We start from the raw sequence: 288,358 nt of genomic DNA, 5'->3' as shown, positions 1-288,358 counted from the left end.
GCACCATCGTCTGCTGCGGCCTTGGACCTGAAAGACCAAATTTGAGACACAGAAGACCAAGACGAGGAGGGAGACGAGGCCGTCCTCGCCAGTAGGCCGAAGATATGCGGGCGCTGACCAGCCTCAGTCTCGGCCACCAATACGACGTGGGCATGTTTCTCTATGCTCATCGCATCTCGTCTTAGGACGTCTCGATAATCACGTCAATGCATATGATTCGTATTAGCCTCAGATTCTTCTTCCTCGTCATGATTAATCGCCAACCGATGGTATCATCATAGTAGCCGCCAAGGTGTAGAGAAGATGATGGTTGACCCTGTCAGGGCTCGTCCCGTTCAATCGATGTGTGGAGAGAGAGAGAGAGAGAGAGAGCCTGTCTCTCTCATGCGATCTCAGTCTTCTTGGTCTGCATATATGTATATCAATGAATGAATGAGAGAATTGAGAGAGAGAGATAGAGATAAAAGCATCTCTAAAACAAGATCACAATCAAGAAGAGCAGGAAAGAATGAATTGCTCCATCAATGCCTTCATCATAGGACGCCATATCTCCCTATGAGAATTCGGAGCTTCCATATACTTGCCTAATCTGAAGTGGTAGGCTGGATGAAGATTGTCTTCTCGTTCTATCGCCTGTGCTCGCACAGGATTTGGCAGACAGATCAGAAAGATATTGCAATAGTCTCCTTGGCCATTGAGAGCCGACGCCTTCTTCAATTGAAAACCATAGCTAAAGTTTCAATTAACTCTTAATTAAGAGTTAACTTAAAACTTAAGAAACAAAAAGGGGCATTCCTATTGTCAAAGAGCAAAAGTCGTGCGAGAGTCGGAGAGGGAGAGAAAAATTGACAAGCTGACGATTGCAACGACTGGCGGGACACAAGACTCTCCTTGGCTGGACTGCAAGAGGACGCGGACCCCAAAGACGCAATCACGACTCACGGGTTTTTCAAGTAAGTGTCTAACTGGTTTATCTAAAATAAATGATATGGCATGATAATTTCTTTAGTTAATATTTTTAAAATATGTCTTTAAACCTATTTTCTTATGCTACATGGTTGTTTGTATTTATCTGAACTGGTTTTTATTTATTAAAAATCAAAAACAGTCGAAAACACTAAAAAATGACTTAAAATTATCATAAATAAAATTTTATAAAATTACTGATTGAAAATTTATAAGTTCTGATATTTTTCCTATAAATATTATGAGTCAGGGAATTTACTGAATTTCTATCAAGATTTTTAAAGATGTTTTGTTATATTTAAAAATTAGAAAAGAGTTATATTTAGGGAAAAAGCATAGTTTTCCTTTACGTAAAATGTGTTATTTATTGATATAAACTATGGATTCTTAGTGAAATATTGGAAATAAAATCTTTGATTGGTTAGTGCATTTATGTTGTAAGGGTTAAAGAAAAGAAATAATGATTTAATAATATTTTACTTAAGAAATGCTCGTATAAAGATATGGTGTTTTGGTTTTGGAAGGAGAGATTATACGCGGTGTGAGTATTTAGGAAACATGGGAAGTTACAAATAAAAAGTTTGACAACACTTTATAATGATTAATAATGTTAGGTTGCAGTTACAAAATTTAGTTTAAATTAAAACCAAAATAAAATCAAATAATTTAATGATCGGATGGCATGGGGAAAAAAAGCCTCAACATCTATATTAAATTTTTACATGTTATTTATTTTACAACCTATTTCTTAAATACATGGAGCGGAGGGCTACTAGGACTCATTGATAAATTAAAGGGTGCTATGGGAATTTAAAATAAATTATGAATGTGGACATGTGAGAGTATGGAAGAACTTGTTTTATTCTGGTTGATGTTTAATAATAGAAAAGAAGGAAAGGACGTTATATTCGCAAAATGAATTAAGTACTTAAAAACTAATAAGCAACGACGAAATTTATATACGGAGTGGAAAACGTCTACCAAGGGAGATTAAAATTTAGGGGTTTATGGTACGCCAGAAAATTTGATTTGAATGTTTGTTTAAAATTAAACAAATAAAAAGAACTAATTTTAATCAGGTGGAGAAAAACATAAAAAGGAATTTTAAACGGAGATATACAAACAGATCCAAGAGATCTATATCCCTGAAACAACCTTTCCAAAGTCAAACATTAAAAACATTTCCTGGATAAACCGCCACTAGCATGGCAGGAGAACATTATGAGGAGCTGCCTCTGAGAGATGAGGAGAAACTATAGTTAGTGCCCAATATAATTTATTGAAGTTTAGAATCTTTGCTGTTGGACTACTACAAACAACGTTGTAGATTTTAGGGAAGGCTAAGTTAAATTAAAACCATTAGTGCAAATAATCACTTGTTTAGTGCAACAACTCTTAGGAGTTGGCTTGTTAACCTGGGTAAAAGTGGCTTGGTCTTTGGCCAGTCATTTTTGGTGTGTTTGCCGGGAGCCAAGTGCGCTCGAACGAGTGATAAATCTTCCGAGGGTATTTTAGATCCTAAGTGTTATTTATGAGTGAATACGCAGTCTCTTTTCTAAGGGACTATTTTCCTAATTTGCCCCAGGAGTGCCAAAGAAAAGTGCTAGACTGGGCGAGAGATACAGAGTTAGTAGAGGGAGGCACATATTTTGGGCCACAATTAACTGTGGACGTTGAACAATTATCCTCTTGGAGCTGGGGTTATAACGATTGTGTGCAAACCATAGTTCTACTAGCGACACACTTTGGGTTAATAGACGCGGTAGAGATAAATACAATCAGTGTATCGTACCACTTTGATTGGTATTACCGCACAGCTTATCGGACGTTTAGAAGAGTAGTGTGGGATGATGTGTTGCCTTGGATACGTGTATCCAGAGGTTTAAAAATTGCTTTTGACACGAAAGACGTTAGAGAGGTTGCTGAAATTCTAGGTTTAATCCCCGAGCAAGAAGAAAAGTTACCTTTTGGGGAGATAGACCCAGAGCTGCCGACTATTTTGAAACTTCTAAGTGTGCATACAAGCGACAACCTAATTTTATAGCTTCAAATAAAACGAGCGTAATTTTGGAGTATGACAGTAAAAGCTAGTTTAGTACTCGTGGATGAATTCAGAAGAGAGACGGAAGCAGCAAAACGAAGCTAGGGATCAGCGAGTTAGAGAACGAGCAGTGCAACAAGAGGCTTGGCTATTAGAAAGGCTAGAGAGGGTCAACGCATTGCTGAATTTGGGAGTAGACGCTGTGTCTGACTCAACGGTAGAACCTCTTTAGCCTAGCTTATCAACTGATAGAACACCATCGAAAGAAAGTGAAGCAGATTCATATCAATGGGATCAAGTTGTCTCCAGTACTAGCAGTGTCACTGGGGAAAGAGGTAGGCAAAATAGTGAAACTAGGGAGAGTGAAGCTAATGCTACGGTCGGGAGTATTGAACTGCTCTTTGACTGGGACTTAGAGTCAAATTTCGGATTGCGTCAATTATTTAAGGAACCTCAGGAACCTCCGTGGTTTGATACTATCAACGATTTAGGGTTAGGGCTACTATTTAGAGAAACAATGGCTCGCAACCCAGTTAGATTAGCTGATTTCACGCAGTTCGGGGGGCTATGGGGCGAAGATCCCGATGCCCATTCGCAAAGATTTGAGGTGACTTGCGTCGCCAATGAGATAATAGATGATGACCAAAAGCTTCATATCTTCCCTGCAACATTAAAAGATGAAGTAGCGAAATGGTATGGGAATTTAGATGCTCAACATAAAGGGACCTATGATGCCTTATCAAGAGCTTTTCTAGAAAAATTTAGACGACAAGGTTTTCAAGATAGATTGGCTCTTCAACTGGATTATCTGTCCCAAGGAGCAACTGAAAGTGTTGAACATTATATTGAGCGCATGGAGACAATCATTCGTAAGATGAATCCTGCTCCTGACGATCCCACGCAAAAACGTAAGTTTATTGATGGACTTAATCCTGAAGTTCATCAGCATGTTAGTTTACAACGACCAGCTACGTTGGCAGATGCTAAAACACATGCTAGATGGTGGGAAGAAGTGCAGCTTAGTCAACAACGACGGAGAGATCTATTCAAAGAATCTCGGACAGAATATCCAAGCACTTCAGGTGGGGTACCTAAGAACGTGTCTTATGTGACCGTTCCTTTAAATCCCTCGGTAACCGCAAGCTCAAACATGTCGAGTGTACCTCTAAATCCGTACACTTCAATTCCAGCCTATATGATGCAGACAGGAATGCCTTCTATGCCGCAATCTCAATCTCCTCTGGATGAAGCAAAAGTAGCAGATATTATTGCAAAATCTCTGGGAAAATTAAAGGAGGAAATTATGACTGCAGTACAAGCACCTTTGAAGGAAATTTATTCGATAACGACACAAGGATCTAGTGCTCAACAATCGTCGGGAAATTCGACTTCAAACCCACCTCAATCTAATATCTGGTGTGGCAAGTGTCATGGTTACGGCCATGTGGCTACAGAGTGTCCGACACCTTCAAGGTTAATGCCCGATCATCCACCGTTTTGCTCTTTTTGCCACAAGACTGGTCATTTAGATACAAATTGTTGGCATAAATTAGGTCAAGAGCAACAACAAGCTCGTTCAATGCAAACGAATTACAATTACATGGATCATAATAATAGGACTTATGAGATTGGACCACCCAATCAACCTTTTAGGCCACGAGGATTGCCCACCCAGGGTAGACCCCTAGTGCCTCGAAACAATTACAATAGTGATGGCAATTGAGGGAGAAATTCTCCTTTTAGAAGAAATAAAGGAAATTTTCGTAATCCAATGGGACAAGGTGGTCAACAAAGACCTAGGGGACCAGTAATTTGTTATCGATGCCAACAAGAAGGTCACATAGCCACATATTGTCCAAATGCGCGTAAAAATCAAGACTATACTCCTCTTTGTAGGAGGTGTAGTGGTGAAGGACACTATGAAGAGAATTGTCCTAAGCGAGAGGATAATAAAATGTCTGACAAAGGGAAACAAACCTCTAACGAACCTTCAACGTCTGTTGCAAATTTAGTTGAAGTAGAAACAATAAGGAAAGATATTGGAGTTAAGTCAAAATTTATACCTCGCAAGGTGACCTTTAGGGCTGATCCTATGATTGGTGTTATTACTCGGGCACAAAAGCAACAACAGAAGGAGCAAGGTTTAGAGGAAGAGAGTTCACAATTAAACGAAGCAGTGAAGGATAAGTCTAAGGACATAGATCCTAATATAGAACTACCCGAATCGGATTCTCCGGAGCATTCCTCTGACCATGCATTATTACCTGTGCCTTTAGCAAATCCTAAGATTCAAGTGGGAGTAGCTCCTTTTCCCGAAAGATTGGTTCCTCCTAAGGAAAGGAGTAAAGATTATGTAGAATCCATAAATAAGACCTATGATCTTTGGGCTGCATTAGAAGAAATATCATTGACTATTAACCTTCGGCAATTGCTAGAAATAGCGCCTGTTTGTCGGAAACAACTTTACCATAAATTAGTTCGGCGTCGAAGGAAGAGGATTGAGATAAACGCTTCTAAAGTCCGTGAAAATTCTTCCAAAGGAAAAACAACTAAGGATGTAAAAATAGTAGATTTATTTGTGGACCCAGGAGCTCCAGTTATCGATACTACTATTAATGGCCACTTGCTACATGAAGTGCAGTTGGATGGCGGTTCAGCAGTTAATTTGATGACAGAACAAGCTATGCAAGAATTAGGGTTGAAGGATCTAGAACCTACTCATATTGTTTTACGTGTGGCTGATCAAAGGAAAGTAACTCCTTTGGGGTTACTGCGAAATGTGAAATCTGTAGTAGCTGGATTAGAATTTCATGTGAACTATTTGATCGTTCGTTCGCAAACAAATATTTCATCGTATTCTGTCCTGTTGGGAAGACCTTGGTTATACCAAGCAAGATGCATTCAGGACTGGTATAAAGGTTCAATTGTGATTGGTCCTAGAGATGATAGGGTTAAGATACAAGTTATTTCAAAAGGATTTTTGAAAGATTCAGGAGATGAAGCAGTTAGTGAAATGGATGAGAGATCCAACAGTGAGTTTTATGATTCAGAAATGGAGGGGACTGATCATGAAGGGCCTTATGCCTGGTTATTTAAAACACCACACCCAGCAGGAGCAGAGAAAGTGGAGGTCAATATAGTACATCAGCCTCACAAGGTAGAACAGATGGGTATTGGTGAGTATGCTGTAGCGTTTTCATCTGACAATGATTCGGATAGCGATATTACTCAATGGTTATCCACATCCGAAGATACAACCCTCGACTGCTTAATGCTTTCAGCAGAAGAGGCAGAATATCTTGATGATTCGCTTGAAACATGTTTTCAATTATCTACGGATCAAGAAGGAAATGATCAAGAAGATGTATTTTCTGCTTACAACAGGTCGGAAGTGATTTCTATGGATGAATTAGAGGAGGAAGAAATGCCTGAGTTAATGATATCTGATGTGGCTGACATTTCAATAACCTCTTCAGAAAGTATGGGAGAAGATGATGTTACTGATAATCATAATAGTATGCTTGAGAGTAGGATTTTAGAAGCTCTTCCTTATGGGGAAAATGCTTTACCCTTTGGATTTGGACAATTGCCAGATAGAGCTAAAAGGATTTATTACTACAAAATAGAAGTGAAGGAAAGAGAAAGGAGAAGTAGGCATAGGTGCAAACCCTTACAAAGACCACTATCTCGTGAGGATGAGGATGATTCAGCTTCGGCTTTTAACAGGTTTTCACAGACTTCTCGTGAACATCATGGTAATTACGCTAGGATTATTAGAGAATTGGAAGAGGCATTGGAAGTAGAGCGTGAGGCAGCGTTGACTACTGTAAATGAAGCAATGAAGAAGATTACTGAGTTGCAAAAGGAAAAGGCAGAGTTTCAGTTTAGAGAAAGGCGATATCTAGATGAAATCTCGCTTTTAGAATTTTATTTAGAAGAAGAGAAATCTAAATTCAGTAGGGGTGAGTTACAGATGGACCAAGCGTTATCTATGGATACAAATTATTGGGAAGAACATGAAAACACTGATAGGTTTTTGGAAAAAAATAAATCTAAGAATACTTTTGAACCAGAGACTCAAGAGAAAAACCCTACAAATGTTCCCTGGTTGTGTCATTCTTTTAGGCGTTCGACCGGAATTGCGCAGAAGATTTATCGCTGTTCTAGGGGACCGATAATTGGTTATCAACAAGTCCAATCTGAACCTACTAAGGTTAAATTGCACAATATGCAAGCGGTGGTGTTGCCTCATCCAAAAGAAAGAGTAATGGATTTTACTATTTATGGGGATGGGCAAGAGCCACAACTTAGATGGTTTGAACCTGCAGCACCTAGGAATTTTGTGGAACTGAAACAAGTTATACATTATTTGGGCTGTCGAATTCAGGGCGAGGAGGATGAGAATCTACATTCATTAATTCTCAAGCTTAAAGATAATCAATGGTTTTGGAGTTTAGATGATCAGGAATGTCTAGAAAAGAATAACAAAATTTTACGTCGATATCGCCGTAGGTTACATGCTCAATATCCATGTACTTCAGAGCAGATACCTAGCGTAATTGACTCTGTAAGAACCTCATTTACCATGAAATCTCGTAAAAATATAAATGTCAATAATGGCGATTTAGATAAATATGGGAAGAGATATGCTGAAAAATCCTTTCCTGAGTTAGTAAATGTCTATGGAGTAGAAGTTGATGGTGCTACGCAAGATAATCTGGCTATTATTCCTTATAGGGCTTTACCCTTAGTAAATTCTGTGAGTGTGGGAGAAGAAGCACCAGAATCAAGTACTAAGAATAACCTACTTGAAAATGTATTGATGCAGATATCCGAAGATGTGCCCACAATTAAGCCACGAAGAATAGACTCTCTATTTATTGAAGAGCCTGAAGTTGAAGTAGTTAAGCTTAAAATGGCAGAAGGAAAATATTTAAATTTAGGAGACCAGTTGGAATCGCCACATCGTGAAAGATTCGAAGAAGTCTTACGATTGCATGTTGACGCTTTTGCTTGGTCATATAGGGACCTTAAGGGTATCAAAGCTGAATTATGTCAGCATTTTATTGATCTAGAACCAGGCACAAAACCTGTATGTCAACGTCAACGATGAACGAACCCTGTGTATGCAGAGTTAGTGAAAGCTGAAATTACTAAGCTTTTAGATGCTGGATTCATTTATCCTGTTGCATACAGTGAATGGGTATCTCCTATTGTGGTAGTACCCAAGAAGAATAGTAAGAAGATTCGCATTTGTGTCGATTATAGAAAGCTGAATAGCAAAACACGTAAAGATCATTTTCCTTTGCCATTTACTGATCAGGTACTTGATAAGGTTGCTGGTCATGAGCTGTATTCTTTCATGGATGGATTTAGTGGTTACAACCAAGTACTAATTCATCCTGAAGATCAATCCAAAACTACATTTACTACTGAATGGGGTACATTTGCTTATAGAGTAATGCCTTTTGGTTTGTGCAATGCACCCGCAACATTTCAGAGAGTTATGATTGCAGCTTATCAAGATTTTCTACGTCAATGGATGGAAGTTTTCTTAGATGACTTTTGTGTCTATGGTACGGCAAAAGAAATGCCTGAGCTACTAACGCAAGTATTTGAACGTAGTGATGAAGTAGGTATATCTTTGAATCCTGATAAATGTGTTTTTGGAGTACCAAAAGGAACCTTATTGGGGCATATCGTTTCTAAAGAAGGTATTGCCATGGATCCAGCTAAAATTATTAAGATTTCTGCACTTCCACCTCCAACAAATCTTAAGCAATTGCGTGGATTTTTAGGACATCTAAATTATTATCGGAGATTTATTTCCAATTTTGCAAAGGTGGCATCACCTTTGACAAATCTGCTACGAAAGGATACTCCTTTTATTTGGGATGGTGTTTGCCAGAAAGCATTTGAATTTCTTAAACATAAGTTAATTGAAGGACCAGTACTCGCACCCCCAGATTGGACAAAAGAATTCCATATTCATGCTGATGCATCTATGTATGCTGTAGGAGCTGTTTTGTGTCAAGCAGATGATAATAAGGTGGATCATCCAATTTATTATGCGAGTCGAAATTTAAGTGATGCAGAAAGGAATTATACCACCACTGAGAAAGAATGCCTATCAATGGTATTTGCGGTGGAGAAATTTCGTCATTATTTATTAGGGAATAAGTTTACTATATATGTTGATCATGAGGCGTTAAAGTATTTGCTTAATAAAGCAGAACTTTCAGGACGTGTGATTCGTTGGATGTTGTTATTCCAAGAGTTTGATTTTCAAATAGTTACTCGTCCTGGTAGAGCTCATGTTCTAGCAGATCATCTATCACGATTATTAACATCAGACAAGGAGGAAGGTGTGGAAGATGATTTGCCGGATGCATCACTTTTTACTGTGGAGACACAAGTTCCATGGTATGCTGATATTGCGAATTTTCTTAGTACTGCTCGATATCCACCTGGTGCTGATAAGCGCAGGAAACGTTAGATATTAATGCAATCACGCTCCTACGGATTATTAGGGGGTTACCTTTATAAAAAAATTTCACGCGAAGGTATCTATCGACGTTGTGTAAGGGAAGATGAAGTACCAGTGGTTCTTAAGGCATTGCATGATGAGCCGTGTGGTGGCCATTTTGCCGGTGAATTGACTGCAAGAAAAGTTCTATTAGCTGGTTATTGGTGGCCTACTCTATTTAAAGATACTTATTATTATTGTTGCAAATGCGATGTATGTCAAAGGACTGGTCGTCCTTCTAAGAGTTTTGCTACGCCTTTGACACCTATATTAGCATTAGCACCTTTTGAGAAATGGGGAATTGATTTTGTAGGCCCAATCGATCCGCCTACTAGATATCGATCGAATCGTTATATCTTAGTCTGTACTGACTATATTACAAAGTGGGTGGAAGCGAAAGCGCTTAAAACGGATAAAGCCATTGATGTGGCTAAGTTTATGTATGAGAATATTATTACGCGTTTTGGTTGCCCACTGGAATTAGTAAGTGACCGAGGTTCCCATTTCTTGAATGGTCTTATTAGCGAGTTAATGGAAATCTATAAAATTAAACATCGCAAATCAACACCTTATTATCCCAGAGCTAACGGTCAGGTTGAAGTAACCAATCGCATTATATGTGGGATTTTAACTAAAACGGTTGCTTCCCACAGGCGAGATTGGGATGAACGTTTATATGAAGCGTTATGGGCCTATAGAACTACTTATAAGGTGACAGTGCAAAATACACCCTTCAATTTAGTTTATGGCACTAATGCTATATTCCCTATTGAGCAAGAGTTGCCCACTTTACGAGTAGCTCTATCATTACGACTAGGTGAGGTTGAATCTTTGAAACAACGGATTTTACAATTGGTAAAGTTGGATGAGGAAAGATTATTAGCCCTACAAAGTCTAGAAGCAATGCAAAAACGTCGTAAAGCATGGCACGACCAGAATATTAAAGTACGGGAGTTTAAAGAAGGCGATTTAGTTTTACTTTATGACAGTCGTTATTATAAATTTCATGGGAAGCTTAAAATTTGTTGGTTGGGACCTTTTAAGGTGATTAATGTTTATGATAATGGTTCTCTTGATGTGCAGGATATTAATGCTGAAAATGAGATATTTAGGGTTAATGGCCTGCGCCTTAAACATTTTGTGACTTAGGCTAGCTAGGTATAGTTAGGTTAGTAGTTACAATAATATTTTGTCTAATCCACCCTTGGATGTCTTTTCTTTCTTGGGGGGTTTTTTAAATGGGATGCAGGTATGGCCTTTTTGTGGATGGATGCGCTTTACCCTCGTATTGATGCCGATAGTACTGATCCTGTTCATGCTGGACCTTACGATATTCCGCGTTTTCAGACGCATGACAGGTCTTTATATGCACCGAGAGGGGAGGCCTGTTGTGGTTCTTCTTTTGTGATTATTTTTTGTTTACAGTATCATCCACCTTTTGGTTGTAGGTCCTGTCAGCGGCATTTATTTGTGCGTGCTCAGCTCTTGTGTTGGCAGTGTCGCACATACTTTCGACGCTATGGTACCACTGCCATGCAGGAAATGATTGGTTATACCTACCAGCATCATGATTATAATAGTGTTTTTTCTCCTGAGCGCGGCGCGGGTCAGTCTAGGGTAGGCCGAGAGCAAGCAGAATTTGCGAGATATCGTTCCACTGTCTACCGCCTTACTCCATCTTGCCATGATTTGCAGACTAGTATTCCCTGCCCATGTTGGGATTATATTTGTTGGTATATGGATGCGACCGAGGGGCATTCCTTAGATGCTTTACCAGTGGCCCCTATGCCCTACTATGATGATGCGGCTTCGGCTTCGCTCCATGATGTGATGGAGGTTCTTAGCGATGCACCTGATAGCGGATCTGTGACTTCTGATATGTCTACGTTAGAGGCTATTCTTGAGCATCCTATAGATGATAGTTTAGTTAATAGGTTTGACTTAGATGGAGTTGATGATTTCGGATTAGGATTATTGTTTTCACTAGAAGATCTCAGAGACTTTGAAGATTTTAGTCTAGATATTTTGTTTTCTTAGTCTTTTATGTTTTTTCTTTTATTCTACATTTTGAGAAAAAACCAAACAAACAAACAAATATATATATCGTTTAAAAAAAAAACATACAATGCTTTGAGTTATTGATATCTTGTAGGTTTTCATGCACTTTAGTTTTATTTTCCACGTAGTTAGGTAGTTAGTTGCACGCACGGTCAGGATATTCCTTTCAGTGCTGGAGTTTGGGATTTTTAAGTTCGTGAGATGGACAGTTCTATATGCAAGAATGGTTATCAAGTGGAGAAATATACTGCTTCTTAAACAACCAAGCAGTGGGAGCGTTACGACAGTCTAGTTGATCGAAATTGTGACATGAGTATTTGACAATTCTTTTGTACAGAGAAAAGTTTTATTATGTATCTAACCCTTTAACATTGTACTGGCTAGTGTATGTTTCATGTGCAGATTTGACTATGATTTTGCGTTACACACTGTTGTATACTTCTGTTGCTGATTCTTGGAGTTGCAATATCCACGAACATACAAGGTTGTTTCATACCTAAACTTTTTATTTCATATTCATTTTGAAAAATACATGAATAAAAAATTGATGGAATGAAATTAGAGATGTCGAAGAAGAAGAAAAAAAGGAAAAAAACACTTAAGTAAATTACAGAGGAATTATAAATAAATATTTTAAACAAATAAGAATGATATATACACAATTCTCTATATGAAGTCCACTCACAAGGGATGGGACTTAGCATTAGGGAGTGATTTTAAAAAAAAAAGGGGGTGACATGTGTGCATAACATAGTGAATTTCATTGTATGGGTGTCCGATTAGGAATCCTATAGAGTTTTCCCCTATCTTTTGGTCGCTTTTCTAGCGATATGTGGGATAGCTGAATAACAAGGTTCTCTCCACGAAATTTTGACTAGGAGTAGCGTGGAAGAAAGATGCTGAGCTGGTGAGTATTCTTTGCTTATCATTTGCCTAGGCAGAGTGACTAGTATTATGCGTTAGATTAGATTCCTCGAGCAAAGTTGTTGAGCTGAAATGTTTGACCGTTCAATTAAGTGATGTCTTCTTAGCTTCTTAGTTGATCCTTTTAAAAAAAAACAACAACAAAACAATCCTTAAAATCTAATCCAAATATTAAAAGTTCGGAAGAGTCTATATATTTATTCTTTTAAAGAAAGAAAGCAAAAAGAAAAGAAAAGAAAAGAAAAAAAACACCCTGAGACTGCAGGGTTTGAAAAAAAAAAACAACCAAAAGAAGATAACCATCGCCTCTAAGGTCCTGGTAGGCTGTAGGGATTTCCTTGACGGGTGCCCTATGTCCGATGCCTTGTATCTCTTTGTGGTGGGACCTTTTGGAAAGAGAATCAATGTATATACTCTTTTGATTTTAAAAAAAATGCCAATTAAACATAAACTTAAAAGAAGAGCCTTGGACAATTAGAAGTTATGAACCATTGGCTGGTTGTTCTAGTAGAACATGGAGGGTTAGCAGCTAAACCCTAGGAGTCCTATTTAGTGTTGTAGTATTAGTTTACCTTGTTTGGGTTCTTTGCTAAGTAACGACCTTATCAGTGATGCTATTTCAGAAGCAATATTTTTAGTAGGATAGTAGTGTGGCAATTTATTGCCTAGAGGGATTATTGTTGTTTAGCGGCTCTAGACAGTTTCCTAGTTGGTATATTCTATGCAATGGATGAAGCTCTGTTATGCATTTCAGTGGGGAGAGTGAGTAAGGGAGAATGTTAGTTTGCATGAGTTTTTACATCTTTTCATTGAAACATTTATATTGTTTGCATTTTAATATGACACAAATAAGTATTTTTTTCTACATTTCCAGTGTCTACTAGTTGTCCATGTGTGGTTATACAGGTGATGTAACTGTGCTCGCGAGGACGCTTCGCAATTAAGTGGAGGAGAGTATATTTTTCTTTCAACGTTGCGTAGCAGTGCTCGTGGTAGCAGTGTTCGTGATGCTGAATGTTCGTGATGTAACTGTGCTCGCGAGGACGCTTCGCATTTCAGTGGGGGAGAAATGATAACACCTAAAAACATGCCATTTATTGCAACAATTTTTTGGCAAATTTGTATACAATTGACACCTTATTACTAAATTTTTACATGAATTCAATGCAGATGCGGTGTTCGTTGTTGCTGTCTTTGGAGGCCGTGTCCTTGTAGTCTAGCTAGGAGATGTGGTACAAGGAAGTTCTTGTACGAGAGGAAGGTGGAGTTTTAGACAAAATTGGATAGGTTTACTTAGTGAATCTCAGCTATGACTATTTAAAATTTTCCTGTAGGGATTATTATCACTTAGAGGAGATAAGACCTTGTTATAAATTAGGGGTTTTCGGGGGAATTTTAGACTTGGCAAGGTCTGGACAAGTTGATAGGATATCTTAGTATTAATTTAAGGGATGAGGGATTTCACCAGTTATACTACCTCCTACCTCCCAAGGATTAAATTACTTATGAAGAACACACAGCATCATGATTGTGATTATTGTCTATTTATTGAGACTGCAAAAAGTCAATTTAGCAAGAAGGTTGTTGGAACTCGACACTGTTTGGGTTTGGATCCACAGTGGTTTTCAACATATGCAATAGGACTGGGAACAATAGAGTTCAATATCACAATCGGAGTATTTGTTGGCTTTGACACTCTACTGTCCAGCATAACAGTAACTCCATCAGATATTATTGCTACAACTGAAAACAGAACAGTAATTGCGAGGCTACATGGAGATCTTGTGTTCTATACACAATTTCCAGTTTTTTCCAAGTGTGTATCTGTCAAAACCAGTTAATTACGTGAGACGACTTTTGAATGGATCAGAAGGGCTTTTGATTGATAAGCTAAAATATTCCTTCAATGGGCAATTGTGTGATCACATTGGAACATTATACTATGCCTTTTGTGATCAGTTAAATCGATGTACATAAGGCTTCAACTATTTAAGATTTCAAATTCAAGACTATATAGAGGAGGATTATGAAAGAGTGTTAAAGGGACTAAAACCTCGTTATGCAGTGATATAGTATGGTGTAGAGTTTGGTTTCAAGGATGAAGGTGCTTTTACACGTTTACCTCTACCTTTTTAAGATGTCACAAAATTTGTTATCACATTGGAACTCAATGCAGATGATGTCAAATTTATTATAAATAGGAGTCCAAGGAAAATCATATCAGGGGTCTCGTCAAAATTTGAAGCACTCTCACGAGATGGAATTGCAAAGCTGGTGGTGTCTAACGTTGGGGAGCTTGTAGCTGTTTTTTTTATCTAAGTATGAATTGTTCAATTGGAATAAGGGCTTCCCCAAAGTTGATACTTAGTTTACAACCTAACAAACCAGAAACTTATGAGTTTGCTTTAACCACCACAAGTGATAAAGCTAGTTCAATAGAATGTGTAGCTAGGTTAAAGGACTCAGGGGGTGAAGTTTTGGACAAGGTATCAACAATGGTCATGGTTACAGCAACAACATACATCATTGTATCAAAGTTTGCAAATAAGGACATAGGTCCAATAGAGAGTACAAGCTTTATATCAAGTATATTGTCATCAATAACAAGCTTTCTTACAAGTGCTTTCAATGGTATTGCAAGCTTGGGGGAACGTCATTATTTCCTTGGAAATGTCATGAGAGGAAAAAAAAAAAAGGAAAAAAGGATATTAAGTGTGAGAGAGCAGTTGGAAAAAACCCATCGTGAGAAACGGAATGCGCCTATCACAGGGAGAGAGAGGGAGAAGGAAAGGAAGGCGCCCATTGTCTGTTGATCATCGAAGAGAAGAGAGTGAAATGCCTATGCTTGGCGGTGTTCAGACAAGCCATGCATTTTCCTGCGGCTAGTTGGTAGAAGCTCTTCTCCATCGTCATCTTCATCATCATCACAATCATAAATAAGCATCGGAAGAAGCTTCTTGGCTTCACCATCCTGCGTTGCGATACGATGATCAGCCATGGCCAAGCACCATCGTCTGCTGCGGCCTTGGACCTGAAAGACCAAATCTGAGACACAGAAGACCAAGACGAGGAGGGAGACGAGGCCGTCCTCGCCAGCAGGCCGAAGATATGCGGGCGCTGACCAGCCTCAGTCTCGGCCACCAATACGACGTGGGCATGTTTCTCTATGCTCATCGCATCTCGTCTTAGGACGTCTCGTTAATCACGTCAATGCATATGATTCGTATTAGCCTCAGATTCTTCTTCCTCGTCATGATTAATCGCCAACCGATGGTATCATCATAGTAGCCGCCAAGGTGTAGAGAAGATGATGGTTGACCCTGTCAGGGCTCGTCCCGTTCAATCGATGTGTGGAGAGAGAGAGAGAGAGAGAGAGAGAGAGCCTGTCTCTCTCATGCGATCTCAGTCTTCTTGGTCTGCATATATGTATATCAATGAATGAATGAGAGAATTGAGAGAGAGAGATAGAGATAAAAGCATCTCTAAAACAAGATCACAATCAAGAAGAGCAGGAAAGAATGAATTGCTCCATCAATGCCTTCATCATAGGACGCCATATCTCCCTATGAGAATTCGGAGCTTCCATATACTTGCCTAATCTGAAGTGGTAGGCTGGATGAAGATTGTCTTCTCGTTCTATCGCATGTGCTCGCGCAGGATTTGGCAGACATATCAGAAAGATATTGCAATAGTCTCCTTGGCCATTGAGAGTCGACGCCTTCTTCAATTGAAAACCATAGCTAAAGTTTCAATTAACTCTTAATTAAGAGTTAACTTAAAACTTAAGAAACAAAAAGGGGCATTCCTATTGTCAAAGAGCAAAAGTCGTGCGAGAGTCGGAGAGGGAGAGAAAAATTGAGGAGCTGACGATTGCAACGACTGGCGGGACACAAGACTCTCCTTGGCTGGACTGCAAGAGGACGCGGACCCCAAAGACGCAATCACGACTCACGGGTTTTTCAAGTAAGTGTCTAACTGGTTTATCTAAAATAAATGATATGGCATGATAATTTCTTTAGTTAATATTTTTAAAATATGTCTTTAAACCTATTTTCTTATGCTACATGGCTGTTTGTATTTATCTGAACTGGTTTTTATTTATTAAAAATCAAAAACAGTCGAAAATACTAAAAAATGACTTAAAATTATCATAAATAAAATTTTATAAAATTACTGATTGAAAATTTATAAGTTCTAATATTTTTCCTATAAAGATTATGAGTCAAGGAATTTACTGAATTTCTATCAAGATTTTTAAAGATGTTTTGTTATATTTAAAAATTAGAAAAGAGTTATATTTAGGGAAAAAGCATAGTTTTCCTTTACGTAAAATGTGTTATTTATTGATATAAACTATGGATTCTTAGTGAAATATTGGAAATAAAATCTTTGATTGGTTAGTGCATTTATGTTGTAAGGGTTAAAGAAAAGAAATAATGATTTAATAATATTTTACTTAAGAAATGCTCGTATAAAGATATGGTGTTTTGGTTTTGGAAGGAGAGATTATACGTGGTGTGAGTATTTAGGAAACATGGGAAGTTACAAATAAAAAGTTTGACAACACTTTATAATGATTAATAATGTTAGGTTGCAGTTACAAAATTTAGTTTAAATTAAAACCAAAATAAAATCAAATAATTTAATGATCGGATGGCATGGGGGAAAAAAGCCTCAGCATCTATATTAAATTTTTACATGTTATTTATTTTACAACCTATTTCTTAAATACATGGAGCGGAGGGCTACTAGGACTCATTGATAAATTAAAGGGTGCTATGGGAATTTAAAATAAATTATGAATGTGGACATGTGAGAGTATGGAAGAACTTGTTTTATTCTGGTTGATGTTTAATAATAGAAAAGAAGGAAAGGACGTTATATTCGCAAAATGAATTAAGTACTTAAAAACTAATAAGCAACGACGAAATTTATATACGGAGTGGGAAACGTCTACCAAGGGAGATTAAAATTTAGGGGTTTATGGTACGCCAGAAAATTTGATTTGAATGTTTGTTTAAAATTAAACAAATAAAAAGAACTAATTTTAATCAGGTGGAGAAAAACATAAAAAGGAATTTTAAACGGAGATATACAAACAGATCCAAGAGATCTATATCCCTGAAACAACCTTTCCAAAGTCAAACATTAAAAACATATCCTGGATAAACCGCCACTAGCATGGCAGGAGAACATTATGAGGAGCTGCCTCTGAGAGATGAGGAGAAACTATAGTTAGTGCCCAGTATAATTTATTGAAGTTTAGAATCTTTGCTGTTGGACTACTACAAACAACGTTGTAGATTTTAGGGAAGGCTAAGTTAAATTAAAACCATTAGTGCAAATAATCACTTGTTTAGTGCAACAACTCTTAGGAGTTGGCTTGTTAACCTGGGTAAAAGTGGCTTGGTCTTTGGCCAGTCAGCCCCCACCACCTTCCAACACCTCATGTGCGCCATATTTAAAGACATGCTTTGCAAAGAGTTAAAAGTCTTCGTGGATGGCTTGTGTGTTCACTTGACCTGGAGAGAACACTTAGACAAACTCCGAGCAGTCTTTGAGCAATGTCGCCTATATTGTCTCTCCATGAACCCCTTAAAGTGCCAATTTTCGGTGAAGCATGGATGCATCCTAGGACACATGGTGTCAAAGAATAGCATTGCCACTGACTTCTCGAAAGTCAGGGTTATTGTTGATCTTCCGCCCCCAATCAACTATAAGGGAGCTCAATGCTTCTTAGGCCATATGGGATACTATCGACGGTTTGTGTTGAATTACGCGTTGATTGCTAGACCTTTATACAAGCTATTGATTGTCTTTGAATGGACTAAAGCATGCCAACGAGCATATGAAGAGTTGAAGAAGGCTCTAGCCACAGCACCAATTCTATGAGCCCCAAATTGGACCATTACCTTCCACGTGCATATCGATGCCTCGAAATTTGCTGTGGGGGCAATGTTATGCAAACATGGTGAATACAACCTGGACTACCCAGTGATCTTTGCTAGCAGACAACTCATTGAGATGGAAATGAATTACTCAATGACAGGGAGAGAGGGCTTGGCCATGGTGTTTGCTATGAAGAAATTATGGCATTATCTATTGGCTACACCCTTTACCTTCTTTGTGGACCATCAAGCCTTGTTATATCTAGTGAATAAACCTTGCAATACAAGATGCATAGCTCAGTGGCTCCTTCTGCTTTTGGAGTTCAACTTCTCGGTGGTCGTACAGAAAGGAAAATAGCACTACATGGCTGACCATATGTCACACATCCCCATGGGAGAGGCCACTGGAGAAGGTGTTGTCGATGAATTGCGACGCCCATATCCGTAACCTTTCCAGTGAGAGAGATTTATTTAAGGCTGATCTAATGCCACATTGGGTAGAAGGCATAGTCCAAGTGCTTGAGCACGGACTGCCTGAGCAACCGATAGAAAAGGCAAGACTTAGGCAACTCATCCTCAAGATCCAACCCTACCAGTTGATAGCAGGCCAGCTATATCGACCAGGGCAAGATGGACTGTTACGTAGATGCATGTGTGAGCATGAGATGCACGATGTGCTCTCAGAGGCACACAGTGGAATTGCTGGTGGGCACTTTAGCGGAGACACAATAGTCCGCAAGGTACTGTAGTCTCAACTATGGTGGCCAACGTTGTTTCATGATGCAACACGATTCGTTAAGCGTTGTGACGAGTGTCAGCGGACAAAGGTCCCGATTCGCAAGGATCAAATGGAGTTGACCCCAATCATTACACAATAACCCTTCGAAAAATGAAAAATTGACTTCATAGGATCCATCGGCCCAACTGCACAGTATTCACAGGCCAAATACATCATTGTGGCCACAGACTACCTAACAAAATGGGAAGAAGCGAGAGCGACACGAAAGAACGATGCTAGAATGACTGCTAAGTTCTTGTGGGAGGAGGTGATTTCACGATTCGGCTGCCCCATCAAACTAGTCAGTATGACCAGGGTGCACACTTCATCAATGAAGTGATAGCGTATCTTCTATCCACCTTTCTAATTATCCATCGAAAATCCTCTCCATACTATCCTCAAGCAAATGGCTAGGCAGAGTCCACGAATAAGATTCTTATAAACGTCCTGACCAAAGTAGTCTCTGCTTCGCACAATGCCTAGGATAACAAGCTGATGCCAATCTTGTGGATTCCCTTTAGGTTGACCTACGGAACTGAAGTAATCCTCCCTTTAGAGTTCTTCATTCCTAGCCTGAGAATAGCACTTTAGGAACGATGGGAAGGAAAGGAGGCATGGATGCAATGCCTAGTTGAGCTCGAACGTCTCTCGAAAACTCGTCTTCTAGCCACTCGCGTACTCATATGTGAGAAGGCACGACGCAAGAGCTGGTTTGACAAGCACGTCAAGCAATGCAATTTTGAACAGGGAGACTTAGTACTCCTGTACTCAGTTAAGGGGCATAAGCAAAAAATGAAGTTTAGAGATCTTGGACCTTTCAAAGTTCATGCAATCAGCCAAGCTGGCAACATTGAGCTCAAGACTCTAGAAGACGAGAGCATAGGCTTCTTCAATGGCAGTCATGTCAAGAAATACTACCCTCCCACGCATCCTCTGCATGAGCCACCAATGTTAGAACCCCCAGTCAAAGTACGAGTAGCCACGATCACTGAAATGGATGATGAGGATGAGGAAGCCGTAGAACCTGCATACCTACACATCACGGTCACAGTCAAGCAAACATGCTCTTTCCTTGATCCACAAGGGAGCAGACTTTAATGTCTTAACTCATGATCATTGGACCCAAATGGGCAAACCACCACTACATCTCACCAATGCCAAATTAAGCCCATATGGGGGTTGCTCATATGGACTTCTCAGCAAGTGCAGGGCCGTCGTTTCTATCAAGTCTGAGACTATACCAATGATCTTCTACGTATTGCCAAACACTGAAGACAGAGGCACAGAATCACTACTAGGGCAAAGCTTCAAGAAGTAAACTCACTGCAATGTTGATTATGAATCGAGCGTATCCACCTCGCCATAGGCAACATTTGCACTATTATAGCCTTCAGCAAGGGCTGCACGACCTCGTCAAATTCCGCAAGACCACCAATAGAAATGTTAGCAGCCAAGTCTAAGGAGGGGGTAGTGCTCGACCACCACCCACCGAACCTCTAGAATCGCCACTCACAGCAGCAAAGGCTAAGGTCCAACAGCCTAGGCTTCAATGGAGGCCCAAGCAACCGCAACCGCCACCTAGGAGTCGACACTCACGTCCTCATAACACCATAAACTCTAAACCTAGGAGGCCAAGGTGCAATTACAGAAATCGATGCATAATCAAGCCAAGATGGGTCCCTAAAGCCCTCTTGCATACGCAAGACTATGATGAGAGAAATGCCTGGATATGGATCCCTAAGGCCTGCACCAAGTTTGGCCTCAAGTTTGATCACACCAAGCCCCATAAAACCTCAAAGCCAGAAGCAGCAACACTTTCAAGACCCATATCCATCAAGCTCATCCGCACATACGCCCAAGATAGTCAAACAAGCCTATCGGCCCAAACAACAAACACTATCACATGAATCAACACCCGATAGAGCCGCTCAAACTTCCCTACTCTATACTAAAGGCAGTAGTCCGTCAGACGTCACTGCTACTAACCCAGCCCTAATTCAAGAGGTCCAACCGCAATCTTAAGAACACCCACAATCGCAACTATTTGTTGTCCAAGACTCTAGTTCTATCAAACCCCAACCGCTAACAGGCCTTCGACCCCCTTATGAGCGGAAATCATTCTTAACACTGGCCATCGATCTGGCTGAGGACACAGAGAAGGATGTGGTTGATTGCATTAGATGACTCAATACCACTTTCATGTCGTTAGCTCTGAGCTATGATTGCTTGGATTTAGGCCTACTGCAAGAACCCTTTGTAAATGAAGTTCGAACAATGCCTTGTTCTTGGGAGACATTCGAATTTGCATTCGCAAAAGCCTCTAACTCCACTGTTGAATTGCTCACCAACGAGATATCCAAAGAGTAGGCCATCAAACAGTGCATCATCACGTCCTATGATAAACGACTCACTTCTACCATTATTGACCAAGAAATCGCAGAATTATCAAAACTTGCTAATACTAAATCCCTGTTCTTAAGGCATTGGTACACTCTTCGATTGCAATGGGAAGTTGAAGGATGCCAAATAATGAGCAATGCTGAGTAGCACCGCGCAATTAAAACAGCAGAGTACGACCCCACTTATGTCGCGCCAACCTCATATAGAGTGTTAACCACTCTTCGAGGCCGACCCATGGAAGAGCACATCAAAGGACACCCCTACCTCGATTGCCTACTAACTGAGGAAGAGTTACGTATTGCTAGCCATGTCGATTCCGATGACTTTCTAACAGATGTTCTCACATACATCACACACATAGGCAGTCGGCCCTTTGATCTAGACCGCGAAGCTTAATTAGAGTACAATCCCAATTTCTATACTTGGCTCCTACGCAGGTAAATCCTAGACCACATTGCAAAATGACCTTGACCTCCTAACTTTCAATCCTAGGAAGGATTCTTCTCAAGCTGGAAGGGGAGGGGGCTGAGGTGGACCAAACCAAAGCCAAGGAAAATCAAGCAAACACATAAACATGTAAAAAACGAGTGAGGTAGGGAAAATGGCACGAGAACTTTGAAATAAAGGAGAAAAAAAAAAGCAAGGTCAGATCTGAAGGGAAGAATCTACATTGGATTTTAATGCTTTCATTCAATAAACACGTAGAGTCTTTCTTTCCTAGCAAATTATTATTTTGAAAGCATTAATGAAAACTTGGGTTCATGACAGGAACGAAAGATGTCGCAGCAAGACCGTGCCCATCGACTCCCGTTCACGAAGGAGGAAAGGATGCAATATCGCATCACCCTAGAAAATCACGCCTACAACCAGCTCAAATTTCGAACCATCCATAATATAGAGGGTGTGGTGGCCAAGGAGAAAACAACCAAGAGAGTTGTCGAGTAGTGCAACCTCACAAAGTACCTTGAGAAGTTTGCACAAGAGCCTGACCACATGAAGTGTGTGGAGTTCCTTAGGACGTTGTCGTGATGCTGCGCATCTGAGCCGTGAACACCTCCATTTTTGTTGTGCATTTGTGTTAATTTCTACGTATGATTCATTGTTTGTGTGGTGCATTTTAATAAACTACATTCAATGTATGTATATATTCCCTTAAAAGTATTGCATATTCGATGCTTGTAATAGGAAGGAAAACCTATCCTACCCTTTGTAGACCGTCCTGTTCGTGGGAGCATCCGAGACTTGGGGCAAGCTTAGAATGAGTCCTTCACTGAACCAGATGGTAATCAGGACTCTAGTGATAAGGTCCCTGATTTTGTTGAGACTATGATATACTGTCCAAACGAGGCCGTTCATATGGTTGGTCGCTATGTATCGAAGGAGGAATGGATACATATGGAAACATCCAAGGATTTCTTATCAATAAAGATTTTAAAGCACACATTACAATTTGGGATTTCTAAAGAAAGAGATCAAGAGGACAAGTGTGTTATGAATAACATACTTCAGTTTATTCAAACATTTGTTTGCTGAAACATACACGTGTGAAAACAACAATGAATCAAGGTTTGCTACCCATGTTTATGGAAGAAATCTCATCTTTCTTAAAGAAGGATTTGAATGGCAAAAAGGGGGGAAAAAAGCTCATTAAATCCAGGACCTCCCCGTGCTCGAAATGGGGAGAGCTATTTTTGAAATGGCTGGTTGTATGAGACCCGAAAAACCGTGCTTTTAGGCAGAAGCACTAAAAAAGGAAAAAGCACGATCAGGCATGGGGGAGATACGTGCTCTGCTTCCAGTCTACTATGGGGATTCTCCCTCCGATCGTGGATCTCATCCTCCATTTTTCTTCTGAGACGATTCCCTCATCATATTGGTCTATCATCATCGGTCAGCTGGTTGCCAAGCAATTCCATCGATAGAAGGCCCTGTTCTAACCAGTAGTGTTGTTGGGATTCAAGTCTTCTTACTGCGGAAAGAAAATCGCGTTTGGAGCTCGCCAAACCAGATCAATGTCGTCGCAAGCATGCGACTTGTGCATTGGCGTACTTCCAGCACTTAACTAAGCTGTTTTGGCAGAATTTGAAGAGAAGAGTACAATATGATTGATCGGCATACTGAAGTCTACGACTCTATTACAGGACGCTGGGTACAGGAATATAGCTCTCAACAAGATTTCTGGCAGTGGGAGTGGGGAGCACAGGCTGTTTTTGGTGGGAGGTGATCAGCAAGTTTCGGAAGGAGGATCTCAAGTTACTGCGATGTCTGGGATTTTGGTCCTCACGGGTTTTTTTTCGTCTCCCTCAGCACGGGCAACCCTTTGATGGATGAAGCTTTCCTGTCACAAAAGGATAAGGCGCACGCTGTCGTGCTTTTGGGTGGTTCGGAGGGATCAGAGGGAGGCGGAAGGAACAGTTCCAGTGTCGAATCTTCAAGCGACCTTCGATGGGATTTCCAGTGTACCAACAAACAAAAATGGACATGAAGCTAATCATCTGCCCATTTGTGGCTATTCTTGTGTTGCAAGACCTGACATGGAGGTGTGCGCTGATCGTGTCTGACATCCTGCCTTGCGGAGGGGCTGAATAAGGCTTGGTTATGCCTCTCCCGAGCTGTGTGAACAAGACGCCAAAGCAGAATTATGAGGCTTTGATAAATCATATTGTGAATCTTGGCCTTGAATGTGAATTCTTCGACTGAAACGTTTTTCTGATGATTAAGGCAAAAAGTCCAAGCTTGGATTCTCAATTTAACCTTTACCTCAGGACAAAAGTCTTGACTTGATGAGCAGTGGCGGATCTTCATCCAGGACCTTATTTTCCTATTTCTCTTTCCTGCAGCGTTTAACTTTCAATTACTGAAGTAACGTAACAACAGCAGAGGCTTGTGGTCTAAAGCATAGGTGTGATACGTCATTGCAGACCATGTGAGAGTTCCTCTCTCTCATAAAGAACCCGCTCGGACATAACGGGATGGGGCTTCTCCTAGATTTAAATTGATCAGTCCTGTGACGTTGGAGAAACTACCTCTAAGAAGAATGAATGCAAAAGATGATGAGTAAACAGACGCTGAAATTCATTCCCAGGAGAACGACAGAGAGCTCATCGCTGAACTGAATGGATCCAATCCCAAACCAGCAATTAAAATTTCTGGTCAACTTTTAGCTTTACTGTGAAGAACATTGAAGGATGAATTGAAGGTGCAGATCAGCAATATAGTCTCCATGGTTATTTTTGCCAATCCATTTTTGCATATGGAGTTTACAAACAGTTTATATGACATTTCATCTTGCAAGTCTTCAATTTTTGTACACACTAGGATGCTGAGAACATTCAATTTCCTGGATGTAATGAGACTTGAAGCAAATCCATTCCTATCAGAGACATTTTGATCCTCTCCATTTCTGGCATTGATGGAAACGCTCCCCACATAGTTGACACCCTTGTTACTGTGTCAACTCTCACACCTGTTTATTTTGAACAGAATTTTGCCATATATGTATTATCCAGCATTCAGAAGTTAAGAAATGAAATGATCCCTATAACAAAAGGCTAATAGAGGAAAGGATACTTGAAGCTGAAAGGATTTACTGACCATTTCGAAGTTATTGAGCTCTTATGAGTAGGTGATATCTATTATTGGAAAAACTGAACTCGAACATCTGAATGTAAAGCTGGATATGTACAGCTTTTTCTGAACATGGTCCTCATGTAACTCACTTGATATAGAATATAGTGAACTTTGGCATCAAAACTTTGTTCTCTTCTTGTTAGTTTCTTTCCTTGCTATTTCTTGAACCCCGTGTTCTGCAGCCCTGGCGTGAACTCTCGGACATTTCTGGTGAACCTGACGTGAAAGTGCTGCGTCATCAGCAAGATGGGAGACTCGCAAGAAGAGATGACAGATGATAATGTCATGAAGAACCTGTTTCAGTCATTTACCATGTATATGCAGCAGCAAGCTCATGCAAAACGAGACAGTGATGCTATGGATGCCTTGAAAGCTGTCCAACAGGAGTTGAAGCAGTTTAATGGCCAGCAAGTGTCAACTTACTTGCATTTGTATGAAGAAAAGATGAAGTTTTTTGGAGTTTCTCAAGATGTTTGGAGCCGCTACTTCTTGCGGATCGTGGTTCGAGCTCTTGAAGGTTGAATTGCAGAAATTCAAGAGGCACATGCAGGTTGGGCTGAATTTAAAAAGGCATTAAAAGATGAATATTTCTTGGAGGATACAGGTCTTATGAATCGCAGGAATTTTTTAGCATGGGTGTCTATGCCTAATAAGGGACTTTCTGTTACCGCTCTTCTGCGAGAGTTTGAAAGCCGTTATGATCAGTTGGATGGGACTGAACAACAAGCCTTGGAGATGCAGAAAGTGGAGTTATTTTTGCAAGCTGCAGATGCTGATTTGTAGGAAAAGTTGGATGATCTTTTGGAAGATCAAGCTACTGATTCAGGTTTAAAGACTGAGTGGAGACATGTCATTGATGCTGTGAATGCTCTTGTCAAGAAGCAGCGCAGGAGAGTCAGATTGCATCGAAACACAGGATCAGTTCCTGAAAAATCCTTGGAGACTTTTTCTTCTACTCCTGCTGCTACTCCTTTGCCTAAGCCTACTCCTCCTGTTGTGAATCCACCAGTTCCAGCTGCTCCAGTGCCCTTATCTGTAGATGATGTTATTAAAGGCTTGGCGGATTTGACAATTGAAGCAGTCAAAGCTGAAGTTGGTAAGTTAAAGGAGCAACTTATGTCAGTACCTGCTGTAGCACCTGCTCCAGTGACTGCTTTTCCAGCTGGTCAAAGAAAAGGGCGTCGATGTATTTGGTGTGATAGTACAGAGCACCAACACTGCAGAGATTGTGATGCTTTTCAGGAAGCACGTAAGAAGAATGTAGTGTTCTGGGGACAGGATGGGAAGATATGGTTGACAGAGACTGGCGCTCCTCTTGACACGAACTTTGGTAAGGGAGGTATGAAGAAGCTTGTTGATGATATGGCTGCGCGATCAGCTTATGTGAGTGTTAGAGGAGATGCTTCAGCTTTTGGAGTCCAGCTTGAGCAGAAATCTGATGGAGACTCTGCTTTATGGTCTTCTGCCTTGGAGATAGCGAGAAGAGGAAAAGTTCAAACTTCTACTATGACTTGTGTGGGCTCTAGCATCCGAGGAGAAACAGGATGGGATTCTCCTGTTGACAGGTATTCTATTTTTGCTTATATTGCTAAAACGCAGGGTTTAGATGCCATGGTTGAGGAAAAGAGAAGAAGAGACGAGGAGGGTCCTAGCTCCTCCAAAAAGACTAGAGGGGGTGACTTTGTTTCACCACCTGTTACAGCTCCACCTATGTCAAATTCTCCAACTCAAACAGGTTCCGATCAACCAATGGGAGACAAGCATAAGGAAAAGAGGCAACCAAGAAAAGAGCCAGGATTCAAGCTCTTGTCAGACCTTGATATGCAAACGGATATGAGTAAGATTTTTCATGAAAGAATTTTGAATAGTGAAGTCACTTTTACTGTTGGAGAGGCTCTTGGGATTGCTAGAAGAGAAATACAGGATCAGATGCAGGATCTTTTGCGGAGGAAATGACATGCGATGGAAGGACCTGCTTTACAGGGATTGTGGCATGGAGCTCTTGAGAAAGAGCATGATGATGATGCAGTGATGGTTGAGAATGCTTCTGTTAATCCGCAATTGGAGAAAATAGTGCAGCCTATGCAGTATGAAGATGATGAGAACCCTATTCTCATTCCTCGCAGCCATTTTTCACGAAGTCATTGGGCTAGAGCAACCACTGAGACAGTGGTAAGGATTGGAGAGAAACAAATTCCCTTGATTGCTTTAGTTGATCATGGTTCTGAAATTAATCTTATTGCTCGAGGTGTTTATGAGAGTGGCAAGTGGCCTATGGATGCAGAGCATGGCTGGCGCATGAGAGCCGCCAACAATACTTCTGGTGATATGTATGCTGCTTGTCCGAGTATCAGAATTTCTATTGGTAATGTTGAAGAGGATTATCATTGCTTTGTTCAGGATTCATGTTCTTATCCGATTATTCTTGGACAGCCTTTCATTACAGAAGCTAGAATGGAAACAAAAGTGATGGATGATGGATCAGCTTATGCGGGGATACGCAGTAAAGATGGTATGCGAGCTGTTCAGTTTATGACTGTTGGGGTAAATCATCCGAGAAACAGGGACTCCTTGCGTGAGGCGCCACTACCTGCGAAGGAGTTGGATTTTCATTAGGTACCGCTGTCTTGCGAGACGCCAGTGGTACGGAGCGGAGAAAAGAGGAGATCTCGCCTCCTGGCAGCCAGTCTTTCTCCAATAACTTTGTTGGGTTTACTTCAGATAGTTCAGTAAGTTATCAGAAAATTTCAGATTTGCCTAGAGCTACCAGGCAGTACATTGGTCATAAGGAGAAAGAGTTGAAGAATGCAGGTATTTTGCAAGCAGAAGAGCATGTGGATGGATTGTATGAAGGGATGTCTTATGCAGATACATTGTTTGAGATGAGTGCAATGCTGAAAACTGATGTATGTAAGGGTTCAAAGATTATACCTGTGCAAACCTTGGATATGTTTCAGGAAATTTCTGGTTTTATGCTACAAACAGAGTTAGAGGCTGAGAAAACTCAGCAAACTGAATTTATGGCTAATTTTGAATTGCAGAAGGCTGAAATTTTTCAGCCAACAGAGTTGAATGCAGAAAAATTTCTGCATACAGAGTTTCAGGCTGCACCCATGCAGTCCATAGAGCTAAAGGCTGAAATTTTTCAGCCAACAGAGTTGAATGCAGGAAAATTTCTGTATACAGAGTTTCAGAATGCACCCATGCAGTCTATAGAGCTAAATGCTGAAATTTTTCAGCCAACAGAGTTGAAAGTTGCTGAAAATTTGCAAAAATTGCAGCAAAGGAAAGAATGCTTGAATGATGCCAAGGTTGACACGAAGTATAAAACAGTTGATAAGAAGGTTAAGCCGGTTGCAGGCCCGCTTCCTTCTGATAGTGATGAGCAGATTGAAAAAGCTATGAAGCAGCCTATGTTGAGGGATCCTGCGAATATTGGACATAAGTTTACAGCTGAAACTCTTGCAGAATTGAAGATTGGAAATGAAGATTTTTTGCTTCCAGTGGAAAAAGAATGTTTTAGAGAGATGCTTGGACGTCATGGTAAGGCATTTGCTTTCTTTCCACATGAAATTGGCTGCATTAGTCCCGAATTGGTGGCACCTATGGTCATCTTCACTGTTCCTCATGTACCATGGAATATACGTCCTATTCCTGTGCCTAAAGCACACTTGCCAAAGCTGATTGAGTTGCTGAATGAGAAGATTAAAATGGGGATTTTGGAACCCTCTTCTGCACCCTATTCTAACAGGTGGTTTACTGTACCAAAGAAGAATGGTACTTTGAGATTTATTCAGGATATGCAGCCCGTGAACAAAGTGACAATCAGGAATGTGGGTACAGGTCCAGTTGTGGATGAATTTGCTGAGGCTTTTGCAGGACGAGCCATCTATTCACTAGGTGACTTGTATTCAGGTTATGATCAGTTTCAGCTTGCCTTGGAAAGCAGAGATATTACTACTATGCGGACACCTATTGGTCTTGTGAGGATGTGTACCTTGCCTCAAGGTGCTACAAACTCAGTTGCTCATATGATGAATGCTATGCATATAGTTCTTCGAGACTATATTCCGCAGTATACCATGCCATTTCTAGATGATGTGCCTATTAAGGGTTGTGCAGAAGAAGAAAAGAATGAAAGTCTTGATTTGCGTGGATGTAGACAGTTTGTGGCTGATCACTTGAATGCTTGTGAGCAAATATTGACACGATTAGAGGAGGTAAATTTGACACTTTCAGGGCTGAAATCTGTCTTTGCTGTTAATGAAGTCATCATAGTTGGGCATATGGTTGGATATTATGGCAGAAAGCCTTCTCCTGCAAAGGTGGATGCCATAAACAGGATTGCAGAGTATTGCTCGACTACTTCAGAGGTGCGGAGATTTGTGGGAGCTTGTGTATTTTACATGATTTGGATTCCTCATTTTGCTCATATTGCAGATGTTCTCTATCAGCTGCTTCGAAAGGGGCAGAAATTTCATTGGGATGAGAAGCATTCAAGAGCCATGCGTAAGCTCAAGAAGCTGTTGCAATCAGCTCCTACTCTACGCAAGGCGGATTATCAGTGTGGACGGCCGATCATGTTGACAGTTGATACTAGCCCTATTGGCATAGGATGGGCTGTGGGACAGGATGATGCTGAGGGAAATAGGTATGCTATCCGCTTTGGAGCTAAAGTTCTTAATGAGCGACAAAGAAGATATCCACAGATCAAAAGAGAGTTGTGGGGAGTAGTCACTGCACTGAAGTGTGATAAAGGGTATTTTATTGGAGCTTCAGTTATTGTGGAAACAGATTGTTTGCCTTTGCTTGGCATGATTACTAGTTGCTCGACTCCAGATATAGCGATGCTTCGGTGGATTGCATATATCAAATCATTGAATCCAGAATTTCGACATATAGCAGGGAAAGATAATCCAGTTGCTGACATGCTTTCTAGAGCGAGATATGAGGATGAGGAGTCAATGCTTGCAGAAGATGATGAGACAGAGTTTGCTACTTCTGTCCTTACTCATGATTGTCATGTATCTACTGTTGAAGCTTTTATTGAAGAGCTTTATGTTGATGAGTGGCTGCAAATTGGACAGTATCTAAGTTCATTGACTCGAAGAGCTGATTGGACAGATGATGAATTCAAGAAAATCAGAAGAAAGGCTTATGGGTATTTCTTGAAAGATGGTTTTCTTTGGAAGCATCCAAGGAAGAGAGGAGGATTGCCCTTGAGAGTAGTTTGTGATGAAGCCATGCAAATACAGATTATGCGAGAGTTTCATGAGAGCTCATGGGCAGGACATAGAGGTGTGTGGGCTACCTATGAGAAAATCAAAGAAAGGTACTGGTGGAAAGGGATGTATAAAGATGTTTCTCACTTTGTGGAGACTTGCAGGGATTGCCAGCTTTACTCTTTAGTGCGACATCGTGATGAGTTGCATCCGACTTTTCCGCTATGTATGCATTACAAGTGGGTAGTAGACTTGGTTACTTTGCCAATGGGACTTTGGCAGATGAGATATCTTGTCTTGGCTAGGGAGGATCTTACAAACTATGTTGAGGGTAGACCACTGAGGACGAAGACCACCGCTACAGTATGTAAATTCTTATTGGAAGAAATATTTTGCAGGTATGGATGTATAGGCAAGATTACAGCTGATCGTGGAGAGCTAGATGCTGATGAAGCTAGAGAATTCTTCTCACGGCTTGGGATTAAATTGGCTCTTACTACTGCCTACAATCCAGAGGGAAATGGTAAAAGTGAAAGAGGACATCCGCCTATAGTTAAAGCATTGGCAAAAGCTTGTAGAGGTCGGATTGGAGATTGGCCGAGATTGCTACCTTTTGCATTGTGGGCTGATCGCTCTACACATAGTGTGACTACTGGATACATGCCTGCGGAGTTGATGTATGGGCAAAAACCTGTCATGCCTACTGAAATTTGTGCTCTCACTTGGAGTGTTCTTCCTTGGCATGAGAATTTATCAAGGGAAGAGTTGTTAGCCCTTCGGATTCGTCAACTAGAGAGAAGGGCAGAAGATGTGCAACTAGCCATTGACCGTTTGAAGACAGCCCGTCTCAGAAATAAGGACAGGTTTGATTTAAGGCATCGCTTGAGGCCTAGAGTCATAAAAGAAGGGGATTGGGTTCTAGTCTACGACAGTAGTCTAGAAAATCAGCATAGTAGTATGAGAAAAATGGTTCAAAGATGGTTTGGACCGTATGAAGTGAAAAAGGTTTTTGACAATGGTACTTATGAGCTGGCTGAATTAGATGGAACATTATTGAGGGTGCCTATTGCTGGAAAACGAGTCAAGATTTTCAAGAGAAGAGAGGATGAAGAATATGCACTTGAAGCATTGACAGAACAAGAGCAGGTAGATGAAAGACAAGCTGAAGAGACAGAAAACATAGATGATGAAGCCGATGGAGAAACAAGTCCACTAGAATCAGAAGATGGACTTGACCTGTTTGTGGACTTAAATGATCCTGGATAGTTGGCACATCCGGAGGATGCGCAGGTTTAGAGGGGGTGGATGTCGTGATGCTGCGCATCTGAGCCGTGAACACCTCCATTTTTGTTGTGCATTTGTGTTAATTTCTGCGTATGATTCATTGTTTGTGTGGTGCATTTTAATAAACTACATTCAATGTATGTATATATTCCCTTAAAAGTATTGCATATTCGATGCTTGTAATAGGAAGGAAAACCTATCCTACCCTTTGTAGACCGTCCTGTTCGTGGGAGCATCCGAGACTTGGGGCAAGCTTAGAATGAGTCCTTCACTGAACCAGATGGTAATCAGGACTCTAGTGATAAGGTCCCTGATTTTGTTGAGACTATGATATACTGTCCAAACGAGGCCGTTCATATGGTTGGTCGCTATGTATCGAAGGAGGAATGGATACATATGGAAACATCCAAGGATTTCTTATCAATAAAGATTTTAAAGCACACATTACAATTTGGGATTTCTAAAGAAAGAGATCAAGAGGACAAGTGTGTTATGAATAACATACTTCAGTTTATTCAAACATTTGTTTGCTGAAACATACACGTGTGAAAACAACAATGAATCAAGGTTTGCTACCCATGTTTATGGAAGAAATCTCATCTTTCTTAAAGAAGGATTTGAATGGCAAAAAGGGGGGAAAAAAGCTCATTAAATCCAGGACCTCCCCGTGCTCGAAATGGGGAGAGCTATTTTTGAAATGGCTGGTTGTATGAGACCCGAAAAACCGTGCTTTTAGGCAGAAGCACTAAAAAAGGAAAAAGCACGATCAGGCATGGGGGAGATACGTGCTCTGCTTCCAGTCTACTATGGGGATTCTCCCTCCGATCGTGGATCTCATCCTCCATTTTTCTTCTGAGACGATTCCCTCATCATATTGGTCTATCATCATCGGTCAGCTGGTTGCCAAGCAATTCCATCGATAGAAGGCCCTGTTCTAACCAGTAGTGTTGCTGGGATTCAAGTCTTCTTACTGCGGAAAGAAAATCGCGTTTGGAGCTCGCCAAACCAGATCAATGTCGTCGCAAGCATGCGACTTGTGCATTGGCGTACTTCCAGCACTTAACTAAGCTGTTTTGGCAGAATTTGAAGAGAAGAGTACAATATGATTGATCGGCATACTGAAGTCTACGACTCTATTACAGGACGCTGGGTACAGGAATATAGCTCTCAACAAGATTTCTGGCAGTGGGAGTGGGGAGCACAGGCTGTTTTTGGTGGGAGGTGATCAGCAAGTTTCGGAAGGAGGATCTCAAGTTACTGCGATGTCTGGGATTTTGGTCCTCACGGGTTTTTTTTCGTCTCCCTAAGCACGGGCAACCCTTTGATGGATGAAGCTTTCCTGTCACAAAAGGATAAGGCGCACGCTGTCGTGCTTTTGGGTGGTTCGGAGGGATCAGAGGGAGGCGGAAGGAACAGTTCCAGTGTCGAATCTTCAAGCGACCTTCGATGGGATTTCCAGTGTACCAACAAACAAAAATGGACATGAAGCTAATCATCTGCCCATTTGTGGCTATTCTTGTGTTGCAAGACCTGACATGGAGGTGTGCGCTGATCGTGTCTGACATCCTGCCTTGCGGAGGGGCTGAATAAGGCTTGGTTATGCCTCTCCCGAGCTGTGTGAACAAGACGCCAAAGCAGAATTATGAGGCTTTGATAAATCATATTGTGAATCTTGGCCTTGAATGTGAATTCTTCGACTGAAACGTTTTTCTGATGATTAAGGCAAAAAGTCCAAGCTTGGATTCTCAATTTAACCTTTACCTCAGGACAAAAGTCTTGACTTGATGAGCAGTGGCGGATCTTCATCCAGGACCTTATTTTCCTATTTCTCTTTCCTGCAGCGTTTAACTTTCAATTACTGAAGTAACGTAACAACAGCAGAGGCTTGTGGTCTAAAGCATAGGTGTGATACGTCATTGCAGACCATGTGAGAGTTCCTCTCTCTCATAAAGAACCCGCTCGGACATAACGGGATGGGGCTTCTCCTAGATTTAAATTGATCAGTCCTGTGACGTTGGAGAAACTACCTCTAAGAAGAATGAATGCAAAAGATGATGAGTAAACAGACGCTGAAATTCATTCCCAGGAGAACGACAGAGAGCTCATCGCTGAACTGAATGGATCCAATCCCAAACCAGCAATTAAAATTTCTGGTCAACTTTTAGCTTTACTGTGAAGAACATTGAAGGATGAATTGAAGGTGCAGATCAGCAATATAGTCTCCATGGTTATTTTTGCCAATCCATTTTTGCATATGGAGTTTACAAACAGTTTATATGACATTTCATCTTGCAAGTCTTCAATTTTTGTACACACTAGGATGCTGAGAACATTCAATTTCCTGGATGTAATGAGACTTGAAGCAAATCCATTCCTATCAGAGACATTTTGATCCTCTCCATTTCTGGCATTGATGGAAACGCTCCCCACATAGTTGACACCCTTGTTACTGTGTCAACTCTCACACCTGTTTATTTTGAACAGAATTTTGCCATATATGTATTATCCAGCATTCAGAAGTTAAGAAATGAAATGATCCCTATAACAAAAGGCTAATAGAGGAAAGGATACTTGAAGCTGAAAGGATTTACTGACCATTTCGAAGTTATTGAGCTCTTATGAGTAGGTGATATCTATTATTGGAAAAACTGAACTCGAACATCTGAATGTAAAGCTGGATATGTACAGCTTTTTCTGAACATGGTCCTCATGTAACTCACTTGATATAGAATATAGTGAACTTTGGCATCAAAACTTTGTTCTCTTCTTGTTAGTTTCTTTCCTTGCTATTTCTTGAACCCCGTGTTCTGCAGCCCTGGCGTGAACTCTCTGACAACGTACAACCCAGAGCAAGAGTGCGGCACCGTGACGATGGGAAGGGGAGAAAAGGCCAAGCAGATGCAGGTACACTTAAACCCAGCCTTAGTGGAGAAGGCATTGGGGTTGGAGCCAAAGGTAGAGAAAAAGCATAAAAGAAATGTTTATGCCAATCTTAAGATGAAGAGGGAAGAAGTGCTGACCAATGACGGCATCAGCATCCAGGAAATTCCTAATGTGAAAGCCCGTCTACAAGCAAAGCTAGTGCATGCACTCTTCTCCAGCCAACGCTACAACTCCTTGATACATCGAATCAGCATGTTTGTGCTAGAGAATGTGGCATCTCGCACCTTCGACGAAGTCGACTGGAGTGGCTATGTATGTAAGACCATTGACGAGGCGACAAAAGCGCTATCCTTGGGCAATAAACCAGTAAAGGTGGAGATTCCCCAGCATCCAAGACCACAAAAAGAAAGAAGGCCTCATCCAAAGCCTCAGTCATTGGCTACAGAAGCATTTTGACTGCCCTCATTTAGGAGGTGGTAAAATAGGCTCAGGATGCAGAGGAAGGAGAAGGAGAAACGCCCGAGAGATCGCCCCCTCACCTAGACAAAGAGGTATCCAGTGCCAGAACTGAGAGTGAAGAAGAAGGGGAACAGAAGAAGGAACATATGAGCAAGAAGACAACACAGAAACCTGTTAAAAAGACAACACAAAAGAAGAAGCAAGACGAGGGCCAGAAAAAAGAGAAAGAGGATTTAGAGAGGGCAAAGAGGGAATCCCTCAAGGAGGCCGAAGAGAGGGAGAGGAAGAAAAAATAGGAAGCAGATAGATTGGAAGAAGAGTCTAGGAAAATAGAGAAAGAGAGGGAGAGAAGAGCTACTGAAGAAGAGGAGGAGCTAAGAAGGAAGGAGGAGGAAGACTTGGCCGAAGCTATGCGTCGGTCAATCAAGCAACAAAGCAGGGCACATGACCTAGGGGCTATGAGCCCGCCCAGGGAGGAGGAGCCCGGTTCTAGCATGCACATGCCAAAAATCGTACCACCTTATTTCGACCCTCTTGGTGCCTCCCACCGAAGCAATAATCCTCACGCCGAGCATCCCCACCAGCACAGATGTCTCAAACTTTGTGGCGTGGATGCAGTGCTTTATTAACAAAGAACTAGCCCAAGGGAAAAGGCTAGCCACAAACACCGAGTCAAGGCAGGATCCGAAGCGCCAAAAAGTGGAGGCATCGACCACTCCCATCCACACAACAATGGCACCACCAGCTAATTACAATGAGTGTAGTGGGAGCTCACGCTCAACCGCCAAGACCCACGGACCGCTTATTGCTTCAAGCGTTTCAAACAAGCTCTAATGGCTATCTCTCACCTAGTCGACGCACCGTCGATCCTATGAGTGTAGTGAGCTTACCTTGATGCCGATACGAGTTGCCTCCTCTCTCGCACACCTCGATAGCTCCATGATCCTAGATGCAAGCTCAAGCATCCTCAAGCCTCCTCCATCTCCAAGCTCCATCCTCCATAGCCGTGCGAGTGAGAAAAGAGAAGAGAAGAGAAGAAGAGAAGAGAAGAAGAGAAGAGGAGATGGTGAAGAGCTTCACCCTCTTGATCCCTCACTCTCACACACTCATTCCCTAGTGGGCAGCATCTTTTGGCACACTTTTCTCACCATTTGGAGCTCATTTCAGTGGATTTTGGGCATTTTCTGCAGTAAAACAGCCATCAATTTTACATTGTCTGTGCATTTCCAGCCTGCATTATGGCGTCCTCTTCGACTAATAATGCCATATTTAATATCACAAAGTTGGATGGTACCAACTACTCTTATTGGAAGAGTCAAATTTGGCAGGTCTTGGTGTAGAAATCTCAGATTAAGCCACTTCGGTTGAGCGGGGAGCAGCCTGAAACTATGGACAATGATGACTGGCTTGAACTTGATGAGCTATGTAAGTCCACGATTGTATTGTCTCTCACTGAACAGGTACATTATAATGTATTTGAGGAAGCACAGAATGCATGGGATCTATGGAATAAGATCAAGAATCTTTATGATAATAAAAGTCCGACGAGTCAGATGTACTGGTTGAAGCAGCTTACGGATTTGTGCATGAAGGATAATGCGACTATGTCTGCTCACTTGAGCCAGTTCCATGCTATACTGAAGAACTTGACTTCGCAGGATATCACCTTTGGAGAGGAAGTAACTCCTCTTTTCTTGCTTGGGACTCTAAATGAGTCATGGGATGTATTCCGCACTACCCTATGTGCCTCTAGTGCTACTCTGAAATTGAATGATGTTGAGAGTGCTCTTCTACAGGAAGAGGTTAATCGCAAAAACTTGGATGCCTCTCGTGTTTCACATGCTTTGACAGTTAGAGGTAGGAATGACAGGAATGATCATGGTCATGGCCGTGGCCGTCACTCGTCGCAGAAGGGTCGGTCTAAATCTCGTGGAAAGTCGCGTAGTAAGTCGCGTGGGCGCAACGCTAATGTCACTTGTCATCATTGTGGGAAAAAAGGTCATATCAGACCACAGTGTCATGAGTTGCGCAATGAGAAGTGCAAGGATAAGGGGAAAGAGAAAGTGTAGGAGAAGTCCTCTTATCGCAGCATAGTACTTGTGAAGTCCAGCGTCAAGATTGAGGAAATTAATGTCACGCAGACCGAGGATTCTGATGGTGGTGATGAGTTCATACTTGCATCTAGTTCTTTTGATGCCTCACACTTGACTGAGACACCTAGTATGTATGCACAGTGCTGGTTATTGGATTCAGGTGCATCCTTCCATGTAACGCCTTACCGTGAGTGGTTTCACTCTTACCGTACTGTATCTGGATCAGTCAGACTTGGAGATGATAGGTCTCTTGATATTGTGGGCTGTGGAGATATTCAGTTGCAGTTTTCCACTGGCAGTTCCTTTTTGCTTAGGGATGTACGTCATGTACCTGCGCTTACGCGCAGTCTTATGTTTGCAGGACAATTGGATGATGCAGGGTTTCATGTCTGTTTTGGAGATTCTGCCTGGAAGATTACTAGAGGCAGACTTGTGCTTGCTAGAGGCGCCAAGGCCAGCAGTCTCTATCCTCTTGTTGTATCTGGGTCTTCTGTAGACCATGTTTTGGCAATGGGTTCTATCCCATATGTATCACTTTGGCATGCCCGTTTGGGGCATATGTCTTTGAAGGGAATGAAAATGTTATCTGGTTTGCAATATCTTCCGCCTTTGGACTATGCACGTTTTGACTCGTGTGATCATTGACTTTATGGTAAGCAGAATAGGTCTACCTATAAGAAATCGGGTAGGCCATGCATGAGTGAGCCCTTGGCTTTGGTGCATTCAGATGTCTGTGGGCCCATGCCATGTATGTCTATGGGTGGCGTGAATGGAGGGGAGCTTCTAGCTCTACCCCGAGACCTACGAACCACTTATTGCCCAAGAGTTTCGAACCGAGCAGCCATGGCTACCTCTCACATAGCCGACGTGCAATGCCTACCTTACGGGTGTAGTGAGCTTACCTTCATGCTCGATCAAGTACCCTCCTCTTTCTTGCACACCGGTAGCTCCACGATCCTTGAGGCAAGCTCAAGCAACCTCAATCCCTCTCCCATGAGCTTCATCCTCCATAGCCACGCGCGATGTCGTATTGCTGCGCATTCGAGGTGTGTAAACCACCCAAAAGTCATGTGTGTGATTTCATACTTTGTACATACTTAGTTGTTATGTTTGCTCTTTCATTCTATGCTAAAGACGGAGAAGAATAAGGAATTTTGGAGAGACTGGCAAACCATTCCATCGTCAATTCGGCCTGGGACAACCATACCAAGTCAACCTTTGGTGGGAATTTTGCAGCCAAAAAACCCCCCAAGAAGCAAAAGTTGCACCTTTACTTGCAAGAAGTGATATTATAGTTACACGAAATATTGAGTGGGCCAATCTTTTGGTTGGTTTTGAACAAGCAAATCGATATGTTATCATGGACCCTCGAGAAGGATTAATGATGGTTGGGTACATAATTGAATCAAGCCATTGGCTGCTTCGTCAATTTCTACACCGAAGGCGGCCATTCATTGCTTCTATTATGAATGCATCAGGCAATGTCCTATTTACTGTGAGGAGAACTCCTTGGTTCATTAACAGCACGATTTATGCTAAGATAGATGGAGGAGTTGTGGGCTTTGCCAAAAGGAGATGGAATTCTGGAAACGATGTCTTCCTCACCTTCTAAAGATATGTGGATAGGGGCTTTTTTAGGGACAAAGGAGCCGTGCTTTAGGGGAAAGGAGCCGTGCTTTTGGGGGAAAAAGAGAAGCTTTTGTTTTTTTTGAAAAGTGCTTTGGAGGGAGAGAAGGAGGATAATACGGGCGCAGAATTCTGGGGAGAAAAGGAGTCGACACGCAGGGAAAAAGCTCTGCAATTTGGGGGCACAGCATAGGGAGAACGCCACTGGATTGATTTGGAATCACACTTTGGTGGATATTGCATGATTCAAGGGGAGAAGAGTCGGAACGTAGCTTTGCTGGTTCAATCAAAGAGGCTTTTTGATCGAGTCGTGCTATCTTTCTTGCCGCAACCTGCTGTAGAATTCACTCGAGGAGCAACTCTTCCTGCTGATGGACAATTGAGTGGTCGCAGATGCAAAAATCCTATGTTGCACGCATGGGTGGCCAATTTTGATGAGGAACATCTATCAGAGGTCATACTGCGATCCCATCGCATATGAATCTGTGCTGGCAGCGTGTTCTCCTGAGATGTGATCGCCTGTGAAGCTTGCTTGATGAATTTGAAAATTTCGTCACCAAGGAAGCTCGACAGGGGAAAAGAAAGCTGCCCAGCAGTCACTTTCTGACGACAGTGATACCAGCAATGAGGATGTCGACACTGATGATGTCGAGGCTTTTGTGTTTAATGACAGACGTGAACAAGGTGTTGCACAGGGTGATAACAATGAGGATGAAGATGACGAAGACGACAAAGAGGAGCAAGAAGATAGAAATGAGCAACATGATGCCAGTGGTTCCTCTGGCTCTGTAGCAGACTCTGATTCTGAGACTGATCACATTAAACTCCCAGATTTGACCGGCAAGATGCATAACCAATTTATGCTACAGAACAGGAGGAATGTAGAGGCAAGCAAGCATGAGCTTACTGTGAGCCTGTCAAAGAAGCAGTACTAATACGATCTTGTGCACCAGTCTCAGGCCTAGAGACAATCCAAGCACGAAGACAGCTGGTTTCAGAAAAGCCAGTGCTACTTACACGACCAGGAAAGGTTGAAGCTTACCGACCTAATGATTCAGCTTGTCATGGAAGATTTGGCATTACCACTCGAACTGCACCGTTTGGACCTGGCGGTCGTGCATATGTTTACCAGTGCTATGGTTGGACAACAGTAGGATCTTTTAATTTTCATGATGCATTTACAGGCCTACAGGACAGACTCCAATTGGGTGAAGATCTCTGTAACCTTTATCATCATAATGATCAGAATTGAATCATCATGATAATCACAATGGTCAGGATATTCTTCTTGGTGTTCCTGTAAGAGCAACCAATTTGGCACTGATAGTAAGGCTGGAGATATAGATACCACAGTATTATGGCCAGATTAAGCATAAGCTTTAGTTCAAACCAACAGTTGTGGCAAAATCTAGAGATCACAACAAATTGATGGAAGCTACTTGACCGTTTACAATGCAACCATTATATAACACGAGCCTGGAGCATCATGAAGATTGGGGTGACAACAAATTTGACTCTGTTCTGAGGTATGGTTGGGAGTGTACATCAGTCACACTGCTTGGGTTCAAAATCCTGGCATGCTGTAGTTTCAACCTGCTTCAGTAGGTGTTTTGGTGGCCACAATGGAGAGAGCATGAAGCCACTTTGAAGCCCTTCTTTTAGAGAGATGATCTTGAGGTTGACGCTTGTTTCAATCATTGCCTTATACCCCAGCATGGCTTGTGAGTCTCTTCATTTTCAACAGCCAGTGATCACTACCTTCCTCTGGTTGTCCTCCACACTGTAGCAACCGAGGATGTATTGTTCAAGCTGAAGCCTTGTATATCTTCAAGAGTGGCTTAGTTACCATTTTAAACCTTATAAACTGGATAACAGAATTTATAACTATTTTTGCTCAGATAGACTTTATTGAATGTATTCTGAAATTGCCTTGTGGCTATTAGAAATTACATGATTCAGAGTTGAAAGGCGAGTTTGATGATGACTCTAAGATTGGATTATTCACTTGATTAATCTTCCATCTTGAAATTTATCAAGGTCTTCTGTAGATACGACTCTGCTTTTGCAAATCCTTTGACATCTTTGGTGAACCCGACGTGAAAGCGTCGCAGAAATTTCAGGATGGGAGATACTTCAGCCTCTATTTCAGCTTCTTCTACAACTCCAGCTGTCTCTACTTCAGCTCCATCAATGACTGCTGCATCAAGTACTTCAACGGAGGATCTAAAACAGATTTTGCACAATATGTCCATGTATATGCAGCTCCAAAATCAGCAAACACAAATGTATATGCAGCAGCAACAACAATTGCATCAACAGCAGTTGTCTCAGCAAAGGCAACTCTATTCGAAGCAGGAGAATGCAAACAGCGCGACTAAGGCTATTGAAGCAGTTGAGAGTGAGAAGAAGCTATTTGACGGGCGTAATGTTTCAGCATATTTGAAGACATATGAGATCAAGATGGGGTTTTTTGGGTCCAGCAGTAAGTACTTCCTTCGTCTTGTCACACCTGCTTTGAGGACAAAGGTGACTGATCTTTTTATTCAAAACACACATTGGCAAGATTTTAAGAAGGCTCTAAAAGAAGAATACTTCCTTGAGGACTTTGGTATGGCTACTCGGCGGTCATTCCGAGAGTGGGTCTACATGCCAAACAAAGGTCTTGCTGCTTTGGAGTTGATTCGAGAATTCGAAGAGAGGTATAGTCAGCTTGATGCTATTGAACAAAGAGCATTGGATGTTGAAAAAGTTGAGTTTTTCTTGCAAGCTACAGATCCTGCTCTTCAAGAAGAATTGGGTGAGCTTCTTGAAGATCGTACGAAGCCTATGGGTCTTAAAACTGATTGGCAGGATGCTCAGGATGCAGTCTCGACTTTGACCAAGAGGAGGATATGGAAGACTCGCCTACAGAATGGTTCCATGACACCTACACCATCATCTGCTCCTATGCCTACTTCTATCCCTGTTATTTCTTCTCCTCCTCAGCCAGTTTCTTGGCCTATGCCAGTGCCTACTGTTTCTACTCCACCTATTCCTCCTGTTCCACGACCGATGCCTACACCTTCTGCTCCAAAACCATCCGTTCCATCGGTGCCTACCTCTCTTGATGACATAATCAAAGGCATCACAGATTTGACACTTGAGTCAGTCAAAGCGGAGTTGGTGGGTAAGTTGAAGGAGCAGTCTGCTTCAACTGTGCCTACTACTTCTTCTAGTGCTCCTACTGCACCTAGGAGTGCTCCTAGTGCACCTAGGAGAGATCGGAGATGTATTTGGTGTGATAGTACGGAGCATCAGCATTGCAGGGATTGTGACTCTTTCCAGGATGCAAGGAGGCAGAATTTGGTATATTGGGGGCAAGATGGTAAGATTTGGTTGACTGAGACAGGAGCTCCACTTGCTACCAACTTTGGTAAAGGTGGAATGAAAAAGTTAGTGGAGGATATGGCTGCGCGTACTTCTTATGTGACAGCTAGAGGTGATGCTTCTGCATATGGAGTACAGATTGAGAAGGGATCAGAGACTCGGTCCGCACTATGGACTTATGCTATGGAGTCTCAAACAAGGGGAAAATTCAGCAAACTGTTTTGACTAGTGCAGGCTCTAGCATCAGATCAGAGACAGGTTGGGACTCGCATGTTGACAAGTATTCTATTTATGCTTATTTGGCTAAATCTCATGGTGCAGATGTATTTGTTGAGGAGAAGTGTAAGAGGGATGAAGAAAATCCAAGTGCAGCTAAGAAGACTAGAGGGGGTGAGTTTGTTACTCCACCTACTACAGGACCGTCTTCAAGATCAGGGCTAGATTGACAGATGGAGGATGCTCAAAAGAGAGAAAAGAGGCAAGAGCCTAGAGAGAGAAAGCAACCAGGATTCAGATTGATGTCCGATATTGAGACATCTACAGATATGAAGAAAATATTTAATGATAAGATACTTGGCAGTGAGGTGACTTTCACTATTTCTGAGATTTTTGGCATCTCAAAAAGAGAGTTTCAAGATCAGTTTCAGGAGGTCCTGAAGAGGAAGAGACATGCATTGGCTACCACTGACACACGGGGAGTTTTGATTGGAGAGTTGGATGAGGATGATGATGAGGTTATGGTTGATAATGCTTCTGTTTTGCCACAGGTAGAGAAGAGGGTTCAGCCTATGCATTATGCTGAAATTGATGAGCCTGTTTTGATACCGCGTAGTCACTTTTCACGGAGCCATTGGGCTAGGGCAACTACAGAGACGATGGTAAAGGTTGGAGAAAAATAGGTGCCTTATGTTGCATTGGTTGATCATGGTTCAGAGATTAATCTCATAGTTTGTGGAGTTTATGAGAGTAACAGATGGCCTATGGATGTAGAGCATGGGTGGCGTATGAGAGCCGCCAATAACACTGCAGGTGATTTATATGCTGCTTGCCCTAGTGTCAGGGTTTCTATTGGTGATGTAGAGGAGGATTTTCATTTCTTTGTGCAGGATTCATGCTCTTATCCCATAATTCTTGGACAGCCATTCATTACAGAGATGCGCATGGAGACAAAGGTCATGGATGATGGATCTGCTTATGCACGGATTCGCAGTAAAGATGGTATGAGAGCAGTTCAGTTTATGACTGTATGTGTGAACCATGTTAGAAACAGGGATACTCTCAGAGATGCACCCTTACCCACTGTGAGGGATTCGGGTTTTCATTAGGTACTGCCGTTTCGCGAGATGACGGTGGTACAGAGGAGAGGAGATTGGAGTTCTCACCTCCTGGCAGCAGCAGTATTTTCTCCTCCGGTTATGTTGGGATTTTAGCAAACAGTTCGATGAGTTATCAGAAGACTTCTAGGTTGCCTAGAGCTGCCAAGCAGTATATATGCAGGAAGGAGAAAACTTTGAAAAATGCAGGAATTTTGGAGGATGATGAGCACATAGATTGTATGTATGACAGTGTGATTTGTGCAGATACGATGGCAGAGATGGGAGATATGTTGAAAACTGATATGCTGAATTGTCATGGTAATGTATTAGTGCAATCCTTGGACATGTTTCATGAAATTGCAGATTTTATGTCACAGATTGAGTCAGAGGCTGAGGTAACTCAGCAAAGAGTGTTGAGTGCTGAAGAAATTCAGCAAACAGAGTTTCCAGCTGGTTATGATCAGCTTTCAGAGAGACAGAGGGCTGAAAATTTTCAGCCAACAGAGTTTACTGCTGAAATATTTCAGCATTCAGAGTTTGGGGCTGTTTCTATGCAGTCCATAGAGTAGAGGGCTGAGAATATTCAGCCATTGGAGTGCAGAATTACTGATTTACAGCAAGGTTTATGTAATGCAGAAGAGCATAAAGAAGCCAGGGTTGACAGGAAATACAAAACTGTGGATAAGAAGGTGAAGCCGGTTGCTGTACCGCTTCCACCTGACAGTGATCAGCAAATAGAGAGGGCTGCTAAACAGCAAATTTTGAGGAATCCGGAGCATATTGGTCATAAATTTTCAGCAGAGACACTTGCTGAATTGAAAATTGGCAATGGTGATTTCTTGTTACCCATAGAGAAGCAATGCTTTCAGGATATGCTTGAGCGTCATGGAAGGGGATTTGCTTTTGTCCCACATGAGATTGGATGTGTGAATCCTGATGTTGTTGCTCCTATGGTCATTTTTACTATTCCTCATATCCCATGGAATCTCCGACCTATTCCAGTGCCTAAAGCACACTTGCCAAAGCTCATTGATTTATTGAATGAGAAAATCAGGATGGGAATCCTTGAGCCTTCATCTGCACCATACTCAAACAGGTGGTTTACAGTTCCAAAGAAGAATGGTACTCTCCGATTTATTCAGGACATGCAGCCAGTGAACAGAGTTACTATCAGGAATGTTGGTATAGGTCCAGTTGTGGATGAGTTTACAGAGGCATTTGCTGGACGTGCCATCTATTCTTTGGGTGATTTGTACTCAGGTTATGATCAGTTTCAGCTGGCTTTGGAAAGCAGGGACATAACCACCATGAGAACTCCTATTGGGCTTGTCAGGATGTGTACCTTGCCTCAAGGTGCCACTAATTCTGTTGCGCATATGATGAATGCCATGCATAAGGTCCTTCGTGATTACATACCTCAGCTTACTATGCCTTTCTTGGATGATGTGCCCATTAAGGGGTGTGCAGAAGAAGAGAAGAATGAGAGCCTAAATGAACAGGGATGCAGATACTTTGTGGCTGATCATATTTCAGCATGTGAGAAGATTTTGGCCAGGTTAGAAGAAGTGAACTTGACACTTTCAGGGCAAAAATCTGTTTTTGGAGTGAATGAGGTTGTTATTGTTGGGCATATGTGTGGATATTATGGCAGGAAACCCTCACCTGATAAGGTGAATGCTATAGGCAAGATTGCAGAGTATTGTTCTACTACTTCAGAGGTACGGAGATTCATTGGTGCTTGTGTGTTCTATATGATTTGGATACCTCATTTTGCACACATAGCAGATTGTTTGTATCAGCTGCTTCGAAAGGGGCAGAAATTCTATTGGGATGAGAGCCACACTAGAGCCATGCGGAAATTGAAGAAGTTATTGCAGAATGCTCCTACTCTCAGAAAAGTGGATTATAATTGTGATAGGCCTATTGTATTGACAGTTGACACTAGTCCAATTGGCATAGGTTGGGCTGTGGGTCAAGATGATGCAGATGGAAATAGGTATGCTATTCGGTTTGGGGCGAAAGTCCTAAACGAGAGACAGAGAAGATATCCGCAAATCAAGAGGGAGTTATTGGGGATTGTCACGGCTCTCAAATGTGACAAGGAGTACTTTATTGGAGCTTCAGTTGTGGTAGAGACAGATTGCTTGCCATTGATTGGTATGATCACGAGTTGCTCTACTCCGGATATAGCCATGTTGAGATGGATTGCATACATTAAGTCATTAAATCCGGAATTTAAACACATAGCAGGGAAGGATAATCCAGTGGCAGATATGTTGTCTAGAGCCAGATATGATGATGAGGAGACTCTACTTGCAGAAGAGGATGATGCAAAAATTTCAGCCACTATGGTTGATCATGTTTGTCATGTCTATGATATTGTGGCTTTCACAGAAGAGCTCTATGTTGGAGATTGGTTGCAGATTGGCAGGTACCTTAGTACACTAAGCAAAAGAGATGAATGGACAGATGAAGAGTTCAAGAAGATTAGAAGGAAAGCCTATGGTTATTTTCTCAAGGACGGATTTCTTTGGAAGCATCCGAAGAAAAGAGGCGGATTACCTTTGCGGGTTGTCTGCGATAGAGAGACACAGTTACAAGTGATGAGGGAGTTTCATGAGAGTCCTTGGGCTGGTCATAGAGGAGTATGGGCTACTTATGAGAAAATCAAGGAGAAATATTGGTGGAAAGGCATGTACAGAGATGTTTCTCACTTTGTTGAGACTTGCAGAGACTGCCAGATGTATTCAGTAGTGCGTCATAGAGATGAGCTTCATCCGACCTATCCGCTATGCATTCATTATAAGTGGGTAGTTGATTTGGTTACCATGCCTATGGGTCTATGGCAGATGAGATACATTGTTTTGGCTAGAGAGGATCTTACCAATCATGTTGAGGGCAGATCTTTGAGAACGAAGACCACTAGTGCAGTGTGTAAGTTCTTATTGGAGGAAATTTTCTGCAGGTATGGTTGTGTGGGTAAGATCACTGCGGATCGTGGTGAATTGGATGCAGATGAAGCTAGGGAGTTTTTCTCTCAGCTAGGAATCAAATTGGCTCTAACCGCAGCATACAATCCAGAGGGAAATGGAAAGAGTGAAAGAGGGCATCCGCCAATAGTGAAAGCATTAGCCAAAGCATGCAGAGGACGGATTGGAGAATGGCCAAGACTTCTACCATTTGCTTTATGGGCTGATCGTACGACTCATAGTGTTACCACAGGATATATGCCTGCAGAGTTGATGTATGGTCAGAAACCTGTTATGCCGATTGAGACTTGTGCTTTGACTTGGTCAGTTTTACCTTGGCAGGAGGATTTGACGAGAGAGGAGCTCTTAGCTCTTCGGATTCGACAGTTGGAGAGGAGACCTGAGGATATTCAACTAGCTATTGACAGGTTGAAGGTTGCTAGACTAAGAAATAAGGACATGTTTGACAGTAGGCATCGCTTGTGGCCAAGAGCAATAGAAGAAGGAGATTGGGTATTGGTCTTTGATAGTAGTCTTGAAAATCAGCATACTGCACTTCGGAAGATGGTGAAAAGATGGTTTGGGCCGTACATAGTCATACATGTCTTTGATAATGCAACATATGAGCTGACTGAATTGGATGGGACAGTGCTTAGAGTGCCTATTGCTGGAAAAAGAATCAAGATTTTCAAGAAAAGAGATGATGAGGATTATGCATTGGAAGAATTTTCAAGAGAAGAGCAACGACAAGAAACTCCAATGGAAGAGACAGATGATATGGCTGATAATCTTGTTGATCTACCGAAAATGTATAACGAAGAGATTGATTTGTTTGTGGATCTTGATGATAATGATCATGGGTAGTTGGCCCATCCGGAGGATGCGCAGGATTAGAGGGGGTGGATGTCGTATTGCTGCGCATTCGAGGTGTGTAAACCACCCAAAAGTCATGTGTGTGATTTCATACTTTGTACATACTTAGTTGTTATGTTTGCTCTTTCATTCTATGCTGAAGACGGAGAAGAATAAGGAATTTTGGAGAGATTGGCAAACCGTTCCATCGTCAATTCGGCCTGGGACAACCATACCAAGTCAACCTTTGGTGGGAATTTTGCAGCCCAAAAACCCCCCAAGAAGCAAAAGTTGCACCTTTACTTGCAAGAAGTGATATTATAGTTACACGAAATATTGAGTGGGCCAATCTTTTGGTTGGTTTTGAACAAGCAAATCGATATGTTATCATGGACCCTCGAGAAGGATTAATGATGGTTGGGTACATAATTGAATCAAGCCATTGGCTGCTTCGTCAATTTCTACACCGAAGGCGGCCATTCATTGCTTCTATTATGAATGCATCAGGCAATGTCCTATTTACTGTGAGGAGACCTCCTTGGTTCATTAACAGCACGATTTATGCTAAGATAGATGGAGGAGTTGTGGGCTTTGCCAAAAGGAGATGGAATTCTGGAAACGATGTCTTCCTCACCTTCTAAAGATATGTGGATAGGGGCTTTTTCAGGGACAAAGGAGCCGTGCTTTAGGGGAAAGGAGCCGTGCTTTTGGGGGAAAAAGAGAAGCTTTTGTTTTTTTTGAAAAGTGATTTGGAGGGAGAGAAGGAGGATAATACGGGCGCAGAATTCTGGGGAGAAAAGGAGTCGACACGCAGGGAAAAAGCTCTGCAATTTGGGGGCACAGCATAGGGAGAACGCCACTGGATTGATCTGGAATCACACTTTGGTGGATATTGCATGATTCAAGGGGAGAAGAGTCGGAACGTAGCTTTGCTGGTTCAATCAAAGAGGCTTTTTGATCGAGTCGTGCTATCTTTCTTGCCGCAACCTGCTGTAGAATTCACTCGAGGAGCAACTCTTCCTGCTGATGGACAATTGAGTGGTCGCAGATGCAAAAATCCTATGTTGCACGCATGGGTGGCCAATTTTGATGAGAAACATCTATCAGAGGTCATACTGCGATCCCATCGCATATGAATCTGTGCTGGCAGCGTGTTCTCCTGAGATGTGATCGCCTGTGAAGCTTGCTTGATGAATTTGAAAATTTCGTCACCAAGGAAGCTCGACAGGGGAAAAGAAAGCTGCCCAGCAGTCACTTTCTGACGACAGTGATACTAGCAATGAGGATGTCGACACTGATGACGTCGAGGCTTTTGTGTTTAATGACAGACATGAACAAGGTGTTGCACAGGGTGATAACAATGAGGATGAAGATGACGAAGACGACGAAGAGGAGCAAGAAGATAGAAATGAGCAACATGATGCCAGTGGTTCCTCTGGCTCTGTAGCAGACTTTGATTCTGAGACTGATCACATTAAACTCCCAGATTTGACCGGCAAGATGCATAACCAATTTATGCTACAGAACAGGAGGAATGTAGAGGCAAGCAAGCATGAGCTTACTGTGAGCCTGTCAAAGAAGCAGTACTAATACGATCTTGTGCACCAGTCTCAGGCCTAGAGACAATCCAAGCACGAAGACAGCTGGTTTCAGAAAAGCCAGTGCTACTTACAGGACCAGGAAAGGTTGAAGCTTACCGACCTAATGATTCAGCTTGTCATGGAAGATTTGGCATTACCACTCGAACTGCACCGTTTGGACCTGGCGGTCGTGCATATGTTTACCAATGCTATGGTTGGACAACAGTAGGATCTTTTAATTTTCATGATGCATTTACAGGCCTACAAGACAGACTCCAACTGGGTGAAGATCTCTGTAACCTTTATCATCATAATGATCAGAATTGAATCATCATGATAATCACAATGGTCAGGATATTCTTCTTGGTGTTCCTGTAAGAGCAACCAATTTGGCACTGATAGTAAGGCTGGAGATACAGATACCACAGTCTTATGGCCAGATTAAGCATAAGCTTTAGTTCAAACCAACAGTTGTGGCAAAATCTAGAGATCACAACAAATTGATGGAAGCTACTTGACCGTTTACAATGCAACCATTATATAACACGAGCCTGGAGCATCATGAAGATTGGGGTGACAACAAATTTGACTCTGTTCTGAGGTATGGTTGGGAGTGTACATCAGTCACACTGCTTGGGTTCAAAATCCTGGCATGCTGTAGTTTCAACTTGCTTCAGTAGGTGTTTTGGTGGCCACAATGGAGAGAGCATGAAGCCACTTTGAAGCCCTTCTTTTAGAGAGATGATCTTGAGGTTGACGCTTGTTTCAATCATTGCCTTATACCCCAGCATGGCTTGTGAGTCTCTTCATTTTCAACAGCCAGTGATCACTACCTTCCTCTGGTTGTCCTCCACACTGTAGCAACCGAGGATGTATTGTTCAAGCTGAAGCCTTGTATATCTTCAAGAGTGGCTTAGTTACCATTTTAAACCTTATAAACTGGATAACAGAATTTATAACTATTTTTGCTCAGACAGACTTTATTGAATGTATTCTGAAATTGCATTGTGGCTATTAGAAATTACATGATTCAGAGTTGAAAGGCGAGTTTGATGATGACTCTAAGATTGGATTATTCACTTGATTAATCTTCCATCTTGAAATTTATCAAGGTCTTCTGTAGACACGACTCTGCTTTTGCAAATCCTTTGACAGCGAGACAAGAGAAGAGAAGAGAGGAGGGAAAGATGAAGAGAGGATATGGAGAGCTTCTTCTCCAAGATCCCTCACTCTCGCACAATCACTCCCTCACACTCTCTCAATCCCTCTCTCAAGCACAGGCAAGAAGGCAAGAAACAAGAGAAGAAGAAGAAGAAGCTTTGGCCACACACAAGAATGAGCTTCTCATTCACTTTTCAACTTTATATACATGCCCTACTTTTCATGGGCGGTCATCCCCTTTTTTACATGGCCGACCATTAGCCTAGGCACATTTCTCATTTCCCACCGTTCTAGTCTATCCTACTCCCAACTAATGCATACAATTTGCACAGGAGTGAGCCTGCTGCTGGTGCGCAGATCGGTCGCAGAATGCTCACGTAGTGAATCCCGGAAGGTCCCCAAGAATAATGAACTCTACCTTTTTGCACAAAAAATAATGTAAAATCATGCACGACAAGAGACAAGAGACAATTTGGGTTCAATCTCCCCCATGCCTTGTGTGAGCGCTTCACAAAGCATGTATTTTTTGTATATTTTAATCTTCATGCTCAATAATAGCCCAATTTACAAAAATATGACAAGCTTTTAGCTCTTGAGGAAAATAAAGCTAATGGACGGTGCCCATAGAGTCTGGCACGCCCAATCTCAATGTCCAAATAGAAATAACATATCCGGGCGCATAGGCACATACAAAATAATAATCAATAATCAATGTCTCAATAGACATAACAAAATATAGGCGTGGCACCTATCAAAATATAGTCCAAAGGTCGAATACTCGCTAAACTCCAATGCTTTCCTCTGCCACTGCTGCTATCTCTACACATCAACTGAAGCATTCACAATCGTTAGTAAAATAATACAATTAAACCGACAAAAGTGAATACCTAGCAGTCTTCAGCTACATAAATAAATCAACTGGTTAGAAATAAATCCTAACCTTAATTTATTACGAGTGCGCACTCTAAACTCATAAAAGTTTATTAATTTAATATGCATTTTGCGGAATCACCCGCTATGGAATCACCCATGTACACACTAAATTAATGAAACGCCCGAAAAGGACAGACGTCTCCATCAACTTCTCGCACAAATAATCCTCTTTGTGTATGAGCCCCGGTCATCTAAGTTTACGGAATCCACCGTAAAACCTCATGGAATCCACCGTGAAATATGCCTCCTGGCATCATACCCCCGGGGTGGGATAGCAATTGACCTCAATTGCTATTAGCTCAATGTGGAGCTAACAGAGTGGGGAAAGCATTTAAGTCTCTAGCATGCATCCATTGTGCTTCCTCTACAGGATGGTTCTTAAATTTTACTAGATATCTAGAATACCTTCGGCAAGTTCTAGTGGTCATGTAGTCAGTGTCTATGATGGCTTCTGGTTCAAGTATTTCAGTCTCTTTCTCTAGTAAAGGTGGGTTTTCATAAACAGGGTGGATAGGTAATTGGCCTCTAAATAGTCTCAATAAACTGATATGAAATGTATTATGAATTTTCCAATGAGATGGCAATTCTAACTTGAAGGCATAGTAACACACAGTCTCTTTTCAAAAAACATAAATCCATCATTATATGACAATGAATCAACAGGAATGAAATTATTTTGAACTAATTTTTGCCAATCAGAATGAAAAGTAATATCCTGGTGATATGTGTCTTTCATAGCAATCAAAGAATCAAAAGATATAATAGAGATATTATGAATTGCAGGTCTTCTACTCAATGCATCAGCAACTACATTTTCTTTTCCAGGTTGGTATTGAATGATAGGATGAAAACTTTGAATGAAGGAAGCCCATTTGATATGACGGTCAGAAATTTGGGGTTGGCTAAGTAGATGTCTAATGCTTTGCTGGTCGGTCTTTATCATGAATTCTGAACCCATTAAGTAGTGCTTCCACTGTTTTAATGCTTGTACAACTGCTAATAGTTCTTTGTCATAAGTGGAATATTTGAGCTCAGAGGGTTTCACCTTAGAACTAGAATATGCTATTGGATTATTGTCTTGCATTAGTACGGCTCCTATTCCTGATCCGCTAGCATCGGTCACAACTAGAAAGAATGGTCTGTTAAAGTCAGGCAATTGTAGAACAGGGGCATTAGTTAATGCACGTTTCAGTAAATCAAAGGATTTCTGTTGATTTTCAGTCCATTGATAAACAATTCCTTTCTTAAGAAGTTTGGTCAATGGTAAAGCAAGTAATGAGAAATTACGTACAAACTTCTTATAGTAACTAGCAAGACCAAGGAATGAGCATAATTCATGTACATTTTTAGGAACAGGCCAATGCAATATTGCATCAATTTTCTTAGGATCAACTTTAATTCCTTCTTTTGATACAATATGACCTAAATACTCCATTTCTGTCTTAAAGAATTCACTCTTTTCAGGATTTGCAAACAATTGATTTTCTTTCAGTAATTGAAAAACTAATGATAAATGCTCATAATGCTCTGTTTCACTTTGACTAAACACCAAAATATCATCAAAGAAAACAATCACACAATACTGATATTTCAGAAAGATACGGTTCATCATTCTACTGAAAGTAGCAGGTGCATTAGTTAGTCCGAATGGCATGACTAAGAATTCGTAATGGCCAAACTGTGTTTTGAATGCAGTCTTAAATATGTCGGATTTATCTAGCCTCACCTGATGATATCCAGACTTAAGGTCAATTTTACTAAATATAGAAGATCCTTGCAGTTTGTCCATAAGGTCATCAACTCTAGGTATAGGATACCTATTCTTTACAGTGATCTTATTTAATGCTCGGTAGTCAATACACATACGATAGGTATTATTCTTTTTCTTGACTAAGAGTACAGGTGCACCGAATGGGGAACTGCTAGGTCGAATTAAGCCTCTATTTAGTAATTCTTCAACTTGACTCTAGATTTCTTTTGGCTCTATTTGATTGTGCCTATATGGTGCTTTGCAAGGTGGTTGTGTGCCAGGTATTAAATCAATCTTATGGTCTTCTGGACGTGAAGGTGGTAAACCTGGTGGTAGGTCTTCTGCAAAACAGTCCTTAAAATATGCAAGAAATTCCTTATGCCTAGGGTGCATATGATTTTCCTTTGCGTGCAATTCATTCACCCAAATGAGATATGATTTAGTATTCTTGCGTAGTGCACGTTTTGCTTGAGTATGCGAAAGCAGTGGAAAAATATGAGATGCATGCATACCATATAATGTAATAGATTTTCCTTGAAAATTAATATTCATTGTGTGCGTGGAATAATCTATATTTGGATTATGGTGCTGTCTCCATAGCATTCCTAAAATAATGTCGCTTGACTGTAATGGGACAACTAAGAAATTTCTTCTTTCAATATATGAACCAATTTGAATCTCTAAATCTTGTACTTCTTGTGTGTCATTGTACCTAGTGCCTAAAAATGCAGCTTTTATACGATAATGCGTAGGTACTGTATGCAATTTCAATTCCTTTACCAATTTTGCTGAAATAAAGTCATGAGTACTACCATCATCATGCAAGATAGTTCTTTCCTTTCCATGCACCAAACATTTCATAGTCAATAATGAATGTGGAGTAGGTATACCTGGTAAAGTGTCGGAAGTAGTAGTAGGATCATCCTCGTCTTCAGTGAAATCTGGCATATCCTCATGCTCGTCTTCGTCCATGGCTCCAAGATAGTTGATATGTGCTGGTGGCTTCTTTGAATGACAATTTGCTGCGAGATGCCCAGGTTGGTGACACTTATAGCATACTATTGGCTTGGCTTTGGTTACATTATTTGCAATGGCTGGAAGTCTGGGTACATTTGGATTTGCTTGTGGAATAGGCTTAGGATTTGGATTGACATTGGAGGGTAATGCAGGTGGTTTAGGCCAATTCTTGCGGAAAGATGGTGATGAGAAACGACCTGGATTAAACCTTCTAAAATTGGAATTGAATTGTTTAGATCCATAATTACCGTTGGCTTGGAATTGCTGTGGTTGTCTATCTCTTCCGCGTAACTTATCTTCAGTGTCGTGAGCTAAGGAGATGGCGTCTTCAAGGGTAGCAGGCTTGAACATGTTCACTTCAGCGTAGTAATGTCCAAGAAGTCCAGACATATACTTCCGCTTATGTGTCGTCTCTGGTACGTCTTCAAGCATGCGTAGCTGTAGGAGTGCATTCCAAAAACGCTCTGTATACTGTGGAATAGGCTCACGATCCCGTTGTTGAAGTAAATCCCATTGCTTGATAGCCTTCTCATGAAATTGCGGTGGAAGGAAATTCTGCATGAACTTCTTCTTGAAATCTTCCCAAGTAGCAGGACATTCTATGCTCTTGCGGACTACAGTCCACCAAAGTGATGCTCTGTCTATCAGATGATTAGTAACACACGATTTTATCTTTTTCAAGATAAGTTTCCTCATGGAAATAGTCATCAAACTGGCTAATGAATGATAAAACAGTCTTTCCTTCTCGTATACCATTGAAAGTGCGAAACTTGAAACTTCGTTTACTTATCTTGGATTCCTTGCGAATGGTTTGTGCTTCAAGAGTAGCGTCGATGGTACAGCGAATCAAATCTTCAACTTGAGGTTCTTCTTTATCGGTGGACGCTCTTTGTAGTTTTGTCAATTGCGCTTGCAGTGCTTGCCTAGCCCTTCGCTCTTCTTCCAGTTGTAGCATGATTAGATCCAGCTTTTGTTCCATGGTAGGCTCAGGTAAGTTGTCTTCAGTCATAGGATCATCCATATGTGGGGTAGTCATCCTGTAAAACTCAATAAACCATTCTCACTCAAAATCAGGTTAGCGGGATGAGCGTAGCTCAAATTTGGGATTACAAGGCTATGTATTTTTGGGTATTTCTTTCTCAATTTTCAGAAAATCTGCAATATTTCCGTATCTGTTTGCTGAAAGTACTTCAACGAACTTGTAGATAGGTAGAACAGCTTGCTGCGAACAACTTTCCAGTTCAGAGTTTTTGCATAGGAACAAGTCTTCTAGGAGTTTTGAGCACTAGTCAATTCTCATTTTGTCTGACTTGCAGAGTTGCAGAGTTGCAGACTTAGCAGACTTGCAGAGTTGTTGACTTGCTGAACTTAGGCCGACTTGCAGAACTTACAGGACTTGATTCCACTTGACTTGTAGAACTTGACTTTGGCAGCGTAGGACCTGGAGTATATCGACTTGTGTGTCTTGTCAGACTTGCAGAGAGCTTAATAACTTAAGCTTAAGTGATTAAGCTTAAGCTTAATAAGCTTATTGATGGCGCCTCATTTTCGTGAGGGGGGGGACCGTTTTTGCCCGCGCGAAAAAATCGGAGGCCTCTTCTTCACCACGATTATGAATTATGAAGCTTATTAAGCTTCTTTAAGGCTTATAAGCTTAAGATTAAGCTTTTGATTAAGAGGATTAAGAGTTTTTCTCACTATTTCTTCACGACTTGTATGTGAGGATGTAGGAGTGGTCCTCCGCCTGCAGAGCCTGGTCCTTCGCGATCTGACAGTAGAAACAGGGGTTCTTGATCGCCAGAAGTCTGCCTGTATCGACGGTTCGCGACGAGATTGACTGTAGAGCCCGTTCGTTCCTGGAGCTCCGCCTTCGCCCGAGATTGGTAGCGATTGGAAGCTCTTGATCTCTACTCCGCTCTGATACCACTGGTGCGTAGATCGGTCGCAGAATGCTCACGTAGTGAATCCCGGAAGGTCCCCAAGAATAATGAACTCTACCTTTTTGCACAAAAAACAATGTAAAAGCATGCACGACAAGAGACAAGAGACAAATTGGGTTCAATCTCCCCCATGCCTTGTGTGAGTGCTTCATAAAGCATGTATTTTTTGTATATTTCAATCTTCATGCTCAATAATAGCCCAATTTACAAAAATATGACAAGCTTTTAGCTTTTGAGTTTGCTTTCTACAAAAATAGGAAAATAAAGCTAATGGACGGTGCCCATAGAGTCTGGCACGCCCAATCTCAATGTCCAAATAGAAATAACATATCCGGGCGCATAGGCGCATACAAAATAATAATCAATAATCAATGTCTCAATAGACATAACAAAATATAGGCGTGGCGCCTATCAAAATATAGTCCAAATGTCGAATACTCGTTAAACTCCAATGCTTTCCTCCGCCACTGCTGCTATCTCTACACATCAACTGAAGCATTCACAATCGTTAGTAAAATAATACAATTAAACTGACAAAAGTGAATACCTAGCAGTCTTCAGCTACATAAATAAATCAACTGGTTAGAAATAAATCCTAACCTTAATTTATTACGAGTGCGCACTCTAAACTCATAAACGTTTATTAATTTAATATGCATTTTGCGGAATCACCCGCTATGGAATCACCCATGTACACACTAAATTAATGAAACGCCCGAAAAGGACAAGCGTCCCCATCAACTTCTCGCACAAAGAATCCTCTTTGTGTATGAGCCCCGGTCATCTAAGTTTACGGAATCCACCGTAAAACCTCACGGAATCCACCGTGGCACGGAATCCACCGTGGAATATGCCTCCTGGCATCAGCTACTCTCTTACAAGGATTTGGGAGAGTTTTCGCACTTAATGGTGCGCTTTTTACTCTTTTACTCTCCTTTGGCGACTCTAAGACTTCTTGAGGGTCGTGCCTGTGCTTTTAATTTTTTCCAGGGTCTGGTTACCGGTTAAGGTGCCTTTTTCTTCTTTTTGTCCTGCGCCTTTTGCTATTTCCTTTTTTCCATTTCCCGCTCCTCTGTGCTGCGGTAAACATTACCCCCTTTCTAGCCAAGTGCCAGTCCCATGGCACTGTGCTGGGAGGTAGTGGGATAGATGATGCTGTCGCGAGGTGGAACTAGTGGGTAGATGACATTGATGCTTGTGAATGAGAAGTGATGGGGTTTGATGACGATGACCAGGAGAGATTCCAACATGCTGTAGGCTCCATGAAGATACTCGGCATCTTTCACACTGTTGTGGCGCTCCTTTAGGTAGCTAGTTGTCCTTTGAGTATCCAAAATGCTTGAATCAATAAGCAATCCCTTAGGAGGATGGTATTGGAGGGATTTATTCTGGAAAAACCCCCCGAATGCTATTTGCCTTGAAAATCCGTGGCTGTGGTTGAAGATCCTTGTCTTTGAGTAGAAGGTCTTCAGTTTTGAGTTGAAGGTCTTCAGGCTTGTGGAATCAATAAGCGATCCGTAGATCTTGAGGCGTTGGGCAGGGATCGTTGGACGATGAGGTTCCAAGATCTATGCCAATGGCAGATCCATCACTGGGGTTTCCTTCTGCTTGATTTGGTTCAGTCATGGCAACCATCAGTAGACGGATGTTTGGCAACATGAAGTGTGTTGAGCCCTTTAGACCTTCGCAGTGAAGCATCAAAGTTGTGGAAATGGAGTCATGTCCGACTCATGGAAAATTTCCTTGTCATTGGAGGATGTAGTGGATGATCTTCTTCAGCCAAGCAGTCAGTTCTGTAAACACGAACATAACCTGCAAGAAAAGTTGTGCACTTCCTAGGGGGTGTGTCTGTCGCACTGTGTAGTGCATGGTGCCCGTGCCAGTGGAACTGGAAGATGGGTCTAACCTTGGGCAAGCCCTTGGTAATGTCCCATTCTTGAGGACCCAGTTCGTGCATCGTTGGAGGTGTGGTGCAAAACTTAGGGTGACAGGTCTGAAAGTCTTGCCCTTGATGTGTCCTAAGTGTGAAGTGGGGGAGGGGCTAGAGAGAACCCTAGATGCAGTGAGTGTGGTGCACAATAATAGTGAAGGGAGACGGCAAGCACATGTGAAGTGTCCTCCTTGTCAACCTGCTTAGTAGTAAATTCATCCTTCAGCTTTGCTATTTTTGCTCTTGTCTTGCTCTCCAGTTTTTTTTTTTTTTGAATAAGAATGAGAGAGAGAGTACATTTGGCAAGGTATATGATACCTATTTAATCGTGGGGCAGTCGCAGGCATTGTGATAAGAATGCGCGACTTTGTAGGTATTCTTTAATATCGGCTTTAGCTCTCAAAGGAATGGTGGACAAGAAAGGGTGATTACACCTTGCAAAGCGGGTGTCACTCATATTTTCTAAGAGCTCTAGACAGAAGGAAGCAAGGAGAGTAGCCCGCATCATTAACCTAGTCATAGGTCTACTATCTATTCCTAGGTTAATATCAAAGAAGAGTGGGGGGAGATGGGCTTCCTCTGCTGTAGGTTTTTGGAGTAGCATGAATTTGATAAGTCGGAGGTAATTACAAGTGGTCAAAAATGCTAGATCATAGTAGGAAGAAAAGTCTACAAGAAAACGGTTTATAGAGGGAAGTATATCCTCTACTCTAAAAAGTAAGCACTCCTCAGGGCTCCTAGCATTTAGATTATATATTTTCGAGAAGTCATAATCCCCATGTAAGTCTCTATCATAGTCCACTCCATGCCTACGGGGGTAGGGCATGTAGATAGGATCATTGCACTCTTCGGGGAGTGAACTACAACCATGCATCGAAATTGGTGTCCCAAATCCTCCTCCGCCATTTCGGCTGTGCCTCATAGCCTTGGACGGTTTTGGGAACCAGATTGACCTTATCTTCCCAGTACTCCTGTGGCTCTTGTCGCCACCTAGTCATTATCATGCTCCTCTCTTCTATCCACCTGTTTGCAAGTTTGTTAGCCAGATCTTTGATCTTGGCTATGACTCCTAGAGGTAGGGCCTGGTCCAGAGAGCGTGGAAAAGCAAACTAAAGCTCAAACGGCCTCTTATGTAACTCTCACTGACGCCAGATGACCAACTCCTGGGGCCAGTCTACAGGATGTGTATCATTTCTCAGTGGTATGGGCTCCTCAGGGAGTTGTCGTGGCAGTGTGCATGCTTGGCGTTGGGCCTCCTCAACTAACTCTTGTCTCCTTCTCCTTGCTGCAACTATGTGTTCAGGTAGATGGGCATCTGCAGGTTTATCCTGTGGGATATCGGGTTGAGGCGGACTCGGCATCCTTTGTTGCTCTTCGTCATCATCTTGCTCGAAATCCAGACCCTCTTCGACATTTCGCTCAACCACAGGTGGGATGAATGGCGGTGGTGATGGTGGCTGCTCCTGCTCCTGAAAACTTAGCTCCTTGAGCTCAGCAGTGGAAAGGCCCGTACAGCGTAGGTAGTGGAATTGTTGCTCTTTAGTGATCCTTGTACTCGTTGGAAGCTCTCGCTCTTGAAGACCATATCTTAGAGCTCGGGTGGTTAGCTCCAACTTTCTTTTCACCTTTTCCACTGGATCATCGCCCTCAGCTTGTGTGACGTGGAGCACAGTGTTGAGGAAGGCCTGCCGCTGTGTTTTAGTAGTTATTTCGGCAGCCTCAACCCTAGCTTCTGCAAGCATTCTTTCACATTCTGCCACCGCTAGGCGTTCGGTCAAGTCCCTCACCCTGTCAAAATTTTTCATTTCCCATTCCATAGCTCTTTTCTCCATCCTTTTCCTTTCTTCCTCCAGTTGGCTTACCAGGGTGGTTACTACCTATTGCTGCTCATTTGTTAAAAACCATAACTAGTTTCTTTCTCTTAACTTCTGAGCCAGCTGCTCTTCAGCAATCCCTTTGGCTTGATTGACAATGCTGAGCCTTTGGTGCACCTCGGCCAGTACTTCTGATTTTTCTTGCACCAGCTGCTCTTAGCTTTGGATTTCAGCGAGAAATAGCCTTTTTTGATTGAAAGCCATGGCCATGAGGGCCTCTACATCGTCCTGGGAGGTCTCCAGCGCATCTTGTAATCTTTGCACTTCATCTTGTAGCCGTTTTGCTTCAGCTGCTGAGACTCATGGCCCTTCACTCTTCAGGAACTCGATTTCGCTTATTAACCTATTCTGCTCTTCTAGCTCCTACCACGACTGGGGCTCCGTGGCATGTTCTTGTGGTATACTGGCTTCGCCTTGCTAAACCTCCTGGTTGAGCATTTCCACTTGAGCGACCCTTCGCTGTAGATCATTGTATTGCTGCATTAGTAGCTTTAGACTCCTTTGTTCTGCCACCAGGTTCTGCTCCTCATCTTCCAGCCTTTGTCTAAGGTGGCTTTCATTGTCTTGGGCTTCCTTCATTTTTGCTGCTAGTTGGTCCTGCAAGGCCTTTATTTCTCTTCATCAGTCAACTCCTTGCCTTGAGACTTCTAGCCTAAGGGCCCCTGACATTTCTTTTTCTTTCTCTAGCTCCAGCAAGGCCACTTTCTTCTCTTCTTTTGCCTTGTCCAGTTGTGTTAGTAGCTCGGCCACATATGCGTCATAGTCAGTGTCGGCAGGCATGGGAGTATGGGGCGTGTGGTCGATGCCTCCAGCCTTTGTCGTTTAGAGTCTTGCCGTGACTCTGCATCTGCGGCAGTGGGCCTTTTCAATCTGGTTTCTGGCACGATTTCGACCACTTTGCTCACTAGCATTTGCATCATGTTCATGAGCTGTGCTGTGTTGAGGGGAGGTGTGGGTTGTGTGGTGGTTGCAGTCGTGGTTTCAACCGTTGTCGACACAAAAGAGGAAGGAAGTGGATGTAGTAGGGACTTGCCCTTGCCTACGACCACTGGAGCTGTTTCCACACTTGCATTGGCTTCGGCTTTATGGCGGGGGCTCACGGGTTTGAGCTCTCCGCCCCCGTGGGTCTCTTCCACAGATCTTCGTGTAGCCTCTGCCAACTCGGCCAATTCCTTCAGTCTTGCTGCTCTTCGGCTTCTTCTTCCGCCCTTCTTTTCCTGTCCTCTTCTACCTTCTTCGACTCCTCTCTTATCCTTGCAAGCTCCTCCTCCTCCTTTCTTCCTCAGCCCTCCTAGACTCTCTTTGAGCCCTCTTGATGTCAGCTCATTCTTCTTTGCTTAATTTCTCTTTCCTTTCCTTCTGTCTCCTGTCCCCTTTCTTTTGTTCTTCAGATTTGCTCACTCATGTAGGTCGCACCTCCTGTTCTCCCTTGTCACTTATCGTTCTTTCGCTTGATTCCCCTCCTTCGTGGTGAGGTGGGCTCTGATGCGGTGGGCTTTGATGCACAGCTCGCTCCTCCATGACATCAGCATCCTTTGTTGCTTCATCTATGATGGCTGTCAAAGTACCACCGTATCTGATTGTAGCTGCCTTTGAGGCAGGTTTCTTCCTTGTGGAGCGTGTGGTTGAGGCAGGGGATTCTTCTCCTGCTAGTGCTTCCGCTGGAGTGAGAAGGGCAGCTGAGCTTTGAATGGTTTTCTGCATGAACCCATTCTAGTCTACCTCTTCGGGGACTCCTGTTGCGATGCTTTCTAACAGCGGGACCCCAATCCTATTCATCATCAATGCATTGTACCGTTGGCCTGAGAAGAGTGTATGGATCAGCTTCGCTTGCAGTTTCACTGCTGGGTCCGGAATGTCAGCCAAGCTGATTCCATCCACGGTGTGCACCTCTTCTTTCTTTACCCCCAGCATGGCGTAAACATCCCTTCTCGGCCGCCTCTCTTTCTTGGGTACGATCCCAAGGCCTTCTCTATGATTGCCGCATTGAGGGGCACTTCAATTCTTCTTTCCTGCTCCCCTGTCCTTACTGTGACAGTGCCACAGTTCCTGCCCTTGTCGAAGTTCCTCAGGAAATCCGCACACATGTCATAATCCACGGCCTGCCCCACCTTTTCCACATACTTGTGGAGGTGGCATCTATCCACCAAGTCTTTGATCGCAGGTTCCTCCAAGATGGCCTCATCCAGATTCAGTGTGTGCTTGAAGGTGAATTGACTGAATCCTCGTGTCTCGACGCTAATGCCGAACTTGGTCATCTCTTCTTCAGAAAATGGGAGTTTGCCCCCTTTGTCTTGTCCTGCCATGGTGGTGACCTGTCAACACACCATGCCAACATTAAGGCCCAAAAATCGGCTTATTTCTAATCAAAACTCAATTTTGAGAGAAAAATGTGTGTCCAAAATTGGTATACTTGCTTAGAGGCTTGAATTTTAGCGATCGGCCCACAGCAGCAATTGCTATTGTTTTCCCTTGCAGTATTTTTCCATTGAAACTTAATTAATCATAACATTCTGCTAGCTAGATAGCATAACTCTCATTTTGCTCTCTCTTGCTCACATTGCTTCCCCCCCCCCCCCCCCCCCCGTCTTGGATCTTTCAAGGAATCCTTCCTAGGATTAGCACGGGAAGGACGAGGCAAACGCTGTTTCACGTGGGTTGACTTACTTGGCCAATAACCAATCATAGAAGCTTGGATTGTATTCGAGTTGGGCATGACAATCAAGAGCAGATGGTTGGATGGAGACTTGGGAGATGTAGGTCAAGACATTGTGAAAGAGATCTCCAGTATTAAGGCGGCTGGCAACATGTAATTCCTCTTCGGTGAGAAATTTGTCAATGTAGGGGTGAGCGAGCACCTGGTTGTCTAAATGCTGGTTACTGGCGATGGCCAAAACCCTAAATGATATAGGTGCCACACAAGTAGGGTCATATTCGAGGGTTTTAACGGCCCTGCGTTGCTCAGCATTGGTCATTATCTGGCAACCTTTTTTCTCCCATTGGATTCTTAGAGTAAACCACTGCTGCAAGAACGTGGAAGGCGAGCTTGTCATCTGCGTGAGCTCTTGCAACTGGTGTTCAGTAACAAAACGAGGAGGCTTACGATATGAAGTGATTAGTCTTCTAAGGGCAGCTTGTTCCTTTGAGATTTCGTTGTTTGCTATCAGTTCGGCAGCAATTTTGGGGAATTTAGTGGTCATAAGTTCGTATTCTTCCTAAGTGCATGGTAATGCACGAACATCTGAAGCAAGCATTTTGTCAAGAAGACCTAGGTCTAGCCTCTCATAACTTCTAGCAAAAGTAGTGAAAGTTTTGTCCAACATCTGGATGCAGGTTATTAAGTCATCCCCAGAAGTCGCGGCGAGGTCTTTAGCCAAGGAAAGGAAAGGTCGTACCATGTAGGAAGGTTTAAGACCTGCTGGTGGTGATGGTGCAAATTCACTGGATAGCGGCAACTCCGTCATTGGTGTCTCAGGTGTGGCTGCACACGCTAAAGCACTGTGAGGTGCTGTAGAAAGCTCTAGGGGCATGGGAGTCGTGCTGGGTTCTGAGTGGGCAATCATGGGGGTGTTTAAGTTCGCTGACTTAGGTAGGTCTAAGGCTTGTGGTGTTTGCTTTGGTCGATAGATGAGCTGGGGCTTTCTAGCCACAATGGGCAATGGTTTGCTAACTATGTCTTGGGCACCATGTATGCAAGCCTCCCTCGCTGGGGTGAGATTGCTTATAGATGAGCTTTTAAACTTGCCATTTTTAGGCGTCCAAATCCAGGGATTGCCCTCATAGTATACTTGTGCTCGCAAGAGATCTTTGGGGATCCATCGCGGCATGATTGTGTGGCTACGTTGATAGCGTTTAGACTACCTCTTAGGATGTGACGGTTGATGATTTTGGCGTTTAGGATCACGCTTGGGTGGTCTACCCGGATGTGGTTTTTGCCGTTTTGGCACCCATATAAACTTGGACTCCTTGGCCTTGTGAGCACTCTTGGTGGGTTTGGGCCTAGGGTCGAGAGCCTGGCACGAGGCCATAGTTTTCTTCTGTTTAGACTTGGGCTGGAGCATGGTCATAGGGGTTTCTACCGATGGCTTCGTAATGGTGGAGGAATCAAGACAGCCCTTGCTGAAAGTTGTCACTATACGCACATTACCGATAGCAAGATGAATGCGATTTAGGTTGTAATCCACATTATAGTTTGTTTGCTTCTTGAAAGTGCGACCCAATAGTGACACATTACCGACTCCCTTAGTGTCAGGCAACACATGGAAGAAAGCTAGTAAACTTTCAGACTCGATAGAAACGACTACCTTGCACTTTCCTAGGAGTGAATAAGCAGTACCCCCAAATGGGGTGAGTTTGGCATTAGTGGGCTGTAGTTTCGGTTGACCAATGCGTGTCCAATGGTCATACGTCAAGATGTTGTAGTCGGCACCTTCAACAATCAAGGCATCGAAAGAATACGTCACTCCTACTGTGACTGTGATTCGCAGGTATGCCGGTGCCACTGCTTCTTCGTCCTGATCTGTAAGGTCGGTTATAGTAGCCATGCAGACGTTCATTGGGGGTTCTAACATGGGTGGCTCATGTAATGGATGGGAAGGAGGATAGTACTTCTTCATGCAGCTGCCATTAAAAAAGCCTATTCCTTCGCCTTCAAGCGTCTCCAACTCAACATTCCCTGTCCTACCAATCATGCGTACCCTGAAAGGCCCTAGCCCCCGAAACTTCATCTTTTGTTTATGTCCTTTTATAGAATATAGTAGAACAAGGTCCCCTTGTTCAAAGTCTCGCTATTTGACATGCTTGTCAAACCACATCTTTAGTCGAGCCTTTTCACAAATCAGAGAGTGAGTGGCGAGGAGTCGGGTCTCCATTAGGCGTTCTAGCTCCACTAAGCGATTGGTCCAAGCCTCTCTTCCCTCCCAACGCTCCTAGACTGCTAGTCTTAAGCTAGGGATGAAGAATTCTAAGGGAAAAATGGCTTCAGTTCTGTACGTTAGCCTGAAAGGCGTCTGTCCTACCGCTGTTTTATAAGCTGTGCGATAGGCCCACAAGGTCGCCATTAGCTTGTTGTCCCAGTCACTTCTTGAAGTAGACACGACCTTTGTAAGCACGTTGACTAGGATTTTATTTGTGGATTTGGCTTGGCCGTTAGCCTGAGGGTAATAGGGAGAGGACTTCCCATGCATTATTAGAAAGGTAGAGAGTAGGTGGGCAATCACTTCATTAATGAAGTGCGCGCCTTGGTCGCTTATAAGTTCGATTGGATAGCCAAACCGTGAAATGACCTGCTCCCACAAGAACTTTGCAGTGGTCCTAGCATCATTCTTCCTCGTGGCTCGTGGCTCTACCCACTTCGCTAGATAGTCGATTGCCACTTTGATGTAGCGAGCTTGGGAATATTGTGCTGCAGGACTAATCGGTCCAATAAAATCGATGCCCCATTTTTCAAAGGGTTGTCCGGCTATGACAGGGGTCAACTCCATCTTGTCTTTCCTCACAGGGGTTCAATGAGAGGTGGTACAACCTACACCTTTCAAAGACAGCTCTCAATTTCTCCAAGTGTTCGGCCCAACTAGAGTGTAAACATAAGTCGTCTACAAACACTTTCAGTTCACGCCTAAGCATGTCCTTAAAGATAGTGCACATTAGGCATTGGAAAGTTGTAGGTGCGTTCATTAGCCCAAAAGGCATGACAATAAAGGCGAACACACCCCATTCCGTGGCAAACGCAGTCTTATGCCTGTCGTCGGGGTGCACTTGCACTTGATTATAGCCCGAGAAACCATCCAAAAAACTATAGGCTTTTTTACCTGCTACCCTCTCAAGCATGTGCTCGGTGTAGGGTAAAGGATAGTTATCCCTCTTCGTAGCGGCATTCACTTTCTTGTAGTTCATGCACACTCGGATTTTTCCATTTTTCTTCATGACAATCACGATAGGTGATACCCAATCCGTGTGCTCGATCTCATATATGAATCTTGCCCTCATGAGTTTATCAATCTCCTCTTTTACTGCATGGGCGTGCTTGGGATTCATGGGGTAAGGTCGTTGTTTCGTTGGCACTGCATCCAGGACCATTGGGATATTATGAGTCACGACCCTAGGGTCGACTCCCTTAAGTTTGTCTAATGTCTAGGCAAATACGTCAATGTACTCTTGTAGGAGCGCAACTTTCAACTCTGAGTTAAATTCACATCCCTCACTTGAGGAAGGTGTTTCCCCAGCGGGTCGTAGTTCCGTAGGTGCATCCGTCTTGAGCACTGGGATTACCCATGATTGTGCTACTCCGGCTTGCTCGTAATCCACGGCTCCTAAGCATTCTAGCCAGAATCTATCACACTCCATCTGCATGACTCCTTTTTCGTTCCGACTAGTCCCTTCTTTCCTAGGCCTCGAGTCTGCCTTGATTTGTTCTATCGCTTTTCCTTCCATGTCGTACTCTATTGTGTCTATCTCTTCTTCACTCTCTTCTCCCGTAGAGTGACAGTCCTTCTGACTGCTCATCATCCCCTAAGCTTCCCTCTTCAATCTCCTTGTCATCAGTAATAACTAAAGCCCAGTTATATAACAAATTCAGGTCGTGGACCTTGGTCCATTTCCATTCTGGTTTAGCTAAAAGATCACGTAGAGGTTTTAAGTTAGCAGCCAAATTGCCGTCCAATTTATTGGTCAGATACTCTACGATTTCCTAAAGCTCTAATTTGTTGTTGGGGATGTGGGACAAGGCTGGTTTGCCCAGGTTGAGTGAGCTCCCTACCATCATGCAAAGTGGCACAACTGGCTCCTCAGTTGGCATGGTTGCGGCTTTAGCAGCCTGCCGATATGGTTCTTCCTCATCTGAGAATGGTAGGTCAATGGTTGCCAAAACGTGCATCCAATCCCTCTCATCCTCAGGGCAAGGAATATATTTAGCGAGCAATCCATAGGGTTTGGTCGTTTGAGTATCGCCTTTCAGCATAGCCGAGATGGCAACTAGGTCAACAGGTGTTGTCTTCCAAGTGTCCATCTCTACCCTCACTGCACTAGTTCTATTCCCTAGGAAAATCAACCCATTGCCCTAATCCTCTATGACACGCACATTCCTCATCCAAGGTCGGCCTAATAGTATGTCATAATCCACTCCCTTCATGACAATGAAGTTTACCAAAAATTGCACACCGGCAATCTTTACTGGCCAATTCTTTAAGACCCCGAATGGTCTTACCCTCATTCCGTTTGGTAACGTGACGTTAAACCTAGCAATCTCTATGGGAGGGTTTCCCCATGCCTCTAAGACTGCATGGTTTAGTACGCTAACACCTGCGCCTGTGTCTACAATTCCTTTTCGCGTCATGTCTCCTAAGGCTAGGATGGGCAAAACTGCGTGCATTTCAGTGCCTTCCCAAAAAGCATTGATGTGCAAAGACTTAGGATTTGAGTGTAGAGTTAGACTTGGGATCCGTGTAACTGCATCATGATCTTGCGGATCAGCACCCGCAAGTCCTGTGTGTCCCTCGATCAAGTCTTTTAACTCGTGCCACAAGGAATGATTTTGCCTAAGCAGATCTTCCAAGCTTAGAGTTACTGGAGTGGACAACAAGGTTGTGAGGAGGTTACTGGACTCTTATCTTCCTCTGAGGCTAGCAGTTCTAGGCCATGCGTTCTGTCTACCCTAGTAAGTTTCCCCCCGGCCTTGCTACTGAGTCACTCCCAGTGGTGTAGGTATGCTTGCAGCTTGTGGTTTTGAGGGTGAGACTGGTGTGCTCACATTGGAGAAGTCATCCATAGGATCTTCCAATATGGGTTCAGCATTCTCAAGGTGCTTTTGGGCATCCTTGACCCACTCCTTGACCTTGGCTATAGCCTCGAGTTGCCGTTTGGGGTGGGGATATTCCCCTACCTTGGCACTCCCTAGCTCAGCTGTCTTAGGAGCCGAGGTCTCTGCCTCTACGTTTGTGACCTTCTTTCCCGTTACTACTGTAGTCGCTTCCTCGGTTTTAAGGGTTATCTTTGCATCGGTTCTCTTTTTCCGTCTCCTCCGGCTTTTCTTCCCCATTGAGGTTGCATCAAGGTTACCTGGCCCTAGCAAGGAGATGCCTGCTTGTTTTGTTTGAGCTTGCGTCATAGCATTTAGTGGGATGGGCGTATCCTCACTACCAAATGTTTCCACTCCAAAGAGCCCCAATGGCACCGATGGCATGTTGGCAGAGCTGCTTGATGGCTTCCGCCTAGGACAGTCAGGAAACAGATGTGTGATTCCACACTCTATGCATCGAAGATCCGCTTTGTCCTTGTTAGCTTGTTCTCGTTTTGGGCAACGTGATGAAATGTGGCCTGGGTGGCCGCAAGTCCAGCATGTGACTGGATCCTGGCTGGGCCCTCCAAAGCCTCTGCCTCTCCCTCTTCCTAAAGCCATCACCGGCACTGGCCGATAGTCCATCACGACTGGGTTGCCCTCCTCGTCATAGGATATGTACAGGTTGACGTATGTTTCTTCCTCATTAGGCTCCTCCACAAAGTGAACAGATGAATCGCTAGATGGGTGGCTTACAAAAGGCCCTGGTGGCCTGGGTATACCAGTTAGGTTCATCTCCAGCCTAGGCACGGGAGGTCTCGAGTCAATCGGTGCTGGAAGAGCTAACTGGGCTCCCCTGCCAAAGAAATTAGATGGCCTATTACCTAAGTATGGAGGGTTGTACTACTGTGTGTATGGGAATCTCCTCGGCATTCTGCAATGCACTGCATCATGCCCAAATCTACTGCAATTTGAGCACGGCCGAGATCTAGGATCTTGGCACTCAATTGGGAGGTGATTGCCGCCGCAGTATACACATTGTACATGCAATCTCATAGGCTTCCTCACGAGCTCTTGCAACCGTGCAATCTCCATTCTCATCTCTGCCATCCCTTGGTCGTGGTCTACACTCTTTCCCTTATCCTGCACGCTAGCAGTTGCTTTTTCCCCCAAAGTGGTTGATCTCTCAGGGTCCCTCTGGCTTGCACTATCTCAGTTGGTAGTCCTCATGCTACGTTCCCTGAGTTGATCATCTACGCGTATTGCCTCCTCGAAGACTCGAGCTAGCACGTCTCGTTGCAAGGTGGAGTTACTGTACAAAGCCTTGTAGAGCTCCTCACTCCGAATCCCGTTCATGAACACTGTAGACACTGCCCTCTCAGTAGGTCGCTCATTGGTAGGGATTCTCTTGTAGAGGCTGCGCACCCGAGTGACGTAATTCCTAACGTCCTCTTTCTCCCTTTGACTCATATTCATCAACCTAACAATGAGGTTATCTGAATACCCCGCCTCCGAAAACCTCTTGATGAAGAGGCCCTTAAGGCAAGTAAAGTTCGTACGTTCTGCATCATCCAGACTAGAATACCAAGTCCTCCCCTTATCGCCTAAGCACAGGCCGAAGGCTTGAGCTCGCTGCGCAGGGTCAGTAAGACCGTTTGCCTCACATACTTGCTCGAACTGCTCCATGAAGCTGTACAAGTCACTGCTAGGTTCGTATCGAGCTAATTGTTTTGCTACTATGGGGATTCTAGCTTGCCCTTTAGCCCCTTGCATGACTCCCAATCCTGATAGTAGCGCTGTGGCTAGGGCACTAGCACTCTGTTCCATAGACATATTGTCCATGAGTCGCTTTGCTACCAGTTCACTCAATGTCATGTCAGCCTCTGCTGCTCGTTCCCTCTCTACCTTCGGTCCGGATTTGGCCGCTCCAGCTAGGTCTAGTACTCGTCTAGCCTCGTACATATCTACGTCTTGCTGCAGCCTTCTAGCCCTTTGCTCATGGTTGTAGGCAATTATACCTTCCAGCGCTCTCTTGATAGCTCTTCTCTCTTCTTCCAGGTTAGCTACCACTTCCTCTACAGGTCTGCCTTGGATCACGGTCCTAGTGAGTAGATCGTAGTCGTGGACCAGTTACTGGACCGAGGTTGGAAGTTCTCCTAAGTCTAATTGGTCTTCCCCTTGTTCGCCTCTTGATCCTGACATTGTTTCTGCTTCCAGCTCCACGAGGTTATCAATGAATCCAATCAGCTCCGGCAGCATCCACTCCTTTACCTTGTTGCTTCCCGTGTCTTCGTGTCTTCTCCAGGTACTACAAGTAGGGCACTCAGGCACCTGTCTAAGTCTTGGGGTCTTCTCCTACTAGTGGGTTCCTTAATGTTATTAGATATCCTGGTGTGTTCCTTGTTATTCGAAAGCAGCTGCGATCCTTATTCACACGTTGTGCTTAGTGCTTTCGTGATGCTTGGTGCGAAACAGGCTTTTCTCTTTTCTTGCCGTGCAGACTTAGTGGAACACAAGAGTGAAGTGCCGATGCAGAAAGCGTTTAATGCGAACTCCACCTTGTTTCCACCCACATTCCCAGCCTAATTTGAGTTCTCAACTCTGTTCCTGGCTATTCTAGGTCTCTCTACGGGTCTGTGCTGCATTTTCTATTCTGCCCTAAGTTCGATTGGTCTCTGAGGTTCTAATGGTCAAACTGGGTCTTGGGGGGTATTCACGGTTGCGTCCTAGGGGTCAGGTTTGTGGCAGGGTCAACTAAAGATCCTTATCTTTTCCTTCTGGTAGGATGGTCCGATTCTGGGAATCGGACAGAGCTGATCCGACTCTAGGAGTCGGATGGTCCGATTCTTGCAGTCGGACAGGTCTGGTCTGACTCTAGTAGTCAGACGGGGTTGGTCCGATTCTGGGACTCTTCGTCCGATCCTGGTGGTCCGATTCTGGGAATCGGACCAGGAGGGTGGTCCTATTTTCAAAGTGATCCGACTATGGATTGGTTCGAGTCCGACTATAATGGTTCGACTATGATGGTCCGACTCTAGTGAGTAGTCCGAGTTTCATGTGGCATGTCCGATCGGGTTGTCCGATTCTGGTAATCGGACAAGGCTGGTCCGAATCCCTTAGTCGGAAAGGTTCGATTCTGGGAGTCGGATGGTCCGACCCCAGGACTCGGGTGGTCCAATTCTGGGAATCGAACCACTATGAGCTGGTCCGACTGCGTCCGCGGGGCGAGCGCGATTCCAATGCATTTGGATCCCTCTTAATGTCTGCTGCACACAATCACTACAGACTTCCCATATCTGATTAGAGCACTATTAAGAAACACCAGACTCACCTGGAGCAGCACAAATCGATGGCACCCAGAATCGTGGTAGCGCTCCCTCTTCCTGTCAACCAGAAGCTCTCTCTCTCTCTTTCTCTCTGTGTGCGTGACATGACACTCGCCCAACAAGCAATCACATTCTGACCCCTCTCGATCTGCTGCATTACTCTTGTCCTTCCTCATCACGCTTTCATCTTCATTGTGCCTTCTCTCGACATGGACAAGACGAAAGATCTTCAGCACCGGCCTTTCCAGACCTCCGGCATTCCTCCTTTTTTCTGCGGCCTGTCTGAGCGAACGACATGGCCCTGGTAGTCGCAGCACGAAGATCCAAAAGTTTGAACGGGAAAGTTCAGAAAAGAAGCAGTCCGCTCATTTCATAGGCATTGGAGGATCTAGCATTTCTGCTCTCGCTTTTCATGCTCTAAAACAGCCTGCCCAGCCTGGGGTCACATACATTCAGATTCGTAGTGTGCAGGGGTTACACATTGTCAAGCTTAGAGGCATTGCAAAAGGAAGGCTCTTGGAATATGCAAGCTGGGACAGCATTTATGGATGTGCAGTTTCAGGAGGAGGTGAAAAGTGGGAAACTTTCTTCATTGAAGGTGGTCTCTCTCACATTCAACTGGTCTATCGAGGGGGCTTTTTCCCCGTGAGGCGACATGCCGCTCGAGCTCCATAACGTGGAGCTTCTAATCAGCCAGGCTATCAAGGAGGCAAAGAAAGATTTCAAGAAAGATGCGGATAATGCCTTGAACCAAGAAACCCGCCGGCTCCATGAGAGGATCCGGCGATTGGAGGAGATGGTGAAGACACTCACGGAAGAGAAGAGGGATCTCAAAACTGACCTGGACAAGCTACAAACGGAAGTGTCACATCTACGGGAGGCAAGAGAGGACACGAATTTCAAAGCAGACCTCCGAGAGGCTATCATGAAGGAATGCCGAGAGGACCTCCAGGTATGCATTAAAACCGAAGTTGAGACTTCGAGAGAGGGATGGGAGGAAAAAATCAAAGCAAACATGAAGGAAGAATTAGAAGGGAATAAGGAGGGGTGGATTGAGGTAGTGAAGAAGAACATTAAGAAGGAGGTCCAGGAAGAAAATAAAAAGGAGGAGGTAGTCCGGGTTCAGGAGACCTTAGAGGAGGAGAGGCTCAGGAACGCGCATAGATTGAACGTGCGTATTACCGGTCTCCCCGAAGGGGCCTCTCCAGAGGAGGACACACGCGGGCTATGCACCCGACTAGGGTACACGAGCATGCCCTTTACTTAGGCATGGCGTGCAGGATGAGATACTACCAGGGTCAGAGCTCTGATATTACATATGAGCACACCGGAGGATAGAGCCGCTTTCTTTCGGAAGCGGATTTCGCTCCGAGGGATGACTGGGGCTCCCATCTTCATGGATGAGGACCTGACTCAGATGCAGATTGCACACAGACGAGCATGCATGCCACAGATACTCCAAGCACGTAGAGAAGGCCGTAAGGCCTTCTATCGAGATGGCCGGATTTTTATAGATGGACGCCCCACCAAATAGGGGGGCGTGGCCTATGAGACGAGGCAGAGGACTGTACAGGAGACCCCGACACATGTGGCAGTTTGGAACTGCAACGGCTCCCTATGGTCACGACCGGACAGACTTGAGGAGATTTTACCCGACCATGATGTTATATGCCTCACAGAGACACATGAGAGCCCAGAGAGAGGGCTTCCACGCATTACAGGATTTGAGTGGGTATCTACATACCGGGCTGCTACTAGGCAGAGCACATCTAGGGGCTCAGGAGGGGTGGCAGTTCTATTCCGTCAGGGGATACAGAAACATATCCAGTTAGTGAGACGAGATGAGGAGGCCAGTTACATATCGATCAGAGTGCAGATATCAGATGAGAGATGGATCTATATGGCAGTATGCTACTTTTCACCACGAGGGTCCAGATATGCTACTACGCAGGGTGATATTCAGGCCAGAGATTCCCCCTCCCCTTATTCACAGCTCTCAGAGGACATTATTCTGTATTCTAGTTTGGGTGAGGTCTTCCTTATGGGGGACTTCAACGGGCGCACACAGAGCCGACAGTGTGAGAGTTTTGATATGGAGCAGCCAGAGATCATGAGAGCATTAGACCCTAAGGAGTTGGGGATCAGTAGGGAGTCAGCAGATACTGGGCCAGACGCCACAGGGTATGGAGGGCATTTACTTGATCTTGGTAGTAGACATCATCTCGTTATTTATAACGGGATGGCATGATGGCCATATTCAGGAGGTCTTACATGCTTCCCACATGGGGGGGCGAGAGTACTCTAGATTATCTACTCAGACCGATCGATGGGATGCATACTATCGAGTCCTTCGGCCTTAGGAGACTTCCACTCAGTGCCGATCACACCTTTCTCAGTTTCTCACTCCTCACCTCATTACCATCACCACCTGTGCAGATATCATACCCCACATGCATACTACCATACACTTCACTCATGAGCTTTCACATGTTTACTCACAGCATCTGGAGGAGCACATCACGTCACTTGATCCATATGCACCCCTTGATACACTGACCACTGATATCACACGCATTCTGCATGATTCTGCTACACTCAGTTTTCCACATCACACATACACGCACCCCCCTCGGACCGGTACCATGCCACAGAACATGTGGTATGATGATGAGTGCAGAGATCTACGTCGACAGCTATGTGATTTGGAGGCCAGAGGAGAGATCACACACAGACAGGCGCACAGAGACGCATGCACCGCTTGACCCGCCGTAAAAAGCGGGAATGGGAGGAGGAGAGATATTGGGATATATACCACCTTCTTATGAGCAAAGATTGTGCAGAGGCATGGAGGCAGATCAGAGAACCACGCTCACCCACACCGATACATGACCCTGTAGTATGGCATGGATATGCACAGAGTTTATATCATGTACCCGCATAGCCGCTGATACCCACACCATGTACACCGAGACCGGGTATTTCATCCTTTTTCACCACTAGTATGGTGAAACATGCTATCTCACGGTTACAGCATGGCCGCGCTCGAGACCAGTTTGATCTTCAGGCAGAGCATACTATATATGGCAGAGACACATTGGCTCCACTCATTGCTCACCTCTTCAACCGTGCATTGTCTAAGGGGTTCCCTCACTCGTGGACAGAGCACACCATTGTACCTATCCACAAGTCAGGGGATCCTATGGATCCTAACACATATAGGACCATCATGATTGGGCCAGTTTTGTCCAAACTTTATGGCACGGTGATGGAGGAGGAGCTCAGCACGCTGGCAGAGAGAGAGTGCATGCGCACACCTGGACAGGCAGGGTTCAGACAGGCATTTTCTACCATAGACCACATCTTCACTCTCTGTTGTCTGATCGACCAGACATGAGTGAAGAAACAGAGATTGTACTGTTGCTTTGTGGATTTCCGCAAAGCCTTTGAGACGGTTCCGACAGAGAGGCTTTTCAAACGCCTACTTGGTCTGGGGGTGGATGATGACATGATGTGGGGTATTTATGCACTATATGAGCGGGTTACTGGCAGAGTCAGATGTCCGGGAGGTATATCAGATCCCCTTGTGAGCACCATTGGTGTAAAGCAAGGATGTCCACTCTCACCGACTCTATTTGGGCTATACATTGATGAGGTAGCAGAGTTTATTCAAAAGCAAGCCAGTGGAGGTATAGATCTCAGTGGAGCCACATTTCATATCTTACTATATGCAGATGACATTGTGTTGGTCTCAGACTCAGCTCAGGGATTACAGCAGCATTTATTAGCATTGGATGATTTTTGCATACAGAGAGGCATGATAGTGAACCTTGGTAAAAACAAGGTTCTTATATTCCATACATCAGCTCAGATACACAGACAGAGTATTTTCATGGCAGCAGGAGGGAGTATTGAGGTCACTGAATCATATGTATATTTGGGAGTCACCTTTACAGCAGCTTCAGGGACTTTCTCGATGACACAGGCAGCTCGTGACCACCTCACTAGAGGATACTCAACATTGGCTCTTATGGAGCGACAGTGTCATCAGGCACATTTCCAGGAGCCCCGCACCAAGGGGTGGCTCTTTGATACTCTAGTCACTCCAGCACTGATGTATGGAGCAGCTATATGGGGGCCAGGCCTTGCCGATTATGTATGGAGATTGATGGAGAGACCTCAGGTGATCATGATATCTAGATTGATTCTTAGCAAGGCCTCAGTCCCACATGACATTGTGCGAGCAGAGCTTGCCACACCGCCCATGCTAGTCGAGGCATTATTTAAGACAGTCTACTTCCTACACAGATTTCAGGATATGGACAGAGATCGCATTGCATATAGAGCATATATGGCATCTCAGGAGATGGCTCAAGCGGGGGATACCACATCATGGTATGCACAGACTAGAGCTTGGTTTGACAAACATGGGCTGGACATTGATAGACTCCCACCTCTTCTATATGATATTCAGGCTCCCACTTACACCCTCTCTCTCTCTGAGAGGAACAGAGTCATCAGACAGGAGATATGGCATATTTATATACAGAGGACATGGGTCAGCCCTGCACAGCCACTGCCATCGAAGATGGCACATTATTATACACAGTTCTTGAGTATATTAGAGCAGGGATTCATAGAGATTCCGAGATATATGCAGATCTATATGCCACATCGATTGAGAGTTCTTATTGGACAGCTCAGGGTATCATCACATCAGCTTATGATTGAGAGTGGCCGAGCCAGTGGCATCCCACGGGAGGAGAGGATATGCCCCCTTTGCAGATCAGAGGTGGAGAGTGAGAAGCATTTTGTTCTCAGATGCCCGGCATACTTAGAGTTGAGATCTAGATACACATTGAGCAGCTCACTTCAGGGATGTATGACTGATATGGATCAGAGATCATTTGGCTGTTTTCTGGGAGAGGCATGGCACATCAGAGAGCAGAGCACACAGCGGGTCCCAGTCAGAGAGGGGCCCACCCAGACGACTATTACACAGTTCTTTCAAACAGACAGAGTGAGAGCTACTGTACCAGCCTCCAGCCAGACCTCCAGGCTCACACTACAGCAGGCTGAGGACCAGCGTACCCGACGCCGCACGAGGATCCATGGGTTTCGGACCCCACAGCCACACCGATAGGAGATCCGGAGGATTCTTGATCTACATCGACATCAGACTGAAATCTGACGACACTCGACACATTGGATCTCAGATCTCCAGTTTGCTCTTTCTCCACCGCCGATGTACCACATCCTGCATCCAGGAGGGATCACCTGCTATTAGCGACTTCGACGACTGCTACTACATCCCAGGATAGTATATCTCCCTGCATCTGTTACATATACACATCGCACCACTTTATCACAGCCGACAGTTGTTCCCCTATCACAGCCGACATTTGTTCCCCTTTTGTAGCCATTATCTGGAGTACCAGAGCTACATACGCACATACACATACACGACACTTATCACACTCACAGCACCGTATTTTCAGTTTCCAGTTTTTAGCTTTTCATTCAGCACTTTTATTTTGGATAGCTTGACCTCATCAGTTGTATCACAGTTTGTCTCATAGGCCAGTTTTGGTCTTTAGAAGACATTAATATAACTTTCTTTCTTTCTCTCTCACAAGGCTAACTAGTGAAATGAGGTTTGTCCTGGCCTCCCAAGCCTCTTAAGGTCCTTTTCTAGCACTGCAAAACCTTACAGCCAGTTCCCTTTCCCTGTTTCACCCAGAAACTTGAATCCGGTCCCCTGTTTCCCTGTTTCCAATAGCAGCCAAAACCTCTGTTTTCTCTTTTCTTAACCTAATCTAACCTTAATCTAGTGCAGCCAACATGCAAAACAGAAATGCAGAATGGTAGTCCTAAACTAATGCTTCCAACAAACCCAAATACTTACTTGTTTCACGGATTAAACCCCCCTAAATCTCCTAGTTATCTCGAGCACCAGTTCAGGCTGCAAACCCTACTTCTATTCTCGATTTGATGCGCGCGGCGCTCAAGACTCGATTCCGTCGATCTCGGCAATGGAACCAAAATGGAGGGGAGATTCTAGCTCTACCCCGAGACCTACGGACCACTTATTTCTCAGTGTTTCGAACCGAGTGGCCATGGCTACCTCTCACATAGTCGACGCGCAATGCCTACCTTACGGGTGTAGTGAGCTTACCTTGATGCTCGATCGAGTACCCTCCTCTTTCTTGCACACCGGTAGCTCCACGATCCTTGAGGCAAGCTCAAGCAACCTCAATCCCTCTCCCATGAGCTTCATTCTCCATAGCCACACGCGAGACAAGAGAAGTGAAGAGAGGAGGGGAAGATGAAGAGAGGAGAGGGAGAGCTTCTTCTCCAAGATCCCTCACTCTCACACAATCACTCCCTCACACTCTCTCAATCCCTCTCTCAAGCACAAGCAAGAAGGCAAGAAACAAGAGAAGAAGAAAAAGAAGCTTTGGCCACACACAAGAATCAGCTTCTCATTCACTTTTCAACTTTATATACATGCCCTACTTTTCATGGACGATCATCCCCTTTTTTACATGGCTGGCCATTAGCCTAGGCCCATTTCTCATTTCCCACCGTTCTAGTCTATCCTACTCTCAACTAATGCATACAATTTGCACAGGAGTGAGCCTAGCGCTCTCTTACAAGGATTTGGGAGCGTTTTCACACTTAATGGTGCGCTTTTTACTCTTTTACTCTCCTTCGGCGACTCTAAGACTTCTTGAGAGTCGTGCCTATGCTTTTAATTTTTTCCAGGGTCTGGTTACCGATTAAGGTGCCTTTTTCTTCTTTTTGTCCTGCGCCTTTTGCTATTTCCTTTTTTCCATTTTCTGCTCCTCTGTGCTGCAGTAAACAGCGAAGTACTTTGTTACCTTCATTGATGATTTTTCTAGGAAAGTGTGGGCTTATCCCATAAAGCAAAAGTTCGATGTCTTGGCAGTCTTTCAGCGTTGGCTTACTCTTGTTGAGAACCAGACTGGGTATAGGCTGAAATGCCTTAGGACTGACAATGGGGGAGAATATCTCACGTGCTTTTGAGCAGTTTTGTGATGACAGGGGTATTAAGCGTCAGTTGACTGCCCCTTACACCCCACCCCAAAATGGTTTGGCTGAGTGCATGAACAGGACTATTCAGGAGTCTGTCCGCTCTATGCTTAGCCATGCAGGCCTACCGCAGAGCTTTTGGGCTAAGGCAGTTAGTACGGCAGTGCATGTCATAAACTGATGGCCTTCTAGTGGATTGGATTTCCAGGTTGCAGAGGAAGTTTCGGCTGGTAAGCCACCCTCTTATGCGCATCTCCGTGTCTTTGGATGTGAGGCATTCTGCCATGTGCCCAAGGACAAGAGGAGTAAGTTGGATCCAAAGAGCATTAAATGCATCTTTCTTGGTTATGGTGATTCAGGAGAGATGGGCTATCACCTATGGGATCCGCAGGCGCGAAAAATAGTACGCAGCCATGATGTAGTCTTCCATGAAGACTAGATGCACAGGCAGCCTAAGAAGGTGGTTGAGATCCGCAGAGTGATCTTTCAGGAGGAGCCTAGAGCTCCTGCACAGCCAGTTGGACAGCCTACAGCTACAGCAGATGCTCATGGTCAGGGTGTTGGATAGGCAGCAGAGCCTGCAGTGAGATGATTTGCCAGAGACAGACGTCCACCTGATAGATTTAAGCCCTCTATGCATTATGTTTTGGTTACAGATGCAGGAGAGCCTTGCACTTATGATGAGGCTATGCGCAGGGGTGACAGTCACTCCTGGGAGAGGGCTATGTAGTCAGAGATCGACTCCTTGCATAAGAATGAAACTTGGGATTTGGTTGCCTTGCCTAAGGGCAAGAAGGCTTTGCCATGCAAGTGGGTGTACAAGCTGAAAAGTACCCCTGGACACCCCAAGCCGGCATACAAGGCTAGATTGGTAGCAAAGGGTTTTAAGCAGGAGCATGGTGTAGACTTTGATGAGGTCTTTTCTCCTGTGGTTAAGATGACCACCCTGCGCTTGGTCTTGGCTTTGGTTGCTCAGCTTGACTTAGATCTATATCAGTTGGATGTCAAGACGACTTTCTTACATGGGGACTTGCATGATGAGATCTATATGGAGCAGCCTAAGGGCTTTGCAGAACCTGGCAGGGAACACCTAGTGTGTAAGTTGAAGAAAAGTCTTTATGGCTTGAAGCAAGCACCTAGGGAATGGTATCATAAGTTTGATGCCTTTACGCAGTCACAGGGCTACAATAGGAGTGCTATGGATCCGCCTCTTTCCACGAAGAAAGCCCGTGATGGTTCATTGCTTATTTTGGTACTCTATGTGGATGATATGCTGATAGCAGGGAAAGCTCATGATGAGCTAGATGCTCTTAAATCTCAGCTGAAGTAGAGCTTTGAGATGAAGGATTTGGGACAAGCCTCTCACATACTTGGTATACGCATTAGACGCGACAGGCATCAGGGACTCCTCTACTTGTCACAAAGGGAGTATATTCATAAAGTCCTTGAGCGCTTCTGCATGCAGGACATAAAGCCTATTGGCTGTCCATTGCCTTCTTATGTGAAGGTATCACGGGCCGATTGTCCACAGACAGATGAGTAGAGGGCCGAGATGGCCCAGATTCCTTATGCTTCAGCCGTGGGCAGTTTGATGTATGCCATGATAGCCACTCGTCCAGATATTGCCTTTGCAGTTGGTGTTGTGGCACGCTATATGGCTACACCTGGCAGGAAACATTGGGATGCCATGAAGGGTATCATGAGTACCTGAAGGGCACAACAGATATGTGTATTTGCTATGGCAGCCAGGATACAAGGGTCATGGGGTACATTGACTCCGATTATGCAGGACATGCAGATAGTAGGAAGTCCACTTCTGGCTATGTATTCACCTATGCTGGAGGTGCTGTCTCTTGGATGTCTCGGGTTCAAAAGTGTACGGATTTGTCTACCACTGAGGCCGAGTATGTTGCAGTCACTGAGGCTTGTAAGGAGGCCATATGGCTAGGCCGTCTAGTTGTTGTTGACCTTGGGATTGATGCTATACCTACACTGCATTCGAATTCTATGAGTGCCATTTAGTTGGCTAAGAATCTGGTCTTCCATGCAAAGACGAAACACATTGAGGTGAGGTATCACTTCATACATGGTGTCGTGGATGACAAGTCTGTTGACCTTGTCAAGATCTCCACTGACGAGAATCCTGCAGATCTGCTCACGAAAAGCCTCACTACTGAGTGCTTTGCCTTCCTCAGGAGATTGATGGGCATTGAATGAGATGTTATCTTTCCTCATCCCTTGTACCTATGTACAGTTGTACTGTCTTTTTTCTTTTCTTTTATCTCTCACTGGGGCAGATTCGCCTTTAAGTGGGAGGTTGTTGGGGTAAAGGTGCCTCCGTCGTACCGCCCCGTGTATTACTACACTAACAGTACCCGCCACTGCACACTGCAGGTGGCAGGCGCCCGTCACGTCACTTTATTCTTTACATTCATTTTAGTGACTAGTAAATAAAGGAAGGCCCGGTCACACATTGTGACTATTGGAGTTCCCATTTCTTGTCTCTCTCTTTCTTGCTCTTGCTCTCCCGCCATAGCTCACGTGCAAGCTTCGATCCTTCTCACCTTTCAAAGGGGTCGGATGGATTTGCTCAAAAATTGGTAGCTGTGCATGTATCCTTTCAAATTTATGCGGACATGGAGAGAGGCGGTGGAGAGGAAAGGGTGATTGCATCTAGTAAATTGGCTGTCATTCATGTCTTCTAGGAGGGCTAGGCAAAAAGAGGGGAGGAGACTAGCCCTCATCATTAGACGAGCCATGGCACAGCTGTCAATGGCGTTAGGGTCGAAGAAGAGGGGAGGCAGGCCACGCTCTTGTGGAGTGGGGTCCTGCTTAAGTAATAGCTTAAGTAATCTAAGATAGTTGCATGTAGTTACAAAAGCTGGATCAGGGCATGAAGAGAAATCTGCGAGGAAGCGCGTCATAGAGTCATCTAGGCTTTCTGAGTTAAAGAGGAGGGAATGTTCTAAGGATACTACATTGGAGTTATAAATAATGGGAAAGTCGTAACGCCCGTGGAGGGTGGCATCAAAATCCACACCTACCCTTCGAGGGTATGCCATGTATGTGGGGTTGTTCCTCTCAAAGGGCAGCGTGTTACAAAACGCCATCCAGGCGAGCATACTAATGTCGCATACTCGCCTCCTCCACAGGGGTTGGCTTTTATAGCCCTGTATTGTATGTGGAACTTCAAAAACTTTGTTTTGCCAATAGTCAGCCTCTTCAGTTCCCCAAGAGGTGTGGGTCTTCTCTCTCTCTTCTAGCCACTTTTTCCCTAGTCGGCCACCAATTGCGATCACCTCCTCCATCACCTTAAGCGGCAAGACCCTCTGCAGGCTGTTGGGTAGGAGAAGCTAAAGGTGAATGGATCCTTTTCTTTTTCTTGTCTCTCCCAAACCACTAGCTCTACTGCATGAAATCCAGCTGGGATGTCATCAGGGCAAGGTGGGAGGGGTGCAGACGGCTGCACGGCTGGCTTGGCCCTTAACTACTTCCTAGCTTCTTCGACTAACTTCCTGCGTCTCTCTTTAAGTGCGGCTTGTCTCTCCACAAATGGGTCCTCCTGTTGTTGCTCTTGAGACTGCGGCGAGGGGGGTTGTGGGATCGCATCCTCTCTGAATCTACCCATGTCGAATTCGAGTTCTGCTTTCTCCCCCTGTCGGTCTCCTTGTTGTGCTCCCTCTTCAAATCCTATGGCATCTATTTCCTGGGGGGTTAGGCCGGCCAGCAGTAGGTATTTCCTTTGCTCTTCTAGGCTCAGCCTAATCTCCGCAGGTTGGGGTGGCATCTTCAGTCCTACATGCAGGGATCTGCATGCAATATTAAGCTTCTTTTGTGCCACCTCCAACGATTCTCCCTCCTCTAGGCGGGTGGTGTCCATGATTGTGTTGAGGAAGGCCTTTTGTTGGGCACCGAAGGCCACCTGGGCGGCTTCTACCTTGTTCTCTGCGATGATCTTCTCTTTTTCCACCAGAGCAAGGCGTCCTGCCAGTGTCTTCACCCTTCTTTCATTCTGCGTGGCCCACTCCTCTGCTCTCTTATTCATCTCTTCTAGGCTCTCTCCTTGCCTTAGAGCCAGGGTCGTGAGCCTTTGTTCTTGGTCTTCCCGTTCTCTGACCAGTTTCTCCTGTTCTTTTTTGGAGTTCAGTTGATTCGATCTCGTTATATTGCTGCTCCATGTTCTGTTTTCTTTCCTCATCCCTGGCATTAAGCTCAACCATAAGCACTTTGACTTTGGTGGTTTTTGCAATGAGCTCCTCATACTGCATGATCAGGAGCTTGTGTTCTCTCTGCATTTTCACAAGTTCCTGTGTTTCATTGTCTAGTAGCTGCCTCCAGTGCTCTTCCCTATCATCCTTAGCCTTCACTTCTTGCTTGAGATCCAAGATCTCCCTTTGCTGCATGGCTATCACTCTAGTTTTGTCGAGTTGGAAGGTAGCTATTGACTCCTTTTCAGCCGCCAACTCAGCCACAACTATCTTTCGTTCCTCCTTAGCTTTCTCCAATTGGGAGAGTAGCTCGGCGACGTACTCGTCATAGTTAGCTGATGGTGTCATTGTTGTGCGAATTGGTGATGTCGAGGCTTCCACCTTCTACCGTTTAGGGTCTTGCCTTGATTCTGCATCAGTGCCTGGCCTCTTTTTCCCTGTGGCCATAGTTTCGGTACTTTGTCCTTGGGCCATTTCTTTGTTGATGAAGTATTGCATCCATGCCACGAAATTCGAAACATCGGCACTGGTCGGGATGCTGGGGTTGATGGTGGTTAATTCGGTGGAAGGCACCATGAGGGGAGGAATCGGGTGAATTGGGGCTTTGTCCTTGCCCTCAATGACAGCGGGCGCACGATTTCTGGCGCCTGTGTGCTAGAACCAGGCCCTTCTTCTCTTTGCGGGCTCAGATTCCCCAATTCATCTGCCCTGCTTTGTTATTCGATAGACCGGCGTATAGCCTCAGCCAGGTCTTCTTCCTCCTTTCTTCTTAGTTTCTCTTCTTCCTCAGCAGCTTTTCTTTGCCTTTCCGCTTCTGTTTTTCGACGTTCTTCCTCCTTTTGTCTTTTTCTTCCTTTTCCTTCTTTTTTCTCTCCTCAGCCTCCTGTTTTGACGCCTTCTTTGCCTTCTGTATTTCCTCATTTTCCTTTTCTTCTTCCTGTTTCTTCTTCTTCTCCCTCTCCTTGACCTCCTTAAGGGATTCTTTTTTGGCCCTTTCCAAGTCCTCTTTCTCCTTCTTGCAGCCTTCGTCATCCTTTTTCTTCCTTTGGGTTGTTTTCTTCTTGGGTTTCTTGGTCATCTTCTTGCTTTTCTGTTCTTCCCCTTCTTCCTCGGTCTCGGTTTTGTCGGTGGACCCTTCTTTGTCTTGGTGAGGGGGCAACCTATCCGGGGTTTCTCCTTCTCCTTCTTCTGCATTCTGTGTCTCCTTTACTGCCTCCTGGATGAGCACAGTCAAAATGCTTCTGTAGCCGATAAATGAGGCCTTGGACGAGGCCTTCTTCCTTTCTGTGGCCTTGGAAGCTGGAGACTCTCCACCTGCTGGCGTACTTCCCAAAGCCAGTGCTTTAGACGCCTGGTCGATTGTTTTGTAGACATACCCATTCCAGTCAACTTCATCTAAGGTGTGGGCTGCTACATTCTCCAGCACAGACACACTGATTCGATGCATTAAGGCGTTGTAGCACTGGCTGGAGAAGAGTGCGTGCACTAGCTTTGTCTGTAGCCCAGCTTTAGCATCAGGGATGTCGTGGATGTTGATACCGTCATTGGTTAGCACCTCCTCTCTTTTCATTTTTAGCATGGTGTAGACATCTCTTTTCTATTTTTTCTCTATCTTCGGTTCCAATCCCAACGCCTTCTCCACCAAGGCTGGGTTCAAGTGCACCTGTACCTGTTTAGCATTTTCTCCCCTTCCCACCGTCACGGTGCCGCACTCCTGGTCGGGGTCGTATGCCTTGAGAAACTCCACACACTTCGTGTGGTCAAGCTCTTGCGCAAATTTCTCCAGGTACTTGGTGAGGTTGCACTGCTCGACGACTCTCTTGGCTGCTTCCTCCTTCGACACTACTTCGATGCTCCGGATGGTCCGAAACTTCAGTTGATGGTAGGCGCGGTTTTTTAGGGATATGCCATACTGCGCTCTTTCCTCCTCCATGAACGGGAGTCGGTGGGCACGGTCTTATTGCGACATTTTATGTTCCTGTCATAAACCGTAATTTTCATTAGTACTTTCCACATAGTAATTTGCTGATTTGTTGAAAAAGAAAAACTCTATGCTTTCTGAATGAATTCATTAAGAACCAATGTAGATTTTCCTTTTCAGACTTTGACTTTTTGCCCTTTACTTCAAAGTTTCCATGCCCTTTTCCCTATCCCATCCGTTTTTCATAATATATGTTTATGTGTTTCACTAATTTTGATTTGATTGGCCTGATTTGATTCACCTTACCCCCTCCCCTTCCAGCTTGAGAAGAATACTTCCTAGGATTTAGGGTCAGAAGGGCAAGGGCGTTCGGCATGGTGGTGTAGGAGTTACTTGTGAAGGAGCCAATCATAGAACTGGGGGTTGTATTCTAAGTGAGCTTTGTTGGGGTAAAGGCGCCTCCGCCATGCCGCCCCATGTATTACTACACTGACAGTACCCGCCACTGCACACTGCGGGTGGCGGGCGCCTGTCACGTCACTTTATTCTTTACATTCATTTTAGTGACTAGTAAATAAAGGAAGGCCCGATCACACATTGTGACTGTTGGAGTTCCCATTTCTTGTCTCTCTCTTTCTTGCTCTTGCTCTCCCGCCATAGCTCGCGTGTACGCTTTGATCCTTCTCACCTTTCAATTGGTATCAGATAGTCACTAAAATGAATGTAAAGAATAAAGTGACGTGACGGGCGCCCGCCACGTGCAGTGTGCAGTGGCAGGTACTGTCAATGTAGTAATCCACGGGGCGGCACGGCGGAGGCACCTTTACCCCAACAACCTCCCACCTAAAGGCGAATCTGCCCTAGTGAGAGAGAAAAGGAAAAAAAAAAGATAGTACAACTATACATAGGTACAAGGGATGAGGAAAGGCAACATCTCATCCAACGCCCATCAATCGCCTAAGGAAGGCAAAGCACTCAGTAGTGAGGCTTTTCGTGAGCAAATCTGCAGGATTCTCATCAGTGGAGATCTTGACAAGGTCAACAGACTTGCCCTCCACGACACCACGTATGAAGTGATACCTCACCTCAATGTATTTCGTCTTCACATGGAAGACCGAATTCTTAGCCAACTGAATGGCACTCATAGAATCCGAATGCAGTGTAGGTATAGCATCAGTCCCAAGGTTAGCAATTAGACGGCCTAGCCATATGGCCTCCTTGTAAGCCTCAATGGTTGCAACATACTCGGCCTCAGCGGTAGACAAAGCCGTACACTTCTGAACCCGAGACATCCAAGAGACAGCACCTCCAGCATAGGTAAATACATAGCCAAAAGTGGACTTCCTACTATCTGCATGTCCTGCATAATCGGAGTCAGTGTACCCCACGACCCCTGTATCCTGGCTGCCATAGCAAATACACATATCTGTTCTGCCCTTCAGGTACCTCATGATACCCTTCATGGCATCCCAATGTTTTCTGCCAGGTGTAGCCATAAAGTGTGCCACAACACCAACTTCAAAGGCAATATCTGGACGAGTGGCTATCATGGCATACATCAACCTGCCCACAGCTGAAGCATAAGGGATCTGGGCCATCTCGGCCCTCTGCTCATCTGTCTACGGATAATCGGCATGTGATATCTTCACATAAGAAGGCAATGGATAGCCAATAGGCTTTACGTCCTGCATGCGGAAGTACTCAAGGACTTTATGAATATACTCCCTCTGTGACAAGTAGAGGAGTCCCTAATGCCTGTCCGTCTAATGCACATACCAAGGATGTGAGAGGCCTATTCCAAATCCTTCATCTCAAAGCTCTTCTTCAGCTGAGATTTAAGAGCACTAGCTCATCATGAGCTTTCCCTGCTATCAGCATATCATCCACATAGAGTACCAAAATAAGCAATGAATCATCACGGGCTTTCTTCGTGTAAAGACACGGATCCATAGCACTCCTGTTGTAGCCCTGTGACTGCATAAAGGCATCAAACTTATGATACCATTCCCTAGGTGCCTGCTTCAAGCCATAAAGACTTTTCTTCAACTTGCACACTAGATGCTCCTTGCCAGGTTCTGCAAAGCCCTTAGGCTGCTCCATATAGATCTCATCATGTAAGTTCCCATGTAAGAAAGCCGTCTTGACATCCATCTGATATAGATCTAAGTCAAGCTGAGCAACCAAAGCCAAGACCAAGCGTAGGGTGGTCATCTTAACCACAGGAGAAAAGACTTTATCAAAGTCTACACCATGCTCCTGCTTAAAACCCTTTGCTACTAGTCTAGCCTTGTATGCTGGCTTGGGGTGTCCAGGGGTACTTTTCAGCTTGTACACCCACTTGCATGGCAAAGCCTTCTTGCCCTTAGGCAAGGCAACCAAATCCCAAGTCTCATTCTTATGCAAGGAGTACATCTCATACTGCATAGCCCTCTCCTAAGAGTGACTGTCACCCCTGCGCATAGCCTCATCATAAGTGAAAGGCTCTCCTGCATTTGTAACCAGAACATAATGCATAGAGGGCTAAAATCTATCAGGTGGACGTCTGTCTCTAACAGATCGTCTCATTGTAGGCTCTGCTGCCTGCCCAGTTGATTGCCCAATACCCTGACCATGAGTATGTGCTACAGCTGTAGGCTGTCCAACTGGCTATGCAGGAGCTCTAGGCTCCTCCTGAAAGATCACTCTGCAGATCTCAACCACCTTCTCAGGCTGCCTGTGCATCTTGTCTTCATGGAAGACTACATCATGGCTACGTACTATTTTTCGCGCCTGCGGATCCCATAGGCGATAGTCCATCTCTCCTAAATCACCATAACCAAGAAAGATGCATTTAATGCTCTTTGGATCCAACTTACTCCTCTTGTCCTTGGGCACATGGCAGAATGCCTCACATCCAAAGACACAAAGATGCGCATAAGAGGATGGCTTACCAGCCGAAACTTCCTCTGCAACCTGGAAATCCAATCCACTAGAAGGCGATCGATTTATGACATGCACTGCCGTACTAACTGCCTCAGCCCATAAGCTCTGTGATAGGCCTGCATGGCTAAGCATAGAGTGGACACGCTCCTGAATAGTCCTGTTCATGCGCTCAGCCAAATCATTCTGGGGTGGGGTGTAAGGGGCGGTCAACTAACGCTTAATACCCCTGTCATCACAAAATTGCTCAAAAGCACGTGAGACATATTCTCCCCCATTGTCAGTCCTAAGGCATTTCAGCCTATACCTAGTCTGGTTCTCAACAAGAGCAAGCCAATGCTGAAAGACTGCCAAGACATCGGACTTTTGCTTTATGGGATAAGCCCACACTTTCCTAGAAAAATCATCAATGAAGGTAACAAAGTACTTCGTGCCACCCATAGAAATACATGACATGGGTCCACAAACATCTGAATGCACCAAAGCCAAGGGCTCACTCATGCATGGCCTACCCGATTTCTTATGCGTAGACCTATTCTGCTTACCATAAAGACAATGATCACACGAGTCAAAACGTGCATAGTCCAAAGGCGGAAGATACTGCAAACCAGATAACATTTTCATTCTCTTCAAAGACATATGCCCCAAACGGGCATGCCAAAGTGATACATGTGGGATAGAGTCCACTGCCAAAACATGGTCTACAGAAGACCTAGATACAACAAGAGGATAGAGGCTGCCAGGTTTGGCACCTCTACAAGCACAAGTCTGCCTTTGGTAATCTTCTAGCAGAATCCCCAAAATAGACATGAAACCCTGCATCATCCAACTATCCTGCAGACATAAGACTGCGCGTAAGCGTAGGTACATGACGTATATCCTTGAGCAAAAAGGAACTGCCGATGGAAAACTGCAACTGAATATCTCCACAGCCCACAATATCAAGAGACCTGTCATCTCCAAGTCTGACTGATCCAAATACAGTAGGGTAAGAGTGAAACCACTCACGGTAAGGCCTCACATGGAAGGACGCACCTGAATCCAATAACCAGCACTTTGCATACATACTAGGTGTCTCAGTCAAGTGTGAGGTATCAGAAAAACTAGCTGCAAGTATGAACTCATCACCACCATCGGAATCCTCGGTCCGCGTGACATTAATTTCCTCAATCTTGACGCTAGACTTTGCAGGTACTATGCTGCGATCAAAGGACTTCTCCTACACTTTCTCTTTTCCCTTATCCTTGCGCTTCTCATTGCGCAACTCATGACATTGTGGTCTGATATGGCCCTTTTTCCCACAATGATGACAAGTGACATTAGCATTGCGCCCACGCGACTTAGTACGCAACTTTCCACGTGATTTAGACCGACCCTTCTGCGAGTCACAGCCACGGCCATGACCACGATCATTCCTGTCATTTCTACCTCTAACCATCAAAGCATGTGAAACACGAGAGGCATCCAAGTTTTTGCGATTAACCTCTTCCTGCAGAAGAGCACTCTCAATATCATTCAGTTTCAGAGTAGCACTAGAGGCACATAGGGTAGTGAGGAATACATCCCATGACTCATTCAGAGTCCCAAGCAAGAAAAGAGGAGTTACTTCCTCTCCAAAGGTGATATCTTGCGAAGTCAGGTTCTTTCGTATAGCATTGAACTGGCTCAAGTGAGCAGACATAGTCGCATTATCCTTCATACGCAGATCCATAAGCTGCTTCAACGAGTACATCTGACTCGTCGGACTTTTCTTATCATAAAGATTCTTGATCTTATTCTATAGATCCCATGCACTCTGTGCTTTCTCAAATACATTATAATGTACCTGTTCAGTGAGAGACAATACAATCATGGACTTGCATAGCTCATCAAGTTCAAGCCAGTCGTCATTGTTCATAGTTTCAGGCTGCTCCCTGCTCAATCGAAGTGGCTTAATCTGAGATTTCTGCACCAAAACCTACCAAATTTGACTCTTCCAATAAGATTAGTTGGTACCATCCAACTTTGTGATGTTAAATATGGCATTATCAGCCGAAGAGGATGCCATAATGCAAGCTGGAAATGCACAAACAATGTAAAACTGCTTGCTGTTTTACTGCAGAAAATGCCCAAAATCCACTGAAATGAGCTCCAAATGGAGAGAAAAGTGTGCCAAAACATGCTGCCCACTTAGTACTAGGTGCGGTACACCAAATCAAGATATTTCAGCATAAAAATTACTGCTCAGTCCACCAATAAATGCTTGCTGTAATAAATTTCAGAACTGCAATAATGAGAGCAAACTGTCCCAAAACTGGATCTAATGTCAACTAAACAATGCTAGGTCCAAAGCCGGCATAAAGAGGACAAAGCAAAGCCAAATGACAGTGAAAATACATGAGCATAACACCGAGAGATGTCAAATAGCATCTGCTAGTAAGAGGCACACCCCTAGACAATCCAGGCAAAATGTACCTGCAACTGCCAAAAACTGACACAAATAGGTGTCTACTCAAAGGAAAGCGGATCCAAAACTGAGTCTCAGCTCATAAGCATCCTGTGAACCAAGACATATACTCAATGCAACATCCAATTGTCGGAGTATAATCCCAAAGTCTCAATACATCTGTAACTGCTCAATGACATAGACTGCTCCAATAGCATGTAATCCCTGCTCAAGGTCAAGTAAGCATGCAAGATGCTCCCACTGGCACAAAAGGCGTACAAACGAGCTCAAGGGCTCAAGCAACCCAAGACAAAGTACCAGTGACAAGTGACCAAATCAATGCATCATACGCATCCCAAGAGCATGACATACATGAAGCAATTGATGGAAGCAACCAACGAGTAATACATAATTCCAAAATAAGGTCTCTGTCAACTCAATGACATCCTATAGCAACCAAGTAAATGATCAAACTGAGTTGGAAATGCTCAAATATATCCAAGGCAAATCTCCCAATGTCAGTAAAGCATAGACGAACCAAGCGGCATATATCACGAACCAAAGCATGTAATGTATGAAGCCTAACTGTCAAGCATAGACATTAGGCATAAGCGGTCCAAGAGCATGCCAAGTCGGTCCAAATGCCAGTGAATACCAACCAAGATGGACCTTATGCGTAGCTCAAATACATTCCATAGATTCAAACATGAGCTCGAAGTCGTCCCCAAATGTCACATACATGATGGCAAATCCCAAAGTATACATCCGGTACCAATAGGTACGTGACAAAGCATCCAAAGTACCTTCAGCCCACTGTTATTACAGCCAAGTTTGACTGTCAAAATTGAGAAATTTCAGCCAATATTTCAGGCCAAAATCATGGCATAATCATGTGCATACATTCCCAAGGCACTAGGCATCATTTAGACCACATACGGGCATCAAACAAGGTAACCGGAGTAGAGTATACATCAAATGCCAATGCCAAGTGTGGCTGCCCTATTTGCAGCACTGTATAACATTAAAAATTTGAGCAAACAAGGGCTCAATCCAGCACCAAAAGCCTATCCAAACAATGGCACATCATCCCCAACCATATAGGCATTTACCAAGCACAAAAGGGGCATCATTGGACCATCACCACTAATCTCAGGCATGAGAAGCAAGGGGCTACCCTATATTACAGCATGTAGACCTGTGATTTTTAGCCTATCTAAAAATGTGGAGCTCAAAGCTCAAAGGTTAAGTGCCATAGATCAGTACCAAAGGGCATAGAGCAAGGCCAAGGTGGTTATTGAGTGCCCAATGAGCTCCAGGAGGAAGTGGGAGCTGGAGGAAGAGGAATGCCACGTGTGTAAAGTGTTGCTGTAGCAGGGCATAGCCTGCGTGTTTTCTAAGCAGGCCTAGACTGCCACGTGTGCTGGGGAAGACAAATGGGGAGGGTAGGTAGGCACTAGTAGTGCTCCAAGAAGCCTTGAGTGGGCTCAAACCACATGGAGCACAAGGGGGAACTGCTGACGGGTTGCCCGGGGAAGCTTCAAATGATGGCTGCCCCTCTTCTTCCACTTGTTTAAAACTGAGAACTGAAGTAAAACCCTTCAAACTCTGATGCAATACCTCAAGGGCAAGGCCCTGAAGAAGCCCAATAATGCTGGGAGGGAGGGAGGGAAGCTGGGGAGTGTCGGAAGCTCGGGAGATCGGCTATGGTTGCCGGGATGGAGACCCAATGCGTGAAGGGAATCGATGCAAAGGTAGAGAAGCACCGAGTCGAGCTCGAGCAAGAGGAAGCCAAGCTCTGATACCAATTGAAAGGTGAGAAGGATCGAAGCTTGCATGCAAGCTATGGCGGGAGAGCAAGAGCAAGAAAGAGAGAGACAAGAAATGGGAACTCCAACAGTCACAATGTGTGACCGGGCCTTCCTTAATTTACTAGTCACTAAAATGAATGTAAAGAATAAAGTGACGTGACGGCCGCCCACCACCTGCAGTGTGTAGTGGCGGGTACTGTCAGTGTAGTAATACACGGGGCGGCACGGCGGAGGCGCCTTTACCCCAACAAGCTTCGTGGTCCAGATCAAAGGGTCGAATCCCCACTTGCGTGACGTATGTGAGAACATATGTTAGGAAGTCACCAGAGTTGACACGGTTAGCAATGTGTAACTCTTCCCCAGTCAACAAGCGGTCAAGGTAGGGGTGTCCTTTGATGTGTTCTTCCATGGATCGCCCCCAAAGAGTGGTTAACAATCTATACGAGGTTGGCGTGATATATGTGGGGTCGTATTCCATTGTTTTGATAGCGTGGCACTGCTCAGCGTTGGTCATTATGCGGCACCCTTCAACTTCCCATTGCAGCCTAAGAGTGTACCAATGCCTCAAGAACGGGGAGTCAGTATCAGCGAGCTTTGATAACGCTGTGATTTCTAGATCAGTGATAGCAAAAGTGATTCGTTGATCTTATGACGTGATGAGGCGCTGTTTGATGGCTTGCTCCTTGGAGATCTCGCTATTGAGCAATTCAACAAAAACGGAGCGAGAAGCTTTTGCGAATGCGAATTCAAAGGTCTCCCAGGAGCACGACATCGTTTTAACTTCAGTTGCAAAGCGTTCCTCCAATAGTCCTAAGTCCAAGCGGTCGTAGCTTAGTGCTAGCAACATGAAGGTGGTGTCTAATCGTTTAATGCATTCCACCATGTCATTCCCAGTGTCCTTAGTGAGGTCGACGGCCAACGCTAAAAAGGATTTGCGTTCATAGGAGGGCGTAAGGCCAATGGGTAGTCGAGGTTTGCTAGAACTAGAGCCTGTGACAACGAAGAGTTGCGGTTGGGAGGGTTCTTGAGTCTGCGATTGGGCTGCTTGGGTTATGGGTGGATTAGGAACAGCCACGACGGATAGACTGCTGCATTCAGGTTGGATTTGGGGAGTCGAATTGACTTGGTCGGGTGATGACTCTTGTGACAAAGTCTGTTGTTTGGGCCGATAGGCTTGTGTGACTCTCTTGGGTTTAGGCGTGGGTGAGTCGGATGGCTGTGGTTTTGGAGAGCACTACGGCTTATGGTTTGGAGGGTTTATGGGACTTCGGTTGATCAAGCTTGAGGGCGGCGTATGAGTAGTGCCTTTGGCCGTGTAGGCCTTAGGGATCCACAGCCAAGTGTTGCCCATGTAGTAGCCTTACGCATGCAAGAGGGATTTAGGGACCCATCTTTCCTTAATCATGCGGCGCTTTCTGTGATTGTGTCTTGGCCTCCTAGGTTTAGAGTTTTTGGTTTTATGAGGATAGGAGCGTCGACACCTAGGCGGCGGTTGCGGCTGCTTAGGCTGCCATTGAAATCTAGGCTGTTGGGCCTTCGGTTTTACTGTTGTGGACTGTGATTCATGAAATCTGGGAGGTGGCGGCCGCGCACTACCCCCCTCCTTGGACTTGGTTACGAATATTTCTACTGGTGGCGTTGCGGGCAATGATGAGGTTGCGCAGCCCTTGCTGAAAGCTGTGACAATATGAACGTTACCTACTGCGAGGTGGATGTGCTACGACTCATAACCAACATTGCAGTGAGCCTGCTTTTTGAAAATTCGCCCCAGCAGCGACTCCGTGCCTGCGTTTTTAGCATTTGGGAACACGTAAAAAATCATTGGGACAGTCTCAGACTCGATAGAAACGGCAGCTCTGCACTTGCCGATAAGTGTATAGGAATGGGCCCCATATGGGCTTAATTTCACATTAGTGGGTTGAAGTGGTGGTCTGCCAAGTTGAGTCCAATGATCGTGAGTTAAGACATTGAAGTCTGCTCCCTCGTCGATCAAACCATTGAAAGCACATATTTATTTTGCAGTGACCGTGATATAGAGGTATGCAGGCTCTACGGCTTCCTCATCCTCATCATCAATCTCAGTGGCCACTCGTATCTTAATAGGCGGTTCTAACATCGGGGGCTCGTGCAAAGGATGGGTGGGAGGGTAGTACTTCTTGACACGACTGCCATTGAAGAAGCCTATGCCCTCACTGTCTAAGGTCTCGAGCTCGACATTGCCTATGCGACTGATCGCACGAACTTTGAAAGGTCCAAGACCTCTAAATTTCATTTTCTGCTTATGCCCCTTAACTGAGTAGAGGAGCACTGATTCGCCCTGTTCAAAGTCGCACTGCTTGACATGCTTGTCAAACCAACTCTTGCGTCGGGCCTTCTCATATATAAGCACATTGGTAGCTAGAAGGCAAGTCTCTGAGAGGTGTTCGAGTTCAACCAGGCGTTGCATCCATGCCTCCTTGCCTTCCCGTCGTTCTTGAAGTGCTACTCAGATTAGGAACAAAGAATTCTAATGGTAGAACTGCTTCAGTTCCATAGGTCAACCTGAAGGGGGTTTGACCGACAGCCATTTTATAAGCTGTGCAGTAAGCCCACAAAGCTGCCATCAGCTTGTTGTCCCAGTCGCTGCATGAGGTTGAGACCACCTTGGTCAGGACATTGACAAGAATCTTATTCGTGGATTCTACTTGACCGTTTGCCTAAGGGTAGTATGGCGAGGATTTGCGATGGATGATGAGAAAGGTGGACAGGAGATGTGTTATCACTTCGTTGATGAAGTGTGTGCCTTGGTCACTGACCAGTTCGATGGGGCAGTCGAATCACGAGATCTCTTGCTCCCATAAGAACTTGCCAGTCGTCCTAGCATCGTTTTTTCGTGTCGCTCTTGCCTCTACCCATTTCGTGAGCTAGTCCGTGGCCACAATGATATACTTGGCCTGTGAATACTATGCCACAGGACTGATGGGTCATTTGAAGTCAATTCTCCATTTTTTGAAGGGTTGTCGTGCAATAACTGGGGTTAACTCCATCTAATCCTTGCGAATCGGGATTTTTGTCTATTGGCACTCGTCACAATGCTTGACGAATCGCGCTGCATCTCGGAAAAGCGTGGGCCACCACAGTTGAGATTGCAACACCTTTCATGATGTCGTATCTCCACTAAAGTGCCCTCCAGTAATGCCATTGTGTGCCTCTGAGAGCACATCATTCATCTCATATTCGCATATGCATCTGCGCAGCAATCCGTCTTGCCCCAGCCTATAGAGTTGGCCTGCGATCAGCTAATAGGGCTGGATCTTAAGGATTAATTGCCTAAGTCGGGCATTTTCTATCGGTCGATCAAGCAGTCCGTGTTCAAGCACTTGGACTATGTCCTTCGCCCAATATGGCGTTAGATCAGCCTTGAATAAATATCTCTCGTTGGATGGGTTAAATAGATGGGCGTCAGGTAATTCGTCAACAATGCCTTGCTCAATGGCTTCTCCCGTGGGAATGCATGACATATGGTCAGCCATGCAGTGCTGTTTTCCTTTTCGTACAACCATGGAGAAGTCGAATTCCAAGAGTAGAAGGAGCCACCGAGCTATGGGTCTTGTAGCGCAAGGTTTGTTTACTAGATAGAGCAGGGCACACACACTCGGATTTTTTCATTCTTCTTCATCACGATGACTATGGGTGATACCCAATCTGTGTGTTCAATTTCGTAAATGAATCCCGCTCTCATCAGCTTATCAATCTCCTCTTTGATAGCATGAGCGTGTTTTGGATTCATAGGGTACGGTCGCTGCTTGACCGACGTAGCATCTGGCGTCATGGGTATGTTGTGAGTCACGATACTCAAATCTATCCCCTTAAGCTCTTCTAAGGACCAGACGAGCACGTCTATATACTCTCACGAGAAAGCAACAAGACTCGTTTCTTCTTCCTCAGTCAAGTCATCGGCAATGAAGATTGGACGGGGTGTTTCCCCTTCTTGGGCTAGGTTCACCTCCTTGACCTTGGCTGGTCTCTCGATCGGTTCGCTCGTTTGCCCTTGACGCTTGGCATCTAACAGAACTACTATCCTATCCCCTTTTATGAATTTCGTAAATCATTTAGGAAGGTCCTGCGGTTTTTGTTGTTCTTCCGTTCGTGTATCCCTGGGTTGTTTTTCCTTTTTCTGCCTTAATCGTATGCGCTTCAGGTGGACGGGTAGGTCCCCCTTGGTGCATCTAGCCATAGGTGGCCTAGGGATTTCTGGATCACTATCAACTAACCTTCGACTCAGAGTCGAACTCCCCATCCTCGCTAGAAGAGGCGGTCTCCCCTGGTGGGTGCAGTTCGGACGACGACTCTATCCTAAGCAGCACTGATGTCATTCGTGGCTGGGCTAGGCCTGCTTGCTCAAGGTCTATGGCTACTGCGTGTTCCAACCAGGCACGATCACATTCCATGCGCATGACTCCTCGCTCTATCCTGAAGATACTCTTTTTCTGCGGCTTTGAGTCCGCTTGTATTTGCTCTATTTCTTGTCCTTCAGTGTCGTATTCCATGGTATCTACCTCACCCTCACTTTTGTCACTAAAGGATTTGCAGTCTTCATATTCGTAGTTAGAATCCGCTTCGTCAAATTGCTCGTCATCTCCTAGGGCTTGGTATATCTCTTGTTGTTGGTCAGGAACTAGGGCTCAGTTATACATGGGGTTTAAGTCATGCACTCTGGTCCATTGCCACTTGGATTCATCTAAGAGATCCTGGAGTGGTTTGAAGTTTGCAGCTGGATTGCCAGCTAGCTTGTCCGTTAAGTATTCCAGTATCTCCTGGAGTTCCCTTTTGTTGGTTGGGACTTGGAAGTTGACAGGCTTAGGTTTTCCACGAAGGGTTCCTGCCATCATGCAGACTGGTATGAAGGGTGTGTCATTAGACTTGCCGATTGTTTTGATGGCTTGCTCATATGCCTCATGATCTGAGAACGGCAGGTCAATTGTAGCAAGGACGTGCATCCAATCCCGCTCGTCCTCTGGGCATGGGATATACTTGATCAAGGGCCCATAGGACTTCTTGACCTGGGTCTTACCCTTGAGCATAGCAGAGATGGCATCGAAGTCGACTGGTGAGGTCTTCCAAGTGTCCATCTCTATTTTCACGGCATCCATTCTATTGCCAAGGAAGATCAATCCGTTACCCCAATCTTTGATGACTCTAGCATTGCGCATCCAGGGTCGGCCTAATAGGATATCGTAGTCCACTCCCTTCATGACTATAAAGTCCACAGAGAATTGGACACCTGTGATCTTCACTGGCCAATTCTTAAGCACCCCGAATGGCTTGACTCTCATACCGTTTGCTAATATGACATTAAACCTAGCAGTTTCGACAGGCAGGTTTCCCCAAGTCTGAAGCATCGCGTGGCTAAGCACACTAACCCCAGCTCTCGTGTCCACGATTCCCTTTCTCGTTGTATCACCTAGGGCTAGAACCGTAAGACCGCATGCATCTCGGAACCTTCCCAGAAGGCATTAACATGTAAGGATTTAGGCATAGAGTGCAGCATCAAACTCGGTATTTGCGTCTCTACATCATGGTCATGAGGGTCTGCCGTGATCTGCTCTCGTGACCCTTCAACCCACTACTTAAGATCTTGCCATAGGGTGGGATGCTGCCTAAGCAGATCTTCCAGGCTAAGTGTTATAGGGGTAGTCACCAACGTGGTCAGGAGATCGTTGGGTGCTTGTCTTTCTCCTAACCTGGATTGTCCTAGCCAATGGCCTGGCTGATCTGCGGCCCTGTAGCATCAAGGTTTGGCCTTAGCGGCACTGCTTATGGTGCAGTTGCTTCTTCCAACTTTGGTTTGAGGAGGTGAGATTGGCGTGCTTATGCTGGAGAGATTATTGACCTCATCCTCTATGATGGGCTCAACGTCTTTTAGATGCCCTTGAGCCTCCATCCATTCCTTCACTTTTTCTATGGCCTCTAACTGTTGCTTCGGATGTGGGTATTCCCCTACCTTAGCACTTCCCTTTTCGGCCATCTTAGGGACTGAAGTCTCTGCCTTTGCGTCAGAGACCTTCTTTCCAACAGGCAGGGTTATAGCACTCTCCGTTTTTAGTGTGATTTTAGCTTCCGACCTCTTCTTCTTTCGCCTGCGACTTTTTTCCCTATCGAAGCTACGTCAAGGTTGCTAGGTCCTGGCAGTGATATGCCGGCTTGCTTTGTCTGGGCACAGGTCATAACCCACAATGGGATAGGTATAGCCTCCCCATCGAGATTCTCGACACCAAACAACCCCAATGGGATAGATGGTATGTTTGTTGAGCTAGAAGATGGCTTTCGCTTTGGGCAATCAATAAAGAGATGAGTGATTCCGCACTCAGCACACATTTGGTCAGCTTGTCTCTGTTTTGCTGCTCCCTTTTAGGGCAGTCCAACACGTGATTGGATCCTGTGTCTGCCCTCCTAGGCCTCTACCTCGTCCTCTTTCTAACGCCATCACCGGCACGGAGCGATAATCCATGAGGACAGCATTGCCCTCATCGTCATGCGAGATGTAAGGGCATATATAAGTTTCTTCCTCATTTGGTTCTTCCACGTAGTGGACTGGAGCATCGCTCAGTGGATGGGTCATGTAAGGACCAGGTGGTGTGGGTAATGCCAGTAGGGTTTATGTACATCCTAGGAACAGCTGGCTTAATGCCGTTAGGCATAGGAAGGGCCAATGGGGCTCCCCTTCCGAAGAATGGCTGCGGCCTGTTCACTAGATAAGGCTGGCCGTAGGGTTGCGAGTATGGAAGTCTTCTTGGTAATCTACAATGCGTGACGTCATGACCGAACCTACCACAGTTAGCACAAGGTCTTGACAATCGGCTGGCAAGTGGTTTCCACCACAGTACATGCATTGGATGTGTGGGCGCATTGTTCATCTCAACATGTCTTGCAACTTGGCTAACTTCATCTTTACATCAGCCAAGTCTTGGTTCGTCTCGGTGGCCTTCCCCTTATCTTGGGATGATGGGACTGATCGCTCACTAGAGGTTGACGCTCTCTCTGAGCTTCGCAAGTTGGTCTCTTCTAAGTTCAAGCTCTTGGAGCTCCGCTCTTTCAGCTGATCATCGACTCTGATGGCTTCCTCAAACACTCTAGCTAGCGCGTCTCGCTACAAGCTCGAATTGCCTGCCAAAGCCTTATATAACTCTTCGTCTCGAATTACGCTGATGAATACAGTCGAAACTGCTCTTTCAGTCGATCGCTCGCCCATAGGAATTCTCTTGAAGAGACTCCTCACATGGGTTACGTAGTTGCGAATGTCCTCTTTCTGCTTGACGTTCATCAAGCGTACTAGCAGATTATCAGAGTATCCAGGCTCGGCAAATCTCTTAATGAAGAGATCCTTGAGGCCACTAAAGTTGGCTCGTTCTATGGCATCTAGGCTTGTATACCAAGTCCTTTCCTTGTCACCTAAGCAGAGCCCGAACGCTTGAGAGCATTGAGTCAGGTCATTGAGGCCATTGGCTTTGCAAACTTGCTTGAACTGCTCTACAAAGCTGTATGGATCGTCGAGGGGTTGGAATTTGTCGAGTTGCTTGGCAACAATAGGAATTTTAGACTGGCTCTTTGAGCCTTGGTTTGCTCCTAATCCTACGAGCAGCGATGTCGCGAGTGCCACGGCACTTTACTCTACTGCCGTGTTATCTAGCAGTCGCTTCATGAGAAGCTCGCTCAACATCAAGTCTCCTTCTAGGGCTCTCTCATGATCTGTTCAGTCTCTACCTGCTAAGTTCAGCACTCGCTGTATCTCACGCAACTCCGTGCTTTGCCTTTGGCTCCTAGCCTGCTGGTCCCTATTGTATTCGACTAGGCTTTGCAAAGCCTTCTAGGCTAGTTTTCTCTCTTTCTCTAGGTCTGCGATGATAGCGTCTGCCGTCCTACTGCGGTGCTCGTACGGAGCATGTGCATCGTAGCTGCTGACCAGCTGCTCTGCTGAATAGCCTCCGGGAAGACGTTCAAGTCGAGTTCCTCATTAGACCTATGGTCTGAACCTCCTTCTACCATAGTCGTGTTGTCGTGCTCCACCAAGCTATTGATCAGGTTGAGTAGATTTGTCAAATCCACATCGTTGATGCCACTTGCTTGGTCCTACTTCATGCATTGATGGTTTGTCTACGTTCTTGGATCCTCTCCTACTAGTGGGTTCCTTGAGTGGTTTATCTGAGTGAGTTCCTTCAGTTATTGAATACAATCCTCAATTTATGGTCACTCAATGTGCATGCCGCTTCTCGTGCACTTGTGCTCAATCAGGCTTTCAATTTCCTTAAGTGAATTCAAGTGCGGAAATTCAAGGTGAGTGCAGCAAACAATCTCGAAGCATCTTACACACTATTGCTTTGTTTCGGGCCTGATAGGCTTATTGGTCAATTTTTTCGCCGCCTTGACAGGGTTCAGGGTTTTTCTAATATGTTACCTCGTTTGTTTTTGGCCAATCAGGTTTTAACTGCTCAACGCTTGCATCTAGGTCTCTGGGTCTCGCTGCTGCCTACTTCAAGCTGCTAAGCAGCTGCTCCTTACGATTTCGTCTATTCCGTGTGCCAGAATCAAGTTCTGAGCGTCAGAAGGACTTTCAACAGTTTGCACTACTGAGCTCTAGTCGGGTCAGGTCAAATTTCTGAGAATTTGATAAAAATTTACACTCGGCCCAGCTGGTCCGAATTGCAGGGTCCGAGTGGGTCACTCGGACGGCCGAGGGCCAAATTCGTGATTCGAACAGGGTAGACTCGAATGGGCTAAGACACAGACTCAGACGAAGTTGCTCGAATAGGTTGGCTCGAACGGGCCGAATGGTCAATTCGGATGAGGTCACTCGGAAGCGCCGAGGCACTTGGGCCGAGGGCCGAATATGACACGTGGCCGAGGGCCGAATCCTATGGCTCGAACGGGCCGAGGGCCAAATTAGTCGATGGTCCGAATGGTCGACTCGGACGGACCGAGTAGGTCTGGGCTGAGGGCCGATTAAGGTTTCGGGCCAAGTGGGCCCAACGAAAGAGAGCTGAGGGCCGATTCTAGAACTCGGCCCAGAAGCGACCGCTCGAACGGGCCGAACAAGGCGCAACGAGGACAGCAAGAGGTCAATTTTGCTCGATTCTTGCGATTTAATCAATCATAGCAAGCATAAACCTCCAAATCCTATCTAGGGGGATAGTGGAAGGGATTCATATACCTGAATAGAGCGGTAGGCTCGTTGATGGTGCGATCGAATCGAATCATACAATGGCTCTCTCTCTCTCTCTCTCTCTCTCTCTCTCTCTCTCTCTCTCTCTCTCTCTCTCTCTCTCTCTCTCTCTCTCTCTCTCTCTCTCTCTCTCTCTCTCTCTCTCTCTCTCTCTCTCTCTCTCTCTCTCTCTCTCTCTCTCTCTCTCTCTCTCACACACTGAAATGGTCACAAATGAGCTCTCCCTTGGCCTCTTGGCCCTTATACCCCTTCTCGGGTATGGTGTTGATGCCCCCAATCACTCACTTGCCGATCTTAGGCATCATAAGCGAGCTTTTTCCCATTTTTTGCACGGATTTTGCCCTGTTTTGCAACAATAAACCCTACCCTTCTCTGGTGCGATTTCCTAATCCTAACCTACGCTAAATGCAACAAGAATCGAAAGCAAAAAACTGAAATAATTTCTCCATGTTTCCCAATCATCAAACAAACAAAATATCCCAAAATACTTACTTGTTTTGAAGATCAAAAACACCCAAACTTCCTACCTATCTCAAGCTCCGTTTCGGGGATGAATCCCTTACTTTGATGCTCGATATGAGGCGCGCAAGTGCTCAAGCTTGAATCCGTTGGTCAACGGAACCAAAATGTAGTCGGAGATCACGCTCAACTGCCAAGACCCATGGACCGCTTATTGCTTCAAAGGTTTCAAACGAGCTCTAATGGCTATCTCTCACCTAGCCGACACATCGTCAATCCTATGAGTGTAGTGAGGTTACCTTGATGCCGATACGAGTTGCCTCCTCTCTCGCACACCCCGGTAGCTCCACGGTCCTAGATGCGAGCTCAAGCATCCTCAAGCCTCCTCCATCTCCAAGCTCCATCCTCCATAGCCGCGCGCGTGAGAAAAGAGAAGAGAAGAGAAGAAGAGAAGAGAAGATGGTGAAGAGCTTCACCCTCTTGATCCCTCACTCTCACACACTCACTTCCTCACACTCTCACACTCCCTCTCTCAAGAGCACACACAAGCAAGAAGATGAGGAGAAGAGAAGAAGAAGAGAGCTCTTGTTAGCCACGCACCAAAGAATGAGCTTCCATTCACTTTTTGAACTTTATATATACAAACCCTAAAAACCCCATGGGTGCCCATCCCTTTTTACATGACCAGCCATTGTGGCAAGATCCCTTTTTCTAATTCCCTCTTCTTGCTTCATGCCTCTAGCCTACACCCGTCTAATATTTTACAATTGGCACAGGAGGGAGCCTGGCACTCTTTTACAAGAGTTTTCCAAGTTTTTTGAGGCACCTTTCATTTAAAATTGCGCTTTTTGCCTCGGCTTAGCTTTGGAGGTCGCCTATGTGTCTTTGCTCTTTCTCCATGTTTTTTCTGCCTTTTTCTTCCTTTTTCCACCATCTCAACTTGGGATTAACAACGAGTACATCGCCAAGCTGCTCTCTCAATTAGAGAAGGCTAAGGAGGAAAGGAAGATAGCTGTGGCTAAGTTGGCGGCAGAAAAAGAGTCGGTGGCTACATTTCAGCTCGAAAAGACCCGAGTAATAGCCATGCAGCAAAGGGAGATCTATGATCTCAAACAGGAGCCGAAGGCCAAGGATGACAAGGAAGAGGACAAGGAAGAGGATGAAACACAGGAACTCGTGAAGATGTAAAGAGAATACAAGCTCCTGATCGTGCAACTTGAAGAGTTGACTGCAAAAACCGATCAGATCGAAAAACTTATGGCTAAGTTTACCGCCAGGGACGAGGAAAGAAAGTAGGAGTTAGAGCAGCTGCAGAAAGAGATCGAAACCATGACCGACAAGCTGGACCAACGAAAAAAAGAATAGGAAACCATGAGCAAAGAGCTAAAGGACCAATAGCAGAAACTCGTGTCCCTGGTCCAAAGGCAAGGAGAGAGCATGGAAGAGATGAAGAAGAGAGCCGAGGAATGGGCAGGGCAAAATGAAATAAGGGTGAAGACACTGGCGCGGCGCCAGGCTCTGGTAGAGAAAGAGAAGATCCTTGCAGAGAGCAAAGCAGAAGCCACTTAAGTAGCCTTTAATACCCAACAAAAGGCCTTCCTAGATACATTGATGGACACCATCGGCCCAGAAGAAGGAGAGTCATTGGAGGTGGTTAAGAAGAAACTCAATATCGCACACAGAGCTCTGCACGTAGGGCTGCAGATGCCACCCAACCTGCGAAGGTTAAGCTGAGCCTGAATGATCAACGAAAGTACATGTTACTGGTCGGCCTAACCCCCCAGAAAATTGACGCGATAGGGTTTGAAGAGGGAACACAGCAAGGAGATCGGCAGGGGGATGAAGCTGAACTTCAATTCGTTATGGGAAGGTTTAGAGAAGAGGTGATCTCACAACCCCCCTCGCCGCATTTCCAATAGCAACAATCGGTCGACACATCCGCGGAAAGACAATCCGCACTCAGGGAAAGAAGGAAAAAATTAGTAGAAGAAACTAGAAAGCAGCTAAGGGCCAAGCCAGTCGTGCAGCCGTTCGCGCCCCTCCCACCATGCCCTGATGATATTCCCGTAGGATTCCATGCAGAAGTGTTAGTTTAGGAGTGACAGGAAAGAGAAAAAGAGCCATTCACTTTCAACTTTCTCATGCCCAACAGCCTGCTGATGCGCAGATCGAACGCAGATAGCTCACGTGGTGAATCCCGGAAGGTCCCCAAGAACAAAGTTCTCTACTTTTTAGCACAAAAACCCATGTAAAAGCAAGCACGACATGAGACAAGAGACAAATTGGGTTCAATCTCCCCCATGCCTTGTGTGAGCGCTTCACAAAGCATGTATTTAATGTATATTTCCAATCTTTATGCTCAAAAATAGCCCAATTACAAAAATATGACAAGCTTTTAGCTTTTGAGTTTGCTTTCTACAAAAATAGGAAAATAAAGCTAATGGACGGTGCCCATAGAGTCTGGCACACCCAATCTCAATGTCCAAATAGAAATAACATATCCAGGCGCATAAGCGCATACAAAATAATAATAAATAATCGATGTCTCTATAGACATAACAAAATATAGGCGTGGCGCCTATCAAAATATAGTCCAAAGGTCGAAAACCCGCTAGACTCCAATGCTTTCCTCCGCACTACTGCTATCTCTACACATCAACTGAAGCATTCACAATCATTAGTAAAATAACATAATTAAACCGACAAAAGTGAATACCTAGCAGTCTTCAGCTACATAAATAAATCAACTGGTTAGAAATAAATCCTAACCTTAATTTATTACGAGTGCGCACTCTAAACTCATAAACGCTTATTAATTTAATATGCATTTTGCGGAATCACCCGCTATGGAATCACCCATGTACACACTAAATTAATGAAATGCCCGAAAAGGACAGGCGTCTCCATCAACTTCTCGCACAAAGAATCCTCTTTGCGTATGAGCCCCGGTCATCTAAGTTTACGGAATCCACCGTAAAACCTCACGGAATCCACCGTGGAATATGCCTCCTGGCATCATACCCCCGGGGTGGGATAGCAATTGACCTCAATTGCTATTAGCTCAATGTGGAGCTAACAGAGTGGGGAAAGCATTTAGGTCTCTAGCGTGCATCCATTGTGCTTCCTCTACAGGATGGTTCTTAAATTTCACTAGATATCTAGAATACCTTCGGCCAGTTCTAGTGGTCATGTAGTCAGTGTCTATAATGGCTTCTGGTTCAAGTATTTCAGTCTCTTCTTCTAGTAAAGGTGGGTTTTCATAGACAGGGTGGATAGGTAATTGTCCTCTAAATGGTCTCAATAAACTAATATGAAATGTATTATGAATTTTCCAATGGGATGGCAGTTCTAACTTGAATGCATTGTCATTAATCTTATGAATGATTCTAAATGGTCCGTAGAATCTAGGGGCTAATTTGACAACTGGATGTCTATCTACACTTTGCAGTCTACGCTTTTCTATTCTAAGCCAAACATAATCATCTACTTTGAAATTCATGGCTTGTCTTTTCTTGTTGGCTTGTTTGGTATATGATTGTTGGGCTTTAGCAATCATATCCTTGACCTCATAAAAAATAGTGTTATGCATAACAGCAATATCATCGGCACTTTGTATTCTATTAGACAAAGATGCAACAGGTGTAGATAATCTATATCCATAAATAACTTCAAAAGGTGCTTTCTTTGTAGATGTGTGCGGTGTATTGTTATATGCAAACTGTAATAAATGTAAATGAGTATCCCATGTCTGAGGTTTAGAGATAGTGTATGCACGTAAAAGATCTAGAATAGTTCTATTTGTGGCTTCTGTTTGTCCATTTGTTTCTGGATGAAATGCAGATGAGAAATCAATCTTTGTGCCTAGATTTGCAAACAGTGTAATCCAAAAATTATTACAAAATCGAGAATCTCTATCTGAAATAATCACTTTCGGCAATCCATGGTTAGTAAAAACAGTTTTCAAAAATAACTGTGCTGCTTGTGATGCTGTTAAAGTTTTCTTACATGCAATGAAATATGCTTGCTTACTAAATCTATCTACAATTGTCCAAATCATGTCATGGTTAGATTTAGTATTTGGTAAGCCAGTAATGAAATCCATAGATATATGTTCCCAAGGTTTAGATGGAATAGATAAAGGCATTAATAATCCATACTGTTTACCATGATGTCTTTTTATTCTTTGACAAATCAAACATTCAGAGACAAAATTAGATACATCTGCATCCATATGCGGCCAATAAAAATCTTCAGTTAACATGCGTAATGTAGAAATGATACCTCTATGGCCTTGATATGGGAGACAATGAATTTCATTCAAAACAAATGATCGGAATGGAATAGTAACACACAGTCTCTTTTCAAGGAACATGAATCCATCATTATATGACAATGAATCAACAGGAATGAAATTATTTTGAACTAATTTTTGCCAATCAGAATGAAAAGTAATATCCTGGTGATATGTGCCTTTCATAGCAATCAAAGAATCAAAAGATATGATAGAAATGTTATGAATTGCAGGTCTTCTACTCAATGCATCAGCAACTACATTTTCTTTTCCAGGTTGGTATTGAATGATAGGATGGAAACTTTGAATGAATGAAGCCCATTTGATATGACGGTCAGAAATTTGGGGTTGGCTAAGTAGATGTCTAATGCTTTGCTGGTCGGTCTTTATCATGAATTCTGAACCCATTAAATAATGCTTCCATTGTTTTAATGCTTGGACAACTGCTAAGAGTTCCTTGTCATAAGTGGAATATTTAAGCTCAGAGGGTTTCAGCTTAGAACTAGAATATGCTATTGGATGGTTGTCTTGCATTAGCACGGCTCCTATTCCTGATCCGCTAGCATCTGTCACAACTAGAAAGAATGGTCTATTAAAGTCAGGCAATTGTAGGACAGGGGCATTGGTCAATGCACGTTTGAGTAAATCAAAGGATTTCTGCTGGTTTTCAGTCCATTGATAAACAATGCCTTTCTTAAGAAGTTTGGTCAGTGGTAAAGCAAGTAATGAGAAATTACATACAAACTTCCTATAGAAACTAGCAAGACCAAGGAATGAGCGTAATTCATGTATATTTTTAGGAATAGGCCAATGCAATATTGCATCAATTTTCTTAGGATCAACTTTTATTCCTTCTTTTGATACAATATGACCTAGATATTCTATTTCTGTCTTAAAGAATTCACTCTTGTCAGGATTTGCAAACAATTGATTTTCTTTCAGTAATTGAAAAACTAATGATAAATGCTCATAATGCTCTTTTTCACTTTGACTGAACACTAAAATATCATCAAAGAAAACAATCACACAATATTGATATTTTAGAAAAATACGGTTCATCATTCTACTGAAAGTAGCAGGTGCATTAGTTAATCCGAATGGCATAACTAAGAATTCGTAATGGCCAAACTGTGTCCTGAATGCAGTCTTAAATATGTCGGATCTATCTAACCTCACCTGATGATATCCAGACTTAAGGTCAATTTTACTAAATATAGAAGATCCTTGCAGTTTGTCCATAAGGTCATCAACTCTAGGTATAGGATACCTATTCTTTACAGTGATCTTGTTTAATGCTCGGTAGTCAATACACATCCGATAAGTATTATTCTTTTTCTTGACTAAGAGCACAGGTGCACCGAATGGGGAACTGCTAGGTCGAATTAAACCTCTATTTAGTAATTCTTCTACTTGACTCTGGATTTCTTTTTGCTCTATTTGATTGTGCCTATATGGGGCTTTGCAAGGTGGTTGTGTGCCAGGTATTAGGTCAATTTTATGATCTTCTGGACGTGATGGAGGTAAACCTGGTGGTAGGTCTTCTGCAAAACAGTCCTTAAAATATGCAAGAAATTCCTTATGCCTAGGGTGCATATGAGTTTCTTTTGCGTACAATTCATTCACCCAAATGAGATATGATTTAGTATTCTTGAGTAGTGTACGTTTTGCTTGAGTATGCGAAAGCAGTGGAAACATATGAGATGCATGCATACCAAATAATGTAATAGATTTTCCTTGAAAATTAATATTCATTGTGTGTGTGGAATAATCTATATTGGGATTATGTTGGTGTCTCCATGGCATTCCTAGAATAATGTCGCTAGACTGTAATGGGATAACTAAGAAATTTCTTCTTTCAATATATGGACCAATTTGAATTTCTAAATCTTGAACTTCTTGTGTGCCATTGTACCTAGTGCCTAAAAATGCAGCTTTTATGCGATAGTGCGTAGGTACTGTATGCAATTTCAATTCTTTTACCAATTTTGCTGAAATAAAGTCATGGGTACTACCGTCATCATGTAATATAATTCTTTCTTTTCCATGCACCATACATTTCATAGTCAACAATGAATGTAAAGTAGGCATACCTGGTAAAGTGTCGGAAGTAGTAATAGGATCATCTTCTTCTTCAGTGAAATCCGGCATATCCTCATGCTCGTCTTCGTCCATAGCTCCAAGGTAGTTGATATGTGCTGATGGCTTCTTTGAATGACAATTTGCTGCGAGATGCCCTGGCTGGTGACACTTGTAGCATACGATGGGTTTGGCTTTGGTTACATTATTTGCAATGGCTGGGAGTCTGGGTATATTTGGATTTGCTTGTTGGATAGGCTTAGGATTTGGATTGACAGTGGATGGTAATGCAGGTGGTTTAGGCCAATTCTTGCGGAAAGATGGTGATGAAAAACGACCTGGATTAAACCTTCTGAAATTGGAATTGAATTGTTTAGATCCATAATTACCGTTTGCTTGGAATGGCTGTGGTCGTCGATCTCTTCCGCGTAACTTATCTTCAGTGTCGTGGGCTAAGGAGATGGCGTCTTCAAGGGTAGCAGGCTTGAACATGTTCACCTCAGCGTAGTAATGTCCAAGAAGTCCAGACATATACTTCCGCTTATGGGTCGTCTCTGGTACGTCTTCAAGCATGCGTAGCTGTAGGAGTGCATTCCAAAAACGCTCTGTATACTGTGGAATAGGCTCACGATCGCGTTGTTGAAGTAAATCCCATTGCTTGATAGCCTTCTCATGAAATTGCGGTGGAAGGAAATTTTGCATGAACTGCTTCTTAAAATCTTCCCATGTAGCAGGACATTCTATACTCTTGCGGACGACAGTCCACCAAAGTGATGCTCTATCTATCAGATGATTAGTAACACACTTGATTTTATCTTTCTCAGGATAAGTTTCCTCATGGAAATAGTCATCAAACTGGCTAATGAATGATAAAACAGTCTTTCCTTCTCTTATGCCATTGAAAGTGCGAAACTTGAAACTTCGTTTACTTATCTTGGATTCCTTGCGAATGATTTGTGCTTCAAGAGTGGCGTCGATGGTACGGCGAATCAGATCTTCAGCTTGAGGTTCTTCTTTGTCAGTGGACGCTCCTTGTAGCTTTGTCAATTGCGCTTGCAAGGCTTGCCTAGCTCTTCGCTCTTCTTCCAATTGCAGCATAATAAGATCCAGCTTTTGTTCCATGGTAGGCTCGGGTAGGTCGTCTTCAGCCATAGGATCATCTATATGTGGGGTAGTCATCCTGTAAAACTCAACAAACCTTTCTCACTCAAAATCAGTTAGCGGGATGAGCGTAGCTCAAATTTGGGGTTACAAGGCTATGTATTTTTGGGTATTTTCTTCTTCAATTTTCAGAAATTCTGAAATATTTCTGTCTCCGTTTGCTGAAAGTACTTCAACGAACTTGCAGATAGGTAGAATAGCTTGCTGCGAACAACTTTCCAGTTCTGAGTTTTTGCAAACGAACAAGTCTTCTATGAGTTTCGAGCGTTAGTCAGTTCTGATTTAGTCTGACTTGCAGAGTTGCAGACTTAACAGACTTGCAGGGTTGTAGACTTGCTGGACTTAGCCGACTTGCAGAACTTGCAGTACTTGATTAGAGTCGACTTGCGAAACTTGACTTCTGATGCGCAGGACCCGGAGTTTACAGACTTGTTTGCCTTCACTGACTTGCAGAGTATGGAGGGACTTAAGCTTAATGAATTAAGCTTAAGCTTAATAAGCTTAAAACAGGCCGCCGTTTTTTTTTCGTGAGGGGGGGGCCGTTTTTTTACTGACGCGGAAATTTCGGGCTGATCTTCTTACACCTCGAAACAATTTTGAGAAGCTTAGGCTTCTCTTAAGCTCTTAAAGCTTTGTGATTAGGCTTTTAATGAAGAAGATTAAGAGCTTTCTCACTGTTTTTTCAACGACTTGATGAAGAGAATTGATGAGTGGTCCTCCGCCGACAGAGATTGGTCCTTCGCGATCTGACAGTGGAAATAGGGGTTCTTGATCGCCAGAAGTCTGCCTGTATCGACGGTTCGCGACGAGATTGACTGTAGAGGCCGTTTGTTCCTGGAGCTCCGCCTTCGCCCGAGATTGGTAGCGATTGGAAGCCCTTGAGCTCTGCTCCGCTCTGATACCACTGATGCGCAGATCGGACGCAGATAGCTCACGTGGTGAATCCCGGAAGGTCCCCAAGAACAAAGTTCTCTACTTTTTAGCACAAAAACCCATGTAAAAGCAAGCACGACATGAGACAAGAGACAAATTGGGTTCAATCTCCCCCATGCCTTGTGTGAGCGCTTCACAAAGCATGTATTTAATGTATATTTCCAATCTTTATGCTCAAAAATAGCCCAATTACAAAAATATGACAAGCTTTTAGCTTTTGAGTTTGCTTTCTACAAAAATAGGAAAATAAAGCTAATGGACGGTGCCCATAGAGTCTGGCACGCCCAATCTCAATGTCCAAATAGAAATAACATATCCAGGCGCATAAGCGCATACAAAATAATAATAAATAATCGATGTCTCTATAGACATAACAAAATATAGGCGTGGTGCCTATCAAAATATAGTCCAAAGGTCGAAAACCCGCTAGACTCCAATGCTTTCCTCCGCACTGCTGCTATCTCTACACATCAACTGAAGCATTCACAATCGTTAGTAAAATAACACAATTAAACCGACAAAAGTGAATACCTAGCAGTCTTCAGCTACATAAATAAATCAACTGGTTAGAAATAAATCCTAACCTTAATTTATTACGAGTGCGCACTCTAAACTCATAAACGCTTATTAATTTAATATGCATTTTGCGGAATCACCTGCTATGGAATCACCCATGTACACACTAAATTAATGAAACGCCCGAAAAGGACAGGCGTCCCCATCAACTTCTCGCACAAAGAATCCTCTTTGCGTATGAGCCCCGGTCATCTAAGTTTACGGAATCCACCGTAAAACCTCACGGAATCCAGCGTGGAATATGCCTCCTGGCATCACCTGCGGAGGGTCTTACCACTCAAGGTAATGGAGGAGCTGATGGGGATCGGTAGCCGACTAGGACATAAGTGGCTGGAAGAAAGAGAGAAGAACCCCACTCTTTGGGAAACTGAAGAAGCTGAATTCTAGAAAAATAAAGTGTTTGAAGTGCCACATTCCGTGCAAGGGTATAACTACCAAACCCTGTGGAGGAGACGAATGTGCGACATCAGCATGCTCGCTTGGATGGCTTTTTGCAACACCCTGCCCTACGAGAGGAACAACCCCACGTTTATGGCATACCCTTGTAGGATAGGAGTGGATTTTGATGCCACCCTCCATGGGCGATATGATTTTTCCATTATCTACAACTCTAATGTTGTCTCTTTTGAATACGCCCTCATCTTCAACTCGGAAAGCTTGGATGACTCCATGACTCGCTTTCTCGCCGACTTCTCCTCTTGCCCTGATCCAGCTTTCATAACTACATGTAATTATCTTAGGCTTCCTAAATTATTACTTAAGCAGTACCCGGCTCCGCAAGAACGTGGCCTGCCTCCCCTCTTCTTTGATCCTAATGCCATCGACAACTATGCCATGGCGCACCTGATGATGAGGACTAGCCTCCTCCCTTTTTTTTGCTTAGCTCTCCTAGAAGACATGAACGATAGCCAGTTCACCAGATGTAATCATCCCTTCCTCTCCACCACTTCACTTCACGTTTGCATGAATCTTAAAGAATACATGCAGAGCTGGCAATTTTTGAGCAAATCCATCCGATCCCCTTCTCCACCTAATTCAAACAATGAGAAGTAGGCACTGGCTGTCATCCTACTAGTGTAATACTTATTATTTATTTATTTATTTATTTTAAATGAAGAAGAAGTAAAAGAAAAAAAAGAAAAGCATGGAAGGAAAAAGCAAGAGGAACATCACACAAGGACATGGAAAAAATGACTCACTTGAAGAAGTACTTAGCACCACATAAAACACGATCACTACACCTAGGGGTCCTCAAGTTAGGCATGCCTGGTGGCTTCGGTCTCGGCTGGCTCCGCTCCTAACCCCCTAGCCCTTTTGATCCCCCACTTCACGCTTAGGGCCCATCAAGGGTAGGACATACCTAGGGAGGTAACACTCGCCTATGGTTAGACTTGTCACCCTAAGCTACTGGCACCACACCTCCGTTTGCATGAATGGGGTCCTCAAGTGTGGGGAGTCACCCAGGCTTGCATGTGGTTAGATCCACCTCCCCATTCCACTAGCACAAGCACGATGCACCACACAATAAGGAAGACACCCCCCTTAGGTAGCGTACCGCACCATCTCCCAAGCATTACAAAAGGCGACAAACCACCAACTTCGGAGGTCCTCATCATCCACTTGGCATCCAATTGGCTTCTCTGAAAAACATAATTACCAAGCTTCCACAAGCACCCGAGTCTACATGTGGCCCTACCCTCACCCAAATAATTTGCCAGCTACCTACCATTTCCCAACAGCAGCCAGAAGTGCCATGGGACTGGTACCTGTCTCGGAGGAGGGTAATGTTAACCCTAATGCAAGATGGTGGAAAAATGAAGAAAAAAGTGAAAAAAAAAAAGATGAAAAAAGAGCAAATATGTAGAGGCGGCCCCTAAAGCTAACTTGGGGAAAAAAATGCAATTTTAAATGAAACGTACCTCCAAAAACTCTAAAAACTCTTGTAAAAGAGCGCCAGACTCCCTCCTGTGCCATTTGTAAAAGAATAGACGAGTATAGGCGAAGGGCATGAAGCAAGAAGAGGGAATTAGAAAAAGGGACCTTGCCACAATGGCCGGTTATGTAAAAAGGGATGGGTGCCCATGGGAATTTAGGGTTTTGTATATAAAGTTCAAAAAGTGAATGAGAGCTCATTCTTTGGTGTGGCTAACAAGAGTTCTCTTCTTCTCCTCTTATTCTCTTCTCCTTGCTTGTGTGTGCTCTTGAGAGAGAGTGTGTGAGAGTATGAGGAAGTGAGTGTGTGTGGGAGTGAGGGATTAAGAGGGTGCATCTCTTCACCATCTCCTCTTCTCTTCTTCTCTTCTCTTCTCTCCTTTTTTCTCGTACGTCACTATGGTGGATGGAGCTTGGAGATGGAGGATGCTTGAGCTGGCATCTAGGATCGTGGAGCTACCGGCATGTATGAGAGAGGAGGCAACTCATTTCGGCATCAAGGTAAGCTCACTACACTCGTAGAATCGACGACGCATTGACTAGGTGAGAGATAGCCATTAGAGCTTGGTTGAAACGCTTGAAACAATAAGCGGTCTGTGGGTCTTGGTGGTTGAGTGAAAGTTCCCACAAAAGGTAGAGTGAAAGGCAATAGGAGTGGAACCAAGAAGAGAGCAAGAGCTATGGAGGTTCAATCAAGAAGAGAGAGACTAGTATGCAGGAACTCCAATAGTAAAAATGTGTAATCTGCCTTCCCTTATTCTATTGCCACTAAAAGAATAAAGAATAAAGTCATAATGATGGGTGCCCACCACCTGCAATGTACATGTGTGTGGATGTTGTATACAAGTAAATGTATGTGGCTAGGCACAAGTAGCCTTTAACCCCCCAATACCCTCGTACCCCCCATCCTATTGGGATAAAGGGCAATGCCCGTGTCTGCCCGTAAGGGCCCCAAACTGTACATAATACATATACCTATCTAAAACATTATTGAGGTACACTCTTCAGTACCGCAAATTATGTGTCTCTATCTCTTCTCTCTCTCTCTCTCTCTCTCTCTCTCTCTCTCTCTCTCTCTCTCTCTCTCTCTCTCTCTCTCTCTCTCTCTCTCTCTCTCTCTCTCTCTCTCTCTCTCTCTCTCTCTCTCTCTCTCTCTCTCAACCTACATCTCTACACAGAAGCTCCATTGCAGCTATCTCAATAAACTCGCATTATCAGGCAATCCGGAGCTTGAAGTTGAAGAAGACTTCACTATGAAGAGTCTACAAGTAGGGCAACAAGGTTTGAAGCTTTTTCTTGAAGCTTGAAGCTTCCCTCTTCATTCGAGCTTGTTGGCAGTGAAAGGGAGCGATGAATCAAAGGTTGGACTCAAGAGCTATGACGGGAGAGCAAGAGCAAGAAAGGGAGAGACTAGAAATGGGAACTTCAACAGTCACAATGTGTGACTGGGCCTTTCTTTATTCAAACTGTCACTAAAAGAATAAAGAATAAAGTGACGGTGACGGGCGCCCGCCACCTGCAGTGTGCAGTGATGGTGACTGTCAGTGTAGTAATACACGAGCGGCTAGGCAGAGACACCTTTACCCCCAACAACCTCTGACTTAAAGGCGAATCTGCCCTAGTGAGGAGTGAAAAGAAAAAGAAAAAGAAAAAAGGACAGTACAACATGTACACATGTACAATAGGATGAGAAAAGACGTCATCTCATCCCACGCCCATCAACCTCCTGAGGAAGGCAAAGCGCTCTATAGAGAGGCTTTTCATGAGCAGATCTGCAGGATTCTAGTCAGTCAAGATCTTGACAAGATCAACAGACTTGCCCTCAACGACCCCACGTATGAAGTGATACCTCACCTCAATGTGTTTCGTCTTCGCATGGCAACCGGATTCTTGGCTAACTGAGTAGCACTCATAGAATCCGAATGCAGTGTAGGGATAGCATCAATACCAAGGTCAGCAACTAAACGACCCAACCTAATGGCCTCCTTGCAAGCCTCAGTGGCTGCAACATACTCAGCCTCTGTAGTAGAAAGGGCCGTGTATTTTTGCACCCTGGACATCCAAGAAATAGCACCTCCAGCATAGGTGAATACATAGCCGGAAGTGGACTTCCTACTATCTGCATGTCCTGCATAATCAGAGTCAATGTACCCCACAACTCCTGTATCCTAGCTGCCATAGCATATGCACATATTTGCAGTGCCCTTCAGGTACCTCATGATACCCTTCACGACATCCAATGCTTCTTGCCAGGTGTAGCCATATAGCGTGCCACAACACCAACTGCAAAGGCAATATCTGGACGAGTGGCTATCATGGCATACATAAGACTGCCCACTGCAGATGCATAGGGAATCTTGGCCATCTCGGCCCTCTGCTCATCTGTCTGTGGACAATCAGCCTGTGATACCTTCACATAAGAAGGCAATGGACAGCCAATAGGCTTTACGTCCTACATGAGGAAGTGCTCAAGGACTTTATGAATGTACTCCCTCTGTGGCAAGTAGAGGAGTCCCTGATGCCTGTCGCGTCTAATGCGCATACCAAGTATGTGAACGGACTGTCCCAGATCTTTCATCTCAAAGCTCTTCTTGAGTTGAGCCTTAAGAGCATCTAGCTCATCATGAGCTTTCACTGCTACTATCAGCATATCATCCACATAGAGTACCAAAATCAATAAAGAACCATCACGGGCTTTCTTCGTGTAAAGACACAGATCCATAGCACTCCGGCTGTAGCCCTGTGACTGCATAAAGACATCAAACTTATGATACCACTCCCTAGGTGCCTGTTTCAAGCCATAAAGACTTTTCTTCAATTTGCACACTAGGTGCTGCCTACCAGGTTCTACAAAGCCCTTAGGCTACTCCATATAAATCTCATCATGCAAGTCCCCATGTAAGAAAGCCGTCTTGAAATCCATCGAGTATAAATCCAAGTCAAGCTGAGCAACCAAAGCCAAGACTAAGCGCAGGGTGGTCATCTTAACCACAGGAGAAAAGACCTCATCAAAGTCCACACCATGCTCTTGCTTAAAACCCTTTGCTACCAATCTAGCCTTGTATGCCGACTGGGGGTGTCCAGGGGTACTTTTTAGCTTGTATACCCACTTGCATGGCAAAGCCTTCTTGCCCATAGGCAAGGAAACCAAATCCCAAGTATCATTCTTATGCAGGGAGTCTATCTCAAACTGCATAGCCCTCTCCCAGGAGTGACTGTCACCCCTGCGCATAGCCTCATCATAGGTGAAAGGCTCTCCTGCATCTGTTACCAAGACATAATGCATCGAGGGTTGAAATCTATCAGGTGGACGTCTGTCTCTAGTAGACCATCTCACGGCAGGCTCTGCTGCCTGCCCAGGTGCATGTCCAACACCCTAACCATGAGCATGTGCTGCAGCTGTAGGCCATCCAACTGGCTGTGGGGGAGCTCTCGGCTCCTCCTGAAATATGATCCTGCAGATCTCAACAATTCTCTCAGGCTACCTATGCATTTTGTCTTCATGGCAGACTATATCATAACTATGGATGACTTTCCGCGCCTACGGATCCCAGAGACGGTAACCCATCTTGCCTGCATCCCCATAACCAAGGAAAATGCATTTGACACTCTTAGGATCCAGCTTACTTCTCTTGTCCCTGGGCACATGGCAAAATGCCTCACATCCAAAGACACGGAGATGCGCATAAGAGGAAGGTTTTCCAGTCCATACCTCCTCTGCAACCTGAAAATCCAAACCACTAGAGGGTGATCTGTTTATGACATGCACAGTTGTACTAACTGCCTCAACCCAAAAGCTCTGTGGTAGGCCTGCATGGCTAAGCATACTGCGTACATGCTCCTAGATGGTTCTATTCATCCGCTCAGCCAAACCATTCTTGGGGAAGGTGTAGGGGGTGGTCAACTGATGCTTAATACCCCTCTCATCACATAACTGCTCAAAAGCACGTGAGACATACTCACCCCCATTATCTATCCTTAGGCATTTTACTATTTAATGCGTAATAAGCAATCAATTTAGTGACAGCCATACAGTTATTTAGCTACGAATCATGGCTAGTAGTAGTGACAATCATCTTATGCATATCAAGAAGCTTGAAGGAGCACACAACTTTGCAGTTTGGCGAAAGCAGTGCTATAATATCTTGTTGCAGAAGAAGCAAGCAAAGTTGATTAAAGTAAAGGGAACAAAACCAGCTGATGTAGAGCAGGATGAGTGGGATGAGCTGAATGAGCTTGCACGCTTGACCATTGAGCTATCGATTTCTGATGCCTTGCTATTTAACATTGAAGGGTTGAATTCTGCTTATGACATTTGGAAGGGACTGGAAGAGTTGTATGCCCAGAAGAGTACAGCAAGCAAAGTCTACTGGTTGAAGAAACTCATGGATTTGCATATGAAAGAGGGTACTGCAATGTCTACTCACCTTAGTGAGTTTAACTCCATTTTCAGTCAGTTTTTTGGTTTGAAGTTCAACATTGATGATGAGCTCAAAGCTACATTATTGCTTTGCACTCTGCCAGAGAGCTGGTATACCTTCAGGACTGCTATGAGCAATTCTAATGCTATGCTTTTGTATGTTGATGTAGAGAGTGCTCTACTCATGGAAGAAATGAATCAGCAAAATAATGCATCTAGTAAGTATTCCAGTGCTTTGCATACTAGAGGCAGATCACATCAGAAAGACAAATCTGATAGCAAGGGACGTAGTAAATCACGTGGTAAGGATGTTGAATGCCATCAATGTGGCAAGAAGGGTCACTTAAAATGTAACTGCTATAAATGAAAGAAAGAGAAAGGAAAGGGCAAGAAGACGGATGACAGTAAGAAAGAGAAGAAAGAGAGTCAGCCTGCTAAGAATAACAGTGTAAAGATTGAAGAGGTGAATGTAGTCAGCCATGAGAGTGACAGTGGGAATGATGTACTCTTTGTCTCTTCATGTTTCAGTGCACATGCTTTGATAGCCGATACGGATGATGACATGCGCACTTAGATTTTGGATTCAAGTGCCTCTTTTCATGTCACCCCTCACCATGAGTGGTTTACAGACTATACAGGAGGTCGACATGGTGTTGTCCATCTTGGGGACAATTATACATGTGACATTGCAAGCATTGGCAGTGTGCAACTACAGTTTCAACATGAATCTGTCTTTACTCTTCAGAATGTAAGGCATGTACTGCAGCTCAAGAAGAGCTTGATTAGTGTTGGTCAGCTAGATGACGATGGTTTTCATGCCACCTTTGGTGATGGAAAATGAAAGATATGTAAGGGATCTAGGGTTATTGCCAGAGGTTGCAAGAGTGATACTTTGCATCCACTTCATGTATCTAGTGTGTGTGACCATGTTGTCGTGGTGGCCGAGCAACCAAGTGTTTCCTTGTGGCATGGCCGGTTGGGACACATGAGTCAAATAGGAATGAAAGTACTTTCTCGTTTGGGTTACTTGCCTTGTCTTCGTTATGCCGATTTTGAGCATTGTGATCATTGTGTTTATGGCAAGCATGCGCATACATCTCATAAAAAGTCTCTTTCACTAAAATCTTCGCCTCTAGAGTTAGTACATTCCGATATATGTCAGATGCGAAGGCTATCTCTAGGAGGAAGGAAATACTTTGTCACATTTGTCAATGATGCTACACAGAAGGTATGGGTTTACCCTATTCGTAGCAAGGACGAAGTGCTTGACAAGTTTCAAAAAATCTTGGCATTGATTGAGAACCAGACTGATAAGACACTTAAGTGTCTTTGCTCTGACGGTGGGGAGTATATGTCTAAAGCCTTTCAGGCATTTAGTGATAGCAAGGGGATAAAGAGGGATCTCACTACCCCTCATAATCCACCCCAAAATGGAGTTGCAAAGCGTATGAATCAGATCATACAGGATAAGTATGATGTTGTCTCATGCTACATTACCCCATGGCTTTTGGGCAGAGGCTGTTATGACAATATTTCATATGATTAACAGGTCACAGAATAGGTCTTTGGGGGGGGGGGGGGGGGGGGGGGGGGGGGGAGAGTCCCTCAGGAAGAGTGGCCGGGCAAGCCACCTTCTTATGCTCATTTGCGAGTGTTTGGTTGCGAGGCTTTTGTGCACATACGGAAAGAAGAACGCAACAAACTGGAACCAAAGTCCTGTAAATACATATTCTTAGGATACAGTGACGAGGGTGAGATGGGGTATAGACTTTGGGATCCCGAGAACAGAAAGATAGTATGCAATAATGACGTCATCTTCCATGAAGATCGCATGCATAAGTAGCCCAATAAGATTGAGGAAGTCAGAAGGGTTGTTTTAAGGGAGGATGTACCTTTTAGATAGTCGTTTGTGCCTAGTGGACAGTAGCGTATACCTGCTATAAATACTCCTAAAAATGCGGAAAATGGTACTAGAAATGACCAACAAGGTATTTCCAATGATTCACCACAGTTTCAACTTGAAAACAAGCAGTTAGGACAGCCTAAACTGTCAGGACAACATGTTGGAATTTCATGAGAGCAACCTGTATATGCAGAATTACAGGCCTATATTTCAGGATAACAACATGTAAATGCAGATTTGCATACCCAACTACCACGAATGCTGAGCCTTCAGTCTGTAGGTCGACTCGACCATCAAGACCACTTGACAAGTTTGTTCCTAGTGCGTAGTATGCTACACATTATGTCATGTTGACAGGTTGTGGTGAGTCATCATGCTTCAAGGAAGCAATGACTAGATCGGACAGCAAGAAGTGGTTCAAGGCCATGCTATCAAAGATGTAATCTCTTGAAAAGAATGCTACTTGGGACTTGGTACAGCTGCCTAAAGGGCAGAAAACTCTTCCATGCAAGTGGGTTTACAAGATGAAGGTCACTTCTGGTTCTTCGCCAAAGTACAAAGCATAGTTGGTTGCAAAGGGATACAAGGAGGAACATGGAATTAACTTTGATGAGATCTTCTCCTTGTAGTTAAGATGACTACTCTAAGAACCATTTTGGGCTTGGTCGAGCTGAATATATGGAACTCATACAGATGGATGTAAAGACTGCATTCTTACATGGTGATTTGCATGAGGACATATATATGCAACAGCCTAAAGGTTTTGTTGCTAAAGGCAAAGAGATGATGGTTTGTAAACCGAAACGGAGTTTGTATGGGATGAAACAGACACTATGGGAATGGTATCATATGTTTGATACTTTCATGCAGTCTTAAGGCTTTTAGAGAAGTCAAGTTGATCACTGCTTGTACACGAAGAAGGCCGCAGATGGTAGCCTGATTATCTTGGTTCTATATGTTGATGGCATGCTGATTGCTGGTAGGGATACTCATGCCTTTGATTCATTGAAGCAAAGTCTTCAGATATCTTTGACATGAAGGATCTTGGTGATGTCAATCACATTCTTGGGATGCGAATACTTAGAGATAGATCGAAGGGGTTACTCTATCTATCTTAGTAGGAGTATATATCCAAGATTTTGCAGTGTTTCAATATGGAGGGGGGGAAAGCAATCGGAGTTCCATTGCCTCCATATGTGAAACTCAGTGTAGAGGACAACCCTACATCTGATGATGAAAAGGCTGAAATGGCCAAGATTTTGTATGCTTTAGCCCTTGGCAGTTTGATGTATGCTATGGTTACTACACATCCAGACATTGCCTTTGCAGTGGGAGTGGTTAGTAGGTACATGATGGCAAACCCTGGCAAGAAGCATTGGGAAGTAGTGAAAGGTATTATGAGATACCTCAAGGGCACAAAGGATTTGTGCATCTACTTTGGTAAGTAGAAGACATCTGTCATTGGCTTTACAGATATAGACTATACTGGACATGTGAACTGTAGGAAGTCCACTTCAAGATATGTGTTTACCTTCATAGGAGGATTTGTTTCTTGGATAACCGGGTTGCAGAAGTGTGTTGCACTATCTACTACAGAGGCAGAGTATGTGGCTGCCACCACTGAGGCATGCAAAGAGGCCTTATGGCTGTCACGTTTGGTTGCTGAGCTTGGGATTGCTGAAGTTCCTGTTCTCCATTGTGATAGTCAAAGTGCTATCATGTTAGCATGGAACCCTATCTTTCATGCAAATACAAAATACATGGTCAAGGTCCACACTAATGATAACCTTGCAGACCTTCTCACGAAGGGTCTTCCAGCAGAGAGGTTTGCCCATTGCCGGTAGATGATGGATATTGGATAGATATAGTCTCTTCGACTTTGTACATACTTAGACTTAGCAGATTCTTTTCCTCTACCTTTGGGCACATTGCCTTTAGGGGGGAGGTTGTTGGGATAAAGGGCAGTGCTCGTGTCCACTCGTAAGGACCAGGCTATACATAGTACATATATCTATCTAAAACATTATTGAGGTACACTCTTCAATACCACAAATCGTGTGTCTCTATCTCTTCTCTCTCTCTCTCTCTCTCTCTCTCTCTCTCTCTCTCTCTCTCTCTCTCTCTCTCAACCTGCATCTCTACACAGAAGCTCCATTACAGCTATCTTAACACATCCCTTTCAAAGGGGAGTGATATTTGTGATGTGGTTGTAGATTCCTTGGCTCCTTATGTTGCAGAGGAAAATTCCCAAGATTGTGAGGAGCATCTTCATTGATGGACTTTACCAGTATTGGTACTTCTTTTGCCACCCTTAGATCCATTCAGTCTTCTTTGGTCTTCAACCATATCGAGGATCTAAGAGGGGGCGTTAACAATCATGTGTGTCTTGCACAGTAGTCTCTTGCTTGTGAGCCTCAATATGAGTTAGAAAAGGACAATAGAAGCTTTGGCATTTTGTATGTCTATCATGCCACGTGTTCTGATGGAGATTAGAGCATGCATTTCTATTTTGGTGAGCTTTATTTTGTTCACACTAGCTGAGTTATTTTTCGATCCCTTCTTGCATTTCCTTTTTAGTGATTGTAAGGTGCATTTACACTCAATATATGATGGTGACAATGTTTATTGCATTTAACGTATGGCTTAGCATCCATTGGCTAGATTTTTGGGGTTTGTGGCTATATATGGCCATTCTTCAATTGGTTGATTATTATCTTCTATAGGTTTCCAACGCACTTTGACATTCATGACTCTCATATGTCTTCCAATATTGCCATTTTTCATCAACCTAATTTGGTGTCTGCTTTGATGCTGTCAATTGTCTATAGGGACTAAGAAGTCCACCTTTGTATTTAACTTTCATTCAAATTCAATGCTGATTTACTTATTCCATTCTCTTCTTTCATTGCAATCTTTCTCTTCCCTTCTGTCTTCGTGTTAGTGTCCTTCCATTGTGCACCCTCACAGGATTATATGATTTTTTCTATCTTCTTCTCATTGTTTGCCCCACTCCAAGTCAAGTTGACCCAATGTGTTCTTGTCAGCTACCCCTCATGGTCCTCTAATGCCAGGCGGCATAGTCACAATGGATTCCGTGAGATTTTACAGTGGATTATGTAAAATTTATTTGTTGATCAAGGCTCGTACATAAGGTGGATTTCTCGCGCGAAAAGTTGATGTCCTGTCTGTCCTTCTCGAGCATTTTATTAATTAATGTACACATGGGTGATTCCACAGCGGGTGATTCCACAAAATTCATATTAATTAATTAAGCTTTTACGAGTTTAGAGTGCATACTCGAATTAAATTAAGGTTAGGACAGTGTTCCAATCTATTTTAATTACTTGTAGCTGAAGATTGCTAGGTATTCACTATTGTTTATTTATTTTATTTATAAACAATTGTGAATGCTTCAATTAATATGTAGAGTAGATAGTGGTGGCTTTGGGTAGCACTGGGCATTAGCGTAAGTCCAAGTATAAATTTCATAATTATGATTAGTTATCTTAAGTATAATATATAATATTATATATTTATATGATATTACATTATTAAAATTATTACTCTATTTGTACCTATAAGTTTAAACTTCTTTAGTGATAATTAGATCATTGTCCTTAGTACTATTAATTTATTTGTTTTTTATATAGATTATTTTAGAATATGAGATTTAAGATATGCTTTTATTGAAATAAGCTTTCTTTATGAAATACCTTGCTATTTTCTTAATGTGGTTAAGTTTTAAAAGGTTTTTTTAGCTTTATTTATAAAAGTAACAGGATCGCACGCAAAATAGGAGAATAGGGTGAAAACTGAGTTTTTTCGTTTGTTCCTTATTTGAAATCGAAATTCAGAGCTTCAAGAGTTGTTTAGGAGGTTTTGGTACGCTCCGAACGCGATGGTGATATCAAAACGTCAAGATTCAGAGCATAGAATTTTTTGTAGCAACTGCAGCATGTTACAAGATACCTCTTGACCCTTAAAACTCTATATTTCAATTGAAATTTGTACTTTCTTTGTAATTATATGTAAGATATGAATGTAAATATCCATGTAAAACTATAATATATAATTAAGGATGGCAAACCATGGCTTTTGCCATGGGGGAGGTTGAGCCCAATCGTGCATTTTTCTCTTGTTTTTCTCAATCTATTGAGTTATTCAAATCCTCTTATGTATTATAATGTTGTTTTTATTTAATAGTTGAGATGTTTGATTTGTTAGATTTTTCCACTAAGTTCTATTATGTGTGTCATAAAGTTGTTTATGATTGAAATTTGATTTGCTAGATTTACAATGTGTTCTGCTTCGTACCATCCTCATTGCCCCCTCTTTTCCTGTTTGTATTTCTTTGTGTTAGTATGGGGGCTTACATATAGATTTAAGCAAACATGAGACAACACAATTTGTTATTGTTGTTGTTTTTTTTTTCCTTAAATTTTTCGTATTTTGGATTTGATATTTTTGTTCTCCTAATTCTATCCTATTCTACTCGGTCCTTCCAATCTCAATCCATCAAATAACTCTCCACAGATTTAGTATTCTTAAACCAGTTGCACGCGTCTTAAAGGAATTGATTTGTAAGCATGAAAGATTAGTTTCTCACCATTCTCGATGGAGCTACAGGGAGAATGGAGATTGCATTTGCATGCACGTGCACGTCTCACACACACACACACACACACACACACACACACAGAGGATGCTATGTTTGTGGTGGCTACAATCATTCTGTTGCAAGCAACACCTTATTGCCTTATCACTCAAATAATAAAGAATCGGCGATTACATGTATAGTTAGGATTAGTGAGTAAGATGGTCATATTGGCCTTTACCACAATAGTTCCATCCCACACATAAGTGGACAAGCTTCATATTTTGCCACACAATAAGAGTCTAAGTGCTTTGGTGGTCAATTTCACACAACAAAACCAAAATGTTGGGCATTTACATGCAAGAGTTTGGATGGAGCTATTATTGATTCAAGAGCTTCAACCATGTTAAACCTCACCTAGTTTCTTAGACTCCATCTCCAAACCAATAGTGGACTCTCATTTTTATTTTAAAAAGTAAGAATACAACACTAGCCTTGAGTTATTGCAAACTCATTTACTTACCTCCTTGTTATAGTTGATGCTTATAAGATTTGTAACTGACTCCACAATCCACACGATGCTTGTCTTAGAAAGTGCTTCACTCACTTTACGTTTGCCACAAATACACTATCATTGAGATGAGAGAATGGAGAAGAAGAAAAAGGAGAAGTAGTAGTCATAGTAGAGCTTCACCGCACTTGGGTTTCTCATTCTGACTCACAACTCTCCCTTGCATTCTCTCTACTCTCAAACTCTTGCCATTGGGAAGAATATATGAGAAATATGAGAAGGGGATGAGATCCAAGTACCTCATTCACACACTCTCTTCCCCTCTCTCCCTTGCTCTCAACAATGGCAATACAATATAGAGAATAAGAAGCAAAGAGAAAAGTTTGCTCAGAATTTTGCACACACGAATAGAATCTTTATTCACTTCTTAAAACTTTTATACATTGAGGTTAGGGTTTCCACCAAAATTTGGGCACTCAAACTATCTTTATGGCTTGTAACTATTCTTTTATATATTGCATGCACCTCGCTTAGGTTAATTTATCTTGAAAAAGTGAATAAAAGTTTAATGCCCACAATCTAACATTTGTTGTGGGGCTTTTATCTCTAGGAATCATTACAATTTGTATGGAAGGGATCATGGCTCTTATAAGTTATTACAAATCACTTGTCTTCATATAACAATTGCTTAAGGTAACACGATGAAGCTTGGAAAAATGAAGCTACTTTCAAGGAAGGACTTCAGTGCTTGCCCTTGACCTTCTTTGACATGTCTTTTGTGCCTTGGACTTGCTTCATCCTTGTCACTCTTATTTTGAGATCCTCACACACACATACACACACATGTGTGCACATACACACGCATGCATGCAGAGATGCAAGGTTAGTGTTTCTCAAATTTGAATGCTCAAATGCATTTTACACCAGCATTTAGTTGATTTACTTTATGTCTCTCAAATCTGGTACTACATTACTATTGCATACAATGATTAGTGTGGCCTTGTTAAGTTCCCATGTTCCTTCTCACACAAAAGGAGATTATTCTAGATTGTTGTTCGTTGTTGCATGTATATGTGTATTGAATTTGACATTACATTTCTTTGGGTTTGAACTTGTGTTAGTAGTCTATAGTTTTTAAAGGACTGTTTATCATAGCTTGTTAATTCTCCCTAACATGTGTATGCGTGTGCGCGCATGCATGCTTACATGTATATATTGCCACACAAAACGTGACATTGTGGTGTGCAAGGTACTTCATCTACTCCACTCAAAGCACATCCATCCAACCTTATTATAGGCATATTTCCTTTTCTCTTGAGGTTGGAGAGTGTTTGCATATTATTACGCATGAAGTAACGCAGTTATGTGAAACAAAGCACACCTCCCTTTATTTTTCGTGTTCACAAAGCAAGGGAGATGTAACCTCGAGAGCTCTGCAATAATATGTAAAACACGACTAGCAAGCTTGGCGGGCCAGGTAGTTTAGGTAAGCTAGAAGATAAATAGCCACCTTCTTGCAAAGATGTAACAAGAAGGCTTGGTACTAGCCTCCGAGAAAGGGCCAAATTAAGGACAAGAAGTCCTAGTGCGTTATCTGGCACCAAATGTGCTATGGGTTTTGAAAGGCGGGGCGGGTTTTAGTGAGACGCTGGTGAAGCCTTTTTTTTTTTTTTTTGGTTACAAGCCCCCTTTTACAGCATAATCGAAGGGAGGAGAAGCAGGACGATCTGCTGACAGATGAATCGATCGCAGCTGACGGTAAGTTCTCTTCTGCCATTTCCTGTTTTACGCCGCAGTCGAGCTGTCCCTTTTCGTGCAAAAACATTGTCCCGTCGGGCGGTCCGCAGACGGGGGATCCCTTCCTTTCCTATTCTCAGAATGCATGCGGTCTCGCATGTGCATGATGGTCCGGAGTGGCAGAGTTACATTATGCTCAAAGTACTTCATACTTACCCTAGCAGTGTCATACATTTGTGATCTCGCCTTTCTCTGTGACTGTTGGCAGCCAAAAGTACACGCCCGCCTTATTTCTGTAAGCTGGAGACATGACTTAAGTGTACATACGGTTAAGTTTTCTAGTATCTTACATGCGATCATTTTTGGATGTATGCTTCGGATTAAATTTTCTCCATGCCATGAGGGATAGGCTGTATCATGGTCGGAGGATTCTTGCTTTGGATGCTCTTGATTCTTGAAACATAATGTGTCGTATTTGTGGCAGTAGGACATTGGCAACGGAGTCTTATTGGCACGTTACTGCTTTCTGACAGGCATACCTGTAACGTTCCATAATAATTATTGGATTGACTGGATAAAACACGAGCTAACTAACCACTGCAGTGAAATTGCCCTGATCACAATGGCAGGCATTGCCATTGGGCTTATTCTTGAAAAGGTGAGTTATATTGTAGTTTCCTACATGTATATTTGCCTGAATATTGAAATGGTAGAACAAGAACCAAAAAACATGTGGTATGTTTCAGATAGCTTCAAAGGATAAGGATCACCGATATATGGCCACATCAGATCTTCTAAATGAGCTGCATAAAGATACATTCAAGGCTGATCCTGAAACGGAACGGAAAGTATCACATATTGTTCTTCAACAGTTGGACGATCCTTCCGGTGACATATCTGGAATAGCTGTAAAATGGTCAGTTATTCGTTCTTTTCCTTCATATGTGTGGTTAATTGTATGCTTTAATGGCTAGCTCAAAAGAATCCCAAGTTTTAGTGGTATTGGCTTCACAAAAAGACTAAATTTTCTGTATTGTTTGTTAAGTGCATTAACCAATTGAGACACCTACCAACCTTCCTTTTGTTTCGAGGTTTGTTCATTTGTGACTTGAAACATCTCTTGCATTAGAGGAATCAATGATGCAAGTGCTTTTGGCTCATTATTTGGAAGCATTTGCATGATGTAAGTCTTGCTCGCTTACTTGTTTGCTCCCTCCCACCCCTGCATGTGCATATGTGCAGACATGACTCTATTCTAGTGCGAGCACTAGTACTAGTGCCCTCCCCATTCCCTCACAAGAGGTTGCTTCTCTGGGTTGGGGCATGCCATCATTACGAGGAGTCACCTTGGAGCAAGCCATGGCCCTAGGTAGAGTGAGACGGCCTAAACTTTCTAGGAGATGGCACCTTTGCCCTTATTGCTAGTAGATCTAGGCCATCATCGCCCACCGTAGGAGGTGCCGATTAAGATACCTCATATTTGATATGAGTGACATGATAGAGCAAATCTTGTTGAAACCCATGAGATGGATATGGGAGGCCAAACCAATCTTGTAACGCCATTACTTGAGTCTCTTCTTAGGATTGGAATATTTTTTCATCACTTTTTATCATTTCATAGATCTAGAAAGCTTTCATGCTTACAACTATATAACTTTAGAACTTCATATCCATGTTAGATATCATAGTCTCCATAGTCTCACAGTATCGTTAGATGTGAGTTGGTTTAATAATTTTGTACTGAATGATAAAATCACTTGTACTTTTTGTTTAGGTCAGGGCACCTTGCCCCTTTGTAGACATCCCCCCTCCCCCCACACAAAAAAAAGCGCTCTATGTATATATACATGTAAATAAAACATCCCCCCCCCTTCCCCCCCCTTTTTTTATGTATGTACGTACATATATACATGTGTGTATACAGTGCATGCAGACATAGATTCCACTAGCCATTATTGCATAGTAAAATCCATGTCAATTTTGATTTTTGTCCCAAAGTTTTGAAGATCTTTGAAGCACAACAATACCCAATCGTCTTCATTTCACCCTTTTCCTTGCATTGTGCTACTTGAATGCAAAATCAATCTATGATTGTACACATAATGTGTTTCATGTGCGTTGTGACTCTTTTAAAGTAGTTCTTTGGATTACGTATATGTTTCTTCGTCTATTGAAGTGCATGAAAGATTTCAAAAAGATTGTATATATTGCTTAAATGGATGTTGCTCTATATGCTGCAATTGATGATGAGTAATGGTTGGAAATAATCATGTTGGTGGAACATGTCTAGAATAATCGCATTAATTGGAGCTTTGAAAACTTAGACCTTATCGGGCATGGACTGATAACTTACCCGAGTGTGAGTTACATACGTTTTTTGGATGTTTGGTGTATTCTTTTGTGCTTGCATCATGCAGCATGAATTAGAGAATAAAGCCACCAAATGCATCTTTATGGGTATAGCTTAATGAGCAGGGGCTACCATTTGTACCATCTCTCAATGAGTAGAAATATTGTTAGTAGGAGTGCGTATCTGCTTGGTGTGAGAAAGAGATAGGCAAAGGAAGCAAAAGATGTCAAAAGTGGATGCAACGATGGAAGCGTGGAAAGTTGCTGTAATAGACTTTTGACACAAGAAATAAAGGAAAGATAAACATTGCAGAAGAAAAGAACACTGCATGAAGAACTTATAAGCACACAGATGCTCGGGAAATGGAATCCATATTCCAAGATACGAGTCAGTATAGATCCAACATGAGTTATTGGTTGTCAAGGCATTGGTGCTGGCTCCCTCTCTCCACCAAAACTTGTAGGAAGTGAGTAATACAAATTGAGGAGAAGGAGCCCCAATATATAGGCCAAATCTAAACCATAAATGATGTTAGGTTAGCTAGCAATAAATGTTAGTTAGCTAGCAATGAATGCCTTAAACACCATTTAAATGACAAATATAAAATGTCTAAATTATCTGGATTGTGCCCAAGTCTCTTTGGCATGCACAGACTCATACGAGTCAACATATCTGCTAAGATCCTCTCTCAGATCATGGGAGATTTGGTATTGGAGAGTTTAGGGATGACCACATCACCGATACTAGCAACCAGGAAGGGAGGCCCTTGTAACAATTGCTGGTGCCACAGAGCTAGAGCCTAAACTTGGATCTGGAGATGAGGAAGACTTGCTGAGTGAGTTGCCACTCTTTGTCACAATCCACTCTTGCTCTAGTTGTAAAGCTACTAATGGGCTTGAAGTCCTTTTGGAGGTTTCCCTTCTTGCCACAATAATAGGATTGAGACTACTTCTGTTGTATGGCACCCCTCTCTGAAACTAGAACATCTAAAGCACCAAGAAATAGCATCCTCACAGAAACTTGAAGCTAAACATAAGAAGTCTCCAACATAGCACTTGTAGATGAGTAAATAATATATTGTTAGCAGATATGTCAGTTCATGGCTGAGTGTGTGCATGTGATTTAGTGGGCTAGGGCATTGGTTTATTTTGTACATTATTTAGGCATTTTATGGTGGCTATTTTAGCATTTATTGTTGGCCGATCAGCATTTAATGTTGGCTGACTTGACATCACTTATGACATTATTTCAACCTATTTATTCAGGTTTCTCTTCTATAGTTTGTATGAGGCATCATCTATCGTTCATCATCTAATAGGTTTTGGTGGAGGGAGAGGAGCAGGTGCCACTGGCTTCATAGCTGATTACTCACATTGGTTTCGTACTGCCTCATATCTTGGTATATGGATTCCATTTCCCGAGTATCTCTTTGCTCGTGAGTTCTTTGTGCAATGTTCTTTTCTTTTGTAGTGTTTCTCTTTCCTTTCTTTTGTGTACAACAGTCTATTACAGTAGTTTTCCACGCTTCCATCATTGCATCCACTTTTGACATGGTATCAGATTATAGGATAATTGTTGTTGCTGCTGTTTTACAGTGTTTCACGTCTGAATTTTGACTTTTCGTCTGTTGTTTGGACCTATTTTTGCTGCTGCAATTGATTTACAGCCTAGGCGACCTTCTTTTGCTAGTTTTTGGTCTGTTTTTCTGCTGTTTGCTTAGCGTTTTGCAATTTGCCATTTGCATTTATTGTTTTTTGGGGTTGTCTTAGGGTTGGGGATGTCACGAGGACGTGAAATTTTGAGACTCTTTAATCTTGCTCATAACATTTGATTAAGTTATTAATCAAATATGCAAGGTTGTTTAAGCATATGCGATGCACATGGCAATTATTTTATAGTAAGAGGCCAAGGACTTTAAGGATGTAGTGGGTGTCAAAGGCAAAAGTTATGATAAGTTATGCTAGTTGGGCTTTGGGGATTAGTTGGTGTTAGTTCTGACCCTGGGGCAGTTATTTGGCCAATAAGTGTCGGTGATGACACTAAGAATTGACATTAATTAATTAATTAATACCAGTCTAAGGGTCAATAGAGGTTGGGGACCACTCCATGTTGCAAATGGCCTAGTCAATTTAATTATGGATGGGCACATTTAATTTTGGGCAAGGTTAGAAGGGATGCAATTAATTTTGAGGGATTATTTAATTTTGAAAATATATTAAATAGTTGGATAATGTTGAAAAATGAGTTTAGAAGGTTGCCACTTGGCAAAATGCCCATGCAAACTAAGAAAACGTTTTTGGGGGCTGGGTCTCAACCATTCAGTTAGTCTATAGCTTGGAGAGAGAGAGAGAGAGAGAGAGAGAGAGAGAGCGTTGTTAGTCCATTTTCTGATCAGAGAATAGCATTTTGCTATAGAAGATAGCCTTCTAGGGGCCTCAACAAGCAGGGGATAGTAGGGAGTCACCTTCCAGGGGTTGGCAATGCCATTGTTGATCAGGTGACAACATTTTGGATGTGCTTGGTAGTAGGAGACTGCATTAAATGCGGGCTGGAGTAGATGGCACGCAGAATTTAGGGTTTTCTCACGAAGAAAATCAGATATTCTCTTATCTTGGCTTTCTCTTACCTTGTCCAACCCATTTTTAGGAGATCCTAGTATTTCTCAGTCATTTTGAGCAGATCTTAGCTAAATTTGGTGGATAGTAGAGAGATCTCTGCTGTAAACCCTAAAGTTCTACAAAAAATAGAGTTTAGCAGCCACCTTGGGATCCGTGCCAATAGGAGAAGCGATCGTACATTGAAATCAGCATCATGTAATTCATGGAATTGATAGGGATTTTAGATGCTAGACCATCAATTGTGAATTGGGGCAACATTTGGCAAGTTGGTGGTTCCATTTGTACAATTCTTGGGTGAAAATCAAGGGGCAATTGGCCCAAATTTCTTGTTGATTGTATGTACAACAAGGGTCTTTTGGATCAACAAAGGAGATTGTGGAATCTCAACTTGTACTCAATCCATTAGCGATTAAAGTTAAAGAAATACCAAAAGGGACGCTAGTTTTAGGACCAACCGGGTGTCTATTGTCCAAGATTATTAAGATAAATTGTGCATTTCAATTTATGTTTATTTGTTGATTGCCGTAACTAAGTGCTTAATCAGGAAATTACCACTCTCTCTAAGAAGGAAGGTTGGTTTCAAGGGACTTGCTATTGACCCTTCCCAATCTGCGTTTTGGGGATAACGGGCTGAGGCAATCCGTTTTCTTATAGGCTGATTGCATTTATTGCAAATCGTGATTGTGCCTTGTCATTAGCATTTGTGTTTTACTTTTTTGCTTCTGTGCAGGGTCAGGTGACAGGTTAGAGGCTGCTTATTGGCTATGTTTGGTCCATATTTTCCTTTTATGCTACATTGCTCAACTTTAGTGAGGATTCATATGGATCTAGTTGTCATGTTCTCATCACTATACTTTGGTTGCTGTTGATCTTTTCTCTATGTGCTTTCTTTATTGCAAAGAACTTGTGCAATCCTTGTGAATCCGTATTTTCGGCATATTTTTCTCCTTGAAGATCCCATGTCTTTCTTCATCTTATTTGTATCTCCCTCCTCATGGCTCCTTCAACATTCGCTCTTGACAATTAGCTTGCAGATATTATTTGCTAATCTACAGTGTTATGTTGGAGACTTGCTATGTTTAGCTTTAGGTTTCTATGAGGATACTCTCTCTTGGTGCTTCAAATGTTCCCATTTCTAAGAGTGGTGTCATATGGCGGAAAAAGAAGAAGTCTCAGGGTTATTATTATGGCGAGAAGGGACATGCTTGAAAGAATTGTAGGACATTCGCAGCTTTACAGCAGGAGTAGGAGCGCACGGTGACGACAGGTGATGACTCTCTCAACGAGTCTTCCTCTTTTGTAGGTCTAGGTTTAGGCTCTAGCTATCTAGCTATATAGCCTCAACGTTGGCTGCAAGGGCCTTCCTTCCAGATTGCTAGTATAGATGATGTGGTCATCCCTCACAACTCTCTAGTACCAGAGGGAGTGTGAGAGGGTGGTGCGATGGGGTCGGTGACCCTTATTTAAATAGGTATATAGGTGCATAGGTTTCTGAGAGGGGTTTCCTTGACACATCGATCGGCACATTTGGCAAGTTCAAATTTTGGAGCTGGGGTTCTTTGATAGAGAGCGAGATTGGCTCCTAGCATAGCAACTAAGAAACACTTTTCTTAGAATTTGAAACTTATGAAACGTTTTTGAGAGCAAAAACTGTGGGCGTTTTTTTTGTTGGGTGAGTTGGAACCCAAAACATGGATTTTTTGACAAAAACTATTAGGCAATGTTAAACATGATGATGATGATGTGTAATGACTCGTGAGGGCTTAAGATTTTGGATGAGAGATTGATTTTTTGTGATTTTGTTTAGTTATTGGACTTTGTCAATCTAGTATCTATTCTTGTCTTGAGAGTTGAATATTATATAACTTTAGTCTCATTTATGAGTTATTTATGATATATTATGATTCATTCTTGATTTTGACATTTTGTTAATTTGTTTTGAAATGAGAATCATGATGTTGCAACTTGACTCAGTCTATATTGTAGATAGGCTATTTACATGTTGCAACTTGAATCATAATGTTTAAGTTTTAAACCATAGTATAGCTTGTCCAAAGACTAACTTAGACATAAGTGACAAGTCAATAATGGATCATAGATATGTAACGCATAATGTATTATTCTCAATTGACTCTATTATCACTCAACCTCAGTTGGCCATGCTTTGTTTAAGAGAGAGTTCCATAGAGGTTTAGAATCTGTTTTCCAAGTCAAAACTATTAAAAATCCCTACATAAAAAAACCTTCATTTCTTGAAAGAAACTTACGAAACACATTTCTAATGTCTCGTTTCTAAACGTTTTTGACATTTCTGGTTGCTATGGCTCCTAGTTTGAGCTCACATGAGGGGATACTTTGCTAGTCTAGCCAAAGTTGGGGAATCCATGGTCACATATGTTTAGAGGCATTTTGACATGATGGTCTTGTATGCAAATGCGAGACATTGTTGATAGATATTGAGAGTTGCTACGATTTTTCTATGTTTTTAGGAGTTGATATGATTGACATTAACATCAAGTTCTCTTCGTAGCATCTTGGTGGTGGCTTGCGCATCCACTGCTTGTGTATCCATGATTCTACTGTGGCGATCCTTGTTGTATGTACTATGATGGGACATTATCATTATATATTGTATTCTATTAGATTACCCATGATTTGAGAGAGGGTGTTAGTAGATATGTTAGTTCATGGTTGAGTCAGTGCATGTGATTTAGTGGGTTAGGGCAGGAAGTTATTTTCTACATTATTTATGTATTTTATTTGGTATTTTATGATGGTTATTTTAGCATTTATTATTGGCTGACCTGACATCATTTATGGCATTATTTGAGTCTATTCACTCAGGATCTTCCTCCACATTTGTATCGGACATCATCTGTCATTCATCATCTGACAAGTTCTAGTGGAGGGAGAGCAGCTAGTGCTAGTGCCTTCATAGCCGGTGACTCACATTGGTTCTGTATTGTCTCATATCTTGGTACATGGATTCCATTTCTTGAGCATCTCTTTGCTTTTGAGTTTTTTGTGGAGCGTTCTTCTCTTTTGCAATGCTTCTATTTCCTTTGTCTTTCGTATTCAGCAGTCTATTATAACAGTTTTCCACACTTCCATCATTGCATCCACTTCTAACATATCTACATGTTGACCATTGAAAGGAGATGTTGGAGGAGCCATGATGAGGGGGATACAAAGAAGATGAGGAGAGGCAATGGATCTTAAAGGAGAAAAGTATGCCAAAAATACAAACTCACAAGGTTTGCGTAAATTCAAAGTAGTACAGAAAGCACATAGAGAAAAAATCAATAGAAACCAGAGTGTAGCGATGAGAACATTGTGAGAGTGCACAATGGAAGAAGGAACTCGGAACACAGAGGAAGAGAGAGAGACAATATGCAAAAAAAGAAGAAAAGAAACCTACATTGAACAAGGAACAAATGCTGAATAGAATAGAGGAGGATTGATCAGTCCTTGCATGCAGCCCACAGTATCGGTGAAGGCACCGGATCAGGCTGATGATGACGACAACATTGAAGACGAAGGAAGATGACGAAGTTGGAGTGTGCAGTTGCCAAGGAAGGAGGGAAGATGATAATACATATGATTGCCAAGTGGAAAATGGCTATACATAGGTTAATATCCTATAAACTGGCCGACCTAAAATTTGGAGCAAAAAATATGGCCAACCAGCATTTAATATTACTGGTCTCCCACCAGCATTTTTTAATGCTAGTAAAAATGCTAGGAATACTTGAAAAGTCTTGGAAAGAATAGACAATGTCCAATAGGTGAGGTAGGCTGAAGTAAGGCAAAATTGCATGAGAAATGTATATAAAATCTTGATTGGAGCAGAAAATGCACTGAAATGCAATAAACTGAGTGCTCTAGAATGAGCTACCTCCTTAGTCAAAACAATTGATAGATAGGTCAAAGCTCTTGAAGTCCTCATCTAACTCAGACTAAGGCTCATAGGTAGGAGATAACAGGGCATAACAAACATGACTGTTAACACCCCCTCTCAGATCCGAGATGTGGTAGAAAGCTAAGGGAGAAACGGATCTTGGGGTGGCAAGAGGAATGCCAATGTCAATGAAGTTCGTCAATAAAGATTGATGATGAAGAAGCTCCTTACGATCTTGGGAAACCCCTTTGAAATATTAGGAGCGAGAAAATCCACAACCACATCACCAAGATCGTCCCCCTCTTGAAAGGAACTTGTGGAAAAGATGGTGCATAAGCGGAAATGGGTACAATAAACAACTACCTTGGAGGACCTTGCATAAGAGAAGGGGAATGGAGCCTGTAAAGCTCGCTCTCCTACCAACCTATTGCTAAACTTGTGGAAAAGATGGTGCACAAGCGGGAATGGGTGTAGCAATAGACATCTACCTTGGAGGACCTTGTATAAGTGGAGGGGAATGAAGCCTATAAAAGCCCGCTCTCCTACCAACTTGTCGCTATAACAGACCTTGTAGTAGAATCCTCAATACAAACAACTTGCTCAGTGAAGACAACCCGAGTACCAAGACTAGTAAGGCCATAAATTGAGAGGAGTGGAAGGCCCAAGCTTGGAACATGAAGAGGCTGTGAAAAAAGGAGCTCGATGCATGGTCGGAAAATAAAGGCAAAGTGCCAACACCATTGATAGGCACCAATACAATGTCACCAACAATGACAGAACCCTTAGAAAGGCATAGATCTTGCAACAAATCACCTCGTTGAGTCATATGACTAGAAGCTCCAGTATCAACCAACAAGGCCTCTCAGAAGATGAGGCAACCAGTGAAGAAGACTCCTCCAAGTCAACAATATGAACACTGACTCATGGGTAATTGTTGGAGTAGAGGTAGAAGGCTTGGATGTTTTAGCTCCATTCTTCGCTCTTGGATGAAGGTGAGCGTACTTTTTTTCACATTTCTCCTTTGGATGTGTCCCCTTCCTACAGTATGGGCATGTAGGCTTCTCCGAGTGGAAGTCAGAACTTGAAGAACTCTCATCTTTTAGTCTTTGACTTCCCTTTCTTCTTTGTCCCCCTTCTTGAACGTGCAACAAAAGCTTTGGTGGAGGTGGATCCATTGGCTACCTCTTTGGCGCACTCGTCATACTCCAAAACAAGCGGGGCAAGCCCCTCCCATAGAAGCTTCTCACAAGTCCTCGATGTAAGAAGGTTGGTATAGAAGACATCAAAGCGGGGAGATGACAATTGAGTCAAAAGAATCATAGCCATATCCTATGAAGAGATCATCTTGCCAAGGGATGCAAGCTCATCCCTCATGTCCTCTAACTTGTTGATATGATCCTTCTTCATGGAAGGAGAATCATCAACAATGAGCATCCATAACTTTTTCTTGAGAGTAATTCGATGGGCAAATGTCTTTTGATTGTACAAAGAAGCAAGCTTTGTCCACACTTCCCTACTTTTTGCAATTTATGCACGTGCACTAGGACAGAATCCTGTAAGCTCATAAAGAGGAAAGATCAAGTTCTTGAGTTAAGCCAATCCCATAAGGTTGCACGATCCATCGATGATCCAATTGTGGGATCCTCCACTAGTTGGGGAATAGGGTGGGTAACAAACCCCCAAAGATTGAAGGTATCAAGGATACACTCCACTTTACATGACCAGTCTTCTTTGGGCAAAGAAGGGAGTATGGGCACTTGTATCGAGGGTGCCATGAATGACATATGAAGGCCAGGAGAATAAGCCTTCTATGAAACATGAAGAGAACGGGGAGGAGAGGGTTTTCAAACAAAAAAGCTAGGTGACCTTTGGTCGTCGCGTGAACTAGCACAAAAGTCTCTCTGTCTCTCAAAGGAAGGAACAAAGACCTCATCCTTTGAAATAGCAAAGAATTGGTGATAAGACATATTCGATATCTTGAAAGACACCCACAAGAAATCTGCGCTTTGGCGGTAGACAGCCCCGGAATAGGAGGAAATGGCTATAGGATCACAAGGAAGTTGATGTAGAGAGTTCGCCTGGGGGAGATAGACTGTTGCCTGCACAAGGACTATGTGCGTTTGTTGAGGAGAGCTATCTCCTGACCAAGGAACATTGTGGTTACAGTAGAAGATTGTTGCTTGATTGAGGAAGCCTGTTGCCTCTAGTAGGAGAGGAAGTGGGTGGCAAAATGGGTACGTGGCACAAGAAAAGCAGATGCCTCCAAGCAGAAAGCTGCATTTTCAGCAAAACGTTGACGTGGCAAGGCCACTTGGCAGCAAACACAGCCAAAAAGCAGCCTGAAATGTGTTGCCCAGCCTTGGATAGAAGCAAAAGAGCAAAACACAGGTGCTGATGACAAAATGCAGCTAGGAACTGTAATAAATGCAGTCGACCTGCAAGAAAACGCAGATGTGAAAGGGTCAATAACAGGTCCCTAGCCCTGAAACAGCCCCAAAAAACTGTAAATGCAAAGGGTAGATTGCAAAACATTGAGAAAATAGCAGAAAAAACAGGCCAAAAATTGGCAAAGGATGGCTGCCCAAGCTGTAAATCAGTTGCAGCAGTCAGAAACAGGTCCAATCAGCAGATGAAAAGTCAAAACTCAGACCTGAAACAATGTAAAACAGCAGCAGGAACAATGATCTTGCAACTTGGTACCATGTTAGAAGTGGATGCACTGATGGAAGCATGGAAAAGTGTTGTAATAGACCATCGAACACAAGAGGCAAAGGAAAGAGAAACATTGCAAAAGAAAAGAACATTGCACAAAGAACTTGGAAGCACAGAGATGCTTACGAAGTGGAATCCATATACCAAGATATGAGACACAATAAATCCAACGTGAGCCATTGGCTAACAAGGCACTAGCATTGGCTCCCTCTCTTTGCTAGAATTTGTAGGAGGTGAATAATACAAAGTGAGGAGCCCCAATATGTAGGCTAAATCTAAGCCATAAATGACGTTAGGTCAGCTAGCAATAAATGCTAGCCGGACAGTAACAAATGCCCTTATATATGGGAGAAAAAGACATTTTTCTCACATTGAGGTCAAAACGGCTGTATGAGGGCAAAGGAGAAGGCCTCTTTTTCAGCTTTCTAGCCTTAGTGGTGCTATCATTCCTCACAACTCTATACGGTGTTGAAGAGTTTGAGAGGGTGGTGGTGGTGGGGCATTTGAGACTCATACATATGTAGGTGTGGACTGTGATGGACCTAGATTGCAGCTTTCCATAATATTGACTAAGTTTGGCAAATTGAAACCCTAGAACTGGTTTGACTTTTAGGTTTAGGATGGGATATTTGACAAAAAGTCTTTGCTTCTAGTTTGATCTCACATGAGGGGACACTTTGGTAGTTGGTTGAAGGCGAGGCATCAAGGCCATGATACACTCTTTAGTAGTTGGTTTGTGACATGCATTGACTCTTGAGGTTCAGCTTGTTACTTTTTGTGGTTAGGGATTGGTACGATCAACATCAATATTAGTGTCTTTTTGAGGCACCTATGTGGTGGCTTCATCACCCATTGCTTGGGCATCTATGGTCCTATCTGATCGCCATTGTTGTATGTACTATGATGAGTCCTTTTGTAAGAGTGTGCAAATGGAAGAACATGATCATGGAGAGAGAAGAAAAGAGAAAGATTGAAATGCAAGAAGAGAACGGAAGGAGAAAATCTGCACCAAACTCCAAGAGAATGCTGAATACAATGTGGACTGATCAGTCCTACTGTCCTTGCATGCAGCACAAAGTATTCGTGATGAAGGCATTGGATCAGGCTGATGATGGAAGGAAGCACCCGATGATAAATAATAGTCATTGGATGTTGGCATTCGGATGAGAATACTCTAGCCGACCTTGTACTTTTTGTAAAACCTGTCAAAAACCTTGGAGCAAAACTGTCCACCTTGATTAACTCTTACACCACAAACCTTGAAAGAGATTTGCATTTCAACAAACACCTTCCAATCTCAAAAGCTGAAGTATGCCTCACTCTTGCACTCTAGAAAACACGGCCACACATACCTGCTAAAATCATCAACAATAAGCATTAGATATTTGGCCTTTCCAATGGAGACCGTGCCCATAGGACCGCACATGTATAAATAGGCAAGAATGTCGTAAATTGGCCAATTGGCTTGGCAAGTGCATTTACTACAGCCTGACCGTATTGAAATGCTGTTGCCACCATGCACCTGCCCCTGCCAGGGTGAATGCAGCCCACAAGTATAAAACTGAAATGCACTGAACTAGATCACTAATTGATAATTTGAACACATTAAAACTGAAATACAAGGTTAGAAACTGAAATGGAAGGGCTGCCAAAGCTCCAATGCCTCTGTCAGATTCTAATAGAGGTCACAACAAAGGGATGACCAGCATAAAACACATGATGTATACGCTACCAAAATGTAACTGCCCAATGCTGATTCACCCCCAATAGTTGTTGCTCCATCCACTAAAATTTCTCCACACCTTGAAAGTTCTCCTTGAGCGACTATAGGTAATAAGAGAACCAAAAATGCTGTGCAATGAAGTGGATCATATAAGCTCCAATTACTGTTCTCAAAACCTTCTATTCTGATTTCTCATTATGGATGAGTTGCCATCATAGATTCCTTGCACTAAGATATTGTCAGAGATCATAGCCTGTTTTCAGGCAGGCAGCAGCTGCACAGTCCAGCTGCACAGTCGGACTGCCACGTGGCAGTCCGACTGCCTGCAGCTGTTTTTTATCAGGCTGCGCCCTATTTTGACGCCCCATTCTAGGCAGATTTTCGCCTATTTATTGCTGACGTTTTCAGCAGTCTGGCATTCATTCTCTGTCGCAGATTACAGACCGGTGCCGTGCAGATCTCTGTCTCTGTTTGCAGATTTCAGACAGCAGACAGTGCAGTCTGCAGCAGACTTCGAGGTGGACAGCAGGTCGCATCGTCGAGGTGGAGACACGCAGTCCAGCGCACTGCGCCCGTGTATATCTTTGTATTCAGCATTCTTTATACAGCAGATCTTCAGTGTACACTGTCTCTTTCTCTCCCTTCTCTCTCTGCGTTCTCTCTCTCTCAGTCCTACGCTTCCGCACCGCTGCACTCTGACATGGTATCAGAGCAGTGTTTGAGGGCTGACTGAGCGCAGAATCAACCTGAAGAGGAGTTTTCATCACGACACAAATTTGCGTTTTTTGCGTTTAAGGGCAGACAGGAGGGCTGCGCCTTGGAACAAGGCTGAAACGAGTGTGGGCGCACAGGAAAGGAGTATAGGTGGTGGATTTGCTGCTGTTTACTGCTGTTTGACGCGGAGAAAGTTTGAGTTTTCAACCTAAAAGTGCAGGTTTTGCTTTTTCATCGCCTCCGGCGGGTGAAGAAGCTTCGGGACGTTGAAGAGCCTTAGCAGGCTGAGTCTACTCAGTCAGAGGGGGCTGCTTTTGCGTTTGAGAAGGCATTGCAGGTGAAGATGTCTACAGAGATGGACCTGGAGTTCCAGGCGATTATGGACCGGAAGGTGCCTGTCCTACCGGCTCTTCCTACAGATCAGAAGCTCGACGGCGACAACTACCGCATATGGCGCGTTATGATGTTGGCCATTCTGGAGTCCTATGATTTGACAGAGTTGGTACAGGAAGATATTGACCGGCCTTCGGTAAGAGATGAGTCCAAACTCTCTTCCGATGCTCGTGCGGAGTTGGCCAGGGCCCAGTCTCATTGGGACAAACTGAATGCCAGGATTCGATCCTTTCTCTTTCTATCATGCACTACAGCCGTGATCGCTCACATCGAGCACTTGACGGTGGCTCGTGAGATATGGCTGGAGCTTGATCAAATGTACAATCGGATGACCCTGATGAAGAGGGTTTCTTTGGAGGTACAGATGCGGACCTTGTCCGTCAATAAGTCTTCTTCGCTAAGGGAACACATTAACAAGCTAAGGCAGCTACAGATGCAGGTTCAGAATGCGGGGAAGCCGATCTCCTCCGAAGACATGGCGATTACACTCTTGTCCCAGTTGCCGCTACGATTCGGTACATTTTACTCTGCCCTTATTGCTTCGGGGCGAGAGTCTACTCTTCGGTGGGAGGAGTTGGTTCCTATGGTCTTGGACCAAGAGGAACGGTTAAAGGGACAGAATGCTTCCAAGACGGAGGCGTTGACAGGTCAAGCCTCTCAGAAGAAGGGGAAGGACCAAAAGAAGAAGAAGGGGGATAACAAGTCCAAGAAGGACAAGGACAAAGACTCCACATGCCATATTTGTGGAAAGACTGGCCATTGGAAGAAGGATTGCCCTGACAAAGACTCGAAGGACACCAAGAAGAAGGAAACCAAGGATTCTGGAGCAGTGGCTGCACCCTCATCAGCTGCATTTCTACATCTAGTTGTCATTGAGGACGCTTCACCGAATGCTTCTGATGCTGCGATGGCGGCTTTCCAATCTCGAGAGTGGATTATTGATAGTGGTGCCTCACGGCACATGACTCCTTCATCAGATGGTGTTGCCCAGCTGCGACCTTCGCGTGGGCAGGTTCTCATTGGAGACAGCTCTTCAGTTTCTATTGCAGGTCGGGGTAAGATGCAGCTTATTCCGGATGGACGAGGTAGCACCCATACTTCAGAGGTTTTGCATGTACCAGGCTTGGGGTACCATCTCCTTTCAGTCCATAAGATTTGTTCCCTTGGTCTTCTGGTGGAGTTTGACAGTTCTACAGTGCGAGTCCTTGATCGTGAATCGAGGAAGGTTCTATCATCTGGATATGAGGAGAACGGCATTTACAAATTGAAGTCTTCCACTGCCCTCTCTACTCTTCTTCTTACCTCACAGTCACAGTCTGAATTATGGCATGCTAGGTTTGGTCACCTGAACTATGACTATCTTTGGAAGGCGTCACGGGGACAGCTTGTTCGAGGGTTGCCGGATATAGTGGTGAGCCAGCAGCCATGTGTCTCCTGCATAAGGGGGAAGCAGCATAGGGATGCCATTCCCCACACCGCTTCGCGGCGGTCTACTTCACCGATGGAGTTAGTATCTACGGATCTATGTGGCCCCCTGAGGAATGAGTCCCTGCGTGGGAGCTCGTACTTCATGCTGATCGTGGATGACTATAGCAGGATGACATGGGCCTATTTTTTGGCACTAAAGTCAGAAGCTTTCTCGCACTTCAAGGATTGGCTTCTCTTTGAGGAGAACCGATCAGGCCGGAAGTTGAAGACCTTGCGATCGGACAAGGGAGGTGAATTTGTGTCTAATGAATTTGCTCGGTTTTGTGCAAATAGAGGAATTCACCAGGAGTTTGCCAATACGAATACTCCACAAGAAAATGGTATTCTCGAACGGAAGAACCATAGTGTGATCGAGATGGCGCGCACCATGATGGAGCATCGACAAACCCCCCAGGTTCTGTGGGCCGAGGTTGTGGCTACTGCAGTCCACATCCTTAACCGATCTCCTACTTCGGCCGTGGAAGGGATGACTCCATTTGAGGCGTATTTTGGGTCGAAGCCAGATGTTTCTTACTTTCGGGTCTTTGGGTGTGATGCCTATGTTCACATCCCCAAAGCTCACCGTGACAAATTCGAAGCGGCTTCCCGCAAACAGGTATTTGTTGGCTACAGCTCCTAGTCCCAAGGCTACCGACTTTATGATCCCGTCAAGCGGGATGTATATACTAGCCGTGATGTGCGGTTTGTGGAGGTTCCGGCTTCTTCAACGGGTGAGGAGCATCCCGTTCTTGGAGATCCAGGGGAGAGTTTGGCTCCTTCTACAGTTCCACTGGAGCCTGTGCCGTTTGATTATGATTCTGTTTCTGACACAGAGTCTACTGTCCCACCGGATCCTTCTGAGGAGTTACCACCGGTGGACATTCCAGAGTCTTCTACTGATGGAGAACGACGAGGGGAGGTTCGGCCTCCTCCTCGCTGGGCCCGTGACACACTCCGTGATTCAGGGATCGAGGGGGTTCCTGAGGAGTGGGGACCGCAGGATGGTCCGCGGCGGTCACGGAGGCACCAGGCGCATTCTTCGGAGCTTGTGTGCTCCAATTATTGTTTGATGTCCCGAGTTATGCAGGATCGAGAGCCCACCTCCGTGAAGGAGGCTTTACAGTCCGCCCCATGGAAGAAAGCTATGGAAGCTGAGTTGGAGGCTATTGAGAGGAACGGCACTTGGTCACTTGTGCCACGCCCCCCGAAGAAGAAGGTGATTGGAGTCAAGTGGGTCTTCAAGACCAAATATCTCAGTGATGGTACTTTGGATAAGCACAAGGCTCGCCTTGTTGCTAAGGGTTTTGCCCAGCGCCCAGGGATTGACTGTCATGACACCTTTGCCCCTACAGCTCGTATGGCAACCATTAGAGCTGTTCTTGCTTTGGCTGGCCATAGAAGATGGCCTGTTTATCAGCTGGATGTGAAGTCGGCCTTCCTGAATGGTGATTTGAAGGAGGAGATCTACGTTGAGCAGCCTCCTGGCTTTGGTTCTTCAGATGGGAAAGTCTACAGGTTGAAGAAGGCCCTGTATGGTCTCAAGCAGGCCCCGCGAGCTTGGAACGAGAAGATTGATTCGTTCCTCCAGACTCAGTTGGGATATCGGCGGTCCAAGGCCGATCCGCAGCTGTATGTTCACACTTCTGAGGATGGTTGTGTGCTGTTTGTATTATATGTTGATGATTTGATTGTCACAGGTGATGATGCACAGCAGGTCCAGGAGACAAAGTCAGCTTTACATCGGACGTTCGAGATGACGGATTTGGGGCTACTCCATTTCTTTTTAGGACATGAGATTTTTCAGTCTCAGAGGGGGATCTTTCTCTCCCAACAGAGATATGTACAGGAGCTCTTGGTGTCTTTTGAGATGGAAGATTGTCGGGCCCTCTCTACTCCTATGGATCCGAACTGGAAGGCCACTTCCCACTCAGCTTCTCCTTTGGCGGATGCTTCCCGCTATCGACAGTTGATAGGGTCTTTGATTTGGCTTCTCAACACCAGGGTTGATCTATGTTTTGCTGTTGGGCTCTTGGCAGGGTTCATGAGTGAACCTAAGACGGTGCATTGGCAGGCTGCTCAGAGGATACTTCGGTATCTGAGGGGGACGTCTGATTTGGGGATTCATTACCCTGCAGGGACAGATGGGTCAGATCTTGTACTTGCAGGTTGGAGCGACTCGGATTGGGCCGGTGACGTGGACCACAGGCGGTCTACAACAGGTTACTGCTTTACTTTGGGTGCAGGTGTTATTTCTTGGAGTAGCAAGAAGCAGCCCACGGTAGCCCTTTCGTCTACTGAGGCGGAGTATCGGGCCGCGTCTTCCACCACATGCGAGGTTGTGTGGCTTCGGAGACTGTTGGAGGAGCTTGGGTGCCCCCAGACTTGTCCTACATTGCTGCGATGTGACAATGAGAGTTGCATTGCCTTGGCGAGGAACCCTGTTTTTCATGCCCGGACGAAGCACATTGAGATCCAGTACCACTTCATCCGAGAAAAGCTTTTGGATGAGACCATCACTGTGGAGTATTGCAAGACGGAGGATAATCTTGCGGATTTGTTTACGAAGGCGCTTCCTCAGGCTCTACTTCGGCAACATTCCAGATCCCTCAAGCTTCTGCCCTGTCCAGGCTCTGAGAGGGGGTGTTAGAGATCATAGCCTGTTTTCAGGCAGGCAGCAGCTGCACAGTCCAGCTGCACAGTCGGACTGTGCAGTCGGACTGCCACGTGGCAGGCCGACTGCCTGCAGCTGTTTTTTATCAGGCTGCGCCCTATTTTGGCGCCCCATTCTAGGCAGATTTTCGCCTATTTATTGCTGACGTTTTCAGCAGTCTGGCATTCATTCTCTGTCTCAGATTACAGACCGGTGCCGTGCAGATCTCTATCTCTGTTCGCAGATTTCAGACAGCAGACAGTGCAGACTGCAGCAGACTTCGAGGTGGACAGCAGGTCGCATCGTCGAGGTGGAGACACGCAGTCCAGCGCACTGCGCCCGTGTATATCTTTGTATTCAGCATTCTTTATACAGCAGATCTTCAGTGTACACTGTCTCTTTCTCTCCCTTCTCTCTCTGCGTTCTCTCTCTCTCAGTCCTACGCTTCCGCACCGCTGCACTCTGACAGATATACCAACGCACAATGTTTGGGATTGTGGGTTTGCCATGTTTTGGAGAAGATAAAGAGATGGGGCATATATCTATATGCAAGTAAAGTTATCATGGTAGTAAGTCTTCGTTCACATGTTATGTGCCACTTTTCTATGCAATCATTTGTTCTTCAAAGTGCAATTATTCTATGCAATGATGCAAAGGGTGCTTTTTATTTGTTTTGTTCCAAAGGTGCAAGCCATGTTTGAAGATCATCTTTGCATGTAATGGAAGAGATAAGGCTAAAGCTCAAGATGCCTTCACTATGGCTCCCACACAAATCTTGGCATAGCTTTTTAGCTTACAAAGGTAAGTGTAAGATGGTAAATAAGATGCATAGGACAGAGATATGAAGCCAAAAAGGAGATGTGTACTATCACTGCTAGATGCAACACAAAGCTTGGCATAAGGTTTATATAAGGTGCATAAGACAAAGAGATATGATCCCAAAAAGGGGATTCATACTATAGCTACAAAATTTAGGGCAAAGGTAGGTGTAAGGTCGTAGGTCAGGTACATAGGACAAAGATATATGAGCCCAAAAAAGGGATGCATACTACCAGTAATATCACTACAAAATGAAGGCAAAGATAGGTGTAAGATTGTAGGTAAGATGCATAGGACAAAGATATACATACTATTGCTGCAAGGTGTCACACAAAGGTAGGTCTAAGTCTGTAGGTAAGATGCATAGGAGAAAGAGAGATGACCCCAAAGAAGAGATGCATACTATCACTACAAGAATGTAATGCTTCAACTTTGTCAATGAAGGATTTTTGAATCTGTATTTGTGAAAAATTTATTGATTGAACATTAATCTTAACGTTAGTGTGGTGTAAAAGATAGATGCCAACATGTCGTTTATTGGTATCATTAAGAGCGTTTGTTCGCTGCATCCATCAAGGTCAAAACTTTTTGTCATGTGCTACAATCATCTAATGCTCACCTTTGTTAAAATTTATATTCATGTAATTAATTCTATGCGATATCCATATCTACAGATAGGAGTGACCATGTTGTAGAGGTTCCATAAGCCCCATCCAACTGCAACGAAGCACAATCTCAAGGACCTGCTACCACCTTCTTACAACCGGTGCTGTTGTAGAGGCTCCAATAATGAACTCCCTCCTCTCTCCAATGCAACCAAGCACTTGTTAAGGACCTGTGCTACCACCTTGCAACCAGTAGTTTGAAGGTAGTAGCAACATTTCTGCATGCCATGCTTGATAACTGGTTGCAGTGCAAAAGACAAGCAGGAAGGCCTCACTAGGGTAGCCATAATATAATAGGAGGGGGTGCGATATTTGTACAGTTTAGAGTGCTGGTGATAGGTTACCCTGCCAGCCCAATAGTATCATGGGTTAGAACTTAGCGCGCATTATTGCATGATGACTGTATCAGGCAGCTGTGGTGGCAGATTCGTAGGTAGCACTATATGAACACCTTGCCATGAGACCGTACATTTCAGGCATGAACCATGGTCCATATTATGGTTGCACCCAATTCAGATAAAACTTACATAGAATGTTCTTGGTACAAATAGAAAAAGCACAAGCTAGGAGTCCTTCCTATTTATTTCTATGTTTGTGGATCCTTTATTAGGAGTAGGGTTGTCTAGTGCTGAAAGGTATAGGCTGTTTCTGAAATTGTGGAATCCAAAAGCAATTTTGTTCTGCCTGAAAAAGCCTTCTACCAACCCAACATTTGGAGGAGGTATAAAGCAGGGCAAAGGATAAAACTTAGCAGAAAGGAAGAGAGGAGAGGCTTCGAGCAGGATGCCTCACTTCCAACTTTTCTCTTTCCTCTTTTCATGTCAGGGCATTTAAGGCAGTGAGAGCTTTGCAAGTTTCTTGGTTAAAGTTATTGGGTTGATTTCATGTGTTGCTTTGATTCTGGGGTTCAGTGTAGTCTCTACTAGTGTCTGTGTTTCAAGTTTGGTCTTAATAGAACTCCAAGTTGCTCCAATTAAATATAATAAACTATTACTGCATGTGAACGTGTTGTACTTATCATGTGCTTTTATGTCATCAAAGGGAATGCTGTGTACATCCAGCTTAGTCCTGCTGCTGCACATTATGCACTGTACTTACAATGCGCTTTAATGTGGTTGGAGGGAACACTATATATCCAGCTTAGTTCTTTGGTGGTGGACATTTAAATCATCTTATGCATCTAGTGACTAGCTGCGGATGAGGAACGCAAATCTGCTGTTCTAAGAGTTCTTTGCTTGTTATTCATGACAGCTTGGCGCCACTAGTTAAAAAGATCAATGAGCAAAAGGTCGTGGATATAGTTGATGCACTGTGGACAAAACTCTTGATGGGAAAGGAGCCACAACATGATACTGCAAGCATTGCTTTGAAGACAATTGTTGCTGAAATTAATAGTGGCTCTGTTGCACAATGTGTGGTAGCTTCAATATCTCCAAAACTGGTGAAAGGCATCACTGAAACGGTAAGTACAACTGAAGCATGCAACGTTTTGTCCATTTTGTCATGTCTTTGTGCACTAATCGTCTTCATGCATGCACATAGAAGTATGTACATTTGTCCATACATGTGCATGCACCCCTCTATCCCTTTGTCTGTGTGCACGCGTGTATGAAAAGGTGTGCAGTTGTATTGTAACGCAGCAGATAGTTTTACAGAAATGTTTGTGTTTGTGGTTTTCATTATTGTGGGAAGTAGAAGTAAGTATGCAATAAGCATCGCAAGTGCTAAGCAAAGTATGATATGAACATGACAAATGAATTTTCCGGCTTTCATTTCTTGGGTTCAAAGTGGCCAATCATGATTGATCTGCATACTATGACACGAACACAAGTCTGTAGCTCTGCATTGCCGAATTTTCATAATATCATCAGTATTTATGCAAATTAGTGTCTTCTTCTAGTAGGTAGATGGGAAACCAAGTCTGTTCCAATTATACTCAGACCTGCAAATCATTTTGGCTCTAGAAAACAAGATTCACTCTGGTTTTATTTATTGGGTTCAATGTTGCCTATCGTAATTTGATTATAATGTGAACAGGCAATGTTTCTGATGATCATTTTTTGTGTTCAATGTGGTCTGCCCAGTGGACCAACTTGCTGTCCTTGAGAGCATTATACCAGCAGGTGCAATGCCTCGCGAAATTAGTGGTCTGCACGTTTGTTGTAATGCCACACAACTGCTAGGTAGAAACCAATATTTTAGAAGAAAAAGGATCCCATTCTATTGATGCACTTCAGCTGCTGGCATGGTAGCTGATAATGCCCAAACAGAACATGTTTATTCCTGCAGATGGAGGTGCTAATGATTCAATTGTTTATGATACTGCTGATAATGGGCAGGAAAATTGAAGATGAAATCACACTTTTTTTTTGTTGGTTTCTACTCATCAAGTTTTAAACCTGACCTTTATTTTGTCTTGGATGTCTCAGACTACTAGTACAGAAGTTAAAGGTGGTACTGGTACAGAAGTTAAAGGCGAGTGTCTTGATATTTTGTGTGATGTACTCCATCGCTTTGGTAGTTTAATGGTGGCTGATCATGAGGCCTTACTTAATGCATTGTTTGTCCAACTTACCTCAAGTCAAGCTGGTTTGCGGAAACGTGCAATTCAGTGTCTGGGTAAGAAAACTGGACTTTGTTATTAGAGCTTCTTGTATGACTGGTCATTGTTTGAAAATTGCTGTTCAGTTCCTTAGTAAAATACTGGGTGCTTTCGATGTGTTCACTTCTTTGAGGTTCATGTGGGTTAATTGCTAAGTGTGATCAGAGAGGGTAGGATTTGGACCAGTTGTACAGTTAAGATGTCTGAGTTGGTCGATATGATTTCCTAGAGCTACTGAACATCCTGCATAGGTAGTACTTCCTGCATAGTGTTTCCTAGCTTTGCTTTGGGAACTCGAAAACTTTTTCAACTTTCAAAATTCTTTTACGTAGTATGATTGACGTGGTGGTGGGTTGATCTGTTTCAATGGCTAGACTAAATTGTGAGTTGAGCAACAATTCAGAACTTTTCAAAAGGATGATTTTGACATGTGCTTCATGATATCTGTTCTTTGTGAGTATCACCTTGATGTAATTTCCTCTTTATGGGTAGATAGCTAGGCCTTGCCACTGCGTATCTTTTAGTACGTAAATTAAAAAGGACTTAATTCTGATTAGACGTTTTGCAAACTCAATTGGTGGTGCACATCGCTACAGTTGGAACAGCCTCTTGCATTTCAGGACTACGGATTTGTATTCTCACCCTTTTTACCTGTCTCAACAGGAAATCAATAACCTCCTCATGTCGGATTAGTGAATTTCCTGTTGAGATCTCCCTGGTGGATGATAAAAATTGGTTTCGTTTAGATTCATCAATACATGCTGACTCCTGAAATGCATGGGGCACTTGCCGAGCATCAGGTTTTCTGCCATTAGTCCAAAGATTGTGCACATCAGAGTAGATATCAGGAGTCAGTGCAGGAGAGGAGATTACCAGGCAAGTTTGTGTGAGTGGCTGGTCATGGAGTGCATGGGGAGTTTAGATATGAAGCTGATTTCTTAAGTGCTGTGGATCTGAGGTAGATTACTCTGGTCCAAGGTTTTTGACCTGGATTAACACAATTCAAGGACATAGGATTTTAGGGTCAGGGCTTGCATTGAACTACGGTTTGAACTTCAGTATCTCAGTTATGTGAATTTTTTGATTCTCTCTATATAGCTTTGCATATGACTTTTGCGTGCAGGCCAGATTGCCTCTCATTCATTTGTTCATTCAGAGTTCAATTGTCTTTACAAGAGAAATAAAGATATAACTGTGAAGAAATTGTAGGGTTTGCATTGAGGAAACATAAGAGTGTATGACCATGACAGAAACACACATAGACAGTGATGTGCAAAACTCAAATGCAAAATGCAAAACATAAAACTCAAACACAAAATGCAAAAACGCAAACACAAATGGAGAGAAGGAGAACTTTGAAGTGAACGAATCAATGCAGTAAATGAGTGTAAAAGTGTATAGAATGCTCAAGGGCAAAGCGTTTGAAGAGTAAAGTCCACTGAAGATGGCATCCCGAGTGCTGTAACCACCGATCGGAGATGAAAGAGTGTTGAATAATGAAGGGTCACCAAAACACAGTAGTTGGAGGCTGAAATCCAGAAAACACAGCAGTGTACCACCAGAGAAGGCTGAAAACTGATCACTTGAGATAGAAAACTGTTAGGCGACAACATGAGAGGTGTTTGCTGATGTAGGTGGCTTGTTGGATAGCAAAAATGCAAGTACTGCAGCAGTCAGTTAAGCTAGTTATGATCCACACACATGAATCATAACCATTGTCAAAACCATAAGGGTTGGATGGTCACATGAGGGGACATTGTGGCGGTTGGGTTTAAGGTGGGGAATCCATGGTCACATATGCTACTAGAGATGCATTGTTTGACAAACATAGAGAGTTTCTGTGACTTCTTTCTACTTTCAAGAGCTCATATGATCAACATTGCCATTAGGTTCTCTTCGAGGCATGTTGGTGGTGGCTTAATCATCCATTGCTTGGGTATCCATGGTCTATTCTGATTGTTAGGTTAGAGTTCAACAACGCATGCATACTCACAATGAACAAGTGAACATCAAGAGAGGAGTGTTGGAAGGTCACATCTACTATGTGAGAATGATATGAAAGTACAATCCCTAAGGTTCTTGTTAGTAGGATTGCCAGCTCATGAATGAGTTTGTGCATGCTTGGGTTGGGCACATTTTCATTATTTTAGGCATTATTGTTGTGATTTATTTGTAGCATGTTAGACATTTTATGCTAGTCGGCTAGTAGTTGCTATTTATGGCCTATTTATAGTGGGGGACTCCTCCTCCTCCTCCTCATGATTGTCATTCTTCACCAAGTGGATTTCCTATTGGAGAGAGGAGCTAGTGCAAGTGTCCACATGGCCAATGATGCACTCTTGTATGCAATTGTCTCGTGTTTGGTATATGGATTCCATTTCTCGAGCATTCTTCTAAGTTCTCTTCTTTGTAGTGTTCTTTCTTGTGCTGATCGTTCTTAGCCTATGTATGGTCAATTGCTTCGTGCGTATTCAGCTTGTGATATTGTTTCAGCCTATCATTGTCAATTTGTTGCATTAAATGCTCAACTAGCCTGCGTTTTTGGTTTTCTGTCCCTAACCGTGGCTTGCGATTGTTCTTACAGGGCGTTTTTATTGTTTTGACATTTTTTTGATTGAGTTTTCATCACTTTATAATGGTCGCCCTTCTATTCTGATAAGACATTTAGTTACATTGTATGTGAACTCTCATTTTGTGAAGTCTTTGCTGTTGGTTTGGCCGTCCTCTCTTTGTATCCCTTCTATTCTCTATCTTCTCTTCATATCCTCTCTAGATGGCTCCTCTGTTCACTTCTACTGATGATAAGTTACGTGGATTTGACTTTCTAATGTGGAGTGTTGTCGAAAGCTTGGTTTCTATAGAAGCGATTATGGTACATTGTTTTTAGAGCTATTTCACGCCCTTCGCTCCTTGATGATTTTGATAAGATTAACCATGAGGAAGCTATGCTTGCATGGAACACGGATGATATGCGTGCCTATTCTACTATTCTTCAATGTATTTCTAAAGAGGTTCTACTAGCAGTCACCTCTTGTAGGATATCTTTAGAAACATTGTTAAAGCTTTAGTTGTTGTACGAAGCACCTTTTACCATGCGTGCATTGACTCTTTATGGCTAGCTTCACTAGATGAAGTTTGAGCTGAAGGACACCATTCAACCATTTTTGCTCTGTGTTACACAGGTACAGGACAAACTTTGACACATGCAGTTTACCCTTTCCAAGGTACATCTTGTGGGAACTTTACTCTACAAGCTTCCTCAGAGTTTGATGGAGTGGTAAATGCTTTGAGGATGTAGACATCATCTACACCTTTGAGTTTTACACATATGTCCTCGATGTTGCTTGAGCACAAGGCATCTTTGCGTTTACAAGGGAGGCTTTCGTCTCATTATAGAGGATTAGGTAAGACTTTTGCAGCTTTAGCGAGGGGTGACAAGAAGAAGTCGTCGAAGGCCTAGTGTTATCATCGTGGTAAGAAGGGCCACTTGCAAAAGGATTGCAAGGAGTTAGTAGCCTCATGGAAGAAGAAGGAGAAGAAGAAGCAACGGGATGTGGACTCCTTTGCGAGTTATCCTCTTCCTTCGACTTTGACTTTGATCCTTTGGCAAAGGAGAAGTCCAAGGCGCAGATGGGATCTGCTTCTTCAAATTGAGGGAAAAGGGCTTGGTGGCCCCTTCCTATGTTATTTTCTAGTGCAAGTGATATGGTCATTGTTGAGAAATCCTTCACCCTTCACCTGCGTTTCTGTGTTTTTACGTTTTTGTGTTTTGCGTTTAGGGTTTGCAGCCCCAAAAAGGGGCGCCATCCTAGATTGACTGTGCCTATTTATAGGCCACTCTCTCATTGATTCCTTGTGGCAGATTCATTTAGTCTGTCACCTTTTCTCTCCAGCCTCTCCACCACTGCCCTCACATCCCTTCAGGAGGACATTGCGGTTCGTGGTTGTCTTCATCATCTTTCTTGTGCTACGACACCCTTGTTCCCTTGTATCACATTCACTCCATGATTCAAATCTTCATCATTCCATTCATCAGAGTTTATTCTCTCTTCTTTTCTCTTCTCCATGTTTGTCGAGTTCACTCCGTGTTCCTCCCCGCAAACCCTACTGTCTCACTGGTATGTCATCTTTTGACATGGTATCAAAGCTGGATCTGCTCAAATAGTGGCAAAGATCCTCCACTCTAGTGAAGGCAAAGATTGGTGGGGGGGTTCGACATCCACTTCTCTTTTTCTTTTGCTGCATCAACATCTCTTTTTTGCAGGTTTCAGGTGTTTTCAGCTTGCTGCTCACACCCCTTTTGCAGAGGACATTGTAGTCTCAGCTATCCCTTGCTATCATCTACAGTCTGGCGCCTATTTCCAGCCTTCCACCCGTAGTTCGCAGCTGTTTACAGCAAAGTGACTGTTGTTGTCACTCTCCATTCAGAAAATAATCTCGTTTTTGCAGATTTTAGATATTTTAGTTTGCTGCCCACACCCTGGACGCTGAGGATATCACAGTCTAAGCTGGCCATTGCTGCCTATAACAGTCTGGCGCTTGTTTCTAGCCTACCACACACTGTTCGGAGCTGATTTCAGCATACTGACTATTGCTGCTGGTTAGTCCTGCGTTTTTAGTTTTTCTCTCTTCTCACCTACGTTTTTAGTCTTTCTCTCTTCTCCCCATCAGAGAAGGCAAAGACCGGTGGCAGATTCGACATCAATATTTGATTTCTCTATCATTTCCATTGCGCATTGGGAGATATCCTTTTTCTCTCTCCCACTTTCCTTCTCCAGTTTGCCACACCGATACCATGACGTCTCCACGGACAGATTGTCCTTCTATTGGGTGCTACTACTATGGCACGAACGGTCATCCCACCGAAGATTGTCAACATTGACCTTTGCTCCCTACCCCTTCGGAGTATATGTGTCTTCCACCAAGCACTCCTTGTGCCACCTCTCCTTTCTGGGCCACAGAGATCATTCTACATCGGCTATCGGAGTATTATGCTCAAAGCAATAAGCCGCATTCGACGTGCACTAAGTCCTTTCGAGCACACGGAGGGTCTAAGACCTTACGAGACGATAAGCCCTCTTGGAGACCACCCCACAGTGCAGAGGTTTTCCCCACCCACTTTCGGGTACAATGGCTTCCACGGCCCACATCTCCTCCACAGTTCACTCTCTTGAGAGCTCGTGATTGTTTCCCACGCTTGGCTCATCTTGAGTCTCCTTCTCCACCCTCTTCCACTCAGGTTCGAGAGGCCACTTCTGGGTGCTTTCCAGCTTCTTCTTCTGAGCCCTAGATACCTTCTTCGGCATGACCAACGGCACTTCCTTTGCCATCAAATGCTTCGCAGTCCGTGAATCCTGAGTGGTTGGATTCCCTTTCGCTCTCAGACTGGGATTTAGAGGGGGATTTTCTTACTTCGCCCTCAGCAGAGGGGGCTTCTTGTTCTTTGGCCTTAGAGGGGGCTCCTACTTCTACTCCTTTAGATTCAGAGATGGACCCTATGTGCTATGAATTTCTTCACACACCACCACCTTTCACTTTCGAGGAGTGGCTCTCCTTTGAGCAGTCATTTCCTCTACTCATACCCAAGATCTAGAGGATCTACCTTGATTGGGGCCCTTGGGTCTTTAGCAGTGACTTGGTGGCTAGGCCTTTGTATTCCTTCAAGCATACAATATGTTACCTCTATTAGGTTTTCAGTAATGGGTGTTTTGCCAATTCCTACCGCGTCATTTTCTCCATCGGTCGGGTTTCTTGCTTCTCTTGCTTCGAATGGCCTTCTTGAATTTTAACGACCTCGTGGAGCCATCGATGTCAAGCAAAATTGACATGGTAGTTCAGAGAGAGTTGATGGTTGTCTAGAAAAATTTCGCCAGCGTTTTGCTTAGCGATATGGCTGTATGGGAGGAAGGCGTAACAAGGGGTCTTGTGCTACGGCACCCTTGTTCACTTGTATCACATTCACTCCATGATTTAAAACTTCATCATTCCATTCATCAGAGTTTCTTCTCTCTTCTTGTCTCTTCTCCATATTTGCCGAGTTCACTCCGTGTTCCTCCTCACAAACTCTACTCTCTCTCTGGTATCTCATCTTTTGACAGTCATCCCTCACAACTCTCCAGTGTTGGAGTAGGGCGGTAAGATGGGCCAGCCAAGCTTTATCTATATAGGCGTATAAGTGCATAGATTCTAGAGAGGGTTGTCCTTGACACATCAATTGAAGTTTGGCAAGTTAAAATCTTGGAGTTGGAATTGACATCCAAGTTCATGATGGGTTGGTATTTGAGAGAGAGTAGGCTTGGCTCCTAGTCTTGTACTCACATGAGGGGACAGTTTGGTAGTTTGGCCTAAGGTGGGGAATCCACGGTGACATATGCCTAGAGGCATTTTTGACACGATAGTCTTGTATGCTATTGTAAGACATTGATAAGGGACATATTGACATGCTATGGTTATTCTCTATTTTCAGGAGTTGGTATGATTGACATCAACATTAGGTTCTCTCTGAGGCACCTTGGTGGTGCCTTGATCACGCATTGCTTGGGTATCCATGGTTCTACTGTGGTGGTCCTATGTTGTATGGCCTATGATCCGTTATTCTCGTTGTATTTGATCACCCATGATCTAAGAGAGGTCATTAGTAGGATTGTCAGCTCATGTGTGAGTCTGTGCATGCTTGTCAGGGCTGGGCACATTGTCCTTATTTTAGGCATTATTGTTGTGATTTATTTGTAGCATTTTAGGCATTTTATGCAAGTCGGCTAGCTGTTATTTATGGCCTATTTTGTGCCTATTTATAGTGGGGCTTCTCCTCCTCATTACCTTCATTCTTCATTAGGTGGACTTCTTGTTGGAGAGAGCAGCCGATGCTAGTGCCCACGCAGCCAGTGACTCACTCTTATATGGGATTGTCTTGTGTTTGGTATATGGATTTCACTTTTCAAGCATTTTTTTGAGTTCTCTTCTTTGCAGTGTTCTCTCTTTCTTTTTTCTTTGTTTGGTGTTCAACAATCTATTGCAGTATATGTATATGCTTCCATTGCTGCATCCACTTCTGACAGTACGACACCCATTGAGGAGTGTAACAAATCCCCTTGGAGTAAATGATGTGAACATTTATAGGCAATAGGCAGATCGGTTCCCAAATGCTATCAAAGCCTAGAGCCTTGTGAAATATTTCAAACTTCTCTCTAGAGAGAGCTTTTGCAAACACATCTGCCAAGTTGTCCTATATAGGGACATAGACCAAGTCATTCTCCCTTGCATGGAGCCTTTCTCTGACCTAATGATAATGCACCTCAATGTGCTCAGTGAGAGCATGAAAAAATGGATTTCTCGTAACTGCCATGGCACTCTGACTGTCACTATAGATAGGAGTTGGTGACTGTTGTCCCACACTAAGATTGACTAAAACACGTCTGAGCCATACACATTTTAATGTAGCTGTAAATGTTGCTCTGTATTCAGCTTCATAGCTAGATGTGGCCATTGTAGACTGCTTCTTGCTCAGCCAAGAAATGCTTGAATCACCAAAGATGAAACAATTACCACTGGTATACACCTTCGTGTCAAAACAACCAGCCCAATCACTGTTTGTGAACGCATGCAAGCAAAGAGTAGTGCCTTTAGGACAAAAAAGGCCCAATGTCTAAGTACCTGTGAGATAACGAAAGACACATTAAATTGCTTGCCAATGTGTAGTACCAGGGTTGTGCATAAAGTGCTCCAATTGAGCAACCCCAAATTGAATAATTGGCTGTATATTACACAAACACAATAAACAACCAACAACTTGTTGATAAAGAGAAGCATCAAATGGTTTTCTTGCATCCTCTAAGTGTAAACCTATGGCTTATCTCAATGGGAGTAGAGATAAGCTTGCAGTCTTACATTTGAAAATGCTCAAGAAGTTGCCCAATGTACTTAGATTGTTGCAAAATAATGCCCCCCTCAATTGCAGTAAACTGTATGCACAAGATAGTAGTGCAAGTGGCCGAGATTTGTCACATCAAACACTTGTTGCAATTCAGCTTTTAAGGCTGAAATATGTGTCTCATGATGTCCAATCAATAACATGACATCCATATAAAGAATGAGAATCAAAAGGCTATCCCCATCTTTGTACACGCAAAGTATGCTTTTAGTGTGTGAATTATTGAAGCCAAGAGCAATCAAGTATGTATCTATCTTTTCATAACATGCCATGGGTGACTACCTTATACTATAGAGGGGCTTATACAAAATGATACACTTTGCTTTCTAACCCTTTTTGAACAAAGCTAGGAGGTTGAGTGACATAAACCTCCTCATTAATATCACCATTTAGAAAAGCAATCTTCGCATTTAACTGATGCACATGCCAATAATAATGAGTAGCCAAAGCAATGGCACTGCGAATGGTGGTTATACGTGAAGTGGGTGCAAACGTCTCATCATAGTTAATCCCATGTTGTTGGTGCCCTCATTTCGGGCACTTTATCAGTGGGCACCCACATAGTGATGCGCTACCCTAGACAATTGAGGCCTATAAATAGGCCACCTCTTTAATCATTCTAGACCCTCACCCCTCATCCATTCATTCACCACTCTCTCTTTGTCACTTCGACACCCTTGTCGCTTGCCACTGTTGCCCATATCCCTATCAGAGGATATTGCAATTCGTGGTTACCATCCACCATCTTCACTTGGTGTTCTAGTGTGGCGTTCTATTACTATGTTCTACCGTGGTGTTCTACTATGGTGTTTTACGGCTGTGATCTACTATGGTGTTCTAGTGTAGCGTTTTACTGTGGTGTTCTATTGTGGCATTTTACTACCACGCTCTACTACAACGTTCTATAGCCATGTTCTATTGCTGTGTTTAGTAGCTTGGTCCACTTCTTGGCATATGAGGATTGTGCATCACTCCCTCGGCAACTAGTGATCTTCGTTCACATCTTTGATGACATTTGAGGAGTACATTTCACTCCCTCGACAGCTGCCCTTTATCTTCTATTGATTACTTCGATAGCCTATTTCTTGGAGGACCGTGTTTTGCTCCCTTCACTCATAGGTGTTGCTGCTTGATTCAGATAGGTTAGTGCAATCATCTTCTGAGCTTCAACTCCATTGTATTAGCTTTTCTTCTCATAGCATGATTTAGTGCCTCATCATTATGTTCTCTTGTGTTTCTGAGTTTTTCTTCTCTCTTAGTGTTTGCAAGGGATGATTGTCTTCATGCAATCATTTCTCCTATTGATACCTAGCATCTTCAGATACCACCTAGATCAAGGCCTTGGAGGTTCAGTCGTGACTTGGTGATGAGGCCTTCGAATTCCTTCTAGCATGGAGTTACGGAGCTCGTGGCTTCTATCCCAAGGTGAAGTTAGGTTCTACAGTTCATCCAGTCTGCTGCTTCTTACTACAAGTTACCTTTCAAGTGGAAATCTTGGATCTTCAGGATCCTTTACATCTTCTTGGTATCTCTCTTTGCTTCTCTTTGTTTATCCCTTTTTGGGCTTGAGAGGGGGTGTTGAGAAACCACTTCTTTTATGTATCCACTTTAGTTAGGGTTTCGCACTGACAACCCCAAAAAGAGCTGTGCTCTCATTCAGGGCACTTTATTAGTGGGTGCCCACGTAGTGGTGTGCCACCCTAGATAGTTGAGGCCTATAAATAGGTTTTTTCTTCATTCATTCCATACCTCATCCCTCATTCATTGATTTATTCATTCTACAGTTGTGTTTTGTAGCCTAGTCCACTTCCTGGCATTGCAGGATTGTGCTTCGCTCCCTTGACAATTGGTCATCTTCTTCCTTATCTCCGATAGCATCTAAGGATTGCATTTCGCTTTCTCAATAGTTGTCCTTCACCTTCTAGTGATTACTTCAATAGTGCTGCCTAGTAGACTATATTTCGCTCCCTTCACTATGTAGATTCCCATAGGTGCTACCACTTGATTTAGACAGGACAAATGCAGTCATGTTCTGAGCTTTGGCTTCATTATATCAAATTTTCTTCTCATAGCATGATTCAATGCCTCATCATCGTGTTCTCATGTTTCTAAGTATCTTTTCTCTCTTAGTGTTTGCCATATATACTCCCTACTCTCTCTCTACACTATCACATATCTTGACATAATTGTTAGAATTTGTTGATTCTATGGGCAATACCCAATGGAATTTGTGTGATGACTTACCCCATTGCACCACCCTTACACACTCTCTCTTTTGCAGTGGAGTATTGTGAAGGATGACTACATCACTCGTACTAGAAAGTAGTAGAAGGGGCTTGTTGACGTCAGTACCATGCTAATGCGGCAAGTGTAAAAAATGACATGGCGCAGCGAACAAAATCTGAGAAAGAGATAGTGAGTACACAATAGATAAGAGGAGAAGTAAAAAAAATTCTTTAGCTCAAAACAACTTATATAAAGATGGCTCTGTCCACCCGTGTGCGTCCATTGTGAAGCTTAGATGGCGATCTAGACAGAAGATAGGTGAAGAGCTTAAGGCTAGTTGGAACAACTCTAATTGGATGAAAGATAGATGATGGATGGCTGTGAAGGGGTTTAGCTTTTATAGCCCGTGAAGGCAGTTAGGTCGGCTTGATTGACCTACCATATGAACCTCCACTAGTCAGCCGGGGAATATTCCCTTTACTGTCGGGCTGGGGGCGTTGTCCTTGGACCCCCACCAATGGCCCGCCTGGGACCCCCAGCAAGGGGCCGCTTTCACGGCCCTTGGACCCTAAAATAGGGGCCTTTGATAACTCCCTTAACTCACAACTCGATGCAATGTGCCTCGAGTTGCTAGCAGCTTAACTACTTCGTTTAACCCAAAGATTAGACCCACAACGGTCACCTTTTTGCTATCCAGTCACATAGACCTCATCTAACATACAAGTCCGGACTCAACCAATATCTGGGCTCACATATGGCTTCTTCTCATAATGGGGGCCTTACAACTTTGAGCACCATGGATCATTGGTGGCATCTTATGAGGGTGGGGCATTGAGCATATCTAACACAAGCTGTATGACAATTGGATGATGGACAACAGCAGTTGCCTGGTTGGGAACAACAGCAAATTGATGAAAAAGGGCTGGAAACAGGCGCCATATGAGTAAAGATTGCAATGGACAGTTTGGACAATGATGTCCTCCACAAACGGGGTGTGGGCAGCAAGCTGAAAACACTTGAAACTTGCAGAAATGAGATTAGGGCTGAATGGAGGGTAGCATATCTATTTATAGAAAGTTTGGGTCTCCCAAGTGGGTTTGTGCTTATGGGATATAGACACTCTCTAGGAACGCATTTCTTTTTAAATAAATAAGGTTTCTTCCTTAATTAAGCATGTTTTGGGACTGTTTAAGTGAAGCTAATGCATTTTTAGCTAAACACCTTCTCTCAGGTCTAACAACGGTGCCACGAGAAGTAGGCCAACCAAGTTGCTTTTTGAAAAAAGTTTTTTGAAAACCCCAAGGCGTCCCACCCTAAAGTAGCCAGAGTATCGCACAAAGAGTGCGCGTTGGCTGCCCAGTGGCCTAGTAAGACTATAGAGGCGATGGTTATCTTACCAAGGGAGCCCAAGTGATCACCCCAGAGATGCCAGGGCATCTTTTTTTTTTTGAAGGGCTTTGTAGGTTTGAAAGATTTAACATTAAATGAGGGTTTCAAATTAGTTTTCGTCCTATTGAGTATCCGTGCTCCAAATAGAAGAGTGAGAAGGGACAGTCAGAGACCCAATACCTTCACAAAACAAGTATATTCTTCCTACCATTATACCTTCACAAAACAAGCATATTATTCCTACTATTATTGGGTGTCGATGAAAAAGGAAAATGGCTAAGGTGTGGGTGACACAAGTATAGCAAAGAGGTGAAGCAAGCAAGACAAGTAAGGAAACCAAGGAGAACTGCATTCAGACTGCCATGTGCAATGCCACGAATATGGTGGATTCAGAGTCGACCACTCCAAAAGACCGAAAAGGGATAAATACTCACAGATGCATGTTTACATGAAAAGAATGCCAATGCATGGGGTAATTCAAAGGGAGATGCAAGATGTCATACTCACGCAAAATGCAATGTAACGGTGCTACTTGGACAATGCCCTTGTAGGAGAATTGTTCACTTACCCAAGTGCTCTTTTACAATTATGTCATCTTGAGAGTGCGGATGAAGTTACAAATGTCCATAAGTACATTACCAAAGAATAAATTAATAAATGAATGTCTAAAAACTGTAAGAATAATCACTGTCACTATTAACAGAAGTAGCGTCCTTCTCTTAAACTGGAAGGAAAAGCAAGAGGAAAGCACCCTTTCTCCCTCTCAATCTGAAGAAGTAGAGGAGGTTGTATCTAAGCTGATCCTGGGTAAAAGGTACTGAAGAACTAGTTGGTTAACGGGTTTGGTCAAAATGTCTGTAAAATTGTCTGATAAAGGCATAAACTCTAGGCGGATAGTGCCTAGCTCAACCTGCTCTCTAGAAAAGTGAAAGTGTACTCCCACATGCCGCGTCCGTGGTGTGATGATCGGATTGCCCACAAGGGCAATGAGACTTTGGTTGTCGCAGTAGACAATGTTGGGAGAGTCACAAGGAAAGTGAAGCATCGCCAGTAAGCTCCTTAGGTAGATGGCCTCAATGGTGCTATCAAAGAGAGCTCTATATCCAGCCTTAGCTGTGGAAGCCGCCACCGTCTCTTGCTTATGGTTGGACCAAGAAATGGGAGCCGTGTCCAAGGTGAAGAGATAGCTGCCATGGGAATGTTGGGTGTTAGGATCTTGTGCCTAATCAGAATCAATGTTTCCCTACAAACTTAAATCAGAACCATAAGTAAGGCCATAAGAATAAGTACACTGTAAATAATGCAACACACACGAAGACATGCAATCCAATGTGACATCCTAGGTGCTGTGAAATATGGATTGAGAATGTTGAGACTAAGTAAGCTAAGTCTGGTCTAGTATGAAATAACCAAAGAAGTTTCCCTACAACAAACCTATAGGTATGCGCATCGAAGGGCTGATCTAGGGTATCCTTTAACAAGTGGATAATAGGATCGAGAGGTGTGGCTGTTGGGGTAAAGGCGCCTCCGCCGTGCCGCCCCGTGTATTACTACACTGACAGTACCCGCCACTGCACACTGCAGGTGGCGGGCGCCCGTCACGTCACTTTATTCTTTACATTCATTTTAGTGACTAGTAAATAAAGGAAGGCCCGGTCACACATTGTGACTGTTGGAGTTCCCATTTCTTGTCTCTCTCTTTCTTGCTCTGGCTCTCCCGCCATAGCTCGCGTGCAAGCTTCGATCCTTTTCACCTTTCAACTAGTATCAGAGCTTGGCTTCCTCTTGCTTGAGCTTGACTCGGTGCTTCTCTACCTTCGCATCGACTCCCTTCACGCATTGGATCTCCATCCCGGCAGCCATATCCGATCTTCCCAAGCTCCCGTCACTCCCCGACTTCCCGAGCACCTTCTCGGCCTATTGAGGCACCTTCAAGGCATTGGTACTGAGGTATTTGATCATTCTTTCAGGGTTTTATTTCAGTCTACATGTTGCAAACAGCAAGGGCAGCCATGGCTTCAAACCCTTGAAGCTTATTCCCCTCATATTGTGCCTTACACTTATTAAGGCTCAAAGAGGCTTGTCATAGGCCTTTGATAGGCCCTTCTTGAGCCCCCCATTACCCCCTTTCAGCCCATGTGGAGCAGCAGCAAGTTCAGCACCAACAAGGCAGATTGCGCCATTTTTTCCAGGCTGTTAGCACTCGTCTACTTCAGCTCCACACTTGGCCATTGCTTCTTGCTCTCTACCTTGATCAAGAGGGCTATTAGACTTCATGTTTGATGTCATTCAAGCTTTGGGCATTGGTCTTGATCATTCGGGGCTGATTTCTTCAAATTTGGGACTGTCATAAACTGTCATAACAGGCTGAAAACAGGGCAGCACCATTGGCATTAGCATTTGTTGCTTACACTCCATTCCGGTTGTGCTATTTGATGCCCGTATGCGGTCTACTTGATGCCCAAATGCCTTGGGAATGTATGCACATGATTATGCCATGATTTTGGCCCGAAATATTGGCTGATTTGGAACTGTCATTTATTGTTATACAGTGCTGGAAACAGGGCAGCCACACTTGGCATTGGCATTTGATGCTTATACTCTACTCCGGTTACCTTGTTTGATGCCCGTATGCGGCCTACATGATGCCTAGTGCCTTGGGAATGTATGCACATGATTATGCCATGATTTTGGCCTGAAATATTGGCTGATTTGGGACTGTCATTTACTGTTATACAGTGCTGGAAACAGGGCAGCCACACTTGGCATTGGCATTTGATGCTTATACTCTACTCCGGTCACCTTGTTTGATGCCCGTATGCGGATGTCTAGTGCCTTGGGAATGTATGCACATGATTATGCCATGATTTTGGCCTGAAATATTGGCTGAAATTTCTCAGTTTTGTCGGTCAAACTTGGCTGTAATAACAGTGGGCTGAAGGTACTTTGGATGCTTTGTCACTTACCTATTGGTACTGGATGTATGCTTTGGGATTTGCCATCATGTATCTGACATTTGGGGACGACTTTGAGCTTATGTTTGAATCTATGGAATGTATTTGAGCTACGCATAAGCTCCATCTTGGTTGGTATTCACTGGCATTTGGACCGACTTGGCATGCTCTTGGACGGCTTATGCCTCATGTCTATGCTTGACAGTTAGGCTTCATACATACTTTGAGCTCATGTTTGAATCTATGGAATGTATTTGAGCTACGTATAAGCTTTGTCTTGGTTGGTATTCATTGGCATTTGGACCGACTTGGCATGCTCTTGGACGGCTTATGCCTCATGTCTATGCTTGACAGTAGGCTTCATACATTACATGCTTTGGTTCGTGATATATGCCGCTTGGTTCGTCTATGCTTTACCGACATTGGGAGCTTTGCCTTGGATGTATTTGAGCATTTCCGACTTAGTTTGATCATTTACTTGGTTGCTTCCATCAGTTGCTTCATGTATGTCATGCTCTTGGGATGCGTATGACGCATTGACTTGGTCACTTGTCACTGGTACTTTGTCTTGGGTTGCTTGAGCCCTTGAGCTCGTTTGTACGCCTTTTGTGCCAGTGGGAGCATCTTGCATGCTTACTTGACCTTGAGCAGGGATTACATGCTATTGGAGCAGTCTATGCCATTAAGCAGTTACAGATGTATTGAGACTTTGGGATTATACTCCGACAATTGGATGTTGCATTGAGTATATGTCTTGGTTCACAGGATGCTTATGAGCTGAGACTCAGTTTTGGATCCGCTTTCCTTTGAGTAGACACCTATTTGTGTCAGTTTTTGGCAGTTGCAGGTACATTTTGCCTGGATTGTCTAGGGGTGTGCCTCTTACTAGCAGATGCTATTTGACATCTCTCGGTGTTATGCTCATGTATTTTCACTGTCATTTGGCTTTGCTTTGTCCTCTTTATGCCGGCTTTGGACCTAGCATTGTTTAGTTGACATTAGATCCAGTTTTGGGACAGTTTGCTCTCATTATTGCAGTTCTGAAATTTATTACAGCAAGCATTTATTGGTGGACTGAGCAGTAATTTTTATGCTGAAATATCTTGATTTGGTGTACCGCACCTAGTATTAAGTGGGCAGCATTTTTTGGCACACTTTTCTCGCCATTTGGAGCTCATTTCAGTGGATTTTGAGCATTTTCTGCAGTAAAACAGCCAGCAGTTTTACATTGTCTGTGCATTTCCAGCCTGCATTATGGCATCCTCTTCGACTGATAATGCCATATTTAACATCACCAAGTTGGATGGTACCAACTACTCTTATTGGAAGAGTCAAATTTGGCAGGTCTTGGTGCAGAAATCTCAGTTTAAGCCACTTCGGTTGAGCGGGGAGCAACCTGAAACTATGAACAATGACGACTGACTTGAACTTGATGAGCTATGCAAGTCCACGATTGTATTCTCTCACTGAACAGGTACATTATAATGTATTTGAGGAAGCACAGAGTGCATGGGATCTATGGAATAATATCAAGAATCTTTATGATAAGAAAAGTCCGGCGAGTCAAATGTACTGGTTGAAGCAGCTTATGGATCTGCGCATGAAGGATAATGCGACTATGTCTGCTCACTTGAGCCAGTTCCATGCTATACTGAAGAACCTGACTTCGCAGGATATCACCTTTGGAGAGGAAGTAACTCCTCTTTTCTTGCTTGGGACTCTGAATGAGTCATGGGATGTATTCCGCACTGCCCTATGTACCTCTAGTGCTACTCTGAAACTGAATTATGTTGAGAGTGCTCTTCTGCAGGAAGAGGTTAATCGCAAAAACTTGGATGTCTCTCGTGTTTCACCTACTTTGACAGTTAGAGGCAGGAATGACAGGAATAAAGTGGGAATGGCCGTGGCCGTCACTCTTAGAAGGGTCGGTCTAAATCTCGTGGAAAGTCACGTGGGCGCAACGCTAATGCCACTTGTCATCATTGTGGGAAAAAGAGCCATATTAGACCACAGTGTCATGAGTTGCGCAATGAGAAGCGTAAGGATAAGGGGAAAGAGAAAGTGCAGGAGAAGTCCTCTGATCGCAGCATAGTACTTGCGAAGTCCAGCGTCAAGATTGAGGAAATTAATGTCACGCAGATCGAGGATTCCGATGGTGGTGATGAGTTCATACTTGCAGCTAGTTTTTCTGATGCCTCACACTTGACTGAGACACCTAGTATGTATGCACAGTGCTGATTATTGGATTCAGGTGCGTCCTTCCATATGACGCCTTACCGTGAGTGGTTTCACTCTTACCGTACTGTATCTGGATCAGTCAGACTTGGAGATGACAGGTCTCTTGATATTGTGGGCTGTGGAGATATTCAGTTGCAGTTTTCCACTGGCAGTTTCTTTTTGCTCAGGGATGTACGTCATGTACTTGTGCTTACGCGCAGTCTTATGTCTGGAGGACAGTTGGATGATGCAGGGTTTCATGTCTGTTTTGGGGATTCTGCCTGAAAGATTACCAGAGGCAGACTTGTGCTTGCTAGAGGCGCGAAGGCTGGCAGCCTCTATCCTCTTGTTATATCTGGGTCTTCTGTAGACCATGTTTTGGCAGTGGGTTCTATCCCACATGTATCACTTTGGCATGCCCGTTTGGGGCATATGTCTTTGAAGGGAATGAAAATGTTATCTGGTTTGTAGTATCTTCCGTCTTTGGACTATGCACGTTTTGACTCGTGTGAGCATTGTCTTTATGGTAAGCAGAATAGGTCTACGCATAAGAAATCGGGTATGCCATGCATGAGTGAGCCCTTGGCTTTGGTGCATTCAGATGTTTGTGGGCCCATGCCGTGTATGTCTATGGGTGGCGCGAAGTACTTTGTTACCTTCATTGATGATTTTTCTAGGAAAGCGTGGGCTTATCCCATAAAGCAAAAGTCCGATGTCTTGGGGCAGTCTTTCAGCGTTGGCTTGCTCTTGTTGAGAACCAGACTGGGTATCGGTTGAAATGCCTTAGGACTGACAATGGGGGAGAATATGTCTCACGTGCTTTTGAGCAGTTTTGTGATGACAGGGGTATTAAGCGTCAGTTGACCGTCCCTTACACCCCTGCCTAGAATGGTTTGGCTGAGCGCACGAACAGGACTATTCAGGAGCGCGTCCGCTCTATGCTTAGCCATACAGGCCTACCACAGAGCTTTTGGACTGAGGCAGTTAGTACGGCAGTGCATGTCATAAACCGATCGCCTTCTAGTGGATTGGATTTCCAGGTTGCAGAGGAAGTTTGGGCTGGTAAGCCACCCTCTTATGCGCATCTCCGTGTCTTTGGATGTGAGGCATTCTGCCATGTGCCCAAGGACAAGAGGAGTAAGTTGGATCCAAAGAGCATTAAATGCATCTTTCTTGGTTATGGTGATTCAGGAGAGATGGGCTATCGCCTATAGGATCCGCAGGCGCGGAAAATAGTACGCAGCCATGATGTAGTCTTCCATGAAGACAAGATGCACAGGCAGCCTGAGAAGGTGGTTGAGATCCGCAGAGTGATCTTTCAGGAGGAGCCTAGAGCTCCTGCACAGCCAGTTGGACAGCCTACAGCTGCAGCAGATGCTCATGGTCAGGGTGTTGGACAGGCAGCTGGGCAGGCAACAGAGCCTGCAGTGAGACGGTCTGCTAGAGACAGATGTCCACCTGATAGATTTCAGCCCTCTATGCATTATGTTTTGGTTACAGATGCAGGAGAGCCTTTCACTTATGACGAGGTTATGCGCAGGGGTGACAGTCACTCCTGGGAGAGGGCTATGCAGTCTGAGATTGACTCCTTGCATAAAAATGAGACTTTGGATTTGGTTGCCTTGCCTAAGGGCAAGAAGGCTTTGCCATGCAAGTGGGTGTTCAAGCTGAAAAGTACCCCTGGACACCCCAAGCTGGCATACAAGGCTAGATTGGTAGCAAAGGATTTTAAGCAGGAGCATGGTGTAGACTTTGATGAGGTCTTTTCTCCTGTGGTTAAGATGACCACCCTGCGCTTGGTCTTGGCTTTGGTTGCTCAGCTTGACTTAGATCTATATCAGATGGATGTCAAGACAGATTTCTTACATGGGGACTTGCATGATGAGATCTATATGGAGCAGCCTAAGGGCTTTGCAGAATCTGGCAGGGAGCACCTGGTGTGCAAGTTGAAGAAAAGTCTTTATGGCTTAAAGTAGGCACCTAGGGAATGGTATCATAAGTTTGATGCCTTTATGCAGTCACAGGGCTACAGCAGGAGTGCTATGGATCCGTGTTTTTACGCGAAGAAAGCCCGTGATGGTTCATTGCTTATTTTGGTACTCTATGTGGATGATATGCTGATAGCAGGGAAAGCTCATGATGAGCTAGATGCTCTTAAATCTCAGCTGAAGAGAAGCTTTGAGATGAAGGATTTGGGACATGCCTCTCACATCCTTGGTATGCGTATTAGACGCGACAGGCATCAAGAACTCCTCTACTTGTCACAGAGGGAGTATATTCATAAAGTCCTTGAGCGCTTCCGCATGCAGGACGTAAAGCCTATTGGTTGTTCATTGCCTTCTTATGTGAAGATATCACAGGCCGATTGTTCGCAGACAGATGAGCAGAGGGCCGAGATGGCCCAGATCCCTTATACTTCAGCCGTGGGCAGTTTGATGTATGCCATGATAGCCACTCGTCCAGATATTGCCTTTGCAGTTGGTGTTGTGGCACGCTATATTGCTACACCTGGCAGGAAACATTGGGATGCCGTGAAGGGTATCATGAGGTACCTGAAGGGCACAACAGATATGTGTATTTGCTATGGCAGCCAGGATACAGGGGTCGTGGGGTACACTGACTCCGATTATGCAGGACATGCAGATAGTAGGAAGTCCACTTCTGGCTATGTATTCACCTATGCTGGAGGTGCTGTCTCTTGGATGTCCAGGGTTCAGAAGTGTACGGCTTTGTCTACCGCTGAGGCCGAGTATGTTGCAGCCAGTGAGGCTTGCAAGGAGGCCATATGGCTTGGCCGTCTAGTTGCTGACCTTGGGATTGATGCTATATCTACACTGCATTCGGATTCTATGAGTGCCATTCAGTTGGCTAAGAATCTGGTCTTCCATGCGAAGGCGAAACACATTGAGGTAAGGTATCACTTCATACGTGGTGTCGTGGAGGGTAAGTCTGTTGACCTTGTCAAGATCTCCAGTGACGAGAATCCTGCAGATCTGCTCACGAAAAGCCTCACTACTGAGCGCTTTGCCTTCCTCAGGAGATTGATGGGCATTGGATGAGATGTTGCATTTCCTCATCCCTTGTATCTATGTACAGTTATACTGTCTTTTTCTTTTCTTTTCTCTCTCACTGGGGTAGGTTTGCCTTTAAGTGGGAGGTTGTTGGGGTAAAGGCGCCTCCGCCGTGCCGCACCGTGTATTACTACACTGACAGTACCCGCCACTGCACATTGCAGGTGGCGGGCGCCCGTCACGTCACTTTATTCTTTACATTCATTTTAGTGACTAGTAAATAAAGGAAGGCCCGGTCACACATTGTGACTGTTGGAGTTCCCATTTCTTGTCTCTCTCTTTCTTGCTCTGGCTCTCCTGTCATAGCTCGCGTGCAAGCTTCGATCCTTCTCACCTTTCAGTGGCCACTGACCTTGTCTGATCCGTAGTGATTTTGTCTACGAGCTGAAGTGCGCACTTGTGTTGTAACATAAAAATACAACCCCCAGATTGAACTATCTCCATCCTTAAGAAATAAGACAACAAATAGAGGTTTGTCATCCCAAATGTAGCACTAAGCTTTGCCTTGATTTCCACTATTTTAGCAGAATCTAAGCTTGTGATAAGTCATCAATGTACATACTACTACAAGATGTAGTTGACTCCCTTTGTAGTAGATTGAACAAATAAGTTTGGGTCATAAGAGGTAGAATGGTATCCGTGAGTCTGTAATGTTGGGTATAAGGCCCTTACGCTACTCTTGTGTGTATATTACTTTACACATGTGAACACACCCTTGCGGATTAAGTGTATGGTACCCTAAGTATAAATACATTCTTTTATTCTTTGTGTGTGCCACATTGGTATACACCTATCCATCGACTCTCACTCTTACTCACTATTCATACAACTATTGTTGCACCTTGATTGACGCGTATATTCTGATTGCTTCCTCTTGCACACTCTTCAAATTGCTATTAGAGCACGAGAATCAGTGCAGGCAGTTGCGACTAGTATCGGGTAGGCAACAACGGTCAGCACCAAGTGCAGGTCTGATAGTTAGTCGACAGGTTTGACAGACTGTCGACATTAGGTCTATAGCAAATGGACACATAGCAGGTTAGGCAAGTTGGGTAGCAGTGGGCGTCATGCTTCCAATAGACGATAGGCGGCAATCGCAAGATAGGCGGGATAGTTTCTGCAAGGGGCAGCTGAGACAACGTACACAACGATCGTGGGTGACTGGTGAGGTCAGGTCGACACATGCACAAGACTAGTGACATTTTTTGCAAGCGATAGGGCAACGCGACATGCAACAAGTCAATGGTTGGGGCCGTTTCACCAGTTTTCTGATATTTTTTTGACATTTAAAATTATTTCAAAAGCAAGCTTCTTATCTATTAACTGAGTTGAGCCAATTTCATTGAAATTTGAGCATGGATGCAAGCACAGAAGGCAAATCCGTGTGAATCTACATTTGAAAATTTGGGGCTTTTCCCAGATTTGGTGCTAGACATGCATAATAGTGATTGTTGACCTAGAAATTGTAGACATTGGGTGCACATGCTTGGAAATTTTGGGGCTTCTCATGTATAAGTGAAATTTTGCTTAATTGAGCCAATTTCATTGAAATTTGTGTACAATCGGATCTGGAAATTTGGGCGTTTTGCAGAATTTGTGAAATTTCTGCAACATTTGCCTATATTTAATGCTCGGGAGGATATATTGATGCAATTGGGGCAGATTCAATGTAAAGATTTTGGGGCTTTTCGTATCGGTGATGCATTTTGAGGTGATTTGAGCTTTGACAGTGAAATTTGCAGCAGATTCACCATTGAGTGGGAGAAATTTGAACTTGATGTTTCAAATATTGTAAAAAGGCAGCTTCTCTAGGTATATGTATTGCTGAATTCTCGTTATGCAGTGAAATAGTAGTGGTATATACAACATTGGGTTATTGCATTTGGGCATCATGGTGATGTATTACTGAAGTGGGAGCTGTCATTAATGTAAATGTATCAGATTTGATTTGTGTACAGGCTGTAATCAGTACTTGAGACTGAAATTGCAGCAAAACATTTGCTTCTTGGACATCTTGGAAGTACAAGTGTGTGTACTTGCTGTTACATTCAGTAATCTTGCTATTGGCTGAAAGTATTCAGTATTTTATTGCAGTACTTTATTGTTGGAGATGGTTGGTAGTGCATGTACATCTAACACAAAGAATCTCTTTGAGATTCGTAAATTTGATGGCAATGGCTTTGATTTTTGGAAAGATCTCATGCAAGGTATACTCATTCTGAAGGATTGTGATGATACCTTGGAAGATAGTTTAAAAAGGAACATGAACTCAAGAAGCAGGCTAATGAAAAAGCAAAAAGAATGAAAAGGTGCCAGGAGCTCTATCCCTAAAGAAACAAAAAAAGCAAATGTTGTATCTAATGTTGTTATTGAGGAGATAGAAGAAGATAAAAATGCTGATTTGTTGGTTGCATCTTCAGATCCAGGTGCTATGACAGTGGAGGACATGTATATCACTAAAAGGGATGTGATAGATGCTTTTTTGTCAGCTCACGATGGTTTGTCACAATCATGGATTGTTGAAAGCGGTGCTTTATTTCATATAGCTTCATCTTTGGAGTGTTTCTCTTCCTATGCAGAAGGTAATCTTGGGAAAGTCTATCTAGGCAACAATCATGCATGTGATATTGAAGAAATGGGCACCATACACCTGGCTCTTGAAAATGATAAGGAATTAATGCTTCATGATGCTAGGTATGTACCTGGCATCAAGAAGAGTTTGCTTTCTATTGGGTAGCTAGATAGTAGAGGTTACTTCACTACTTTTGGTGGTGGAATGTGGAAGATACATAAAGGATCTATGCTAGTCACTAGAGGTGGTAAAAGGGAACTCTATTACAAGGCATTTTCTTGAAAGTTTGTTGCACTTGCTGAAGTGCAGTCACACATGGAGTTATGGCACAAGTGTCTTGGACACATGAGCCAAAAGGGTTTGCAGTCACTTTCTTCACTTGGAAGAGTTGATGTGAAAAACTCAAAGCTTGACTTTTGTAATGACTGTGTTTTAGGAAAACATGTAGAGAGTTCATATTCTCATGGAGCCTCTAGGAAGGCATGTATCTTGGATTTAGTTCATTCTGATATATGCACCATGCCAATAAAAACTCATAGTGGTTTTCGTTATTTTGTGTCTTTTATTGATGACCATTCTAGAAAGCTATGGGTTTACTTGCTTAAGCAGAAAAGCGAGGCATTGGACACTTTTTAAATGTTTAATGCATTTGTTAGTACTCAAAAGGTTTTAAAATTAAAATGCATAAGAACAGACAAGGAGGGAGAGTATGTATCTAAAGAATTCAATAAGTTTTGTGATGCCAATGGGATTAAATGGGAGCTTAGAGCTCTTTATAATCCATTATCTAATGGTGTGGTTGAGCGAATGAATCACAAGTTATGTGAGAAGATTCGGTGTATGGTATCCACAACTAATCTCCCACAATCGTTTTGGGGTGAGGCACTTAAGATCGCAGTGCATATTTGCAACCGATCTCCACATTGTGCACTTGAAAGTGGCATTGAAGAGGTTTGATCTAGCAAACCTGCTTCATTTGACCACTTAAGGGTCTTTGGTTGTGAATGCTATGTATATGTATTGTTGATAGTAGAACCAAACTTGACATGAAATCTCATAGAGGCATCTTCATGGGTTATGGAGATGAAGGTAACATGGGCTATAGAGTTTGGATTTTAAGCATGAAAAAGGTGCTACGCAACGGGGATGTGGTATTTAATGAGTCAAAGTTGCTGAAAAATGTCACATCTAATGACTCAGACAAAAAGAAAGTGAAATTTCAGCATGAGCAGCCACTTGAACAGCCATCAGCCATTGAAAATTCAGCTCCATTTGATGTTGGTTATGATATCTAGCGTATCATCATTGAGCCAAATGAAAATGGACAGCAAAGGACTTTTGAAAACCAGCTTGGGTAACAAAATCAACATGCTGAAAATGAATTATAGCAGCCTAAAAATGTATTACAGCAACCTGAACATGCCATTCAGCAGCCAAAATATGAGGTCATTGACATTGCTTTGGATGTGGATCCGTTACCTGATAACACAGATCATTGGGTAAGAAGGTCTACTCATGTCAAGAGACCTATACAAAGGTTTGATCCCTCTTTGGACTGCATTTTGCTAACAGACGAAGGTGAGTGTCTTACATATAAAGAGGCATTATCATTTGAGTTCAAGAAAAAGTGGGAGCTGGCTATGCAGGAAGAAATGAAGTCATTGTATTAGAATGATACTTGGGATTTAGTTCCATTATTCAAAATTGGTTTTTTAATGCCCTTTGCGACCACACTGATAATAAGTGACATCTTGCTGTTTTTCCTTGCTTTTATTGCAATTTTCTTATTTGCAGCATTTGACTGTTTTTCAGTTCTTCCTCTTACATTGTAGGCTGATCCATTGTTTTCCCCACTTGCCTTGCGTGTAATCTCTTCATTGAGAATAGAATCACACACACTATCAAATGTGAAGCTGGGGTTGTTGCTCAATGACACAACCAATGCTTCCCATGAATCGGGCAAGGTCATGAGTAAGAAGATAGCCCTCAATTTAGGATGGAAAGCAAGCAAGCTTGCATCTTGTTACTGACTCAAAATACCAGTGAAGGCATTCAAATGCTCTGAGGCAGGCTTAGACTCATCGAGCTTCAAGTTTATCAACATTCGCATGAGATATACTTGATTGAGAGGAATTGTATTCTCATACGTAGCCTTGAGTTTCTCCCAAATTGCATAGGTAGTAGCAAGTCCCTTGATATCAACCAAGATATCATTTGTGATAGCCATTTTAATGTAAGTTATGGCCTTTTTATTCATTTTGGCCCAATCCTCATGTGACAAAGCAATAGGCTTATGTTCTGCCAAGGCATCATCACAATCCTTTAGAAAGAGTATACTTTGCATACGATCTTTCCAAAGATCAAAGCCATTGCCATCAAATTTACGAATCTCAAAGAGATTCTTTGTGTTAGATGTAGATGCAATGGCAGCCATCTTTAACAATAAAATACTGCAATAAAATGCTGAATACTTTCGGCCAATAGCAAGATTACGGAATGTAACAGCAAGTACACACACTTGTACTTCCAAGATGTCCAAGAAGCAGATGTTTTTGCTACAATTTCAGTCTCAAGTACTGATTACGGCATGTACAGGAATCAAATCTGATACATTTGCATTAATGATAGCTCCCACTTCAGTAATACATCACCATGATGCCCAAATGCAATAAGTCAAGTGCTGTATATACCATTGTTTCACTGCATAATGAGTATTCGGCAATATATATACCAAGAGAAGCTGCCCTTTTACAATATTTGAGATAACCCAAGTTCAAATTTCTCCCACTCAGCAATGAATTTGCTGTAATTTCATTGTCAAAGTTCAAATTGCCTCAAAATGCATCATGATGCGAAAAGCCCCAAAATATTTGCAGTGAGTTTGCCCTAATTGCATCAATACATCCTCCCAAGCATCAAATACGAGGAAATGTTGCAGAAATTTCACAAATTCTTCAAAACTCCAAAATTTCGGGGTTCAATAGTACACAAATTTCAATGAAATTGGCGCAATTGAGCAAAATTTCACTTATACATGAAAAACCCCAAAATTTCCGAGGTATGTGTTTCCAATGTTTGCAATTTTTGGGTCAACAATCACTGTTATGCGTGTCCGTCACCAAATCCGGGAAAAGTCCCAAATTTTCAGGTGTAAATTCGCATAGATCTGTGTTCGGTGCTTGTGCGCGTGAACACCTGGTAAAATAAGGGGCTTGATTCTTCAAGAATTTAAATATGTCAAAAAAGTGGGAAAATGACGAAACGGCCCCAACCATTGAGCTGTTGTGTGTCATGATGCCTGTCCCTTGTTGTGTGGGCTGTTGCGTGCAGTCCGCCTAGTCCCTGCAGTCCGCTTGGCCCGTCACATTCTGCCTAGCCCGTCGCAGTCTGGTCACCCGTTAGCTGTCAACTTGACTTGCATGAACTGCTCGTGTTGCTCACCTGCCTTTGACAGGCTTATTGGTTGCAGTCCGTGACCTGCAATTGTTGTTTCTTGTCGTCGACTGTAGAAAACGTCACCAATCTGGTCCAGTGGTCACTGTTGCTTGTATCGATTCTTGTGCTCTGATGCTAGTTTGATAAGTGTGAGCGTAAGCAAAACAAAGTATGTGTGTCGATCGAGGTTGAATAGTGAGTGAGAGTGAGAGTAAGAGTGAGAGAGAACGGATAGGTGTGTATCAATGTGGTACACAAAGAATAAAATAATGTATTTATACTTAGGGTACGATACACTTACATTTGCAAGGGTGAGTTGACAAATGTAAAGTAATATACACTTGGGAGAGCGTAAGGGCCTTTATACCCAACAAGATGATGTAGCATTGCTATTGTTGTGGCAGTGTCTAGTATACTAGCTCTAGAGCTAGTGTTGATGAAATCTGCAAGAACTAGTTGGTTCAGTGGCTCTGTCTTTGGTGTCTTTATTTGTTTCTCAAAAGTTTGTGTGTGTTCGGAACCCCAATAAGAACACTTCTAGGTATCTTTGATCCTTGTACTCCGTCACCCTACGGAGAGGTCCAAATCCCTCGTGGAAAAGCCAATGACATGTCCCTTTGGTCTCATAATATACATACATTTGCAAATAAAGTGCTCCTTAGACCCCACCTCCGGATGGCATAGTTGGCAAATCTGTGCATCCTCAGACATGTATCTATAGTGTCCTGTCTCAGGTACTCAATCCCAAGCTTGTATGATGATGTCCATATTTGTCCAATACTACATATCTCGTGGTAGAGGTGGTGTTATAGTGAAGGAATGCGGAAGTGAATGTGAGAGAGAGAGAGAGAGAGAGAGAGAGAGAGAGAGAGAGAGAGAGAGAGAGAGAGAGAGAGAGAGAGAGAGAGAGAGAGAGAGAGAGAGAGAGAGAGAGAGAGAGAGAGAGAGAGAGAGAGAGAGAGAGAGCCAATTTCCTTAATGGGTTCGGTGTATAAAATCTGGTGTATAAAATCTTTTCCAAAGTGTTGGCGAATCGACTCCACAAGCACCTTCCAGCTATTGTGCATCCTCTTTAATATGGTTTCATTAAGGGCCGCAACATTCTGCATAATATTTTAAATGTGCAAATGGCTATTGACAATGCAAGGCACTCTAGTTTGGAAGTGATATTGATTCAATTGGATCTGGAAAAGGCTTTTGACTATTTAGACTGGTCTTTCCTTGCAGACCTTATGTCTACTATGGGTTTTGGTACTTGGATGTCCCGATTGATCTACACCATTAATGCTGCGGCTTCTTCGCGAGTTATGCTCAATGGGGTGTTACAGAGCCATTTGTCCTTGCGCGTTCGGTGAGACAGGGTTGCCCTTTGAGTCCTCTCTTCTTTGCCCTGGCGACTCATCCAGTTCTTTCAATGTTATCTTCAATGGCAGCTTCTACTTAGCTGGCCGGCCTGTCTCTTCCTTTGGGACAGCCCTTCATTAGCCAATCTTTGGCCGATGATAGCTTTATGATTTTGCGTGCGGACAAGGATAACATTCGCAAAGCATTAGATGTTTGGACGCTCTTTGGTTATGCCTTTGGTCTTCGTATCAATGCTTTCAAATCAGCCATTCTCAGTTGCACGGAGTTTGATTTACAGTCATTGGAATGGCAAGGTCAGGTGGTTCCCCGTGGTTCCATTGTCAGGCATCTTGGGTACCCTTTGGGTGTTGATGTTCGGCCAAAGCAACTACTAGAGTGGATTTCTCAGAAACTGGCAGCTAAGTTTATGTATTGGAAGTCGCAAGCGTGGCTCTTCCATGTTCGCCTCAAAGTGGCTCAGACAATTATGCTGCCAATGCTCACATATTTCTTGCCATTGTTGCCATGGACGCCTACTACTTTGAAGGCTCTTACTCGCCCCATTCGTTTCATGTTATGGAAGAAGGATTCATTGCATGCGGGTATTTTGTGGATTTCGTGGTCACATACATGTACCCCCAAACGCCTGGGTGGTGGAGCTATTTTAGATGCAGAAACTCATATGTTGGCACTTCATTGGTCTCTTTTTCGTGCCATGTGTGTGGATCATCACCCGTGGGCCATTATAGTCCGTTATTTTCTTGAGGACAGCGGGCTTCGCCATGGTAATACACAACTTCGGAGCTCCTGGTGGCATGTCCTTAATGCAGGCTCTCGGTTTTCCAGTCCGGCCTCACCCCTGTTACTTCATTTGGTCGGCTCCTGGAAAGTGGTGCTCCAAAAGGCGCGCTGGCATCCAACGGAGGATCGCTTGCATACTGACTCTTTTCAACTGGAATTGTTGGTAGTCTCGAGATTACTTTCATGGGAAGACAAACATGAGCTCAAGCCAAAATTTAACCGCATGGCCCGTTTAGGTGTGACTTCAGTTGCGGATGCTACCCTTGCTAGTCGTAATGTCTTCATATTGTTTCGTACTGCCAGGAGACTTTTCAGAATCCCGTGTGGATACCGTGCTTTATGGGAACAGCTTTTGTTGGTGCTTCAGAGTAGGCAACCCTTTCCTGCCCTTGCTGTGGATCGCCCTTGGTAGGACTGGGACCTTGCAGGCCGGTTGAGTTTGGAAAAGGCCTTAGCTAATCAGGTGTACCATCTTCTGATTAAAGATCACCAATGGCTGGTTGTTAAAGCTAATACGGTATGAGGCTTGCGGAAATCTCGGTCATGGTGGAAGGAAACTGTGATGGAGGGATGGTTGAATAAGACACCTTTCAAATGCAAGGTCTTTCTTTGGAGGGTGATGATTGGTGGCCTTCCTCTTGTCTCGGCCCTTTCCAAGCGTCGAATCTCGAATGGCAATTGTTTCTTCTGTACCACTACTGTGGAATCGGCCCGTCATCGATTTATTTCTTGCCCGCTCGCTAGGAATATCTGGTCGCTATTGTCATAGGTTTGGCGTGCTGTGGTGGAGTTCTCACTTACTCCTTTCGACTGGGTTTTTGTGCGACCAAAATACCCCATGCCGCCACAGTTGCATATGAAGATCTTATTCCACTTTTTTAGATTCTGGGGATGTTGGCACAATTGGACCACTTTGAATGCCTTTCTTTTTGATTCGGCCTCTAATGTACCCGGACACTTTGCCAGGCTTAAAGGTCTCTTGCATTGGCAGATAGATCTCATTCGGTACTCGGGCTTGCTCCCTCGGGAGGACTTACTTCCCTGGCATATGGCAATTTCCTCTGCGTCTTTGCCATGACTTCTGTAACTCTTTTGTGGCTTCGTGCTGGGATTTTGCACACGTCGGCTTAGAGCCCTCGTGTATCTTGTAATCATGTAAACTTGTACCTTTTTTCGTAATTAATACAATTACCTTTTACGAAAGAGAGAGAGAGAGAGAGAGGAGGGAGGGAGGGAGGGAGGGAGGGAGGGAGGGAGGGAGAGAGGGAGAGAATCGCAAAAAAAGAGAATCGCAAAAAATCTGTAGTAAAGAATGCTGTATAAGGATGCAGAATTATACACGGGTGCATAGAGAATATCTGCGTATGTCTCTGCCTTGATGACCTCGATCTCTGTCAGCCCCGAGTGTTGTCTCCGTCACCAGTAGGTTAAAATTTGTCAGATACAAGTGTGAAACAATGTGCTGGAGAGCTGCAATATATAGTAGAAAGGAAATGCTAAATAATGACTAGGTCGGTTGCATTAAATGCAAACGATTGGTGTAGAACTGTCCGACTGGAGACTGCCATGTGGCATTTGCCCTGGTAGTGATGATGTGGTTGCTACTCTGTCCTGCTTTGCACACTATAACACTCGTGACTGTCTAGGGAATGACAATCTCTAACACTCTCTCTTAGATCTTGGACAGGTCATAAGGCTAAGGAATCTAACATGTCTCCGAAGAAGAGCTTGGGGAAGCGCCTTTGTGAAGAAATTTGCGAGATTGTCCTCCGTCTTGTAGTACTCCACATCTATAGTCGTATCCAGAAGCTTCTCCCTAATGAAGTGGTACTGGATCTTTATGTGCTTCGTTCGGGCATGGAATACGGGATTTCATGCCAAAGCAATGCAACTCTCATTGTCGCACCGCAAGATAGTAGGATGAGTCTGGGGGCAGCCAAGCTCCTCCAACAACAACCGAAGCAACACAGTCTCACATAGGGTAGAAGACGCAGTCCGATACTTTGCCTCAGTCGAAGATGGGGCTATTGTGGGCTACTTTTTGCTACTCCAAGAGACATCACGAACACCCAAGGTAAAACATTAACCTATAATAGACCGCTTATGATCCACATTGCTAGCCCAATCTGAATCACTCCAACCTGCAAGAACAAGATCAAAGCACCTGTACCTGTTGGATAATGAATCCCTAAGTCGGAGGTTCCCCTCAGATACTGTAGTATCCTCTGAGCAACCTCCCAATGCACCTACTAAGGCGCACTCATGAAGCCAACTAAGAGACCGACAACAAAACATAGATCAACCCATGTGTTGAGGGGCCAAATCAATGAGCCAATCAGCTGACGGTAGCGAGTAGCATCCGCCAAAGGAGAATCTGTGTGTGAAGCGACCTTCTAGTTCGGATCCATAGGAGTAGAAATGGACCGACAATCCTCCATCTCAAAAGTCACCAAGAGCTCTTATACACATCTTTGTTGAGAGATGAAAATCCCCCTCTGAGACTGATAAATCTCATGGCCCAAAAATAAATGGAGAAGTCATCAATCCGTCATCTCGAACTTCTGGTGTAGGGCTGCCTTCGTTGTTTCTTTGACCTTTTGGGTATGGGCACTTGCAATAATCAAGTCATCAACATACAAAACAAACAACACACGACCGCCCTCAAAAGTGTGCACATAAAGCTGCTGATCGGCCCTAGAACGCCGATATCCCGACTTGGCTTGGAGAAATGAGTCAATCTTCTTGTTCCAAGCACGCGGAGCTTGCTTTAGGCCATACAAGGCCTTCTTTAACGTGTAATCCTATCCATCTGAGGAACCAAAACTAGGAGGTTGCTCTACATAGATCTTCTCCTTCAAATGACCATTCAAGAAGGCCGACTTCACGTCCAATTGAAAAAGAGGCCATCTCCTATGACCAGCCAAGGCAAGAACAACACGAATAGTCGCTATGCAAGTTGTACGGGCAAAAGTATCATGGAAGTCAAGACCTGGGTGCTGTGCAAAACCTTTAGCAACAAGGCGAGCCTTGTGCTTGTCCAAAGAGCCATCACTATGGTACTTGGTCTTGAAGACCCATTTGACACCAGTCACCTTCTTATGAGAGGGATGAGGCACAAGGAACCAAGTGCCATTCCACTCAATAGCCTTCAACTCGGCTTCCATCGCCTTCTACCAATGATCGGACTGTAAAGCCTCCTTCTTTGATGTAGGCTCTCTATCTTGTATAACACGGGACATCAAATAGTAGTTAGAGCAAACAAGCTTCGTAGAATATGTCGGGTGTTTCCGTGACCTTCGCGGTCCATCCTGCGGTTTCCACTCCTCGGGGACCCCCTCGATCCCTGGATCATGGAGTGTGTCACGGGTCCAACAAGTAGGAGGCCGGATCTCTCCTCGGCGCTCCCCATCTATTGAAGACTCGGGTACATCCACCGGCAAGATCTCCACTGGGGTGGCTGGTGGAAGGGAAGACTCGAAATCTAAAGAAGAATCTCCATCAAGAGGCTTTGGCTCCAAAGAAACTGCCTTGGGAGCCCAACTTTTCCTTGGATCTCCAAGTACGGGGTGCTCCTCACCCCCCCTTTGTGGCTGGACTCAGAGTGAAGCAATGCGGAAGCGAATGACCATGACAAAAGTGAACGGAGAGAGAAGAGAGAGAGAGTGAAACACAGAAAATCTGCAGTGAAGAATGCTGTATAGGGATGCAGAATTATACAGGGGTGCAAAGAGAATATCTGCGTATGTCTCCGCCTTGAGGACCTCGATCTCTGTCAGCCCTGAGTGCTGTCTCCATCACCAGCAGGCTGAAATTTGTCAGATACAAGTGTGAAACAATGTGTTGGAGAGCTGCTGTATATAGCAGAATAGAAATGCCAAATAATGACCAAGTGGGCTGCATTGAATGCAGCCGACTGGTGCAAAACTGTCTGAGTGCACTTGTCGATTGTAGAGTGCCACGTGGCATCTACCTTGGCAGCAATGACGTGGTTGCTGCTGTCTTGCTTTGATACCATGTTAGAGTGAAGCAATGCAGAAGTGAATGACCGTGACACAGAGTGAATGGGGAGAGAGAGAGAGAGAGAGAGAGAGAGAGAGAGAGAGAGAGAGAGAGAGAGAGAGATAGTGAAACACAGAAAATCTGCAGTGAAGAATGTTGTATAAGGATGCAGAATTATACACGGGTGCAAAGAGAATATCTGCGTTATGTCTTTGCCTTGAGGATCTTGACCTTTGAGAGCCGCGAGTGCTGTCTCCGTCACCAGTAGGCTGAAATCTGTCAGATACAAGTATAAAACAATGTGTTGGAGAGCTGTTATCATAGAAACAAGGAACGCCCGTTCCGGGCCTTATGAACGGATTAACGCGTTCCAGTATGTGTCTACCAACGAAACGCCCATGGAACGTTCCTGCCCGTTCCCAGCCCCGTTCCGCGCCGTTCCGCGCCGTTTCGGGCTGTTCCAGCAGTTGTTCCCTGGAACCCACCTAATCCCGCCTGCTCTTGCCTCTGTTGCCTGCTCCGCTTGCCTCGTTCGCTGCCTCGCCTGGGCCCTACCTGCTCCCACCTCTCTTGCCCTCTTGGCCTACGGCCCCCTACCTCTCGTGCCTGCCTGAGTGAGTGAGTGGGTGAGACACACACACACTAGATAGATACACATACACAGATATATACAAACATGTGTGCATGTGTGGGTGTGTGTGACATATGATTACTAATCATGTTGCTACTAATTGTGTTGTTGGTCCCCCCTTGAAAAGCGTGATCCATTAGGTCACTAAATTGGCACGTGGAACATGACCTTTTGAAATGCCTACCATACTACTACCCATAATCTAGTTGTCCCATATTGTACCTAGCATATCATGCCACCCTTCTCACTTCCACCATGCTACTAGATAAACCAATTTGCAATCTTCCAACTAACTTAATCTATGAGCTCTCTCTCTCTACTTCTATCTATATATATATATATATATATATATATATATATATGCCGTTCCCTTCGTTCCCGTTCCCTAACTTTAGGCGTTCCCCCCGTTCCCTTTCCCGTTCCCCATTCCTGGTAACTATGGCTGCTATAAATAGCAGAAAAGAAATGCCAAATAATGACCAGGTTGGCTGGCTGCATTTAATGCAGCCGACTAGCTGCATTAAATGCAGCTGACTAGTGCAGAATTGTCCGACTGCACTTGTCCGATTGCAGATTGTCCAACTGCACCTGTCCGACTGCACGTCTGACTGCAGACTGCCATGTGGCATCTGCCCTGGCGGCAATGATGTGGCTGCTGCTCTGTCTTGCTTTGATACCGTGTCAGAGTGAAGCAATGCGGAAGTGAATGACTGTGACAAAGAGTGAACAGAGAGAGAGAAAGAGACAGTGAAACACAGAAAGTCTGCAGTGAAGAATGCTGTATAAGGATGCAGAATTATACATGGGTGCAAAGAGAATATCTGCGTATGTCTCCCCCTTGAGGACCTCGATCTCTGTCAGCCCGGAGTGCTGTCTTTGTCATCAACAGGCTGAAATCTGTCAGATACAAGTGTGAAACAATGTGCTGGAGAGCTGCTATATATAGCAGAAAAGAAATTCCAAATAATGACTAGGTCGGCTGCATTAGCTGATTGGTGCAGAACTGTCCGACTGCACCTGTTTGACTGCACCAGTCGGCTGCATTGGTGCAGAACTGTCCGACTGCACCTGTCCGACTGCAGACTGCCACATGGCATCTGCCCTGGCAGCGATGATGTGGCTGTTGCGCTGTCCTGCTCTGCACACTGTAACACTCCTGGCTGTCTAGGGAATGACTCTAACAGGCGGATATCCATGTACAGTAGCGTGATGATAAATCCCTCTGTCAAAATTTGTAAGAAATGGTGCTGATACTATGCCATCTGTCAAGGGACTCTTGGTGGTGCACCCATGTACGATTTATCAATCTTCACAATATTTGACCTGATAGCTCGATTCCGCTCAATATGAGTGGTATCTAAGTATGGGCAATCCAGCTGTATTCCCATGTGTCTCTCCACTCTCCATTAACTGTTTGGAGGCAGTGAATGCCAATCACGAATATCTATTTCTAGGGAGCTCTGATATCCCCTGTTAGCAAGTCATTGACTGAAATAATGCCTCCTTACCACAGGTGCTGTTCCATTGTGACAGGTTGCTGTGGTGAAATGGTGGTGTTGATCTAGCTTGAGGGCGTGGAGGTGGTGTGGATGGGCAGACTGTGTGCAGGCTATAAGGAGGAAGGGCAGGCCCATGTCTGAACGATGTCAGACATGTCACATTTAATTTAATGCCCGAATTATTAAGGTTCAAGTCAACTGGCGACATCAAACTTTGTTGGGTAGTGATTGACACAACTGGTTAGAACTGACATGACAGGTGAGACAGCATGTGCTTGTGATAGGCCACATAGAGAGAGAGAGAGAGAGAGAGAGAGAGAGAGAGAGAGAGAGAGAGAGAGAGAGAGAGAGAGAGAGAGAGAGAGAGTTATATTAATGTCTACAAAAGGCGTATGAGACCAAAATGTTACATCTAGGGGGGAGAGAGAGAGAGAGAGAGAGAGAGAGAGAGAGAGAGAGAGAGTTATATTAATGTCTACAAAAGGCGTATGAGACCAAAATGTTACATCTAGGGGGGAGAGAGAGAGAGAGAGAGAGAGAGAGAGAGAGAGAGAGAGAGAGAGAGTTATATTAATGTCTACAAAAGGCGTATGAGACCAAAATGTTACATCTAGGAGAGAGAGAGAGAGAGAGAGAGAGAGAGAGAGAGAGAGAGAGAGAGAGAGAGAGTAATGTCTACAAAAGGCCGATTTTCTATGAGACCAAAATGTTACATTTGGAGAGAGAGAGAGAGAGAGAGAGAGAGAGAGGTGTTGATTTTGTTTTTGAGTTTTTTTTTTTGGTTTTTTGGTTAGCCATGCTAGCAACGAGTTTATCAGATGAGTTGCTTGGAAAGGCCATTTATCGTGTTGTTGAGCTGTTGAAGCGGAAGGACTCAAAACCAGAAATGATACGTACATACATACAAATGACTGGAGCTTTCAGGTATCTGTCTAAATTTCCAATGTCCTCTCCCGATTTGAGGTTTTCAAAGTCTGTTTTCACTTACCTTTAACAGGTGGTTGTCAATTCCCAGAGTAAGCTCTTAAGTTTCTTGCTTTAGTGTGGTCTGTGCTTCTTTAATCTACTTTTTCTAGATCTAGCAATGATCATCTAGACTAAGATTTAGTTTCATCTTATGGCATGCTGAGGCTATATTGACAGAAACAGTACTGCCTCAACTTTGACTTAGGATTGGGTTGCAAGTAGGAGCATTATCCTGTTTAACTTTGACTTAGGAGCAGGTTACAACTGCTCGTAGGCAAAAGGCATTGTAACCACAAATAACTAGTAACACTTCCAGAGGCCTTATTGAGTGACCAATTCTCCATGTTGGTCTTGTTCTCTCTGTGATTGGGCTGCCACTGTATCTCAGGTTATGCTATGTATTCATGTTGCCTCATTCCTTCGTGCATTTATGCTCTCCATATCTACATGTTTTACCTGCCATTGTAAAATGATATCAGAGCACCCAATCTCTCTGGACAGCTACAAGGCAACTTCAGGAGGGGACATCTAGTGGATTTCAGAAAATGGACAACTAGGGCAACCTGATGAATAGCAGTAGGTATTTCAGCTTCCATATCCTAGGTATAGATGTTACCTTGCGCCCTTTGTGCATTTACTCTCTCCATATCCACATGCATTTGCTGTCATTATGAAAGGGTATCAGAACACCCAATCTTTCTGGACAGCTACAATGTAACTTGCAGGAGGGGGCTTCTAGGAGATCCATCACGTGGACAGCTAGGGGAACCCGAGGAGGAGCAGTAGTAGCTATCTCAGCTCCTATGAGGTGGAGCATTCTGGAGGGATGCAGCAGTGGAGAGTGGATATCTTGTGCAGCTGCCAACATGACAAGGAGCAGCAGTAGCTGTCTCAGATCCTATGTTTCCCATCAGGTGATGTGAAGCAGTGGCACAGCCAAGTGTTAGTTTGCAGCTGCTGTGTTGTAGCAAATGAGGCCTAGAGTAAGCCTGAAGAGCTGTGGTTTTAATGAAGGCATCCACATGCTCCCAGGCAGCCTTTTCCTGGTTCCAGCCTCTGTTGGAAATCCTTAGAGCAGTGCCAAAATGTTGCGTTTTGGTTGGTCAGCACCCTTATTTCTCAAGCAGCTTGCCCCCTCGTATATAGGTGACCTGATTCAGTGCGTTGACTTGCCAAGGAGGTAGGTAACTTGCCAGCTGGTGCTTTCAACTTGGAGGAACAGAAATCCATTATGAGAAGAGTTTCCCTGCATTCTCAGCAGCAACAGGAGAGGTGGCCAGCTTAGAAGGTGGAGTCACCTGCACCGGGAAGAGTTTTCTTGCATTCTCAGCAGCAACAGGAGAGCTGGCATTGTTAGAAAGCAGAGTCACCTGCATTTCAGCAATGTTGCAGCAGACCAGGCCAAGCAAAGACTTTTGACTGCCTCCTTAGAGTTAGAAGGTAGCCAAATAGCAAGAGAACCTTTCCCGGGGAGTTCCTGCAGCAAGGCACCAAATTCAACCTTGAGAGTAGTCATATTATAATCATATTGTAAGGTACCAAAAAAGGGCATTTGTAGGAATATCTCTAGTTTCCACGGAGGTGTCTACAATAGGAAACTTTCCAAGTCTAGCATCAATCCATTTTTCAGGAGTGCTTTGTGATTGATGATTGTATTGAAATTTCTGCAAGTAATTTGACCTGCACCTAGAAAATTTTGGATATGTACCCCCAAGAGTTCGACCTCTTACTTAAGATAAAGGCCTTGGACGACCTCTTGCAAGTATTACTCTTTATGTGTTATTTTCTTGAGTTGTTGCTAGAATACAAGAATTGGATATTGCGCAACCCTCTGCATTCTTTGGAGGATGTCTACAGGTACGTGGAGAACTTTTAGAAGTTTTCTCCAACATAGATCTAGAAGTGGCTCAATGAGCACCACCATCAACTAGCCACCCTTCCTGAAACAAAAAGAAGCAAATGCAAGGCCACTCGTAATGAATATTGGTCAAAGGGCCATTGCTTTGTGTGCCAATTGGTCACTTTTGTGGGGATAAGGATTTTTGTCCACAAAATAAGGAAGCAAAGATGGACTCCAAGATATAGGTATATATTGTTGAAGCTCCAGATATATCTTTTGATTTTCAATACAGGATTGTTTGGTATGTATGAATAGTTGTCTTGGTTGTCTTGTCAATAAAACCATATTGGGCTTACATGAAGTTGTAAAGTTCACTAGCTCTATTGATGGCTAATTAGTTAGAGTGTTATTTGGCAATGTCTCCAGTAAGTTTTCTTTCTTCTTCATTGGGGTAGAAACTACAACTCTGCATGGCCCTCCTTAATCGAGAATATTGTGTTTGTTCTGCAGAGGGTCTAGGTATGGATCGTTGGGATAGATTGGTGCAATGGTTGGCTCTCTTGATTTACTAGTACCATGAATCCCTAGACTTACCATGGATGAGTGTTTACCATGTGGATGTTATCCGTGCCATATCGTGGTTTTTCGATAGATCTTTGTTACTCTTTCTAAATTATGCTAGTCGACATTTGTGCTGTGCACAATCATGTCTTGCTTGTGAGTCTCAATTTGAGTCAGACTAGGACATTATGAGCTATGACATTTTGTCAGTTAGTCATTTCAAGTGTTTTGATAAAAGTAGTATCCTTACATTGTAATTTTAGACTGTAGGTGTGTGTGTGTGTGTGTCTCTCTCTCTCTCTCACTCTCACTCTCTTTGCTCTCTTTCTATTCTTTCTATCTTTATTCTTCCTCTATGCTTTCTCTGCCCTCTCGTTTTGTCTCCACTTTGTGTACACACACTCTCTTCCTTGTTTCTCTACCCACTCTGTTATAAGGGTGTGAAAATTTATTGTTTTGCTTAGTATTTAATTAAAAGTTAATCAAATGTGCAAATGTAACTTACACATGCGAGGTGCAAGTTGATTATTTTACAATGTAGAAATCCCAAGATATCAGTTGGTGCTAAAAGTAAAAGTTATAATAAGTTATGCATGACAGGTACTAGGTGATACTACGTGGTGTCAGATTTGGGTCTAGACTAAATTATTGGCCACTAATGTTAGTTGTAACATTAGAGACTAGGTACTAATTAATTAATTAATACTTGTCTAAGGGTCAATAATTGCTGAAGGATACTTGGGAGACACATCGGTCTAGCCAATTAAATTATTGACTAGTGACATCAATTTTATGAGCATTAGAATAATTATTAAATTAATTTTAAAATTAATATTTTAAATAATTAATTCAATAAGCTACATAATGCTATGGGATAGAAGGTTGTGAGAAAGCTTGTTCGTGCGAGTGGAAAAGACGTATTTGGGATTGAGAGAGAGAGAGAGAGAGAGAGAGAGAGAGAGAGAGAGAGGTTTGCCATTGTCATGAGAATGCGAAATTTTATTGCTTTGCTTAGCATTTGATTAAAAGTTAATCGAATGTGTTAATGTGACTTTCACATGTGAGGTGCAAGTGAATTATTTATAAGTGTGGAATCTAATACCCTAGAATATTAGTTGGTGTCAATGGCAAAAGTCATTATAAGTTATGTCTAATAGGTATTAGGTGATACGTAGTGTCAGATTTGGGCTTGGACCAATTTACTGGCTACTAATGTCAGCGGTGACATTGGAGACTAGGCATTTTGGATTCTTATGTATAGAGGATATTATTGGGCTATGATGTTGTTGGATGGGTGGTTGGGTGTCGAACACATAAACTTAGAAATGACTAAAATACTCCATTCCAAAAGTTAAAAGAAACAACTTTACACATCTACTAATTATAATCTCTCACCATAACTACTTCATGACGATGCCCTCATGCATCAAATAGACTATGCAGTGATTATTGACCCTTGAACTCTCGTATCTCTGGGATCAAGATAGAGGTGATGAGTTGTAGAGTGTATTGTACTCCAAACGGATCTTGAATTGTAGCAAAGGCAACCTCCGAGTGTTGAATAGCAACAAACGCAGCCAAGGAAGGATGGATTTGATGTAGACGGCAATGTAGGAGAGAGAAAGACTAAAAACGTAGGTACTTGAGGAGATAGAAAAACTGGGCGACAGCTGTTAGATGTAAACGTAGCTTGTGAAGGAGAGAGAAGATCAAGGCAACAACCAAAAACTATAAAAGCAACTTGTGGAGGAGAGAAAGATGAGGGCGATTGCTCTAGACTATTGGCGACAGTACTGGATTTTGATGTCAGTATCAAATGCAGCAAATAGATTGTAGGCAATAACTCTAGGGTACCAATTGACAGTTGCAAACTAGTCGTGAAGGTTGGAGTGAGACGCTAGATGGTAGTAGATGGTTGGGGAAAGCTTTGACCACGATGTTCTTCATGAGTGAGGTGTGGATAGTAGAGATACAAACCTCGAAACTTGCAAAAACGAGATCGAGGGAGAGTGACGGGCTAAATGCCTATTTATATAAAGTTCAGGGCATCCAAATTAGGGTTTTGCATATTGTACATAGTAACTCTCTAAGATCATGTTTCTTTTTAAAATATCGTTTTTTCATTAATTAAGTGTGTTTTGGGGTTGTTTAAGTTAGACTAATGCATTTTTAGCTCAATACCCCCTCTTAAGCCCAAAAGTGAGCCATGAGAAATAATCCCTTGATATGGATTTTTCTTTTATTCCAAGGTGTCCCATCCCAAAGCAGCGAAGGTATCAAGCAAAGTGTCCACGTCAACTGCCCAATGGTCTACCAAGACTATGGAGGTGATGGTTATTTTACCAAGGGAGCCCAAGTGATCACCCTAGACCAAACTCAGGCTTACCTTCAACCTCTTGTTGAGCCCTATACATAAGGATGAGATCATACTCAACGGTAGCAATTTGATATGGTTTGTGGAGTCCATGGTAGTCCGATGGTTCTTTGTTACGGGGACGTGAAATTTTGAGATGCTTTAATCTTATTGATAATATTTGATTAAGTTATTAATCAAATGTGCAAGGTTGTTTAAGCACGAGATGCACATGGTAGTTATTTCATGGTAACAGACCAAGGATCCCGAGGATGCATTGGGTGTCAAAGGCAAAAGTTGTGATAAGTTATATTGACTGGGCTTTGTTGGTCAATTGGAATCAGATTTGACCCTAGGGTAGTGGTTTGGCCAATACATGTCAATGGTGATACTGGACTAGCATCAATTAAGAGTCAATAAAGGTCGGGGATCACTTCAGGTTGCAAATGGCATAGCTAATTTAATTATGGATAGGTACAATTAATTTTGGGCAAGGTCAGAAGGGCCGAATTTAAATTTTTGGAATTATTTAATTTTGAAAATCACATGGCTAGATAATGTTGGAAAATGGGTTTAGGAGTTAGCCACTTGGCAAAAATTCCTATGCAAGATTGAAAAACGTTTTTGGAGGGTGGAAAGAGGAATTTAGTACATTTAGGTAGAGAGAGAGAGAGAGAGAGAGAGAGAGAGAGAGAGAGAGAGAGAGAGAGAGAATATATTAACGTCTACAAAAGGTTAAAATGACCTATGAGACCATGAGTTACAATCATGTGTATGATGGTACAACTGTCTGGGTGTAATATGTAGCACAAAGCAAAATAAGAAAGGAAACTAACTATGGCTATGTGTAAGACATAGAGCTCTGTCTAGTAACAATGAGCTCCAAATGGTACAATCTCATGTGGGTATGGAGGGCCTAGCTCTAGCCTGAGCAATAATTCCTTGTATTCGCCTATGGAGGTGTCGTCGGTTTCTGTGTCGAGGCCTAGGATGTTTGGATCGGCTAAGCTGAACAGCTCGATCAATCACTACTCCTTGTCTGTGTGTGGACTGTGGTGGTGAGAGAGGCTCTTGTGTGGACTGTGGCTGTAACTGTATTAAAGTCTTCTGGGTCTCCTTTGCAAAGAAGTCTGTGAGTTGCCTCTATGAAGGGCCTTGGTGTCGTGGAGCAGCTGTACTCCTGAGGCGCATGTCATCGTATCTTGAGAAGAAATAGGCCAAGGCATCGCTGATCAGTAAAATCCATGACTTTAGAAAGTGGTCCAAGTCTGTCTCTAAAGAGACAGTGGAAATGACCGCGGACCTCATAATACACTGGGCAACAGCAGATATAATGCTCCTTTGTCTCTGGCTCTAATTGGCATATCTGGCATATGCGCTTGTGACATTAATGTGACATTAAAGTGATATTTAATGTGACATTAAGGTCACAAATATTGAATGTGACATTAAAGTGACATTAAGGTAAATCAAGGGGAACACGCACGAGGATGACCGTCCGGGCTCTTGGGCGCCCGAACGGGGTTAAGGGGAGCCTAGAACCAAAGAGAGTCCAAGAATAGTAGGACTCACCAAGGTTCGACGGCTGGCAATCGGATCACGATGGTCTGGCCAGCAATATACTAGGCAAGGCTGGGAGGTAAAAGGAATGACTCGTGCTCATCCATCCCGACTGTTTTCTTCTGGCTTCATAGTCTTCTTCTGAGTCATCTGCCATTGGTATCAGAGCCGACGGGCCTAGTCGTGTGGATCTGTGAAGTTCTTCAACGAAAAGGCAAAGTCGACGGGTATCGCGGTTCGTTTCAGTCGACGGGTTTCAGTCGACGGGTCTTACGGGTCTCGCTATTCGTCTCAATCGATGGGTTTCAGTCGACGGGTGACGGGTTTCAGTCGACGGGTCTCGCCGTGAAGCCGTTGGTCTAAAGCGCCTGGTGACACGTCGCATAAAATTTGACGTGACGATTACCTACGTCACATATTTTAAGGCGGGGAAGCTATCCTTTACAAAAACGCTGTATGCTGGATCGCGCGACGGATTCTGGCTGGAGCCCGTCTGTAAACGCATCAACGGACCTGACGTCTTGTTCACCTTTCCGCAGGCTGGTTCTTCAGTTTCGTGAAAGTGAAGCTATTTTCTGGTTCTTGAGTGATCAGTCGACTGCACGCTCTGGAATTTTTCTCACCAGTCTCCACTGCACTTGCATCACAAGTACAAGCTCAGCAGAGAACAAGTTCAGGAAAGGTGCATTGATGGCCTGCGTGATTATTAAGAAGGGGGCTGAATGCTAGTCGTTTCTGCAAAGAAGTCCTATTTCCTGCGTGATCGACTTTGTTCGGACAATAAAATTTGTTCCTTACTCTTCGGGTTTATTTACAAACCAGCAACAATTGCCTGCCATTAAAACCAGGGAAGTACTTTATTTTGTATGCAAATTTCTTATCTTTGCTTTCCAATTCCAGTGTATTAATGGCAGAAAAAGGGAACGAGAGAGTAATGGAAGGTTCTAGTTCTGCGGACCACCCTATGGTAGATCCCCAGGAACCAGAGATGCAAGAAGAACAGTGGGAAGAATTTTTTGCTACACGAGAACAATTTGATGATCTTACTGCTCGTGTGCAAGCTCAGGGGGTTCAAATGGAAATTTTAACCCAAACACTCACTGAAATAAAATCTCAATTAACTTTATTGTTAGAAAGAGATAAAAATAAGATAGAAACCTCGGATGTCCCATCTTCATCGAAAGATTTAGATGTGACTATGCGAGATCCTAAGGAACCCCACCATAAGTTGAGGGATAATCCAGTTTTAAAGGATATGAAACCCCCTCAGTTTCACGGGGAGGAAAAAGATAGAAATTAAGATACAATCTTTAATTTCCTCCAAAAATGGGAAGATTTACATAAACTTAAAAATACCCCACCACATCTCCAAGCACTGGAGGCTAGTTTAACTTTGGGGCCCAAAGCATATAAGTGGTGGCGAACTTTAAAGGAGGCAAATAAAATACCCGAAACTTGGGCTCAATTTGAATCCGTCTTTTTTAAAGAATTGCTTCCTGAAAATGAAATGGAAAGAAATTGGGAAGATTGGGATTATGTCAGACAAAAGGGAAGACCCCTGTTGACATATCTGGAGGAATATCGTGAGATAATCCTCAAATTGGAAGGAATAGATGAATTTCAAAAAACAAGAGGATTCATTAGGGGACTAGACAAAGCCTGTAAAAAGGAAGTAAAAAGGAGTTCACCTAAGATGCTGGAAGAGGCAATTAAATTTGCATTGATCAATGAAGATAGTATGCGTCCTGGTACGCTCACTAGTCTCACTGATACGGAGCCCAAGTCTAAGGAATTGGAAACCTCAAAATATGTGGGCAAATTTAAAAGGAAAATGCCATTTTTAAAGATTAATAAACAACCTTTTGAAAAGAAACCATATGTGAGGCCAAAGTTAAGTCTTGATGACTTTGATAAGGCTAAAAAAGAAAAGTTGTGTTTCAATTGCCTATCCCCTAACCATGCTGCTTGGAATTGCCCTCAAAAGAAAAAGGGGGAAGACAAAGGAAAGGATAAGGACAAGGGCAAGGGAAAAGAAAAACAAATCCATGTAGTGCAGACCTTAGAATTAAAGGGGCATGAAAAGTACAAATCTTTAGAGGTCTTGCACATGGATGTACAACACAAGTGTTGTATGTCAACTTCTATGTGGCAGCCTACTTTTGGGCCACATGATTTACTTAGAGTACATGGATTAATAGCTGGAAAGAGAATTAGAGTCATGATTGATGACTTTGCTACACATAATTTTATAAATTATGCACTGTCAAAAAATTGAAACTTCCCCAACAAAAAAGTGGGCATCAATATGTTGTCTGTATGATGCAAGGCCAAGACAATAAAATATGGGATACAATGGTATCCAATTTGGAAATTGAGATTCAAGGATATAAAGATAAACTTGATTTCCAAATTATGAATATGGAAAGAGCGGATATTGCTCTAGGGAGGGAGTGGCTATGGGAATTGGAACCATCCTTAAAACGTAGTTACCATCATAATACACTGAAATTTGAAAGGGATGGTGAGACTTTTGTTATTCAAGGTGAACATGAAGTATCTGATAATCCTTTCCTGTGTTCTACTGAAGTTCAGAAGTTGATAAAGAAGGAAGTTTGTGAGGTATATATGTTATGGTCTTTTCCTGTACAGAACACTTTTACTTTCTGTAATATAAAGCGACAATTTTCTTATGTTTGTGAGTTAAATGCTAATAATGAATTAAGTAGTTTGTTAGATGATTTTAAAGATGTGTTTCCTTCTGATTTACCAAGTGGCCTTCCACCAGATAGGGGTGATATAAATCACCCAATTGACATAAATAAGGATACACACCCTATTTCTAAACCACCGTATAGGTTAAGTGAAACACAACACCAAGAAGTTGAAAGACAAATTAAGGATTACCTTGATAAAGGGTTTATTCAACCCAGTAATTCACCTTGGGCTTCACCAATTTTATTGGTAAAGAAAAAAGATGGTTCTATGCGACTTTGTGTTGACTATAGAGCACTTAATAAAATAACGGTGAAGAATAAATTTCCTATGCCCAGAATGGAAGATCTTTTTGATCAATTGCAAGGGGCAAAATTCTTCACAAAGATAGATTTAAGATCAGGTTATCACCAAGTAAGAATTAAGCACAAGATGTTCCCAAGACAGCATTTCGTACTAGATACGGACATTATGATTTTTTGGTGATGCCTTTGGCGTCACTAATGCACCAGCTACCTTTATGAAGCTGATGAATAGTGTTTTACGGCCCTATCTAGGACATTTTGTAGTAGTCTTCTTGGATGATATCTTGATCTTTAGTAAATCAAGAGAAGAACATTTGGAACACTTACGATTAGTATTCCAACTGTTAAGAACACATTCCCTTTATGCGAAGAAAACTAAATGTGAATTCTTTGCACAAGAGGTCAAATATTTGGGCCATATTATCTCGAAAGAGGGAATCAACATGGATCCAGAAAAAGTAAGGGCAATCATTGAATGGCCATCTCCAAGAAACCTGGAAGAGCTGCAGATCTTCCTTGGTTTATCTGGATTTTATCGTAGATTCATTCGAGATTATGCCAAAATAGCTGTTCCAATGACTGACCAACTTAAAGGGAAAGGAAAAAGTTTTAATTGGGGAAGAGACCAAAATGAAAGTTTTCAAAAACTTAAGGTAGCTATTGCTACAGCTCCAGTACTATTAATTGTGGATCCCAATAAACCGTTTGTGGTTGAAGCTGATGCCAGTGATAAGGCGATAGGCGCGGTCTTATTACAAGAAGGTCGACCAGTTGCTTTTGAAAGCAAGAAATTAGACCGTGCAAAACAGAATTATTCTGTTTATGAGAGGGAGCTGTATGCAATAGTACATGCAATGAAGAAATGGAGGCACTATCTGTACGGTGTCAAACTTTTAATTTTATCAGATCATGAAAGCATTAAGTGGCTTAATGATCAACCGGATTTACACGGGCGTAAAGCCAGATGGACCGAACTCCTTCAAGAGTTCGACTATGAGATAAGATATAGAAAAGGAAAGTATAATATAGTAGTTGATGCACTCAGCAGAATGCCCATCATTAATGAATTGAGTTTTACTCAGTTCACTTCTAACTTGCTTGAATCTTTAAAAGGAAAATGCCAGGTTGATCCGGCATATTCCAACATATGGGAAGCAATAAAAAATGGGGATCCAAATGAAAGTGTTTCTATTGAGGAAGGAATATCTGACGATGTTCAACAAGGAAATGGAGTATCAGGGGTTGCTCAAACTGGATTCAAGTGGAAGAATTTTACCATTGATAATGGTTATTTACTCTACAAAGGTAGGGTATGTGTCCCGAAAGATACAGAAATAAGGCGCCAGATACTCTTTGAGTGTCATGATACCCCTAGCGCGGGACATCCAGGAGTTAATAAGACTTATAGTCTTATTAAAAGGCAATTCTATTGGCTTGGAATGAATAAGGACGTCCTTGACTATGTGGTCAAATGTAATAAATGCCACGTTAATAAAGCTGAAAGATTAAAAATGGGAGGACTTCTCCATCCACTAGAGATTCCTTCGGGAAAATGGGAGAGTATCTCCATGGACTTTATTGTTGCTTTACCCAGAACACAGAGGGGGACACGACTCTGTATGGGTGATTGTGGATAGGTTAACCAAAATGGCTAGGTTTATTCCAACTTCAACTGATGTTAAAACACCAGAATTGGCTAGATTGTTCGTAGAGAACATATACCGATTGTATGGCCTTCCGGCAAATATAGTTTCTGATCGGGATAGAAAATTTGATATCCAATTTTGGCGTGCGGTATTTAGGAAATTGGATACTAAACTTAGCATGAGTACGGCGGATCATCTGCAAACAGATGGGCAAACTGAAAAGGTTAACCAAATTCTTGAAGATATGCTTAGGGCATATGTAACTAAAAGGTAAACTAATTGGGAAGAGTATTTACCGATAGCAGAGTTTGCATATAATAGTGCCAAGCACTCTTCCACTGGATATAGTCCATTTATGTTAATGTATGGGTTTCAGCCCAGAGCTCCTTTTGCAGTAGGACTGCATAAGGAAAAGGTTCAGGCAGCTAAAGACTTTTTGGAGGATATGAATAGTATGTTAAAATTTGCTCAAGAAAATATTAAAAAAGCTCAAAATTGAGCTGGAGCATATGTAGATCCTCACCGAAGAGACATCTCCTTTGAAGAAGGAGAATTGGTCTATCTTAAGGTGCCTGAACAAACTAAAACTATGAAAAAGGGACAATGTCCAAAGCTTTCACCAAGGTATTGTGGTCCTTTCATAATACTTAAAAAGGTGGGAGAATTGGCTTACAAGCTCCAACTACTTGCTGGTAGTAAAATACATCCAGTTTTTCATGTAAGTAAATTAAGGAAGAAGCTGGGTGATTTGGATAATCTAATCTTAAATGATGACATTGAGGAGCTATTAAATGACTAATCTAATCCACATGAACCAGAAAGAATATTAAATGTTCGTAATAGACGAACAAGGAATACTATTTATCAAGAATGTTTGGTGAAGTGGAAAGATTGTTCAGAAGAAAGCTCAACATGGGAGCGAGTAAGTACTTTAAAGAAAAGGTTTCCCAATTTATAGTTAGACCTTCCAAGTATCGTTTTCGAGGACGAAACCGATTCTTAAGGGGAAGGAAATGTGACATTAAAGTGATATTTAATGTGACATTAAGGTCACAAATATTGAATGTGACATTAAAGTGACATTTAATGTGACATTAAGGTAAATCAAGGGGAACACGCACGAGGATGACCGTCCGGGCTCTTGGGCGCTTGAACGGGGTTAAGGGGAGCCTAGAACCAAAGAGAGTCCAAGAATAGTAGGACTCACCAAGGTTTGACGGCTGGCAATCGGATCACGATGGTCTGGCCAGCAATATACTAGGCAAGGCTGGGAGGTAAAAGGAATGACTTGTGCTCATCCATCCCGACTGTTTTCTTCTGGCTTCATAGTCTTCTTCTGAGTCATCTGCCAGCGCTCCTTTGGTGGGATGTATCTATATTTGCCAGTCTCAATCTCTAGCTAATGTGAGGAGGTGCACAACTGGCCAATAGTACATCTGATCCCATGGGAAAGATGGGTGTCCATATATCTTAGGCGAACAGTAAATCCATCATTTGTAGTATGGAGGAAATGCTCGCGGTAGAAAGCCATCTTTGTCCCTGGTAGAGAGAGAGAGAGAGAGGCTGCTGGTCTGATTTTCCTGCAGTGGGTTATCTTTTGGAGGCTGGAACAGCATGCAATCAACCTATCTGGTGCAGGCAACAACAATTTTGGGGTCTTCAAGAGCTAGCGACAGCAGTTGATGGTTGGGGACATCAATTTTTGGAATCTCTAGCAGTAGGTGACAGCTCTGGGCTAGTTTTTGATAGGCAGCAGCCAATCTAAAGTGTTTCTTTGTGAAGAATTCCTGAATTTCTTTCTCTTTTGGCATTCTATCACCTTCTCCAGCTTGTGCTTAGTCATTCTTAGCACCTCTCAGCCTTTTGGATCAGATTTTAGTCAAATATGGTGGACAACAGAGAGGTCTCTACTGTAAACCCTAAATTTTTGTGAAAATTAGGGTTTTACAGCTACCTCGGGAGCTGTGCCAATTGGTGAAGGCATGGTTAAGTGAATTTAGCACCTGAAATTTGTGTGATTGTCAGGGAATTTAGATGCTAGCCCATTCATTGTAAATTGGGGCAGCATTTAGCCAGTTAGTGGTTCCATTTGTGCAAGTATTGGGTGAAAAATCAAGGGGCAATTGGCCTGAATTGATTGTTGATTGTTGCTTCAGCAAGGGGCTTTCGGAACAACAAAGAAGATTGTGAATCTCAGCTTGTACTCATTCCTTTAGCAATCAAGTTAAAGAAATACCGAAAGGTGTGCCAGTTTTGGGGCCAACAGGGTGTCCAATGTCCAAGATTATAAAGGTAATTTGTGCATTTCAAGTTGCATTTATTTGTTGATCGCTGTAATCAAGAATTTAGTCAAGAAATTACCACCCTTTCCACGAAGAAAGGCTGGTTTCAGTTCTCCACCCATGTCAGATTGGGCAGTACCAAGTTGAGAGATCCACTCTTAATCATTTCTATCCATGTTTGGTGGTGGAGATTGGAGTGGTGAGACCCTAATGTTCTTGCTTTTGCAAATGAGCTTTCCAATCAAAGGCCAAGGTTTCTCAGAGAGTACCTGGCTCTGATACCATATGAAGAAATAATCTAAACACAGAAAACACAAAACCAATTGTACGATGAAGTATAGATTGGTAAACTTAGAAAATAGTTAAGGTTAGGGTTGAGTAACTCAGAGTTAGCGAACACAATGAATAATAAATATATAGTGCTCATGCAACAAACACACTGTGCAATGAATACTGAACCTTTAACTCTTGTACCTTTGGGATCAATGCAAAGGTCATGAGCTGTAGAGCGTGGCATATTCTGAACGGATCTCAAATCGCAGCAAAGGCAGCCTCCAAGTGTCGAATGCCAACAAATGCAGCTAGGCAGTGCAGGAGAGAGAAAGACTAAAGGCATAGGTACCTAATGAGAGAAAAGCTGGGCTACAAGTGTTAGGTTCAAATGCAGCTTGTGGAGGAGAGAGAAGATTAAGGTGGCAGCCAGAAACTGTAAATGTAGCTTGTGGAGGAGAGACAAGGTTAGGGTGATAGCTCTAGATTGCTGGCAACAACACGAGATGCTGATGTTAGCATCAAATGTAGCAAAGAGACTATAGGCAATAGCTCCAAGGTACTAGGGAACGGTTGTAGACAGGTGGCGAAGGTTGGTGTCAGGCGCCAAATAGTAGGAGATGGTAGGGGGAAGCTCTGAACATGATGTCCTTCGTGAATGGGGTGTCGGCAATAGAGATATCGCTCGTGAATCTTGCAGAAACGAGATTTAGGGAGAGTGGTGGGCTGCATGCCCGTTCATTGAAAGTTTGGGGGACTGAAATTAGGGTTGTGCATGTGGGACATAATAACTCTCTAGGATCGGGTTTCTTTTTGAAATAAGAAGGTTTCTTCATTCATTAAACGTGTTTTGTGGCTGTTAAATAGCTAATGCATTTTTAGCTTGACATCGATGTTGTTGTTAGTCAGAACATCACGAAGACCGTCCCAATTGTAAAGATCGTGGAGATGGAGGTTGAGAAGATTGAAGAGTAGAGCCTGGATTATCTAGAGATTGTCACTTTGATAGGTCCAAAAAAACGAAGTTATGTCATTCACCAACAACTTTCTGATATGTTTTGTAATAGAGTTTCTATTGAAGGACCGTGCATTGTTATTCTGACACCATTAGTGTAGGTGGTTGTTTTTTCCATATTGCTTGAGAAGGATTGCCTTGATGGCAGCAACTACTCCCTTTGGTCTTGCAAATTGGATTGCATGTTGGATACTTTTTATCTATGTGCTTTTGTGACTACCCCAATACCTCATCTTGTGGAGCTTTCCCATATGGATATACTAGGTGGTGCTCCGCGCCTAGACTCGCCCCGGCGCTTCGCGCCGGGTTGGGCACAATTTTTGCAGGCGGGGGCCGGTTCTGGACGTGTGGCACACGCCCCTGCATTCTCTTTTTCTTCTTGTGGGGGAGGTGGGGGGCTGCCACGTGGCACCCATGAAACTGGTCCGTTCACTGGAAAGGGCGGTAGTGTACAACCAAAATATATAAATGCTTTCACCCAATTAACAGTTGCCCACTTTACCAGAACTTAAAGACACAGAATCAAGAAGACATATAGGAAGCTAGAATGCTCCTGTTGTGACATAGACACCCTGTTGGCCCCTAAGTCACGCGCCCCTTGCGGTATTTCTTTATTTTTAAAAAGAGAGAAAGTACAATGGGCTGTCTTTCACCTATTCTGGGTGAAATTTGGCAGCATAACAGTACGATTACTGACCCAAAACAAGTTGACCAGGAGGGGAAACACTGCCTAAGTCTGAAACTTCTGGTTGGAGTGAAGAATTGGCCATTTCAGCCTGCTGTAATTACTGGTTCAGACCTGTTCTGGAACCTGTTTTCAGCTCATAATGTTCCCTGTATTGTTCTCCAATATCTGTGCCAAATGCCCCTTGATTCTGACATCAATTGGGCTCTGAATTAATGTCACAACTCTATAGAAACAGAATTTGTATCCTTTTTCATTAATTTGTCTATATAATGATTTATTAAATTTGTTTCCTTTGCACTAATTAGATATAAAGAAAAGTGCATTGGAGCTAGCCATTGATGAGTGGTCACAGGTTATGGTGGACCCACGCGGTGGGTTAGAAAAAAGATAGTTCACACTTTCACCTATATGGCCCGATTGGGCGCCTGTGACCAGAACTCACGCATATCAGGGTTAGACTCGCACACATAAAGGATTGATGCCTTGAAGTGTGGGCTAGATCCGCCAGAATAGACAGTTACAATCAACAAGATGGCATGATCATGAAATACTTGTACAATGTGCATGTGTGGGGTGAAAGCTTGAAATTCACATTTCTTTGCATAGGAAAGTCACATGAAGATTCTGATACCGTTTTTACGATGTACACGGAAAAAGCTTTCATATGACACCCATATTGGGGGGTCCCTAAATTTTAGGAGCCTCGAATTAGCCTAAAAATACTAGTCCTAAAAAATAGGGATGTCATTCTAAAAATAGTAAATTCTGTACTCTGACTGTGCTTACTAAATTTGGTTGTTTCTATTCTTGACAGTATTCAACCCAAAAAGGAAGGCCATAGAGAAGAGACAAGTGTCAAGACACTTGTCACACAAGTTTCCAAGTGTCCCACCACTTGTCACATCTCATGACATGTGGCTGGACACTTGTCTTGTGCTACTCCACTTTCCCCTTTTGTACTAGCTCTTCCCTCTCCTATAAATAAGAGCTCGTTTTTCTTCATTCAACATCATTTTTCTTTGCTGTAAACTCATGTACAACACCCACAGATAGCCAGAAACTGGCCCCATCCATCCCCATCATCATCCCCCACTTCTCCATTATCAAATTTCTCCATATTCCCTCTTCTATCACTGCTGTTTTACAGGACAGCAAGCTTGTAAATTCATTACAGCACCTCCTTCTCGAGCTCTTTTTTCCATTTTAGCAACAAGAAGCAAGCCGTATCCATGTACTGCTGATCAACGATGGAGAAAGGCTGATTTCCCCTCTTTCTTCTCTCATACTGTAAAGAAATTAGTTCTTATCATTGCATAATAGATAATGCATGTGTGTTTGTACATCTTTGCATGATCTTGTGAGAGTGAGAATTACTTCTCCTCACTCTCAGGTTGATTGTAACTGAGCTCTTCCCTAAGGGACTTGGGTTGAGCAGAAATATATTTCTTTCGGGGGGGGGGGGGGGGGTTGCCCATCTTCAACCCTTAATCTTGTCTCCATTACTTTTACATTTTCATGGCTGTAATTTTGTGGGTAATTTTCATTCTCAGCTTTAAGTGTTCATTCTCTTTTATATTAAATCTCGAAAACAAGCGAATATCATAATTGTTAAGCATACTACGTTGTTCGGGGCGTTTACAGTGCTAAATCAGCCTTTCTCCATCGTTGATCAGCAGTACATGGATACGGCTTGCTTCTTGTTGCTAAAATGGAAAAAAGAGCTCGAGAAGGAGGTGCTGTAATGAATTTACAGGCTTGCTGTCCTGTAAAACAGCAGTGATAGAAGAGGGAATATGGAGAAATTTGATAATGGAGAAGTGGGGGATGAGGATGGGGATGGATGGGGCTAGTTTCTGGCTATCTGTGGGTGTTGTACATGAGTTTACAGCAAAGAAAAATGATGCTGAATGAAGAAAAACGAGCTCTTATTTATAGGAGAGGGAAGAGCTAGTACAAAAGGGGAAAGTGGAGTAGCACAAGACAAGTGTCCAGCCACATGTCATGAGATGTGACAAGTGGTGGGACACTTGGAAACTTGTGTGGCAAGTGTCTTGACACTTGTCTCTTCTCTATGGCCTTTCTTTTTGGGTTGAATACTGTCAAGAATAGAAACAACCAAATTTAGTAAGCACAGTCAGAGTACAGAATTTACTATTTTTAGAATGACATCCCTATTTTTTAGGACTAGCATTTTTAGGCTAATTCGAGGCTCCTAAAATTTAGGGATCCCCCAATATGGGTGTCATATGAAAGCTTTTTCCGTGTACATTGTAAAAACGGTATCAGAATCTTCATGTGACTTTCCTATGCAAAGAAATGTGAATTTCAAGCTTTCACCCCACATATGCACATTGTACAAGCATTTCATGATCATGCTATCTTGTTGATTGTAACTGTCTATTCTGGCGGATCTAGCCCACACTTCAAGGCATCAATCCTTTATGTGTGCGAGTCTAACCCTGATATGCGTGAGTTCTGGTCACAGGCGCCCAATCGGGCCATATAGGTGGAAGTGTGAACTATCTTTTCTCTAACCCACCGCGTGGGTCCACCATAACCTGTGACCACTCATCAGTGGCTAGCTCCAATGCACTTTTATTTATATCTAATTAGTGCTCAGGAAACAAATTTAATAAATCATTATATAGACAAATTAATGAAAAAGGATACAAATTCTGTTTCTATAGAGTTGTGACAAATAACCTCTGAACAGTCCAGAATCAGTACTGATTTAGTGCTGTTTCAGATACTTGCTTGGTGAGGTTACCACCCTCACCTGTCCTTGCTGGGGGGCAGCAAACAACTGCTCCTGTTCCTGGAGAAAAAAGGCTCTTGCCTCATGCAAAAACAACATATTCCCACACAACTGTACATGAATCAGAAGAAAGGCCCTCAGCTGAGGCATATCCATAACTTTCAGGGGGAGAGAGAGAGAGAGAGAGAAGGGGGCAAGCTCAACCCTCTGTGCATCATAGACAAGGTAGGCAAGCTCTCCAAAACCAATTCTGCATCAGCCACTGTTCCTCCTCTTCAAATGCGCCCTTCCAAAGGCCCAAAAAACTGCACGCCAGCCCCTCTTTAAAGAGGTAAGTGCACAAATTTGTGCCAAATGGCAGCACTGGAAGGTGTTTTCCGTTCTAGCCTTCCGGTCTAAAATTCTCCATGCTCGGTGCAGAATTTGACCTCGGCACAGACCAGAGAATTAATCCTCCTGCAAAAACGAAGATAATGACGTGAACAGATTCTGGGGTCCAAAAATAGTAACTCCCTAAATTTTACGAGTTGCTTCCATTGCATCCCCACTAGTCTTCTGACCATCTTTGCAGACTATGGCTACATCCAAATTTGTAATGTAGCTTAACTGAAAGTGAATCTCCATTGATGACCCCACATGGACTAATCTCTTGGAGATTTGTCCATCTTCACTTTGAACTAGTCTCTTCTAGGCTAGTTCTTCAACACACTTGTCCATATACACTTTCACAAGTCTCTTCCAGGCTTGTCAATCTACAGAGCCGTCAGTCTCTTCCAGACTTGTACTGGACCTTAACTGTCCAGTCTTGACTTACTAGACATTCCTGTCCGTTTCACATACTGGCCATGCAACTCAGGCGTTTAGATTTCAAGAGGGATCCTTCCAAAAAGAAAAACCAAATAAAGTATGTAATAAAGAAATCAACAAAAAGATAATAGTTGTCACAGTCTTGTGACAACCCGTCCCCCGCCTCTTGTTAACTAATAGTATAGATTGGTTGAGTGGCTCTTTGGGATTGACCCAACTTTGGAGTCCGATCCTTTCTCCCTTTCTCTTCACGAGCTTCTGAGATTCAATTCTTGTTCATGTATGGAGAATTTGGACTGTTGCCCACCGAATTATCATCGAGAAGAGGTTCCAAATGTTATTAGGTGATGACTCTCCTTCATGAAGGATAGTTACGGGATGAGCTTGCATCCCTCGATAGGAGAATATCATCCGAAGATATGGCAATGATTCTTATTACTCATCTCTCATCTCGGAAGGATGATGTCTTCTCTACTAGTATATGTTAGCAGTCATGTTTGTCATGCCTTGTCATCTCCTGCCTGTGAGCCTCAGTCTGAGTCAGACGAGGACATTAGGAGCTTTGACATGTCTGTCATGTGTTATGATGGGGGAGGCTAGTCACTCTCGACTGGCTGTCTTAGGATGTGTATTTCTTTTTGGCCTCTTTTAGTGGGCAGCCACTGGCTGCCCGGCCACTTTTTTGGTCACTGATGTGGGGCGCCCATTTTAGGGCATTTTTAGGGTTTGCGCCCATTTTAGGGTTAGGGTTAGGGTTAGGTTTTGTTCTTTTGCCTATTTATAGGCAGCCACCCTCCCCACTTGATCACTTGTCTTCTTGTAGATTCCGACACTCCTTCTCCCCCCTGGTGGTGCTGCCATCATCATCAGCTTGATCTGGTGCCCTCACTGATGCTGTGGGCTGCGTGCAGGGACTGATCAGTCTCCTTCCGCCTTCCCGTTTGTATTCAGCATTCATTTCAGTCAGTGCAGTTTTCTCTTCCCTATTTTCTGCTCTCTCTCTCTCCCTCCGTGTTCGTATTCCCTCTTCCGCAGCGCACTCTCACATGGTATCAAAGCCGAAGGAGAGTACACAGAGCAGAGATTTACGCGGGAGATCACCCAAAATCTTTGCGTTTGCTGCTGGCCTCATCCCCAACAATCAAGGCGGCCCTTCCAAGAGGTCACCATCCTTGCGTTTGTTGCAGCGTCCCCCGCCCCCCCTGCCACGTGTCACCAGCCTTGCGTTTTGTAGCTCCAGGTGTCTGTAGGCCTCCACCGCCTGCGTTTTGGTGATTAGTGACCATACTGCTGGTCATTATTCGGCATCGGCAAAGTTTTCTTTGGTGTTTTGCAGATTGAAAGATGCCTTCTCATCAGTTTACGGGCTTTGATGACTCAGATGACGAGCTTTTGTCTCGACACTCATCTGAACGGAGGCGTGATTTCTATCACGAGGACCGTCGTCCGGAGTCTATTCCTCTTTCCCTCCCCCTTCTATTCATGTATCTCGGCGAGTCCCTTCCAGTGGGCCGAAGATGCAGCCTTTGGTATCCCCTATACAGGTACCTGTACTTCCTCAGCTGCCCAAAGAGGACTGGTTGGATGGATCCAACTTTTCTCTATGGTCCTGCAAGGTGGAGTGTATCTTGGACTCCTTCGATCTTTGGGAGCTTGTTTCTGTTCCTATTCCCCGGCCTAAGGTGGATTTCGCAGATGGGACATCTATGGATCGTGCAACCTTATGGGATCGGCTCAATTCTAGAGCCAGATCTTCCCTCTTTCTGAGTTTGCAGGATTCTGTCCTTGTTCATGCTCACAGGTTGAAGACTGCAGTAGATGTGTGGAGAAAGCTCGCGTCTCTCTATCAATAGAAGACGTTTGCCCACCGGATATCTCTCGAAAAGAAGTTGCGGATGCTCGCTATTGATGATAGTCCTTCCATGAAGAACCACATCAACAGATTACAGGATATGAGGGATGAGCTTATATCCCTCGGTCGGATGATATCTTCTGAAGACATGGCTATGATTCTCTTGACTCAGCTGCCATCGCCTCGGTTTGATGTCTTCTACACCAGCCTTTTTACATCGAGGACCCGTGAGAAGCTTCTATGGGAGGAGCTATCCCCGCTTGTCTTGGAGCATGACGAGTGACTCAGAAAGGTCAATGCTAGTGGATCTGACTCCACTAGAGCCTTTGTTGCAGGTTTGGGAGGACAGAAGAAGAAGAAGAAGTCAAAGGCTAAGAAGAAGGACAGTTCTTCAGGCTCTGACACAGATTCAGAGAGACCGAAGTGCCCACACTGTGGGAAAGGGACACATCCCGAGGAGAAATGCTGGAAGAAGTACCCTCACCTTCGTCCGGGAGCGAAGGGTGGATCCACATCGGAGCCTTCTTCTATCTCTACACCAGCTGTTACCCATGAGTCAATGTTCCTTCATATCCATGCTTTGGAGGAGGATCCTTCTTCCGTGGTTGCAGTGTCTTCTGCGCAGCCTTGGTTAGTGGACAGTGGTGCTTCGAGTCATATGACTCCCCGAGGTGATTTGTTACAGGATCTGGGTCCATCAGAGGGTTCAGTCACTGTTGGTGACATTTTATTGGTGCCTATTAGTGGTGTTGGCACATTGCCTTTGTTTACCGACCGACCTTCGAGCTCCTTTTCACAGGCCTTACATGTTCCGGCTTTGGGCCTTCCCCTCCTCTCAGTTTATGGCCTTACGAGGCTTGGCACACGAGTGATCTTCACCAAGCATGCCGTTTTTCTTGAGGATTCTTTTACAGGAGCTGTCTTATCTACAGGTTGGCAGGAGAGCGGGCTTTACAGGCTCCATTCCCCTTCTTTGATGCAGGGTCCTCCGCGGCAGTCTATTGCTACTCCCGTTCCCGCTTGTGCACTTTCAGAGGGGGACGATCTCGGTGATGCGGCTGTGGTTTCCCTGGCCCCTAGTGTTTTAGAGGGGGATTCCCAGGATCGTGAGGAGCTCCTTCAATGGCAGTCTACATCGACGGACTTCATCGACATTGGCATTCCTCTTGCCACCCCAGGATCTATTTCTTCTTCGCCCTTCAGCCACATCCAGGATCTGAGAGGAGGTGTTAGCAGTCATGTTTGTCATGCCTTGTCATCTCCTGCCTATGAGCCTCAGTCTGAGTCAGATGAGGACATTAGGAGCTCTGACATATCTGTCATGTGTTATGATGGGGGAGGCTAGTTACTCTCGATTGGCTGTCTTAGGATGTGTATTTCTTTTTGGCCTCTTTTAGTGGGCAGCCACTGGCTGCCCGGCCACTTTTTTGGTCACTGATGTGGGGCGCCCATTTTAGGGCATTTTTAGGGTTTGCGCTCATTTTAGGGTTAGGGTTAGGGTTTGTCCTTTTGCCTATTTATAGGCAGCCCCCCTCCCCACTTGATCACTTGTCTTCTTGCAAATTCCGACACTCCTCCCCCGTGGTGTTGCTGCCATCATCATCCGCCTAATCTGGTGCCCTCACTGACGCTGTGGGCTGCGTGCAGGGACTGATCAGTCTCCTTCAGCCTTCCCGTTTGTATTCAGCATTCATTTCAGTCAGTGCAGATTTCTCTTCCCTATTTTCTGCTTTCTCTCTCTCTCTCTCTGCCTCCGTGTTCGTATTCCCTCTTCCGCAGCGCACTCTCACAGTATACTCATCACCAGAGTTTGGGATGCTATTCTTTTGGGAGAGCTTACTCTGCTTGTTTTTTGGAACATGAAGTGTGTCTCAAGGAGCTTGGAACCGATGGATCCATATCCACGAAAACTGCTACTATAGGTTCAAGAGGGAGCCACAAGAAGGACAAGAAGGCTTACAAGAAGAAGAAGGTCAATCATTGGGAGTCATCTTTGGACTCTTATATAGATTTAGAGGGCAGGTGAAAAGGATATCCCAAGCGTGCACATTGTGTGAAGACCTTGCATCCTGAGGAGAAGTATTGGAAGAAATATCCTTATCTTTATCTGGGAGGGAAGGATGGAGCTACATCATTACAGCTTCCCTCTCTCTCTTCTCCAACTGTTACTTGTGAGTCATGGTAAGATAAAAAAGATTTATTACATGTTAAATCTTCATTAGCTCTCTAAAAAAGCTCCAAAATTCACAATAAGCTAAAACCCTAATTTTGGGAGGATCCACATCTATAAATATGAGGCTGCTCAGCCACTTTGTTTATCCCTTCTTTTTCAGGTTTAGCCATCAACCCACGCCATGAGTGGCTGTCCAGCCCACCACTACTGCTGCCATGCCTTCTCCAACCCTAGGCACCCAATGTCTAGCTGCTGCTGTAGTTTTCAAGAGGCACTCATCTGCTGCATTTGCTGCTGCCACCTGATGCCAGCAACCAGCCCATTAGACACTCCTGTTCAGCCTTTTTGCAGCTGATCAGACTCCCCTACATCAGATGTTCCACTTCCAGCTTTTATCCAACTCTAGATTGGTGTAGGTGATCAGCTGCCATCGTCTTCAGACAATATATAGCTGTGTTTACCAGTTCTCTCCATAGCAGACTATTGTGTTTTGGTTTCCAGCCTTCTGCCCTTCTATCTTCAGCATTAACTAAGCTCTGACGATTGGTTACAACCCTTGGGATCCATCTTTGATGGACGGCTCCCATGAGAGTCATGGGCTGTTGAACATCTTTGCCTTTGAGCATCTTATACACTCTTTCATTCATTTATGACATTTATTCATTACTTCAGAGCTATGTTTCTTCTCTATTTGTGTTTTTGTGTTTTTGTCCAAGTTTTGTATTTTGTCCGCATAAACCCTAGTACACCTTCACATGGTATCAAAGATGATGCTCTTCTAAAGAGTATTCTATGGTTAGCGTAGAGGCTTGGTTTGTCCAAGTACACCTTCACATGCTATCAGAGCTGATGCTCTTCTAAAGAGTATTCTATGGTTAGTGTAGAGGCTTGGTTTGCGCAAGATACATAGCGACAGGTAACCAATTGTCAATATATGAAACTCCTTTCTCTTGGGATCGTACAGTGTCTTGAGGAGACATTATGGTCTTAACGAGGTGGAGAAAGCATAATCTTTTTCTTCTTCTTTGCTAGATGTAGAAAGTAGAATTGAGCAAATTTTTGTTTATCAAATATTCTTGCCACTCTCAAGATGTTCTTGGAAGCCTTGTATATTAGTCAAGATTAGGTGGTGAGATTGCCCACCTCTCTAGTTAGGGAGTACATGTTGCATTTGGGATGATTGGAGACCCATGTTTTTCATCATAGCTAGGTGTGATGCCAAGCTCGTACAACCTTTTTGAGTCACAAAACCCTTCCCTATTTCTTATTCTTGTGTGCAGGATCAGGATCATGAAAGGCTTGGTTACGTTAGCTTCAATAGAGGAGGCTCTAAACACAATTATACATCCACAAGTATATTTGACTTTGTATTCTGTGTTCATTTGGAACTGATATTTCTAATTCACAATTCACTCCTATCTTGCCCTCTTCTACAGATTCTCTTTCATTTGCTTTCAATAACTTAGGATTGCATTCCACATTTGTATCTTACACAATAGGATTATGATCATGGCATTCCTAGTACTTTTTCTTTTGTAGCATCACATGTTAACTCCCACTTGTGAATGCCACTTTGCACCTCGATACATCGGTAGTGGGAATTCACCCATTAATACTGCACCTTACACACATGTGCAAGTGAGTACATTTGTCCTTCTTGAAATGGCTATATTGGGTATTCTCCTCACTCCCCTTGAATATGTAACACCCATTTCATTGGCCTCTCAGACATAGGGATATCCATCCTTTGCTTATGGGGCTTCCTCACACACTCCATAGGTCTCTTTGATGCAAGGATTTTGAGTCTACTTGTAGTGTCCCTATCTCCCTTCCTTGGGCTACTCATGTGGCTACCATGCCCAAAGTTCAACTCCTACGTATGGATCCATTGTACACACATTCTACATGCATGGTGGGCACTTTGGGGTTAATTCCCAAGTGTACTCCTTTTCCCCATTCTATACATTCTACTTCTCATTCAGTACTACCACTCCAATTGCTATGGTCTAGAATGCCTTTACGGATAAGACTTGTTTTAATGGGTTGAATTTTGCCATTTGGTTTAACCTTATGCAACAAGTGTTGGAATCTGAGGGTCATTGAGATGTACTAGTTGATCTAGAGTCTATGCTTGGCCCTCGACTAGACCACCCTACCCATATCCATCAATGAAGAGCTCACAATGCTACCCTAAATATTGAGTTAATGTAGGGGTTATTTCTTGAGTTTCACTCATAGTTACAATACTTTTCCCTAGCATCTAATCATTGGAGTCATCTCCTTGACCATTATGTGGTGAGAGCACTCGATGTATCTAATCTCATTTATGAAGTGCAAGAGTTTTCCATTAAGGAAGGGGTTCATTTGAAAGTCAAGTTGAGCGAATACATGCTTATTTGCGGAGTTTACCACTATTGGCTCATGAAGTTAGATGATGATCATGCTACATTCTTCGTAAAAAAAGCTGCCTTCTAAATACTTTCATTTTATGCAGCACATAATTTTGTTACGTGGAATGCCAACCTTCTATGAGTTCGAATGCCAATCCTTGCATTACATGAAGTTGCATGATCAAGTTCAAAAGAAGTCCTCTTCTGCATTCACACTTTTAGAGGGGCCTTGGTAATTTCTTAGAAGGGGAAATCCAAAGGTGGCAAAAATTCTCAAGATGGGAAGGCTAATAAGGTGATCCCCATTTCTCATGCAGAACAAAGGAAACTAAAGAATCTACACTCCTTAGGCAACAACTCCCTAAAAGAGTAGATTTCGCACATGCTATCAATGTTTTGGTCATGTAGATGAAAAGTGCTGTATTAAGCCCTAGGGTTTTCCAACCAAGAAACTGCAAGTTGTGGTTGTATCCATGGATAGTACAACCCTTGGATAGTTGAGTGGGGCTACGTCTCTAGTTGTTGCACCAGTTGCTCTTGCTTCTTCTAGTATATCGCTACCACAATGGCACACCATTAGACATGGATATGGACAATGGATAGCTGAGTGGGGCTACGTCTCTAGTTGTTGCACCATTTGCTCTTGCTTCTTCTAGTATATCGCTACCACAATGGCACACCATTAGACATGGATATGGACAATCCCCTCCTTCCTAATCTTGTAGGTCTCTTGAAGGTCTGGGTGAGTGGTTTGCTAGTCTTGCTCCCATAGATATTTCATTGTAGGTATTTCTAGCCACTTCTCATGTACCCCACCCTAGGACTACTTTCCCATCTCGCCATGGTCTTCATGGATAGAGACCTATTGACAATTGTTGATTGTGTGATGGTGGCTATACACTTAGGTTGGCGCCCTTAAAGTACTCTAGGCTAGTTTAGATTTTGCTCAGTATTCTTAGTTCCTTAGGCTATTGAGTTGGGCCCATAGACTAATTTGTCCTTGGGCTACTCACACTTTCAGATTTTCTAATTTATCTTTTACTTTGTTCTGACATTCACACATCTCTTTATTTTTGTTTTTCATTCATTTTAACTTGACTTTTCTTTTGTACTACATCGAAGCATCTCACTACGAACATGTGGTTTACACGTTCTAATATCTTTTGCAGGGTTTTGTATTGAGTCTAGGACTAGCATGCATGTTTGCACTAGTCCTTTTTAGGATGGAGACATCGAAAGCTCATCGTTTCTTTGTGGTTTCATCTGCCTGAGAGCCTTTCTTCTCTACCAACATGGAGGCTTTCCTGCTTGAGGCAGATCTTTTAAAACCTCTTGATGCTACCATGACGACTACTTCTTCGTAGCTTCTTCAACTCGATTGCTTCATTTTCATTTTTGTTTTTGGTTCTGGATACCACACAAAGGTTGACATGAGGTTTCTCTTTCTCCTTTAGCATTGACCTCCATTGTTGAGAGGTGTCCTATCCTTCACTTGGTATCTATAGATTTTGGCATTTGTCTTTGACATTGGTCTTCCTTTTGTGTGTACTCACTCCTTGCATTGCATGATCATCATCTATGTATAAGGACGCTTGGGCAAGTAAAGAATGTGCAAAGGGATTTATTGAGCTTAGTGAATCTATGTGCAGCACATTCTTCGTATGAAAAAAAAACATAACATGACACATTTTTGTGTTGATTATAAAGGTCTCAATAAAGTGACCATCAATAACAAATATCTATTACTTGGGATGGATGATCTCATTGATGGATTGCGTAGTATGCGTTATTTTACTAGGATTGATCTTTGATAATTGTATCTTGCACGTGGTATGGACTATTAAATTTTGGTCGATTACGAAATACTTATTTCTAGCAGGTAATGAATGATTTATTTTGTCCGTACCACAGAAAGTGGATAATTGTTTTCCTTGATGGCATAGTCCTTTTGTACTAAGTTGTTCAATGAATACGTAAATCATTTGCATAGCATCTTATGTCTCTTAACATGGGAGCCCTTATTTGCAAAACTAATGAAGTGAGAACGTCTTTGTACAAAGCTTTTGTATCTTGGACATGTTATCTTGGTTGATGACATCTAGATTGGCTCCAAGAAGATACAAGTAGTGCTCGATTAACCTATTCCAAGGATCATTGGCAAGTTAAATCTCTCTTACGTTTTACATGGATTTTTTCAAAGTTCATCGATGATATATTCTAGAATTGCTAAATCCTCAACACACATGCTATGCCTAAGGATAACTGAAGTAATAAGCAGAATGTAAGTTTACCTATTATTTGTACTAGTGAGCTTGATTAATGTTTTTAAACATTAATATAGCTTGTTACTACTATACAAATATTGTAGATTATGGATCCAAATAAATCATATGAGGTTTATGTAGATGCAAGTGATTATGTTGTAGACATCATTCTTTATGAGGGCAACTTGCTTGTCATATGCTGAAACACCTTACGTCGCTCAAGTGAAAGAATTATTGATGGTCATCCATGCACTGAAAATTTGGTGTGAGTTTTTAGACGATACCCAAGTGAGTATTTAGGGTGACCATGTGATTAACTTGATCTCCATGGCTGAAAGATGAAATGGACAAAGCCTATGCAGGAGTTTAACTTTGAGATTCGTTATTGAAAGGGCACAACTAATATGGTTACTGATGCTCTTATCAAATTCTCAAAGTCAATGCTTTGTTTTCCTTTGAGATTTATATTGATATCTATCTTTCTCTTTTTCACTTTGGCAAGGTCTAGCAATCAGTACCAGTTAGCCCTAGTAGCCCAAGAAGGTTTGAAGATCTAGATACCCAAAAGCTAGCTAGTAAGAGAAAGATGGTAGAAAAGTATTTCATTAAAAATGGAATATTGTTTAAGTAAGACAAAGTGTATGTGTGGAATGAGAAGAATATCTGCAAAAAATTTCGGACGAGTATCATGACGTGTTGAGTGAAGGACACTCTCCCATACAATTGACTTTGGTCTTGGTTGGTTGATATTTCTCTTGGCCGTACATGAAGACTTTAGTCGAGTCTTACGTGGTTGACTATATGTAATGTCAACTTAATAAAGCGGACCAATACAAACAAGTAAGGATCTTATATCCTTTGCAAAATTTTGATAAAAAGTGGGTTGTATCTCCATAGACTTTGTAGTAGGATTATCATGTACAAATTGAGGTTATGAAGCAATTTGGATTATGGTTGACTAAGTGGGGAAAAAGACTCAGTTCATTTTGACGTAGGCGACCTTTAAAAGCCATGAGTTGTCTAGTTTCTTTGTCAAACATCTTTATAAACTTTCTGATTTGATTGAAGAAATAGTCAATGACATGAGTTTACCGAAGAAGATGGGTTTTCCTTGTCTCTTGTAGGAGTACTAAGCATCGTTGGGTTTGACTACGTCTACGCTGACACAGGAGTGTCGGTGATCCATAGTAGGACACTGGGAAACTTTTTACTCTCCTTACGAGAGATTTTTTTTCCCCAATTACATTATTATCTATTTTGCGTGTTTATGTTACATAGTTTAGTCACTTATCGTACTTTACACCTTTCAAACAACCCTAAGTTCTAAGGGTTGTACTTTGTACTTACACTTACACCTTTGGGAATTGCATCGTGTGTCGAGCTAGGTTCACTCTCACTCTCTACACTGTCTACTGTGTACTTTTAGCTGAGAGCTTCCATCTCTGATATCACATTTGGTATAGGAGCTCAGGCTTTGTCAGCTTGGATTTGCCTAGGTGTGCTTTGTATAATGAGATGCGTAAAGTAGTTTACTACATGATGAGAATATACACGTAGTAGGTGCCACTTTGGTAGTGTCCCTCATGGGAATATTGTTTACTTGCTCAAATGCCCTTTACAAAGATGATGAAATCATGCAAGGCAAAGGACAAGGTAAAACAAGGATGAAAGATTGATGTCGAAGAGAAGTGCCAAAACCTATAGAATACCATGAAAGGTTAAGAATTCCCTCTTAACCCCAGATGTCGAAGGAGGAAGAGAAGCATGATGTCGGTCTTCGTGTAGTGCCGAGAACCATGATGATAAAGATGAAGAGGAGAGTAAGTTATAATAAGATAATTATTCTTAGCAAGATTCAAGTGAGGGACCAACCAACATTCGAATTTGTGGCAAATTTCATTTCCCTGGGAGTTGCTGAAGGCCAATTGCTTAAGTAAATCAAAGTGAAAAATCAATTTGAAGACTTGTTGGTCATTATTGACAGCAAGGGGCTTTTGGATTGGAAAGGGGATTGAAAGAATCTGATTGTATTTGAATTCAATTGCAACTAAAGATGAAGAAATACGGGAAGGTCCGCCAGTTTTGGGGCCAACAGGGTGTCCAATGTCCAAGATTGATTGGTAAGTGTTTGTGTTTGAGCATTTCATCAATATTTTCTTGCTGTAATTAAGTTATTACCACCCCTCTACGGAAGGAAGGCTGGTTTTAAAAATCCTTGTATAGGAGTGTCCTGTGGAATGTGTGACGATGCATCATAAGCAAAGGATGGGAATCCTTGCATTTGGAAGGTTGATAAGTGGGGAGGTGAGTGGCTAGGGGTAGTGAGGGGGATGCCCATCACAGCTCTCACAAGGTGAAAAGAAGGGCTGACTTGTGAGAATGTGGAAGGGATAATGTTAAAGGGTAGCATTTCCTCTAATGATGTACTAGGGTGCAAAGGGATAGCGAAGTGAGGGTAGATAGAAGATATTGTGGGGAAAGAGAAAGTGTTAGGAGTGGAGATGGAGGATTGAACTCCTAGAGTGTTGAATGCATAAGTGGAATGTAACTCAAGATTTTGGAATGAAGAAGAGAGAAAATGGAGGTGTGGATTAGAAGAGGGTGGGATGGGAGTGATTTGAGAAGAGTGGTTTACATGCTCAAATGAAATAGAAGATGTAAGTATACGTGACAAAGGCCTCTATGGAAGTTTACATTTTGAAAATGATTTGGATCTTGCATATTGAAAAGAGAAATAGAAGAGGGTTTTGATTCATATGACTCAAAGAGATTGTACGAACTTGACATTGGGCCTGATTGAGATGATGATGATTGGTTGCCAATCATCGCAAATGTCATATATGCTCCATGATCAAAGAGGTAGCTAGTCTCACCAATTGGTCCAGATGGAGTAGCAAAGCTAGTAGGAGGGGTGTAAGCGTGATTATATGTAATGCGCAAGGACTCTTCAAACTCCACCTTTGTCAAGAGATTGAAATCTAGAACATGAGAAGAAAAAGAAGGTGAAAGTGAAAGTGGGGTGTCATCTTCCTCGCCGAGTCCATAATGCCTCCTTAGGGCCTCGAATGATGGAGAAGCTTGATAAGACATTGTGGGATCTCGTGAAGGTGCCTCGGACATTATGAATTAGTTCCTTGTCTTTTGTGTATCTTGCACAAATCCAAGCGTCCACAATATCAATAGGATACTCTTTATAAGAGCACTAGCTGTGATACCATGTGAAGAAATGCTAGGGTTTGCATTGAGGGAACACAGAATGTAAGACCATGATTGAAACCCAAAGACTCAGATGGTGACATGCAAAACTCAAGCCCTAAACGCAAAAAGCAAAAACACAAAACTCAAAACGCAAAAACACAAATACAAACAGAGAAGAAAGAGAATGTTGAAGTGAATGAATCAATATTGTAAATAAAGGAATGTACAAGATGCTCAAGGGCAGAGCTGTGCAACAATCAGTGGCTCTCATGGTAGTAGGTTGATGGAGGTGTGGATTTGTATTGTCCATTGAAAATGGATCTCGAGTACAGCCACTACTTGTGGGAGTAGATGCTGATGAATAAAAGTGCTGAAAACACAAGAAAGATGATCAAACTTGATCACCGGCAGGAGTTGGAGGTTGGGTGACAATTGTAGACTACAAGATGATGGAATTTGATCACTGGCAGCATTTGGAGGTTGAGCGACAATTGTAGACTACGTTGTAGTAGTCATTGGGGACTGGACAGCTAGTGGTATAGGACTGATGGTTGAAATCTGCAAGACAAGGATGGGGCTGAATGGTGGGCAGCCTGTCTATTTATAGATGGAGAAGGATCCTCCCAAACTAGGGTTTGGCATGTGGGACACAAACTCTCTAGAACCGCTCCCGCTTTAAGGAAACTTTTGGTAATTTGCTGTTTTGGGGTTGTTTGAAAGAGCTAATCAATGGGTAATGAATTTTTAGCTCAACAGCAAGGTCATGATGGAAGAGGAATCAATGAAACGTAAAGCTTGCAGCTGATATATGTTCCCAAAATTTGGGATGATTTGGATCCATTTTTGTAGATTTAGCCCTTGAGAACTTGAACATGTATATTTTCAATATCATGGCCCTTGTTGGTGTTTTGGTTGTATTGACCAGTTATTGCACCTGTTGCACATGTTTTTTCCTAGATGCTTGTTGTATCTACATTTGAATGATGCCACCGGTTCTCATGTGTCTTAAAGTTCCAGATGTGAATGCTTATATGTTTGGATCCAATAAATGTGTATTAATCTTGTCAAATTCTGTTTGCAATCGCTTGTGCTGCCAGCCGTGCTGTGGGCTACAGGCTTGGCCCCCATTTGCAAGAGGTTGTACCTCTGCTTGTGAACTACTGCGAAACTGCCTCTGAAAGTGATGACGAGCTTCGAGAAAACACCCTGCAGGTAATTGCACAAACATGTGCCACTAGAAAGTGGGAGTCTCTTCTTCAAAAGATCCTCCAATACCAATGTCTTTTCTTTTCTTTAGAGGATCCTCTCCTGATGTCTCTTCTTTATCATAACAGCAATGGTTAATTATATGACTATTTAATTGAGATATATGCATCAAACATCATTACACAGGCTCTGGAAAGTATTGTTCTGCGGTGTGCTCGAGATGTTTCTCCTTACTGTGAGATGATACTGGATCTTGCACTCAAGTATTTGAGTTATGACCCAAACTTCACTGATGATATGGATGAAGATGAAGATGAGGACATGATTGGTGATGATGATGAAGATGAGTGAGTTGGCTTCTAGTTTGTAAATTGTGGGTGTGTGAGTAATGCTGTTCAACATGTGGCTATTGAACTGCATTCATCTTATGAAGTTGTTGTTTGCAGAGAGAGTGCAGATGAGTACAGTGATGATGAGGATGTAAGTTGGAAAGTTCGACGGGCTGCAGCAAAATGCATTTCAGCAGTGATTATTTCACGATCTGAAATGATCACACTGTTATATACTAAGGTAAACTTGTAAAAGTTCTTTTGCACCCCCTTGGGGAGGTGGGGGTTAAACTTGTAAAGGCACCCCTAAATTTTACCTGAAGAAAGACGTGAACAGTTACTGTTCATGGTAGGTGTTAATTATGAATGTCTCTCAACATAAGACTGGTGCTATTGGTCTATTTCAGGCTTGTCCAAAGCTGATTGAACGCTTCAAAGAGCGTGAAGAGAATGTGAAGGTAAGGATAGCTGTATTGTAGGGACAAATAGTTGATCTTGAGGATTCCTTGAAATTTGTTCTTTTTGCAGATTGATCTATTCAATGCATTCAATGACCTGCTCCGTCAGACTGGAATTGCGACCAAGGGTTCAAGGGAAACTGATGCATCCAGGTAAGGATGTGCCAATACATTGTTTACAGGATTCTCTGATACAGATAATAGCTTGTTTTTTGTGTTGTAGCCCTTTGTATCTATTAGAGCAAGAAGTTCCAAAGCTGGTGAAATCTTTGAACAAGCAGCTCAAAGAGAAGGGTATCAAGACTAAAGTAAGGATCATAACAAGGAGAACTCCTTTTATGTAGTTTGAAATTTGTTACTGTAACCTTGTGGTAAGATATTGTTGCTATGTAGATTGGAGCATTTTCTGTGCTGAAAGAGCTGGTAATTGTTCTACCAAACTGTCTAGCTGATCATATGGCTTCCTTGGTTCCTGGCATTGAGAAAGCACTGAATGTAAGCTGTCAAAGTGAGCAGACCTCTTGCCAGGTTCTCTCCCTTGAAAAATTTAAAACTCTCTAAATAATAAATTTTACTTTGCAGGACAAGTCTTCCAACTCCAATTTAAAAATTGAAGCATTGGTCTTCACGAGACTTGTTATGGGCTCTCATTCAGCAGCTGTATTTCATCCTCACATAAAGGTGACTTGAGTTTCTGATGCCACGCATGTAAATTGTCAAGGTTTTTTTAAATACTGCAAGCATTACACTTGCCTTTGTGATAGGCATTATCTGGACCAGTATTATCAGCTGTGGGTGAACGATACTATAAAGTCACCGCAGAAGCTTTGAGAGTTTGTGGGGAGCTTGTGAAAGCAGTGCGACCACAGATTAATGTGGTAAGTGTATAGGGCTTAGAGGACTTTCAATCTGCAACGTAGTCTGATTTATCCAGATAAGATTTCTTGACTGTTTTGGTGATGTCTGATGTACATGTCTTCAGGGACCCACTTTTGATTTCAAGCCATATGTACAGCCTATATACAATGCTATACTGAAGCGATTAACAGCACAGGATCAGGATCAGGTGATTCTTGTTTATATTGCTTAGCTAGTCTGTAATAATTGTCCCTCAGGCATGTGTTTAGTTGCTAACATTTATCGAAATCAAGTATTGAAAGAGTGCTATGTTCAAGATTCAAGGGACGATTCCTCACATTTTTTGTAGAAATTTGAAAGTATCTTATGTGGAATCGGTCAACACCTCATAGGTTATGCAACCTTTATGAAATACTGGTTTGTGTTCTTAGATGTATATCAGTACTCTTAAATTTTTATGTATATTGTTTCTTAGGGTTATTCTTTAGGAGATGTTTGTTTGAAAGACCCTAGTTATATGTCCTCTAAGGTTCTATGGATAAAGACTACATCAGTAGGCGACAGCAGTTTGAGGGTTGTTTCATTCGTTGTACTTCATCAATGGAGACAGCTTTCATGGTTGTCTAGATAGGGCAGCAAGTGATTTCTTCCATTTTCTTGTGATGGAAGTCTGAATTTCCTCTCTATTCAGTATTCTCTCTCATTCTCCAGCTATTTCCCAGCCTTGCTTTGAAGATCTCAGCATTCTAATCTTTGGAGGCTGAGAAATTGCATTTTTCTTTGCTGTAAACCCTAATTTACAGCAAAAATTAGGGTTTGACAGAAATCTCGGAAGTGTGCTAGAAGATTGAAGCCTCAAAACTTGAATTTTCAGGGCTGAGAATTAATTCTCAGCATGATTCAAGTGAGGAATCAGCCAACATTTGAATTTGGGGCAAATTTTAGTTCCTAAGGAGTGGGTGAAGGCCAATTGTCCAAGCAAATCAAGGGGCAAATTAGTTTGAAGACTTCCTAGTCATTATTGGCAGCAAGGGATTTTTGATTGCAAAGGGAATTGAAGGAATGCCATTGTGTTCGAATTCAATTGCAATTAAAGATAAAATACTGAAAGGGGTGCTTGTTTTGGGGTCAGTAGGGTGTCCAAGTTATAATAAGGTTATTACCACCCCTCCACGAAAGGAAGGCTGGCTTCAGTAGTTGTGTGTTAGGGAGGGAAGGTGACTTCTCCTAGGGTAGGGGTAGGTTGAACTAGTACTTGGTGGATTTGCTCATGCAAGTTTTAGCATTCTTTAATCTCCTTTATAGCAATATCTATTCTCTTTCGATGCATGCCTTGGTACCGTATGAGGATGGTCTTGTTCTGTAGTTGTGAAATGATGCTTCTCATGTGTCCTCGAGCCAGAGAGAACTGATTGCCAGAGAGGGGAGGTAGGGCATGTTGATACTTGCCGTATACCTACATAATGCAATGGACAAAGAAAGAGACTTTTTATTTGCATCAAACACAATCTAGTGGCTCAAATCTTGAAGATATTATGACTTCGGGTCCATGATAAGAGGTGTTGACAAAGAGCAAGATATTGCTCGTTTTATTCTCACATAGGAGATTACTTGGTGGTTTGGTAGAGGAAGGGGAATGTATGGTCATGATGTTCATTTTGGGATGTTTTTGTTTCAACATAACCGGCCTAACTTTTTGGAGTAAAATTTATATCCTTGTAGTGGAAAAGAACCTTATCAATTAATTTGGGTAATTCAAGAATCTTGCAAGTTGCAAATTATGTTTGTGAATCATGTATCTTGTATTTTGAGCTATGTGTCATAAGATTATTGAGTGTCTAATATGCTTAGTACTAGTTTTCTTATCTATATTCTATGTATTTGCACACATGTATATAGACACATACACATCATATATTTGTATTATTTGTATATTCCAAAACTCCATTGCCACAAAAAATTTCAAATGGTTAAAACTTTGGAACTTTGTTTTTTTCTGTTTTGAAAATTTTTATTTTCAAAACTCGTGAAAACTATGACTTGAACATGTATAGCTCAAGCAAGGTTGTGAGTAGCTACTACCCATGTGGTAATGATTCCCATCAACCCTTTTTACTTTGTCATATCTTGAGATTGATACCTTTAATTGTGGTTTTATACTTTGATTCACCTTTGTGATCATTGTAGGCTCATTTAGCAATCCATGATGACACCCTTGGTCCAGTGTCTTGCAAGGGGCTAATCTCTTGGATGGCTCCAAAGAAGATATTTATTACCTTTGGAAACTTGGTAGGTCCTTGGGTAGTCTAGAGTATGACCTATGGTCTGATGCTTTGGTCTCTTTGGGGTGGGACCTTTTGAGTTGAGATTAGAGGCTTCTTTTTGTATTCTTTGGTCATCCTTTTTAGGCACAAGAGGGGATGCCAAGCCACCTAAAATTGCCTTTTAAATTATCATATTTTTTGGCTCTTTGTTTAGCTGAACTAATCAATGCATTTTGAATGCTACATGAGACTTTCAATAGGACAAGTGATTTAGGATGTTCTATAAATAGGGACTTCGTGTGCACTCCCACTTTGATCCTTGATTTCCACATCTAGTGCGTGCTTTGCATTATTATCGCATCATGACTTTCTTGACGGTGATTATCCTCATTACACTCTCCACAAGCTTTATGGCACGTGCTGCTAAGCAATTGCAATATAAACATATCAATGTCACTCCAAAACACAAGGCTAAATACTTAATCAGAAGAGGAGACCATGCCAAGGTTAGGGGGTTGAATCGATAGCTCGATTTAAACATTTTATCTATTTGTCTGTCTGTCTCTCTCTCCACACTATGCTTTAATGTTAAAATCCTAACTGTCGATCAAGTAGCAGATAGTTACTATTGATCTATTAGGTGCCTTGCTTCTCAATCATAGAATTAGGAAATGGTCGAAACAGCTCGGCAACACGTTGAAATGCTCTTTGATATGAGACCGTCACGAATTGTGTCCCTAAAGTGTGAAACATTCCTTGTCCCATTTCGGACAGGGAACGCCATGTGGCATGCCACTTATCCTCTTGTGCTTGTGCTTGGTTTTTCTCGTGTGTGCTTGTTTTGCTCCACCTCTAACCCCCGTCCAGTGTCTCGGTTTGCTCCTATTCGTTTGTAGTTACCAGCTCCATTCTTCTCCTTCTTTCTTCTTCCTTTTTTCTTCTCTCTTCTAAGTTCTAAGTTCTCAACTTCTTGCTCACTCTTGAGCCTTTTCCCTTCTCTTGAGTTGCTTCGCAACAACCAGTTCTTTAAGTTTTTCTTCAGGCATTGTTATTTTAGTTTTCAGTTTGAAATGGCTTTATTTTTCCCTCTCCCCCTCTTGGGGGTCCGGTGATTGGTCATGGTGGAAAAAAAGTAAATGTTGACCACTCATTGAGTGGTGGAGGATCTCGACCATGTGTAGGAATCGATTAGGCACGGAGATCGAGACAGACAGTCATTACGCGCAGTGAGAGAGACAGAGAGTGCGAGTGAGTAGAGTAGAGAGTGAACATGTTTTTCGGTACAATGACGAGTGTACCACTTTTGGTTTTTAGATAGATATATGTATGAAAGTACAATGTGCTAAGGGTGTGTTCACATCCGTGCACATATAAAAGATACGATAGTCCTTTATCTCAACAACCTCCCACCTAAAGGCAACGTGCCTTAAGAGGAGAAAAGAATTAGCTAAGTCTAGGTATGTACAAAGCTGAAATAAATATATCTATCCAACTCCCATCATTTGTCGGCAATGAGCAAACCGCTCTGTTGGAAGACCCTTCGTAAGAAGGTTTGCAGGATTATCATCTGTATGCACTTTGACAAGCTCAATGCTCTTGCTGTCAAGTACATCTCTAATGAAGTGGTACTTCACATGTATGTGCTTTGTCTTTGCATGAAAGACAGGATTTTGTGCTAGCATGATAGCACTCTGACTATCACAATGGAGAACAGGTAACTCTGTGATGCCAAGCTCTCTCACCAAACGTGAAAGCCATAAAGCCTCCTTGCATGCTTTAGTGGTAGCTACATACTTTGCCTCTGTAGTAGACAATGTAACACACTTTTGTAGCTTGGAGATCCAAGAGACTGCTCCTCGTGTGAAAGTAAATACATACCCAGAAGTGGACTTCTTGCAGTCCGCATGACTAGCATAGTTTGCATCCGTAAAGCCAACAACAGATGTCTTTTACTTTCCAAAGCAGATGCACAACTTCTTTGTGCCTTTGAGGTATCTCATAATACCTTTCACTGCATCCCAGTGCTTTTTGCCAGGGGTTGCCATGTATCTGCTAACCACTCCCACTGCAAAGGCATTGTCAGGACGTGTAGCAACCATAGCATACATCAAACTGCCAATAGCTGAAGCATATGGTATCTTGGCCATTTCAACCTTCTTATCATGAGATGTAGGTGTAACGTATCCACTTGTATCTTCAACACACGTCTTAGCAGTCCATCGGAAAGGATATCTAGAAAGCTCCGCCCAGCACTCCCATGGAATGTTACGGGGTTTGCGATCTAGGGCTTTCCGCGTCTGCCACGTAGCGGAAGTATTCCGGTCGTTCCCACTTAGGACCGACCTAAATTAGGGTTTTCCTTATTGGTCATTTCCTAACGGCAACTAGCGTCGGACCCAAGCGAACTACTTTACGCAGAAATGCCAGGTCCGAAGCGGATTCACGCTGCACTTGGTTCAAGGAGAATGGGAAACGAGAGGGATACAAAGCTCAACCTCTCTGCCATAAGGCATAGTCCCATTCCGTTCCCCTAAAACAGCGTAAATCGGTTTCAAATATAACTCTAGGGCAATGCTCTTGTTGTTCGTGTTCTTTGACGATCTTCCAGCTGTCCATTCGTGATTTGAGAAAAGTTCCCCGGGCAACCGGAACCACCCATCCGTAGGACGGACCTATGGCCCATCCTCCGCACTTTCCTCGGGTTGTTTTAGTTATTTAATTACCTAACACATTAGTTGGACATGTAACAATCAGCTTCTTTAATTAGCCTGTTAGACACTGGTTCTTTCACGTAATCATATCACTTGACATAGAAAAACAATATCAGACAAGTTCCTTATTAACAGGTTATCGTATTTATCTTTGAAATACAAAAAATCCAACCCATAGGTTTATCCACAATCCGTCCGAAGGCTATCCAACAATCCACAGGGATCACTAATCCAAGTTTCCGCCCGTAGACTCCCAAGTCACGTTAGCCTCTTGTGTAGGGCCCGGAAGGCGAGGGATTTACGGCCAGAGCCCCCTCTGGCACCCAAGCGTTCTCCTGCTCCAAGTAGCGCTCAACGGAGAGACCTCTCGCGGCGGGTTCGGTCCACTTGCCCGGCGTGGTTAACAACCCCCTTGGTTAGGGTCAGGCAGGCAGTCGGGGGTAATTGAAGTTGCCTCTCCCTTCAGGACTTCAACCTAAAGTATAGATATCCATTTATCTTTTAATTCATTGATCAAACAAAGCCAAACAGTGCTCTAAAATCTGTAGCAAGCACAAACATTTCCATTGATCGTTTTTGTTGGCAAACTGCTAAGGAATGAATCCTTCATTTCGAATGCATCCAGCACTCGATCCGGGATGACTTGCAACTTGGCAAGATCCCCTGTATCCTTGGTTAGGGCGTACCTATTAACCCAACTTGGTCAAACCTTAAGTTCATTGGTTACTTCAGTTTATCGGCTGGTCTTTAGTTTCCAATCAATCTTCTTTACTCAAGAAAGACCACTAAATTAGGATGATTATTCATCCTCTTGCAAGATAACTTGCGTAAGGACATGCCAACTTTATTGCGAGAACTTGGCCATTCCCTTGTGATCCAATCACAAGATCATATGACTCCGCACTTGTTGTGCAAGTGTCGCATCGAACTATTGAGACAATGGAGTCACGAAATAATCTGTTTCAGGTTACTAGGCTGACGTTGTTAGACCTAGGGTTTCTAAGTTTCATCTTGTAAGATTCTTAGGGGGAAACCCTAGCTCACTTTCCAATTTCATTTCACTGTCTCCTACATTTAGTGAATGTGGGCAAGTATTTAGGTATAGGAGTTTCAGTTTTAGCAATACGTACGATTAGGTCACGTATTAATTTCCTAGTGAATTTCTTGGAATTTAACTCGTTCTAAATGAGTACTCCGCGGTTTAGGTGTCTTAGATTTATGCCAATTTGTTTAACTCTAGAAGATAAATTCGAGATCATTTCCACATGACTCGTCTATGCGTAAATTGATTTTTTTCAACTCTAGCTTATTGATTTGAGGTCAGGCATAGGTTAGGTTAATTTCACGCTAAACAAGCAACCTTTTACTTGATAATTTATGCAGTTGACAAACGATAATTTCCTAGATTTATGCATTGTAAGAATCATTTCATGCTTTGCACTTTCCATGATGATTCATTGCAAAGAGGATATGGCTTAAGAGTGCGATATGCAGTTTATACATCTAGGCTTAAACGAAGTATACTATTTTAATGGACAATAATCTAGTTTATAATTCATTTCAATGCATAAAGCTATTTGCTAGAAGTGCGTTTATGCTTTCTTTAATTTGCATGTTTCATTTTAAAGTATTGATGACTAAGTTCCTTCGTCGTGAGTATTTAGGACAAAATATATATCCTATTTCTAACAATCAACCTTGCGTGATTGAATTACAACAATACCAAATAAAAATTAGGAAGGAAAATGTGGGTAGGGGCATATAATGCTTTAAACATGTGGGGGGGGGGGTGTGAAAGGTTTTTAAGCCCCAAGGGAAGGGGGGCTTATAGGGGGTTAAAACACGGGGGGGGGGGGTGGGGGGGGGGGGAAGGGGTTTCAAAAGGCACAAGAAGGGGGGGTGAAAGGGGGCTTATCTAGCCCCCTTAGAAGCTTCCCCTTAGAAGCTTCTATAGCTTCTTATATGGCAGGAGGGGAAAATTTCAACGCCGAATTGTTGGTGTTTGACGGCTGGGGCAGCCCGACAGCAGAGGCGACGCCGTCCTGGCCTTCGGCAGACAACAATGCCTCGTTTCCACTCCCGGAAGCAGCAGCCAGTCTGTCCTCGATCTCTCTCTCTCCTCACGATGCTACAGAGTAGCGGTAGCACTCCCTTCACTCACGATGCCCAGCGTCCCATGGCAGCGCCTCCTTCTGGCCCCCTCTTGCACAGTGTCCCGACTGGCTTTTTTATAGGGGGAGGGGAGGGGGAATCCTCCCTCTCCTAGGTGTCGACTTGCATGGCTTTAGAGGTGAGCAAGCTCCAGCAAGGAGCTTGCTGGACATTCTATTCCCCTCTCCCCCTCCAGCACGATCGTCGGCTGGGGGGGATAAGGGAAAAAAATTTCCATTATCCATAGTAATTTTAAAAAAAATTGCTATATCATTATCCTCATTTCCTATAAAGGAGGTTCATGTGTGAATTTCAGTATTTGATATATTACAGTAGGGCTGTCCTCTACACTAAGTTTCACATATGGAGGCAATGGAACCCCAATTGTTTTCCCTCCCTCCATATTGAAAGGCTGCAAAACTTTGAAGATATACTCCTGCTGAGATAGATAGAGTAAGCCTTTCGATCTATCTCTGAGTATTTGCATGCCAAGAATGTGATTTGCATCACCAAGATCCTTCGTGTCAAAGCTACCATGAAGACTTTGCTTCAGTGAATCCAAGGCATGAGTATCCCTGTCAACAATCAGCATGTCATCTACATACAGAACCAAGATAATCAGGCTGCCATCTGTTGCCTTCTTGGTGTACAAGTAGTAATCCACTTGACTTCTATGAAAGCCTTGGGACTGCATGAATGTATCAAACTTATGATACCATTCTCTAGGTGCTTGTTTCAGCCCATACAAACTCCTTTTGAGTTTACATGCCATTTTTTCCTTCCCTTGTTCAACAAACCCTTCAGGCTGCTGCATATATATGTCTTCATGCAGATCACCACGTAAAAACGCAGTCTTTACATCCATCTGTATGAGCTCCATATCATCAACTGCAACCAAGCCCAAAATGGTTCTCAATGTAGTCATCTTGACTACAGGAGAGAAAATCTCATCAAAGTCAATTCCATGCTCCTGCTTGTACCCCTTTGCAACCAATCTTGCTTTGTACTTTGGTGAGGAACCAGAAGTGACCTTCATTTTGTAAACCCATTTGCATGGAAGGATTTTCTTCCCTTTAGGTAACTGCACCAAGTCCCAAGTGTCATTTTTTTCAAGAGATTTCATCTCTAACAGCATGCCTTTATACCATTTCTTGCTGTCCTGTCTGTCCATTGCTTCCTTGAAGCAAGACGGTTCACCACAGTCTGTCAGCATGACATAATCAGCCACATTAATTGCACCAGGAACAAACCTGCCAGGTTGTCTAGTAGCCCTAGACGATCTCCTAACCCAATGGTCATTGTTTTCTGGCTGTTCTTGCAAATTTCCATTTTCAGCATGCTGTCTTGGCATTTCAGCCTGCAAATCAGCATTAACAGCTTGCTGTCCTGGCTGTTTTTGCACATGTAATGGCTCATTTTCATGGGCAATAGTTGGCTGATCATTTCCAACATCCTTTCTTGCATTTACAGCAGGTATTTGCTGTTGTACAGCGGGCACATTTTGCTGTCCAAAAGGTATTTATTCCCAGAATACAACCCTATGGACCTCCTCAGTCTTTTCGGGCTGTTTGTGCATGCGATCTTCCCGAAAGATAACGTCATTGTTGCGTACTACTTTCCTTTTCTCGGAATTCCACAATTTATATCCCATTTCACCCTCGTCACCATATCCTAGGAAAATGCATTTACAGGACTTTGGCTCAAGTTTGTTGCATTTTTCTTTACGAATGTGCACAAAAGCCTCGTAGCCAAACACTTTCAAATGAGCATATAAAGGTGGCTTGCCCGACCACGGTTCTTGGGAAACCCCCCTCCCTCCCGCCTCCCCCCGACGCCCTCTCGCCCGCCCGAAAGACCTGTTTGGTGATCGATAAATCAAGTGAATGGTTGTCATAACAGCCTTTGCCCACAAACCATGGGGTAATGCAGCATGAGACAGCATCATACGGACCTTATCCTATATGGTCCGATTCATACGCTCTGCAACTCCATTTTGGGGTGGATTATGAGGGGCAATGAGCTCTCTCTTTATCCCTCTGCGATCACAAAATGCCTGAAAGGCTTTGGACACATATTCTCCACCATTGTTAGAGCGAAGACACTTAAGTGTCTTATCTATCCGATTTTCAGCCAATGCCAAGAAATTTTTAAACTTGTCAAGCACTTCATCCTTGCTACGAATAGAGTAAACCCATACTTTCCGTGTAGCATCATCGACAAAGGTGATAAAATATTTCTTTTCCCCTAAAGATAATCCTGGCATTTGACATACATCCGAATGTACTAAATCTAGAGAAGAAGATTTCAAAGAAAGAGACTTTTTGTGAGACGTTTGTGTATGTTTGCCATAAATGCAATGATCATAATGCTCAAAATCAACATAACGAAGACAAGGCAAGTAACCCAAATAAGAAAGCACTTTCATTCTTGTTTGACTCATGTGTCCCAACCGGCCATGCCACAAAGAAACACTTGGTTGCTCGGTCACAGCAACAACATGGTCACGCACACTAGATACATGAAGTGGATACAATGTATCTCTCTTGTAACCTCTGGCAATAACCCTAGATCCCTAACAGATCTTCCATTTTCCATCACCAAACGTGGTATGAAAACCATCATTATCTAGCTGCCCTGTGCTGATCAAGCTCTTCTTGAGCTGAGGTACATGCCGTATATGCTGAAGTGTAAAGATAGAGCTATGCTGAAACTGTAACTGCACACTGCCAATACCTGCAATCTCACATGCATAGTTGTCCCTAAGATGAACAACACCATGTCAACCCCCTGTATAGACGGAAAACTACTCACGATGAGGGGTGACATGAAAGGAAGCACCTGAATCAAGAATCCAGGTATGCATGTCATCATCTGTATCTACAAGTAGAGCATGTGCACCAAAATGTGAAGAGACAAAGAGTACATTCCTCCCACTGTCACTGTCATGAGTGACTACATTCACCTCTTCAATTTTTACACTGCTCTTCTTAGGCTGACTGCCCTTCTTCTCTTCCTTGCAATCATCTGTCTTTTTGCCTTTTCCTTTCTTTTTCTTCCATTTGTAGCAGTCACGTTTAAAGTGACCCTTCTTGCCACAATGATAGCATTCAATATCTTTGCCACGTGATTTACTGCGTCCCTTGCCATCATATTTGCCCTTTTGCTGTGATCTGTCCCTAGTATGCAAAGCACTGGAAGACTTACTGGATGCATTGTTCTGTCGATTCATCTCTTCCATAAGTAGAGCACTCTCTATATCAGCATACAAAAGGATCACTTTAGAATTGCTCATAGCAGTCCTGAATGTATCCCAACTCTCTGGCAGAGTGCAAAGCAAGAAAGTAGCCTTAAATTCCTCATCAATCATGAACTTCAAGGCAACCAGCTGGCTGAAAATGGAGTTAAACTCACTCAAGCGAGTAGACATTGTTGTACCTTCTTTCATACGCAAATCCATAAGCTTTTTCAGCCAATACACTTTGCTTGCAGCACTCTTCTGTGCATATAGTTCTTCCAGTCTAGTCCATATAGCATATGTAGAATCCAAACCTTAAAGGTTGAAGAGCAAGGCATCAGAAATTGATAGCTCTATGGTTGAGCGTGCAAGCTCATTCAACTCATCCCAATCGTCTTGATCCATGTTTGCAGGCTTTGCCCCTTTAGTTTTGATCGGCTTTGCCTGCTTTTTTTGTAACAGGATATTGTAGCACTGTTTTTGCCACACTGCAAATTATGTGCGCCTTCAAGCTTCTTCATATGCGTGAAATTACTGCTGTCATTGCTGCCAGCCATGGTTTTCAGCCCAAATGTGACAAAAAAACCAGCAAATGCAGGCCCAAATTGTCACCCAAGTGATCAAGGTACAAACAAGTACCAATCAGCAATAAATGACCATGCAGAAGTACAAATTTCAGATCTGTAATTAAGTTTCCAGAAGCACCAAACCAAGTGCTACAGCATTATCCAACTGATTACAACTGTTCCAAAGGGCATGTGCATCACATTAAATGAGAAATCCCAAAATTTCAGCTGCAATTTCTGTTGTACATGTGCCCACAGGCATAAAATTCGACACGAATGGTCAAAAGCCCCAAAATTTTGTGCTCAAAGCGTCAAATACACATCTGCATTTCCTATGTCATGCATAGGACTGTCCAATTTTGCCAAAATAAAGCAATTTCAGCAAAACCCCCAAATTTTACCGAGTGTCGATGTCCAATTTGCACAGAGTTCAATCTGCATGTACATAAAATGACCAAATGTTGCACAAATTTTGCCCAAACTGCAAAAGCCCCAAATTGCACGGGGTCCAATGTGCCTCAATGTCAAGAAATTGGGTAAATTTCAGCCCAATTTGTGCATGCACTTTAAAAGCCCCAAATGTCGAAGGCAAGATTTCACAAATTCCTGTAATCTCTGAGACAAATTTGCTTGTCTTGCATCACATTCTCCAAATGTGGGAAAAGCCCTAAATTTTGTGGGTCAAATGTTGAGAAATTTCACTCAAATGAGCAAAATTTCAACAATTTTGGCGAAATCCCCAATTCAAATGCGCACAATGTCTGCAATTCCAACGCAGATGCCTCAATGTTTCACAAACAGTGCTTAGTCTGGCGAAGCCCCAACTTTTTGGGCCAAAATTGCACAAATTTGACCTTTCGTGCTTGTGCGCGCGAACCCCTCTGTTAAGCCAAGGAAAAAAAAATTCAAGAAGATTTTGAAAATTGTGGCCCCGTTGACCTATGGGGCGGGCCGTGTGACCTGCCCGTGCCACGGCGCCTGCTTGACCGCCGTCTTGTGACCGCCGTCTTGTGACGCCTCGTTGCTGGCGTTGCTGTTTGGTGCCCGCGTGTCCTCTCGCCTGGTCGCTGTTCCCTGTTGTGCAGCTCGACTGGTCACGCAGCAGCAGCCTCCTCGTTCGTCAGCGCTATAGCCCGTCGCACGCTTGGTCTATGCCTGCTGCAGTCACCTGCTGTAGTCGACTGTCACTGCCTGCAGCTTACACCTGTGACTCTCCTGCTCGCCTTTGAGCTCTCGTCACTACACTAGTTTTCTGCCTCAGCCTGACGACCGTCTGCAGCACCTTACGCTCTCATACCAGTTTATAGGAATCGATTAGGCACGGAGATCGAGGCAGACAGTCATTACGCGTAGTGAGAGAGAGAGTGCAAGTGAGCAGAGTAGAGAGTGAACACGTTTTTCGATACAATGATGAGTGTACCACTTTAGGTTTTTAGATAGATATATGTATGAAAGTACAATGTGCTAAGGGTGTGTTCACACCCGTGCACATATAAAAGGCACGATGGCCCTTTATTCCCAACACCATGGACTTGGAAGCTTTGCCCATACAAGCGAACTAGTGGAGCAAACAAGGTAATCTGTTGAATTGAGCGTTTCTATTTTTAATTTTTATTGATTTTAATTTTTCAAAGTTACTTAAATATTAAAATATAGAATACCAATTGTCACTTGTTCCGTCTTATGCATAATTAGGTCCGAGCTCATCTCCTTCATGAAACAAATTCAAAGGTATAGTTTTGTCCTAATGTGACCTTGGAGAAGCAAAGGGAGCTTCATGACCATGTAGCAGGTCAACAAGCTTATCTTGCATCTAGACCATGATGTGTTGCAGTCAACCTTGCAACTTTTGTTACACCATCCCCATCAGATGTGTCTAGAGCAGGATTGGTATCAGGAAGTGTGACCTCCACACCTACTGCAAGCATTGCATCGGCCATAGCATCAACAATGCCACATGTTGCATGTAGACAGAGCATACTTGATGCTTGTTGGAATCCCAAGCAGAAGGAAGAGGTGGATATATCAGTGGTACACTTTTTCTATCATGACCACATTAAGTTTCATGCAGCTAGACTAGAGTATTTTAAATTGATGTGTAAGAAGATTGGTGAGTATGGCCCTTCCTATGTACCTCCATCATCAGAGATCTTATGCACCACTTTGCTCGATAAAAAAAAGCTCCTTGTTGAGCAAGCAACAGTGACTAGAAAGAGCCTATGGGCTAAAAAGGGAGTTTCGTTGATTTGCTGATGGTTGGAGTGATACACACAATCGATCCATTTATGGCACGATTGCTTATTCTCATGGGCAAATGTATTTCTTATCTTTACATGATGCATTAGAGACAAGAAAGTCGACAGATGTACTTGTAGTAAAGTGGGTTATAGGTATTAAGTTTATTTGCCCAAAACATGTTGTGGGATTTGTTGCAGATGGAGAGCTTGCAAATAGGACAGTAGACACTATTATCCAGGGATATTATCTGCATATCACAGTTTCATATTGTATGGCTCATTGCTTAAATAACCTACTAAAGAATATTGGTAACGTGTCATGGATTTTGCACTTGTCATAGAGCAAGAAGATCAAATGGTTAGCTTTGTTTTAAATTACTAGTTTCTTTGCCATTAGTTTTCTTTGTGGTGAAAGAAGACACTTTTAAAATACTCTAATACCAGATTTGTCTTTAACTTCTTGATGCTAGGTAGATTAAGAGAACGAAGTGGTGCCTTGAGGCCGTTATTTCTTAGTGATGTGCTCATCTCATCGGCATTGACAGATACTCCTATAGGTATTTGATGTTTGGAGAAAGCAAATAACTCTATTTTTTGGGATGATGTAAAGCGGATAGATGCTATGGTATAACCTATTGTGCATCTATTGAGGGTTATGGATGCTATGCAACCTTGCATTGGCAAGGTATATGAGTCTATGGATAGGCTGAATGAAAAGTTGTAGAAGTTGGCACCAAATGATGAGACATATGAGAAGATACATCATTTAGTTGTGATGATGTGAAACTCCTATAGCTCACCTATACATGTAGCTGCATTTGTTGTGGATCCTGAGTTCCAGGGCAAGGATCAAGAGAATGACACTGAGGTTATGGATGCATGGAGACTTATACTATCTCGTCTAGTGCTTAATCATGGCACTAGAAGAAAGATCAAAGAACAACTTTCATGTTATAGGATCTTTGAGGGTTCTTTTGGTTGTGGGGATGCACAGGAGGATCATTTTAAGATTGGGGCAGCTTTGTGGTGGGAGAACTATGGTTTAGATGGTCCTAAGTTGCATAAACTAGCCGTTCGTTTTTTGAATCAGTCAGTTAGCTCCTCTTGTTTGGAGCAATTGTGGAGTACATATACTCACATTGCTTCAAAGAAGAGGAACCGACTTGGTGTGGAGAGGGCAAACGATACGGTATTTGTTAGTGCTAATTTGAGGATATTATGTAATAGAATGACAACAAAGCCCAATCCATTCATAGAGTGGGAGGTGTAGCAAGAAAAGGAGACACATGCTGATGTCGAGGAAGATGTAGTTCATGGTACACATGATGATGAGGCTCACACTTTAGGAGTAGCTAGAGCAGCCTTAGATCATGATGATGGTCTTTGATTTAGTTTGCTTATCACAAGTCTCGTGACACATGTACATTGTATATGATATTATGATCATTGACGATAGTGTGACACTTGGGCCATTGTGCCATGCCGACATTATATTTGTATTTGCAGTCTTGCAATTGACCTTTGGGCTATTTTGGCATGTTGCATTTTGCTTTAGTCTAGAGATTAGACTTGATATTTGTAGTCTTTTTTTGGGCAATGAGCATGTTCTTTCAAAGATTAGACTACATGTTTGTAGTCTTTTAAGTTTTTTGGTAACGGGGCCATGGGCATGTTCTTTCAGCTTAGACTTTAAAGTTTAGTTCATTGTTTATTGTTTTATGGCACATTTATTAGTCGTTTTATAATTTAATAGCTTAACTCTTGAGCCTTGTAAGTTGTAATTCAATTTGTAATGACTGTTTTTAGAATGGTGCATGATATATTTAAAGTTAAAACTTAAAATGATTTGTGCTTGTAGATTATATACCTTGGTTTTAACACTCCACATGGATTACGAGTGAAATATTAACTTTTTTTCATGAATTTTAATTTTTTTAAATGCCATTTCGGTTCCCACGTCCCCGTTCCCTAGGTTTGGCGTCCTCGTCCCCGTTCCCTATTGCTGTTCCCTGTTTCATGTTTCTATGATTTGGACCCTTTGTGGTGTTGTTCAATGCAGTACCTAATGTTAAGAGAGACTTAAGAATCCTTATCCAGAAGTGCATTCTATGGAGGTATAAAAATAAAGTTGTTGCATCCTAATGAAAATATTTGTAATTTTTTTAAAATAATGGGGCTAGACATTGTTTCACTCTAGGAAAGGTGTTATCCCTATCATTTGCATATAGCTCGTTAGAGACTAGCTTGCAAAAAGTAAGGCCTTGCTAGGATGCTTATGTTTCATGTTAGAGGTGTGGAATGAGGGAATGCTGGGACATTTCCCTTGTGTGTGAAAACATGCTTTTTAGTATGCGCATGTCGCACACTGCACTCTAGGTGCATGAAATAAAGGTTAAGCTAGTGGTGTGTTTCTTGGCCTATATAAACAAGGCCATGTGCCTTGGATAGTATGTTTATTTTCCCAGTTATCAAGAAACATTCCCTTTTGAGTTTTTTTCCCTCTTTGAGTTTTACACTCTTCAAGTGTGTAGACTTTTCTGAATTCCAAGACTCACAATATAAGCTGAACCCAACTTACTTTGTATTTAAGCAGCATTTTGAAGCTGTGAGCACAACATCCAGTCGAAAGTGGATTTGATTGTATGTAGCTGTCGAATTGTCTTGAGAGTCTAAAATAGATGTGATTGTGCTGAGAATTGAACATTTGCATACCTTAGAATCTAAATGCTAGGAGGTTCAAAACTCTTTTGTATTTTTGATGCAGGAAGTAAAGGAGTGTGCCATTTCTTGCATGGGCTTAGTGATTGCAATTCTTGGTGACTATCTCAAGTCTGAACTAAGTACATGCTTGCCTGTGCTTTTAGAGCGCCTACGTAATGAGATAACACGCCTAACTGCTGTGAAGGTAATCCTTTACTTTAGCAAGTGCATGTTATGTTAGATAGATAGATGACAGCAGCCACACAGGTGGTGGTTTTGGGTCTGGACTCTGCTCATTAGTATGCAAGGCTTATGGTACTTATACATATCCATACATGTTTAGCCAGCACCCATGGACTTACTGTTGTCTTTGTTTTGGATGGTTGATATTTGCAAGGCATTTGCAATCATTGCAGAATCTCCTTTGAAGATTGACCTATCATGTGTACTGGAACAAGTTATCATAGAGCTAACCACATTTTTGAGAAAGGTGCTGGCTGAGAGTTCAAGAACTTTGGCATGTGTTTTTTCCTGCCTTGTAATGATGATTACAGACTATTCATATTTCTCATTCTGTTGCTAACAGGCAAATCGAGCTTTACGACAAGCTTCTTTGTATACTTTAAATGCATTGCTTGCTGCTTACAGTGATAAGATAAGTGAATCAAGCTATGAATCGATAATTACCGAACTTTCCTCTTTAATAAGGTGCATGATCTATCTAAATCTTTCTGGTTCTGATGATGCCATTATTCGTTTTCTGGAGAACTCAAAAGTAACTATTTCTTTGTGTGAGCAGTGATTCAGACTTACATATGACAGCATTAGCTTTGGAACTTTGCTGTACAATGATGGTAGATACCAAGCGTCATTCGAATGTAGACACTGCAGTAACCGGAAAAGTACTGCCACAAGCATTGATTCTTGTCCGAAGCTCACTACTGCAAGGCCAAGCTTTACAAGTAAGGGATTCTCCTCTTTTTTTGCCTTTTAGTTGCATGTATGTTTCCCTTTCTTGGCAACTGCTTCATTTCTGCAGCTTTTCTAACAAGTTTGAAATGGTACTTTTCCAGGCATTACAGAGCTTTTTCGCCGCACTTGTTCAATCAGCGAACACTAGCTTTGATAACTTGCTTGATGCCTTAATTTCAATGGCAAGAGGTTCAGCACCGGCTGGAGGACCTGCAAGCAAGCAAGCCTTTCATTCAATAGCGCAGTGTGTTGCTGTGCTTTGTCTTGCAGCAGGAGATGTGAAATGCTCTTCTACTGTGACTATGCTTATCGGTATTTTGCAAGGAAATAGTAGCAATTCTGCGGTAACTGAAAGGACCTTTGTACTTGTTGAAGTTCACCTAATGATTGATCTAAATACAAGTGCTTCCTTATCTCTATAATTCTAAAACTTTTGGGTGATGAGGATCTGAAATAATCGTGTTGGATCATTTGCTCTTTGGCAGACCACTTTGTTAGCATTGCTTGCATTGGGAGAAATCGGTCGGAGAAAAGATCTAAGCTTTCATGCAAATATTGAAAAAGTCGTCATAGAGTCCTTTCATTCTCCTTCTGAAGAAATCAAGGCCGCTGCATCCTACTCCTTGGGCAACATTGCATTTGGGAATCTATCAAAGTATCTTCCTTTCATCCTTAGTCAAATTGACACTCAGCACAAGCAACAGTACCTTCTCCTTCACTCTTTAAAAGAGGTACAATACATGACAAGAAAATGGCGATAGATGGTTACAACTGTGGTCAGGAACCTTATAGTGTAAGTGTGCTTATTACTCTGCAGGTCATTGCAAGACAAGCTCTTGATGATGTTGGAAAGGTCGATCTGAAAGAGGCTGAACTACAAAAGATTCTGCAGCTGCTTTTTACTCACTGTGAAAGTGAGGAAGAGGGTGTTCGGAATGTTGTTGCTGAATGCCTGGGAAAACTGGCTCTCATTGAACCTGCCAAACTAGTTCCAGCATTACAAGTATGCTTCTGATCTACAAAATTATAGGTTTGCAAACACCTGCACATGATACTGATCTTATGTTATCATTTTAGGCAAGAACTACCAGTCCCTCAGCATTTACACGAGCTACTGTTGTTATTGCAATCAAGTATACAATTGTGGAGAGACCACAACCTATTGATGCGTACATTAGACCATGCATATCTTCCTTTTTGATGTTGATCAAAGATGAAGACAGGGTAAGTCACATAGGAATTCATCAGTTCTCAGAAGTTTTAAACTGGTTGAAGTACATTGCAAAAGACCTCTGGTTCTAATGCAGAACTATATGTAGCTTTGCCCTTGTGCAGCATGTGAGACGTGCTGCTGTTTCAGCTTTAAGTACAGCAGCTCACAACAAACCTGGATTGATCAAGGATCTTCTTCCTACACTTTTACCTCTGTTGTATGACCAGACAGTAATAAAGGTAAACAATTTTTAAGTGCAAAGCATCAGTCCAAGCTGTCTTGCTTTTATGTTCACGCATTGGGAGGAAATCCAGTGTAAGAAGAGCGCTTTGTGGTTTTGATCTGTACAACTTGACTAAGACTCTGAGTGTGGAATTTGCTCATATACCTTGCAGATTAATTTCAATATTCAGTGAACTCTTTCATGTAATTTCGTGACTGCAGGAAGAAGTTGTCATCTTTGGTTACTTCTCTTCCCTCTCACTTGATAAATAACGCTTTGGCATCTGCTTGTGTTATGCAGAAGGAGCTCATAAGGACTGTTGATCTTGGTCCCTTCAAACATACAGTTGATGATGGGTTGGAGCTGCGGAAGGGAGCTTTTGAATGTGTGGACACTTTATTAGATAGCTGTCCTGATCAGATTGATCATTCATCTTTCATCACTCCATACTTATTATCTGGGCTCTCAGGTTGGTGCTTGTGTCTATGTGCATTATCAATTGGGATGTCAAGGATTGTTATCCAAATATAAAGAAGCCAGTTGCTCATTCCTGGTGCCCCGTTCTCCAGTCACCTTTGGAACTAGTGCTTTTCCCTTGTTTGATAGAATGCCTGAGCCATGGCTGTTTACTTGATTGTCATGGTTGCCAAGTGAGTTCTAGTGGCTGGAATAATTTCTTTTCTTCCTTACAGGTGTAGACGATAGATTGAGCTAATGAAACTTAATTTGCACGATTTACTCACTCACAAAAAACAAAGAAGTGAAACGCATGACTTCACCAAAGAACAGTATTCTGAAGGAACCCGATTGAATGGATTCAAAGGGCTTGTCTAGGCTCTTTGATTGATTGTTAAGTGGTTGGGCTGAATCTGGGGTTGTGACCTCATTTCGAGTCTGTGAGGGTAAATTGGGAGGCATTTTGCTGACTGGTCACAAAAATGAAAACAGCTGGATTAAAGTCCTTTTACCTTATATAGGAGGACCTGTCACCTAGAGAAGGATAATTAGTTCTTCAAGTCTGAAGGACCTGAAAGCTGGAGTAAGGAGAAACTTCATTGGCTCATAGTCATAATACTACTGATAAGCTAGTTGCGATGACGAGCTTTTACTTTCAGTAGTGGTTTTGACACTGCAGAGCAACATTCGACAGTTGTGAAATACATCTACTTTGACAAAGATTTCAGGCATCCCTTTTAGCCTCGAAGTTTTGAGTTTTCTTGAAGGCTAGATCCCTTTTGAATACAAGAAGCTATATGCAGCAACCAAAAGAGAGAAGTATCAGCTAAGATGAAATGTATAGTTTCATGGATAGTCTCTCTTATGTAATCAAGTTCCAGTCCATACACATGATGGTGCAACATGGATTTTGTGGAAAGAATGGGGGATCTCTGCCCACAATATTATGCCTTTTGTGCTCTCTCATGCCCCAATCATATTCCATGTAGTTATGTGCACCACCACCTTTGAGAACATGCTCAGAGATTTTTTGGAAGTATTTGTGCATGAGTTTTGTGTGCAGTCACCATGGCAAGCCCATCTGGATGACTAAGAATTTGTTGGACTGGCCATACAGTGGTGTTGAAGGTCTTCAAGGAAGCCAGGGACAGAGCCTGCTTAGTACTGAAAGCTTGTTCTCTGTGTTTCTTTTCTTGCCACTCTTTGTACACAATGTTCACTCCCTGCTTTACATGTTGCTTGAAATTTTCATGCTATGAGAGTATCTCATTCCTATTCTCTAATTTGAATTTCTGTGAAGATGGTCCTCACAGTCTTCAGGTAAGGGTAGGTTGACATTTTACGTTTAAATCCAGAAGTCGGTAGTTTTAGTGACATAGTCATTACCACTGCCACTTTCACATAGACAAAGAGTAGGACTTATTCTTTTGATTCTCCTGCCAAGACAGTATGAATAAGGCCAGCATTTAATGCATGCACCACCAGAAGAGAAAGCTACTAACACCTACAATAGCTGTATTGTGGCCTTGTGCTGACATTTATTTTGCACCATAAATCAGCTATAAGCAATATGAAGTGCACCTTAAATATATGCATGCAGATTGATTTTGAATATTGTGCCTTGACAAATCTTGTTAATATGTTCTTTTATGTATGTAGATCATTATGATGTAAAAATGCCATGCCATCTCATACTGTCCAAACTTGCGGAGAAGTGTGGCTCTGCTGTTCTGGCAGGTAAATATGGCCACAGAATTTCTGAAACTTGGTGCATTTGAAAGAACATATATTTGGAACTAAGGCTTGTGATTTTAATTTTTGAAAGCAGTACTTGATCAACTGGTAGATCCACTTGAAAAGACAGTTACAAATAAGGTGAAGACTGATGCAGTAAAGCAGGAAGTAGACAGGAATGAGGACATGATACGAAGTGCATTACGAGCCGTTGATTCCTTGAATAGAATAAGGTATTATCATGACATCTGGATGCCTTTTGTTTTGTGAGATCACCATGTTCATAATGTTTCTTAGGTAGAGGGATGGCTTTAACTTGACTTTTCATCTGCAGTGGTGGGGAGTATAGCACACGGTTCAAAATGTTCATGAATGTGATTAAAAATGGGCCCCTTGCGGAAAAGTATAATGCTGTACGGCAGGAGAGTGATACTTTGGCTGGTGACATCATGGTCTATTAGTTTCTCCTTGACTACACGTTTTCTTCAGTGGAAGGATTTTGTTAATTTGGAAGTTTCATGACAGTTTTGCAAGGTTGATGCTTTATACGTCATGGAGGATGGTAGATCAATCCTCTTGAAGAGATAGTCACCAATGCTGGAGGCATAGTAAAATTGCCCTGTGCAGGATGCAGTAAAGCGCATACCTGTACTTGCATTCATCACAGAAATGTATTGTTGTTGCAGCTAAAGTATACTGCCTCTCTGTGCATGAATGTTTTTGGCATCCCATTCGATCCCTGCACAAACAGTACATAGTTGGACCCTTCTGAGGTTGAGGCCAAGGGTTTGATGCTTTGTAATACTATTTCCCAGGGAGGATTGCGAGCTGCAACATTTTTTTCAATCATAAGATGGCAGTGAAGCTTGCTCTATGGAGTGATGAGAAAATTTGTGATACTTGTTCATTCAATAAAAAATGCCTATTCATGAACTACCACTAAGGTAAGCCTTCTTTTTCTTATTTGAAGCCTTGTTGGTATTCAAATGACTCCCTTGCAATGTATTGAATAAACAAGGATGGGGCATCGATAGGATCTATGATATGGTAAAATAAGGATGAGAAACTTGCATTGCTGATGCTCTGGCTCTATGATTTGGAATATTTGAACATGTTGGACCAATGAGATGGAACATAGGTAGGGCTGCTGCCAATCAAGTTTTTCGATTTGGGTTCATGAAGTTTTCCGATCATTTGTTGCTGATCATGATGATGTGTGCAATAATGGGGATGTAGCATTGGCAGCTCAATCCTTGAGTAGTGAGTGCACTCCCAACATGACACTTTTGTCGATGCTATATGGATAGTACAAGCAAAGAACTCATTTGGACTATGGCAAGATCTCAAATTTACCAATTTATTTGTAAGCATTTCAAGTCCAGCACAAGTAAACATTGTCTGCAATATATATATAATTTTATGAAGGGCCTTGAAAATATTGTATCAATTGTGAACATCACTAGCTTGCAAAGGTTTCCAAGGTATTGCCCACCACTAGGATATAGTTCATGGGGATGGTGATGGTTTGGATTTTAGAGCCAGTGCTACCCCAGGGAGTGTTGGTGCACTGGTGATATGTTGAGTTGAGGCTTGTCTCTAGTGTTTGCTAGAGATTAGTGTCCTTTTCTTTGTGCTTTTCCTCACCAATTTTGATACTTGGTTAGCAGTTGTATCTATCTTTGCTTGATCTTGGGGCATTTTAATTTATCAAACATGTTGACCTGGATCAATGGGTGTGGGTTATCGCTTTTACTTGTTTTTCAGCCTCTTGCTCAGCTTTATAAGCTAGAATTACTCATAGCATGTGCTTTCAAGCCCTAAATAGAAACCCCTTCTATGCATATTTGAAGTAAATTTAATTGCCTTTGTTGAAAATACCATTTCAATTGAAGGTCTCACTTGAGGTCTTGCACTCCTATTTTGGTATTGATAATAAGTGGAAGTCAATCTTCATAATCCCAATTTGAGCAGATGAGTTTGTGGGGGTGTCTAGTAAACTCAATGTGCTATCTACAGGTGATGCGCTAATCTAATGTGTGACATGTATGTGTAATACATCTTGACTCTTGTTTTGGAATATATAGTTAACAATAGGCAAGATCAAAATAACCAACATTAGAAAGATGAAGTGGCATGGTTGACTCAAGCTAGGATATGCGATGGGCCAAAAGGGCCATGAAATATTCCTCTACAGCATGCTTATCAATACTCACCCTTTGTTGCATTATAGAAGTATCCACTCAAGGGGGTTTAAAATTTAACCTTGCATTTGAATGATGTTGTAAGATTTGCGAATATTGGGGGTTTCAATAGTCAAAGAATATCAAAGGAAAGACTAACAATGGGACAATATACTTGACAAAAGTAGGAACACTCTTATATTCCAATATCACAATCGGTGTAAGGCATACAAAGCATGGTCTCATAAAATGAGATGTTTCTAAGCACAGATAGAATCAAGCATTGAAATGTATTCCAAAGTGTATTCACTCAGAGAAATACAAGGCAAAGACTAGATGACAATGGTTGTAGTCACAACGATATGATGAGAATACATGGAGAGTTATGAATTAGAATATATAGGGGTAGGAGGTTCTAATCGCTTTGTGAGGGCCTTACAAAAAGTCGGGTTGAGGACATGAAGTGGTTTAGTATACCTAGAATGACGATGTGTCAAGCATTGGTTTAGGAACTTCGTTTGTGCATCTAATATAATGTTATTTTGAGCAATACAAGAGAGTTTTGATACTAAAGTGCATACTTGGGCTGAAATCTCATTGACTACAAGAACCTTTGCATAAAGGGCATTGTCAGGCTACGATCCCATGGCAATATTAGGAGGTTATGATTGGTACCCATGGCATCTCTATTGAGCAAGGAACATTATGCAAGTAGTTAAATGCATGTTTTCATGAATTATGTGGTATCAAATTGTGATGGTAGGATTAACCCTCAAAATTGCCACCATTAATGAGCTCATAGTCTTTGACTCTATCTTACCATTCAACATGAGCTTACAATCTTTGACTCAATCCTTCACTAAAATAAAGGCATAACACAGATCTTATTTAAAATTATCTTATAATCTAATGCTTGAATCTTTCATGTACCATCCTTGACCAAAATGTGAAGTTACACTCAATTTACTTCAAAGTGCAATCGGGCTTGGTTCAAGGCATAATGGCCTCATCATTAAGTGTTCTTAGATAATGTTCCTTTGCTTGTATTGAAGGAGTGCTTTATATAGGTTTTTGGAGAATATAGAGGCACCTTGGATGAGTAACGCATCACATTTAATCAAGTAGAGTGATCTAGTTCTCATGCCACAAATGCCATTGATGCATCCCTTGCCATATTAGTAATGCACTTGCTTGATGCATTCAAGATTGCTAAAATGATCCATTGAATAGGGTTTATGGAGATGGAAAAATTAAGTCTCTCATACATATCTTCTAATATTGTAATCTCCTTAAAAGGTTGTGATAAGACCTATGCTAATAATATCTTGATAGTTCAAGAAAAAAGACTTATACAATACATATTCTCCAAGGCACTTGTCTAGGGCCAATGCCATAGGAACCTTCTCTAGCTCCTCCTTCATTAAAAAGACTTAAAATGTCTACTCTTGTTGGTGACCACCCTCCTAGTCCTTTGTCATACTGGGTTTCTATCCCTCTCATAAGCTTGTGGTCTATGGTGAATCCTAACAAAGATGAGTAATACTATGTAGCAACCTACTCTACCTCCAAAGGACTTTGTGCAAGGGGTCCATTAACTCATGAATCTCCATACACCTTATCCATAGTGTTTTGGCCATGTGGTGTAAAAGAAGTTTGTATTAATCCTCTCTCCTTGTTTGTGGAGATGGCAGCAAGCAGTTTAGCTTAGCCTGGGATAATGCGCAGATTGTAGAGAGAGGGGGAGTGTGGCCATTGCTCGACACTCGATTAATTGGAAAGTGGGTTGTGCAAGTGGCTTAAGGTGTGTTCACACACAAAAGTGTGTACTATGTTGTAAGTGACCAAACCGTGTAACATAAATACATAGATGAAGATCAATGTTTATGGGGAAAAAACCTCTCCTATGGAGAGTGAAAAGTGCCCCAATGACCTACATGTGCATCACTGACGACGTGTGAGCGTAGACGTGAGTAAAACCCAATAAATCCCCTTGGAGTGAAACATGATTAGCATATAAGGATCATCCACCAAAGGAGATCAAATTTAAAGCATTGCGAAATGCTTCAAATTTTTTGTGAGGAAGAGCTTTGGTGAAGATGTTTGCCACATTGTTGTTGGTAGGATAGTAGACAAGGCTAATATCCCTTGCATGTAGTCTCTCTCTGACAAAGTGATAATGTATCTCAATGTGTTTTGTGCATGCATGAAACACTAGGTTTCGTGCCACTGCAATGGCACTTTTACTATTAGTAAACAAAGGAGTAGGCACGGTAATAGATACATCAAGATCGACCAACAAACGTCTCAATTGTACACATTCAACTATAGTAGTGAAAGCTACCTTGTATTCAGCTTCACAAGATGATGTGGCAATAATGAATTGATTCTTGCTAAGCCAAGAAATGCAAAAAAAGCCAAGAAAGAAACAATTTTCACTTGTAGAGTGACGAGAATCAAAATCTCTAGTCCAATCGGAATCACTATAAGCATGTAACTGTAACAGGCCTCCCTTGGCATAAAGCAATCCAAGAGTCCTAGTGCCCTACAAATAACAAAAAACATGCTTCACAGCTTTTCAATATGACATCGTGGGTTGTGCATATATATATGCTCATGACTAAAATTGCAAATTGAATATCTAGCCTTGTGTTGCATAAATAAATGAGACATCCAAATGTTGGAGCATATGTATGAATATCCTGTCATCATGCAAAGATAGCTTAAGTCTCAGTGTGCTTATTGGCTTGCAATCCTTGAAGCCAAATCTCTCAAGGAGCTTACCAATATATCTGGATTGTGACAATCCAATGCCTCCAGTATCATGAATAAATTGAATGCCCAAATAATAATGCAAAGGCCCCAAATTTGGCATTTTAAAAGTTTGCTGCAAATTTTTCTTAAATGTTGAAATTTGACCAACATGTGTCCCCTATGAGCAGTAGATCATCCACATAAAGACAAACGCCGAGCAAGGATTCCCCTCCTTGCATATGTAAATAGTAGATTGTGATGGGTTGTTAATGAACCCTTGTTTGTGTAAGAAGACATCAATTTTGGCAATACCAAGCTCATGGAGCTTTCTTCAAACCATATAAAGCCTTTTTTGGCTTGCATACGAAGTGTTTGGATCCTTCAATTGCAAAACCCATGGGTTGGTGAACATACACTTCTTCTTGAAGTTCCCCATGAAAGAATGCAGTTTTAATGTCAAGCTAGTGCACAATCCAACCAGAATGGGTAGCCAATGCAACCGTACACTTGATTGTAGTCATGCGAGATGTAGGAGTAAATTTATCCTCATAATCAATACCTTTCTATTTTGCATAACCTTTTGCCACAAGCCTGGCCTTGTACTTATCAATGGATCCATTTGCCTTTCGTTTCAGCTTATAGTCCCATTTGGTACCAATGGCTCTCTTTCTAACATGGAATGTAATTAAATCACATGTTTGATTCTTCATGATAGAATCATATTCAGCTCGGATTGGTGCCATCCAACGCACACTCTAATGTGCATGCTCAAAAGAATCAAACTCATCATAATCAAATGTGTTTGTTTCCATAACAATTTAATAGCATTAACATGATCATGTAGAAGTGTTTGTCTTCGAGTACGACCATCAAGAGGAGCATCCATTTTGTAGAGTCTGGAAGTACCATTTAGATATGTGTCTAGCCTCTTGATTATGTACATGCTCTTGATGAACTTATTGTTCAACACCTTGCTTAGATCAACCATAGGATAATTTTTTCATTATTTAATGGAGCAATTGGTTGAACATTTTGTTCATTTAATGAAGCTCTAGCTGTATCACCAAAAGAAATAGGCGGAAGTCCTTCGAACACATCATTTGCAGCATGATATGTGTCATAACCACCAAGAGATAATTCCAAATTTTCATCAAAAGTCACATCTCTACATATGAAAAATTTCTTGGAAATAGGATCATACAATCTATATCCTTTGCTTTCACTATTGTACTCCACAAATATGCATTTGATAGCTTTATTGCCCAACTTTTTCTCAATGCTTTGGAAATATGAGGATATGTAAGACACTCAAAAGTACGAAAGTAACCACCTGAAGATTTATGGCTGTTCGAAGCCTCAACATGTGTTATATTTTTCTTTAGTAGAGCACCTATTCAAAACGTGACAAGCACACCTAACTACTTCGATCCAAAATACATGTGGCAATTTCTTAGCCTTCAGCATGCATCTAGCCATCTCCATGAGTGACTGATTCTTCCTTTCTACAACCCCATTTTGCTATGGAGTATATGCAGTAGTAAATTGATGTACAATGCTTTTTTGCTTCAAAAAAGTATTTAGCAATGAAGAGATGTTTTCCCCCCTCATTCGAATGAAGAGTCTTAATGTGACAACCAAATTGATTTTCCACAAGTGCAGTAAAAGAGCAAAAAATGCATCACACACTTCTGACTTTTTTTACTAATGAATAAACCCAACAAAAACGTGTACAGTGATGAATGAAGGTGACGAAGTAATAACATCCACCCAATGACTTTGTCTGCATGGGTCCATATACATTTGAATGCACAATCTGCAACCTAGCTATAGCTTTAAAAGCAACATCATGAGAAAAGAACAATGATACATTTTTCCTAAAATGTATCCCTCACAAATGTACTCAGGAGGTCTTTCTAAGAGAGGTAAGCCTTCCAACATCTAAGTATGCTACTGCATAAGTATCGAAATGCCGTAGTTCATATTCCCCAGGCAAGCGTGCCATAACTCTGCTTGTGACATAACAAGAGTAATTGTAGATCAATTCGAACGAGCATCTAACCCATAAAGTCCATGACATAATGTGCCAGTGAGTACCAAAGTCAAGAATTCCTTATTCCTAACCATGCATTTCATTAAACATGACTTGCATTCCACATTTCGCTAAAGAAGAAATTGACAATAAATTGTTCTTTATTCCTAGCACATATAAAGCATCTTGAAAATGAAGAGTAGTGCCATCAATGACTTTCAAGATTATCTCTTCAACACCTCTAAGAGGATAAGATTCATTGTTGGCACATTGCATTGATTTGCCAATAGGAGCTGCAACGATAGAGGTAAATAAATCCTTGTGGGATGTAATGTGCTTATAAGCACCACTGTCAAAGAACCAAGTGCTAGCATCCTCTATAGGATTGAATGCTTTATTTTCCCAAGAAGAATCATAACTACACGTACAAAAACAAAAGTCATGGTCACTGATGAATGACGCGAACTTGGCACGCCAGACTAACATCCCAAACTCCTTTTTCTCCTTGGCAATGTGTTTCTTGCATTCTGTGGTATAATGACTTGGCTTTTTACAGTAATGGCACTTACTCTTCTTCGCTTGTGTGGCCCCCTGCTTCTTGTTGTTTTATGAAGTTCTTGAACTTCGAAAACTTTGCGGAGCATTCCTAGATTGTTTCCCTTGCTCTTCTGTCTTGCCATAAAAGCTTGTTGAGAAGCTACAACATCCACGCCACTATTCTTTCTTTTTTTCTCTTCTTTTAGCCATAAGTTAACCAACTGAAGAAAGGTAAGTGGATGCATAGAAGTTTGCATTGTAAGATTCAATGCTGTATGAAAGGCCAAATAACAAGGTGGCAAAGAATTCAAAGTCATAGAGATCATCAGATCATTAGAATAGTAATCATCTACATTCATCAACTATTCCATAAGTCTTGAATTTTATTTAGGGTAATCTTGCATAGCATCACCTTTTTCCATCTTCACATTTTCAAGATCCTTCTTCAAAAAAGAAATGTGAGTATCATTTTTTCTAGCAAATATATGCTCAAGTGTAAGCCATGCTACTTGTGAAGTAGCTGTAGATCAGATATGCGGGATGATAAATTGTTGAACTGTTAATGTAACGAGTGACAATGCTTGGGCATCTCTAGTGTCCCAAACCTTTTATGCAGCTTTTCTTTGGGGAGGTGGCTCATTGCCTTTGACAATTCCCTCCTTGTGGAGGAGTTGCAGGAGCCATATCACCAAGATGGACTTCTTCCCCACTGACATAATCCCAAATATTTTTTACAACAAGTACATTCTTCAGCATGAAAGACCACACAGAATAGTTGTTGCCATCCAATCTATTTGATATATAAGTAAAAACATCACTTCACTTTGTCCTTGATTTTCCATGATAAATGTCACTCTTTCAAAGACACAAGAGTGATAACAAAAGCTGATAGTGACTTGGAAATCTGCACATTTCCATACATTACAGCAAATACCAAGCTATAATCAACTAAATTGTGTCACATTTGAGTAATATTGTCTCAATGTGTTGAAAATTTTTAGATTTTAGCAAGCAACATGCTGCCCCAGTCCAATGTGCAAGGTTTCCAGTCAATTTTAGATTGAAGCTTCAATACATATGCCAATGTCTGCCAAAAATACAAAAGCTCCAAATTTGCTGACCCAAATGCTAACAAATTTCTATAATTTGTGCATTGAAGCACATGTTGAAGTAAAAATTGACATTTTCTTGGGAAAGCCCTTTGCTTTGGCTTTGATATTTTGAATAAAATAATAAAATATATGGGTGCAACTAAGGACATGCCAAAAGTACATTGGCATGGTAGTTGGAGTTGTCGAGATAGCTGGCCTAGGTGGAGGGTGGCCGGTGCACTAGCGAAGCTACTAGAGGCAGATGAACTGTAGACGCACTGGAAGTGGGATTAGTAGGTTGGTAAGTGATTCAATTTGGCTACTAGCAGCGCTGAGCGCGGAGCCCAGTGGACAGGGTGGCGACCATGTTGTAGTAAGGAGGCATGACTGGCGGTGTAGTCAAGTGTCGGCGGGTTGGCAGGTGGTGGTGGAAGCTACAAGGCAACCTACAACACAACTGCTTGTGGAGTTGGCAGTTGGCAGATAGGGCCAGAGTTGAGGTAGTTGCCAGGTGGCTGAGGTGAACATGACTACTGGGTGAACCTTGCTCTAATACCACTTGCTCGTGGAGATGGTAGCAAGTAGCTTAGCTCAGCTTGGGATAGTGTGTAGACATGAGAGAGAGGGAGAGTGTGGTAACTACTCAACACTTGATTAATTGGAAAATGTGTAACTGAAAGTACAAAGTACAATGCTTAGACTTTAGGTTGTGTAAGTGGCTTAAGGTGCGTTCACACAAAAAAGTGTGTAATGTGCTCTAAGTGACCAAACTATGTAACATAAGTACACAAATGAATAATAATGTGATTGGGGAAAAAAACCTCTCTTATGGAGAGTAAAAAGTGCTTGAATATCCTACGTGTGGATCATCAACACTCCTGTGTGAGCGTAGGTGTAAGTAAAACCCAACACTCCTAACTGAGTCTAGGTGGAAGCTCTCACATGAAACCTATAACTCTGATCTCACTTATTCATGGCATCAACCTCTGCTATGACAATGCACATTCTCTCAACCACTATTTTGCAATGTGGACATCTCTCCTCCTCCTTGTGGAGTGTAGCTAGCGCAGGTCTATTGATCACGTCCTCTATAGAAGGACCTATCTCCTCCCCATGACTGGCTCGTTGAAGCAACATATGGTCTCTCTTCTAAGTCTCTAGCTATGCATCTAGATATAAAGGGCTGGAATCTCCAAATCTATGTAATTAAATCTTTAAGATACTCAACATAGAGCAAGTGCTCTAGAATGTCGACACTAGAGTGAGATCCTTTGAATCTTTAACAAAGAACTAATTGAATTGAATGAATAATCTAGGAGGGTTGTGCCAAATATGATGCCAGTTAGGTTTCCCTTGTCATTGGCCTAGTCAATCACATACAATTGGCCATGCTCGGAAAATGTCCTAGATCTTGCTACCCTATTTCTCCAAGAAAAATGAAGTGAGCTTGTAGATATGCCAAACTTTGCAATGAATGGGTCATGTTTGTTGATTTGAAGAGCTACTTTGAGGCAACGTACTGACCTCCTCTAATGGTCTTTGTGTGTTTTCTGCTCCCATCCTTTGAGGTCTCCACCATGTTGAGGTTGCTCCTTGATATTTAATGGTGAACTTGCTCAAGGGGTTGACTAAGGGTAGTCCAAAACTACCTACTATTCAGGGCATAAATTACCATTAGACTAACAAGTGTCTCCCCAACTCTTACTAAGACCTACATGGCTCTCCTTAGAACCATGATAACCTAGCCCTATACAGGTTGGATCCACTACTCCCCTAACATACATGCAAAAAGTAGTGTATAGCTTTGTGACACTGATTATCGTTGCCTAAAGTGTGGCTATCCTAACAAAAGCTTCCTAGAGCATTTGGATATTCTCTTTATTGAGTGGGGTACTCCTAATGAGGAAATCTACCAATCCTCCCAAATTGGCATTGTTGTAATTCTTGTCCTCCTTCCAAAGTCCTGTACATTCCTTGGAGGACCCTTAAGGGGGTGCATTTGAGTGCGGCAATTGTCATGGATTTACAATCCAAGCTTATCTCTATTTTCTCCTAGCATACACCTTTAATCTCCTCACTACTAACTTTGTTGTTGCATGAGAGGGAGGAAGGTCCTCAAAGTATGCATTTGAGTCATTCACTTCTTGCTTACTCTCTCGAATCACCTCTATGTTTGGCTTGCCAAGTGTCAAAGACCTATCATGGAATCAGTTGCAAGGTCTTTTCCTAGTGGTTGGAGATGTCAACTTAGTTTGCACACCTTATGGTATCTACTAGGGGGGACTTGTAACATCTCTTATGGGATGCTGGTATCACTACCTTTGGGTCACTAGGCTACCTCAAGTTTTCTTAGGGCCTGGGGGTTAAATAATATAAGGCACATAGACATATATACTCATATCTCACTCATATACTGACTTGTAATCTTAGGTAAGATATGCATACATATACATAAGGCACATCGACATCATCTAAACTTTTCATCTTCGATAAGATCTACATATGTATACATAATGCACATATACACACATACTCATATACTCACTTCCTTACCTAATGCTAAATAATACATGAAAAGCATGCTTTATGAGAAAAATATATATTGAAGTCAATAACTTTTTGATTTAGTATCCCTTTGTAGGCGAATTTTGGTGATACAATATATTTTAAAACTTAGCTTATATCATATTTGGAGATGAGTGGTGATTTTTCTATGAATCATAGCCAAAATTTTGCATTTTGGACCTCTTTTATAGCCAAATTTGTGAAAATTTTCCCAAAGAAAATTCACAACTATCTAGGGCTATGTGATTAGTGGCTCCTAGGTGATGAGGTGGGTGCATTGCAAGTATGAGGTCTTTGATGACTCTCCATCACCCCTTTGCTTATCTTGGTTGCTTTGGGCCTCTTTGCCCCCCCATCCTTGTCCATCATTTGTGTATCTCTTGTCATTAGCATTGTCTGCTACCATATTTGGCATTACTCTATCTTTGGCATACTGTCTCGTTTGTGTTGTGAGGATTGGGTTTTCCACCTCCCTCTTTTAAAGGAGGCATGCTCATCCTCATCCTAGAGAACTATTGCTAGATGTCTAACCATATTGCAAGTTTTGAACTAGCCAGATGTCAAGTGTATATATGGGCGAGTGGATAAGAAAACTTCATGGATGTAGAGGATATTAATGATGTGAGGAGAGTCTATGAGAACTTTGTGGTCACAATAACTTTGACAGTCTAGTTTCGATGTGGTCCCTTTGAGATTGTTTTGCCAAAAGTTGTGTTTTGTGTACATATAATAGAATCATTCTATGTTTTTGGTAAAATGATCTACTCCAAGGCTTAGTGAAGTAAATAAAGAATGAGTTGTATCAATGCTGATGCTAAATCCCAATGATGCAACTCTTGAAGAGCTAGATCAAGATTTTTGGGCCTTAAAAATTACCTTTTTGAGAGCTTGATACATAAATTGACCAAGTCAACGATGAATGACGTTGTAATTCAATTTAAGAATCAATTAAAGAATAGGACAACTTAATATAATCTTCGCGAATGGCAATTTATAAATAGACACACTTTTAAGTAATGATTATTATCAAAACACTTGATTGCTTGATCAAGGAAATGGAATTGGAGTACTTGCTTACCAAAGCTTGTCGAGGTAGAATTGGAATCGCTCACATGCCTAGGAGCAATGGAACACAAATAACAATGGTGTAAATTTGACTATTGAAGGCTTATACTCTTACTAAAATCATATTATTTGAAAAACAATATGATGGTATACAAGATACTAGTCTTGGTATGTAAAATAAAACAACTAACAATAGGATATTTGGGTATTCCTCAATGGGTGGAAGTATATTTTGAAACCCTTCAGATTTTCATCAAGGTATTGGACTTAAGTATTGTAGAGCTTCATAACAGTGAGGATGTTGGTGCAAAATAAATGAGATAAAGATGGAGGGAGGAATGCACATAGTCTTGACCTTCATCCTCTTGCATAAATTTACCTAACTGTTACCATCCAAAAGCCAATGAAGCATGATATTTCTCAACTTTTAGCAAAATTTTCTCAAAAATAGAAAGGGGAAATATGAATTTCCTCTCTTTCCTTTAATTTTCAACAAGAATAGAAATATTGATAGACAAGAGATATCTTAGCCATGACATATATTCCTTTTCTCTCAAAAGGAAATGACAAAAAGTAGAAAAACAAAAATCATTAATTGTTGATTCAATGACCCTATGAGATGTTGATAGCTCAAATAGGAACAATGCAAGCATAGATCGGTGAGCTCGTAAAAGCAAGACCCATGCTTGAAGTCACCATAACTAATCCAAAAGAGAGTCCTTTCCCAATAGATACCTCTAAACATGCACAAGAATCTTCCAAGGGACAAAGCACAATAGAAGCCCTTGCATGGCTATATGGAGACCTTAAAGAAGATAAGGCAAATGCACTTAAGACCAATCAAGAGCTCCAAAGTAGGTTGGAAAGGACACAAGATGAATACAAAAATTTCTTGATAGAATATGAAAAGCAAGTTGAGGAGCTCCAACGTGACTCAATGCTTAAGGATCTCCAAAAACCAACTAAAGGCGCATGACATGGTGCTCAAAGATCTTCAAGAAAAATGGATGGAAGAGCTTCAAATTCAATTTAAAGGAGGGCAACTCATAAGTTAAAAAGCTCAAGATCAGTGTAAGGAGTAGGAGGCCATCATGAATGAGCTTCAATATAAAAACAAGAGGCCAGACCAAGCTCTCGAGAGCTATAGGGAAAAACTTGCTGAATTAAGCATGCAGCTAATAAAAACTAGCCACTAGCTCACACTTTCTATAATTGAAGTGACCACATGAAGGTTAAAATCCATCTATATGAAAGATAAAATCTAAAGCATCAATAGATACATGGCCAATGGAGTGCCTCATATACATGTTTGCAAGAGACCATCTCTAGTAGCTTGTCAAGGGCTCTACGAATGGTAGACAATCACACACAAAGGCTCTATGAGACCACACTAACAAAGCTCTTTAATGACCTAGAAGCGGTTGTGTATAGTGAAAGTTTGCATGGAGTCCAATTGAAGGCTTGCAAATTGGTCATGATTAAGAAACAAGAGCTATTTAAGCAAGTTTGCAATGTTGACCCGCATACCTCAATTTGAAGATTGGCAAGAGCTTAAAGCTTGACTAGGATTGCTCTCTAACACCTTGGAAAGCATGGAAAAGATTCAAGGGAACAATCTAATGATGAAAGGGCCCCCAACCAAGGAATACCTAATCCAACAGTTGAGACAATAAGGCTACAATGATTATGAACTCAAAGTAATAGTTTTGATACAACCTAACATGCCCTAGCCAACCTCTCCCATCACCTTAAAGTCACCCATGGTCATGATACTCCCAATGGATATGCCAAAGTTATCAAAATTTGACATCTGGGAGTAAGAAGAACACCCAAGAGATGAAAAAGAAGACCCAGACCAAAAAGAGGCTTACATGGCCATGATCAAAACTTCAAGAGCTCAAGTATAGAGAGTATAGAACATCCCATTCCCATATGAGCTCCTCCCACAAGAAAGAGGAAGAGAACCTAGAGGAGATGGTGCAAAAATACCAAGATAAGGAGGAGACCAACATTTAGTGAAGTTCGATTTTGAAGTTGATGAGGAGAGTAGGTTTGGAAAGCCACTTTTGTTATACACACTACAACTACTTATATGAGCATTCAAGAACACTGTTATAAAGTTGTTAGACCCTTTAGATATCAAAGCTTATCAAAAGTCATGCAGAGTCAAAAGAAGTAGAGGAAGATACTTGAAACAAAAGCCTAGAGAAGTGTGGGGAATACTACTAGAATGGTTCTACCCCATTCTAGAAGACAACAAAGGTGCATGGAAAGTCTTGATCTACTTGGAAGGAAGAGCAAGATAATCCACCCTACCCAAGAAGGAGTGACCAAGAGTATTAGGAAAAAGAGCATGATAGGTAAAATTTTCCAAAGATTCCTAATATCACAATGACCCATATTGACAATACCTACTTATTTCAACCCATTGACATAGTCCCTTCCTATGCTTATTTTGCAAGAGAATTTACTAATTGCCTAGTTCCTTCCTTCATCACCACCTACAACAACTATCTCTAAATCCTCATCAAGCTCCTTTAACAACCCGTAATATCTTATGAAGTTGAGCCACCTCCACTCTTTTTTGTTGTCAATGTTGGAATTGATTGAGTGGCAATAGTTCGTCTTCACCTCCACACCTTATTAGTATCAATCTATTGTTGTTGGTGGAGAATAGATTTGTTGTGTGCGTGCATCCTTTTTACCCATAGGCATCATTGTAGCTATGGGAACATGTCAAGGAATAGCTTCTCAGCAAAGGGGGTCTTAATTCCACACTTAGGCCACTTCTTGAGTGAACTAGTCACTCTCTTGTACCTTGTTATGTATTGTATTTATATTTATATTTATTTAAAAAATAAAAAATAAGAAAGAAAAAGAAAAGAAAAGAAGAAAAGAAAAAAGAAGAAGAAAAGCACATGCACATTCATTGCACTTAGGGTAATGCTCGAGCCCTCACATCATAACCTCAGGGCACCTCAATGGCATGACATCTTAAAAGCCATGAGTGGTTGGAAGGACTACAAAACAGGATAGGATACCCAATGAGAATGGGAAACCTTAACCCTAAATTTCATACATTTAAAGGATGAGAAAGAATAGAAGATGCTATTCATATGTGTACAAACTTTTATACTTTCCTTCTTGCTTTTCATTGTAAGAGAGGGAGCGAATGAGAGTTTGAGAGAGATGAGGGAGAGAGTGTGTGTTAGTGGGTGAGTATGAAGGACCATGTGGGTAAATCCTCCACCTTCCTCCCTATGCTCATGTTTCTTCCTTGCATGCTAAGGCTGTAGAGGGCTGAGAAAAAAAAAGCACATTTATGGATCATGGAGCTTTGCAAGAGCATTCTTCATGCTTGAGGGAAGGCTATGCAAGCTCACTACAAGGATCTTGATATTCATAACATGTGTGAGGGGCTAGGTGAGAGATAGCCATCATGCTTGGTAGTTGAACCTCTTGAGCAAATAAGAGGATATCCAAAGTCCCATTGTTGAGCTCTTGTAGCACAATAGCCTTGCACTATGCATTGAACAAGGGTTCATGCATGAGCATGTAATACAAGCAAGCTAATAGGTGCAGGTAGGTAGGTGCATTAATAGTTACTTATGGGTGAGTGCACTAGTGCATGTGTACACTAGTACATGTGCATCAATGTATGTACATTGTGTGGCGATGGGTGCACTAGTCCACTATGTAGTGAGCTAGTGGGTGATGAGGTGGGGAAAACAATAGTGGGCATGTCCTCTGGATGTAGGGAATGCAGTGAACATAGTGTACCTGGGTGGAGTGCATCATGGTAGGTTGGGTCCACGCGGGGTGTGCACTCGAAATTTTTATGAAGTATAGCATTCTAGGGTGGTATACATAGCACTATGAGGTGTCTCATTATCTTCTTCTCCTTTCCATCTAGCCTCCCTTGTAAACACGTTGGTCAAGTGACAAAGAAAAGAGGAGACACAAGGAGACACTACTGTACATATGCAAGCTAAGTCCCATATATGGTTCTTTTATAGCGAATCGAATTGAGATTACATAGCCCTCTTCCAAGAATGAGAATTACCTTTGCGCATAGCCGCCTTATAGGTAAGTGACTCACGTAGAGTTTGTCACCATGACATAATCCATAGAGGGCTCATAGCGATCATGTAGATATGAAGCTCTAGCAGAGTATCTCAAAGTTGGATGTGTGGTCTATACGACATATCCTCTTTGTTTAATAGCATGATCCTACACAATGGGCAAATCTTGGGCCACTACATCATCAATTGCAGGCTGTCTAGTTTGCTATAGTGTAATAGGAGGCTCCTCCTAAAAGACCACCTTGCATATCTCAATTACGTGCTTAGGTTGCTTTTGTATCTTCTCTTTATGAAAGACAACATCATGGATGTGGCAGATAACCTTCCAACCTTGCGGATCCCAAAGGCGATAGTAGCCCATCTCACATGCATCACCATATTCAAGAAAGAAGCATATGGTAGAATTTGGATCTAGCTTGTTGTGCTTGTCCCTGGGAACATGGCACAAAGACTTATATCCAAAGAGCCTCAAATGAGCATATGATAGAGATTTCCCAGACCATATCTCATTTGCAAGATAAAAATCGAGAGCAGTGTATAAGGATCTATTAGTAACTATTGCAGCCCAATTGCAACCCAAAAGTATTGCATTAAGCCTAGCTACCCACAATAATGACATTTCAAAGAGGATTTATGTCTATGGGACTTACTCCGAGATTCCCCACAAGACTAAAACTTGCCCTTGTCGGGATATGAGTCTCTACTACAATTCCTATTATCATTACCACCATTTCTATCTCTAAGAGTCGATGCATGAGAAGTATAGGCTGCATCAATGTTCTTCTTGTTTACTCTTCTATCATCAGTAGAGCACTATCTACATCATTACATTTAAAACCACTCTTAGGCATTCATAGTAGTACAAAAGGTATCCAATGACTTAGCTAATGTAACAAGAAAAACAAAGACTTGATATTATCTTCAAATTGAATGCCTTATGAGATAGATTGGCTGAAAATAGTACAAAATTCATTCAAATGAGTAGACGTAGTTGTATCCTCCTTTGTGTGAAGGCCCACAAGGTTCTTTAGCTAATAAAGTTGAGATACAAGACTTTGCTTGTCATAAAGATCACAAAAATATTTTTCCATTATGCATAAGCACTACCCTTAGTGTCAATGGCATTAAAATGCATGTGCTTTGATGGTGACATAATGGACTTCTATAGCTCATCAAGTTCTACCCAATCCTTTGTATCATAAAACTCATGATTTATACCCTCACGCTTTATGCCCTCTAACTTCAATGGTTTAACCTTCCTCTTCTACATTGAGACTTGCCATATCTATGCTATGCCTTCTAATATTGGAAGTTATTGACATCAAGCATTTCAAGATTAAAAATAGCACTATTAGCTTATGAACCTGTCATAATGATTGCAAATGTTTGCAAATGAGAATGATATGGGCTAGTGTAAAATCAGTAAAACAACCCAAAATTGATCCAAAAGGGTGAGAACAAATGAGGGTATATAAAAATGAGTGCCAAAACAAACTGTCTACTCTCCAAAATAATGCTAAAAACTGTAATTATAGCAATGTTAAAATAAACATAGTAGTATATGTCAATCCAATTGTCAATCCAATGGTGGGAAAAATAGCTAAGAAAGTAAGCTCCCACTGTTGTCCAAATTATTATTATAGCAATAAACCCCTTTGAAATTGAGCTAATCAAGCTCTAAAAAATCAAAAAGCATCCCAAAGAATTATCATAACATTTTGGGTACAAAAATAACATAATCAAAGCACTAAACATGCGTAATGGAGCTCGTAGTTTGCTATCCACATGGTATACATCAGTTTTGTACCAAAAAATAAAGCAATAGATGATCAAGAATGCCTCAAATGATGCTCGAGAGCAAGCCAAACATTGTCCAATTGATTGTCAATGTGTTTGCCAAGTGTTGGGAGCTCGAAGAGTTGTAAGAGAGATGCAGTAGGCCAAGAAAGCATGGTAGTAGAATAGGTGCAAATGACGTCGCCTGGTGTTGCCCACTACTTGTAAGCAAAGCTCAAAGCTCACTTTAGAATGCTTGAGTGATCCTAAAAAAGAAATGTGACAAGCATGAGAAAGTCAAAGCAAGCTGAGATATGAAAGAAATCGATGCATGCCTTAGGGAGAAGAATCCATCGTTGCTTTGAATTTGGGCTGAAGCAAAGGATGAAGAAGCTCCTTGAATGCCTGCTTCTACTAATTGAAAGTAGAGCCTGATTGGAAGCACATAAGCAAAATCATGAGCAAAGCAAGAGCTGTGGTGGATCGAGACTCACATATACAAATTCATAGCCCATGAAGGTCATGATCATATGTTTTTGGCTCAGTAAAGACAAAAAGGAATTGGAAAAAGGAAAGAGTACACAGAAATGATAGAAGTTTATGACCAAAGGATGATAGGGTGCCCAAAAACTCTAGTCCATGTATAAAACTAAAAAAGTGAATTGATTGTGGAGCTCTCATCTTGTGTCTTTCTTCCATCTTTCTTGAGAGAGAGAGAGAGGGGGGGTATTTGTTAACCTTTAGAAGAACAAGGTGGAAAATCTAAAGTAGAAGATAAGGCCAAGGAAAAATTGAAATGAAAGATGAAGGCATGCCAAGAAAAATCTGGAAAAGCAATAAGTGTAAAAAAGTCCTAAATCAAGGAGAGAGGCACACAAGAAAAAGCACAAGTCAATACTTTGGTAAAAGAGTGTAAGGCACACCATGATTTATTTTGTAAAAGAGGGCCAAGCTCCCTCCTGTGCAAATTGTAAAGGTAGATGGGCAGTAGAAAGGAAGATAGGAAGATAGGAGGACAATGGGAAAGAGGGCCTAGGCCATTGCCGGCCATGTAAAAAAGGGGATAAGGGGATGACTGCCCAAGAGGGATTTAGCGTTTTGTATATAAACTCAAAAAGTGAATGAGAAGCTCATTCTGGTGTGTAGCCAAAAGTAGCTCTCCTCCTCCTCTTCTTCTTCTTGTTCTTGCTTGCTTGATCTTGTGCTTGAGAGAGGGAGTGTGAGAGTGTGAGGGTGAGGGACTGTGGTAGAGAAGCTCTCCAACTTCTCCTCTCTTCTTCTCTTCTCTTGTCTTGCTTGTGGCAATGGAGCTTGGAGTGTGGAGCTTAAGGATCGAGCTCGTTTGAAGCTTGCACTTGGATCATGGAGCTATCGGAGTGCTCGGAGGCAACTCAATTGGGCATGGAGGTAAGCTCACTACACCCATAAGTTGAAAGCGTGTACAGCTAGGTGAGAGATAGCCATTGCATTCGGCTTGAAATGCTTGAACAATAAGCGATCTGTGGTTCTTAGCGGTTGAGCGTAAGCTTGCCTCTACAGGGGGAGGAAGGGTGTGAGGTAGAGTGAGGGACTAGTGTTGATGAAGCTCTTGTTTCTTCATCTTCGTCTTCATCTTCTTTGCAAAACACGAATGATGATCAAGGTTATAGAGTTGGAGCTTGCTTGAGATGAGAGGAAAACAACAGTGGGATATGAGGTAGAAGCTATGGAGTGCAAGAGGGTTGAGGAAGAGAGAAGCACAAGAGTGTTATGTGGGCACAAAATGAATGATATATTTATTCTTTACTATATTCAATTATATATGAGTCTACAATATGTACATATATAATGGGTGCTTGACAGGCTATAGATAATTGGCTTTTACCCCAAAAACCTTCCACTTAAAGAAGTGACTACAACATACATTGATTGTGAGTCACTTCATGTAGGTATATAAGAAGTATAATTTGGGTGCAGCTAAACACATATTGAAGTATGTGAAGCCTAGATTGCACTAAATACTTTCTCATGAGATAATTAATAATGTATAGTTATGTGGATACATAGATGCACATTGGGATAGTACTATGCCTAATAGAAGATTTAACATTTGATTTATGTATTCTCTTGGTAGTGCAATGGTTACTTGGAGTAATAAAAGCCAATCTATAGTTGCTTTATCGAGTACAAGTTGAATACAAAGGTGCCGCTATTGCACCGTTTGAGATGGTATGGCTGCAAAAGTTATTGGGCAATGTGCATATGTAGGTAGATGGTCTAGTTTTCATCCATTGTGATGACATGAGTAGAATACAGTCAACTAGGAACCCTTTGTTCTATACTAGGACAAAACACACTGAGGTGTATTACCTTTTTTAAGAGTGAGAAGATATTTGTGGATGAGATTGATTCCGTGTATGTTAGCACACAAAATCATGTAGCTAACATTTTCATGAAGACATTGGGTGCAGTGAAGCTTTAAATATTTTGAATCTTAGTTGGAGTTGTAGAGGTGCAATTGAACTTCTGAGCAAGACTGTTGAGACAACAAGCTCAACATGTGTAGATATTGATGACGGACTAGTTGGTTAGATGGGCCTACACATCTATAGTTAGCATGTTGGTGGTCATTATGACCCTCACATGGCTACCACTGACTCATTACTTATTGTATTTGGTTTGTTATATCTATCTACGTTTGGCATAGTTATAAGACTATTCGAGTAGCGAAGTCAATTATGCATTATGTGACTTAGTAGGCCACTTTCTTTTTGCTTTGTGAGTCTGCTAATTCTGATGATCATAAACCTCCTTCACCTCCAAAGAAGATTGATGAAAATTTGGAGTTATATGTCGATCTTCCTATTGAGATAGAGCATGGATTCTATTCTATTGAATATGATGTCTTTGATGATGCTATGTCTGTCCAAGAGGATCCAATATCGTATATGGAAGCTATCAATTTGTCTCAAAGGGATCAATGGCAAGAAGCTATGCAAGCTGAGTACGATTCTTTAATCTCCAAAGGTACATGGATTCAAAAAGAAATCCCCCCAAATTGTATTCCTATAAAATGTAAATGGGTTTATAAAACCAAGACCAAAACTGATGGCTCGTTTGATAAGTTCAAAGCACAACTTGTTGCAAAAGGTTACTCGTAGATTGCAGGAGTAGATTATCAAGAAACATTTTCTTCCGTTGTGCTCTCCACAACTATTCGTATGCTTTTGGCTTTTGCAACACTATTTGATCCAGAAATTCACCAAATGGATGCTAAAACATCTTTTCTCAATGGAGATCTTGAAGAAGAAATCTATATGGAGCAACCTAAAGGTTTTATGATTGCAGGAAAGGAGCATCTTGTATGCCAGCTTCATCGTGCATTATATGGATTGAAGCAAGCCTCTCGTGCTTGGTATATTAAGATTGATAAGTTCCTCACATCTAAAGGTTTTGTTGTATGTTTTGTTGACCCAAATCTTTACATCAAAAGGGAGGACAAATGTTTTATTATTCTTGCTCTATATGCTGATAATACTATTCTTGTGTCAAATAATATTGCTTTCTTGGATGCTATGAAGAAGCTTTTATCAACTGCATTTGAAATGGTGGATCTTGGTGAGATACATTCTTGTTTGGGTATTCAAGTTCAACGACACTGACAACAAGGCATTCTTCTTCTTCGCCAGACAAAGTTTATTAATGATATTGTTGAGAAGTTTGGGTTGACAAATGCGCACTCTGCCAACACTCCCATTCTTTCGAGCTCTACCAAGGGTACATCTACAACATGCAATGAAGAATTAGCCATTCATCAACCTTTTGCTAATCTTGTTGGTTGTCTTCAATTTATTGGTTTAAACACAAGACCAGATATTTTATTTGCAGCTAACTTTTTGGGACAGTATCTTTCTTCCCCTTCCACTATTCATTGGAGTGCTGCAAAACGTATTCTTAAGTACCTCAAGGGTACTAAGGAGTTTGGTCTTATTTACCGTTGTCGAGAGGATTCTTCTTTATCTTCTTCAACTTCTCTTGACCTTATTGGATATATAGATGCTGATTGGGCAAGTTCACATTTATCCATGCGATCTACCAGTGGGAATTGTTTCTTTGTAAATGGATGTTTGGTTTCTTGGTCCAACAAGAAACAACGATGTGTTGCGGTTTCTACAAACTGAGGCCGAATATGTTGCTGCATCATTAGCAGCTCGCAAGCTAGTTTGGCTTCGACAACTACTTGCAGATTTGGGACATCCTTCATCATCTAGTACACCTCTTCGATGCGACAACCAAAGTGCTATTAGTCTTACCAAAGACTATATACAACATAGTAAATCAAAGCATATTGCTATTCATTATCATTATGTTCGACATGAAGTCAAGAAAGGTTCCATTATGGTGGAGCATTGTCCCAGTGATCAAATGGTTGCAGACATCTTCACAAAATCTCTTAGTGAAGCTCGCTTTAGTTCATTAAGACATGCACTTGGTATTGTTCCAAGTTCTTGTCTCACTGATTGAGGCATGTATCATTGTATTCAAGAAAACTTTATAGTAAATCATTTTTGTATCGTAGGTATGTGTAGGGGCTCGGATTTTTCCCTTGTTCTCCCCAAGGGTTTTTTCACTCGTAGCCAGAGACCTTTGTTTGAGTGGGGATGTTACAACTATATATATCATCTCTCACTTGACTTGGGTCTCACCTATATATACTAACTCTACATCAATATGAATCATTGTTTGGGAGCATGTCTTGTGTATCTCTCTCGTACTCTCTCTCTCTCTTAACGCTTTTATGTTGTATCATATTTACACTTTAGTGTGCATTGTATAGTGTGTGGAAGAAGAAATAAAACATTTTGGTCTCTATCTTTGTTCTTGTGTTCTTAAGTGAGTGTCTCCTAACATGTATTGTGTGTGTTTGGTACAACAATTCAAGCAAGCCTCCCACTATGTGATTTGTGAAAATCTCAAAGTTGGTGCACACAAAAATTCTATTTTCTATTTTCTATTCTTGTTTTAGATTTTATACATGGACTTGAAAATTACAGTACTCCAAAAGTTGGGCATTCCACCCCTTTCTTGGTCTCTTAACCGATCCTTTGTAATGCATGCATATATATTATGCTTAATTGGACTCTTTTCTAGCTTAAAGTTTGGTACATTCCGTAAGAGAAAGAGCTTGGCTCTCAAAGCAATATAGTTGGAACATGATATCCTCTTGAAAAATATAAATATCTTAATAATTAATTTTTAATGAAGATAAACACACACCTATCCTTGGAGATGACTTCTAGCACTTTGCACTTCATTTTTCTTTTGCTTGTCCTTTGAAAACATGGTTAACATTGGGAATAAATAATAGAATATTCAATGTTGAAGCATGAGTGAATGTTGTGATCTTGGTTGCATCTATGAGCTTGATAGTCTTCATGTTTCACACGATGTTGGAAGCCTTGCTTATTTGGATTTATCTTCTTCTTCAAATTTCAATAGAATTGGTGACTCTTTGGCATTGTAGTAGCTTATCATAATGATGACAGAGCAAATGATTCGGAATAGAAGAAAGATAGGAGCTAAAGAATTTAAACTAGCATGAAATGCTAGATATGGTAGCTCTAATTGTAGTTGTGTAAATCAGTTCTAGAGAATTGTAGAAGAGGAATTTTGGAGAGACCTCTTAGCCCAAGCTAGCCCAAGCCAGGCCACTATATGGACTATAAAAGTCCTCAAGTAAGTTGGAGGATGATGCTCCGAAAAGAGTAATACAAATTGATCTCTGTTAAAATTGCACCTATTTCTAAAGACGAGCAATGTTGAAGTTATGCATGCGCAATGTATAGTTTTTGGTGTTGACATAAGATTGTTGAAGTAAGGAAGTTGCCCATGAGAGGATTTTGCAAAATATGAAGCTAGTCTTGAGATGTAAGCTCTCCATTGTTTGAGGATAGGTGCAAGAATTAGGTGAGAGAATGTAGGAATTCAAATGTAAATTAGGAGGGAAGGTAAGAAACTAAATACCATGCTAATACTAATGCTCCTACGTGCTCATGAATGTCAAGATAACTTGCCTAGTTTTGATTCCATGTTGGAAATCAAAGTAGAGCTTAATAAATGGACCAACAAGGACATATTTGACAAGTGCAATGAGAGCAAAAAATAGAGTGCAAGATTGTATCCACTATTCATGAGTTGAGCCTCTTTATAGGATAGTTCATATGCTCCTAGATTTCCAATGATTAGATCTAGGATAACCCCAACATGCACTTCATAGCTAGTAAAGTGAAGTGCAATAAGGTGCCCAAGTTGAATAGGTTCATATGTTTCACATAGAAAATAACAATTCTAGTTTGGAGATCAAATAATAATTTCCATAATGCATTTTTTGGACAGAGTTTTATTAGAAGTTCTAGGGGGTCTTGGCCAAAGACCTGTGAAGGCTACTAAATTGGTTTAAGGAGAGTGGAGAAGTCTCAACATTTGTCAATGAAGGGCTGATCGAGCCCATTGCCAAATCTTTTAGAATGAGACTCCCTTGTGATTGGAGGTTGTTGACTATGCTAAACACCACCTAAAAGTTCATGGTGAAAGTTGTGATCCAAAGAATAAAGCATCTTCTCCCGAATCGTGTCCACCCTTATGAATATGGTTTTGTGTATGGGAGAAGAATCCGAGAATCTATTTTGACTTTAATAGCCTTATTGATTACATCATGAAGATTGGTAAAAGTAATTTTTCCTTGTCAACATAAACTTTCATAAGGCCTATGACATCTCTCATGGAGGTTTGTGCTTAGGTTTTTGCTGAAAGTCCTAGTTGTCTTGGGTCTTCAAAGACATTTCTTTAGTGTGATGCATAGTTTATTCTACAATGATTCATCCAAGGTGTACATCAATGGGCTACACTCTAAGGGATTCCAATTACAAAGAGAGATTTGATAGGGTTGTTTGTTAGCCCCCTATTAATCGAGTTATCTAGATAGACTTCTTGAGATTAGATTAGAGAGTTCTCTAAATCAACTTCTTGAGCATTTCTCAATTACCTCAAGTTTCCAGGTGAGTCAATACATGACATAGATTGTGTATTTGGCTTGGGGGGCACCACTTCGCTATTAAATTTGGACAATAAGCTAATTAGGCATGGGATAAGTCTTTAGTTGGCTTGGGTGCCTTGTGGTGTTGGAATAACAATGGCCCATAGGTTCACAACTAATTGTTTGAGAGAATTAAGGCCAATATGCAAAATTGGCAGGACCTAGCTTGGGGCCTTGCTGGAAGTTTGTGATTGGTAAATCTTATTTGTCACCTTACGTGCTTTTTGTAGGTGTAATATTCTATTTTTTCCAATCTACTTGGAAGAAGATTGAAACCTTGCTAAGGTACTTTCTGTAGAGCTACAAGGAGTCCAAGCAGAGGACGATGATGAGTGAAGAGCATGCAACCTTGACTAAGGAAAAGAGTGGGCTTGGCTTATAGATTCTAGTTGACAAATTCAAGTGTATCATAGCCCTAGTCAAGTTTACATTAAGTAGGGCAAGTTCAGACTCAAAACAGAAGTAAATTGCTAACGAGCTATTCAATACCAGAGTTAGATTTGCATTGAGTGCATCAGAGTTCATGAAAGCTTTAGTAGACTATTAGAGGAAGGCGTTAAGTGAAGCTCCTTAGGCTGGGAATTGAAGGGGTGACCCAAGCCTCCTCCAAGTGATCCACACTTGCATGTTGCCTTAGAGGAGGAGAATCTCCTAGTGATGGACAACCCACAAGCAACTTGTAAGCTCATCAATAAGGATGTGCATTGTTTGGTGGACTTGTAGAACGACACTTGTCTCAATTCGAATCCTTATGGTGGGTTCAAGTCTCACCAAGAAGGAACTACAATGGATGCAAAGCATTTCTCAATGCAAGGAGTGGCCCACATATCACTTGGCAGCACAACTCTAATATGGTAAGTAGTTGGGTGTGTTGCTCAACACCCAAGTTACTAAACTTCAGAAGAGAGGCCATCATAGATCCCTAAGCAACAAATACATAGAAGGAGCTAAGTTTTGATGGGCCGAACACTTCCATCTAATGTACTAGAGGTGTTTGTCAAAGTTGACTCGATTTTTGTAAGATGTTGATTATGCATTGAAAGTTGGTGTCAACATTCAAATAGCAAGGCCAATAAGCTATTGATCAGAAGGTAGAGGCGGGTGTGTAAGTTCCAACCGGTTGCAAGATTGATTCCTCCCAAAACAGATTTGCACTGCTTGAAAACATTTGTATTCCTTAGGATGGTATTTGGGTGAAATGCCATTAAAACATATAGACATGAGACGAGAAAAACACATTTAAAAGAAAACATTCGAATGACCACAGGTTTAACAGGTCAATATTCCAAAGGGACGGCGCCTTGGAGCCTTGTATTGAGGACATCGTAAAAGCAGTGATTAATTCCAAATTTACAAATAAACAACAATACGAATGCTTGTTTTTGACTCCGCTTTGCTTGCATTTATAGGGAAAGTTTTCGCCTCTCAAAAAATCAGCGTAGGTTGAAACAAAGGACGAGGAACAAAAAGAGTCTTATCAATTTGCTCCAGCGTGAAGAGAGAGAGATTATTATTACAAAGCGCGTATGTACAAAGGGCTACAGTTAGAACTGGCAGGAGACAATGCAAGCGCCGCAGTCGAACTTGCAGGGGTTACGGCGGCGGACGGTCACGCCGAGGCTGTCGTCGAATCCGCCTCCTCCTCCTCCACCTCCTCCACCTCCGCCTCCGCCTCCGCCTCCGCCTCCGCCTCCACCACCGCCTCCTCCTCCGAAGCCAGGGCTGCCGCTCCCGCCCTCGCCCTCGCCCCCGCCGCCTCCAAAGCCTCCGCCCCCGCCCCCGCCCGCGCCCCCACCCCCACCCCCGCCCCCGCCTCGCCCCCCCACCCCCGGCGCTCCGTTCCCGCCCGACCCGCCTCCCGGGCCCCCGCTGAACGAGCCATGCCCGCCCGCCGTGTAGCAGAACGTCGGACACGTCAGCACCGCACTGCACCCCGGCAGGTTGCACCTCACCGACTGCTCGATCCCCGCGCTCTTTGTCGCCGCTTCTCCCACCCACGTAGCCGCCGATGCCAAGCACGCCGCCAGCGCTACCACCCGCATCACTCGACCTGCCATCTTATCCCTGCACGCTACACGTCATCCGAAACAATACACGTTATCGCACACAACGTACGAGTGTAGAATTCCATAGCTACCTCAGAACGACTGGTAGCTCGCGAGTGCGCATACCCTGGATATTTCGCCGAACTGCTTTCACTCTCGCTTGTCAAAACTCCATCCTCTGCCACTCGCAAAGACGTCCTACTAGTTTATATAGACCTTTCCCAGCAGCCGACTTTACCATTTCATGCATAGTACATGCTTCTTGCTGCCGCCCCCCGCGTCTTCTTTATCTTTCAAGGGCGCTCTCCCTTTTTCCCTGGGAAACGTTAAAATCTATATCTATAGACTCTATCTATACTATCTCTTATTTTGAGATCCCCCAAAGCTAGCAAGAAACTTTACACACACCTATATACAATTTCTTATTTTGAGATCCCCCAAAGCGAGCTTGTGACACATACCTATTCAGCATGCAGTCTGAGCATCAAAGAGAGAAAAATATGAGTTTAATTTATATTTAAAATAACGTGTTTCTAAAAATGCACTAATGCATACCAAGGAAGGGCTCTTAGGGGATATGCCATGGTGCAAGTCCCCTTGTTGATTTCCTTAATAATCCAAAGAACCTAATATTAGTTCTAAATATTCAATAGCACTAGCATTGTTTTCTTTTAAAGTAGAGTATAAGGTAGCTTGTTTTGTTGCATGTAAAGTAGTATCGGGTTAAGGATGATCCTGTGGCATACAGGAGTGCAAGATGAAAACCAACATATGTGACAATCATAGTTACATCACCATTGCCAAAAATTTAATGTTTCATATGTACACCAAAGACATTGAAATCTAGTATCACTATGTGTATGATTTGATCGAGGATGAAATAGTAGAGCTTGTCTACTATCCAAAGGAGGAGAATGGAGTAGATATCTTTACTAAAGCTCTTACAAAGGATTTTCTTTGGGTTTACCTTTAGAGACTTGACATTGGGCAAAGAACGTACTTCATCTACACATGCAAGTGGACATTGAGAGGGGTGTTAAACATGTTTAGTGCCTCCTCATAAGGTGCCATTAATGATCCATGGCGCTTAAAGTCATAAGGCCTCCATTATGAGGAGAAGCCATGTGTGAGATTGACGGTCTTGACTTACATGTCAGATGAGGTCTATGTGACCGGATGGAAAAAAGGTAATTTGTGGATCTAGCCTTTAGGTTAGATAGAGTAGTTAAGTTGGTAGTGACCTATGGCATAGTCTATCAAGTTGTGATGTGTGGGTGGCTTGGGGGGGGGGGAGGGGTTCACTATATGTATATCCTCTACATCACATGCATTCAAAGCATATTTATAAATATCCTTATTTATGAATTTTCCTTGAATAAAGCATAACCCTTTTCTATTCAATTTGTAAACAAGCCCTTTATATTACACCCTTCTATATGTTAAAAAATATAAAAATGGTATTTAAAAAATACCTTATTTTGAACCCATGTGATATAGACATATATTCATGAGTGATTTCATCGAGGTGGGGGTTATGAAGCCCCCTATTTCGGGGTTTGAGGGCTGTGAAAGTAGCCCCTAATTAGAGGTTGGGGTGGGGGTTAAGGGGGACCAGCCTAATGGGGTCCTAGGAACATCAATCTAGGCCCTTCCTCGGCCTCAACTCTAAAAGGAATATTTCTTGGAATATTCCTTGGCCAACTAGGGAAGGTTCATGATATGGTTAGACATGTCTATCAAATTGCCTTTTTAGGCTATAAAAGGAAGACTCCTCCAAAGCCATCATTGATTTATCCTTTACCTAGTCAAATTTCTTCTAGCTAGCCTTAAGCTTTTTGCTTGTCTAGTTTGCTATCTAAGCTTCATGGTGGAAGCACACAAGTGGATAAATGCATATTTGTGTTAGTTTATTTTGAATTAAAGAAGTTTTCATTCTTCTCACATTTGATGAGTACTATCTACTCTTTGCTTAGATTTTATTTGTTATGCCTTATAACTTTACATCTCCAAAAAGTGATGGAGTAGCCATTGGAGTCTATGTTAAAATTAAATTAATGCTACACAATATTTTAGTTGTGATAGAGATAATAACTACAAATGAACTCAATTTATTTAAGTGAATTTACCATAGCTTCAATTATGTCCCTAGCATCTCCCATGAGAGAAGAAAAGTGTGGACTTTATTATAGGAACTTGAATGTCCCCTCATTTTGACTAGGGATTCAATATGGTTGAATCACTACTAGTTGAAAGGTATTAAATGCAATATATGTAATAGCATACAAGAAAATTGATTCATGGGACGACTTTAAAATTTTCATGATCTAATTGATATAAGTCAAGAAAGTGGGTTTACTTGGGCAGATAACCAAGTCAACTCTAATCTTTGAAAAGATACATTGGAGAGATTTATATGTCTTTTGGATTGCTTTCAAATTTTTTCTTTTTAAACATAAAATGTAAGCCTAGTAAAAAAATAGTTCTCTATGATCACTATCCCCTAAAGGTAAACATCTCTAAGAATGGCAAATTGGTCAAGATAGATTGATTTCATATAGAACCTATGCTATTTAAATCAAACAATGTAAGGGAAGGCATCAAGGATGTTTTCGCCAAAGCATTTTATGCTAAGTGTTTCTACAAAGAATCCACAAGTGAGATTTTGAAAGAAGTATTTCTTCCAAAATAGTTACAATTCGTTGAATTAGAGTAAGTGTAAAGTTACATCAAATAAGAAGCAATGACTAGCACAAAAATTCCAATGAGTAGAGAGAACATGAACAAAGGGAAGGATGCCATCTGTTACTTGGAAAATCGAATAGGCAAATTATTAGTAAGGACTAGATAGCCAAACCTGCATTGCATGTGTTAATGGTGGCATTCGGTTGCTATCCCGATCACCCATTGCAATAAGGTTGCCTTGCTCATATCCATGATAATACTTAGTGGTAAGGTCCATGCAACTTGCAAAATGCAAGGAGGAAGAGTAGACTTCGATGGGAGGAAGGTCTTAAGGCCAACATTAGCTTTTATAGGCCAAAAACTAAGATACATTGCTTTATGGATATAAGCCCCATACATGCCATGAGTAGGTGTGTGGGGGAAAGGAATGAGAGATGAACTTTAAGGCACACTTTGTGGGATTTGAGAGCATTTTTTGCAAATAGAAAATGTGGTTTTAGTGAAAATCAAAATATTTAAAGCTTAAAGTGGCTCTTGGTGCAAAGCATTTGAGGCGCACGATGTAGGCCATTTTAAAGCTAGAGGCAAAGTGGAGCATAAAATCAAGTCTAGAAATAAGGAAGAAGCGTCCATCCATCATTTGGACATTAATTCTGCCGTTTTAGGTGGAGTTTCATGCCAAGAGACCTTAATTTATAGAGGAATGCAGTGTGGGCAACCAAGGAGATCCAAATTTTGCTAAGATATGAAGGGGTGTGGATCAATTTTAATGAGGCATGGCCAAAAGGGGAAAAGAGAACATTAACCAAACATGCAAAATAGAGAGAAATCATGGAGAGAGAGAGCATGGAGCAAAATATAGGCACCATCATTTCTTGATGTCTTCGATTGCTGCGCACAAGATATGCATCATCTCTTGTGTAGAACATGGCAAACAAATCTTTCTCTATGTCCTATATGCAATTAAGTAAAATTATAGCCTAATATAAAGGATTAAGAATGCTAAATTTTTAGTATTTCTCTCTCATTTGCATTTTGGTTTTTCTCTCTCCTCCCTTCCCATACACATAATGACAATTCCTATGAGAGGAAGGGGGTTGGAGGGAGAGATGGTTGGAGCATGGTAAAGAACGTTCATGATATGTTGCAAATGTTCATGGAGGATTTCCAAACTGTGTTAGTGGCTATCTCAAGTATCGGCAACCTTGGATTCCACATCGCTCCTCACACATGTTACAAGGCTTAAGCGCTCTAAGCATAAATACTCTAATAGTTATAGCAAACAAAATACAAATAAAAAATAGTTTTAGTGGTGGATAAAGTAAGGCTTGAAATTTTAGCACTAATTTTCATTTGTTGTTCATTGTTCTTTTTGATTTAGTATGAAATGAATAGCAAAAATAGGAAAAATAAAAAAAGTAAAAAAGTATCAATAGTTATTAGTATGCTAATAATGATTTAAGAAATAAAAAATATAAAAACATGTTATATTTATTCTCAAAATATTAAAAAAGGGTTTTTATGTCTAAATATATAGTTTGGTAGCATGGGGTTGGTGGATCCCAGTGTTGTCCCCTTTGTATTCTAAATGTGCAAAGTGGTGAAAATTTTGATAAATATTGCTAAAATGGATCAAATTTTGATGCACATCATGCATAGGTCATTCTTGTGTTATTTGTTTACTCAAGGGTATCATGAGTTGGGATACTCATTTATGTAGCAATGCCACATATCGTTAGAGTAAATTCATGAGAAGATATTGAAAGATTATTTGCTATATACACACATTGGCTTCTACATTAATAATGCTTGTGTACCATTGATTTACTTTATACATGCAAACATTATTTTGCATACATCGATGCATAGCAATTGTAATCACTTAATCAAGTGTGTGAGGAAACTCAAGTTGTCTAGATATAAGGTTCACGAGGGTTAAGTGGTGAGAAAGAGTGGATAAAGTATATTGATATGTGCAAAAGATGAGGTTCAGTAGGTCAAATCTCTAATCGAGTAGTACGGTCATGATTAGAGGCCACGACAATCATCTGAGGAGGATTCTACATTACATTTATATGGTGTGCTAGACACCTTATGTTGGGCACTCTTGCTTGCAGTTTGGGGTAGACATTTAATTGATTGGACTATAACGTAGTATGTTAGTGTTTAAATAAATTTCTTCTAGCTATAGCCAGTCGCTTAGGGTCATACGTCCGTGGGGCTAGTTGTGTAAGGTTTGGCAGTGAGCTTAGAGTGAGAGTGCTGCTATTGGGTCCATTTTAGGTCCCGATAGGTGGTGCGTTTGCTTGGAGTCTTTAGGATTCCTATAAGGTCCTAAGACTTGGTTCTTTGAGTGTATCACTATTTTCTTAGAAGTAGAGAAAGAGATATTAAGGAAAGGACATGAGCATAAGCTAGAGTTCTCTCAAATCCAATGAGATCAACATGGAGAATGACTAATGAGACATGCAAAAATTTTATGCAAATACTCCTTGGACCATACTAGTTGTGTATCCCTTAAAGTTAGGGGGATTCTAACCCCACGTAGTAAGAGTAGTCCCAATACACACAAAAGTGGTATTTATCCTTAACACCTAAAACTGGACAGTCCACATGTTCAAGGACTAGCTAAAGTAGTGGATCAACCCCATCTTCTAGTGGTGCCATTGATAGCACTGTAGTTGTCCTTCATGAGCCTATTTCTATATCCACAGGGATGGCACAACCACCCTTAATATCCCCTCAAGAAATTCAAATTCTAGTTGATACAACAACTCTACTTGCTTTAGGGTACCTACTATCTATCTTTAGTGGAAGTCCAAACGAAGACATGGAATTACATATCAAATGCTTCCAAAACCTTATGTTGAATTGTCAAGTTGAGGAGGAAGCACATCATTTGATGTTCTTTAGCATGACTTTGAAGGCAATGTAGCCCAATGGCACTACTAACTTGCGACAAATTTGATTACCACTATGCAAGGGTTCTACACTATATCTCATAGGTAGTTCTCCCTTGAAAAGGAGAGCTAATATTGGTTGTGTTTCCTAAATGAGACTCAATAAGAATTCAATGAGAGTGTGAAAGCATATGCTCAATAGCTACACAAAGTCTTTCATTGTTTGGGTAATACTATCCAATTATCACACACCATTCAGTTGCAGTTCTTCTTGAGAGGGTTGGATTTTATGATCCAACCACAATTGAGAAACATTATTGAGAAAAATTGCACTAAATGATCTAGATGTAGCTATAATAGAAACAGAGGGGGTGTCAAGTATTCAAGATGCTAATGCAGCAAGAGAGCAAGCCCTCTCAGTCATCACCAGGTTGGTGCCAATTGTGGTGCTAACAAGTTATAATGAAATACGTGCATTACCTAGTACCATAGAAGTTCAAGGTTAAGAAGCCCTAAATGAAGAGTTTTCTCAATTACTCACCCCTAAAGTGGCAAATGTGACCCCATCAAGGTCTATGGCATTTATGAGGGGTGCATAGGTCCTATCACAAACTAAGGGTCTGTACAAGTAGCACATCCTTTGCAATCGTAAAACCTAATGTAGGGTGGCTCATGAGGCCTTGAGATATGAATAATCTATATCCAATATTGTAGAGGAAGTCAATGATATGATGAAACATTACATTGATATGAGGAACAATATCGACATGTTGCTATGGATATTAATTTCTTGAAGTGTTAGCAAAACATGATGGATAGCACCACTAGGAAGCCTAACGATATGGGTTTATCAAAGTTTAGTTGCAAATGGTGTGGTGGTCAATGCCTCCCACATAAGTATCCTCATATGAACTGCACCATATGTGGGAAGTTAGGCCATATAGCCAATACCTATTGAAGTAGGATCAATTCTCTCCAGCAAGGTAGTCAACTACCTGGACTTGTGAATCATCATGTAAATAGTGGGAATAGTCAATGCGAGGGCCCTAAGTAGATCTTGCAAAGGGAAAAATCCACCCTAGAGGAAGTGCCTAGTGGGGCTAGCTTAGTTGAGACACTTTCAATTAATGAGAATGAAACTTCTAACAATGTTAGAGTGTTTACTAGAGGTCAAAAAGTGAAAGTGGATGAAAAGGATGGCCTTAGTATAAGCAAAGCCACTAGTTTGGTTAACAAGAAGTTTGTGAATGCCAATACCTAGGCGGGTCCTCTTAAACACGTGGGTATTTTAGAGAAGCCTATGGTTAAAATTAAATGCAAAGAAAAAGTGAAGAAGGCTGTTAGCCATTAGTATACCAAAAGAGTGAATGGTGTAGAAAGAGAAGAAAGAAGTAGCAAATTTTTGGGAGTTTGATTTTGCAAATGCTTTATGTGAACTATGACTAGATGTAAACTTGCTACAAATAATCTTATTTTCACCAAGCATTCATAAGAAATTCAAGAAAATCCTATGAATGGATAATGTTTTAGAGTCCCTTGGTGTCAATCAAGTGGGTAGTGAATGGTGAGAGCATGTGGAAAAACACTATCCTAGTGTACAAGCTTACGTGGATGGCATTCTAATAGAAAGCGCAGTGGTAGTCTTTTGTGAATATTATCAGCATGGATTTATTGGAAAGACTAGGCCTGCTGCCCATCCAAAAGGATATCACCACTATCCTAAAAATGGTTGATTATAGTTTGAGACAACCATAAGGAATGGTGTCTCAAGTGCATGTGAGTGTAGTGCATATTGAGTGTATTCTTGACTTCCGTGTTATTCTATTTGCTAGAAGGTCAAGCTACCAATCATTACTTGGATGGCCTTAGAACTTATATTCAAAGTATTTGGTGCATATCCTAGTTGGTTAGCTATTTTTTGGGTGTGGATTGAAAATAATAATCTTGGATGCCTACCCATAGCACCCATTGAATGAAAGGGCATTACCTCCCACTACAGAATGGGAGGCACTTGAGTAAACCTTTTCCATTGGAACCTCAAAGTCTAGTTATTTATCAAGCGTGCTTGAATGAACCTATTTTGGAAAAAGATTAGATTTGTGATGTCAATTTGATAGAGCTTTGATCTTGGGAATCCTAAAATGATGTGTGCCAATCAAGTTTGGCACCGTATTATCAGATGATGAATGCCTAGAATATGTGGCACTCCTACAAGAGTTTAGAGATGTATTTGCATGGAGCTATAATGAATTGAAGGGGCTCCCCCTACTATTTCCATGCATACAATCTTATTGAAAGTGGGTAGCAAGCTTGTGAGGCAAAAGGTTAGATGAATGTGTTTGAGGAAGGCAGGTCTGATAATCTTTCCCATTGAAAACATTGAATGGTATTCACTGGTTCTGATAAGGAAGAAAAAGAAAAATCAAATCTACCTATGTATGGATTTTAAATAGATAAATAAGGAGATAGAAAGGACTATTATCCTCTGCCCTTCATCGATGAGATTTTAGATCAGTTGTGGGAGGGGGGTGAGAGATATATCCTTCATGGATTGTTTGTGGGTTATAACCAGATGTCCATAAGTAAGAAACATAAGTTGAAAATGCCATTCATTACAGTCTTTGATACCTTTGCATACCATGCCATGGCTTTTAGTTTATGTAATGCTCCTAGGTGTTGGCAAAGGATGGCTGACAAAACATTTGCTGATATCTTCCCTAAAGACCTTAAGCTTTTTATAGACACTTTGGATGCTACCACGATCCATGATAAACAACTTATTATTCTACATAAGTGCGTTGAGCAGTGCCATGAGTACTATATAGCATAAAATCCTCATGTGTGTGTGTTTGGGGTAGCTTATGGTTTAGTATTGGATCATTGTTGATGCGAGTGCAATCTCTACTGTCAAGAAACCCGGAATCGCTTATTGTTTCAAGCGTTCCAAGTTGAGCATTAATGGCTACCTCTCACATAGCCAATGCGGTATCTATCTCTATGAGTGTAGTGAGCTTACCTCCATGCCTGATCGAGTTGCCTTCTCTCCCAAGCACTCTGGTAACTCCACGATCCAAGTGCAAGCTTCAAGGAAGCTCCATCCTCAAGATCCACACTCCAAGATCCATTGCTGCGAGAAAGAGAAGAGAAGAGAAGAGAAGAGAAGAGAAGAGGAGAAGATGGAGAGCTTCTCCACCACAGTCCTCACCCTCACACTCACTTCCTCACACTCTCACACTCCCTCTCCCAAGCACAAGCTCAAGCAAGCAAGAAGAAGAAGAAGAAGAAGAAGAAGAAGAAGAGAGCCACTTTTGGCCACACATAAGAATGAGCTTCTCATTCGCTTTTTAACTTTATATATAAAACCCTAAATCCCTTTTGGGCAGTCATCCCCTTATCCCCTTTTTTACATGGCTAGTCGTGGCCTAGGCCCTTTTTCCCATTGTCCTCCTATCTTCCTAGCTTCTTTCCTACCGCCCATCTACTTTTACAATTTGCACGGGTTCTATGCTCTTAAAATAAATCATGGTATGCCTTCTCTTTTACAAAAGTATTGACTTGTGCTTTTTCTTGTGTGCCATCATCTTCCATTTCACTTTTCCTTGGCCCTGTCTTCTGCTTTAGATTTTCTAGATTTTTCACCTTGTTCGTCTAAGGGTTAACATTACCCATCCCCTAGACAAGTGCCAATCCCATGACACTCACTGTTGTAGGTAGCAGGCTTTGGCATGCACTGAAGACGTGGGTGGAAGGGACTGATGTGATTTGCCTTGGAGTTTGGGTGTTGCGGATGAAGGTGGTTGGTGGCAATTTGTTGGCCTGATTGGTTGGTTATAGGGTTGTTGAAGTTGGTGATAGGGCTGGTTTTTGTTGGGAGTTGCACTCATGGGTTGGCACAGGTGTTGATAATCTGGGGATTCTGCTCTTTGGTGGGCTTGTAGGATGATAAAGTATAAGAATTAAAGAGTTGAGTGTTGATGAAGAGCTGATGGTACTTTTATTGGAGTTTGCAATACCTACAATTGAAAACCTCTCATATGTGGTCTCTCCCTAGGGTAGTGCTAGTCTTCTTATCATGCACAAGACGTAGTTTGATTAGCTTGGGAGATAGGTTAAACTCTAAGCAAGTTGAGAGTATTGTCCTACACTTGAGGACCCAAACTGTGTATATATTGTGGTACAGATATTTGTGAGTGCACATGCATACTTAGATATTATGTAGTTAGAAGACTATTGGTCTGGTTCCTCATAGCAATGGGTGGATGAAGAAAGGGTTCGATGGGGTGGAAAAAATTATCAATGTTAAGGAGAAGTATACTTGAAGGCTTCTTGAGACATCATTTGTGATTTTGACAACATGGTGTAGCATAATTGAGCTCATTGATACCTTAGCCTTGATAGCTAGTGGCTACGTGTAGTGGTTGAAGAGTAAAATGTACTTTCCATGGTTTTCCATACCTTGCTTACCACTGTTGATTGGAATGGCACTGAGATGGAGTGTGAAAAAGAATTGTGCAAATGGTTCAGGGTGACATGTTGAACCATAGGTGAGACAAGCTCCCTAGGTATGTCTTGCCCTTGATGTGCCTTGAACAATTGTGGGGGATGTGTAAAAGGGCTACGGGATTAGGGATGGAATCAACCGACCAAGGTCACTAGATGCACATAATTTGAGGACCCCTAGGTGTTGTGTTGTGATCGTGGGTGCTTTTTTCTTTTCTTTTCTTTTTGTTTTCTCTTTTTTTTTTCTTTTTTTCTTTTTGGATAACATGAGTACAACCATTGCAATATGTTGAGGCTATCAACCTTTCATTTGGATTGGGAAATGTCGAGATCAAGCTGTGAAAAATGGATATTACAAAGATGATTGTGTTACTAGCCTCGATGCTAGAGGAACAATTGTTGAGATGGTTGGTTATTCTCCTTTTTATTAGTAACTCTCTCCATGTTGTCTTGGTATTCCTTATGGACTTTGTCACCCTGTTGTTCTTGGTTTGGTGATGGCTCACCCCCAGCATATTATACACATCCTACTGTTGTGGCTAAACCCAAGGCCTTCTTCACCGTCACAGGGCTCCACTCCACCTCTACTTGACGAGTTTCTTCTCCTCTTCTTACCGTCACCATGCCACAATTTCTTTCAGCATCGAAGCTCCTCGAAAATTCTGCGCCCTTGCTATAATCGATATAGCCTGCCCAACCTTCTCTACATACTTCTGTAGACTACACTGGTCCAGGAGTTTTTTTATGGTTGATTCCTCCATGATGGTGTCTTTTTGGTTTAGGGAAAGCTTGAATGTAAACTAGCTAAAACCCCTCGTTTCCACCATTAAGCCATACTTTGCTTGCTCTTCTGCTGTGAACGGGAGCTTGCTACCTTAATCTTTCCTTGGATGTAGAGTCTGGCCAAGAAAAAGAGAGTAGCCAATGACTTTGCTTTGGGTCATGCTCAAATGCAACGTGTGCTTTCTGTAGGGGTGACTTTCTCTTCTAGTAGCGGGGCTTTCGTCATAGCTCTTTGTTCTTATGTCGCTTTCTCCATGATGGTTCTTTGTGGGGTTGGTGGTCTTGTGGTGACTTGGACATTGAATGTTTCTATACAGAGACCTGTGTCATCCTACATTCACTTAGAAATTCGTGAGAACACATACAAGTCATATGCTTCAATCATAATGAATGGGTGTAGCTCAAAGATACATGACTTATGTGAATCCCATGGTGTTGATTTCGATGCATATCACATGTGCTTGATTATCATTGCTTGTGTGTGTGTTGGCTTTGTTTTTCATGTGTTATTTATACATAGTCACAGAATACATTGTTTATTTATATACACTTTATAAATCCATGTCTCTTCGTGAGGATAAAAACCAATTGTAGAACTCATAATTGTACTGGAATCTGGTGCACGCATCTAGTACTCGTGACAGCCTTCTCAATAACAACAAATATTTTGCAACGTCGAGTAGCATGGTACCTTGTCTGAGTCTTCTGGTAACGTGTAGCTCCTCCTCAGTGAGAACCGCATCAATCAAAGAGTTCTCTTGGCTAGTTCTGGCTAAGTCCGTATCCTGATTTGCAGTCAATACTTGAAAGAAAGTTGGTGCCACATAGGTTGGGTCTCTTTGAGACCGCCATTTGACCAATCGCTCCTCTGAGACTGTTAGAATCTAGGCTCCAAATTTAGCCATTATAGCATGGTTTTCAAACCAACGTTTTTCAAATTGACTTCGGCCCTCTAATTGTCTCTTTAGTTGCTCTATCTCTAAGAGATTTGGTTGGAAAAGCGCTTCATTGAATGTCACAATTAAGCATAGTTCATTGGCTTTCTCGTCAAGATGAGTTGCATGCGTTCATGTAGGAGCTTGTCATAGTACTCGTTAAGATATTCTTACTCTTTTTAGAATAGCGGATATAGCAAGTATTCCTCAAGCTGCTCCCTAGGGAGTGTGCTCGTGTTTGCAAGGACGTAGACACTTGCGAATAATTTGAGTTTAGCATCTAACTCAATCAAGCACTCTGTGACACTTCTACATTCAATGAGGGCTTGCTCGATTGCTATCTCATGCAAGGTTCTAGGAGTTTCCCTAGGCTTTAGCATAGTTGGGGGCTTAGGCCTAGATGAGCAAAATTGGTCAATGCTGGGATTGCTTTTGTCCTCGGGATTTTTGTGTTTCTCTTGAGGCGTTGCTCCTATTGTGTCATGGTTCTCCTCGCATGTGATTGGTATAGTTTTGTCACCCTATTGTGACAATGTTGTATCCACTCTTGATTGGTCAATGCAAGTTCTGTTGTTGTCGGTGGATTGAGTGTTACAAGCAATCCTTGATGGTAATGGTTTCTTTGACTTATCAGAACACACAGATGTGTTTGAGGTTTCACCGCTGTTAAGAGAGATGGCAATGGGTTCATTTGTGGGTGGACTCGATGCTTCATTCCTCAATTCTTCAGCCCCCTTGGTCTCTTAATCTTCTTGGTGTCTACCATCGCTTGTGACTGCTGCTCTTGTTTTCATTGTTTTCTTCTCTTTTTCTTGGGCAATTGAAGTGTATCTCTTGAAGACTCACGATCCTGAACTAGGTCAGCTGTTGATGTGCTTGGTCGGGCCTCAACATTCTTAGTTTCTGGTGTGTCCTCATGGGACATAGCCGTAGCTTGCTGGACAACCTTGCTAGGTTGTGAGGGTACAACTCCCTCTCTTTTTGGAGAGTCTAGGTCTTCAGCTAATTCCCCTACATTTATCCCCTCATTCAATTGCATTGGCAGTTTCTCCGCATTTGCTTTAGACTCTTGTCCTTACATGCCTCCATTGCTTCTTATTAGAGTGGGTGTTGTATGTAGAGCTTTTTTTTTCTTGCTCTAGAGGATTGGCTGACTCTAGTGTAGAACCAAGAGATGGTTTAGGGTTCTTGTTATGTAGGCTTGGACGGAACCATGTGAAGAAGTCAGGGTTGTATTGATGGGAAGCATAGAGATCTCTTGAGTGAGGCAAAAGACATATACACTAACATCAAGAATTGTGCTCCCTACTCCTAGCCTGCTAGTCACGTGTAGATCTTCTTCTAGAAGCAGTTCATCATACAAGGGATGCTTTTGGACGGTGGCAGAAAGCTAGACCTCATGGATTATTGCTAACACTCTTAATGAGGTCAAGGAAACATACGTGGGATCATGTCTTGATGTCCAAAGGGCTTTCCTTTGCTCGACGAGCGTCATTAGTTGGTGGCCAATTCTATTTGGTTGGAGTACCATTTCTACACAAAGTTGCCTTGTCCTTTACCTTTTCGTTTGATAGCTTCGAGCTTTTCCTTGTTTGTCTCACATTGAGTAGTATAGAGTGAGGGTATCAAGTGCAATTCTCTAGTTGTGGCCTTTGGGATGTCCTTTATGACTTCTTTAGCAACAACTCCATAGTGGGAGCAAGCATATTGTTGCTCATCCAAAGTCAGGGGTTCGACTATGAGATTTGTGTGCTATGGTGTTGGCCTTTCCATGTCCACATGGACGTATGCATGTGTGATGGCGTCAGCTTGTGATTAAGCTTCATCATGCACTTCATCTTTAGTTCATTAGTCAAATGCACTATCTCCTTGGCCAAATCTTTGAGATATTTCTCCTTAAGCCTAAGTTTTAGGTGCTTTGGAAGTGCTGGAGGTGTCAAGGATGTTGGTTGTGACACCCCTTCCATAGGTGAATTGCTAAGGACATGCTCCGCAAGGGGCATCCTCATGGCCAAAGCTATGATTGCTGTGATTCCTGATTGGAAGTAGTAGTAGCTAGTTCAGTGGACCGAATACTACTAGTCAACTACGGTGTCAAGTCGTTAGGCAAATTGGAAGTGGTCATGTCTTTTTTTGCCTTTGAGCATTCACTTGTGCAAATCGAGCACCAGTTGAGCTAGTCACGGTGGATTGCACAGGCATATCCTTAGGCTTAGAACTAAGGGTGGTGTCATGTCCCGCATTTGGAAGCTCAGATGGAGATAGAGATTGGGATTGAGCAATTATACTTGATAGCTGCTGTTGTGCTTCCTTTTGTGTTTAGGGAAAGAAGGTGTAGGCGATTTGGGACTCCTAGGTAGACTTGTGGATTTGCTCATGGGGGTTGCTAGACGATTCTACCATTTGCTTTGTTGAGAAATTAGCCTTATCATGAGTAGCATTGTGCATGTGGTGCTCCTTATCCTCTTGGGAAGTCAAAGGCTCTTTGGGCACTAATGGTCATTGTGCACACTCGATAGTTATACTTGACATCTGCTTGTTAGGCTTGCTAGGATGAGGATCTACCTTTCGAATAGTCATGTTTGGTTTCTTGCCCCGAGACTTGGTTTTTCGTTTAGATTTCCTCTGGCACTTCTTTGCTTTTGATATAGTCTAGTCTTTAGCTACTGCTGATAGAAGTGGTTTAACAGGGGGTTTTGGTACCCAAATCCATTGGTTAACGTGCAATACCCTTGAGCATGTAGCAATGCTTTGGATATCCATCACAGCGTTGTGCTGGCTCTCCATGGATACCTTTATCTATAAGGCTTGGGCTTCTTTTGTGGTCTTCTATGATATTTGTAAGTCCAAAACCTATCCTTGGCATCATCTTTTGACCTTCTTGTTTCAAGCATGACCTTGCTCATTTGTTCTCTCCGTTCAACATGCGCTTGTATCAAATCTTTCAACAAGTCCTTGCTTGCATTACTAGGCTTTCTTGGTGTGTTAGAATGTTTATTGCCTTTCCCTTGAGGTTTGAGGTCACTCTTGCTAAAGGTTGTGATTATCCTCACACCCAATAGTGCCAAGTGTATCCTCTGTGCTACATAATCAGTCTCACACTTCATCCCCCTTTTGAAGGGTCATCTTAGGAGGGTTTCCTTTCCACAATTAGCACTATTTGGAGGAACATGAAATAGGATAGGCAATCATTCAGTTTCAATAGTTACAAGGATTTTGCACTTCCCTATGAGTGCTTATGGGTGTCCCTCATAAAGACTAAGAGTTGCATTAGTTGATGTGAGCTCTGGTTGGCCTAGTAGGGTCCATGCTTCATAGGTCAAGATATTAAAATATGCTCCTTCATCGATGAGAGAATCGAGACTATGCTCTCTTTTTGCGGTGAGTTTGACCCTAAGATAAGCAGGCGGTACTATGTATTCATCTTCCGGGTCTTGGCTTGTAAATTTAAGCCTTCTGATGCAAACCCTTGATTACCCAATTACATAGCTAGATTTGGATTCTCTGTTGCTATCTTGGGCCATCTATGCAATGTTGTTTAAGGTGCATCTATCGTCAGGACTCTCGTGTCTAGCCATCCTCGCAGTAGCTTGATGTTGTATTTTGTTTTGACTAGATGCAGTCCAGATGCAATCTATACATGTTTTTGTGGTATGGCCTTTTCGCCTTTCTTGGCTAGATTGGCCCATTGAGGTTCTAGGGTCTCTGTTTGTCTTTATTCGGGTATGGGCTTTTGATTGTTGTTTTGCAAGTGAGGATCTATGCTTATGCAGAGCCCTTATACTATAGGATCTAATTTGGAGAACCTGTCATGGCACACATTTTCTCTCCAACCTACTTGGGGGAGGTGCAGAGGGGGCAGAGCCCCCTTTGTGGGGGTCCGGGGGTCCCCCCTGGCCCATAGGGCCGTTAGGCTAAATACCATGCACGATTTGAAGGATGGTTCTTAGCCAATTTTTGAACTACTCGCTCTAGATTTTAGCCCAATGATAGATCTGTAATGTGCTTTTGGCTCTATATGGTCTCTGGGGTTGTATTTTCTTAATTTTGGTTTATTGGTCCGATTCTTAGAATTGGACTGTCTGATTCTAGGTGGTTTGACTTTCAGAGTCGGATAGTCCCTCGATTGGACTGGTCCAATTCTGAAGAGTGGTTCGATTGGTAGGGGGTCTGAGTTCTATGGTTGGTCCGACTATAGAGTGATCCGATTGTTGTGCACGTCTGATTGGACAAATGGGGTGTTCGATTGAACGGGCGGTCCGGTTGGGGAAGATTGTCCGATTGGACGGTTGGGTATTCGATTTGACAATTGGTCTGATCTTCACGCATCCGATTCTAGAAATCAGACATCCAATTTGACAAGTGTCTGATTTTGGAGCATCCGATTTTAGATGGTCCAATGTACGTGTGTTCGATTTTTGTGCGTCTGATTCTAGGAGTCGGATTTTGGGAATCGGACATCCGATTTTGGTTGGTCCAATTTTTGTGTGTTCTGATTTTGGGATGTCCAATTTTCGAAATCGGATAGGGTATGTCCGATCGGATAGAATGGGTCTGGGAATCGAACTCTGGTGATAGTGTTTAATTCTTGCGGACGAGTTTCAAGGATGACAAAAATCAACTCGATTCTAATGATTTTGGTTATGAGGGGTTGCACAAACTTCCAAAATGTAAGTATAGACCCTAATGAAGGACTGTATATACCTAGAATAGCAAATAAAATCCAAAATACAAATCAATAAGCAAATCAAACCCTCTTGCTTTGTTATGACAATAGAAATCCCAATGCTTGTTTTTCTTTCTTTTCTTTTTTTTTTCCTACTCTAATGTATCCAAATCACAAGGAAAAAACCTACACTAATCCAATCTGCTTTTCCAAATCCAAAAAACCAAAAACCTACTTGCTAAGGAGATCAAACACCTCTTCAAACTCCCTCGCTTTCTACCCATCTACCTCAAGCATTGGTTCGGGGAAAGCCCTAATTCAATGCTCAATTCGAAGCATGCAAGTGCTCAAGGCTTGAATCCGTGGTCCTAGCAACGGAGCCAAAATGTTGAGGCGAGTGCAAGCTTTATCACCAAGACCCTCAGATTGCTTATTGTTTCAACCGTTCCAAGCTGAGCGCTAATGGCTACCTCTCACATAGTCGACATGCTATCTATCTCTACGAGTGTAGTGAGCTTACCTCCATGCATGATCAAGTTTCCTCCTCTCCCAAGCACTTCGGTAGCTCCACAATCCAAGTGCAAGCTTCAAGCAAGCTCCATCCTCAAGCTCCACACTCCAAGATCCATTGCCGTGAGTAAGACAAGAGAAGTGAAGAAGAGAGGAGAGCTTCTCCACCACGGTCCTCACCCTCACACTTTCACTCTCTCACACTCTCACACTACCTCTCTCAAGGACAAGCTCAAGAAGAAGAAGAAGAAGAAGAAGAAGAAGAAGAAGAAGAAGAGAGCCACTTTTGGCCACACATAAGAGTGAGCTTATCATTCACTTTTCAACTTTATATACAAAACCCTAAATCCCTTTTTGGGGGTCATCCCCTTATCCCCTTTTTTACATGGCAAGCCCTTTTTCCCATTGTCCTCCTATCTTCATAGCTTCCTTCCTACCACCCATCTACTTTTACAATTTGCACACACTCTTAAAATAAATCATAGTGCGCCTTGCGTTCTTTTACAAAAGTATTGACTTCTTTTTCTTGTGCGCCTTCATCTTCCGTTTCACTTTGCATTGACCTTTTCTTTCGCTTTAGATTTTCTAGACTTTCCACCTTGTTCACCTGAGGGTTAACAGTGAGCTTGGATGGCATTGCCATTGATCCTAAAAATGTAGATGCTATTATGGCATGAGCCCACCCACCAGCCCTTGTGAGGTTCACAACTTGTTTTTTCTGTGGGCTATTATTGTCAATTTATTAATGTATTGGTTGAGTGCTCATTGTCTCTAACAAATCTCTTATCGCGCAATCATGTTTTTGAATGGACAGAATCATGCAAAGTGGCATTTGAGGATGTCATGATGGAACTATTCAAAATATTAGTGTTAAAATCTCCCAAGAGGAGCAAAGTTTTCAATGTTTTCACGTTTGCAACAATGCATAATATTAGTTGATGCCTATCCTAGATTTGAGAGACATAACTTTATCATCTAATTGATTTTGCAAACAAAAGTTGGGTGTTTTAGAGCTTCATTATAGCTATTTATAGAAGGCCTGCCTTGCTATGGTAGTTGCCACCAAAAATTTTAGATACTACATTCTTAATGAGAAGGTTGTGTTTTTCACCAGGTTGAGGGGTTACACCTACTATTGAACAAGCATCAACCCCTTGATTGCCTAGCCAAGCGGTTAATCTCTTTGTAAGACTTTGACTATCAGATTCAAAACAAGCCACCAAAATTGCAAGGGATTGTCAAATGTTTAGTAGATTTTTGTGTGTATGCTAATATTATGGCCGCGAGGAACTATGTAAGATTAATGTAGCCTCAATCCCATCATGGTATGTGTCTGTTATACATTACTTGTCCATAGACAACTTGGTGAAAACTGTTTGTAAGTCCAAAAAAGAAAAAGATTAAGCAACAAGTATTGTGCTTTTCATTAATAGTTGGTATCTTGTATAGAAAGGGTGTAGATGAGGTTTATCAATATTGTGTAGTGCTTGATGAGATGCCAATTATTTTAGAGGAATGACACGATTCAACATGTGGGGGTCATTTCGCTAGATGGCTTATTTCCTAGAATGCTTTATGTGCTAGATATTGGTGGCCGATAGTTTTCCAAGGTACTTTGACTATGTAAAGCCTTGCAATATTTATCAAAGGCACGACCCTAGGAAAAATTGTAACTGGCCGCTTAATCTCATTGTGATCCCATTCTATTGACCATGCCACTTGAAAAGTAAGGCATCAATTTCGTTGGACGTTTGCATCCTTCTTCTACCACATGGACGCATTATATCATTGTGGGGACTGAATATTTCATGAAATGGTCCAAAACTTATACTATGATGAATGATAATTCCAAGGAAAGAGCTAGTTTCATTTTGGAATTGATTGTTTGCCATTTTGGTCCATCGAAAGAGGTAATGTTTTTCTATGGGACACATTTCTTGAATAATATTATAGAAGCTTTGACTGAAGCCTTACGAATTAAGCACAAGAAAAACTATACCTTATAACCACAAACAAATGGGCAAGTAGAGAGCACCAATAAAGCAACTTGTGGGGATTTTATCAGACTATATCAGAGGGCAAGCATGACTAAGATAAGAAACTTTATGTGCCTTTTTGGACTTACAACATGACATTCAAAAGAGTGATAGACCACACCCCATTCAAGTCAGTATATGGGAAAGAGTGTGTCTTATCCTCGGAGATTGAGCTACCTACTTTAGATCACCCTTTAAGTGAGACAAAAGTATTACAAGAGTGGTTCACTTCTTTAGCACATGTTGATAAAATCAGACTATAGGCTTTGTTGCATCAAGAGGTCGAAAATAAATGAATGAAAGTGCTACATGATATGTGTGCCAAGAAATATAAATTTGTTAAGTGTCAATTCGTCTTGTACTATGATGCACATCGTGAGCTATTCCTTGGAATGCTAGAACCCAAGTGGGATGACCCTTATAAAATTATTCATGTAGGGAGGAATGGCCCTATAGCCCTTTTAATAGAACTACTTGCTCTCATGTCTTGATTTGGACACCAATTGTTAGCATGGATAATGAGTCAGCTCGCAATCGATCACCTTCTTTGGATCCTTTTGTGGATGAATTGGATCATTCAATGTCATATTTGCTAGATGTCCCTTGTTGCTATTTATGTAGGGGCTTTGGCCAATACCTTGATGCATCTAGTGTAAGGCCTGAGTGGCCCATCCCTTGGTATGGGTTTTGTGCTTTGGGAGAGATTTTGAGGGGATCAAGGGATTAAATTAGCATTACGTTGTTGAGATTGTTTTTTCTTAATATATTTGATTAGGCCAAGAGGGCCAATTTCTTTTCCTTGGTACGGGTGCTTTTAACATGTGGGCTATTGTTTGAGTTTAGTTTTGCAAGTTAGTCCATTCGTAGCCCATGATGGTATTTTGTGCATCAACATGGATCTCTCATCACTAGCTGTCTCTATCACCTTGTCTCTTGTTGGTTTTTGCTTTATGTTTTGAGAAAAAGAGTTACAAATCACTTGTATATTGTCTTCCATGGATTTTGGGCTAGGTCTTGGACTTAGAATTGAGTGTCTTTGTTGAGTGGAATGCATTGATTACTAGTTTCTAACTTGAAGGTACTCATAGGAGGATATTGGGCACCATCCTTGTCAGTTTGATGGTCAATAGCTTGCCATTTTCTTCTATGAATTAGCTCACATAGCTAAGAGGATTTAGTCTGATGTGACATGCTGAATCAAGCCGCTTCCTCACTGGCATGTTCTTAGCACTCCATTAAGAGATATCCTAGACAACGCCATTTGGGACTCCGCGGAATACCTCAGAGTTCATTGTCTAGGATCTCTTGAGTCTACCTTGTAGTGGAAGTTTCTAGCCATTCCCACAAGGATCAACTTGAGTTTTGCGTTCCTAATATTGGTCAAGTCACCTATCGGTTAGCTAGCATCAATATTTCAAGTTTCTAATTCTCACAGGATTAGTCAAGCTGAAGCAGACTTGCATTGCACTTGGTTCAAAGAGAATGGGAGATGAACTGGAGTGCATCACGTTGATCCTTCTACTTGTAAGGTAAAATCCCATTCCGGTCCCCTAAAACAATGCAAGTAGGGTTTTTCCTAATATCTAATGGTCATTCATTTTGCCTGTTTCCTAACATAATTTTTATGAGAAAAGGTCTCGGGGCTAACAGAGACCACCTAGCCATAGGTCTGGACCCATCAAGGACCCATCCACCCACTTCCTTCAATAGAGTATTTTTTATTAACTAATTACCTACCACTTTAGGTTTGACATACAAAAACAACTTCTTTGATTATCTTTTGGCATAGGTTCGTTATACGTCTTTATTTCATGATATAAAAACAGTGTAAAGCAATTCTTTCTCAAATAATTCCTTAAGAAAAATATGTTTTTACCATGTTGCCCTTCTTGACTAGACATAATATCAACCCGAAGGTGTTATTCCCATCAAGTTCAATCCTTAGACTAGTATTTAGACTTCTAGACTACTATCTGGGTTCGAAGGGTAATTGATAATTTGTAAGAGTCTAAGGAATTCGTGACCAGAGCCCCTTGGTATCCTCATCTCCTCATGCCAACTAGAATTCTCTATGGCGGGACCTTTCACGTCGTGATTAGTCCATACTCACTGATGCAAAAACAAAAACCCCTTAGAGTAGGTTTTATTCATGTTGACCTTAGGGAGGTCTAGCACCATCAAGGAACACTGCCTCAGTTAGTGTTCTATGCCCATTGGAATACTACCTCAGTGTCAGTGATTTGTACCTGATTATCCATATTTTATCATCATAATTTAAGAAAAATCAAAAGCTAATTTACAACCACAAATAATGTACTTCAAATATATTATACACGACAATTTTTAGTAATTGTCCTTCCAAGACAAACCCTTTTTCTAGAATAACAATATCAAGGCTAAACTTAATGTAAGTGGCAATAGCTTCCAATAATCCTCTTAGATTACTCTTTCCCTTGGAATTTAGCCCAAGATAAATTTTAACAAGAGTTTATTTTTCCAAAACTTTTATCTATGAGAGTTTAGACAACCCATCAGTCTTTCCGGGACTTCTATAAGCAAACTCCCATGATAATGTTTTTTCTTTCCTTAACGGAATTCTATAAGTCCTTATCTAGCGATAATTCACTAGATTCAAGACCCTTTGATAATTTATTACATAAAGTATTCTAAGAATTCTATCTCAAGTCTATTAAGGGATTAACGTTTGTATTTATCAATTAGAGATTCCATCAATTTAATACAAATTGGATTGACAAAATTTACTACTTAAATATTTTTTTTTGCAAAAATATTAGTCCCTAAATCTGCTTCTTGATAAATCCTATTTGATGTAATAAAATCATAAATTCTTTCAAGTAGTGTAATAACTTTCCTGCATCCTATTCCTAGTATATCTCGTGTAATTTAAATTAATCATTTGAATTTGTGATTAAGAATTTTCTATGCATGAGATTATATGAAAAAATCATACTTTTACATATGCAATTTTTCTTTACTAGTCTATGAAATAATGGTTTATTTATCATATTTTTATTTGAAATAATAATCAAATATAAAACTTGAGGATTTATGATGAGCACTTGGTTTTTGTTGGTATTCATAGCTACATTTGTAATTCTGGTACTTGCCATTCCGTTTGTAGTGGTTGTACCCATAGTGTTATTAGTAGCTTCCACTTTCATGGCCTTCGTAATTTTTTTCTTCAGGGCCATGGTCTTTGGTCATGAAATTGTAGAGAAGACTTTGATGATAGAGCTTTGGGCCATCTCGATTGGTTTGATAGAAATGGCGATAATAGGAATTGAGAATAAATTGAGAGGAGAGTCTCAATTCTATAGGGAAATGAAAGTAGAAGATATGGGATTCGACTTAGAAAGCTAGCAAAGTATCCCCCTTGTCTTTGTAATACAAATTATCTCTCTCACTCTCCTCTTGCCCCTCTCTTTTGATCTATTCTCCTGATTTGAGAAGAGTTTCCTCTCTTGATTGAGCTAATGTCCTCTATGACTACTCATGTCCTATATTTATAATTAAATTGAAGGGAGGGGGTCTCATGAGTTGTGGCAAAGAAGAGGAGTTATTTATGGAGGGTATCTTGCCAATCTAGCTATCTGAAAGTTTTCAAGATGCAATTTAATGCTAGTGATTTGATATTTGAGGTCCAGAGAGGCTGCAGAGATGCCACGATTGATTTGCCTAGCTTTCGGGCGATCTTGCTTCAATCTAGGCCTCTTGTCAAACTGAAAAAAGGAAGAGATTGTTGGAGTCTTATATTGGGAGATCTTAGGCTTTTTCCCCTATTTCTCAGTTTCCCAAATTGGGAGGAGAGAGGATGATGGTGTCATTTTTTGATGAAAAAGGAGGGGGGAGGCAATGCGTTCGGATCATTGTTTTCTTCTCCTTCTTAAGCTTTTTGAAAAGCTTAAGGCTTTTTTTTCCAAGTCTTAATCTCCCATAAGTCAGGTCTTGACTTGCTTGACTTGCTCAAGTATTAAACATGTTGGCTATATTCTGGACTTACTAGCCATAAGCCCGTTCCCATGTAGAGTTGTTTGCAGCCGTATCGATCTCAAAAGGTGTCGGGTTGCGATATATAAATTATTTGATTCGAGATCTCACTTTTGATAGTCTAAGCTCTTTAAAATTAATGTATGGGAAGTCAGAAAAGTTGAAACATCACATCCTCATCCCCTTAGAGGAGTCAAGATATCCTCATCTCGAATGAAACTAGGGATATTGGTTACATGGTGATTTTCAACCCAAGTGGCATCCTCTTTAAGATAGTCTTTCCACTGGATGAGATACTCTTTAAGGGTTTTACTTCTTAGAACCTTCTCTCGCGTATGAAGTATCCTATTTGGTTGAAGTTTGACGACTCCTTGACTTGGCATCACAATTTGTTGGTTGTTGAGTAGATGAATAGGGCTAGGAACATAGGCCTTCAATAGACTAACATAGAATACACTATGCACTTTCAAGTTGTCAAGGAGTTGCATCTTATAAGCATTAGGATCTACACATTTTAGCATCTTATATGGCCCACAATATCTGGGACTTAGCCGCCTTGAATCCTCCTAGAGATAATGAACTTTTCTTTAGGCAAACCCGAATAAAAATCATGTTACCTTATTTGAAAATGCATTCTTGTCTTCATTGATTAGCATATGCTTTTTGTCGGTCCTTGGAAGCTTGAATATATTGTCTTATAGCCTTTACTTGTTGCTGATCCATTTCTTCCAGGATTTGCTTAGATACTTCTACCCCTAGGGTAGGATTAAAAAAATTTAGGGGCATAAGACAACCTTGCCCATACAATGCTTGGAAGGGGGTTGTTTGAATACTTTGATGATATGATACATTGTAGAGTTCCTAGAGCTTTGAACAAACTCTTCCAAAATTTTGATGTGAAGAGAGAATCATGATCACTGATGATTTTCTGGGTTAATCCATGTAATCTAAAAATCTCCTTAATGAAAAGCCTGGTGATATCAGAAGCCTTGTAATTGTCTTTTACAAGAATAAGGTGTGCAACTTTTGTTAGCATATCAATGACTACCATAATTGAGTTATATCCTTCTTGTACTACTGGTGGGGTAATCCAACTATGAAGTCCATGCTAATATATTCCCATTTCATTTGAGTGATGTCAAGTGGCTAGAGCTTTGCTTGGCAACTTGACACGTTCAACTTTAATTCGTTGTGATAGTTCAGACATTTGGTAACATACTTAAGTATGCCACCCTTGAGCCTCTCCCAATAGCAGCTTTTTTTGATTGCACTAAGAGTCTTAGTATATCCAAGATGTCCCGAAAGTGTAGAATCGTGATCTTTCCAGAGTATTTTCTTCTTGAGTTCCTGACTTGCAGGAATATATAGCCTTGTCTTGAAATAGACAAGCTCCTCATTTATGGAAAAATCATGATACTTAGGCTTGAGTTTTGGATTTGTATCCTCAATGGGGATCTCTCTTAGCATTCTTTAATAGCCTAGATCCTTCACTGCTTCTTCTATAGTCATTTCTATGAAAGGGTTACTAGGCATTGAAATTATTGTAGCAAGAGTTTCTGACCTAGAGGGTTCCTCTGGCTAGAGTATTGAGAAATGATTTACGGCTTAAGGCATCAACAACCACATTCTCTTTGCATGGTCTATATTTGATTTTAAAATCCAATTCATGTAAAATCTCAATCCATCGGCCTTGCCTCATGTTGAGGTCTAGTTGAGTGAAAATCCACTTCAGGATTTTGTGATTAGTAACTAAGAAAAGCTTCTTACCAAGTAGATAATGTCTCCATAATTTGAAGGCATGAATTATAACAAGTAATTCTAAAT

At 42.4% G+C, this 288,358-nt stretch overlaps 2 protein-coding genes across 5 annotated transcripts; one reads left to right on the top strand and one right to left on the bottom strand.

Annotated features, from left to right (window-relative positions):
* Window positions 1–124,555: 124,555 nt before the first annotated feature.
* CAND1 (cullin-associated and neddylation dissociated) lies at window positions 124,556–237,251 on the top strand. Its single transcript, XM_087687056.1, has 29 exons — window positions 124,556–124,710; window positions 125,223–125,347; window positions 125,436–125,605; window positions 145,950–146,160; window positions 147,128–147,317; window positions 182,163–182,292; window positions 214,103–214,217; window positions 214,398–214,558; window positions 214,658–214,781; window positions 214,948–214,998; window positions 215,069–215,151; window positions 215,222–215,306; window positions 215,392–215,493; window positions 215,581–215,679; window positions 215,763–215,876; window positions 215,981–216,064; window positions 231,785–231,925; window positions 232,118–232,210; window positions 232,307–232,428; window positions 232,520–232,682; window positions 232,794–233,036; window positions 233,178–233,423; window positions 233,510–233,695; window positions 233,770–233,916; window positions 234,028–234,144; window positions 234,429–234,597; window positions 236,244–236,321; window positions 236,413–236,551; window positions 236,653–237,251. Exons 2-29 carry the CDS (start codon window positions 125,312–125,314, stop codon window positions 236,777–236,779), a joined length of 3,726 nt encoding a protein of 1,241 aa, XP_087543182.1. The 5' UTR covers window positions 124,556–124,710; window positions 125,223–125,311; the 3' UTR covers window positions 236,780–237,251.
* A 25,499-nt stretch (window positions 237,252–262,750) lies between these two features.
* On the bottom strand, window positions 262,751–263,907 carry LOC148030716 (uncharacterized). 4 transcript variants are annotated; one of them, XM_087687055.1, is made up of 2 exons: window positions 263,607–263,907; window positions 262,751–263,519 (listed from the first exon to the last, which is right to left on the bottom strand). In XM_087687055.1, exon 2 carries the CDS (start codon window positions 263,509–263,511, stop codon window positions 263,014–263,016), a length of 498 nt encoding a protein of 165 aa, XP_087543181.1. In that variant the 5' UTR covers window positions 263,512–263,519; window positions 263,607–263,907; the 3' UTR covers window positions 262,751–263,013. The 4 variants fall into 4 exon arrangements, with proteins under 4 accessions (XP_087543181.1, XP_087543180.1, XP_087543177.1 ...); XM_087687054.1 differs by having other exon boundaries at window positions 262,751–263,533; window positions 263,641–263,905; XM_087687051.1 differs by having other exon boundaries at window positions 262,751–263,533; window positions 263,607–263,903.
* Window positions 263,908–288,358: the final 24,451 nt, after the last annotated feature.

Source organism: Lygodium microphyllum, chromosome 10 (assembly GCF_053477565.2).
Source record: "Lygodium microphyllum isolate KBCC chromosome 10, Lygodium_microphyllum_v1.1.10, whole genome shotgun sequence".
NCBI classification, from domain to species: domain Eukaryota; kingdom Viridiplantae; phylum Streptophyta; class Polypodiopsida; order Schizaeales; family Lygodiaceae; genus Lygodium; species Lygodium microphyllum.
Note: the sequence above shows the minus strand (reverse complement) of the source record. Positions and strands in the feature narration are given on the sequence as shown.

Coding starts and splice junctions, on each gene's coding strand:
- CAND1 (XM_087687056.1), top strand. CDS start 125,312: ATGGCAGGCATTGCCATTGGGCTTATTCTTGAAAAG. Junction 146,161..147,127: donor TGAAAGGCATCACTGAAACG/GTAAGTACAACT, acceptor TGGATGTCTCAG/ACTACTAGTACAGAAGTTAA. Junction 232,429..232,519: donor GAACTTTCCTCTTTAATAAG/GTGCATGATCTA, acceptor TTGTGTGAGCAG/TGATTCAGACTTACATATGA.
- LOC148030716 (XM_087687051.1), bottom strand. CDS start 263,638: ATGCGCACTCGCGAGCTACCAGTCGTTCTGAG. Junction 263,534..263,606: donor GAGCTACCAGTCGTTCTGAG/GTAGCTATGGAA, acceptor TGTAGCGTGCAG/GGATAAGATGGCAGGTCGAG.